Source organism: Bubalus bubalis, chromosome 1 (assembly GCF_019923935.1).
Source record: "Bubalus bubalis isolate 160015118507 breed Murrah chromosome 1, NDDB_SH_1, whole genome shotgun sequence".
NCBI lineage: Eukaryota > Metazoa > Chordata > Mammalia > Artiodactyla > Bovidae > Bubalus > Bubalus bubalis.
In genome coordinates, this window is record NC_059157.1 from 184,125,729 (window position 1) to 184,411,460 (window position 285,732).

At 41.1% G+C, this 285,732-nt stretch overlaps 5 protein-coding genes and 1 non-coding gene across 6 annotated transcripts; 2 read left to right on the forward strand and 4 right to left on the reverse strand.

The window, feature by feature from the left end:
• Positions 1 to 24,633: 24,633 nt before the first annotated feature.
• TRNAC-GCA lies at positions 24,634 to 24,705 on the forward strand. Its single transcript has one exon. It is a non-coding gene; the product is annotated as a tRNA-Cys (tRNA).
• An 11,827-nt stretch (positions 24,706 to 36,532) lies between these two features.
• On the reverse strand, positions 36,533 to 49,227 carry PSMG1 (proteasome assembly chaperone 1). Its single transcript, XM_006054754.4, has 7 exons — positions 49,046 to 49,227; positions 47,601 to 47,707; positions 46,378 to 46,529; positions 44,071 to 44,133; positions 41,256 to 41,454; positions 40,075 to 40,211; positions 36,533 to 36,739 (listed from the first exon to the last, which is right to left on the reverse strand). Exons 1-7 carry the CDS (start codon positions 49,177 to 49,179, stop codon positions 36,665 to 36,667), a joined length of 867 nt encoding a protein of 288 aa, XP_006054816.3. The 5' UTR covers positions 49,180 to 49,227; the 3' UTR covers positions 36,533 to 36,664.
• Positions 49,228 to 49,716: 489 nt separating this feature from the next.
• Positions 49,717 to 174,677, reverse strand: BRWD1 (bromodomain and WD repeat domain containing 1). The gene is made up of 42 exons (XM_025291967.3): positions 174,481 to 174,677; positions 174,311 to 174,369; positions 174,148 to 174,177; positions 173,938 to 173,997; positions 155,373 to 155,523; positions 153,232 to 153,330; positions 152,592 to 152,752; positions 151,125 to 151,346; positions 145,750 to 145,850; positions 138,095 to 138,165; positions 136,243 to 136,343; positions 135,404 to 135,444; positions 133,750 to 133,848; positions 130,745 to 130,895; positions 130,382 to 130,516; positions 126,619 to 126,747; positions 126,218 to 126,443; positions 121,666 to 121,851; positions 116,171 to 116,354; positions 112,886 to 112,979; positions 108,206 to 108,337; positions 104,243 to 104,337; positions 101,482 to 101,671; positions 99,383 to 99,508; positions 99,182 to 99,289; positions 93,981 to 94,105; positions 93,249 to 93,331; positions 91,458 to 91,569; positions 90,439 to 90,500; positions 87,865 to 88,020; positions 87,523 to 87,643; positions 85,921 to 86,046; positions 83,368 to 83,440; positions 82,249 to 82,290; positions 80,121 to 80,267; positions 79,038 to 79,190; positions 72,497 to 72,663; positions 68,399 to 68,625; positions 66,863 to 67,030; positions 64,188 to 65,081; positions 62,289 to 63,212; positions 49,717 to 52,914 (listed from the first exon to the last, which is right to left on the reverse strand). Exons 1-42 carry the CDS (start codon positions 174,527 to 174,529, stop codon positions 52,523 to 52,525), a joined length of 6,972 nt encoding a protein of 2,323 aa, XP_025147752.1. The 5' UTR covers positions 174,530 to 174,677; the 3' UTR covers positions 49,717 to 52,522.
• A 43,795-nt stretch (positions 174,678 to 218,472) lies between these two features.
• Positions 218,473 to 226,077, reverse strand: HMGN1 (high mobility group nucleosome binding domain 1). Its single transcript, XM_045165312.1, has 9 exons — positions 226,042 to 226,077; positions 225,484 to 225,597; positions 225,105 to 225,360; positions 224,778 to 225,043; positions 224,415 to 224,447; positions 224,300 to 224,329; positions 224,168 to 224,218; positions 221,048 to 221,176; positions 218,473 to 219,327 (listed from the first exon to the last, which is right to left on the reverse strand). The coding sequence occupies exons 1-9, from the start codon at positions 226,075 to 226,077 to the stop codon at positions 219,280 to 219,282; spliced, it is 963 nt and encodes a 320-aa protein (XP_045021247.1). The 3' UTR covers positions 218,473 to 219,279.
• Positions 226,078 to 235,076: 8,999 nt separating this feature from the next.
• Positions 235,077 to 249,076, reverse strand: LOC112580666 (histone-lysine N-methyltransferase SETMAR). The gene is made up of 4 exons (XM_045165313.1): positions 249,014 to 249,076; positions 248,020 to 248,673; positions 247,711 to 247,743; positions 235,077 to 236,128 (listed from the first exon to the last, which is right to left on the reverse strand). Exons 1-4 carry the CDS (start codon positions 249,074 to 249,076, stop codon positions 235,112 to 235,114), a joined length of 1,767 nt encoding a protein of 588 aa, XP_045021248.1. The 3' UTR covers positions 235,077 to 235,111.
• Positions 249,077 to 259,161: 10,085 nt separating this feature from the next.
• Positions 259,162 to 274,367, forward strand: GET1 (guided entry of tail-anchored proteins factor 1). The gene is made up of 5 exons (XM_006054753.4): positions 259,162 to 259,351; positions 267,348 to 267,513; positions 268,524 to 268,591; positions 271,638 to 271,752; positions 273,471 to 274,367. Exons 1-5 carry the CDS (start codon positions 259,175 to 259,177, stop codon positions 273,542 to 273,544), a joined length of 600 nt encoding a protein of 199 aa, XP_006054815.2. The 5' UTR covers positions 259,162 to 259,174; the 3' UTR covers positions 273,545 to 274,367.
• The last annotated feature ends 11,365 nt before the right edge of the window (positions 274,368 to 285,732 follow it).

Consider the following 285,732-nt stretch of genomic DNA (forward strand, 5'->3'; position numbering starts at 1 on the left):
GTGTTACATACTCAATGAAACGATGAGCCATGCCATGTAGGGCCACCCAATATGGACGGGTCATGGTGGAGAGATCTGACAAAACGTGGTCCACTGGAGAAGAGAATGGCAAGGCACTTCAGTATTCTTGTCTTGAGAACCCCATGAACGGTATGAAAAAGATATGACACTGAAAGATGAACTCCCCAGGTAGGCAGGTGTCCCATATGCTTCTAGAGATCAGTGGAGAAATAACTCCAGAAAGAATGAAGAGGTGGAGCCAGAGTAAAAACGACACCCAGTTGTGGATGTGACTGGTGATGGAATTAGAGTCCAATGCTGTAAAGAACAATATTGCATAGGAACCTGGAATGTTAGGTCCATGAATCAAGGCAAATTGGAAGTGGTCAAATAGGAGATGGCAAGAATGAACATCGACATTTTAGGAATCAGTGAACTAAAATGGACTGGAATGGGTGGATTAACTCAGATGACCATTGTATCTAGTACTGTGGGCAAGAATCCCTTAGAAAAAATGGAGTAGCCCTCATAGTCAACAAAAATGTCTGAAATGCAGTACTCAGATGCAGTCTCAAAAATGACAAAATGATCTCTGTTCGTTTCCAAGGCAAACCATTCACTATCACAGTAATCCAAGTCTATGCCCCAACCAGTAATGCTGAAGAAGCTGAAGTTGAATGGTTCTATGAAGACCTATAAGACCTTCTAGAACTAACACCCCCCCCAAAAAAAAGTCCTTTTCATTATAGGGGACTAGAATGCAAAAGTAGGAAATCAAGAGATTCCTGGAGTAGCTTCAAATTTGGCCTTGAAGTACAAAATGAAGTAGGGCAAGGCTAACAGAGTTTTACCAAGAGAACGCACTGGTCATAGCAAACACTCTCTTCCAACAACACAAGAGACAACTCTACACATGACATCATCAGATGGTCAATACCAAAAGCAGATTGATTGTATTCTTTGTAGCTGAAGATGGAGAAGCTCTATACAGTCAGCAAAAACAAGACTGGGAGCTGACTGTGGCTCAGATCATAAACTCCTTATTGCAAAATTCAGGCTTAAATTGAAGAAAGTAGGGAAAACCACCAGACCATTCAGGTATGACCTAAATCAAATCCCTTATGATTATACAGTGGTAGTGACAAATAGATTCAATGGATTAGATCTGATAGACAGAGTGCCTGAAGAACTATGGATGAGGGTTTGTGACATTGTACAGGAGGCAGTGATCAAGACCATCCCCAAGAAAAAGAAATGCAAAAAGGCAAAATGATTGTCTAATGAGGCCTTAAAAATAGCTGAGAAAAGAAAAGATATACCCATCTGAATGCAGAGTTCCAAAGAATAGCAAGGAGAGATAAGAAAGCCTTCCCTGATCAATGCAAATAAATAGAGGAAAACAATAGAATGGAAAAGACTAGAGATCTCTTCAAGAAAATTAGAGATATCAAGGGAAAGATGGGCACAATAAATTTCAGAAACAGTAGTGACCTAACAGAAGCATAAGATAATAAGAAGTGGCAAGAATACACAGAAGAACTATACAAAAAAGATCTTAATGACTCAGATAACCATGATGGTGTGATCCCTCACCTAAAGCCAGACATCCTGGAGTGCAAAGTCAAGTGGGCCCTAGAAGCATGGCTATGAACAAAGCTAGTGGAGGTGATGGAATTCCAGCTGAGCTATTTCAAATCCTAAAAGATGATGCTGCTAAAGTACTGCACTCAACGTGCCAGCAAATTTGGAAAACTCAGCAGTGGACACAGGACTGAAAAAGGTCAGTTTGCATTCCAATCCCAAAGAAAGGCAATGCCAAAGAATGTTCAAACTACCACACAATTGCACTAATCTCACAGGCTAGCAAAGTAATGCTCAAAATTCTCCATGCCAGACATCAACAGTATGTGGACCGTGAACTTTCAGATGTTCAAGCTGGATTTAGAAAAAGCAAAGGAACCAGAGATCAAATTGCCAACATCCACTGGATCATCGAAAAAGCAAGAGAGTTCCAGAAAAACATCTACTTCTGCTTTACTGACTGGGCCAAAGCCTTTGAATGTGTGTATCACAACAAACTGTGGAAAATTCTCCAAGAGATAGGAATACCAAACCACATGACCTGCCTCCTGAGAAATCTGTGTGCAGTTCAAGAAGCAACACTTAGAAGTGGACATGGAACAACAGACTGGTTGCAAATTGGGAAGGGAGTATACATCAAGGCTATATACTGTCACCCTGCTTATTAAACTTATATACAGAATACATCATGCAAAATGCCGGGCTGGATGAAGCACAAGCTGGAATCAAGATTTCTGGGAGAAACATGAATAACCTCAGATACGCAGATGATACCACCCTTATGGCAGAAAGTGAAGAGGAACTAAAGAGACTCTTGATGAAAGTGAAAAAGGAGAGTGAAAAAGTTGGCTTAAAACTCAACATTCAGAAAAGTAAGATCATGGCATCCTGTTCCATCATTTCATGGCAAATAGATGGGGAAACAATGGAAACAGTGACAGACTTTATTTTGAGGGGCTCCAAAATCCCTGCAGATGGTAACTCCAGCCATAAAATTAAAAGACGCTTGCTCCTTGGAAGGAAAGCTATGACCAACATAGACAGCATATTAAAAAGCAGAGACATTACTTCTCCAATGATGGTCCATCTAGTCAAAGCTATGGTTTTTCCATTAGTCATGTATGGATGTGAGAGATGAACTAAAGAGAAAGCTGAGGGTCAAAGAATTGATGCTTTTGAACTGTGGCATTGGAGAAGACTCTTGAGAGTTCCTTGGACTGCAAGGAGTTCAAACCAGTCCATCCTAAAGGAAATCAGTCCTGAAGATTCATTGGAAGGACTGATCCTGAAGCTGAAACTCCAATCCTTTGGCCACTTGATGCGAAGAACTGACTCATTGGAAAAGACCTTGATGCTGGGAAAGATTGAAGGCGTGAGAACAAGGGGACAACAGAGGATGAGATGGTTGGATGGCATCACTGACTCAATGGACATGAGTTTGAGCAAGCTCTGATTGTTGGTGATGGACAGGGAGGCCTGGCGTGCTGCAGTCCCCGGGGTCGCAAAGAGTTGGACACGACTGAGCGACTGAACTGAACTGAACTGTGCTACATACACATTGTTTTTGCAAGTTGCTCTTTTTTCACTCTTTTATTGTGGTGAAATACACATAAAATTTACTGTCTTGGACTTCGCTGGTAGTCCACTGGTTAAGAATCCACCTGTCAATGCAGGGTGCACACGTTCAGTCCGGGAAGATTCCATATGCTGAGGAGCAACTTAGCCCTTGCACCTAAACCCGTCCTCCACAACGAGAGACCCCTCCGCGGTGAGAAGTCCTTGCACGGCAGCTAGAGGGTTAGCTCTTGCTCACCGCAACTACAGAAAGCCCGAGCACAGCAAAAAAGGTACAGCACAGCCAGAAACAAATAAATGAAGTAATTAATTATTTTTTAAAAAAGAAAAAAAATTACCATCTTCACCATTTTTAAGTATACAGTTCAGTGGCATTAAGTACTTTCATATTGCACAGCTATCACCGTTTATTTCCAGAACTCTTTCATCCTGTGAAACTGAAACCATCCCCTTTAAACAACTATTTCTCATTCCTCCCCTGGCAAGCACCATTCTATTCTATACTTTCTGTCTCTATGAATTTAACTACTTTAGATGCCTCCTATCAGTGGAATCATACACTATTTGTCTTCTCTGTGGCTGGCTTTGTTACCCTTCACGTAATGTCATCCAGGTTGTAGCATGTGTCGAAATTTCCTTCCTCCCTTTTTAAAGCGGAATAACATTTCACTGTATGCATACACCATAATTTGCTTATCCATTCATCTGTCAGTGGATACTTGGGTCGATTCCACACTGTAGCTATTGTGAATAACACTGTTATGAACATGAATGTACAAATGTCTCTTCAAGACCCTTCCTCCGATTCTTTCAGGTTTATACTTAGAAATGGAATTGCTGGATAATACGGTTGTTGTTTAGTCCCTAAGTCGTGTCTGACTCTTTTGTGACCCTACGGACTATGGCCCTCCAGGCTCCTCTGTCCGTGGGATTTCCCAGGCAAGAATACTAGAGTGGGTTGCCATTTCCTCATTTCCTTCTCCAGGGGATCTTCCCAACCCAGGGAAGATAAGTGTACAAATCTCTCTTCAAGATTCTCCCTTTAATTCTTTCAGGTATATATTCAGAATTGCTGGATCGTATGGTAACTCTGTCTTTAATTTTTGGAGGAGCTGTCAAATTGCTTTTCATAGAGGCTATACCACTTTACATTCTCACCAACAGTGTACAAGGGTTCCAGTTTCTCCATATCCTTGCCAACACTGATTTTTTTTTTTTTTATAACAGACATCCTAACTGGTACAAGGTGGCTTCTCATTGTGATTTTAGTTTGCATTTCCCTAATGCCCTGAGGATTTATGATGTTTGGCATCTTTTCATGTGGTTATTGGCCATCTGTATGTCCTCTGTTCACTTTCTGTGGTTAGAACTGAGTCATAAGCAAGAGGTAACTATAAGGAAGCCTGAGAGATGCAGTCTAGTTGGGCTATGGATTAGCTATCTGTTATGCCTAATAACGTAACCACTAATTTACTATCTTAAAACCAAACATTTCTTATGTCACAGTTCCTGTGACAGAAGCTTGGGCACAGCTCAGCTGGGTTCTTTGCAAGGCTGCAGTGAAGGTGTTGGCTAAGCCTGCAGTCTTTTCTGAGGCTGAACTAGGGAAGGATCTGCTTTTGGTTGTTGGAAGAATTCAGTTCCTTGCAGCTGTAGGACTGAAGACTTCAGTTTCTTGCTAACTACCCATCAGAAGCTTCCCTCAACTCCTCAGAGCCACCTTCAGTGCCTTGTCATATGGGATTTCCTCCAAGCCAATGAAAGAGAGAGAGACTCCAGTAAGACGGGAGCTACGATCTTCCAAATACACACATCTGTGTCCTACTACCATGGCCATATTCTGTGGTTACAAACAAGTCTCAGGCTCTGCACACTCAAGGGGAGGGGACTATGCCAGGGCACAGACATCAGGGATTGTGGGCAGCACCCAAGAGTCCCACAGAGGCCTGCCTAGGATTCCAGGACAATGGAAGAAAGAATATAGATTTCAGAGGACAACTGGCTTTCAGCCTCCACCACATTATGTTGCAATGGAAAATTGCTATGTGGAAGATTGACTTTATATTTTAATTTGATGGTTACTTTTTGGTTGAGATTTTATTTTTAAAAATATTTATCTATTTTATTTGGCTGTTCCAAGTCTTAGTTGCAGCACCTGAGATCTTTTTTTTTCTTTTCAGTTGTGGTGACTCAAACAATAAAGAATTTGCCTTGCAGGAGAGGTGAATTTTATCCCTGAGTTGAGAAGATCCCCTGGAGAAGGAAGTGGCAACCTACTCTAGTATTCTTGCCTGGGAAATCCCATGGACAGTACAGTACATGGGGTCACAAAGAGTCGGACACAACTGAGTCTTTCTTTCATGCAGAATCTTTAGTTGCAGCATGTGAGATCTAGTTCCCCGTCCAGGGATCAAACCCGGGCCTCCTGGACTGGGAGCGTGGAGTCTTAGGCACTGGATCACCAGGAAAATCCCTTGACTGATATTTTAAATACTCATGACATAGAGAAGCTTTCCAATTGGATGAAGTCAAATTCATCAATATTTTCCTTCAAATACCTTCTGAATTTTGAAGACCTCCCCCTCCGAAAGTTACATAAAATCCCATCCACGTTGTCTCCTAAAACAACTCATTATTATAGCCAAGCATCCCATTTGGGGGAAATTTTTCTTCACTGGCAGAGTAATTTGTTTATATAAACTGTTTTGCTGCTGACTTGCTTAAAAAGCAATTTGTTCACAATTTTGCTAATCAGTGACTTTTTAAGGGGATGAAGTGGGATTTCAGCAAATTATTTTCACCCTTTAATATACAGTTCTTCGTATGGTTCTAAGATAAGCAATAAAATTTCATGGAAAGCTCTTTTTTAGTGCAAAATCATCATTATTGCCATGTAGTCCCGGTATTGTTTATTCCATTTCTGAATTCTTAGCCTTTCTTGAGCAGGCCACGACTTCATGTTTTTGTTCAGAATGTTTACTTCCAACAGAAAATTATGATTGTGCCAATGGTATTCACCCACTTAAAGTCACCTGCCTCTGAAACAGAGGTTGAATCATTTAGTAAATCATAAAGGGACACCGTTTCCTTCTTGTCTTTTAGCAAATATTTAGCACACCCCCTACTCTGGGCAAAGGAACCCGTTCAAAATGGGTAGCTGCTAGCAAAAAAGAAAAATTTGAAAAATTGTCACCAACTTAAGAACCCCATAATTTAATTCTACAGATTCTACAGTTTTGGTAATAGTTTAACATCCCAGCATTATTCACATGTCCAAGTACATGAGACCTTCACGCATGGCCACCTGTGGTCCTAGTGGCTTGAGTAGGGATAAAAGAGTAAAAGAGGAGACCAGTGTCTCATAAGTCTGTGTCTATGACAGTTTTTGCATCTGCAGTACTCATTCTTTGCCAGGCCCAGAGCTGATGTCCATAAAGTCTTGTGTAGTAGATACAGATCTCTGTTGATAAGTTCAGGTGTAACCCTGTTCATTTCTCTGTGCTGGTGCTCAGTCAGTCAGTTGTGTTCCACTCTTTGCATCCCTGAGGACTGTAGCCCACAAGGCTCCTCTGTCCCTGAGATTTCCCAGGCAAGAATACTGGAGTGGGTTGCCATTTCCTCCTCCAGGGGATTCTCCTGACCCAGGAATCTAAACCCATGTCTCCTGCATCTCCTGCATTGGCAGGCAGATTCTTTACCACTGAACCACCTGGAAAATCCCATGGACAGAGGAGCCTGGCAGACTACAGTCCAAAGGGTTGCAAAGAGTTAGACACGACTGAGCGACTGAACATAAGAGGTGGGAACAAATTGTTTAAAAACTCATTTTTCCATCAGTTCAGTTCAGTCGCTCAGTCGTGTGCGACTCTTTGGGACCCCATGAATAGCAGCACACAAGACCTCCCTGCCCATCACCAACTCCCGGAGTTTACCCAAACTCATGTCCGTCGAGTCAATGATGCCATCCAGCCATCTTATCCTCTGTCGTCCCCTTCTCCTCCTGCCCCCAATCCCTCCCAGCATCAGAGTCTTTTCCAATGAGTCAACTCTTCGCATGAGGTGGCCAAAGTACTGGAGTTTCAGCTTCAGCATCATTCCTTCCAATGAACACCCAGGACTGATCTCCTTTAAGATGGACTGGTTGGATCTCCTTGCAGTCCAAGGGACTCTAAGAGTCTTCTCCAACACCACAGTTCAAAAGCATCAATTCTTCGGCGCTCAGCTTTCTTCACAGTCCAACTCTTACATCCATACATGACTACTGGAAAAACCATAGCCTTGACTAGACGGACCTTTGTTGGCAAAGTAATGTCTCTGTTTTTGAATATGCTATCTAGGTTGGTCATAACTTTCCTTCCAAGGAGTAAGTGTCTTTTAATTTCATGGCTGCAATCACCATCTGCAATGATTTTGGAGCCCCCAAAAATAAAGTCTGACACTGTTCCCACTGTTTCCCCATCTATTTCCCATGAAGTGATGGGACCCGATGCCATGATCTTCGTTTTCTGAATGTTGAGCTTTAAGCCAAATTTTTCACTCTCCTCTTTCACTTTCATCAAGAGGCTTTTAAGTTCCTCTTCACTTTCTGCCATAAGAGTAGTGTCATCTGCATATCTGAGGTTATTGATATTTCTCCTGGCAATCTTGATTCCAGCTTGTGCTTCTTCCAGCCCAGCGTTTCTCATGATGTACTCTGCATAGAAGTTAAATGAGCAGGGGGACAATATACAGCCTTGACGTACTCCTTTTCCTATTTGGAACCAGTCTGTTGTTCCATGTCCAGTTCTAACTGTTGCTTCCTGACCTGCATAATAGGTTTCTCAAGAGACAGGTCAGGTGGTCTGGTATTCCATCTCTTTCAGAATTTTACACAGTTTATTGTGATCCATACAGTCAAAGACTTTGGCACAGTCAATAAAGCAGAAATAGATGTTTTTCTGGAACTCTCTTGCTTTTTTGATAATCCAGCGGATGTTGGCAATTTGATCTCTGGTTCCTCTGCCTTTTCTAAAACCAGCCTGAACATCTGGAAGTTCACAGTTCACGTATTGCTGAAGCCTGGGTTGGAGAATTTTGAGCATTACTTTACTAGCGTGTGAGATGAATGCAATTGTGCAGTAGTTTGAGGATTCATTTTTCCATAGCCCTGGGTAATTTCCAACAATCAAATCACAGTTCCCCCACCACCAATTTCCTGAGTTGCAGCTGAGTTCTAGGGGAGGTGCATGGTTCCCCAGTGTGGGGCAGGGGCTCAGGGGTCATCTGTCCACACTTGCCCCTGCTGAGGTGGCCTTAGGCGCATCCATCCTGCTGTCGGGCCCTTCTCTATCCCAGGGCCCGCAGGACCCGGATCCCTGCTCACATGTCTCCCACCTGTCCCCTCTCAGCACTCTGTGCTGAAAAGTCTTTTCTGACACCCACTAAGGGTTGGACCACACCCTACTCCCAGTTTTTTCTTTATTTTGTCCCCTCCCTTCCCTGAGACAACAAAAACCTAACTGAGTGAAGGATCAGAGGACAAAAGGGGAAACATCAGCCAATATTTCCAAATCACATGCTGCCTCTTTGGCAAAGAAGAGCTGACTCACTGGAAAAGACCCTGATGCTGGGAAAAATTGAAGGCAGGAAGAGAAGGGGATGACAGAGGATGAGATGGTTGGATGGCATCACCAACTCAGTGCATTTGAGTTTGAGCAAGCTCTGAGAGTTGGTGAAGGACAGGGAAGCCTGGTGTGCTGCAGTCCATGGAGTCACAAAGAGTCGGACATGACTGAGTGACTAAGCACACACAGCAATCTGTGATGCTCTTCTATAATAAAACAACTACTTTGGGACTTCCCTGATGTTCAGTGGCTGACTCTATGCTCAGAGTGCCTGGGTTCAATCCCTGGTCAGGGAACTAAATCCCACATGCCACAACTGGAAAAAAAAAAAAAGATGTCCTATGCTGCAATTAAGACCCTACACAGCCAAATAAATTGGATAAAAGAGTTACTTTGCAAAAATGCCATCCAACCTTCAAGCCTAGCTCATACATCTCCAGCATCAGCTTCTGAACTAACAGTGATTCCTTCCCCTCCAAACTTTACCCACACCATTCACGTGACAATTACCCTCAAACAGCTTCCTCCCCCCAAGCTGACCCCTAAACCTCCTCCAGGTCCCAGTAAGACAGCTCCCACCTCTGCCAGGTGACCATGGGCCGCCTTTCCTGACCATGAAAGCGGTCTTTTTATTGAGCTTTGTGGCCAACAGACCCCTTCCATTCACTCCCAAAGCCCATACAGCTCTCACACACACACACACACACACACACACACACACACACATGCACATCACACACTTCTCTGCTCACAGACCCCCATGACAAGAAAGATTGAGGGCAGGAGGAAAAGGGGATGACAGATGATGAGATGGTTATCTGGCATCACTGATTCAACGGACATGAATTTGAGCAAATTCCTAGAGATGGTGGACAGGGAAACCTGGGGTGCCACAGTCCACGGGGTCGCAAAGAGTCAGATATGACTGAGCAACTGACAACAATGACAATGTGTTCTGTAAGCCCCTGCCCAGTGCTGGGGGAGCCATGATGGGAATAGACCCATCTTGGCAACTTCTTTCCCCTTTGCCATCCAGATGTGGCCACATGACCTGATTTTGGCCAATGAGACAAAAGGGGACCTTCCCTGCAGGGACCTCTAGGAAACCTGCTGTTTTCCTGCAGAAAGGGTGCAACCTTGGCTGCAAACACCCTCCCCACTTTCCTTTCCCCCTTCCTCTAGCCTGCATCTGGGAGATACTTCCTGGAGACCCAGTTTCCTCTGCAACTACAAGGACCACAGGCTGCGAGGGCGGAACTGAAAAAGTAACGGCCAGTCCTTGAGCCCCTGCGGCAGCCCACAACTGCCCCACTCAGACCTCCTGTAGGACTATTCAGTTAACCAGGTTAAAAAGAAATGTGCTATCATGCCATGAAAAGACATGCTTATCAGTGAGTGGAAGAAGCCAATCTGAAAAGGCGGCACACTGCACAATTCTAACTCAGGACGAACGTGCCAGAAAAGGCCAAACTGCAGAGACAGTCAAGAGATGAGTCTCCGAGGGGCTGGGGCGAGGGATGCATGAAGAGCTGGATCACAGAGGATTTTCAGGTGGTGAAAATATTGTGTTGTTGTTGTAGTTCAGTCGCTAAGTCCAACTCATGTCTAACTCCTTTGTGACCGCATGGACTGTCGCCCACCAGTCTCCTCTGTCCATGGGATTTCCCAGGCAAGAATACTAGAGTGGGTTGCCATTTCCTCCTCCAGGGGATCTTCTCTTCTCAGGGATCGAATCCAAATGTCCTGCATTGGCAGGCAGATTCTTTACCACTGAGCCACTAGTGAAGCTTGAAAATATACTACATGATTATATGATGGTGGATACATGTCACTCACTATACATCAGTCCAAACCCATGAAACACACAGCACCCAGAGTGAACCCTAACGTAAACTATGGACTCTGGGCAATGATGTGGTGCTGGTTCATGGATTGTAACCTGTCACCCTCTGGTGGGGTTGGTGATAGTGGGGGAGGCCTGCATGTGTGGGATCAGAGGGTAGATGGAGATCTCTCTACCTGCTGCTAAATTTTGCTGTGAACCTAAATTTCCTCAAAAGAATAAACTCTATTCACTTCAGATTAATGTATGTGACTATTCATCCTTGTTTGCATCCACCTCTGCTGACAGATGTTCTGATACAAGCAGCCAAGTGAGCTTCCATCAGACACAAGCTGCAGTCTGCCTTCTCTCCATGCTGAACCCACAGAAACTGCTGGTCCCCTCCCCTCTCCAGGCAGAAAGGATGGGAACCAACCCACCTGAGTCCACCAGCACCCCCAACCCCTTGGTCAACTCCCACCCACTTGGAGGCTGGGCGGCCGGGGATGTCCCTGGGTTTCATGGACAAAAGCCGGGATCCAGGCTGAAGCAGACCCAAGAAACCAGACAGCTCTCTGACTGGTGCTGCCCCAGGTCTCAAGAGTCCAAGGTGACCAGAACTCCCTTCGTAGAGAATCTGAACTCTCCAGTTGCTCCATGCTGGTCTTAGTTCTGGGATGGGACAGATCAGCCCGCTGGGCTACAGGTTCCAGGAGGGTAAGTGAGATGCCTGCAGGTCCCCAGGGCTGTGCGGGCATCATGTCATTCGTGCTCTGTGCTAAGTCGCTTCAGTCACGTCCAATTCTTTGTGACCCCATGGACTGTAGCCCTCCAGGCTCCTCTGTCCATGGGATTATCCAGGCAAGAATACTGGAGTGGGTTGCCATTTCCTCCTCCAGGGGATCTTCCTGACCCAGGGATCAAACCCGAGTCTCTATGTCTCCTGCATTGGCAGGCGGGTTCTTTACCACTACCACGACGTCAGTGTCCATTAAACAATATTAAGCTCCCGTTGAAATCCTGCCGTGGCCTCAGGCAAAGATAAGAGGCCCAAGCAGGCCAAATGGCAGCCGCCAGAGAGAACACGGCAAGTGTCACCTTCCATGTCACCTTGGATCCAGCCTCTTCAGTCAGCAGAGGCTCCAAAGAAAACCCCCTTTGAAGACTCGAAATCAGGGCCCTCCCTGGGGCCACAGAGCTGCCTGGAAGGAAGCCCAGGAGACAAACAATTTATGGTTCCCAAGGGGGTAGTCAGGGGCCAGCTCTTCAGAGGTGGCTGTGCAACCACGTGGGGTCACATATGGAAACCATCTTGGAGAGGAGGGGTGGGCATCTGCAGTGGGGACCAGGCAGGGCTGCACAGTTAACCGAAGCAGGAAGCCTTGTTAACAGGCCAGCAAAGCTGCATACGAAGCCCCAGGGCTCCTGGAAGGAGGAGAATGCTCACATTCCAGCAACTTCTAGGTCAGATGCCTCAGAAAGCGACAGTGCTGAAATCCATGAACTTTGAGTTTAATAAACCTCACTGTCTAACAGTGTGTGCTATGTTGCTTAGCAGTGTCTAACTCTTTGTGACCCCAGGGACTGTAACCCATCAGGCTCCTCTGTCCATGGGATTTCCCGGGCAAGAATACTGAAGTGAGTTGCCATTTCCTACTCCAGGGGATCTTCCCAACTCGGGGGTTGAACCCACATCTCTTCTGTCTCCTGCATTGGCAAGTGGGTTCTTTGAGCCACCTAGAAAGTCCCACCATCTAACAGACCCTTGCAAGAGTGGTGTGACAGGGCTCAATTTGGAGCAGGTGACAGTAGAAGACACTGTGACCTGGGAGGCCCCTCGGCTGTCCCTTTCCCTAGGAACCGTTTCCCCTCATAAGAAACTGAGGCAGCAACTGAAGCATTCAAAATAACACAATCTTGCATTTCTCAACCAATAGGCTTCCCCAGCGGTCACTTTCTCCTTGGGAACAAAAACTCCTGAATCTTAAGAATGTCAGTGTCTCTGGGACTGGATGTTCCAGCTCTGCTGACACAGAACAGCATCTTCCAAGAGAGGATTGCTTTTTCATCCTTGGTAAAAATGAAAATTTCAAAGGAAAAAAAATCCTTAAAAATATATTTAACAGTCAATGGACACTTTTAGAAGAAGGCAATGGCACCCCACTCCAGTACTCTTGCCTGGAAAATCCCATGGGCGGAGGAGCCTGGTAGGCTGCAGTCCATGGGGTCTCAAAGACTGAGCATGTCCGACTTTTCATTTTCATGCATTGGAGAAGGAAATGGCAACCCACTCCAGTGTTCTTGCCTGGAGAATCCCAGGGATGGGGGAGCCTGATGGGCTGCCATCTATGGCATTGCACAGAGTCAGACACGACTGAAACAACTTAGCAGGACACTTTTAAAGGTCCGATGCATACATATTTGGGGGGCATGTTTTTAATTGCTTCTGGGTCCTCGAAAAAAGAACAAAGAGTATTATTGAATAGACGTATTTAGAAAGAGCAGATTACCAGATCCAGGTTCAGCAGCCTAAATGAAGAAACTGTGGGGCAATACTGCCCTCTGGTGACCAACTTTTACTTTATTTCAGGGCGGTCCATCTAGAAACCAATGCAGCTAATTTGCATCAATACAATCTGCAGAACAGGACATGAAACAACAGCCTGGTTCCAAATTGGGAAAGGATTACATCAAGGCTGTATATTGTCACCCAGCTTATTTAACTTATATGCAGAGTACATCATGCAAAATGCCAGGCTGAATGAAGCACATAGTCAAAGCTATGCTTTTTCCCACAGTCATATACAGATGTGAGACTGTAAAGAAGGACCATAAGGACCATATGTTGGACCATAAATAAGGTTGAGTGCCAAAGAATTGATGCTTTCAAACTGTGGTGCTGGAGAAGACTCTTGAAAGTCCCATGGATAGCAAGAAGATCAAACCAGTCAATCCTAAAGGAAATCAACCCTGAATATTCACTGGAAGGACAGATGCTGAAGCTCCAATACTTTGGCCACCTGATACGAAGAGCTGACTCCTTAGAAAAGACCCTGATGCTGGGAAAGATTGAGGGCAGGAGGAGAAGGGGGGCAACAGTGGAAGAGATGGTAGGAAGGCGTTACCAATTCATGGGACATGAGTTTTAGTGAACTCTGGAAGATAGTGAAGGACGGGGAAATCTGGCGTGTTGCAGTCCATGGGGTCAAAAAGAGTCAGACACAACTGAGTGACCGAACAACAACAACAAATCTGCAGAAATAGAGGAATCCTATATGTTGCACCCCTGTTAACGCCCTTGTACTCTTGAAGGAAGTAGGCACTTGCAGCACCATCTCTAAATATGGAGAAATTTTAGAACTATGCCATCAAATTGTCATAGTGGCTTTCCCAGGACTACTTAAGAAAATGTGGACCATTGATGTGGTAAGGAAGGTCTTGCCTCCATCCCAGCTTTTTTTTTTTTTTTTTAACATTCCCCACAAATAAGGGAGCTGCAAATGTCCAAGGGATTAAAGTGTAAATTGCTTCCAGCTCATATAACTTACCTGGATTGTTTGTTGTAAAGAGACTGTTGCTCAGATAGTTTGTCTTCCTGAACGAGAACCCTGCAACAGAGAAATAGCTATCACCAGCCCTGTGTCATAGGAGGAGATGCAGCACAAATAACCATCCAACATCACTAAAGTTACCCAGTTAGGCTGCAGTGCTGATGGGTAGGCACAAGGCTACTGGACTGTGGCACAACGAAGTCCATGGGCCACAACTACTGAACTGTGCTCTAGAGCCCGGGAGCCACAATTACTGAAGCCGGCACCCTAAAGCCTGTGCTCTGCAGCAAGAGAAGCCGCCTCGATGAGAAGCCCTCACACCACAACTAGAGAGTAGCCTCCGCTCACTGCAACTAGAGAAAAGCCCACACAACGACAGAGACCCAGCACAGCCAAAAGTAAAAATATACATTTTTTAAAAAGAATGAAACAGGAATGGAGGACAAAGAAAGTGTCGAATGAGTGGGCAGATTTCAGTGGCCATCAGTTATGTAAATCGGTAGTTATAACCACTGGATCTTTTCATCTGTATGGATAGACCTAAAACCCCAACTGATAATCCTATGTCAGGAGCAAGAACAGGCTGAATGTTCCCTAAGATCTGTGTATTATTTAGGAAGAGGGGGATGCTTTTCATTCATTTCAAAAATAGCTTAATTTCATATGTTTATAATTTCTAAAGTAACCACTAAAAGAACAAAAATAGTATAATTTACAAGCCAGTGAACTGGGAATAAATGGAACAGTATAAGGAAGAACTGATAGACCCCAGAAAGGGCAAAAAAAGAGATAGAACACTGACAGCATGAAATAAGATGGCAGAAATAATCCAGATATAACAATTACATTAAGTGTAAATGGAGTAAATGCCTCACTTAAAAGGTAAAGACTGCATTTTTTTATCCAATTTATAAGAGATGCAGGGAAATATATATATTTATGTATATAAATATATGTATATATAAATACATATACTTATGTATAAATGTATGTATACATAAATACATATATTTATATACATAAATATATATATTTCCCTGCATCTCTTATAAATTGGATATATATATATACAAAAACTGAGCAAATGCTACCAAAAGAGAGTAAATGTCCCTAATTAATATCTGATAAAATAATATCATTCAGCCTTGAGAAAGAAGGAAATCTTGCCTTTTGCAAAAGTATGAATGGACCTTGAGGGCATTATGTGCTTAGTCACTCACTCATGTCTGACTCTTTGCAACCCCATGGACAGAGGAGCCCAGTGGGCTACAGTCCATGGGGATTCTTCAGGCAAGAATACTGGAGTGGGTTGCCATGCCCTCCTCCAGGGAATCTTCCCAACCCAGAGATTGAACCCAGGTCTCCCACATTGCAGGCTGATTCTTTACCACCTGAGCTACCAGGGAAGCCCTGAGGGCATTATGCTAAGTGAAAAAGTCAGAAAAAGAATGGCAAATACTGTATGTTCTCATTTTTATGGGGTATCAAAAAGGCCAAACCCCAAAAAATAGCAAGTAAAATGGCAGTTTCCAGGGACTGGGGTTGGGAGAAACAGGAAATGTTGGTCAGAGAGTACAAACTCCCAGCTTTAAGGTGAATACACTCTGGGATCAAATTGACACACAGTGACTATAATTAACAATACTGTGCTACATACTTGAAAGTTGCTAAGAAAGTAGATCTCAGGTGTTCTCACTACAAAAAAAAGTGTCAGGACTTCCCTGGTGGTCCAGTGGCCAAGACTTCATGCTCCCACTGCAGAGGGCTGAGGTTCCATCCAGGGACAGAGAACTAGATGCCACATGCCACAACTAGACTTGGAGCAGACAGATAGATAGACAATTTTTAAAAAAAACTTTTTAAGTGTAAGGGGGTCTTCCCTGGTGGTCCAGTGGTTAGTGATCCACCTTCTAGTGTAGGGGGAGCAGGTTCAGTCCCTGATCAGGGACCTAAGATCCCACATGACTCAAGGCCAAAAAGCCAAAACATAAAACAGAAGCGATGTTGTAACAAATTCAATAAAGACTTCAAAATTGGTCCACAACAACAACAACAACAAAAATCTTTTTAAAAAAAAAAAAAAGGGTAAGGGGAAAGAAGGGAAAAGGACTTAAAAAAAAAAACATATAAAAACATATAATAAGTGAGGAGATAGATGAGTTAGGTAGCCATTTTTGTGGTAATCATTTGCAATATCTCCATGTATAAATCACACTGTAACCTTGTTGTATGTCAATGATACCTCAGTAAAGCTGAAGAAAAATAAAAGTAGTGGATGAAAGCTTAAAAGAATATTAAATAAAACATAATTTTAGTACAAGGCATTTTTAAAGTCAGATAAGATCGCTAGGGGGACTCTTGGGGCAGCGTTTATTGTTTGACTGAGGTGTTCATGAGAACGTGTCCACTTGGGGCTGTAGGTTTAGGATCTGTGTACTTTCTGTACAGAGAAAGTGGGGTCTGCTTTGGCCACTCAGGCTTCAAGTCTCATTCTTTCCCCCCCCCAGTGGCTAAAAAAGGACTTTAAGTTAAAGTCAGACTTGCACGTGGTGAAAAGGCAGCATCTGTTCTGTCTAAGGCCTGAGGTTTTGGATCCTAGACTCTCCCTCCATGTGCCCCTGATATGCCTTGCATTACAACTTCTCTGGTGGATCAGATGGTAAAGAATCTGCCTGCAATGCAGGAGACTGGGGTTCAATCCCTGGGTCGGGAAGAGCCCCTGGGAAAGTGAATGGCTATCCACCCCAGTATTCTTGCCTGGAGAATTCCATGGACAGAATTCCATGGACTGATGCAAGCTACAGTCCATGGCATCGCAAAGAGTTGGACACAACTGAGGGACTTACATACACACCACTTGTCTGGCTTCGCCTAATTAAAACTTTTGCCTAATTGAAACAGCTGGATTTGTGTGCCAGCTGCATGTGACAATTAGGGACAAACCCTCACCCCCCACCCCAGGAAAAAAAAAAAAAAAACACTAAAAGTGAAAAACGAAGGTGTAATTCGCTCAGTCGTGTCCAACTCTTTGCAACTCCATAGATTATACGGTCCATGGAATTTTCTAGGCCAGAATACTGGAGTGGGTAGCCTTTTCCTTCTCCAGGGGATCTTCCCAACCAGGCATCAAACCCGGGTCTCCCACATTGCAGGCAGATTCTGTACCAGCTGAGCCACCAGGGAAGCCCAAGAATACTGGAGTGGGTAGCCTATCCGTTCTTCAGGGGACCTTCCTGACCCAGGAATCGAACCAGGGTCTCCTGCATTGCAGATGGATTCTTTACCAACTGAGCTATCAGGGAAGCCCAAAAGTGAAAAATAGACTTTTCTAATAAAGTCAGATTTTAAACCCCTATTTATACAAAAATCTTTTTAATGAGATATACGTACAAAAAACAGTCTAACCCACTGACTTTATAAAGTGATTGAAAAGTACATAATTTGTGGATTGGGCAGCTGTGTGCCTTGGTTCTCCTCTCATTTCATGAGCAGGAAAAATGAGGTCAGGAAATCCAGAGCCTGAGCTCTACCTGGGAAGTCCTCAGCATCACAGGTGAGCCCCTGCATGGCTGTCTGCCTGCTGGCTTCCTCTGTCATCAGCCAGTAGGAGAAAGACCTGCTTTAATTGTCTACAATGAGCCGAGCTCCTAGGACTCCAGATGTGTTGAATGCTCGTAACAATTCTCTAAGGTGAGTGCTAAGCCTACCTTAGCGATGCCCAGCCCCCAGCATCTGAGAGTAGTACTGCAGGTGCCCCGGGGAGCATGGTCCTCCCTCTGTAGGAACTACAGTATCAACACATTTAATGAACACCAGCATCAATTGTGCTATAGGTAACTGTCTCCAGATACCTGTCTGGAGATGTAGGAAAACGCTCAGACAACATGACAAGTACCCTCATGCTTGTGGATGCTTCAAGCCTGCGGCTTTCAACCAGCTAGGAGGGAGACCAGGTATCTGGCACCTGGATGGAGGTGGTGGAGCCCAGAGAGTGGATGCAAGCACCCTCTTCCTCCTCTGTGTCCTGCCAGAGCCCTGGTTTCCAAAAAAGCAGAAAGATACTGCAGAAAAAGACTTTTGCACAGGAATAACTAATATTTTGGACCCCATGGACCACCAGGCTCCTCTGTTTCTGGGATTTCCCAGGCAAGAATACTGGAGTGGGTTGCCATTTCCTTCTCCAGGAGATCTTCCTGACCCAGGGATTGAACCCATGTCTCTGCGTCTCCTGCATTCGCAGATGGATTCTTTGCCACTGAGTAACCAGGAAAGCTCAACTAAACCCAAGTGTAAATCCTGACTCTGGCACATGCTAGTTGGTGATAGACAAGTTACTTCTCTGATCTGCACTTTTCTCAATCATAAAAATGAGGAAACACTTACCTTAGAGAAATGTTACGAGCATTCAATACATCTGGAATACCAGGAGCTTGGCTCATTGTAGAAAGTTAAAGCAGGTCTTTCTCCTACTGGCTGATGACAGAGGAAGCCAAAAGACAGACACAACCAGCCAGCTTTCCTGAGGGTCCCAAAACCCCCTTGGGGGTCTTTCCAGCCTGGAGACCGCTCCCCTCCAAACCCAGTCCACATCCCCATAGCGATTCCTGCCTGCCTGTCTGCTTTCTGAAATCCTGGAAATGTTCTGTATTTCCACCGTGCAAAAACCACGTGGAGCCACTGAGCCCAGGGGATGTGACCAGAGCGATGGAGGGACTGATCTCTCCAATCCCTTCATTTCACAGTAAAGAGCCACATATGACCAGTGGCTTCTGTGTAGAACGCTAAGTCTTTATAAACTCCAAGAGACCCACTTAGTTGCTGGAATGGTCAGATGAACTCCAAGTAAGGGCACCCCAGCATTGATTAAGCAGCTCTTCCAGCTGACATCTGCATGAATTGCTGGATTCCAGGACTGGGATTACAAACATCAGATAAATATTTATTTTTGCACTTTCATAAAGAAAGCCGTCCTGATTGGACATAAAACCCAAGCCCTAGTGGAGCCATTTTGATTCATTGGGTAATTTTGTCTAAAATATGTTTTGTTTCTCTTTTCATTGTTTCATACCCCACATGTCCACCACACATTTGCACACATGTGCATGCAAAACCTCACACACTTAGCACTTTGATATCCCAGCCTCCTTCTCCATCTGCTGTTCAGATGGTGGCCAAAGCTGTTGAAAGGGCAGGGAGCTGGGGTCCTGAAAGCTCCAACCGGGCTCCCCAAGAAAAGCTAGGGAGGGTGTGTTTGCTCTGCCTCCTCCTTCAACCCCAGCTCCTGCACCACCTTCCAAGACTGGCCTGGGGCAGAAGGTGCTTCCTGGGAATCAGAGTAACTACAATAAATAGATTTCTAACTTATTTCCATTGTCATCAAAGAAAATGCTATATTTGATGCTGTTTAGTTGCTAAGTGGTATCTTTGTGACCCCACGGACTGTAGCCCACCAGAATCCTCTGTCCATGGTATTTCTCAGGCATGACTGCTGGAGTGGGTTACCATTTCCTTCTCCAGGGGATCTTCCTGACCCAGTTATCGAACCTGCGTCTCCTGCTTGACAGGCTTTACCACTGAGTCATCTGGGAAGCCCATGATAGTAATCATTTATTTTGTAAACATCCCCTGTACATTTGAAAACAAAGAGTATTCTGCTGTTGTTGGATGAAGGGTTCTGCAGGTGTCAATTAGGTCAAGTTTTTTGAGAGTGCTGTTACGTTTTCTATTCTTGCTGATTTTACGCCTACTTGTTCTATTACTGAGAGAAGAGTATTAAAACTTTCAATTCTAATTATTGGTATTTCTATTTCTCATTTCAGTTCTGTCAGTTTTTACTTTATGTATTTTGGAGCTCTCTTTTAGGTACAAATAGATTAATAATATTTATTTATTCCTGCTGTGTGACACTTTCATCATTATGAAATAGTCCTCTTTGTCTCTAGTAATATACATTTTCTTAAAGACTCCTTTATCTGACATTAATAAAAACCACTCCTCTTCCTTATGATTATTGTTTATACATTCACATCAGGTACATTTTGTCGTCCTCTGACTTCAACCTTTTGGTGTCTTTGAACTTAAAGTGATCTCTTGCAGACAACATATCTCTCTTTTTCCCAGTTTGACAATTTCTGTCTTTTGCCTGGAATTTTTAGTTCATTCCCATGGTAATGTCCGCCTTTTGCTGGTTTTTGTTTTTTTTTTTTTTTTTTTTTTCCCCTATTTGTCTCTTTCTCTCTCTCTTCTTTATTTATTTGGCTGTGCTAGGTTTTAGTTGCAGCTCGTGGGATCTTTGATCTTTGTTTCAGCATGCAGGTTCTTTAGTTTCGGAGAAGGCAATGGCACCCCACTCCAGTACTCTTGCCTGGAAAATCCCATGGACGGAGGAGCCTGGAAGGTTGCAGTCCATGGGGTTACTAAGAGTCGGGCACGACAGAGCGACTTCACTTTCACTTTTCACTTTCATGCATTGGAGAAAGAAATGGCAACCCACTCCAGTGTTCTTGCCTGGAGAATCCCAGGGAAGGGGGAGCCTGGTGGGCTGCCGTCTATGTGGTCGCACAGAGTCGGACACGACTGAAGAGACTTAGCAGTAGCAGTAGCAGCAGTAGCAGTGGGCTCCAGTTCTCCAACCAGGGATCAAACTTGGGGTCCCTGCATTGGGAGCATGGAGCCTCAGCCACTGGATCACTGGGGAAGTCCCTTCTCTCTCTTTTTAATGCCTGTTACTATTGCACTATGAAGTTAAACAAACATGTGTTAGTATTTTGTTTTAATTCTTATACTGACTTTTAGCTGTATTTCTTTGCATTGTTTTGTATTTTGTGTAACTTTTACAGTATACATTTTTTATCACAATCTATTTCAAGTTAATACTGACTTACTTCAAATACAGTTCATATAGAAATTTTACATTTTTGTAGCTCCATTCCTTTTGTGATGTTTCTGTGCTATTGAGTGTATATATATATGTGTGTGTGTGGTTGTGTGTGTCTTTATATGTTAAAGCCCAACAAAGTGGAATTAGAGTTTTTGCTTTAGATATTTCTTATTTTAAAGTGAGAGGAAAAAAAGAAACAATTTACATATACATATATTCTCCACATTTCCATTTTGAGTATTCTGTCCTTCTCGTATCTGTGTTACTATCCAGGTTACCATCTGATATTTCTCTTTAGCAGTTCTTTTAGCACAGGTCTGCTAGCAACAAATTCTCTCAGTTTTCATTTTAAAGATTTTTTCTCTCTCTCTCTTAATCTAGAAATGACTTTATTTTTTGTCTTCAGTCTTGAAAGATAGTTTTGCTGGTTAGAGCTTTCTGTTTTCTTTTAGCACTTTGAAAATGTCATTAAATGGAATAGAAAGCACTGAAAAGAATAGGAAGCCACTGTTCTTTCACTGAAAATGCAGTAAATCCACAAAGTATCTTAGGCTGTCAGTGTGTTTCGGCTTTTATTATTTCTATGAAAAGTTAACAATAAATCATATTGTTGTTCCCCGTGTATAATGTAAATTTTTCTTTTCCTCTCTTAAAAATTACTTTTTTACTTCTGGCTTTTGGCAGTTTGATCATGAAGTGTTTTCTTTTTGTTCTTTGTATCAAATCATTTCCATCATTCTATCAAATTCAGGGATTCTTCCTTCTCACATTTCAAAGAAATCATGCCATGAATTTTTCATGTCAGTTTAGAGGCTTCCCAGGTGGCACTAGTGGTAAAGAACCTGTATGCCAATGCAGAAGACACAAGAGATGAGGGTTCAATCCCTAGGTCAGGAAGATTCCTTGGAAGTGGGTATGGCAACCGACTCCAGTATTCTTGCCTGGAGAATCCCATGGACAGAGGAAACTGGCAGGCTACAGTCCATGGGGTCACAAAGAGTCAGACTCGACCAAAGCAACTTAGCACAGTGAATTTTTAAGTTCTAGAATTTCCATTTTATTCTTTTTCCCATTCCTCTGTTGAGATTCCTCATTTGTTTATTCATTGTTAGCACAGTTTACTTGAATATGTTGAATATATTTTTAATAGCTTCCTTGAACACTTTATCTGCTAGACGTACTGTCCGAGCTGACTTAGAGTCAGTTTCGATTCAATTATTTCCCTCCTTCCTTCTCTCCCTGGGGATGCAAACAATTTTACTGTTTCTATGCACGTCTAGTGGGTCTTTAAGACCAGACATCATAGGCAGTATGTCGCAGCAATTCTGGACTCTGTTTCACTCTTCTGAGGGCTCTTGGTTTTAGTTGACAAGCAATTTGCCTCGATTCAACCTGCAAGTCTATCTCACTTTCAATGGACAGCCACTGATATCTCTGCTCATTTCTCTTTTTGGAAGGAGGAGAGCTCTGATTCTTAGGGGTTTCCCTTTTACCTGCATAATTTTGTAGCCAGGCAATGATTTAATCAGAGATTATGCTCAGACATCTCAAGCCAATAAGTTGCCCACTCTCTGATACCTAAGCTGTGTGTGGACTGAGGGATATTCTCAAAAGTGCAGTAAACTCTCACATCTCTCAGGCTTTCCATTTTTGCCAGACCCCCTGAGTGCCTGCGTAGTTGAACAGTCAACCAGGGATCCATAGAAAGATTTCTATCTGCTCTTCCTTGGCTCTCTCACTCCCAACTCTCACTCTTAAATTTCTAACTGCTCTGTCAACTTCCTGAATCAAAGCTGCCAAACCCAGCTGACAAAAGTTGCAAGTTTTCACCACCCACGTTGGGTGAGATGGGAAAGCCTCCGGAAAAGAAGGCCACAGACTTACCATTCTTACCCAGTGCTGTAGCAATTTTCATGGGTAAATTCTGCTTAACTTATTGCCTATCTTTAATCATTTTCCAGTGACCTGAAATGATTGTCTTTAATAATCTTGCCAGTTTTGTACTTATTTTCTACAGAGGAAAATCACTTGATTTTCTGTCACCATCATGACCAGAAATAGCTCCAAGATTTTATCCTAAATGGAACAGGAAGTTACTAAAAGGACTCAAGCTACAAAATGATAGAAATCAGCTTTGTATTCTTAAGTGCACATTCTGACTGTTGTATGGGAAATTCGCTGGTGGAAGCAAGTTCCAATCAGGATGTATTTAGGGACAAGTCACAAGAAACACAACACATTCAGCTAAAACAATGAAAGTAATTTTGTTGTTATTGTTCAGTCAGTAAGTTTTGTCTAACTCTTTGTGATCCCATGGGCTATAGCATGTCAGCTTTCCTATCCTTCACCATATCCTGAAGTTTGCTCAAATTCATGTCCATTGAGTTGGTGATGCCATCCAACCATCTCATCCTCTCACCTCCTCCTCCTGCCCTTCATCTTGCCCAATATCAGGGTCTGTTCCAGTGAGTCATCTCTTCACATCAGGTGACCAAAGTATTGGAACTTCAGCATCAGTCCTTTCAATGAATATTCAGGGTTGATTTTTCTTTAGAATAGACTGGTTTGGTCTCCTTGCAGTCCAAGGGACTCTCAAGAGTATTTACCAGCACCACAGTTCAGAAGCATGAGTTGTTCGACACTCATTCTTCTTTATGGTCCAACTCTCACATCCGTACATGACTACTGGAAAAATCATAGTTTTGACTATACGGAACTTTGTTGGCAACAAAGTGATTTGTTGGCATATAACCAGAAGTAGGACAATGCAGTTGGAGCCAGATATTCATGATATCTTTAGAATGGTAGTTCTGTTTCTCTGGGATGCCCCCCTGGTCTGTCTTAAGCAGTCACGGTAGTGAGGTATGTGTCAGGAGCCTCCAGGTTCATATTTCTCCATTTATATCCAGGAAGAAGAATCTTCTCTTTCCTCAGTCATTGAGCCAGAGCACTGGGCTTGTCTCTGGTTGGGTCCATATGCTCACTGCTAGACTAATGACCGTGACCAAAGAGTTCAATGTGCAAATGGCTCTGACTAATCGGGATTGATCCCACCCAGACCACATACCTGGGAATTTCTGGATCTCAGTAGAAAGGGGGGAGGGTTAAGTGGAGGCTGAGGAGGCTCCAGGGTGCCGGGGGGAGACGCCCTGGTCCTGTTCTTCATTACCAGTGCACCAGTGAGTGTTGCACGAGTGTTGTTGCTGTTGTTCAGTCACAGGCACGCAAACAGTGTCTGTCTGACTGTTTGCGACCCCGTGGACCATAGCCCGCCAGGCTCCTCTGTCCATGAGATTATCTTGGCAGGAATACTGGAGTGGGTTGCCATTTCCTTCTCCAGGGGATCTTCCTGACGTGGAGATCAACCCCCCATTACAAAATCCTGCATTACAGGCAGATTCTTTACCACTGAACCACCAAGGAAGCCCCATTAGTCAGTTGGGCAGTTATAACAAAATACCACAGACTGGGAGACTTAACAAAAAGTTTATTTTCTCACAGCTCTGGAGACCAGAAGTCCAAGATCAAGGCATCAGCAGGGTGCGTTTCTGTGTGACGAGCCTCCTCAGCTTGTAGATGGCCACCTTCTCCCTGTGTTTGTACACAGCATTTCTCTGGGCTTCCGTGGTGGCTCAGATGGTAAAGCATCTGCCTGCAATGCAGGAGACCCAGGTTCAATCCCTGGGTAGGGAAGATCCCCTGGAGAAGGAAATGGCAACCCACTCTAGTACTTGTGCCTAAAAAATTCAATGGACAGAGGAGCCTGGTGGGCTACAGTCCATGGGGTCACAAAGAGTGGGTCACAAAAAGTCACTGAGTGACTTCACACTCACATTCACTCATGCGGAAAGAGAGACCTCTAGTGTCTCTTCTTCTCCCAAGGATACCAGTCTTTGTGGGTTAGAGCCCACATCTATGACCTCAGTTCAGTTCAGTTCATTTCAGTCACTCAGTCGTATCCAACTCTTTGCAACCCCATGAATCGCGGCACGCCAGGCCTCCCTGTCCATCACCAATTCCCGGAGTTCACTCAGACTCACATCCATCAAGTCAGTGATGCCATCCAGCCATCTCATCCTCTGTCGTCCCCTTCTCCTCCTGCCCCTAATCCCTCCCAGCATCAGAGTCTTTTCCATGACCTGGGGAGTTCGACCTCATTTAACCTTAATTATCCTCAGAAATTCAATCTTCAAATACAGTCACATTGAGGGTTAGGGCTTCAGTGTACGAATTCGGGGTTGGTGGAGCAGGGACACAATTCAGTTGATGACATCAAACAAGGAGCAAGGCTTTGGACCACCACTGCTCTCCTCTGCTCTGGCCAGTATCACTGCAGAAGATTCCACATGCCATGGAGCAACTAAGCCGAGTGTGGCAACTTCTGAAGCCATGGGGTCACAAAGACGGGACATAATAGGGCTTGTATCCGCTCTCTCTTTGCCATACAAGGATTCAAGGAGCAGATAGCCATCTTCAAGCCAGAAAAAGAGTCTCACCAGGAACGGAGTCAACCAGCAACATGACGTCAGACTTCCCAGACTCCAGAACTTTAAGAAACAAATGTGCGGGTTTGGCTACCATACAACCCAGCAATATCACTTCTAGGCATACACCATGAGGAAACCAAAACTGAAAAAGACTCATGTACCCCTGCAATATTCATTGCAGCACTATTTACAACATCTATGACATGGAAGCAACCTAGACATTCATCAACAGATGAATGGATAAAGAAGCTGTGATACATATATACTTAGTTCAGTTCAGCTCAGTCACTCAGTCGTGTCCGACTCTTTGCAACCCCATGAATCGCAGCACACCAGGCCTCCCTGTCCATCACCAACTCCCAGAGTTTACCCAAACTCATGTTCATCGAGTCGGTGATGCCATCCAGCCATCTCATCCTGTCGTCCCCTTCTCCTCCTGCCCCCAATCCCTCCCAGCATCAGGGTCTTTTCCAATGAGTCAACTCTTCGCATGAGGTGGCCAAAGTATTGGAGTTTCAGCTTTAGCATCAGTCCTTCCAATGAACACCCAGGACTGATCTCCTATACTACTCAGCCATAAAAATGCATTTGAGTCAATTCATTAGATGAACCCAGAGCCTAGTATACAGAGTGAAGTAAGTCAGAAAGAGAAAAGCAAATATCATATATTAACACATATATATGGGATTTAGAGAGATGGTACTGATGAATCTATCTGCAGGGCAGCAGTGGAGATGCAGATATAGAGAACAGATATGTGGACAAGGACGGGTGGGGGGCAGGAAGGAAAGGGTGAGATGAATGGAGAGAGTAGCATGGATGCATAAACAGTAACATATGTAAATAGATAGCCAATGGAAATTTGCTGTGTCACTTAGGGAACTCAGACTGGGGCTCTGTAAGAACCTAGAGTGGGAAAAAGTGGGAGGTGGGAGGGAGGGGACATATGTACACCTATGGCTAATTCATGTTGATATATGGCAGAAATCAAACCAATATTGTAAAGCAATCATCCTTCAATTAAAAAATAAATAAATATTTTTAAAAATAGTGGTTTTTAAACCACTTGGTCTGTGGTAATTTGTTGTGCAGTCTGAGCTAAGACACTCCTCAACACTCCTCCTCCTGTCCCATACAAACCCAGTCCTCAGGGGACAGAAGTGTGCCCCCACCTCCGACAGCTGTCCACCTCTCAGGAGCTTCTATGGCTGGAGACCTCTAAACCCCATGGAGTCCATTCTCATTACTCTTGTTAGTAATCAGCTCACCACAAACACGGAGTCATGAGTGCTGAGCCACTGCCCTAGGGGAGACATGGGCACGTACACTGTAGATACGCATCTCACACGAATCACAGCCTTTCATCCTCAAAACAACTCATCCAGGCAGATCCTAGTTTCTTTATCTTACAAAAGAGAAAACAAACAAGGTTCAGAAGCTTTAAGTGAGTTGCCTGACAGAGAATAGGAGTCAAACTATGCTGGCATTCTGAGTTCTAAAATGTGAAGATGTGAGTCGCTCAGTCGTGTCTGAGTCTTTGCGACCCCATGGACTGTAGCCCACCAGGCTCCTGTGTCCATGGGATTCTCCAGGCAAGAATACTGGAGTGGGTTGCCATTTCCTTCTCCAGAATAAATAATGTGGAGGACCATAACAAACTGTAGAAAATTCTTAAAGAGATGCGAATACCAGACCACCTTACCTGCCTCCTGAGAAATCTGTATGCAGATCAAGAAGCATCAGTTAGAACCAGACACAGAACCACAGACTGGTTCCAAACTGGGAAAGGAATACATCAAGGCTGTATATTGTCACCCTGCTTATTTAAGTTATATGCAGAGTACATCATGAGAAATGCTGGACTGGATGAAACACAAGCTGGAATCAAGATTGCTGAGAGAAATATCAATAACCTCAGATATGCAGATGACACCACCCATATGGCAGAAAGCAAAGAAGAGAGTGAAACAGTTGGCTTTAAACTCAACATTCAGAAAACTAAGATCATGGCATCTGGTCCCATCACTTCATGGCAAATAGATGGGGAAACAATGGCAACAGTGACAGATTTTATTTTCTTGAGCTCCATTTCTTGTGTCAGATGGTTACTGCAGCCATGAAATTAAAAGATGCTCGCTCCTTGGAAGAAAAGCTATGAACAACATAGACAGCATATTCAAAAGCAGAGACATTACTTTGCCAACGAAGGTCCATCTAGTCAAAGCTATGGTTTTTCCAGTAGTCATGTATGGATGTGAGAACTGAACCATAAAGAAGGCTGAACACTCAAGAATTGATGCTTTTGAACTGTGGTGTTGGAGAAGACTCTTGAGAGTCCCTTGGACTGAAAGGAGATCAAACCAGTCCATCCTAAAGGAAATCAATCCTGAATACTCTTTGGAAGGACTGATGCTGAAGCTCAAACTCCAACACTTTGGCCACCTGATGCAAAGAACTGACTCATTGGAAAAGACCCTAATGCTGAGAAAGATTGAAGTCAGGGGAGAAGGGGACAACAGAGAACAAGATGGTTGGATGGCATCACTGATTCAATGGACATGAGTTAAAGCAAGCTCTGGGAAATGGGGAAGAACAGGGAAGCCTGGCATGCTGCAGTCCACGGGGTCACAAAGAGTCGGACACGACTGAGGGACTGAACAACAAGTCATATAAATAGATAAATATTTTTTTAAAAAACATCTAAGCAGGGACTTCCTTGGTGGTTCAGTGGCATCTCTCAAAGGTGGAGGCATCCTGGGACCCCCTCCACCTCTCCATGGACAAGCCCAGAAGCCAGCCTGGCTGGGCAGCCCTGAAGGCAGGCTTGGTCTTGGCTGGCCGGCTGGCACACAGCACTAGCGGTCAGGTCTATGGCCTGGCCTAGTGGGTGATGCTGTCTGGATCAGGAGTTGAGGCAGCAGGTGGACGAGCTCCGCAAGAGTCCCCCTGGCACTTTAGCAGCACCTGGCTGGGCCCCACCGAGCTTGTTGGAGGAACTGAGTGCCCATCAGACAGACATCCAAATCCTGCTTTGCCGTCCACAGCCCAGTTCAGCTGCCAGGTCTTTGGCTGGTCCCTTCACTAAACACCTGCAGACATCCTCAGTCTGACTGTCTCTAAGCTACGGCCCACATGGCCTCTAATTCCCTTTCCTCCAGGACTTGAGTCTCAACTCTTGCTCTGTCGGCCCAGCTGCCAACCCATGTTTTCCAAACCTGCCCAGCAGGAAACGGGTGCCTACAGAGACTGCCGAGTTCAGATCTTGGAGGAGCATCAGGGGAACCAGGTCTGGAGCTAAGAGGCACGGCTCATGAGAGCCTGTGATGGAAACCCGGGGGCAGAGCTGAGAGAGACCGAGACTCAACAGCCTGGCCCCATGTCACCTGGCCTGGCCAAAGGTTGCCACTCCGTGTCCAGGTGCCTCAGCTGTGGCCAAGATGGAGCCGTTGAGGCCAGGAACCCGGTTCTTCTGGACCATTTCCCTCTCAATGAGGCTGAATCCAGTCTCCAGTGGGTGCAAGTTTCCCTGTCTGCTGGTGGTTCCAGCCATGAGGCCCAGAACCTCGTATCTCCAGCCCTGGGCAGGGCAGGATGGGCAGGACTAAATCTGCTCCTTAGCAGAGGAAAGTTCTACTCAACTCATCTGTATCGTAAAACAGGCTCTTCCTAGGTCTACTTCAAGGACGTGAAATCTGGGAGGGATGAATTACAAGTTTGATTAACATATGCTTGCCGGGAGCCACCAAGGGAGATCCCACCCATGACAAAGGTCATGAGGAGAAGACCTTCCCTGGACCTGCTCGAGCAGGTCTTTCTTTGTTGCGACCCATTACACCTTTGCTCTGTGAGAATGTAACTCTGTTTAGTACTTTCTGAGGCTGACACAGATTAGAAATATAAAGAAAAAACACTTCAAGGGAAAACAAGTTTTCTGGTTGATCAACCTTTATCAAAAAAGGGTCATAAAATGTCAACAGGCCTCCAGGCCAGAAGATAATGTACATAGCATAAGACCCTTGTTTATGGAAAGGCATACAGAAAAAAAATCCTGGTTTTGATAAGGGCAAAACTGCTGGAATGTTTGGGCTGACTCTGCATGACCTTGCATCTTTCATTTCCTTCTATGTACAAGTCAGGGTATAAAAGCTCCTTTTGAAAATAAAGTTATGGGCCTCACTCACCGAAGCTTGACCTCTCCGTGTCATTCATTCGCCGATGCCGTTCATCTTGAGGGTATCCCTGGACTCTGCTGAGGCTGGTCCCCAGCATATGCTCTTGCTGTTCAGTCGCTAACTCCTGTCTGACTCTTTGTAACTCTATGGACTGCAGTGCACCAGGGTCCCCTGTCCTCCATCATCTCCCGGAGCTTGCTCAAACTCACGTCCATTGAGTTGAAAATGACATCCAACCATTTCATCCTCTGTTGGCCCCTTCTGCCCTCAATCTTTCCCAGCATCAGAGTCTTTTCCAAAGAGTCAGCTCCTTCAGATGGCCAAAATATTGGAGCTTCCCCTTCAGCATCAGTCCTTCCAATGAATATTCAGGGTTGATTTCCCTTAGGATGGACTGGTTTGATCTCTTTGCATGCAGTCCAAGGGACTCTCAAGAGTCTTCTCCAGCACTACACTTAAAAAGCATCAATTCTTCAGGGCTTAGCCTTCTTTATGTAGACACTACTATCTATAAAATAGACAACCAACAAGACCTTACTGTATAGCACAGGGAACTAGCTCAATATCTTATAATAACATATATTAGAAAAGAACCTGGAAAAGAAAGGATATATGTATACATATAATTGAATCACTTTGCTGTACACCTGAAACTAACACAACAGTTGTAAATCACCTATATTTCAATTTAAAAAATATAGAAAACAAAGCAGGGACTTCCCTGGTGGTCCAGTGGTTAAGAATGCACCTTCCAATGCAGGGGCCTGGGTTCGATCGCTGGTGGGGGAACTACAGTCCCCTATGCTGTGGGCTGTGTCCAAAAATTTAAAAATGAGACACACGTAAAACAAAAGAAGGGGACATGAAATGACAAATAGAACACTGTCTAGGCAGCGCCATGTACACTATGAGGATTTAAGAAGCATTTGTCCCTGTTCCTCTGGTTAATCACAGTAGCTTCTTTTTAGGGCGGAATTAAGGTGAAAGGGGAGTGAACACATTTCCAAATGGCCCCGAGGATGGAGAAAGCAGGAAGTTTTAGTTCATTCTGTTTGTCTTTTTCCTAAATAAGCAAGTCTGGTGTTCCTGGCTGGAAGTTATCTTTTCCCAAAAGAAACAACACTGACCTGGCTTCTTTGGAACCCGTCCCTTCCCTCCCTCTCTCTCAGCTCTACTGGTGTGAAAGCCAGGAGGACTCAGATCAACCAGCAGAGATGTGTTAACAGTAGTCAGCCAGCTTTGCCTTTCATCTCCCTTCCTTTGCTTTTCTGAGGTGCTAATGAAGAGCGACATTGCCATGGGGTTTCACGAATTATAAAATGTCACTTGCAGATTATGCTGAAACGAGACTTCTATTTGTGGTCATACCGGAGATTATTTAAGCAGCGTCAGATGGTGCTTTCTTAAATAGGTCACCAGACAGGGGCTGGAGATGGTTTTCATGTTCCAAAATCGTTGTGGTGGCTGTATTTAACAGGAGGGGGTGGACAACAGACTGGATCACCAGCAACAAGATAGACTGACGTCAGATGATTATTTCAAAGAACTGTGGGTGACGTGTGTGTGTGCGTGTGTGTGTCTGCACATGCGTGCTTGTCATGTCTGACTCTTTCCAATTCCACAGACTGTGTAGCCTGCCAGGCTCCTCTGTACATGGGATTTCCCAGGCAAGAATACTGGAATGGGTTGATATTTCCTTCTCCAGGGGATCTTCCTGACCCAGGGATCGAACCCGAGTCTCCTACATTTCTTGCATTAACAGGCAGATTCTTTACCACTGAGCCACCTGAAGTGTGCAAAATGAGTTCCTCCTTTCATCGGAGGCTCTTGGCCAAGCTGTATTCAATCTGAGTTTTTCTTCAACTCTGATTTATCTGGAGAGTCCCAAGGGGAAATCCAAGCTTCATCATGCATCCCGCTTCCCTAAAAAAACAGGAATACCAGGCTGCTCTGGAGGCAGTCAGTACCCCTCTCTAATTTCATCTTTCTCATACTTTCTCCTCTCTGCCCCCTCCAAGGCCCAAATGAAGGTCACGAGACTTGACTACAACTCTGAGAGGTCTCCATTGCATTGGAAAAAGAGAAATCAGGAGAAGTAATCTGTGTGCATTATGCTGTTTACTTTTCTCCAGAAACCACCACCATACACATTCGTGATCCACTGGCATGAATAAAATCACAAATCCTAAACCTTGAAATAATTACTGATCTGTTGTGTGCATACTAAATTGCTTCAGTCATGTCTGACTCCTTGGACCCTATAGACTCTAGCCCTCCAGGCTCTTCTGTCCATGGGGATTCTCCAGGCAAGAATACTGGAGTGGGTTGCCATGCCCTCCTCCAGGGGATCCTCCTGACCCAGGGATCACACCTGCATTTCTTATGTCTCTTGCATTGGCAGGTGGGTTCTTTACCACTAGCGCCAATTGGGAAGCCCCATTGATCAGTTACTCTTTATTAATCTCTGTGCAAAGTGAGGGAATTCAACCAACCACCACACTGAGAAATCCAAACTCGTTTTCCTTGACATGTCAGCAGCAAGAAACTCAAATAAATAATCCTTCCTGCTTCAAGCACCTTCTTGGTAGGCTTGCAGGAAACCATGGTCTCCCAGCTCCATCCTACCTTACTGGGGCCCTTCTAGGTCTCCTGGGGTTTCCCTGACTGGTGACATGGCAGGGCCCCAGGTCTTGTCCCTTGGTCCCTCATACTCATTGCTTGGTGATCTCACCCCACCCCAAAGCACTAAAATGGTCCCTTTGCAGACAATTCCCATCTTTGGCCGCCAGCCAGGACCTGTCTTCCAAGCCCCAGGCTGTGTGTCCAATTCAACATCTCCACCTGAGCATCTAGTTGACACCTCAGACTGACACCCAGAACCACCCTGGACTTCTCTCCTTAACCTACAGGCCTCCCTCTGTTTAACTGTTCACAACACAGACCTGTGGTGCATCCTGGCTTCTATAGCCAAGCTGTTAGCAAATACTGTTGGTCAAATTGCTCAGTGGCTGGTGGGGCAGTGTAGATACAAGGAGTGAATTTTACTGGGAGAGAAGTGTCACATTTCTGCACTTGTTAAGAGCAGAGATGCTAATTCAAGGCTGTTTGTGGTGCAAATGATCTTGGAAAATGGAGATTGGGTCTCCTGGAGCAAAGCGCAGATCTGCTTCTTGTCCAGTGAAATAACATTTCCTACAAAGAAAAGGCAGGGCTTCCCCGGTGGCTCAGAGGGTAAAGAATATGCATGCAATGCAGGAGATACAGGAGACATGGGTTCCATCCCTGGATTGGGAAGATCCCCTGGAGGAGGAAATGGCAACCCATTCTAATATTCTTGCCTGAAAAATCCCATGGACTGAGAAGAACATGACTGAGCGACAAAGCAAGCATGCACAGAGAAAAGGCAGGTTTGCTTATCATTCGTCATGGAAGTTCCAGGTTCCTTAAATCCAAGGGTCTTCAGCTGTGATGCAGACCCACTGCAAGCAAGTATCTACCTGGATAGTTCTGCCTCAGCCTATTGGGACTTGGGGGATGGAGGGCAGGTGAAACTGACACAGACATGAAGCACAGGCTCCTTGCTTGCTCCAACTAAGTCCTGTCTCTAGCCTGAAGTCTCATGTTTATACCAGGCCTAGGGAGATTGTGGCAGACTTACCTGTAAGTTTTCAAGTCAGCAAAATTCCTGACCCTTCATGGTTCTTGACACTGTGATGTTACAGAGTGGACTATGATTAGATATATAGAAACAACACAATATTTTTAAGGGTGTTGTATTTCAGGCCATCATATTTCTACTAATCAGAAAGCTACAAAGCTGCTAACAAAGGTCATTTCTTTGAGAGTATGCAAGGAAGCAATGAAAAAGAATGCCTTAGGAAAGGACGGTGAATGAGGTGGGAGAAGTTCTGCCAGAGAAGAGAAACGGCCTTGTCATGGAACCCTTCCCTTAAGTAGGGGGCGGACGCCAGGCACTAATTTCAAGACTGGTACAACTAGTGCCTACTGTCTGTTCAGTTTCCTGGTGGCACTAGTTGTGGTAAAGAACCCACCTGCCAATGCAGGCAACATAAGAGACACAGGTTTGATCCCCTGGAGGAGAGCATGGCAACCCATTCCAGTATTCTTGCCTGGAGAAGCCCATGGACAGAGGAGCCTAGCAGGCTGCAGCCCACAGGGTTGCACAGAATAGGACACAACTGAAGCAACTTAGCTTACATGCATTATCTGTGTTCTAGTCTCTGTGTTTTCAAAGAGAAGACTTTCTTGCATATGGGCTGTCCCTGTCTCACCCTCATGCACCAGGTGTGTTGAGAACAGACAACTTGTCTTTTTAGTTTGTTGGTGTCTGTAGAAGGTGCATCTTGACCTGATCTAGATCACAAGATTCTGGACTTTGAGCCCGATACAGTAACTGGATGACACAATGGGTGTACAAGAACTGGGATGCATGTATGTTGCACGTGGGAGAGGCATGAGTAATTGTGATCAGAGGGCAGACCCAGGCACATCAATTCTATTGATGGCCCGTTTCTCGTACTCCTGCCCCTGCCCCGTCTATACCTCTTGGGGGCCCCCCCTCCCACATACTATCTCTGGATGTGACCATGGGGATTACAGCCAACTTGATACAGTGACTTGAAAAAGCCCTTGCTAGTTTCTGTCCCCTCTTTTGCTCCTCTGTAATCAGTGGGAAATTCTGAGGCACGTCTCAGCACATATCCTGGCTCCTATTGAGAGTCAATTCCTAGGCAGGTTGCTAAGAAATCCAGGGTCCCTGAGGAGGAGAAAGGGGTCTGGGGCCCTCAAGGAGGAGATAGGGGTCTGGAATTCTCAAGGAGGAAAGGACAAATGTTGTTTTTTTTTTTTCCCCTACATTCCTTAGGAAGAATTATATAACAATAATGTATCCTGCTTGAGGACATGTTTCTTCTTCCTGAAAACCTCCTGACTAATCATTATCTTAAAATGTGTATTATGGGAGTGGGTCTAATAAGATCTTTACAACCTTGAGACATTCTTTTGATTCATGGGGTCGCAAAGAGTCAGACATGACTGAGCGAACTGAACTGAACTGAATAACCAATTAAAAAGTATAAAATTCCCTTGCTAAGACTAGGGATTGGGGCACTCTCCGTCCCCCTCTGATGTCTGTATCAGCTTTCTCTGTCCCTTTTTATACTTTAAAAGCTCTTGAGTGATCAAGACTGGTCCCTGGTCCCAAGGCTAAATCTTCTTCGGAGATCACGAATCAGACACCATTCACGGTAAGCTATCACTATGCTGGGGGAACAGGAGTGATGGGTGAAGAAAGCTCAACCACACCAATCGAGGCCGTCGCAGGATCAGCCAGGCCCCGGCAAATCATGTCACACACCTGACTATGGATGTGGGAGCCGAGAGACCAGCCAGTCAGGGACACTCGCCCAATCAGCAGACTCAAGATTAACAGAGACTGCATTAGGTCTCCAAGTTCAAGTGTGGGTATTAGGCTGTAGTATTGTAGCTAGTAAACAGGTAAGTTACCATTTTGTTCTCAACTGCATGGCACTTCAGCTTAAAATTCAATAATCTAGCTTTTTATGTCTTCATTCTTAGCACTGATGGGGCTCTTTCAATTTACAGAAAGTCTTTCAAAGTCTGTCTTCATATTGGAAGAAATTGTTGTCATTAATTGCTGTCTCTGGTCCAGTTCCTTCTCCAGGAACAGGCCATCTTGCATCATCTTTCCATTCCTGTCCTTCTGCATCTAAGGACACTACCTCAGCTTAATTCCCAACGTAACAGCTTTGTTTGTATTAAATACTGTAATATACATGCAATAAATAGTACATGTACTTATGTGCTGCTGCTGCTTAGTCATTTCAGTTGTGTCCAACTCTATGTGACCCCATAGACGGCAGCCCACCAGGCTCCCCCGTCCCTGGGATTCTCCAGGCAAGAACACTGGAGTGGGTTGCCATTTCCTTCTCCAATGAAAGTGAAAAGTGAAAGTGAAGTCGCTCAGTCGTGTCCGACTCTTAGTGACCCAAGGACTGCAGCCTACCAGGCTCCTCCGTCCGTGGGATTTTCCAGGCAAGAGTACTGGAGTGGGGCGCCATTGCCTTCTCCGGTACTTACGTGACATACTGCCTACTACTGACACACAATCCCAATTTTAATTCTAAGGGTAAATTTTGGTTTCTTTCCACATCTTTTACACAGTTTTTAATTTTTTCTTTCAGCTAACTTCTTTAGCTCATACATTCTCAATCTCTCAGAAAAATCCAAAGTCCCTGAATTTAGCCTGATAGGTATGGTTCTGTCAACTCCACCATTTTAAAATGTATCTTCGTGGATGCAGGTTACAGTTGAATGAACGGTTCTGTGCAGCAGTGCAGCCCCTTGGAACTCATCACCTCCTCACATTCTAATGAGAACATTCTCCCGCAGCCAAGCTGGACATCAGGACAACAGCAACACTGCAAACAGCCCAGCAAGTCTGGGGAAAGAAGCTACCGTAAGAGATTACTGCAAGTCATGAAATACAAATTTTCTGGTTTCATTTTGAGCGAGTATATAACTTCAATTTTTATCCATAAAACAAAAAAACTGAAGAACTCACAATATAGAACCTTTCCGCATATTAAGACTCACCAATACCAGATCATCAGCTTTCAGGTATCACATAGAATTTTTGCACCAAAGTATATATTTTGCCATATTAGTAACACTTGTTAGCTGTAGCTTTTAAACAATTTAACTCTCTTACCTTAAGATAGTCAAATAAGACAAAACCCCCACCTTGTGGATAAAGAGAGAACCATCTGGTTTATTTTAGGTGTGAATAGAACCACCATAAACAAGGAACAGAAACTACAATGAATTTAAAATAAGTTTATTCTGTTAACACCCTTGTAATACCCCCGTGGAAAAAAGTAACTACAAAACAGGGTACGCTGCTGCCCTTAAAGGAATGGATGGGTGATACACTGTACAAAACCATCTTGGGAATCACGTGTAAATGTTACTCTGAATCTCATTTGTTGTCATCAATTTCTTCAGTATCTCTGTGCTCTGGGGAATGTTCTGGAGGGAGAGAAGAAGTTGTTAACATAGTGAGAATTTAGTCAGAACAAGGCACACGTGCCCAGCCAGCCCTACTACTGACACAGAAGCAGAGAGGAAACCAGAAAGGACAGGCCCCACCTCTCACCGCCTCACCTGATGGACGGGACATCTGGTGGGTCCTCTTCAACCCTGCCCGAAGCTCTCTGACAGGACCCCAGGCCTCCAGGAGTCTTGAGCCCTTCGGTCACCTCTTCCACATGTGCTCAGTCCTCTCTGCACCCCAACCAAGGGTCCTCCCAGTCCCCTCAAACACACCTGAGCCTGCCCACTTCACGCCACACTGCCTCGCTGGGCATGTCTCCTCCACTGGGACCTGCCCATCCCTTGGGTCCAGCTGAAGGGCCCCTTCCCGTGGAGCCTCTCCTCGGTTGACCTCACCCCCGCGCCCACCCTGGTTGGCGGCTGGCATCTGGGCACAGCAACCACCTGTGCCACCTCCAGGCCATGGACCACCCAGCACCATGTGGTCCACACAGCAGGGACACAAGAGAATTCCATCTTGTTCCCAACTTGAACTCCATCTTGTTGACCAAATACCACGTCAAAAAGAACAGAAGCTCTGACCTAAGCCAGGACGACTGTATTCAGTCACTAAGAAGACAGTGCTCTTCAGAAAGCCCCTCCATCCTCCCAGAAGTCATCATGTTTACAGCAAGAAATGAAAAGGTAAAGAGAAGGTAACTACATTTCCCCTACAAAGCATGTTTTTAGACACTGAAAGTTGACTTAAACTCTACATGACAAATGGTTTACAAGTCTCAGAACAAGGACAGAATACTCTGGGTCACTGGAGCCCTGAGCACGGACCAGCATCACAGAGCCCATGCAGCCCCTTCACGGAAGCATCCGGATGGCTCTGCTTCTGGCCCTTCACCACTCTCACCGCAGAGCTGACGGCTGCGAGGCAATTTGCCATAAAAGATGGAATAACTGGCTGACAGTCTGGACTTTGCTGCTGATAAAAGACTCTCATTTCTTTGTCACTTAAGTCTCAGCCCTTACAATGGTACGCATGGTAACAAGGAGACCTGGCATCTTAAAACAGGGGACTCTGACAACTACGGACACCGACATGATAGAAAACACGGTGACAAAACTCAGGGGACCATATATGAAACAGCCAGCCAGCCGGAATTTGCTCTATGGCTCAGGAAACTCAAACAGGGACTCTGTATCAACCTAGAGGGCTGGGATGGGAGGGAGACGGAAGGGAGGCTCCAAAGGGAGGGGATATATGTATACCTATGGCTGATCCATGTTGAGGTTTGACAGAAAACAAAATTCTGTAAAGCAATTATCCTTCGATAAAAAAAATAATAAATTAAAAAAAAAAAAGCCCAGGGAAAGTGTGAAACACGGGAGCATGAAGCCAGATTGCACGCTATACAGAAAAGAGCACATCAGTGCAAAGCCTTCGGTGATCTGCAGGTGCAGAGTCGGCTCCACGCTTCCCACAGAATTTAGAATGTCCACCAATGGACCTGTGAGAACGGGCCAAGAACAGACAGTGCAGAACAGGCTTCACCAGGTAATAGCAGGCTCAGGTCACACATCCACATCCCAGGCTTGGAAACTGACACCTGTCTTAATAAAGGGAGAAATTCTGGTGAAAAAGACAAGGTGCAATGCTGAAAAGGGAAACAAATCAACAAGCCTATACGTCTATACTACCTACACACACACTATGTTCACGTGGACGTACAACCTAGCAGACTAGTGCTTAAGTACAACCCCCAGAACCCGTTCTTTGCACAGCACTGCCAGGAGGTAGATACATTTTAAATGTATTCAAATATTTCGTGCTTCACAATAAAATCTAAGTTTGTTATTCATTTCTCTTGTTTCACTATGTCCTTTTTAATGTCCCTCTTTTATTTTTTCATTATTTTATCTCTCATGGCAAAACTGCCTCTCAGACAATTCAGTACGTGGTGGTAACGTCTGCAGTGAACGAGCTCGTGGCCATGATGTCTGTGGTGAAGATGCTTGGGTGGCAGTGCCCAGAGTGAAGACAGTGGCCACGGCCCCTGCCCTCAATGAAGTGGGAAGAGTTGATCAGGTAATCACAGACGCAGGCAATGCCACTAGTTACCACATCCTCAGAAAGGGATACTAAATACAAAATAACTTGCCTGAGAGGTTATCCATGACTCCAGGTAAGCTGAAAGATATACTTGAATTATACCAAGTTAGGACTTCACTCTTACTAATTCAGTAAATGCCTGAGGGCCTTTGACACATCAGACTCATGACGTACTGGGGCTACCACAAGAGAAAACACTCCCACGTAGGTGACAGTCTAATTTACGAAACCTATGAAATTAGCTGATGCCAACAGAAATTACAAAGGAAGCTGCCCTACTCCTAATGGCCATCCTAGAATAAAACAAGGCTTTCAACCTGGAACAATGTTGTTATAATCTCATCCCCTTAAAGAAGAAGTTCTTCAACCAAGAGTCCATACTGTCAGCAAATCTCTTAGGGAGAAGATGGGAGGCCCTAGACTACCTGAAATTACTGGCAAAACCTTTCTGTACATGCTGATATGTATTTTTCTGGGAAAAGAGCCCACAGGTACATCCAAACTGAGAACAGGGAACAGATTTAGCCCATCTAGTCCCAATGCAAAATTAAGTCAATAAACGTTATGATAATTTGATCCATACTATGCTCCAAAATGCCTTCTCAAAAATTATACTTTCTAGGAACTTCCCCGGTGGCACAGTGGATAAAAATCTACCTGTTAACACGTGGGACGTGGGTTCAATCCCTGGTCGGGGAAGACCCAACATGCCACAGAGCAAGGAAGCCTGTACACCACAACTATGGAGCCTGCACTCTAGAGCCCATGTTCCATGACAAGAGAAGCCTCAGCAATGAGGAGCCCGAGCACGGGAACAAACCGCAGTCCCAACTTGCCGCAAGTAGACAAAGCCCATCAACAGCAACAAAGACCCAGCACAGCCGAAAATTAATTAATTAATGTAAAAAAAAAATTACACCTTCCAAATTAATGAGTTACAGAAACTTCTTGAAGAGTGAAACCATCTTCCCACACAGACATCTGGGATTTAAAGCACTGGCCTATCCTGACAAACATGAACAAAATATTCTCCGAGTTTCAGAAGTGTATATAGAAGAACATGTGATAATCATATGCAAACTCCCAGACCAGCAGCTTTCTCTTTACTTGGGGTGAAAAAGATCTCTATTTGCTACTCAGGTTTCACATTCAATACCACGTTTATGTTCGCTACCAAGTTCATTATTAAGTCAATAAAATAAAGCCTTACCTTAACCAAACACTTTAAACTTTTGGAAGAAAGTACAGGCTTAAAAGCTTCGATTGTGATCAGGTCTAATTTCATCACATCAGTGTAACACAGGTACAGAACTGCAGGGATTCTCCATACTTGACAGTAACTCAGAACTATGAATAGACAAGAACAAAATCACTTAGGTTTTCTGTTACACAATTTTAAAGTGCAACACCTTTACCTCATAAAGGCTGCTTTTAAAAATAGTCGTCTCTGTTGCCTCTTTTAATCATTTACAGCCATTTTGAATCAATTATAACGCATATTTTCTTTCAAAGACAATTTACTTTCCTAAGTTACCTTTTGCTTTACAAGTAAGATACAAGATTATAATTTTGTTGACTGTACTGAAGTAAATTAAATGCAAATAATATATAATGCATAGTATAAAACATTTAGCCATTTGTTCTAGTAAACTTAACATTTAAAGTTTAAAAAAAACTTTTATTTATGAACAAATAAGTGAATTATATAACATATTAACCACTAAAAAGTGAGAATCAAAATTTGATATGTTAGGGTATAATTGGTAGTATGAATAAAAAATAAACTATTAAAGTAACTACCAAAATTCAGTATCTGAAGCTTCTATTCTAACAATTAAAACACACTTTGCCAACTTTTCATGCACGAACAAATGACATCTAACACTGGCTTGCATGATAAGTTATCAATGCTAGAAAGAAACGGCAGCTCTGAGTTAAGAGCTAAGAACTCAGAGCTGCTCTCATACAATGAATGTGTGTCTGCAAAGTTTAAACACTGAAACCAAATATAACGTGCATGCGTGCTCAGTTGCTCGTCATGTCTGACTCTTTGTGACCCCAAGTACTGCAATCTGCCAGGCTCCTCTGTCCATGGGGATCTAAATGCAAGAATACTGGAGTGGGCTGCCATGCCCTCCTCCAGAGAATCTTTCCCACTCAGGGATCGAACCCACTTCTCCTGCATTGGCAGGCAGGTTCTTTACTGCTGAGCCATCAGGGAAGCTACAAAATATAACATACCTGCAACTACGGATACTGAGGACTAACACCAATACACTGGTATCGATCACCATTAACAAACACCTCAAAAAGATCTCTACTTGTCCCAGCAACAACTATGAAAAAAGCAGTAACAAGAATAGAAGTGAATGGCATGAACTGCGATACTACCTGCTGCAGGAAGGTCGTGGACAATATTTGGTTGTTCTAGCAGTGAACAAAAAGGAGGCTCTTTGAAATTCTGAGTTTTTAGAGCTTTCAGGAAAGGAGTATGAAGGCTGCTAGTAGATTCTGAAGTTTTATAGTCAGTAACATGGCGACATGTGAGAATAGTGACTTGCATATTCTTCCTTGGACAAGAGCCAAAAACCTAACACAAAATTGATTTCAAATTAAAATAGATACATATTTTGTGACAGAACAGAAATATCCCTCAAGCTATTTACCTAACACCATTCATATAACAGTGTATACGTATGCTCTGAAGGACTGGACGTGTCAATGGAAAACAGAGCCCCCGCTCTGCTATCCCCTCACTGGGGTGGGACTGATCTTAATTCTGTTTCTTTCTAGCCAGGTGACCTTCTCCAAGTCACTTCCCCCACCTGTGAACTAAGGACAGAGGGAGGTGTGATCTGAAGTCAGAGAAGACAAGAACAAAGGAGGCAGAACAGCTGCTATAACAGCCAGGGACACCATCACAGGTAAAGGAGTCACTCAACTACAAGCACCTGTTCATTTACGCCCTCCCTGCCACCCGCCGACGATGCCTGTAGGCGATTTTTTTTGTTTTGTTCCAGTGTTTGTTCAGTTTCTAAGAGCGCTACTTGCCATCGGTATTGAGAACAGTGTTACACTGAATGGAAGTGACACCCATTCTTTGCTGGAGAAAGTGACATAATTAAGATCCTACCTCGATGGACATGAGTTTGAGTAAACTCTGGGAGTTGGTGATGGACAGGGAGGCCTGGCATGCTGTGATTCATGGGGTCACAAAGAGTCGGACACGACTGAGCGACTGAACAGAACTGAACCTCTAAGAACGCTCTATTTAGACTAGTGTTGTATTAGAAACAGGAAGTGGTCCTCTCCTTAATGTATGGAATGATGGGTTCAAGAGCACTGAACTGAGGATGCTTCTAAGAACATCACTTGCAAGTTGCAGTCATAACAGTGTTACATCAGTGCAAATGATTCTTAAATTCACCTTTAAGTGTATTTCCTTTATAAATCAAGTTTCAACTGCTCAAAGCCTCAATGTCCACCTAAGCTGGTATTTCATGGACTTCTAAGGACTCTTCCAGCTTTTAAAATCTCTGATGACATAAGAAAAAGGAAGAAGCTATCTTCAAGGGGAAAAAAAAAAAGCAGATTTTAGATCTCTGCACCTCTTCTGAAAATATTTTATGAAGAAAAGAAAGAAAATGGCTATTTCAAATAGCAAGAGAAGTGAAGATTTTAGGTTATGTGCTGTAAATGATTTGTAAGACTTTTAATTATAGCATAGCTTTATAAATAAACACAGAACTTAACATCATATACATTTATAAGCAATGTTCCATTTAAGATTTAACATTATTCACAAGGCCTGATTTATCATCCTCTCTGAATACTTATGTTTTGGAATACTTTGTTTTGGAAATGCATAACTTTACATTTTCTCAAGTCAGAGAGAGAAAAGCTATTCCACAGTACAAAACATCATACATAAATTAATAATATAAATTAATACAGCAGTTTTCTATTCTTCTGAGATCTATTCAAAGTTATGGACCCTGTCCCTACAAAATACACATACGGACATAAAATAAAATGATATATACAGCCATCAGAACATTCATAGACCTTATCAGATAATCTCTCCTTTAATCAAAACAGCTACCAAAAATTATAAAGTGCATTTTAAGTATGCCAATCTGGTTTAAAACAGGTGTGCACAAAACTTATTTCTAATGAACTTAATTATATCTATATTTAACTGACATTAAATATATATAATAAATTAAATAAATATATATCTATATTTAGCCTAACATTTAAACTGAAACATTTATAAGATGTATTGAAAAGGTTTATTTCATTAAAAAATAATACACAACTAAGAAAATTATGATTATTCCCTAAAATTGTTCAGTTCAGTTCAGTCGCTCAGTCGTGTCTGACTCTTTGCAACCCCATGGACTGCAGCACGCCAGGCCTCCCTGTCCATCACCAAATCCCAGAGTTTATTCAAACTCACGCGCATTGAGTCAGTGACGCCATCCAACCATCTCATCCTCTGTCAGCCCCTTCTCCTCCCGCCTTCAATCTTTCCCAGCATCAGGATCTTTTCCAATGAGTCAGTTTTGCGCATCAGGTTGTGAAAGCACTGGAGTTTCAGCTTCAGCATCAGTCCTTCCAATCAATCAGTTGAGTTCAGTCGCTCAGTCGTTTCCGACTCTTCGCGACACCGTGAATATTCAGGACTGACTTCCTTTAGGATGGACTGGTTGGATCTCCTAGTTAAATTCTTCACTGAAAAATTTTTTACTGGGCACATACAATTGCTTTATTCTCCCGCAAAATGAAGACTCAATTGATCCATCCTAATGCTAAGAAATATGGCTGCAGCTCTGGTGTGAGTGGCGGCTTTGCGCCAGCCCCGTGAACCCAGGTTGTGAGACCAATTCACAGAGGCCTCCCACCTCATGGCCCCGCGTTTCCAGGCAGCCTGGGCACCATGGCTGGTTCTCACCCGTGGCTGTGCCCTGCTCTGCCTCACGTGGGTAACTTGTTCGAAAATGTGTTACATTTTCATGACCCACGATCTTCAGCACATGCTAGTTACATTTGCTTGTGTTCTTTTATTCTTTATGTTCTAAAACTCCTATAATATTTCTAAGGGAAAAAGCAAATACTTGCCCTATGTCAACATCCGACTACGCAGGCTTACATGTAAAGACACTGAACCCTGATACAGCAGCAACCCCAGATGAGACTCTCTCACCTTTTCCAGCCACTGATACTGCTGATCTTCGGCCACGTAGCAACTGCACTGGCAGAGCATGACCTGAAATCAAATTCCGTGTTTCCCGTCAGGTCAAGCAAGCATTACACACACCCCACTCTCATCACATATGCATCATGTGAATCCCAAAACAACCCTTGGATAACATTTGGTTTGCTTAATCTGCTACCGGCTTATTCATTTTTCTTTAAAGTTTAAAATTTTAAGAAGCAAGCCACTACTGGCAAGTAGTATCAGAAGAAAGTGCACACTGACAGCACAACCATGAGGGCTGGCCAAGGAGACGCTGACGATGCTGTCAGTAAACACTACCAGAGTCCTCTTTACAAAACTGGGGAGAACACCAGGCCTGCTGCCCTTCTCGGGGTCACACACTGTGAAGGCCAAACTCAAAAAACAACAACAAAAAAATCACAAAAACATCAAGTGCTGTGAGTCAAGGGTAACAGTCCAGCCACATCTCAGGCCAGCCGTACGCAAGGATGGGGCTGATGTCTGGAAGGTGGCGGTAGTCTAGAAGCCGTGTGCTCAAACTGAAAACCTGCCACACAGAGGTGTCAGAGGGTAAGATGACTGATCATCAATGCTCGTGGAACGATAGTATCCATAAAAATCAACCGTGTCCAAATATCGCCAGAAACACTAACACCTAATGATGCAAGTGGGAAAATATGAAGCACAGGGACCTTCCCAGCAGCCCAGTTCGACCGCAGGGGCCATGGGTTCAATCCCTGGCTGGGGAACTGAGATCCCACATGTAATATGGCACAACCAAAAAAAAAAAAAAAATTAAGCACAAGAGGAAAAAAAGGGGCCCCGAGGTTAGGGAGAACAAGACTAGATACATAATTAGTTATACACACAGGGTCTGAATAGTCAAGACACCCAACAAACCAATGGTAAACCTAAACACAGTAACAGAAAGTTCTCCTGCTTGACCTCCAAGACATATTCTACAGCGAAAACTTTCCACTAAGGGCCAGATGAAGAACATGCTTAGTTCCCTTACTATTTATGCCCTATAAATATTGGGTGCTTACAAAAACCCTTACGTAACATTTTAATAACATTGGATTACATGTTACAGAAACAAACTGTAAATATTATAAAATTAAATTTTATCATTTTCAAGGCTAACCTTATAGTATTACAGTTACTGAGGTCTTCCACTGTCTGAGCCCCTGCCCCTGGCCTCCGTTCAAGCGTCCAGCACCAGTGGAAGAGCACTCTGTCAACAAGCAGGTGGGCAGACAGGCATCACCCGCGGGGCCGCCTCACCAGCCTAACGTGTCTCCCCAACTGTGCTGCTTTTTCGGAATGGTCCCAAGGACAGAAGATGTGCTCAGCTGCTCAGTCGTGTCCGACTCTCCGCAACCCTATGTACTGTAGCCCGCCAGGCTCCTCTGTCCATGGGATTTCCCAGACAAGAAGACTGGAGTGGGTAGCCATTTCCTCCTCCAGGGCATCTTCCTGACTCAGGGATCGAACCTGCGTCTTCTGCCTTGTTTACTATGGAGCCACCTGGGAAGCCCAGGACCCAAGAACAGGACTAGGACAAATGCAATCCAATAAAATCACTAGGCGTCAACTGCAGAGCATGTTTTACAGCTTAACAAATCAGAATGAATTAGGAATTCTCTAGGGGTCCAGCAGTTAAGACTTCACATTTCCACTGCAGGGGGACCAGGTTCCATCCCTGGTCAGGGGGAACCAAGATCCCTCAGGCCATGCAGCAGCACAGCCAAAAAAAAAAAAATCAGGATGAATTAGGCAAGGATGAAAGCTCAGTGTCAACAGAATTGCACTCAGAGTGCATAAAGCACTCATCTGCTCAGTGTTAACTGAGTGTCCAGTCTATAGGAATGGGTTTAGAGCTGAATGCCAGGTGGGTTTAGGGCAATAAAGCAGAACCCCTGCTTCCACAGCGTGTATGCATTCTCCCACATTTAGATCTCCCAGCTTAAATCATTTTCTGAATGAGGATATGCATTCTCCCACATTTAGATCTCCCAGCTTAAATCATTTTCTGAATGAGGGCAAGGTTTAAGTATCTAATGTTATAGTTTGTTTCTAAAAAAGTTACTTCAGAATTTCTTCAGAAGTTTACCAACACACCGTATTTGCCACATTGATATTATATAAGCAGAAAAATGATTACTACCACTGCCAACAGGCAGAATCCCTCAGCCCAAAAGTAGATATAAAGGAATGTGGAATTCAAATGAACACTACATAAATGATGCCTAAATAACTCCCACTTATACACACAAGCCAGGCGCCACATACCGAAGGATTCGATTTCAGGTGATAAAACACACAAAAAGCCTCTGTGGGGGACAGGTGTGCAGTGTCCGCTGTCCTACACCATTCATTCCAGAGTTTAGCACAACCGACTTCTTCCCAGCCTCCTGAATTCATGACAAATGATGACAAAAACGCTGTGAAAAACATGGCACATCAGTTAGTGTTGGGCTCCACAAGTTGTATTTTCTATTCAATAAAAAACAAATTCAGTATCTATGGCTGATTCATACTGTTGTTTGGCAGAAACCAATACAACACAGTAAAGCAATTATCCTCCAATTTAAAATAAATGAATTTTTTAAAATCATAAAAAATAAATAAATTCAAGTTGAGAATCCTAGTGCTAAAGAGCCATTGAGAGCATCAACCTTACACACATCATCATTGTGCAGAAAAAGAAACTGAGGCCTCAAGAAGTTAGAGGCCATGCCCTGAGTTTAGAGGATACTGGAGCCAGGAATCAGGAAGACAGGTTTACTGACAGGTCTCACCAAAGTCTCACACTGTAACAACCTTCTGGGAAATTTTAGGCCAGGAGAACTGTAAATAAATGAGTCAGCTATTATTTACCATGTACTGTTCTACAGGCACTGCTGCTGCTGCTAAGTCACTTCAGTCGTGTCCGACTCTGTGCAAAGGCACTAGGGGTACCTTACAGGGCAAGGAATCTTCACTGAGTTCCCCAAGGCTCTCCTCTGGGCCTGTGAACTCCCTAAAATGATACAGGTTTGTGTACTTTTGTGTGTGTATTCATTGTTCCAGCTGAACGCTGCACTGTTCCTACTTTAATCTATCAAATGAATTCATATATATATAAAAACCTTATATTGCTAGAGTTCTCCTTATGATTTTAAAGGAGTCAGTTAACTCAAAAACATACAAGAACCCACTGTAACAAGGGACTGCTGACCCCCTGGCCAGCTGGGCCACAACAGGCCCAGAAACCCAAGAAAACCTAGATACTAGAAACGGGGTTTCCTTGAAATTGTAAGTTCCTAAAGCCAAGAATATTTTCCTTAAATCTTAGTTTTCAAGTTTCTCAAAAAGTGCCACATGAGCAGGGACGGATTTCATTCAGACATAGTTATTCTGCTATGACTTCTTCTAAAAAAGTAATATACATCTGAAATCTGTTATGATGGAAAGAAGTAACTTCAGCTTCTGCTCTTTCAACAAAGCGTGTAGTCTAATGCACTTCCACTTACCTACTGCATTATTCCCTATTGCAATTATAAACTTGGAGCAAGGATGTTTTTCCAGCAGAGAAACTTCCAACGTTGTTTTTGTCTGTCTGCAAAAGAGCCGCACCTCCCTAACAAGAGAAACAAAAAAATGAAAGAAAAGCAATTTAAATGTTGTTGTTCAGTCGCTCAGTTGTGTCTGACTCTTTGTGACCCTATGAACTGTATCCCACCCCAGGCTTTCCTGAACTCCACATAATTTAAATGTAATTAGTATCACACTGTGACAAAAAGGTTACCACAGGTATGATTTTGTATTAAGTAGAATGCAAACTTTAATTCCATAAAGAACATAATTATCATTTTAAGGAAGCAACGGATTCAAGCAACAATAATTCATAGGTAAAACCGTTTGTTGCCCAGTTCATGGAGAACTGTAGGACAGAGATCAGGCTGTCCAGTTGATCCACAGATCAATCTGTCTTAGCAACCCAAACAGTGGACAACTAGGCATAGTGTGTGGTGAGAAATGGCAAGGACCACCTCTGAGGCTTTCTTGCAGCACAACACTGACCAAGCCTCTTAGAAGGAACTTCCCTTTACAGGAAATGCATGTGACAGACACACACCTGAATAAAGGACACCAAGAGGAAGCAATCAGGCCAGTCCAGAGGGTGGGACATCCCACAGGACAATCGGTCTCTCAAAGGGGGTGAGAGAGTTGGGGGCGGGGAGAAAACTGCTCTAAATGCATGGAAGTTCAAGAGATAAAACGTCTAAATCTAAGGTGTGTGCCTTGCCAGGGTTCTGACTTCCTCAAACCCACTGTAAAATGTCGTGTCTGAGACAACTGGATAACTCTGACCATGGACTGGCTATATTACACAGTATCCAAAAAGTTAATATGTAAGAAAATACCTGTATCGTTTGATACGCATTCTGAAAGCTGTAGAGGTGAAAGGCCACGGAGACTGGGACCCACCAAAGGGTGAGAGAGATAAAGTGTGGCAAAATCTTCCTGTTGAATTTATGTGACTGGAGGGGCTTTAACGTGCCATTTTACTATTTTTTCTAATGTCTGTGTGTTTGGAAATTACACTTTTTAAAAAAAGAACATATCCATATGCTGCTGACACACGATGCTAACCAAGAAGTGCGGCGGAGAATACAGTTTTTAAGAGTTGTCTTATATCCATGAACCAAACGCACGACAGACTTGAGGGAGGAAGACAGCCCCGCAGCGCTGGAGAACGGATCACGCCCGCAGGAAACCACCGGCACCAACGCTGAAGGAAGCCTTTGAAGACGGCAGGAGCCGACGCCCCACCGAGCCGTCAGCAGGGCCCGCGGGCCGCCTCCACCCGGCACCCCCGCAGCCGTCTTGGCCCCCAAAGCCGGGGGCCTGGGGGAGGGCGGAGCAGCCGCAACCTCAGGGCCGGTGCGTCCGCTCCGATGCCCCAGGACCTCACCTCTTCCGCGCCAGCTGTCGCCGGACCTCCCTATCCTCGGGCGTCTCCCTATTCCCCTCTTCTTCCTCCTCCTCGTCCTCCGTCCCAGCTCGGCACGGCGTCCTCACCACCTCCCCGAAGAACGTGGCCGCCATGCTCTCCCTCACTCTCTCCCAGCCTAACTGCGGTGCCACTGAACCGCGCACGCGTCCCGCGCACGCGCCCGAGAGCACCGCCACACCGCCCCCGCCCCCCACACAGCACCGCCACACCCCCTGCACCACCCCCGCGCATGCGCCCCGAGTCCTTGCGGCGGTACAAACCCAGGACCTTTTCCTTTCGCAGCCCGAGCCCGGTGGGGCCGCCGAAAAATCGGGTGACTGCGGGCTAGAAAGGCGAGCCGGGGGGCGGGGTTTTCGTCCCCGCAGGTAACGGACCAGGCCGACAAGGGGCTCGACAGCCCCCGGCCCAGTCCTCACAGCTCCGGGAAGAGGCCAGCCCGGTTACCTTTCCTTCCTTAACTCCGTTTCCGTTTTCTTCTCCGTTAGGAGTGACAGGGTGAGCTTTGGTTTATTAAGAACCCGGCTTCAAACCGCGGCCGCCCCAGGTAGGTGCCGGCCCGGCCCGGCGCGTCCTCGGGACAGTGGACAGAGGGCGGATGAACGGGCAGGAAAAAATACAGTGCTTCGCGGTGTTGTAAAAATGAGCCTTTACTCTGGCAATAGGAATTCACATTTCAAAAGCTGATGATCTGAAAGATTTCATGAGAATGCAAAAATAGTTGCTTCTTTTTTAAAACTTGGCCATCTCTGGTACAAAATTTCGTTTTAAATAGCCTTTCATTAATAAGAAACGTATGTAATTATTTTTGAATTGGTTCTCATCTTTCATTATTTAACAGCACTAATCCATGCAGGAGAGAAGTGACACTATACCATAGCTTAAAGTGAAAATATACAATATTGCAACGGAAAAAAAAAATCCATTTACACTACATTCAGTTGTGCTGAAACTAGAGGGCATTTGCTTACATTCTGGAACCCTATCAATAAATAGTCACAAAGTTAAGTACTAATATGGGGTCGGGGAAGCCTCTTGAGATTAGAAAAAAATCGCAAATCTGTTGCTAGAAACATTTTGCTTTTAGATGTGGAGAAACTGTCACCAAAAGCATTTCCATAAGATCAGTTTTTTAGCAATTTTACACATTACTGCAAAATAATACATTGGGTTTTGAAGCAAAATATGAACATTAAAGTATAAACAATAAGACTAGCTATCTAGTTGACGCTTAGGAAACTCTATGTTAGTAAGCTAGAATAGACAAGATTTTTAAAATTACATTAACACTCCTGGGCTACAGTTGGGCACTATGTCTTAGTCCTTTTGTTGAATAAAATCACATCACTTTTACCAGTAAGATCTTCAATTTGATTTCAATTACATTATGAAGAAGTCACTTGTGGAAAGCTGATTGAAAATCATAAATAGGGTAATGATAGTACATTTAGTTATGATTGAAATTCTGCATACATTTCAGAGATTTTTACAAGAATATTAAATTTTAAACAAATGCTTATTTCATGCAGTTACAATAAATTTAGGCCAAGCACTTAAAAAAAGGCAAGTATATGTTCAAATCAAATACTCAACCAGAAAAGGGATTCCATTATGAAAGAAGGCTGATGGTACAATCTCAAGTGCTAACAGAAATTAACCCCACCAGAGAAAATTATAACTTCAAAATGAAATCTTACGACACTAAAATGGTCCAAAAATGGCATAAAATACTCTTAACTGAGATTTTTAACATTTTCATTTTATGGCATTTGTTGAGGACATAGCATATCCCAATAAGAAATTTATGTGAAATTAAGTGCAAATATGGGACTGGAAATAGGTTTAAACATTTCATTAAAGATCAAAAATCAAACCCCATGCACCTAAAAATATTTGCAGTTTATTAGGAATTCTTCCCTTTCTCACCTGTACTATTAACAAGTTACTGGTATCAGTATTTCAGATGAAAATATACTACAAACAGAGCAAATACAGACTCTGGCTTATGCTAAGAAAAAGAAAGTGACAACAAAAAGCCTTTTTTTAAAGCAGACATGCAACCACAAGTAAATTTCTCAATAAGACACTTTAGTTGATCTGTGTAACAAAAAAAATGCATTACATTGTCTTTTAATGAAAAAGGAACATAAACCCTTAGATTGCTGTATTTTACTTTAGATTTACACATGCAAATCATATATTAATATTCACAGATACTTTTAAATGGGAAAACAACTTGCTTAACAGTTCATTTTTCCAATAGCATGTTGCTATGTTAAAAAGATTTGACAGTGCATTCATTTAATCTGGTGATTTTAATTTCAACAAATACCTACTCACAAACCTCATTGCAAATAAATTCTTTATAGTATCAAGACCAGATTTTCTAATCCTAATGAAGGATTGATATAGCCCAGACATGCTGCCTTTAAAGTCTGTTGTGATGAGACTCTAATTTGCTCAAAATATTCATAAAGTTCTAACTTTTCAGGTGCTATAAAGAAACAAAAGATGTGACAGTATCATCTAAAAATATGACTGTTTCCATCTTTATACTTTTTATTTTCTAACTCATTAAGACTAAGACCTGCCTCATAGTGAGGCACATTTTTGGCATTTCTATAAATGCTGCTACATGAAAGTAAAAATGAGAGAAGGTTGTGATAGTCACATTCATAGCTTTCATATAAAAATATATATTCCCTGAATTCGTCATATCAAGTGGTCATCATTCTGTATGAATTGCAGTGTTATAAACAAAATAACATTAATGGACTTTTTCTATTTCCGACACTTACTTCAGAACTCATTTATCAACATTCCCGTCATGGAATCCTCAGGCCCTTCTAGTTTATGACTTTTGGGGTTGTGAATTATAGGGCGTGGATCTTAGAATTTGCTTCACTCAAATGTCCAATAGGCTCAGTGGCACTCCCTCTTGAAATGTGCCTATTTTTTACCTTATTTCAGTAATGACACCACAGTCATGGTGGTCTGAAATGTTATACTCTTAACACAGAACCCTGAAAATTAGTATCAGGTTGAGATTTTGAAATGTTTTCATCCTTTAAGTTTTTGCTACCGGCCCTGTACACTTCCCATTTTCTTCCTCTAAAGAATCAAGAGATTTCTTCAAGGCCCTTCCTTTCAGAAAAGGAATAATCTCATGACAGGGCCATTTGTCTTTTCTTCCCACCTCTCCAACTACAGGCTCCACAATCTATTTCCTCCTCAGAATTCTCTTGTCATATGCATCTGTACAAGGGCTGACTAGGAGGAAGCCCTCCTCCCACTTTGCCCCACTGGGTTATGGCTTTTAGAAAATCCCTCACAAGGTGCCAACAAGGGGTTAACAACGTTAGAGCTAGGAGCGGAATGCAACTGCCAGTTTACCTGGGGCCCCTGGTTTTCAATTCCACGTCTACATTTTCATAGTCACTACTGTGCTTTTTCTTTCCAGGATCTGAAACGCCTTAAAAGGGGCATTTTTCTATTAATATCTTCTAGCTCCTTTTCACTTTCAGAATTTATGGTTGTATCATCCTCTTTATAAACATTGAGTAATTTTTTCTTAGCCGCAGCAGAAGCATTTCGATGGGGCAGTTTTCTGCTGCTCTTCCTAATCCACACATTTTCTGGTCCTGAAATGGTTTCCTTTAGATTACTCATTATCTTTATTTTATTTGCAGCAACAGTAGCACATCTGCGGGGAACTTTCTCAGGTACCATTTTTGCTTTCAGAGTCTCACTAGGCATTGGCACTGCATCCTTCTGATTATGCACACATGTTCTCATTTTTGTATTGGGTTCTCTGTCTCTAGGAACAGATTCTGAAAAATGAAAGTTCATGTAAATGCAAAAATCTTGTACCACAAGATTTTACTACTACTTACATTCCTCAACAATACATTCCTCGACAGTGTTACAACTACTCACATTGCTAAATGAAAAACCAATGATCATCATCAATGACACTACACGTTTTTGACGCTGATATAACCTTCCACTTCCTTGTCTACAAATCAAAGTCTTGGACAGAAGTTACAGCCCCTTGCACACTTCACTGTCTCTAAGGATAACTGTCCCTTAAAGCAGCAGACTTGTAAGAATAGGGTTAAAGTACCCTTCAGGGTCATAAAGTGAAGTCACTCAGTTGTGTCTGACTCTTTGCGACCCCATGGATGTATAGCCTGCCAGGCTCCTCCGTCATAAAGCCACTCACCAAAAAGCACTTTTTAAAAATCTTTATTTTTACAGTAGAACTTTGTAGGTTTTAAATTTTTGGTGTCATTTCTAATACTCTATGTTGAATTACTTTAAAATATTCAATAGGATTTCTGAAATAATTTTCCTAGAACCTAAACGAGGAGGAAATGCCATCATGACTATGACGACACAGCATCAGCCCTACTTTAAGGTTTCAGTTCCAACTCGTATTTCCTTTAGTCAAAAAAAAAGTTACATGGGTCGCTAGTACATAAAAAAGAACTGTATATTGGTTTTATACAACTGAAATGTGGTTTTAATCCTAGATTCGTCTTTTTCAATTTCAGGATTCTATATACCTGAAATTATTAAATCCTAGTTTCACTGCTATTCAGATAGTTTCTGAGCTGGTGTATGTGGGGCACAGAGAGGATCAGGCTGAAGCTTCTAAAAGACACAAACTCTACACACACAAGCAGTTGCTGTAAGGAACTAAGTAGCGCAGGCCGCTGTCAGAACTTGTTATAGAAACTGAACCTCCTAAGGGGCAATGGAGAACTTCTTTCAAGGAAGTGTTATTGTATCTGAGAACCAGAAACTGGGACAGGATCCAGCAGCAAAAAGGTAGGACAGAAAGCACTCTGCAGAGGCTAGTCCTTCACTCAGCCTCAGCCAGCAGTTTCGATGGAACACAGTGGGATTGTGCAGAACCGCCATGTGGTGCTTACTTAGGTGGGCTCAAATCATTTTCATTTTTGCCAACATCTGAAAGCCAGGTTTTCACACTTCAAACTTAACTAGCACGGTTTCTTGGGCACTAGTATTTCTTGATAAAAATGCACCTGAAGTTCATTAGCCCCTGAATGTCAGGCCTTATCTGTTGGCAATCTAGTCTTGCTGCCATTAAGAGCCAAACTATCTGTCTTCAAGGGGCACAAGTCTTGCTGGGGGTGAGCGTGTAGGACGCTATCTCAGGTTTCCAGACACTCAGCATTTGCTAAGGACAGTCTGCAGCCACTGAAATAACCACACATCATCTGGGACTCACTTCCTTTTCACTGCTAAGGATAGAAAATAAGGGTTTTCCCAGCCATCAGCAGTTACTCTGTAGCAGTGAAACTACAAACTACCAGCCTTCTTCATTTTTCCTTTGTGAAGGGAGACATTTACCTGTGATCAAGGGCAAATGAGTACAGGTGAAAATGACTTCTGTGGATTGACAAGTTCATTAACAACAGAGAGGGTGATGAGCTAAGCCTTAAAACCTCAAAATTAACTCTTCAGAGTTTACCTTAAATATATGACATGCATTTCAAAGATGTGCTTTTGTTTCCTCCAAGACCCACGAAAGTTCTCCCATAGTTGGCTAGGAACTACTTTGCTAAAAGCAATTTCCCATAAATGCTTCAGTCCTTTTTACCAAAATTACATGATTCACTTGTTTTTACAGTGAAAATTCCATTTCTAAAGACATTAAGTCACAAGGCATTGCAAAAATGGCATTTTAGCAGGCTGAGCTGCTCAGCAGGGCCCCCCATCAGGCGCCCCCCAACCTTGCCTTGATTGGGCTCTGGAGTTGCTGCACAGGAAGTTGGGGAGTGAACGGAGCAGAGGCTTAAAAGTGGTGTTATTACCATTTCAAAAAATGTTTTCTTAGGAATTTTTAAATTATAAACTACTGTCCTCAAATCAATCCTAGATTCAGAGTGAATCTTCAGCACATTAAGCAAATGCTAGAATATGCAACAACAGATGAATAGTTTTAAAAAATACATGGTAAAATTAAGGTGACATTTCTACTTTACAGTAAAACGAGGATATGTTATTATCAGTCAACAAACTGCATCCATTTGCATGTTGGAAAAATATTAAAAATATACAATTAGTTCATTCCCAACATATCCAGTGGATTTGTATATATAAAATCCTACTACACTAAATTTCTGTGAGACAATGAAGTTGCAGCAACTAATTCCTTTTCAGTGTTGTGATGAAAGTACTTATACTGACACCTTAGAAACCCAGTAAGTACCAACTCTTAAGACACTTGTAATCCAAAATAAGGGAAAAGATTCTACAGAAGAAACTGTAACTAGTCTTTTTAAAATGCTTTAAGGAAAGATGAACTATTAGAGGGGAGAGGATACAGGATTAAGTTATGTTGTATAAGGTATCTCCAACTCGATTAAGCTGAAATCTCTAAAGGGTTAAACCATAACATGGGAATGTCATCAAGATAAAAACAATCTGAGGAACACAGAATGACAGTGTGGGGAATTTTTTAAAACTGCAATACATGTAAGTCAGTGTCAATTTTATTACTGAGAACTTGGTAAATTATCAAGTGCTTTATTCTGAGAAAACTAGTTTTTAGAAATATATAGACAGACTAATTGAGGGTTAGGAGTTCAATATATATATATTAGGGTATAAGCTTAAAATTTTTGGAGGATACTGCTCTAATGATAATTTATGTGAGTGCCATTTAATACTAACTAACCAGCACAACCCCACAAGTCCTACCATCCCAGGTGGTCTTTGGTCAGCCATGGGTGTTGGAATGGTGACTGAGTGCTTGAGGCATTGTTGCCTTTCATTAAATGACTCCTTATTTGGGTATAATAAAAACTTCGTTAGTACAGTGACAATTTACATCTTTAGTAGGGCTCTGTCACAGTTTATTGAGATGACCACTTATTAAAATAGAACTCACAGATCACTATGTATTCTAACATGGTCTGTAGTGAATAGAAATCTGGATGTAGACATTCTAGTTTTGATTCAAAGCAACAATCTCTAGTTTCTGAAGGATTATTCATATTCCAATTATGATACTTGGTAACACAAAATTGTAGTCCCAGATCTGAAGTAAACTTTACATCATTGCTATATAGAAGCATAAACAATTGTATTCTTATCAGCATTTAAACTGAGAGAATTAGAAACAAATTTGAGAATGGAAAAATATAAGAAAATGTCTGAGTCAAAGTAAAAATAATATACTGGCCTATTTCATATACTTAAGTACAGACAACTATTGGTCACTATGATTGCGGGTAAATCAAACTCCTATAAAGGGAAAACATTTTAGTTGCAAATAGTAACCTCTCTCCAGCAAGCCTCTCATCAGAGCAGACTTTGAGATGGCCTTTCTTTTCTTCATCGTCTGACCTTCGCTGATAGGCAATGACCAAAACTCTGGAAGCAAATAGCATTTACTGATATTCCCCACAGTATAAGTCTCCAAATACCCCATAACCTGAACGTCTCACTAGAGATGGGCTGTAGAAGAGGGTTTTCTGTAACTCGCAGGGTTTAACATTTTTTTTCAGGGGAGCTGGTAACACTGAGAAGTCAATGGTATGGCAGTGTCAGGTCAAGAGACTGTTGATTCTGTAACCTAGGGTTGTTCTCCAGTAGTTTGGTCACTTCTGTGGTTGAATAAATGGCCTTAAGTCTTCAATTCACTCAATGATGGGTACACAGAACCTTGATGTGTTTTGCATCTACAGCTAATCTAGCTCCCTATAATTTTATCTCTAGAAACAATTGATAACAATCATTTTTAATGATTCTCACAAGAGTTGTGATTTCTAAAAATCTAATTTAAAAAAACTATGAAGTATGAATTCAGGGATCTTAATCTGCTTAATTTGTTAGGAGATGGATCATTTCAGACTAATGCAGGCAGGATAAGATGATATCAGAAGTAAATACTGGGTTTTTCAATCTGCTTTATTAGTTTACAAATGAAAAGCAATGGGGCCAACGACAGCTAGAAGGCAGCCCCCTTTCAAGCACGTCTCCCTCCAGGCTCTGACTCACACCAAATGTGGGAGTCCTGCATTCTGCCTGCAGGAGAAGAGATCACAGATGGACACAGGGTGGAGAGCTGCTTAAATCCAGAGGTGAAAGAGTTGCAGGGGGAACTAGATGGTGCAGACCTCACACAATCAACCAGCTAGGCGGCTTGTAGTAGTTAAAAAAGCCTTTACTTGTAATTATAATGACTATTAAATTTGTTATATTTTACTACTTCAGTTAGTTGAATAAAAAACGAGTTCCTAGTTGACAATGCAGATTCTGACGTGGTAATGAGCTAATTTTAAAAAGTTAAAAGTACAGATCTCAAATGGAGGCAGAAAACTAAAGATTTGCTTTTTTGACAAGCTCCAGTTAAGTGGTTAGCATTTTACAGGTGAACCAAATAAGTATGGATCAAAACTTAGAAAATAAACTTTAACCTATTAAAAATTAAAAATTTCTTTAACATGTAATCGCTAATCAAAAAAGGTTAACAACTTCTAAATAATTTTCCTTGTGGAACCAAGGGTAGGCTGGCTGCTGCAGTCCACATAGTCTGTGCCATCTCATTCAATTGTCAGACTGCCTCTTTACAGTCTGAATTTCCACTGAAGATTTTAATAAATGATAAAACTTACCTTAAAGTTAACTTTAAAAACTAAAGTATGACAAGACAGTATGCTGTAGCACTGATAATTCAACGAAACCATCAGTCTTTACAAACAGTCTGAAGTTACTTACATGCTGCCAGAGACAGAGCCTGGAGTCTGCAGGACTCCAACGCCGAGCACCCCCACCCTCCTCCCTCCATCAAATCCACACACAATCCTTGAACAGACACCAAGTAAGAGCCTTGATTTTTTTTTTAACCAAATTAGCAATGTATTAGAAACCAGTTTGGCTTATGAGTGATTGGTAAAAATTTCTCTTAAATTTGAGAATTCCCATGTATCCTTAGGCAACATCTATAATTTTTAAAAGTTATAAGATTTTCCTTAAACTGTGAGAAAAGACAACACAGCCCTCATCATAGTATTTTTTACATTTCAATCCTTTCCATTAAATTCACAATTTGATAATACTAATCTAGTTGGACTAGATTTTTCCACAATGCTTCATTTTCTCCCTAGCTTTGACAAATATATTTGGTCTGATCTGTATATGTTCCCAAATACTAGAATAAGAGACAGTCTTATTCTCTTAGGTTGCAATTTTCTTAGGGTTTCTGCTTTATTATTTCCTGATACCCACAGAAGGTGAGAGATATAACTTAAATAATTAACAGACAAAAAGTTCTTCTACAATGAGGGTGCTTTGTTACACTCCATCATACTAGAATAACTGAACTGTAATTTCCATACAATGTATGAACTAAAGGATTTGGTGACAACTACAAGATACCTGATAAGGTAAGTATACTGACTTAATACCAATGAGAAGAATGGAGATGGCATTTCAGCTATAAAAAGGCAAGGCAAAAAGACCTTTTCTAGCCATTTAAATATTACTCAAAAAACAAATACAATTGACTAGAAAGGAAAACCAAAAATACTGTATGTACCTTTAACAACGTTCTTGCAATCTGATATACAAAACTTCTCATTTTTTTCCCCCAGGTAACACAAATTAAATTTGTACTGACAGAAGAGATTAATAAAGTCCTTCCATTTCAGTTCTTAATACCAGACAGTGAACTTAATAAATTCTGTGTTCTGATTATTCTAAAGAAAAAAGGCTAGAAGAGGGACAAAGGAACACAGTATGGACCCAGTGTTACTCTAAGAATTTTACTTAAGAGATCATCAGCCAATGGTGTGTGAAGGATTTAGTGATGTATTTTATTCTTATTTTTGGACAGTAGTACCTCCAGGTGGTTTATGTCTCCTTTTTCCATTTACCTAAAACATAAGTTCTTTCACCCCATTTCTTATTATAAAACTAATTTTCTTTTTAGGTACAACTCAACTATTCTTGGAAGAAACTTTTATGTTGTAACACAGAGGTTGTGAGTAAATAAATGCATTGTTCTTTTGAGGATTACTAAACTGACAAAGGATCTAATCCCCTAAAATTAGGGGAAAAAAAGGGGGGGGGGCCGCAAGGGAGAATGATTACCCTAGGAATTTTCTGAAAATGGGATAAAGTTTTCCTTTTATTCGGAAGTTACTATACATTGTCAATATACCCTTTTTAAATAAGGAGGAAATGGGTGGGGGGAAGCTTTTTAAACTTCACCTATTTTTATGTTTGAAATCTTTTTGTCTTAATATGCTTGGTAAAAGTAATCCTTAAAAGGAATCAAAACTCCAATCTAAATAACCTCAAACCTTTTTTTAAACCATAAATCAATAAAATCATAGGACTCTAGACATACACAACCACAGTAGTCTTTTCTTCTTCATATACATCATTTAGTTACTTCAAGTGCAATGGAAAGCTCTAGCACTTACTTCTGGATCAGTTCACATTCCACTTGTAACCTTTTATCTTTTTTCACAGGAAAAATACAAACTGATCCCAAACTTATTAAAGTACATCTGTGCATTAAATCCCTGCTCATTTTGCAAAAAGAGAAATAGAAAAAAAAAAAAAAAGTCAAACATGTTCTAGTGCTCAGTGTAAACATTTTGAACTATTAATTATTTATTAATTTTCCTTAAGGGTACTTAGAAGTGTGTGTCACATATTCAAAGTTAACCTTAGGAATAGCACCGTGACCAAAAAAATCCATAAAAATGATTCTCTCTATAATCCCTTAGTTTTATTTCAGAACTTGAGAAGCTACCATTGTCAACCATGTTTTCAAAGTTACCAGGCCAATTCTTACTTGTTGTGTTTTTGTTTTTTTGTCAGATGAAACAAAAATACTGCTTCTACACACAAGGGTCTAACCATTTTGGACAAAATGAAAAATCAGGAACTGGCTGACCAGCCAATCAATTCAGTCCAAAAGTCAAGAACAGTTCTACTGATGAAGCCTAAATGGTTTAAGTATCATTTTACCAAAAGAACTGATGTATTTATGAATATATTCCATATTTGTTTATGGATTTTTTTGGTACCTTTCTGCAGATGATGGTAAACATGGAGTTATAACCCTGAGAATAGATATAAAACAGAGAAGTTTAAGAAGAGTTAAAATAAATTAATGGATATGACATCTATCACCATTTCTCAAAATTAAGGAAGTAAAGAGCATTCCATTAATTTTTTTCAGGCCACTAGTCAAGGACAATTATCCTGACTCAATCTGTCAACAATATAGTTAACACGAACTTTGAGAAGGAAAGCATCATACTTTTGAAGTGGTGATAGCTCTCTCAACAACCAAAGGAGAGGCAGGCAGACCACCTATCTTACTTGGTAATGTCTAAGAATATCCTTCCCCTTACACCAGAATAGAAAGAGAAAGAACCTTCTACCATATCAACTGGAATAGAGAACCAAGAAATACCAACACTTCAGAACATTCTAACACTGATATCAGAGTCTGATGCTTTTCAATGTCTACCACCTTAAGGATACACAGGAGAGAAAAGGGTTAATTTTGTCTGAAACCAAACACAATTAGGGCCAATAAATAACAAAGGGTGGGGGTACTGTAACACACCCTTTAGCTACAAAATATGTAAACCACTTGAGTCAAGTCCATCTTCAGGCACAAACAAGCTAGGAATGGCCACCTACACTGTTTGGAGTAGCACAGCCTATCAAGTAAAAATATTTGGCTCGAAAATAAGTGTACTATGGTATTTGATGATGTGGCAAAAGTCACGCTTTAAGTGAATTTCAAAATTATTTTCCCACAACAGTTTCTTAGATTTATACTAGAGGTCACTAATAAAGATACTTAGTTGCACCAGCAAAGAATGCTTGGGATTGCACATGGCAGCAGTAGACTAAGAGAGATGGAGAATGACAACTAACTATTTTCCTATATAAATGAGATTTTGCAATTGCACTCTTATCAAAACTCAACTCTACAATTTAAGAGATGGGGGAACACTACATATAATTTAAATACTCTTTTAGCCCTGTACACTCTATTAAAGAACACACTTTATCTAAATCTAAGGCACACAAACTCTATTTCACAGAGTAAGACTATGGAAGACCAAGATTTTGGTTAAATTCCATAAATGGAAAACAGGAGATCTTGGAAAGACAAATTATATAATATTTTGTTAGTGCACAATTTAAAAGAAAATGCTAGCTATGGTCTGGCCTTAGAGGTTTAAAATATACAATCAAACATTTAAAAAAAAATAATTTACCAGCACTTTATGAATTCAAGTTTATAAAATAAAGTAGATATTTTCCCTAAAAAGAAAAAGAAAAAGAAGACCCAACAGGACTTGGAAAGAAAAACTGGAAACCATTTCAATGAAAATGATAAAATCTGGTAAAATGCAATCTACTCAAGTAGCCAGGGAAAGAAAAAAAGTGGCAGGTACCTTGCCTACTAATCGTGGTTACCGCCCCTTCCCCAATTGTTGTCAGTATGAACATAATATTTACGAAGAATCTGTAAACAAAGGTCATGTGAAATTTATACTACAATAGGACTGGAATTAGAAACTACCACCTCTTGACGAATTCTGAAAATAACTGTATGACACTTGCTACCATAAAAGTAATGCTTATTGGTTCTGATAACCAGAATGTCTAGTGTTTAACATATTTCAAACTCTTGCTATGTGTAGTTAAATACTGTCAAAAGTAGGTTAGATCTGCCCCCAAAATGAAGCATATTTTGGCACCTGTGCTGATGCTGCTACAAAGGCAAGCAAGTGCAAATAAAAATAACAGTCATGATTTAGTCACATTCATAACTTTTCATAGAAAAATATAAATATATTCCCTGAATTGTAGGACAAAAAATAATTTCAACAGCCAGCTTTCACTATAAATTCCAGTCCATTCCCTCTTTTAAGTGAACTGGTCTTCCCTCAAGGTCATAAGGTGCAATCATCAAAATCTAACACATTTTCTAAGCTCCTATCATCATCCCCATCATGGTATCTCACGGTCCTTCTACCCTGATTTCTCGTCTTTATTTTTGAGCGTCGAAGAACTCTTTTAGATTTTGCATAGTCCACATCCTCCCAGTCATTATCATCCACATTTAACCTAGGACGTTTGCTCTGTCTTGGTCGTCTCATAGTTTTAGATACGTTAGCTGTAAAAGTTTTACCTTTTCTAACTACTTTTGCTTTCCCTTTCGTTTTCCTCTTTTTGGTTTTTGAATCATCTGTACAGTCAGCATCTGATTCAGTGGCAGATCCCAAATCTGAGTCAGATTTGGGGCTAGTGTCTGGTCCACACTTTGAACTCCCTGTTGTTTCAGAAGCTTTCACATTTTCCAATTCAGTTTGCAGTCTCTTCCTTTTTACTTCTGTCTCCGCAGCTTCCTGCGAATCCCGCACCACTTTTGTCTTACTGAAAGGAGCCTTCCCATAGGTCCGGAGCCTCCTGCCATTCCACCTACGTAGCCCATAGTTCAGTTCCTCTTCAAAGTTATTCTCTGCAGTAGCTTTGTGCACCAAAGTTGACTCAGAAGAACATTTTCTACCTATCTCACCCCGTGGAATATGGCTTTTTGAATCTTCCTCCAAAGACACAATCAAAGCATTCTTTGTTTTAGAAGGTGCAACACTGGTTTTGAGACTCCTGGTACGCCTGTTCTTGTGTCCTGAATTCAACACATCTTCAGAGTCTGAGTCTTCATTTAAAGACTGACTGATACTTTTTGTACTACCTTCTGAGTCGGCATCAGGTGGCTGCCCTTCACAGCCACTCTGTTCATTTGGCACTTCACAGTTTACATCCCCCTCAGAATCGCTGTCTATCTTCTGAGCTGGGGCACATGCAATATGGAGGGGCTTTTTCCTTGCATTTTTGCTCCCGGTGCACACGTGGTCTACACGGCCATCTTCCTCGTCACTCATCAGCTTGATCCGACTGGCAGCAGTGGTGGCACACCTCCGAGGCACTCTCAGAAGGCCTGGTCTGGCTCTGGATGCTTTCTTAACCACCTTTGAATTGCTGTCTGAGTCACTGGAACAGACCCTTTTCCTGGCAGCTTTCCTGCTCTGTCCATGATTTTGTGATGCAGAATCTAAAAATCAAGCATACTCTTTTAATCTTTACTAGAAGAGTAAGTCTAAAGGAATTAAATGTTCAACGTTTTAAACAACTTAAGTCCAGCATTTCTCCTAACTTCAAAGGAGGATGGCAGTGAATGGGTTCGGCTTTTACTACTTTCGAACAGTGACTTTTTCAGCCTCAGCACCATTCACAAGTGTAACATACGCCCATCAATAACACCCCATGCATTTCTATCTATATACACAAGACACTCAACACTACAGTATTTTATTTACCTGAATACAAACTAAAGTCTCTTCACCACTGCACTAAGGTATGCAAACTAACCACTGTCAGCCTCCCTGAAACTTAAAAAGTTCCATCACACACTACGTTTAATCTTAGCTTTACATGCCTCCTGATCTAGTATTTTTCTCCATTTACCAGGACAATCTCAATTCAGTGATTTATCTTAACTCTCCATACTCCAGAGTTATTATCAATAAAATGGACATAATAATAATAATAATAGTACTTATCTCATAAAAGATATGAAGACTAAACTGGTTCATAAATAAATGTAAAGCATTTAGAAAAAAAATCCTGATGACAAATAGCTTGTGAACTGTTCTGTGAGCTATTATTATTACTACCTACCACATTCCTTTCAATCACCCTTTTCTTTCCTTCCTCTTCTCAAACTATTATCACCAACAGCTTATAAATGCTGGCCTCTGCTTTTCTTGAACCCATAGCCAATACAATATCCCCATTATCAATATAAGAAGTGAAATCACTATTAAAAATAGCTATGACCAAGGCTGCCTGTTACATGAGCAAAACTAAATGTACTCAACAACCAGTAACAGTACACACAGAAAGAAAAGATGAATGGAGAATGCATGGCATGGAAAGAAAGCAGGTAGCAAAGTAAAATTTCATGGGGAAAAAAAAAATGCTATAAAAAAAAAGATAGCAGTGAACCAAGATTAAATGTTTTGATTACCTTTTATAAAACTATTTGGTTTTTCTTTTGCTTTCTTGTCATCATCTGAATCCAAATCAGTTTCAGATACATGATCTGAAAAACACTGGGATCTGGCAACAGGTTCACATTCCACATTCCCTGAACTCGGGTTCATTTCCATCTTATGACATCTGTCTTGTCCATCTTCTTTGTCAGACTCAGAGTCCTCTGAATCACTGAAGAGCTTTGCTTTTTTAAGGAAAGGAGCATTCTTGCGACCTGTGCTGTATTTCCTACTGCTGTATTTTCTTGTTTCAGAATTTGCTTTCTCCTCTTCCTCTGAGATGCTTTCTGCCTTAAGTTTCAGCAAAGATGTTGATGGGCCAGCAGCTCTGCTATGCCCATTATCTGAATCATGACTTTTAGAATCTTCCTCAGAAGACGCTATTTTAAGGAATTTTGTTTTAGAAGTTGCTGGAATTTGGGACTTGTAACCATTAGCATGCCAATTTTTCCGGGCTACCCGTAAATCACTTTCTGACTCTGAATCTCCATTTTCAGTATTCTGGGCAGCAAGAGAGTTGGACAATGGTGATAGTTGATCTTTTAGCTCCTCTTCTTCAAGTTCTGACTTCAAGCTCTGGTCATCCTCAGAATTATGTAATAATTTTTTTCTAGCTACAGCAGAAGCATTGCGGTGGGGCAGCTTACGGCCAGAACAGACACTTTCAGAGGTAGAATTCTCCTCTACATCACTCATTAACTTGATTTTATTGGCAGCCACAGCAGCACACTTTCGTAGCACTTTCCGGTTATTTCCAGCTCTCACTTTTACACTTTCACCAGTTGCCAAAGAATTGTTATCTGAGTCACTTAAATAGACTCTCTTCCTAGTGGCTTTTCTGCCACATCCATTTTCTAATGAAACTGGACCTAAAAATAAAATAACAGTTAGATTAGAAAGGCCTTCCTTATTCCAACATTTTTAAATGACTTCATTATTTTAGTACTAATGTTCCTTATTCTTTTAATGTCAAAACAGATTACACCTGTCTAAATTTAAAAGTTTAAAGGGTAGAACAGAAGAGAATCCAGAAATAACCCAAGCACAGATGGCCAATTAATTTAAGACAAAGGAGCCAAGAATATAAAATGGAAAAGGACAATCCTGTCAATAAATAGTGTTGGGAAACTAGACAGTCACATGCAAAATAATGAACTAGACTACTATCTTATACCATAAGATATACTATATCTTATTCTATATCTTATACAAAATTAACTCAAGGGGGATTAAAGAATATAAAGACCTGAAACCACAAAACCAGAAGAAAATATAGGCAGAAAGATCCTTGACATTGGTCTTGACAATGATTTTTTACATCTGACTCCAAAAGCAAAAGCAATGAAAACAAAAACAAACAAGCAGGACTACATCAAACTAAACAGCTTCTGCACAGTAAAGGAAATCATCAACAAAATGAAATGGCAACCCACTGAAAAGAAGAAAATATTTGCAAAAATATATATTTGATCAGGGGTTAATATCCAGAATATACAGAGAACTCATTCAACTCAACAACCCCCCTGCCAGAAAAAAAATCAATTTAAAAATGGGCAGAGAATCTGAATAGGCATTTTTCCATAGAAGACATACAGATGGCCAACAGGCACATGAAAAGACACTCAACATCACTTATCATCAGGAAAATGCAAGTCAAAACCAGAATGAGGTACCACTTCACATCTGTTAGAACAACTATTATCAGAAAGACAAGAAATAACAAGTGTTGGTGAGGATTTGAAAGAAAAGAAAACCCTTGTGCACTGTTGTTGGGAAAACTGGTGTAGCCACAATAGTATGGTTGGTCCTCAAAAAATTATATGATCCAACAATTCCAATTCTGGCTGTTTACCCAAAGAAAACAAAAACATGAATTTGAAAGGATACATGCAACCCCGATGCTCACTGCAGCATTATTTACAACAGCCGAGATCTGGAAACAACCTAAGTGTTGTTTCCATATGGATGAATGGATAAAGATAACAAGCACACATCTATACAAACAGGAATACTATTCAGCCACAAAAAAGAATGGATTCTTGCCATTTGCGACAACATGGACAGACCTTGAGGGCACTATGCAAAGTGAAATAAGTCAGACAGAAAAACAAATACCCTATGTTTAAGTGGAATCTATACTTATATGTGGAATCTACAAAAACAAAACAAAACATGCGCCACCAGAAAACAGACTGGTGGTTGCCAGGGAGAGGGTGGATAGGGAGTGGGTAAAATGGGTGAATGGAGTCTAAAGGTACAAACTTCCAGTTATAAAATAAATAAATCATGGAGACACAATGTACAACATGGCAAGCAGAGTTAATACGGCACTGCATATTTTAAAGTTGCTAAGAGTATATCTTAAAAAGTCTTCATCACAAGAAAAAAGAGAATTTTCTGACTATGCATGGTGACACATGGTAACTAAACATTCTGTGGTAATCATTCTGTCAAGTACACAAATGTCAAGTCAATTACACTGTACACCTGAAATTAATATATTTTATGTCAATTATGTCTCAAGAGAAAAAAAGCATAAAGGACATGTAATCATGTGCAGATGCGTCAGGTAAATAAAACATTCAATATTTATTTAGCTTTTGGGTTCTCTTGACACACATTTCTCCCAGTACATTGAGCCTCTTCTCACCAGTTTTTCTCTGTGCAGCTCTGGTCCTGGTCACCCTGAGGTTGCTGCTCCTGGCTAGCCCACTACGGGAGGAGGAGTCTCGAGCTCTTGGACTCTCCTTGCTTTCCTCAGAACTATTTGAAGCTGAAGATGATGAAGAGGTACCTAAAGAATCTTCCATTTCACTTTCTAAGGAAAATGAAACATCAACAGTTCATTACATATAACACTCCTATCTTTACACAGTAAGCAGTTATTTTGTAACAACAGACTAAAGGCAGATTCTTAAAACACTTAGAAGTGAGTATATTTTTAAAAACTTTCAAAGAATAGCTGATAATACTAAAAGGCACATAATCAGCATTTGAGTTTGTTCTCTTATTTCTGAAAGTAACATATTAATACTGATTTAGATTCAGAAAATAAGTTTATATACTGATATTTTATAAACAAGCTTTCATTAAAATTTTAACAAGCCCCACAATAGTGGGGCTTCTTCCTGCTTCTGTTTTGAAACAAGTATTTCCTTAGAAAAGACAGTCACTTCAAGTCCAATATTTTAGCAGGCTTTCAGGTCTCTCTCTAGCAGTTGTTCCTAACAGAATCTTTGTACCACACATGCTTCCAAGCTCAAGAAAGAGCATTTCAACATGCAACACACACACACAAAGGTAGAAAAGGTGTGAGATGAATAAGATAGGAAACCAAATTTCCTGTTCCTTCACCCAGGCATGTCTATCACAAAACAAATATTCCATCAAAATGAGTGGGAACATATTGTTAAAGGACAAAATCGTGCTCCATAATACAACCCAATTCTATGTCAAAGAAGAAAGTGGCTGATAGAGGAATGTGTATGTGCCAACTCCTGCATTCCACGTCCCATCATGCTGACTGTGTTTCCAGAGTCTTCTCCTTCCCCATGTATCACTGTCAAACTCATTCATCCTCCTGAGACAAAATTAGTCATGTGATTCCCTCAAAACAAGGGACCTTATTAAGTACTGTAAGGCTTGCCAGTCTCTTAACTAAGGCTGCATTCTACTTGTCTGATCCTACTGTTTTAAATCACAACAGTAACCACTATACTATCATGGCAAGTCACCAAAATCACTCAGAACAAACTCAAGTATGTACAAAACACAACCTCATTCACAGGATGTTCACAGTCTGTGTCGGCTACAGTTATACCACCAAATGCTAATAAAATAAACAGTATTTTTTTTTTCCAGATCATCAAGCCTTAAACTTACATGATTTAAAGAAATTTTTCCATGTCAAATTTTGCACACAAAGTATGATATTTATATCACATTATTTAAAACCTGAAGAATTCAAATTTGCTTAAAATGTGGCCGCACCATTTGCAAAGAACAGCATTTATCAAATATAATTAATTATTCCATGTGTTACTTATGTCTCTTCTGTTAAATTTTACGTTCCTTGAATATCAAGACCATATCTTACTTCTTTATTCTTTCCTCAAAATCCATAGTAACTAGCAGTGTTATAAACTTGAGTGCTCAACAGGTGAACACATAACATTCCATTTCTCACCAGATAACGTAGAACCATTTGTCAGAGTGACAGGTCTATTTCTTCTCATTCTTTCTGATGATGCTGCTGAATCTGAAGAGTCACCAGAAGTAACACCTGAAGAGACACTAGCAGTTGTCTTGCGGCTTGTGGAGTAAGTTGCCCTACTTGAGGTAGGCTGGATAGGAGAACCTACGAACTCAGAAATTACTTTTGTCTGAGATTTTAAACGCTTCTGCTTGGTATTTCTGGTCAAAGATAGGAAAAATAAAACAACATTGAGCAAAACAGAGGATGTCTAAATAACAGTGTATTATTAAAGAATAACTTTATGATCAAGACACTGAAATATTCATTATTAACACCTTACTCTAGCTTGGGTTACTATTCTTTTACTTTAAATTTGACATTGTTTTATTCCAAACTTGAGTAATAAACAGATAGTAACAGTATTATAGAAAATCATACTGAACATCTTAGATTCTTTGGATTAAATGCTAAGAAGAGCCAACATTTATGTAATACAGGCATTCATTCATATTATAAATTTTTTAAAGTTGTATGTGTAATGAAATTTGTGATTATTTATTATTATTTTTGGCCACATCACTACCTGTGGGATCTCAGTGTCCTGACTAGTGACTGAACCCAGACCATGGCAGTGAAAGCCTGGATTCCTAAACACTTGGCCACCAGGGAAGTCCCTATATTAAAGAATGAGATTCTCAATATGACAATATTCCCTCTAGGCTCATTTTTATATATTCCTAAAGACAGTATAGACTTCCCTGTAGCTCAAACGGTAAACAATCTGCCTACGATGCAGGAGACCAGGGTTTGATCCCTGGGTTTGGAAGTTCCTCTGGAGAAGGGAATGGCAATCCACTCCAGTACTCTTGCCTGGAGAATTCCATGGACAGAGAAGCCTGGCAGGCTACAGTCCATGGGGTCACAAAGAGTTGGAGATGACTGAGAGACTAACACACACAAAAAGACAGTATAAAATCAGGAGAAATCAACAAAACCTGAACAGAAAGAACAGAGACGCAAAAAACAGATCAAGCTAGTTTTTTTTTGAGACCAATATGTTTACATCTAAGTGCCAATTCACCATATTTGATTCCTGAGCCATGTATTATGGTGGAAAAAAGATGGAAATTTAAGACAATCTGACTTTAAATTACAGATCTGAGTAATATTCATGTTTTTTAAAGATAATCCTTTAAAACAAAATGATTTGGTTTTGCTTTCCCTTAAAACAAAAAGATAAAGGTGCTTTTACTTTTAGGAGTATCTAAGGCATCTGAGCTTACAGATAACCACACTCAACTATACTTCAATTTTTTGAAGAAAAAAAAACCCAATAATTCTTTTAAGCAGTAACTTTATCATAATCAAGAAAATTCAAGTTTTCAAATGTAAATAGACCATTTTTAAAGGCAAGCAGTTTTCCAGTTTTCATGTGTTAAATGCAATCTGTCAGTTACAAATGGGAGAAGGACAGATGGCTGCAAAATGTAGTATCTTGATTTCCTTTATTTAAAAAACAAAAGGATTTAAAAAGAAAACTCAAGTTTATTATGTCAAAAATTTAACTTCCAATAATATCAACCATGGGCTTCCCCAGAGGCTCAGTGGTAAAGAATCTGCCTACCAATGCAGGATGCATGGGTTAGATTCCTGGGTCAGAAAGATCCCCTGGAGAAGGAAATGGCAACTCACTGCAGTATTTTTCCCTGGGAAATCCCAGACAGAAGACCCTGGCAGGCTACAATCCATGGGGTCGCAAAGAGTCAAGACATGACTGAATGACTAAACAACATTAACTAGAGAGTAATATAAGAAGAAATAATTACATGCTTATACCTATCATAAACTTGACTTTTAACAGGAGACAAGGTGTAGTAGCTCAAGAATGAACACATTCTCTTTTTATTCTATCCTTTATGAATAAAAAATGAATGAAGCCTCAGAAACCATTGGGAGACCATTAAACACACCAGCATATGTATAATGGGAGCCCCAAAGGGCTTCCCTTGTGGTTCAGTTGGTAAAGAATCTGCCTGTAATGCAGGAGGACCTGGGTTCGATCCCTGGATTGGGAAGATTCCCTGGAGAAGGGAAAGGCTACCCACTCCAGTATTTTGGCCTGCAGAACTCCATGGACTGTATAGTCTATGGGGTCGCCAAAAGTTGGATGTGACGGAGCAACTTTCACTTTCACAGGAGACAAAAGGAGCAGAACAAAAATATTTGAAAACATAATGGCTGCAAATCACCCAAATCTGATGAAAACAGTACATACACATCCACAAAGTTACACAAATTTCAAGAAGGATAAATTCAAACCCACACCTGCAGTCAGCTGCAAGATGAAGACAAAAAAAAAAAAATCTTGAAATCAGCAAGATAAAAACTGCCTGTGTACAATGGAAGGAACCTCAATAAGATTAACAGCTGACTTCTCATCAGAAACACTGGAGGTCAGCAGGCAGTAAGATGACATAGTCAAACTGCTAAAAGAGAAACACTGCCAACTGAGAATTCTATATACAGCAAAACTAGTCTTGATAAAAGTGAAATTAAGACATTCCCAGATAAACAAAGATTAAGGGAATTCATTGCTAGCATGTCTGCCTTACAAGAAATAGTAAAGGACTTCATTGACTTCCCTGGTGGTCTGGTGGTTAAGAATCTGCCTGCCAATGCGGGGGACATGGGTTCAAACCCTAGTGCCAGGGAAGATCCCAACATGCCTCGGAGCAACTAAGTCCATGTACCCACATGCTGCCCACACGCTGCAACTACTGAAGCCCACATGCTCAAGGGCCTGTGCTGCACAATAAGAAGCCATGGCTATGAGAGGCCATGCACCTCACACGGCCCGTGAGGTGTGAGAAGCCCGTGCACCACAAGAGAGCAACCACCCTGTGCTGTAACTAGAGGAAGCCCACATGCAACAGTGAAGACACAGCACAGCTCAAAAAATAAATAGGGAAGGCCCTGCTGGTCCAGTGGCTAAGACTCCACGCTCCCAATGTAGGGGGCCAGTTTGATCCCTGGTCAGAGAACTAGATCCCAAGTGCCTCAGTTAGAACCCAAACTAGCACAGCCAAATAAAGAAACATAAATAAGTAATTTTTTAAAGAAATATTAAAGGATTTTAGGTTGAAAAGAAATAAAACCAGAGGGTAACTCAAATCCACGAAAAGAAATAAACGACCACTGGGAAAGGTAATTACATAGGTAAATATATTGGGTTGACCAAAAAGTTTGTTCTGGTTTACCCATTAAGATGTTACAGAAAATCCTGAATGCATCTTTTGGCCAACCCAATGTAACAGTATAAATAATTTGCTTCTTGTTTTCTTAACTGATTTAAAAGACAACTGCATAAAACAACATATAAAAGTATAAACTGTATGAGAGTTAAGGGCACAAATAAGAAGGGGAAAAGAGCTAAACTGGAACAAAATTCTTAAATCTGTGGGAATGAAATAGTATTAACCTGAAGTAGACTGTTTTCGATTTAGATGCATGATGTAATCCCAAAAACAACCATGAGGAAATCCATCAAGGGTATCAGTGCACATTATAAATGTACATGAAAACAACTAAACACTGAAAAACTCAACTTCCACATTTCACACTTTAAAATATCTATAAATTTGATATTAATGCAAGCTATAGTCATAAATGACAGAATAATTTACTATAAAAAGAGTAACTCCTGCATTTTATATTTCTTCTCTACAAGTAATCTCTAGTGAAAACATATACATTACATCAAACTGGCACTTTCCCTTACACAATCAAATGCTCAATAGCCATAACTAGTAATCATTTTACCCTCTGCATTAAAAAAAATTCTTATGTGAAAGATAAATAATATTTTGAATAATCCTTAATAAGACTTAATTGATATTTCATTAAATGCTTACAAATTTATGTGATTAAAAATCACCGCAATAGCTCTATATGCAGAGAACGCTTTCAACCTATAAAAAGTGACTATTCTTTTCTGTTCTCTAAAATGATCAAGCATTTCTAGCATAATAAAAATCAAGTATCACAACCTGATTTAAAAACTGCATACAGAGACTACAATAACCAATTCACCTGATACTTTTGTTAGCCTGATTGACACGGTTACAATTTTGTCGTCTCTTAAACCTCTGGCTTCTTCGAAGTTTTTCACTGAATTTTTGACCAATTTTAAAATCAGAGGAGATTTTCTTCATTTTTTCTTCAAATAAGGCAGACAATCTCAATGTCATACTGTAAATCTGCAAGGACACGAAAGCAAAACTAGAACTATAAAATCTTATATTTTTACAAATAAATTTTTAATAATCATTGAGGTACTTGTAATCTATTATATCACTGTTCTAGATAATGGCTGGTCCTTATTTTATCTATTTCCCATCCCTTCCCTTCAAGGACACTGAAGTACCAAATACACACCTCTCTGATAAAAAGAAAGTAATTTTAAATAAATCAACCCTCTAGAATCTTGGGTTTAGATCTGTATGTCAGTGGTTCTCAGATGATTTTTCCCACATCTACATGTACAAATGTCCAAAATGCCTCCTTCTCCTAAAGTTATATAAGAAGTTGATTGGTTTTAAGGTTGCTATTTAGGCAGAAGGGCAGTGTCTCCTTGGGATAAGGGAACAGAAGTACTTCCACACCAGTCTCTACTTGAAATCTGAATGCCTCTTATGCCACTTAAGATCTAAATTATTGTTAGAAAAAGAGATGGCTTGCATCCAGAAGAAGACATTATGCCCTATAATCTTAATTATATAAGAAAGATTATGTTATCATAACTTTTATAATTAAAAACATCAAATTTTTAAAAAGACAGCAATGCTACTATAAATAACTATTGGCACAGCCTATGTATTTACAGGAAGTACTATGCATTCATCTACAATCATTCCTGAAAATAAAATGTAAAAATATTTAACAAAGTTAAATATCAATCACTCTGGTACATGATGGAGGAAGGTGAAGAGACTAACACTGGAGAACCTTTAAAAAGTGTGTAAAATACGTGACTTTCTCATATTTATATATATATACACATATACCAGAGAAGGCAATGGCACCCCACTCCAGTACTCTTGCCTGGAAAATCCCATGGATGGAGGAGTCTGGTGGGCTGCAGTCCATGGGGTCGCTAAGAGTCGGACACGACTGAGCGACTTCACTTTCACTTTTCACTTGCATGCATTGGAGAAGGAAATGGCAACCCACTCCAGTGTTCTTGCCTGAAGAATCCCAGGGACGGGAGAGCCTGGTAGGCCGCCGTCTATGGGGTCGCGCCGAGTCAGACGCGACTGAAGCGACTTAGCAGCACACATATACAGGTATCCCCCACTTTTAAGAAAAGTTTACTTTCTGCCACTTCATTTTTATAAAAGACCTACTTGATTAGTACCTGTTTTCACTAACTCAAAGAAATTCAAAGATTTTTCCCTTTTATGAAAAGAGGTGAAGAGAGAGTTCAGCATCTGTTTGCAACAAGCCATTACAGAGGCACAGCAAACCGCAAACAGCAAGAGCAGTGCCACCAAGCTTCTTCCCCAGCAACTACTCTCACCATCTCAGCCATGTGTCACCACAGTTGTGATTTTAGTTTTCAAAGTGACATCCCAAACCAGAGAGATACATTTATTGTGGTTGCTGAGCCTGCACTGACACATCATCACCCATAGTCCATTGACAACATTAGGGTTCATTCCTGATGCTAAATATTCTATGGGCTTTGACAAATTTTCCCTTTCAACAGCCTTCTAGTCAGCAAAGTTTTGGCAGGGAGATCAGCTGATACCCCTTTATGGGGGATCCCTTACTTATGATTCTCTATTTCTCTCTTGCTGTCTTTAAAATTCTTTCTCTATGCTTGACTTTTACCATTTCAACTATGCTATGTCTTGGTGTGCATCTATTTGTTTGTGATTCATTTTGTTTAGGCAAGTCGCCACAGTTCTGAACTGTGTCTGTGAGCATCTGAGTTTTATCTTGGTATATTCTGTGCATCTGTCATTCAGATGTGTCCTAAGGTAACTGGTTCTTCACCTCACACCATTTCCCCTTAAAAAAGATTTCATAGGAATGTTCTACCTTCAAATACAGGAGGAAACCTATACACACACACACATAATGAGTATATGTGAAATCTGTAATTCCTCTTATCTTTGAAATGATCTTTAACAGTTATTTCTAGTATTTTGTATATATATTCAATTTATTCTTTTCCTTAAAACCTGAACTCTAGTGTAAGTCACCAATTTTAACAAAAGTGATTTTGTTCCTCAACTGTATTAAGTTTGAAACCTCTGAGAATCTTGAGTACTAATTTTTCATATATCTGAAAAATCCAGTAATACATTTTTAATATAAAATAAAATCATCTAACAAAACAAGTGCTAAAATTATCAGTTCAAAATGAATATGGGCATGTCTCAAAAACCCCCAGTTATCACTATGCACAGTGGTAAATGATAAAAGACTGGTCAGGAATGTACAAGGATACCTGGTTTCAGCACTGCTACTCAACACTGTACTTAAAATTTTACCAGAGCAATTAGAGAAGAAATAAAAATAACTCAGGCTGGAAAGGTAGAAGTAAAACTATATCTATTTGCAGATGAAGTGATCCTATGTATAGAAACTATCCAAGATTCTACAAGAAAGTTATCAGTGCTAATAAATTAATCCAACAAAATACAAGGTATGAGAACAACACACAAGAATCTGCCACCAACAATGAACAAGTACAAAAGGAAATTAAGAAAGCAACTGCATTTCAAATAGCATCTAAAACAAAAAAAATATCTGGGAATACATTTCACCAAGGAGTGGGAAAGACTCTCCACTGAAAAGTACAAAACTTTGCTGGAAGACATTAGACCTAAATAAATGGAAAGGGATCTGGCATTAAGAGACAGAAAGACTTAGTAGTGTCAAGACACCAATGCAGTCCAAAGCCATCTACACACTGAATGCGATCCCTATCAAAAATTCAACTTTTTTAAAACAGAAATGGAAAAAGTCAATCCTCACATTAATAATGAATTGCACCCCTGAATTGCCAAAATGATCCTGAAAGAGATCAAAGTAAGAGGACCAAAATTTCCTTTGTTCCAAAACATACTACTAAAAGTACAGTAAGCAAAACATTTTAGTACTGACATACAAGACAGACAGAGATAAGAGACAGAGACTCATATGTACAAACCAATGAACAGAACTGAGCTCAGATACAAACCAATCTATCTATCTAGCAAATTGATTTTCAAAAAGGGTACTAGGCCATTTAATAGGGAAAGAACAGTCTCTTCAACAGATTGTGCTGTAATACCCAGATTTCTACACACAGAATAAACTGGACCTCTGTCTCACTCCATACACAAACAGTAACTCAAAATGGATCAACAGCTTAAATATAAGAACTAAACCATAGGAACACATGAGGTCAATCTTTATGACGCTCAACTTGGCAATGGATTTATTTAACTATTTTGACCACTATTTCCAAACATTTGCCTCTATAAATTACTCTTTAATATACATGTATTCTGCAAGTATTCTTTTCCACAGTTAATTCTGTCTATAAAAAATAATTAAAATTGGAATTAATGAGTTAAATGACACTTATTTTTCAAACTGCTCCGTAACAGTGTCATATACTTATAGGCTGTGTGACCCTAAGCAGCAATGGGTTCTTAAATATGAAACCAAAAGGAAAAAAAAAAGTTGATTAATAATTTTAATTTTATCAAAATTAAAAACTGTGCATCAAAGGACATTATCAACAAGTAAAAAGACAACCTATAGAATGACAGAAAATAACTGGAAAACACTTATCTGATAAGGACTTAATATCCAAAATATATTTTATAATTCTTACAAAAAAATAAATAAAATAAAATTCTTACAACAAAAAGACAACTGGGAAAAGCACTTGCAATATATATTTTGCCAAAGAAGATAAACAAGTGGTCAATACGCACATGAAAAGATTGTCAACATCATTAGTGTAGTGACTGTACTTTGTCTTCTGTATTCTTGATGCTCTGGCATTTGAAGCCTTGATCCTGGAGACTGTCCCTCCCAGGGATAACTGATAGCAAAGGACTCTTTCACAGGTACACTTCTGATACAGAAATCAATCAATCTAGAGCTCACAAACCTAACCATCTTCTTTATCAAATTCTCATACACCAAGTGAATAATATTCCCCCTACCTAAATCGGAGAAGGCAATGGCACCCCACTCCAGTACTCTTGCCTGGAAAATCCCATGGATGCAGGAGTCTGGTAGGCTGCAGTCCATGGGGTCGCTAAGAGTCAGACACGACTGAGCGACTTCACTCTCACTCCTCACGTTCATGTATTGGAGAAGGAAATGGCAACCCACTCCAGTGTTCTTGCCTGGGGAATCCCAGGGACGGGGGAGCCTGGTGGGCTGCTGTCTAAGGGGTCGCACAGAGTTGGACACAACTGAAGCGACTTAGCAGTAGCAGCTACCCAAATCACCCCAGGCTAAGAGTCAGACATCTAGAGACCACACCTACAAACCAAAGCTCCAATTATCTGTACCAGCCAGTACTAGACTGTTTGCTCTGTTCTGTCTTGCCTTCCTGTGAAAATCCCAACGTAGGATCTGTCATGCTCTTTCCATCCCTTCCCTCTGCCAATTCTGCCTCCTGATCAACTTTGGTCCATCACCACGTGGCCTGAATGTTGTATCACACTTCTCTTCCTAGGGATCTGTGAACATAAATTCTCTTCATGACAATTCATATCTGCATGTCTTATCATATCTGATAAAAATAAATTCCAGGTACAATTTTTAATAAGTCATAACAAATACAAATCAAAGCTACAATGAGATAATACCTCACACTCACTACGATGCCTGTAATTTTTTTTACAAACACAGAAAATAACAAATTTTGGCAAGTGTGTGGAGAAACTGGAATCCTTATACATTGCCAATGGGAATGCAAAATGGTCTAGTCATTATGGAATACAGTTTGGTAGTTCCTGAAAAATATAGAATTACCCTATGAACCAGAAATTCCACTCTCAGATATATACCTAAGAAAATTGAGGATGAGAACTCTTACAGATTCTTATATTCCCATATTCACTGCAGCATCAGTTACAACCACCAAAAAGTAGAAAACAATTCAAGTGTCCATCAACAGATTAATGAGCCAAATGTCATACACCCATATGGTGGCATATTATTCACCCCGCAAAATGGAACAAAGTTCCAAAACAGGCAACAACATGGATGAGTGTTTAATACACTAAGTGAAATAAGCCAGACACCAAAGACAAATTCTGTATGTTCAATTTGTATAAAATATCTAGAATAGGCAAATTCATAGAGATACAGAATGAATGAGAAGCTATTAAGGTCTGAGGAAAGGAAAGAATGTAGAGTTGGTTGCTTACTGGTTATAGAGTTTCTGTTCGGGGTTATGAAAGAGTTTTGAAAATAACAGTGATGGCTGATCAACACTATGAATGTAATTTATGTCACTGAACTGTATACTTAAAAGTGGTCAAAATGACAAATTTAATGTTATGTATAAGTAACCACAATTTTGAAAATTTGGTCACATAATACACCAAAACATTAATTGTGCACTTTAAATGGGTGAGCTATATGATGAATCCTCAAACATGTATTTTAAACAAAAGGGAAAAAAAGACATGAATGAAATTTATTTTCTCTCTGGGAGGAAGTCTCACAAATGGTGAATACTGATGAAAACACAAACTGAGAAAAATGTTAAGACTTGAATGTCAAACTGATCCAATAAGCAACCTGGATATTGAAATGTGAAGGTTCTTAAATTAAGATAAGAATTAATAACATGGGTGGAGTCTGATAATAAGTAATGAGGGGAAGTGAAATTAAGATAAAACAATTAATTAGCAGTAACAGTCACTGATGAGAGAGAAAATGCTATAGCATCAAGCAAGTACTTTAATTTAAAAATCTTACTCTCAAAGTATTGCTGTTTTTTAAATGATCCAGCACACTGACTACAGGGCTTTATGAATGCTCACTGAGAATATATATACAACTCTGTGTATTTATTATGCTTCGACAAGTTTTGAAAAACTATCCAACATGTAACGTTTTAACAAAAATTTAGGAGTGTCCACAATGCTGTTCTTAACTAATCAGATGCTCACATGTTCTTCTTCAGATCCAAATTATTAGTATGCATCAGTAGTCCCATCCCCACCTCAGATTTTCCTTTTCTTACTTGTAATATTCGTCCAACCTCTATAACTAAGTTCCCAAAGTTCCCAATCCACTTTTCAAGATTCCTGTATATAAGAGAACAGACTTTTCTCACTATACATCCAATACAAATCTGTTCACTTTTCACAGATCTCCTCACTGGTCCCAATCTTCTTTTGTTTATGAGACTTTAGGAAAGATAAACACTGTCACCAGCAATCAATGTTTCCACAGCAGACACTTGGGCTGTGGTGAAAGCTCTACTCTTAAGAGTCGTCTTATTATACTCACTGTTCTTTCATGTTTCCACCTCTACCAAACAATAGAAAATCATCATCTACATAGATCACACATATTTTTTTTTATAAACCACTTTTAAAATTACCTTTGATCTTTTGTTTGGTGTATATGCTTTTGCATTGCTAAATATCAAACGGATGTCTTTGCAAAATTCCAAAGGGCTGTCATAGTTTCCTGCTTCTAAAGTTTCCCTTACTGTTCCAAAATCCATTGGAGTATCTATAATGTCTCGGTAATCCTAGATTTTAAAAACAATAGTTAGTTCAAAGATTCAATTCCTGTTTTTAGAAATGTAAAAGTGCATCAAATCTCTAAAACATTCAAAATGACAGAAGAGAAAAAGGTTATAAGATCTTAAAAATCATTACTAACTTTTAAAAAGACATTCAAACATACAGGTAAGAAATGTAACAAAATTATATGTTTGGAATCAGGATATGAAACTGTTATTTCCTTCTATATACTCTACTATATAATTTCTAAGCTTCCTACAGCAAATTTGTGCTTTCTATCTTTTAAAAAGGTCATTTTTTATTTCCCTGTTAGAAAGTGGAGAGTGACACTTAAAAAAAAAAATCTTTATTTGGCTGAGCCAGGTCTCAGTTGCAGCATGCTGGATCTAGTTCCCTGACCAGGGATTGAACCCAGGCCCCTGCACTGGGAACAGGGAGTATTAGCCAGTGCACCACCAGGGAGCTCCCAAAGAGAGACACTTTTAACCAATTCATAGTTTTCCCAGGGTTGGGCCTACTAACCCTCCGATAATGAGGGGTAACATTGGTAACTAAGTCTTACCCAAAGTACAAGGTTCAATTTCTTGAATTCTATTAATTCAAGAACTTTTAAAACAACTCTTCCACCACTGACTTAGTGGTAAGAGACAAAGTTAACCTTAAGCCCAGACGTCACTTTTTGGTTGCTGGGTTGCAAGGGGCAGGCGGTGCTGGTTGTTTACTTTTTCTTTTTTTGTGGCTATGCCTTGAGGCTTGTGAGATCTCAATCAGTATCCCAACCAGAGACTAACCTGGGCCATAGCAGTGAAAGCCTGGAATTCTAAGCATTAGGCCACCAGGGAATTCTAGACATCTTACTTTTTCATTTAAACACCTCTACCCTAATCTCTACACCAATAAGAAAAGCATCAAACATTCAAATAATGACAACTTACTGGATATTCAACCAAATCAACAGGTTGTCTAAATGGTTCAGAATCTTCACATTGAAAAATTAAGTTCACTAGTTCCTTACACTGTTTCTTCCAGTTGTTTTCAACATAATTGGTTGTTTTGATGCTCCTTTTTTTCCAATCATGAACCTAAAAATACATTTACAATATTAAACGCTTTCTCAGCCTTGAAAAAGCTGCATTATGATATGGTATGGTATCATAGTCATAAGTTGCTCAGTTGTGTCCGACTCTTTTACGACCCCATGAACCTACCAGGCTCCTCCATCCATGGGATTTTCCAGGCAAGAATACTGGAGTGGGTTGCCATTTCCTTCTCCAGATCTTCCCAACCCAGGGATTGAACCCAGGTCTCCCGCATCGTAGGCAGATGCTTTACCATCTGAGCCACCAGGGAATGGTATGGTATAGTAATGGTAAAAATCTAACTGAACTGTTGTCTTCTGTATTATGTCAAAATATGTCATTATATGATTTTCTACCTACTTAGGAAAAAGTCCACTTAAAAAAAAACAACAATAATGTCCTATCTGTTACTCCAAAAGCACATTTTCATTCTACCACTTATCTCCTAAGTTTAAGAAATGTTTCACAGCATATGAAGTACCCACAATGGATAACATAGTAGGCAGAATAATATCTACATCTTGGTCCCAAAAACCTGCGACTGTGGCCAAAGGGACTCCACAGATATGATTAAAGGAATGGCTTTTGAGATAGGGAGGTGGTCCTGGATTATCAGGGTAGGCCCAATGTAATCACAAGGATCTTCATACAAAGGAGGCAGAATGGTCTGAGGCATACTGGGAGATGCTATGCTGCTGACTTGGAAGATGAAAGAAGGGGGCCATGAGACTCCAGAAGCTGGAAAATGCAAGGAAATTACTTCTACCCCAGTTTCCAGAAAGGAACACAACTATGCTGACACCCTGACTTCAGTCCAGTGAGACCCATGCCAAACTTCTAATCTAAAGAACTACAAGCTATTTTTATTGCTTAAGCCACTAGATTTGTAATTTGCTACAGCAATCATAACAAACACTAAACAGATAACTAAATCCTTAAGTCTTTAAAAGTGAAATTATATGAATATGACAATAATTCAAGTCTTAACTTTTCAATGTTATTTGAGGCAACATATTATGAAAACTGATGTGACAGAAAGCTTAAATTTAAGCAGCATTCAAATGAAATTTAAAATAAGTTAACATTATTAAGCATTTTCAATTAATAACCTTTACTTTTAATTAACATGTTACATTAGAACTTTTTAAGAACTGCTGATGACACAATTTTAACCTATCCAAAACTTATTTCTCACTTTATTCTCCCCTACCCCTCCAACAAATTTTCATTTTTTAAAAGGTCCAGTCACCAAATCCTAGTTTTTCCATTAAAAGGTCTCATCTTCTTCCCTTCCCCTCTGTTTCTAGCCAGCACTATCCTTTTTTTTTTTTTTTTTCAAATGGCCACACAGCACGGTGGCTTGTGGCATCTTGGTTCTCTAACCACAGATCGAATCCGAGCCCTCGGCAGTGAAAGCAGAGTCCTAACCACTGGACCACCAGGGAATTCCCAGCCAGAACTATTCTTGACTAGGTTTCCCAACTTTTACTTAAGATTCTTGCAATGAACTCCTAACTTTAATATATTTAGTACCTATTCTCTTATCCTTCAAAATCTACCATTTTGACTATGAAAGTGACTCTACTATAAATTTAAATGAAATCCTTGGTTTTTAATATCATCATAATCTGCTCCCAATATAAAGGCTAGATACAACCACTTGGCTTGCTCCAAAATTCAACCCCTACACTAGCCAGGCCAGTGTTCTCAGTACCCACCGACATGCCATACTTTCCTACTTTCTTAAACCCTATACTATTTGAATTTCCTCTTCTTACTCTCTCATTCTGAGAACACAGTACAAATCCCAACTCTTCCACTAACCCTACCTAGCCATCCACCTTCCAGTGATTTCTCCCATTTCTCTTATAATATCCAATATCAGTATCAATATCCCTTTTCAAAGACAACCCCTAAAATCTTACATTGATATTAAATCAGAGAATAAGTCAACAACTAAGGTTAATCACATGGATTAACTTACTCTCCTTCTTCCAGAAGACGTTTTAGGAAGATCACTATCATCCTAGGAATAAAAATCAGAGCACTGTAAGTTGTAAGATTGTCATTAGACAAGCAATAATCTTAACATAAAGTATATCAAAGACTTTTAAGTTCTACAAGGGTTATAACTTGATAACAGAACCTCAAAAGACAGACTATCACATGATCTTCATGGCACTCAGTTCAAGGAACCGACCCTTATTCTTAATAATCCTTTACATTCCCTAATATAAATATGCACTAATTCCAAAATATAGCTATAACAAGTTGTTCTGTGCACGTCCACAGAGGACATGCACAGGATAAAACTTAGAAACACAGTCTCCCACAGATGCTTCGATTATGTAAGCTACAGGTTTTATCACCTAAATCGTGTATTAATCATGTATTAGCATACTCATTTATATTCCAATATTAAATTAGCAGGAAAATCAGTGAATCACGATAATAGTTTGTGTGGAAACTGACACCACAGAGAATCCTTCCTCCAACTACCTACAACAACTTGATTTTGTATGAAGTGAAATTACACACAATACCATGGATATCTGCTTTGTACTTACACTTCAACACCATCTTGAGTGAAGGACTTTAGGGCACTTAAAACATAGTAATGTTTATTGATTTTTAATTATAATTAAATCCAACTCTCAGATACTGCCTTTCTTTTTTGGCTGCACTATGTGGTTTGCAGGATCTGAACCCAATCAGGGACTGAACCCAGGCCACGGCAGTAAAAGTGCACAGTCCAACCACTGGACTGCCAGGAAATTTGCTCAAATACTGATTTTACCAAAAATATTTCCAAGGTACTTTTTATATTACATCTTTCTCTACCAAAACTTTGGAAAGAGAACATGTTCCAAACCTAAATTACTTCCCTAGACATTACTTGTTTATTTAGTATCAATTATTGTCTATTACCTCATTGACCATCTAGATAATTTTAAACTGTAGTTTTATCAAGTGCCCTGTTTTCATAGTTCACTGAACTATAGCAAGAATTGATACAGGTAACCAATGTTTTCTACTTCACTCTTCATTCTAAGTCATCATTTGAAATAAACAAAAGCCATTATAAAATTCACAAACTTCATACCAAATCCTCGGCATTTTGCTCATCATTTTCAGAAGTGTTAGAAAGTTCTGAGATATTTATACAGTCTTGATTCCTAAAAGACAATTTTTTACTTTAATATTATGCAAATATAGTTCCTGTTTCTGAATATTTAAACTACTTTAAGATACAAATCCCCAACTATGGAAACAGCTCCCCAATGATGCACACCCAATTAAAAGCAGCAGAATATCAGGTTTTCACTCTATCCTCTGTGGAAACAATTAATCGTACTAGAATACTGAAAGTAATTTTTTTCAATTAAGTATGTATGGAAATTAAGCTGGTAATCCAGAAGTACTGTAAGTATGGCCTCAACTGGATGAATACACAGATGAGTTTTTCTAAGTTATCACCACTGGTAATATTTGTACAGTGAGTATCAGAAAAATGGTTGATTTGAGATAAAAGAGAATAGAAAAAAAAAGGAAGTAGAAACTGAAGCAAATTACATCTTGACCTCACTGTAAACACAGCAGAAGGAGAATGTTAAAATAGGTAATTTTAGATATGACGGGGATGAAAATGGACATGTGGTCTCCCTGAGTAGAAAAGAATTTAGGGGAAAAGGCAACAAGCTTGAGTCCTCCAGACAATGAACAGATTCAGCCCAGGAGGTTCACGTGAAACAGACTGGAATCATTTATTCACCAGTTTGGAGCCAGATGTTTAAAATCATGTCAGAATTTTAAAATTATCTTCTCTAATTCATAATTCTTTCAAAGAATTTTTATAACTGTGGGGGAAAGCATATAAGATCATACAGCAAAAATCATATGACATTTTAAAGGAAAGAAGCTAATACGTCCAAAGTCATCCAGAAAGTTGACTAGAACAGACTAGGCTGGGACTAGGATCTCAATTTGCAGGTCAGTTTTAATCCTACTATTTGAAACTGATTTCCAAATGCCAGAAAGTGTGGACTATTCATACATACACACTTTCACAGGATACAATCCAAAACAGATTAAAACTCAATCTAATCATGAGAAAATATCAGATGACCCAAATTAAACTACATGCTACACCTGACCTGCCTCTTGAGAAACCTATATGAAGGTCAGGAAGCAACAGTTAGAACTGGACATGGAACAACAGACTGGTTCCAAATAGGAAAAGGAGTACATCAAGGCTGTATATTGTCACCCTGTTTATTTAACTTCTATGCAGAGTACATCATGAGAAACACTGGGCTGGAAGAAGCACAAGGCTGGAATCAAGATTGCCAGGAGAAATATCAATAACCTCAGATATGCAGATGACACCACCCTTACGGCAGAAAGTGAAGAGGAACTAAAGAACCTCTTGATGAAAGTGAAAGAGGAGAGTGAAAAAGCTGGCTTAAAGCTAACATTCCGAAAACGAAGATCATGGCATCTGATCCCATCACACAGATGGGGAAACAGTGGGAACAGTGTCAGACTTTTATTTTTTGGGGCTCCAAAATCACTGCAGATGGTGACTACAGCCATGAAATTAAAGATACTTACTCCTTGGAAGGAAAGTCATGACCAACCTAGACAGCATACTGAAAAGCAGAGACATTACTTTGCCAACAAAGGTCCATCTAGTCAAGGCTATGGTTTTTCCAGTGGTCATGTATGGATGTGAGAGTTGGACTATAAAGAAAGCTGAGAGCCAAAGAATTGATGCTTTTGAACTGTGGTGTTGGAGAAGACTCTTGAGAGTCCCTTGGACTGTAAGCAGATCCAACCAGTTCATCCTAAAGGAGATCAGTCCTGGGTGTTCATTGGAAGGACTGATGTTGAAGCTGAAACTCCAATACTTTGGCCACCTCATGCAAAGAGCTGACTCATTTGAAAAGACCTTGATCACGGGAAAGATTGAGGGCAGGAGGAGAAGGGGATGACAGAGGATGAGATGGTTGGATGGCATCACCGACAAGATGGACATGGGTTTGGGTAAACTCTGAGAGTTGGTGATGGACAGGGAAGCCTGGCGTGCTGTGGTTCATGGGGTCGCAGAGTCGGACACAACTGAGAAACTGAACTGAATTGAACTGAACTAAATACGGGTACAACATTCATTAAAAAATGATGATGTAATTAAAGAAAGAAAAGACCAGATTAATGGAGACTAAGAAAGAAAAGTCTAGATGAAAGCAAACTATGAAAACCAAAGAGCGAACGAATGCAGTGGGAATTCTGGATTGGATCCTGTACCAGAAAAAGACACTGATATAGTAACTGATGAAATCCAGATAAATTCTGTACTTTAGTCATTAGTATTGTACCAAGGATAATTTCTTAACACTTCATAAGGACACCACAGCTGTATAAGATGTCAACCTAAGGGGAAAACAGGGCAACTCTCTGTAGTGTAAAATTATTTCAAAATTTTAAAGAAAGAGAAAAAATTTGACTGTTCAACTTCTTATTCCTTTACCTAAATTATAACCACAGAAAGAGAAATTTAAAGAAATGTCCTTTAATATAACACATTAAAATGCAACAAATTAAAAACACAATATGCAAAGTAACTTTTCCACAACATCTATAACATGAGGTCACTTACTTGATAAATTTTAAAAGCTGGTCTGTTATCTTCTTAGCTGATCTTGCAATTACACTCTCAGGTTCATTAAATGTTCTGGCATTGTGTTCTATATATCTGACTTCCCAAACTAACGCAGATAGCCTCCTTCAAAGTAAAAAACAAGGAAGTTAGGGTTTAAAAATGAAAATACAGAAATCAAGTTAAAAAATCCTGCATGTTAAGCCAGTATGATACAGTAAAATAATGCTGTCAACTTCATCACAGTCATAGCAATTATATTAGAAGCTAAACTGCAGAGAATACATTTAAGGACTGAAAATCTTAACAGATCACTTAATCACATCCAGAAAACCAAAAAAGCAACTCTCCCTTTTCACACTGCCTTTAGGCATGTTTGAAGCTATAGACTCAATGAACAAAATATGTTAAGTACCATCAATCCTAAGAAACTCAATCTGACTACAGACTGACAAAGTAGTTTCTGACTAAACCCACGTTTGCAACACTACAGAGGTAAATTAATACCAACAATATGAACTCAAGAAGTCAATATTTTGTGAAGATTATTTCCCCAAAGTTGCTGAATCATACAGAATAAAATACCATAACCTGCTTAAAAAAAAAAAAATCATTGAGAATAGGAAATTTTATAGTTTTCAGCACTCTAAAAGCCAGAGGCAAAAAGTTGATGATTCCAGGAAATTAATTTTCAAAGGTCAAAGTCCAACTATTAACTCAGTTCAGTTGCTCAGTCTTGTCTGACTCTGTGACCCCATGGACTGTAGCACGCCAGGCCTCCCTGTCCATCACTAACTCCCGGAGCTTGCTCAAACCCATGTCCATCGAGTCGGTGATGCCATCAAACCATCTCATCCTCTGTCGTCCCCTTCTCCTCCTGTCTTCAATCTTTCCCAGCATCGGGGTCTTTTCCAAGGAGTCAGTTCTTCACATCAGGTGGCCAAAGGATTGGAGTTTCAGCTTCAACATCAGTCCTTCCAATGAATATTTAGGACTGATTTCCTTAGGATTGACTGGTTTGATCTCCTTGCATTCCAAAGAACTCTCAAGAGTGTTCTCCAACACCACAGTTCAAAAGCATCAATTCTTCGACACTCAGCTTGCTTTATGGTCCAATTCTCACATCCATACAAGATTACTGGAAAAACCATACTTTTGATTGGTATGGTTTGTCAGTAAAGTAATGAATGTCTCTGCTTTTCAATATGCTGTCTAGGTTGGTCACAGCTTTTCTTCCAAGGAGCAAGCATCCTTTAATTTCATGGCTGAAGTCACTATCTGCAGTGATTTTGGAGCCCAAGAAAAATTATTAACTAAATTTTATATTTAAATGGAGCAGCTTTTGTAAGAAAAATAGAATACTAAAGACTAAGGAATGAAACGTGTTACTTTTCCTTGTCCAGGTTCTATCCATACCTACCCATAGGCATCTAACCCTGTCTTACACACAGGGCCAAGAAATGACTATAATGAAAGAAGAGAATGAAATGGAAAATAATGTTAATCAGCCCCCACTCCAGCACTGTCACTGTCAGCCACTACTACCTCTTTTCACTCTAAATGGTATGGCCCAAATTATCTTTGAAGTAGGTTTCTACTCACCTGTAAAATCGATTCACAAGTCTCATTCGAATGGTGTACAGATCAGTTGGGTAAGCCACTACAGTACAGTACTTCGGATATGTACACAGATCAACTGGACCTGCAAAAGCTGCTGCGATATCTGTAACAGCAGAAGGAGGAAACTTCATCTAAATTCACGACCTCTACGGGATATTTCTCGACAAATCATTCATAAAACAGAGCTACAATCAACACTGCAGGCTTACCCCAAAAGTAACAAATGGAAATTGTAATAAAAGAACACAATCACATTACTGTTTTAAAATACCTCTATGGAAAAGAAATCGTGAAAATCAAACTTTTTCACTGTAAAAAACTTACCAAGATTCAAAAGTTGATCTATACCACTAATAATTCGTTCACATTCTTCATCTCTTGATTTCTGACCCCATTCACCATCTTGGGGTTTGTAAAGCAATTTCTCTAGCTCATCTGAAGTGACAGAAATACTAGCGCCTAATTCTTCAGGTGGATCAACTATGATTTCATTAAAAAAAAAAAAAAAGAAAGAAAGAAAAAAAAAATCAAACCAGAAACCAAACATACACTATATTTTAAATTTAGTTGCTTTTAAATTCAGTTGCCCAAGTTCATAAACAGGATACTAACCAAAGGAAAAAGAAGCTACTTTGTAGCGGACAAACCTGGCCCACTCCACCTAAATCAAATGATTCAAGTATGGGGACGGAGGAGGGAGGAGGGTTCAGGATGGGGAACACATGTGTACCTGTGGCGGATTCATTTTGATATTTGGCAAAACTAATACAATTATGTAAAGTTTAAAAATAAGATAAAAAAAAAAAAAAAAAAAAAATTCCCAGTAATAGGACAAAATGCTATCAGATGCCTCCTACAGGATGTACTGGGAAAGCTACAACATTACTTCCTCTGACACTCCTGCCAAACATGCAAACTCCAGAATTAATCATGGGGGATATCAGACAAACCCAAACTGAGGGATATTCTACAAAGTGGCCAGTGCTCTTCAAAGGCATCATGGCTGTGAAAGATAATGGGGAAATTCAGGGATCACAGACGAAAGGAAACAAAGAAGACATGGTGATGAAACCCAAGCTGTGAAAAAACATCAGGACTATGGTAAAAACCTGGAAAAGGCCAGGAGGATTAGAACTGTTACAAGGGTATTTCCTGATTTTGATGACTGCACTGCACTTATGGAAGATGCTAACATTTAAGAAAGCTGCTGCTGCTAAGTCGCTTCTTAGTGTACTTTTTAAACATTTCATTTTGAAATAATTTCCAGCTCAAGAATACTCCAAAAAAGAGTGTGCGCATTTTAAAAAGGAACAAGAGGCAATATAAATATTCAGCGACTAGTTTCTTAAAAATTATTTAAAAAGGAGAAAAATGTCAACAAGCCTGGAAGACAAATGTATCACTCTAATAATCTGATAGGTAAAACAATATTTTATTATTACTTAACGCACATTTCCAAGACTGATAATGAAAATGAGCTTTTCTTCATATACCTCCAAATTTATCTTTCTGCCTATTCATGTTGTTTGACAACTCTTCCAAAGGCTTCTTGGCCTCATGAACATGTAAAATCTTTCTATGTGAGTGCTTTCACTAATTTGGAATTGTTTACAAAGAAGTATCTACAACTGGCTGTTAAAAACACGGGCTGATGCCAGACAGCTTAGAATCCTAACTCCTATCCTTTTCAGAGCTGTGCAACTCAGAATCAGTTACTGGAGACTCTCTTGAGTCCACATTCCTTCACCTGTAAAATTAATAACAGAGCATCACCTCAGAGAAAGATTAAATGAATTGATACACATGAAGTTCTTAGCAACAGAGTAAGACCTCAAGAAGGGTTTATTTTATCCAAAGGGTTTATCAAAAAGGGTTTATCTATAGGTTTATCTATATATGCATTATACAATGCAAAATTTCATTTCACATTGCTAAGTATTATTTGTTAAGATACTAAGCTCAAAAGAAAATTTAATGAAGAAGTCACTGGTGACTTTCAAGACCTAGTTATTTTTTCAAATTTTTCTGGAACAACTCCTAATTTACAAAGTAAAGCAAGACAACAGTTGATGGAGATATGTCAGTGAATAAAACATGGAGGAAAAGGGCTTGGCCCCTAAGGCAGACACAAGAACACCACACAGAGCAAAAGTTTCACGTGTCAATAAGTGGAGGTAGACGGACAAAAGTTTTTGCATGTTTTTATGTTCAGTCAACACTAATACAGAAGAAAGGCCTGACAGAGGGGAGATGGAGACAAGAGATATACCGGGCACCCCTTCAGAAAGTTTAACAGGAGTGAAGTTAATTCAGTAGCTAAAATGTTCAAGAAAATGTAAGGAGAGCTGTTTTAAGGTACAAGACACAAATTTAAACCTGAATGGAGATGGGAAAGTTTCATTGTTGGAGGCAGTGAACTCAGTGTCAATACCAGGTCTGAGAGGAGCTCAAACCAGGGGACAGCAGGCACTGCAGAAAAGGCTGCTGTTGGAACAGACACTTACCTCTGACAGGAAAGGAACAGACAAACCCTAGTAAAACAGGAAAGCTGACATAATGCAAGAGACAGAAAAAAGTCAAATTAGACTTTTCTTTAAACAGGGTACTAAAATAAGGATGAGGAAAAGGAAATGGAGGGTTCATGAACGAGGTCAAGAAGAGATAAATACATAGTTACTTGAGAAATGATAGCTGGTGACTAAGGTACAGTCAGAAACAGGCTGGAAACAGGATAAAGAATAAGGAGCCAGGATACACATAATTCTGTTCACTTATTTTACTAAAGCTCATAGTTACCATAATAATTTTAATGTTTCTCAAAGATCACAAATGCACTCTATGTACATGAATAAGATAAAAATACTGAAAACATATTTTCATCATTTAAAAACTACATACCATTGTCAGGTATTGGTTCCATATCCCATGGGCTAAGTTTTTCAATTTCAGTATTGTCCCACCTGTTAAGACCAAAAAAGTTTGGTTAGCCTTTCACAAAGACAATTTCTGGCTAATAACTAGGTATTCACTATTAGAGTAAACAAATGATAGAAAATGCAAAAATTAACCTCACTGTAGCAATGAAATAAGTATTAACAGTGAATGTTCTTCAGGATACAGTATAATGCATGCATGCATGCTAAGTAGCTTCAGTCGTGTCCAACTCTGCACGACCCTATGGACAGCAGCCCACCAGGCTCCTCTGTCCACAGGATTCTCCAGGTAAGAATACTGGAGTGGGCTGCCATTTCATTCTCCATATAAAGGTATAAAAATGTATGGCAGCTTCAAAAACAGAACCAAAAATCCTGTGTGGCCTGTACCCAGGGTAAGTGAAGAAAGACAGTGTGAAAGCCTTGAATGCCATGCTTCAGAATGTGGACTTTGTTTCCACAGCCAATGGAAAGACAGCAAAGACTTTTTCTGAACAAGGGAAATGGAGTAATATGTGCTCTTGAACAGTGAAATGATCCTGCAACACTGGGCTGAGGAAATACTGTGCTCAGTCACTCAGTCATGTCCAACTCTTTGCAACCCCATAGACTGTAGTCTGCCAGGCTCCTCTATCCATGGGGATTCTCCAGGCAACAATACTGGAGTGGATTGCCATGACCTTCTCCAGGGGATCTTCCCAACCTAGAGATCACACCCACATCTCCTATGTCTCCTGCACTGGCAGGTAGATTTTTTTACACTGAGTCAGAGCTACACAAAAGGCCCCTGGGAAGCAAGGAGAGCCCGTACCAATGAAGGCGCTAGCAACAGAGGCATGCTAGAAAGACTCTACAAATGTGAGACTGACATAGTAACAAATTCGATGGTGTTATTTTTATTAACCTGAAACACATCAGTGATTTATATCACAACCTGTCACAATGAACAAATGTTGGGAGGACTATTTTCATTGGCATACAGACCTCACAATGTAACACTGGAAATGACTATCAGGGTACTGTGGCTGATATGGCTCTTGACGTAGCACCGTTCCAAACCACCAAGCATCATCAATGATGGAACGGAACCTGTCACCTGTAAGAGACAACCAAATCTGAGATATCAATTTGCTAATAACATTAACAATTTTAATTTTTACAACACCTATGACACAGATAAATCAAATAATATTTTTATCTAAAAATTAGTCATTCCTCTTGTAGAGAATCAAGGTTAAAAATTTTTTTAATGGAAAAAATATCGAAATTTATTGAATTTTTGAAAAAATTTATTAAAAAAATTTATTGAAACAGAATGGCAACTTATAATTTACACATTATGGGGGTTGAAAAACAGGAATAGCTAGCAACTATCAAGTTCTTTGGGACTTGGCTGTACAATGTTAACTTGCATATATTCCAGTTGTCTGGTTTTTGTTTTGTTTTTGGTGCCTAGATGTTCTTCTTCAAGAAAACGTTCATCTCCTAGGTCCCCAAAATAACCCTGATTACCTGAGTGGACACTACCATTCAACTAGGCTACCAAGAGAAGTCATAAATTCATTTCAAATAGGGACTCAGGGAATTTATCTAAAATTTACCTATTTGTATTGCTTGTAGAAAAAGGTAAAAGAAATTAGAAAAACTAATGAGGTCAAGGCAATGGCACCCCACTCCAGTATTCTTGCCTGGCAAATCCCATGGACGGAGGGGCCTGGTAGCCTGCAGTCCATGGGGTCGCTAGGAGTCAGACACGACTGAATGACTTCACTTTCACTTTTCACTTTCATGCATTGGAGAAGGAAATAGCAACCCACTCCAGTGTTCTTGCCTGGAGAATCCCAGGGATAGGGGAGCCTGGTGGGCTGCCGTCTATGGGGTCACACAAAGTCGGACACGACTGAAGCGACTTAGCAGCAGCAGCAGCATTTATGAATGTGGACATGAACTGACACAGTGGAGGTAGAACAGAGTATTTCACTAAAACTGATAAATGGAGAATGAGCTGTTCTAGGTGCCTGAAGTCAACTTAATATATGAGTTCCCCAGAAGCACTGCATACTGAACAGCAATACATGCAAAACTGTGAAACAGCTATGACAGGTGCTGGCTTAATGACAGTCATCAATTACATCCTGAGGAGATTAATGACCACTTAAGTCTAAGCCAGCCAGCCCACTGGCCTGCTTTAAATGGTCACCGCAAAAACAACATTCAAACCACATTCAAATACCCACATTAAAAGTTAGTGCCTATATTTAGGTGATTTTATTTTCTCTGTCTACCTATATAACTCATGGTTATAAAATATCAATTTTATATAAATTTTTAATTTTTTAAAGGAATAGTTTTCTCAAGTCAATCTATTTAAGTCTAGGTTGATATAGTATCAAAGGCAAGATATTCAGGTATACCAGAACACTATCAGTGTAACAGCTGCATCATTTTTCAACTTTCTTATTGTTTTATATCACAGGTAATTTTATGGATTATACTAGTGTCACATAATAGATGGAGATAATGCAGTGTAGACCAGTCAGAAAGGAAATAAAAGGTCTACTCTAGCCTATAATCAAGGAGTAAGAAATCATTCTTCTGAAATGTCACATATCATACTAATCCCTAAGCAAAATATACTTAGCAGTCATTTATATTTCTTTTCAGAATTTACATTTTTCCATCCTCCATAATAAGCAGCACCACAACTAAAATATTCATATCAATGAGAGATTAATTTCTCAGGGTATACATAAAATCCAATAAGAACAGACTTACAAGACTGCCAATTCCTCTGTCTTGCTTCATCATAAAACTGACGCAAGACAAGAAAGTCAATAACATCTGGCATGTCATGGTATCTAAACAAAAATAAAAGATTGTTAAATTTCCTTCATAGCAGGTTATAGTCCAGAACAACAATGTCCAAAGAAAATACAATGGGGCCCATATATGTTGTTTTTAATTTTTGACTAGCCTTATTAAAGTAAAAAGAAACCAGTGAAATTAATTTTAAGTGTATTTTATTTAACTCAATATATCCTAAATATTGTTTTACCAAATAATTAATACAAAATAATGAAATATTTTACATTCTCCAAGCCTTCAAAATCCAGTGTGTAAACTTACATCATACTCAATTCAAATTAGCAACAGTTCAAGTTCCCAGCAGCCACATCTGGCTGACAGCTACCATACTGGATGGCACAGGTTTAGAAAATTATTCTAACATTTTCTGAAAACAAATGTAGATGCCATCTTCACTACAGGCCAGAATTCTCTACACATTTAAGTGGCATGGAAAATGCAATCAACACACTCCCAACTAGTTGCCACTGCAGACCCAGGATTTTTACTTCTATGGGTCCCCTCTATCAGAACTGCAGCTCACACCTGTGCTGTCCACCGTGCTCTACTATTTACCCTGCAGCTGAAAGGAAAGGACATGCTAACCAGGCAGGAGGTAAAATCTAAATTTAAGTAACTCCATTTAAAAAATATAACATGTACCTAATAGAGAAAGATTTGTCCATAAGTTTTCCAGTTGCAGGATCTATAAATGCTAGTTTGAGGCAACAAAGTGTCGGAGGTCCAACCTCATATCGTATTCCAACTATTTTGACCAATTCTTGATCCTGTAACAGATATTTTAAAAAGGAATTACTAGAGCTAATCAATGAATATAGTAAAGTTGCAGGATATAAAATCAACATACAGAAATCCCTTGCATTCCTATACACTAATAATGAGAAAATAGAAAGAGAAATTAAGGAAACAATTCCATTCACCATCAAACAAAAAGAATAAAATACTTAGGAATATATCTACCTAAAGAAACTAAAGACCTATATATAGAAAACTATAAAACATGGTGAAAGAAATCAAAGAGGACACTAACAAATGGAGAAATATACCATGTTCATGGATCAGAAGAATCAATGTAGTGAAAATGACTATACTACCCAAAGCAATCTATAGATTCAATTCAATCCCTATCAAGCTACCAATGGTATTTTTCACAGAGCTAGAACAAATAATTTCACAATTTGTATGGAAATACAAAAAACCATGAATAGCCAAAACAATCTTGAGAAAGAAGAATGGAACTGGAGGAATCAACCTGCCTGACTTCAGGCTCTACTACAAAGCCACAGTCATCAAGACAGTATTTACTGGCACAAAGACAGAAATATAGATCAATGGAACAAAATAGAAAGCCCAGAGATAAACCCACACACCTATGGACACCTTATCTTTGACAAAGGAGGCAAGAATATGCAATGGAGAAAAGACAATCTCTTTAACAAGTGGTGCTGGGAAAACTGGTCAACCACTTGTAAAAGAATGAAACTAGAACACTTTCTAACACCATACACAAAAATTGAAACATGTATAATATCATGTATGAAACGAGTCGTCAGTCCAGGTTCGATGTACGATACTGGATGCTTGGGGCTGGTGCACTGGGACGACCCAGGGGGAGGGTGTGGGGAGGGGGTAGGGAGGGGGTTTCAGGATGGGGGGCACGGGTGTACCTGTGGCGGATTCATTTCGATGTTTGGCGGAGCTAATACAATATTGTAACGTTTAAAAATAAAATTAAATTAAAAAAATAATAATAAAAATAAACTCAAAATGGATTAAAGATCTAAATGTAAGACCAGAAACTATAAAACTCTTAGAGGAGAACATAGGCAAAACACGCTCCAACATTAATCACAGCAGGATCCTCTATGACCCACCTCCCAGAATATTGGAAATAAAAGCAAAAATAAACAAATGGGACCTAATTAAACTTAAAAGCTTCTGCACCACAAAGAAAACTATAAGCAAGGTGAAAAGACAGCCTTCAGAATGGGAGAAAATAATAGCAAATGAAGCAACAGACAAACAACTAATCTCAAAAATATATAAGCAACTCCTGCAGCTCAATTCCAGAAAAATAAACCACCCAATCAAAAAATGGGCCAAAGAACTAAATAGACATTTCTCCAAAGAAGACATACAGATGGCTAACAAACACATGAAAAGATGCTCAACATCACTCATTATCAGAGAAATGCAAATCAAAACCACTATGAGGTAACATTTCACACCAGTCAGAATGGTTGCGATCCAAAAGTCTACAAGTAATAAATGCTGGAGAGGGTGTGAAGAAAAGGGAACCCTCTTACACTGTTGGTGGGAATGCAAACTAGTACAGCCACTATGGAGAACAGTGTGGAGATTCCTTAGAAAACTGGAAATAGAACTGCCTTATGGCCCAGCAATCCCACTGCTGGGCATACACACCGAGGAAACCAGAACTGAAAGAGAGACGTGTACCCCAATGTTCACCACAGCACTGTTTATAATAGCCAAGACATGGAAGCAACCTAGATGTCCATCAGCAGATGAACAGATAAGAAAGCTGTGGTACATATACACAATGGAGTATTACTCAGCCATTAAAAAGAATACATTTGGATCAGTTCTAATGAGGTGGATGAAACTGGAGCCAATTATACAGAGTGAAGTAAGCCAGAAAGAAAAACACCAACACAGTATACTAACGCATATATATGGAATTCAGAAAGATGGTAACGATAACCCTGTATGCAAGACAGCAAAAAAGACACAGATGTATAGAACAGTCTTTTGGACTCTGTAGGAGAGGGAGAGGGTGGGATGATTTGGGAGAATGGCATTAAAACATGTATAATATAAGAAACGAATCACCAGTCCAGGTTTGATGCAGGATACAGGATGCTTGGGGCTGCTGCACTGGGATGACCCAGAGGGATGGTATGGGGAGGGAGGTGGGAGGGGGGTTCAGACTGGGAACATGTGTACACCTGTGGCGGATTCATGTTGATGTATGGCAAAACCAATACAATATTGTAAAGTAATTAGCCTCCAATTAAAATAAATAAATTTAAAAAAAAAAGGATATATGGTTAAAATAAAACAATTCCTCAAGATGATAATTCTCCACATATTCCCAAATTAAGTCAGCTCACAATTCAGGATTTCAAACCAGACGAGGGATTTAATTTATCATTAATTAGTCATTTTTTGCTGTATCTTCACATCTTTTTGAAGGTGTATTTAAACATTTTCTAATGTAAGCAATATGCTAATTTTAGGAAAAAACACAACAAAAATATAAGGAGGAGGACACAAATCACCCATCAGCTCAGTATCTAAAGACAACAACTGTATACAATTGGAACTTCCTTCTGACTTTCTTCTCTTTCTACAGACACATTTTCATTTACATAATTTTGTATTATGCAAATCAAAATATACAAGCATTTGGCTTACTATTCTTCAAAAATTTGATATTAAATTTCAACCTGATACATTGCCATAAATACTTGTTTATATGAAGATCTACTGTGTGTTGTGAGCTGCTCCAGGCAGTTGGGGTAAGTAAGACAGGCAAAAGGAGAGGTTCCTATTGTGAGAGAGCATCCTACTCATCAATGAGCCTTCTACCAATATCTGCTTCCTTAATGCTAACAGTATGAGATCATTCATCCACTTATTCACTGCACAAAATGTTATAGTTATAATATGCCAAAGTGCTAAAAGTACAGTTGATTCTCATTATCTGCAACATTCTTATCATTCTACAGGGCCACTTAAAACAGGGAATCAGTGAGTTCACAGTGAATACTGAACCACTGCTCCTGAAAGAAAAACAAGCTCAGGTTGATACAAGTCACAGCATTTCAGTCACCTAATTAATATAGTATCTTGTGTAATGTGAATCTCGGTGTTAAAAAACCTCCTTTAATATATGTGCTGAGTCATTAACACTGGACTCACGGCTAACAGCACTATGATTCATGTCTCAGTGAAGCTACTCTAACACAGACCTTCTACCTAAGGTACATCATCACTTTCTTGTGTTTAGTTACACAAGACAGTACTTGAGCACTAGGTTTGGGGACCATTTTAAACAGCAAGTCACTATAAAAAAGCACAAAAACGTGAAAAAAATTTAATGTGGCAATGAACAAAATGAAAAGAACACTTATTTACAACATGAGAGCTCAAAAGAAGCTCATCTTGTTCACCTCAGCTAAGAAACATGTTAGGTGGGCAAATCAAATTTTTTGCCAAGCTATGCATGTCTGCAAATGACTAGAAAGCATCTTGAATATTGATTCTGGTGTTACAAATAGTATACAGTGAACAGGCAAGTTGCAAATAAAAATTCACGAAAAATGAGAATCAACTGTCCTCAGGTACACAGTAATAAGTAAAAGAGATATACATTTCAAGGTATCTTAAAGCCAACTGCACAGAGGCAGAGTTTTTTCACCTTCTACAGTTAATGAAAGTATTAAAAAATACGAAGTATAAAAAATAAAAATCACCTATAATACTATTCTACATTTAATCACCACTGACATTTGTATTTATTTTGGTTGACCCCATGTCTTTAAAATTTTTTTGTAACTAAAACTGTAACTTCACATCCCATTTTTCCTCTTGCTGGTGAAAATGTAACATTCATTTAACAAATACTTTACAACTTTCAGTTACATGGTGGGCTCTACATAGTAGCCAAATATAGAAACATATTGTGATTTGGTTTCTTCAGTATTGTGGGATATTTGGATTTTTTACTAATTTTTGGCTTTTATAAACAAGGATATGGAATTACCTTGCTCATAAATTTGTATGCACTTTTGGTTGTTTCCTAAATTACCAAAAGTAAAATCACTGATTTTAAAGGTGTAAATATTTTCAGTTTTAATTCTAATTACCAAGATGCCTTCTAGGGAGCCTGGACTTGTTTCTTGCACCTTTACACCAAGTTGAATAACTATTAATAAACCAAAACCTTTGCTGCTACTTGTTAGAACATGGTATTTTTCTTTAAATGTTACAAATACATATACAAAGTACAGGGAAGCTAAATTTTTTCCTGTACTTTATTATGCATGTCACTGAAACTTTTTTACCAATTTTTTTGTTTGTTTGCTTTTTGGAGACTTGCACTTCTTTTGAAAATCTGTCCTGGGTACAAGCATTTTAAGATTAATGGGAGAAGGAAATGGCAACCCACTCCAGTATTCCTGCCTGGAGATTCCCATGGATAGAGGAGCCTGATGGGCTACAGTCCATGGGGTTGCAAAGAGTTGGACATGACTGAGGGACTAACACTTTCACTTTCATAATGATACTAGGAGTATTGTAAATATTACATGAGATCATGTACCTGGCAGACAGACAGTAGTTATAAATTGTTTTCTTTAATTCTAAAAAATAAAGAGTTTTTGTAATTTTGTAGAACTGCATAGCAGCAGAGCTAGATATTCTTACATGTATTTCATCAAAGCTACAGTGTCCTTGATTAAAAAGAAACTTTGGCTTCATTTTAAAATATAATTAAAAAGATATATTTTCACTTAGAAGCTTTTAAGAGTAGTTCCATGTTATAATAAAAAATAAAAAAGCTTAATGTTTAAAAAAAAAAAAAAAAAGATTAATGGTAATATAGTCAAGATGCCTTCCAGCAGTATACAGTGTCCACCAATAAGCATGTCTTCTGACTAGACCTTAATGCTTAGCAGGTTAACAGCAAAAATGTTTTTAAGGTGGAAATTAATGGAAAGATAGTAATATGGTATGCCTCCAGAGTGTTTCTTAAATGGATTTACAAATAACTACATATATATGTGCTAAATGTTTAAGACTTCATAATGCCATCATCTTACCCTAAGATCCATTTTTCTCCATGGCTCCTTGTTAGGGTTCAGTTCATAAATGTTATTTCTTCTGACAGCCTCAATATAAGCTTCATGACCCTGTCGAAAATATATTACCTACAAAAGGGAAACAGACATTTAAAAATAAAAACCTAAGAGTAATTTAATTTTATGATCCATATCCATATTTTTAAACTCTGTAACTCTCACCTCATCACCCATTTGAGGAACAAAAGGAGATTTTCGAAGTGTGGTGTCAGTTATCCAAACTGGAGGATGAAATTCATATAAATGTTCCACGTCTGCAAGCTCTGCCTGAGTCATCCTCCGCAAATTCTGCCAAGGGGAAGAGCACAAAGTTTAATAGGATAGAAAGTGGCGGCATGCACTGTTTAATTGAAAACAAAAGACTTTGGCTGTTTTATAAGCATGTCACCTAATGATTAGTTCCTAACAGCACATATATTTGGTTCATACATACACAAGAACATTATCAGTTGTATAAGCATTGTAGATCTACCAAGCACTTTCTCCTGAATCTCTAACAGATTCTTCACAGCACTCACATTACATTCTATGAAATGGGGCTAATTTCCAACTAAACCCTCTTCAATAACCCTCTTCAACACACTAAGCCTGCTTTGCCAAGAATCCACAGTGAATTCTACCACAGACTAATTATCTCAGGCAGTCTCCTGTGGATTTGAGGTTTTGAGACCGGTAATTTTACATATGATTTCACTTACATGTGCAATTTAAAAGATGACACAAATGCACTTTCATAAAACAGAAACAGATTCACAGGCGGATAACAGACTTGTGGCTGTCAAGGGGAAGGGAGGTGGTAGAGGAATGGGTTGGGAGTCTGGGGTTGGTAGAGGCAAGCTATTATGTATAGGATGGATAAACAACAGGTCTACTGTAGAGCACAGAGGACTATATTCAATATTCTGTGATAAACCATAATGGAAGAAAAGTTTTTTTAAAAAAGAGACTGGTAATTTTAAAACAGAACCACAAATTCTGATACTCTTCCCTTCCTCTTTAACAGGTGGAGCCCAAGTCTCCTCCACTGCAGTGTGGGCTCCAACTCCTTTTAACAAAGAGAAAAAAGCATAAGTAACAATGGGCAACTTCTAAGGCTAGGTCATAAAAGGTTTAGCCCTTGTTTAATTTTTGTTCCACTTGCTCTGGGGACAATCTGCTACCAAGTTAAGAAGACACTCAAGCAGCCCTATGGAGAGATCCATGTGGTGAGGAACTGAAGCCACCGGCCAGCCAATTTATGAACAAGCTTCAAAGATCCACCTCTAGTCAAGACTTCACAACACCGTGACCCACGCCAATACGATGACTGCAACCTCATAAGTCAAAAATCAGCTAATCAGTTTCTAAATTCCTGATTCATTAAAACATGAAATAATACATGTTTGTTGTTTCTAAGATAAGTTCCAAGATGATCTGTTATACAGCAAAAGATAACTAATACAAAGACATAGCATCTTTAAATATTCAACAGGAGCACATGCACTATACGTATAATGAGGTACAGGGATGTTACAATTAGGAGAAAAGTACTAAGACAGAACATGTCAAATGAAAACGGGAAACATGACAATAGCAGACAAAACAAGAAGGCCCTTAATATGCCTTTAAGTATATTTCTGGTGTTGAAATTGACAGGAGAAAATAAGAGTTATGGTGGGGTTCTGAGCAAAATAGATCTTTCCCTCTGAAGTTACAGATTCAAAAAGGTGTTAAGTGCCAAGTTCAATTCAGAGCAGATTAGATAGTTTTTATAATAAAGAAACGTTTCCAAAAGTAAGTTTGTATTTTACATTTGACTCCTGATGATACATTATCAATCAAAAAAATAATAATGAAGGCTCCAAATTCCCAAAGATACCCAATTTCTAAATATGGACAGAAACTATGAAAGTGTGAAAGTGAAAGTGAAGTCGCTCAGTCATGTCTGACTCTTTGCAACCCCATGGACTGTAGCCTACCAGGCTCTTCCCTCCATGGGATTCTCCAGGCAAGAATACTGGAGTGGGTTGCCATTTCCTTGTGCTATACTGGCTTTTTTTTTCTGCACTGGGTTTTGAACCTAGGTCTTTCTGCCTCCAAAGTCTGTACTTTCAGCTGCTAAACTTTGCAGCAGCCTATATATGTTTTGCATGTGTGCATGCTAAATCACTTCAGTTGTGTCTGACTTTGCAACCCTGTGGAATGTAGCCTGGTAGAAGTCAGAACTCCACCATAAATGAAAGTGTAGACAGATGTTATTTTTAAGGGTATACTTTTCGTACCTCTTTTTTAGGCTTATTTTCTTTCTTTCTCTTTCGTCTCCTTTTTGGAGGAGATAAATTCTCAGCAGACATTTCATCCTCTGAACTGCTGCAAAATCGAGTAATTCGTCGACGAGATGATGTTCGTAAAGGAGGCTGCAGGTGGATGCCTGCATCAGCTGTCCAATCAGAATACCTAGAGGAAGAGTCACTGGAAAAGGAAAAGTTGTAAGTTGTATGGAACCAGAATCTAAGCCTGAATAGCAAATTAATCCACCTTAAGAGAGACAGAGACAACAAGGAGGAAAGAAAAGATCCTAGGAAGATTCAACTACCCTCACCATCAACAAATACTAACATGACCAAAGATCATGAGAAGAGAAAAATCTTCACTGACACTGGAAATTAGAAAAGGATGTAAGCCTGAGTAAATGTTTTTAAGTATAATTTGGATGAGACCTCAAGAAAGACAACACAAGAGCCAACTAATAATTTCCCCTTCCAAAAATGAAGTGTAGTTATGAAAACAGTAGAGACCAGAAGAGCAGCACTTACCCTAAACTGCAGGAAGCTCAGAAATGGACTAGAAATGTTAACTGGAATGACAGACCCGTCAGTGAGTATACTGAGAAGCACAAGGAAACCAGAGCCACATCAAACAGAAAGCTATAAGTGGGCACGGCTTCTTGCCAAGAAAGGGATTCTCCCTGATATGAGGAAAGATCCCACAGAGGGACTAGTCTCGGCCTACTCTGGAGCAAAAGCAGTCAAACAGGAAACTCAATCTAGAAAACTAGCCCCTGCCACTGCCAGCTTTAGCAAACACAGAAGAGGATAAAGACCCTCTAACTGGGGCCATCATTACCCAACCACATACCTCCCAGGCTCCATAAAACCCATATCCAAAAGCTGTTTACTATAAATGTTATTTCTGCATTATCTGTTACGCTATAAAAAGAGCTGTTTTAAAAATTCTAAGAGCATGTACTTTGTATAATAAAATTCACGATAAGTTGAATTCAAACATAATGAATACAGAGACAGAAAGGCAAGGGTGGTAGTTGCCAGGGTAGGTGAGGTGGAGTGATGAATTGCTGTTCAGTGGGTATATGTCTCAGTAGTGCAAGATGAAATGAGCTCTGGAGACTGGGTGCACAACACTGTGAATGTACTTAACACTACTGAACTCTACAGTTAAAAACAGTTACGATGATCAATTTCATGTTCTGTATATTTCCAATTAAAATTAAATAAAAAAGACTGAGAACCAAAGAATTGATGCCTTCGAACTGTGGTGCTAGAGAAGACTCTTTTGAGAGTCCCTTGGACAGCAAAGAGATCAAACCAGTCCAATCCTAAAAGAAATCAACCCTGAACACTGACTGGAAGGACTGATTCCAATACGTTGGCCACCTGATGTGAAGAGCCGACTCACTGGAGAAGACCCTGATGCTGGGAAAGATTGAAGGCAGCAGGAGAAGGGGGTGACAGAGGATGAGATGGTTGGATGGTATCACTGACTCGATGGACATGAGTTTAAGCAAACTCCAGGATGTCCATCACCATCGAAGGACAGGGAAGCCTGGGGTGCTGCAGTGCATGTGGTCATAAAAAGTTGGACACGACTGAGCGACTACAACAAACAAAACTAAACAAGTATTCTAGAAATCACTCCAGCTCCTAAGCATAATGGAATAAAAAGAAGACAAGAAAAGAAGCCAGGGGTATGATATAATAGTCTGTAAAGCAAAGTATCAATGGAAATTAAAATACTGAATTATATTTAGGAGAGGCAATTTTCTAGACATGGTGACAGAAATAATTACGAAGAGAGAATGATGTCTAGGTTTCTGGTTTGAGCACCTGCCAAGAAAGTTGACATTTATCAAGATGAGGAGCAGATACTAACACCTTAAGTCCCATGAATTTGGATACCAAAACTAAACAAAAGCTAGTATGTATGATAAAATAATGTTTATATTTTAAGACAGGACAAGGAAAATTCAACATAAAATTATCTCTGTGTGACCATTTGGGCCTCCCTCCCTAATGAGCAGTGGGCATCAGCATCATATGTTAGCCAGAGCCACTCAAAGACGGGAGTGCCTGCTCAATAGTCAAGATCATTTTTTCTCCTTTCTTCTGACATTAGCAATTTAACTTCTTAAAAGAATAACCTGCTTTCCCAGCTCTGGAGGGGGTCAGAGTACTTAGTGCTCACTTTGTACAAGTTGACCTAGACTATGTATCCTTGGTGAGACTTAAAGAAAACAGCAGTATGTCATCCTGATGTACCATCTTTTATCTTGAAAATGCACGTGATTGTGCCTTCAGCTTCCAACAGGCCCAATAGTTCTCAGAGCTTCCTGCGAATCTGCCTCCTAGTTTTAATCGTTAGTTTGGCTTGATTGATTAAAATTCCCTTTTTCTTCTTCTTGATTACTTAACTGAATTTCCATCAACATATGCAATAACTAATAATAAATTTAACAGTGATTTTACCATTTAGACTTTGGATATTCCTCTTTATGAATGTAGCCCAAGGCTAAATTGATATTCTGAGTACACATGTTTACACTTTGGCTCACATATTTTATAGTTAAATAAAATACCCAAAATATTTTCTATAGAAACAATTGTTAATCTAGGGTTTTTTCTTCTTTTAAATGTATTAAAAACCTGACAGATGGAAGCTCTTACATCTTGAATGTCACTCAAGTATGATTCCATTCAAGGTTATGACTAAAACGCTTAAAGGTTTAAAACAAGTAAAAACAGGTACCTTGAACTTTCACTGTCACTTTCACTTCTTCTATCACTTTTCCATTCTTCTTCTTCAGAAGAACAAGAACCTTCACTTTGATCACAAGAAGTCTCCTGATTTGTGGAAGGGAGAAAAATAAAAATCTTAATCTCCTATTTTAAACAACACAAGTCAAGAGAAACCACACAGTCCTTCTAACCAGTTAACAAAATATAATTAGGTACACTTAAAACAAAAAGCAAGTGTCTTTACAACCCTTTTCTTATCAAAGAATTAGGCAAGAGAAAATATCTGTGAGACTTAATGCTACTACTATTAGCAAATAAAAACCTGATATAAGAGACCATTCTCTGAGCAAAGTTAATAAGAAGACAATGTAAACGTTCTCAGTGTTTCAGACTCAAGCCAGTGTTAAGACGTGGGCAGTAGCATCTCGTGCACTTTCAGTTCTCTAATGACATATGATGTTGAGCACCTTTTAGAATGCTTATGTGCTACCTGTATATCTTCTTTAACAAAGTGCCTGTTAGATCTTTTGTCGATTCTTAAATTCAATTATTTCTTTATTGAATTTTACGAATGCAAGTCCTTTATCAGATATGAGTTTTACAAACATCTCACAGTCTGTGGCTTGTCTTTTCATTCTCCTAACAGTATTTTTCAGGCTTTTCTATTGTCAGGTTTTTCTTTCATGGATCACGGCTCTGGAATTGTATCTAAAATTAATCACACCCAAGGTCATCTAGATTTTTATTATATGTTATCTTTTAGAAATTTTATAATTTTGTATTACATTTACATTAAGTTTATAATTTGGAATTAATTTTTGTGAAACTGTGTCTAGATTTTTTTCTTTTTCTTTTGCATGTGGCTATCCAGTTGTTCCATACCACTTGTTGAAAAGACTATGCTTTGTCCACTGAGTGGTCTTTGCGCCTCTGTCAAATGCTAATTGAGTCTATTTGTACTGGTCTATTTCTGGGTTTCTTATTTTGTTCCACTGATCTATTTGTCTATTCTTTCACCAGTACCATGCTGTCTTAAAAACTGTAGGTTATTTATACTAAGTCTTAAAGTCAGGTAGTAGCTATCAGTCCTGTCCTTTTGTTGCTCTTCAGTATTCTGTTAGTTATTCTAGGTGGGTTTTTTTTCCCCTCCAAACTTCAGAATCTCTTCGCCAATATCAACAAAATTAACTTGCTGGGACTTTAACTGGGACTGTGTTCATCTATAGATGAAGCTGGGAAGAAATAATATCTTAACAAAGATGTGGAACACAGGAACTTTCATTCACTGGTGATCAGAATATAAAATGTAATTCAGGCACTATGGGTAACAGATTGGCAATTTCTTACAGAGCTAAAAAGAAACTGACCACAGAGGAAAATTAAACTCACATTACTAAAAAGGGGTCAATGTGAAAAGGCCACATACTTTTTGATCCAACTATATAACATTTTAGAAAAGTCAAAACTATGGAAATGGTAAAAAGATCAATGGTGCCCATGGCTCAAGAAGACAAAGTGATGATTAAGTACAGCAGAGCAGGATTTAAGACAATGGAACTATTCTGTATCTTATGGTAGATACCAAACATTATGCATCTGTCACACCCCATACAGCACAGTGATCCCTAATGTAAACTATAGAATTTAGTTAATGATAATGTATAAAACTGGTTCATCAGTTGTAGCAAGTGTACTATACTAAATAAAGATGTCATTAATAGGAAAGAGAAACCATATATGGGGACTATGTGATTTTTTTAAAACCTGAAACTACTCTAACATATAAAGTCTTTAAAGGAAGAGAGGGGAACAACCGACTAATTTCCACAACTCTAATACCTGCAGTCTACTTTAACTGCTGGTCTTTGCTACTAAGCAGGTATTTTTTTGTTTTGTTTTCAGCTGCACTGGGTCTTTGTTGCAGCAGCTGCAAGCGGGCTTTCTCTAGTTGTGGCGAGCAGAGGCTACTCTCCAGTCGCAGCACTAGCATTGTGGTGGCTTCTCTTGTTGCAGACCATGGGCTCTAGGCACTCACGCTTCAACAGTTAATAGATCATAGGCTTAGCTGCCCCAAGGCATGTGGGATCTTAGTTCCCCAACCAGGGATCAAACCCGTGTCCCTTGCACTAGGTAAACATATTCTTAATCACTGGACTACCAGGGAAGTCCCCTGAAGCAGGTACTTTTAAACTGAGACACAACCTTTTCCTGTAACAGCCATTAAGTGCATCATAACAGATATTGAAAATGCCAAGGAGAAACAAAACTAAAAGAAAATATCTACTTTGTTCACTTCATTTAAAAATGCAAAGTAAACATATTCTAAAAAAAAAAAAATGCTTCTCAAAATGGGAGCCCAACGCCATTCAAGGAGTACAGATTCCTAGGCCTGCCAATCTAGATCAACTGAACAGAAGTCTGCTTTTATGTTCAAAACAGACTTCTAAAAAAATCACAGTAATAATAAGCTATTAAAATATACTACCTGGAAACCACATATTCTGTGAAAAAATTTTACATGTTTTATCTCAGTTAACTCTCAAAACACTTCTGTAAACAAAGGCAGGGTTAAGACAAAGCTAATGAAACTTAAGTTTCAGAGTCTTTCAACTTATCTTGTCTAGCAAGGCCTTGTGTCTACTTGTAACTCCCAAGTTCTTTTTCTAAAAGATGTCCCTAAGTTAAACAAGATTCAAGCCCCCAAAATCCTGGATCTATCCTGCCTGTGAGTTTTATACTGTCAAGTCACTACCTGCCCACTAACTAACTAACAACTGTGGAAAAAGATGTGAAGAAAACTGGAAACTGCATACATCACTGACTGGGACTATAAAATGCAGCCACTTTGGAAGACAGTCTGGCAATTCCTCAAAAGGTTAACTACAAAGTTACTGTATGACCCAGCAAACTGACTACTAGATATAAACCAAAATGGAAATTTATGTCCTAACAAAACCCTGTACATAAATGTTGATAAGCAGCAATATTCGCCAGTCAAAAAGTAGAAGCAGAACTTCCCTGATGATCTAGTGTTTAAGTATCTGCAGGGGATACCAGTTCAATCCCTGGTGCAGAAGATTTCACATGCCATGGGGCAACTAAGCCATGCACCTACAGCCTGTGCTCCACAGTAAGAGAGGCCAGCACAACAAGAATCCCACACACCACAACGAAGAGTAGTCCCTGCTCTCCCCAACGAGAGAAAGCCTGTGCACAGCAGCAAAGAACCAGTACAGCCAAAACTTAAATTTTTTTTTTTAAAGTAGAAATAATACAAATGCCCACTAGCTGATGAGTGGGTAAACAAACTGCAGTCTATTCCTATAATAGAATATAGGGCAATGAAAAAGAATGAAGTACTAATCCTGCCCTGGAAGCAATGGAATCAGCCCTGAAAGCATTAAGTGAAAAAAGCCAATCACAAGATCATACTGCATGTGTCTATTAAATGAAATGTACAGAATACAAAAATTAACAGGTATAGAAAGATTAGTGGCTGCCAGGGGCAGCCATCCATGGAAGTACTTGCAAATGGGTATACGGTTTCTTCTTAGGTGATTAAAATATTTTGAAATTAAACAGTGGTGGTGACAGCACAATTTTGTTAATATTCTAAAACCAGTGGACGTTGTACATGGTATGGTACAAAGGTGTTCAAAATTGTTAGAGAAATTCAAAATGTGAAATTTCATCTTAATCTCTAGAGAATACTATTGTTGTTAGTTTAGTCGCTAAGTCATGTCAGACATTTTGCAGCCCCATGAACTGTAGCCATTTCCCAGACAAGAATACTGCACTCCAGGGGATCTACCTGAACCAGGGATCAAACCCACAAGAAATAATAATAATGATGATAAAAATAAAAAAATAGAATACTGTATTTTTACATAATTTCAAGGTAGATTCAAAGTAAAGAATTAAGACAAATTATTATTCAAGATAATTTTGTATGTTTTAAAGTTATGAAACTCACATGTCTTATGGAGCTTGAAGATTCATTTCCAGAAGACAACTCAAGCCGTCCTAGATTTCTTCTACCATAATTTGGATATTTACGCCTACATGTCCTCTGTCTAGACTGTGACATCAAAGTCACCGAATCAGACTGAAATACAAATGTGCAGATGAGAATAAACACTTAAATACGTACAACCTTCAATAAAATATTAATCATTCTATCAAGTCCCTAAAAGATTTAAGGCAAAAATAATAATAGTAAGTTCAAAAAATAAAATATTCTTGAATGGGTATTTTTGCCACATGTTGTTAATCAAAATTGGTTGTTTTTTGCTTTTTTGTTTTTAACTTTTAAGATATTTAGACGACATGGCTAAATTGCACATTAGATCAGCATCTTCCAAACTGCATCATATTAATGCATGTACCATAATAACTATAATCCAAAAAAGAAATTACTTTAAAATATTTATCTTAGAAGTGAAAGTATATATTCCTATATTATGATGCAGTAACCAATCTTAAGAAATATATCACTGTGTGAATGCACAGAGAGAAATATCTGAAATGATCCTTAAATAACAATACAACTTATTTTCAGGTTTTAACCTTTTGGATGATTTGTTGTCAGTACTTTTCAGCTGTGCTTGAATTTTTTTAAATACTTTTAATTAACAAAATAATTAAATAATATTTTAAAATCAGCCAAGTAAAACAGCTAGATTGAAAGGGCAGCAGCTGGGAGTGAAGGGGGGAGGAGCATGCTATTCCTTAAACACCAAAGTCACATATGTGAAAGCACTCCGTAAAAGTATATATTCCAAGAACTGATACACAAATCAATTTTCATGTTAGTATCATCTGTTTACAACCATGAGGGTGTTTTATCAACATATCCTGGCTGATTTTAAAACAACTGCTTTCCTTAATCTTCCAGTACATTTTTTTTTGTTAAAGCAACAATTCCTACTAATGAATTTCATGACTAAAGAATACGTAAATCAGATGGACCAAAAAACTACCACTAAGAACAAGAAAATCTGCCAAACTACAATTTTTTAAAAAAGTTTGAGGGCACTATATACCTAGCAAGTCTATGAAGATTTACAAGACTAATACACACAAAAAAGTTATCAGCAATGTAAAAGAACCCTAGACTTTCACTCTGGAAGAGGAAGCTGAAAGATTTAGCAGATAAGCAAAAAACTGACACACTAAATTCTTCAGTTAAGCTAACAAAAATTGCAATCCAGAGTCTCCTATATATAGGTGAGCACCTCAAGCTTCGGCTGTCAACCCAAAGGACTACAATCTAGACTATAAGTAAACTACAGATTAACAGTAATCCCAAGCAACTATAAGTCCATCTTGTCTGGGTTAAGGTGATACAAGCTTAAAAGTTGCCCAAGTAGCCTACGAGAAGCAAATCATACGTGCTCTGGGGAGAAAAAACCATCCGAGGCTTCAAATCATCTCTAACCTCTAACATTCAATGAAAAAACACAGGGAACAGGATTTCCCTGGTGGTCCAGCAGTTAAGAAACCCCCTGCCAATGCAGGGGACACAGGTTCAATCCTTGGTCCAGGAAGATTCCACATGCTGCAGGGCAACTAAGGCCGTGCACCACAACTACTTGAAGCACACACTAGAGCCTAGGCTCTGCAACAAGGGAAACCACAACAATGAGAAGCTTGCACACCACAACTAAAGAGTAGCTCCCACTCACCGCAACTAGAGAAAGCCCATGTGCAGCAATGAAGACCCAGAGCAGTCATAAATAAATAAATAAAACATAGGCAACAAAGAAAATGTAACTGTAAAAAAAATGAGAAAAAAAATCAATACTGAATGGAAACATATCAACAGGGGAGTAAGATACTGAAATACTCAAATGGGTTTTTTAAATAACTAGGGCTGATTTTCAAGGAAATAAATAATGAGAACTTCAGAAAATGGAAAATTCTGAACTGAAAAAGATACAGTAACTAAAACTAAGAACACAAATTTAATAGGAGATTACACACAGAGAGCTGCAGAGAACTAAATGGAATATATTCAGTCAGAAAAAAAATTCAGAACAGCAAGAAACAGCCTAGAAACGAGAGAGAGAAAATAAGAGACAGAAAGTAAAGGATAAAAACATACTATGCAAACACTAGCCAAAAGAAGGCTAGCACAGCTACATTCCTATAAAACAATCTGAAGAATAAAGCACTACTACAGATAAATTCATAATGATATAAGGTTCAATTCAGTAGGAAAAAGGAAAATTCTAAATATGTACACATGTACACACCATATGACATAGCTTCAAACTACATAAAAAACAAGCAGAATCAAAGACATCTACAAACAGTGATATTTTAACACACATCTCACCTTATAGTGATATTTTATCACACATCTCACCTTCCTTATAGAAGAGTTCCATCATTTTGAAACCACATGTGGCATTAACCACTACAGCTGAATATACACATATTATATGATCCAATAATTTTGCTCCAGTGCATATACTCAAAAGAAATATATACACAGATACCAAGAAATATGTACAAAATGTTCAAAGCAGTATTCCTAAGTTATCATTCATAATATGAAAACAATCCAAATGTCCTTTAAGAACAAATTAAACAGCAACATGCTCATTGTGTGAATACTATCCAGTAATGAAAACAACTGACCTGCAACTACTCACAACAAAGATAAATCTCACAAGGTCAAATGCAAGCCAGATACAAAATATTACATATACATACTGTATGATTCCATTAAGATCAGTGTTTCTTATCCTTTTTCACATTATCATTACCCTATAAGAAACTTGACTTTATCATTTGCCCCCTCAAAATTGTTATTACCACAGATACCATATAAGTATTTATGTACTATATATGTATCCATGATTTGTATATAAATAGATTAAGGTTTAAAGTGTTAGCCTTCTCATCCAATACAGGGTTTAAAATAGCTAGAAACAAAAACTTAATTGAAAACTTTAAAAGCTCTCTGCATTTAACTTTGTAACTGTTTCTTGAATAAATTTTTGATGTAATTTAATTCGATTGTAAAATATCAAATTACATACCCAATTTAGAAACTTATGAACATATATGCTGTGCTATGCTTGGTCATTCAGTTGTGTCTGACTCTTTGCAACCCCATGGACTGTAGCCTGCCAGGCTCCTCAGTCCATGGGGATTCTCCAGGCAAGAATACTGGAGTGGGTTGACATGACCTCCTCCAGGGGATCTTCTCAACTTAGGGATCAAACTCAGGTATCCGCATTGCAGGTGGATTCTTTACCGTCTGAGCCAGCAGAGAAGCCCAAGAATATTGGAGTGTGTAGCCTACTCCTTCTCCAGGGGCTCTTCCTGACCTAGGAATTGAACTGGGGTCTCCCGAATTGCAGGCAGATTCTTTACCGTCTGAGCCAGCAGGGAAGCCCAAGAATACTTCCAATAGCCCAAGCTACAGTGGGTAGCTTATCCCTTCTCCAGGGGATCTTCCCGACCCAGGAATCGCACTGGGGTCTCCTGGATTACAGGCAGATTCTTTAACAGCTGAGCTACCAGGGAAGCCCTCTAATGAATATGTAATAGCACTGTAATCAAATTTTTAAAAATCTTTCATAACTTATTTTTTCAGCAAAAACAATCGAAAAAAATTGATTTCTTAAAAATTGTAGTTAAATGTAACTTTAAAGTTTTTTCAAGAGGAAATACCCTAACTAAAGCTGAAGATATACTCATTCAGATAGTCAACATTTTCTTTGAATTTCTTTTAAATTAAATAATAAGATAGAGACAGCTTTTATTGAATTCTCAAAGCCCAAGTCATAAACAAAGGCACTGTTTATGTGGCAGCATCAAGACAGTGAATGTGGCAGCCAGGCACACAGAGGCCATTTCTCATGATACAGATACAAGACTAAATGATCCACTGAAACAGAATACCTTGCAAACACAACCATGTTTCAACACAGTTTTGTAGCACTTATCTTGCATATATTTTGTGTAAATTCCATTAACTTGCTAATGCTTCATATGTGATAGTTATGAAAATCTAAAATGAGCAATTAAACACTAAGGAATAAGATTTTTCTCAAGTGGGTTTGGGCTTTACATGGTTACATACCTAAGATTTTTTACAGGTGTGACATCTAAGATTTTTAATAAATGCATGATTTGGAAAACATCAGAAACAAACAAAGCTAACCAGCATCTTTAGAAGTCAAATAGTTGATTACCTTCAGGAGAAAGGAGAAGTGATTGAGAATGGAAACAAAATGCTTTTGATTGGCTCATAATGTTCTAGTGATTATTAAGAGTGTAATCATTTTTTCTTTTTCTTCTAAGACCACGCCATGAGGCATGCAGGATCTCTGTTTCCCAACCAAGGATTGAACCCAGGCCTCCCAGGCCCTCCACACTGGGAATGGGGAGTCTTAACCACTTAACCACCAGGGAAGTCCTGACAATAATTTCCTAGAATCCTTCAGCACTCTCAGCCATTAGGCTACTTACTGCAAGTTTCAAGCCACTTTTCCTAACAGCTGTACAACTTTATGTCTACCATTTAAAATTCCAAACAGAAGACTAATAGTACTAATATTCGCATTGACCAAAAAGAAAACTGTAAGTTTCAGTTCAATTTCTAATTTGTTTATTCCTAAGAAAATGGAATATAGGTTACCTTTTGTGAGAACTGGAGAGTCTTCCTCTTTCTTCCAATTATATAAAGATTTCTTTCTTGTTCACCTTTCTCTATTCTGAAGTCTTCCAACTTCCTACAAATTTAAGTCCAGTTATATTAGTTACAGATAAATAAAGGATATATATATAGAAAAGAAATCAGTACGATTCTGGGAATCATAAATTACTTTTTTAATTAATATGAAAATTCCTAAAGTTATAATAAAACTTAAGTCAAACAGTAGTTTGCAAGGAACTTAATATAAACAATATCTTACAGGCAACTAGGAGGTCCTATTTTTCATATCTAACACACAAATATTCATTTATGTTCTGCTTGGCCCTATGAGGACCAATTTGAACAGAATCTCTCACATTAGCTACTCAAAATGTATCTATGATTTTTCAAAATTGCAATTCTATTCTCTAAAGAAAAAATAAGAGCAGAATCCTCCTCCAAACTTAACACTTCTCATTTTGTAATTTCTGGAAACCAGAACAGCAATGTTACTGGTTCTTCTAATCACCTATATTTCACTCACATGACACAAAAGAAAATTCATAATGTTGCTGTGACCAATTTCAGAACAAGGGGTCTTTCGCAATGAAGATCATTTTCCTTCTTCACAACTAGAGGGTTCAAGTAACTAAATGTCTTTTTTCTCAGATATGAACGTTGTTGAAAACATGGCTTTATGCTTTGTGTGCTCACTTTAAAATTCCACTAGAAAAGTTTCAAAACTGACTTTGTACTCATGCTCTAAGATATAAGTGAACACTGAAATGAGTATAAGCATAAATGATATAAAGACACAAACTGCAACCTGCAAGATACATCTGCAGCCCACACTCATATGACAGCCAAACATCATCCACAGGGGAGTTCTAAGTCAGACTCCCCTTCACAAGTAATCAATTTCACCAGCAGTATGTGTATTTAAGGAACTACCATGAGGTTTTTCACTTGTAGCCAAATGAAACTCCTACCCTATACCTGTACACCTCCCTTTATTTTGACAGTGAACCACTACACACAATTCATTTTCAATCAATAATAAAGCAAAGGAACATTCTAGATCTTCAAAAGTACCATTTTCAACTGTGCGTGATTCCACACCTATGTGAGGTGGTCAGCTAAGAAAAGCAATATTATGAAAGATCACTATATATATGTGAGTCACTCATTCATTTAGAATGAACATAATTTCTATTTATTGGATTAAGACAAACTATATACCTGAACTCTAGCCCCAAATAGAACCATGCCAGGTCATGCTAAGTCACTACAGTCATGTCCGACTCTTTGTGACCCCATGGGCTGTAGCCCACCAGGCTCCTCTGTCCATGGGATTCTCCAGCCAAGAATACTGGAGTGGGTTGCCATGCCCTCTTCCAAGGGATCTTTCCAACCCAGGGAATTCTGGGACTTCCCTGGTGGCACAATGACTAAGAGTCCTCCTGCCAATGCAGGGGACACCAGGATTCAACCTCTGGTCCAGGAGGATTCCACATGCCTTGGAGCAAATAAGCCCATGCACCAAAACTATGGAGCCTGTGCCCTAGAGCCTGTGCTCCGCAACAAGAGGAGCCACTGCAATGAGAAGCCTGCACACCACAACGAGTAGCCCCAACTTGCCACAGCTAGAGAAAGCCTGCACACAGCAAGGAAGATACAGCATCACCAAAAATAAATAAAAATATTTAAAAAAAAAAAAACAAAAGAAATGCTTGTTTAAGGAACTATTCTTCAGGACTTTCATTTCTGATAACTGTTTGCTTCCCTTGATTTTGACAACAAAAAGTATAGTAAAATGACATGATCATCAACTCAAGACAAATTTTAAGGCTTAACTAGAGCATACTACATACATGGTGGTGATTTTCTGTATTTCTTATCCCAATTTCAGGTTTTGCTTTTCACCAGTTTATTGTACACTTATAAACATTCTTAAATTCACTGTATAAAACAGAAGTATCATAAAATACTAATCACTGACTCTTCTGGCTAAACACATGAAAACTTACACAAAATTATCTTCAAGGTGTTAGTTATTACAAGACACAAACATGACAGAATGCTGAAAGGTTTTAGATACCAACAAAAATAGTATTTGCTGCCTCCATTTTGGTAACTTGAAAATCAGTACAGTACAATTCAGTACAAGGAAAATACTACCATCCATAGTATACTTAGGAGCTATCATTTCTCCCTAAAAGAGAATAGGGCTACTTAAGAAGAAAGCCTGATCCTAGGTCTAGGTAAAGAAATTTACAAAATGAACATGTAACCCTATCATGCCTGACATCAAAGACGATATTTCACTTGTAGCCAAATGAAACTCCTACCCTATACCTGTACCCCTCCCTTTATTTTGACAGTGAACCACGTCATTTCAAAAGGACTCCAGGGCCAACCTGCAGAAGCTCCTCCTGGCCAGAGATGGATAAACTTAAATATCAATAAGGACATTAGAAACAGCTATATCACAGCAGTGTGATTAATACAGTGAAAATACAAACACACACAAACTGGCCACTCTAGGATAGAAAGGAATAAATTTTTATTTTGAAGGCAAATAAAGCAAAATCAACAAGCATCTATCCTATTTTTTGTATACAAACTTTACTACTAGATGATCAAATAGTAGAAGTGGGTAAATTTTTATTTAGAAGTATCCAAGATAATAAAGAACTCAGAGCTGAAATATCACTTTTATAATCTCTAAAGAATTAATGCATCTAGGGTAGTCAGCATCAACACCTGCTACCACCACAAAAAAAAAAAAAAGGAAATTATGTGCCTTCTGATGGAATTTTACCACTTATGAAATATATCTCACAAAAAACTAAAAATACAACATTTGGAACAACTGGAAATTTGAACACTGGCTATTTGGTTCTATTGAGGAATTGTTTGTTTCTTTTTAAGATATGACAATGGCACTTATGGTTTTATTTTAAGATAAGAAATTATCTTCAGAAATTACATACTGATAAACTTTTGGACAAAATGCTAAGTCTGAAACATCCTTCAAAATAATATTGAAGGAAGAAAAGGCAGGTGTTAATGAAGATGAAACAAGATGAGTTATGAAAAAATTTACCACAGTGAAAAGTTAGAGAACAATTTTGACATTTTTCTACCACAATTAAAATATATCCCAACCCATTACTAAAATATATGTATATGATTATTTATACCACTAAAAATTTAACTATGTGTAAATAACCATATAGATATATTTTCATAGATATAAACAATATTAATAGATATCCTAAAACAAACCTAAATATGCCTAGTGGTACCTCTGGGACAACCACTCTTCGCTTCCAAGCCTGCAGGTCACGCTCTGTAGCCATCTGACTGCGCGGAGCATTCTGGTGCATCTGACGGACACCTTCCACTTGTCCACTACGACGCAGACCAATATTTGGAGGAGACTGGATGTCTAAGCTTAGTCTTCTAAAACCTAGGAAAAAATTGTAAAGAATGACTGCAAAACAAACTTTAATCTAATATGCATACACATTCCTCCTAATATGATACAAACCAAAATAAAACGATCTACTGAAAACACTTTGGAAAAAAGAATTAATGTGACTTAGATAAAAATGTAGAATACAGAACATGACTATTAACATCATTTTCCATTTTTACTAGACTTTCTGAATTTTATGTTACAAGCATTTTCTATAATAATGTTATACTTGCAGTCCTAAAATCCTTGCCTTCCTCAAATCTGCAAGCTAAAACATTATCTTTCTGGAAAAATCAGCAATGCAAATAGATGTCTCAAACTGTGGTGGCTTGATAATAAGAGCTCTAATAACAAAAATTATTTATGACTTAAAGAGATAATCTAAGCCATTCAGGCAGGCAGCCTGTCAGAGACCATTATTAAAAATTCACAAAAATGTGAAGTGGGGATATGCCAGCAGCACCTGAAATGGAGCTAGGGGAGTGGGTAACAGGGCAATGTGGACAACACTGAGCCCTGAGCCTGTGCAGAGCTGGGCAAGCAGACACCGGAGGTGGCAGGGTAACCTTCCAGGAGCTGGAAGTCACAAAGGATGGAGACTACCCTGAGGGGTTGCGGGGCGGAAGCCCAGGCAAGTACTTAAAATACAGGGTGAGCACAGGGAACTCTACTCAATCCTCTGTGGTTACCTAGATGGAAAGAAATTCCAAAGAAGAGGGGATATATCTATATGTATAGGTAATTCACTTTGCTGCACAGGAGAAATTAACACAATGTTGTAAAGCAACTATACTCAAATTAAAAAAAAAATTTTTTTAAGAAAGTTAAAAAAACAAAAACAAGAGCGAAGAGGACCCTGCTACTAACTGGGGGCGATATACTTTTTGGCCACCTCTAAAAAGCAGAGACATTATTTTGCCAACAAAGGTCCATCTAGTCAAGGCTATGGTTTTTCCAGTGGTCATGTACGGATGTGAGAGTTGGACTATAAAGAAAGCTGAGCGCCGAAGAATTGATGCTTTTGACCTGTGGTGTTGGAGAAGACTCTTGAGAGTCCCTTGGACTGCAAGGAGATCCAACTAGCCCATCCTAAAGGAGATCAGTCCTGGGTGTTCATTGGAAGGACTGATGTTGAAGCTGAAACTCCAATACTTTGGCCTCCTCATGCGAAGAGCTGACTCATTTGAAAAGACCTTGATGCTGGGAAAGATTGAGGGCAGGAGGAGAAAGGGACGACAGAGGATAAGATGGTTGGATGGCATCATCGACTCGATGGACATGGGTTTGGGTGGACTCCGGGAGTTGGTGATGGACAGGGAGGCCTGGCGTGCTGTGGTTCATGGGGTCACAAAGAGTCAGACACAACTGAGCGACTGAACTGAACTGAACTGATGCGAAGAGCTGACTCATTTGAAAAGACCCTGATGCTGGGAAAGACTGAAGGCAGGAGGAGAAGGGGACGACAGAGGATGAAGTGGTTAGATGGCATCAACGACTCCATGGAGATGAGTTTGAGTAAACTCCAGGAGTTGGTGAATGGACAGGCAGGCCTGGTGTGCTGTGGTCCATGGGATCATGAAGAGTCAGACACGACTGAGTGACTGAACTGAACTGAAGGAGGCTATTAAATTTTACTTCAAATACACCACCTCTCCTTGCCTAGGATAAAATTCAAATATGAGTGAATGCAACTTCTGCACTCTTCGACATACAACATTCTGTTTACCGATCAAATGGGAACCAGTCTGTACTGCACAACATACTATACTTCATCTATTAAAAATGACATTAAGTGAGCCTGCTATTGATCCAAAATTTATATTAAAACATACTTATGTTTAAGAAACACTTTTGCACTTAGAACTAAAAATAAATTCTAAATTTAACTGCCCAAGTCACAGCATTATTCTCCAACAATTTGAAGAAAACATGCACAGGTTACTTATCTCAGGTTACTTTTCATACTTGCTGTTCAAAGTATGAAAAGTAACATGAGTGACCATAAACAGACTAATCACAAAGAATGGTTATTCCACACAGTGGAATACTATGAAGCTATAAAAAGGAATGAAGAAGAGTTCTATGAATGGATAGGAGTGATTTCTAGAATATACTGTACAGGAAAAAAGCAAGGTGTGCAGAGGAATGCATACATATCTTGAGTCACTTGCTCTGATGCACTGAGATAAACACAGCAGCAACTATGCAGTGTGTGTGTGTGCACACGTGCGCACTTGTGTTAGTTGTGTAGTCGTGTCCGACTCTTTGCAACCCCATAGACTGTAGCCTACCAGGCTCCTCCATCCATGGAATTTTCCAGGCAGGAGTACTGGAGTGCATTACCATTTCCTTCTCCAGTATTCTTGCCTAAAATGTTGAACCTGAATCCAATTATGAGATGAGACACATTTAGGGAATTGAGGAAAAATTGAGGGAAAATCTGTGAAATAACAGGCCTGAACTCTTGTAAGTACCAGCGCCATGAGGGAACTGTTCTGCTGCTGCTGCTAAGTTGCTTCAGTCGTGTCCGACTCTGTGCGACCCCAGACGGCAGCCCACCAGGCTCCCCCGTCCGTGGGATTCTCCAGGCAAGAACACTGGAGTGGGTTGCCATTTCCTTCTCCAATGTATGAAAGGGAAAAGTGAAAGTGAAGTCGCTCTGTCGTGTCCAACTCTTCGCGACCCCATGGTCTGCAGCCTACCAGGCTCCTCCATCCATGGGATTTTCCAGGCAAGAGTACTGGAGTGGGGTGCCACTGCCTTCTCCAGTTCTAAATTAGGAGAAATAATAATTAAGCACACAACCAAGGCTTGATTAAATCCTAAAATTTTAAAAAGCCCTGAAGGACAATTTTGGAACAAGTGAGGAAATAGGAAGATTGTACATTAGGTAGCAGTATTTTATAGTTTGTATACTGTATAGTATTATAAAGTTTGTTGACCTATGATCACTATATTATGAACATATAAAAATGTTTCTGGTTCTTGGAAGATACAGAATCATGTCTGAAGGGATAAAGTTCACAGTATCTCCAACTTGCTCTAAAATTTAGGAAAAAATTACCAGAGACAGAAATTATTTCAAGTGTATATGAGAACCATACAAGACTTAATATCATTTCTGTCTGAGATTAGTAAACTCTCAAAAGTACCCAAAAATCCATCAAGAGAATGAATGAATAAAATCAGATATAGGCATACAATAGAGTACACAACAGTCAAAATTAATCCAATGCAATAACTGATTAATCTTAAAAATATAGCATTCTAATGGCAGAAAGTGAAGAGGAACTAAAGAGCTTCTTGACAAGGGTGAAAGAGGACAGTGAAAAGCTGGCTTAAAACTCAACATTCAAAAAAGTAAGATCATGGCATCCAGTCCCATCACTTCATGGCAAATAGATGGGAAAACAGTGGAGGCAGTGACACATTTTTTTTTACTTGGGCTCCAAAATCACTGCAGATGGTGACTGCAGCCATGAAATTAAAAGACGCTTCCTCCCTGGAAGAAAAGCCTGACAAACCAATATAGCGTATTAAAAAGCAGAGACATCAATTTGCTAACAAAGGTCTGTCTAGTCGAAGCTATATGGTTTTTCCAGTAGTCAGCTATGAATGTGAGAGTTGGATCACAGCGGCGGAGCGCCGAAGAATTGATGCTTTCAAATTGTGGTCCTGGAGAAAACTCTTGAGAGTCCCTTGGACAGCAAGGAGATCAAACCAGTCAATCCTAAAGGAAATCAACCTTGAAAATTCATTGGAAGAACTGTTCCTGAAGCTGAAGTCCCAATACTTTGGCTACCTGATGCAAAGACCCAACTCACTGGAAAAGACCCTGATGCTGGGAAAGATTGAGGGCAGGTGGAGAAGACGACAACAGAGGATGAGATGGTTGGATGGCATCACCAACTCAATGGACATGAATCGTGAGCAAACTCAGGGAGACAGAGGAAGATAGAGAAGACTGGAGTGCTGTAGTCCCTGGAGTCACAAAGAATCAGACACAAAGTTCCCTTTATAAACCTTTTTATAAAGTTTCAAAACAAAAGCTTTTTATTAATACATTTAAGAATGTCAAGTTTATTTTTAGAATGCAAAGGAAGGATCAACAGAATTGTCATCTTGGGAGAGGGAAATAGAGCAGGACCACATAAAAGATGTGCATTATTATCATGATTTTAAAAAAAAGAAAAAGAGCATCTGTGAACCAATGATAAGACTACGTCAAGACTACGTTAAGTATTTACTTATTTACTTGGCTACACCTGGTCTTAGCTGCAGCATGCAGAATCTAGTTCCCTGACCAGGGATCGAACCCAGGCTCCCTGCACTAAGAGCATGGAATCTCAGTCACTCAACTACCAGGGGTTCCAAGAACAAAGTTTTGATAGACCCGATTCTGTGCTGCTAGAAACCAAAACAACTAAATATATAAAAGAAGTAAAACTTAAAGTATAATGCAATAATTTTAAAGAGAATTAATGAAACTTCTTTAACAGTCATTTCAAATAAAAATCTAAAGCTCTCCGAGTTCAGTGGTTACAACTCTGTGCTTTCACTGCTGAGGACCTGGCTTTGATTCCTTGCCAGGAGATTAGATCCCATCGGTCATGTGGCCAAAATAAAAAATAATAATAATAAAAAATCTAAAGTCTAGGCAGATTAGGTGAAAGAGAGCAAGAGTAAAAGGGCAGAAAGAGCTGAAGAAACTGTTCAGAACAGAGCAGGAGCAATAAAGAGATAGGAAATTCTATAGCATTTTATGGACTCAAAAAGAGGTTTTAACTTTCCCAGAGTTCAGTTGCATAACAATCATCCATCTCTTCTAGATTATTTCCATTAGTATAATTATTACCACATTCCAGTATTAAGTACTCTGCCCTGAAATTCACTGCAAGCTTTCTGATTCTACAAGAAACATTAGGGCTCTACTCAATTAACTTTTTAAAAGATTACATAAAAAGGAAACCTAATGTTCCTTTAGAAAACACTTTGTTCTCTACTCTTTTTAACTCAAAACAATTTAATATAATTTTGTAAATACTCTTATTTTAGAGCAAAAAAGACTTCAACAGCCTTTCAAAGTACCTGAAATTCAAATGCTCATTTCTTAGTCTTTCAACCTTATACCTAATAAAGCTATCCTCCAGACTTCTGCTCAAAGTTGTAAACGTACACTGCTTAGTATACTGCTTTTACACTGGAAAGTTTTTCACACTGCATGCAGGGGAAAATGACTTCATTTATTCATCAATTTCAATCTAGCCATGTTAAGGCAAAATACCTCTGCTATATTTCTTACCTCTTCGGGGTGTTTCTTCCCCATTTGAAAGTCCACTTGGAACAGCCTCCTGACCTGCTCCCATTCTCTGATCTTGCTGCTGCTGCAACTGTCTTATCATTCCATCCAGGACACTGCGCTCTGGGCTTCGTTCACCATTATCATTGGTTTGCAGGCTTATAATTTGTTCTATTACCTCTCCATCACCTGCAAATTCAATGAATGAATATCACATCATAATACATACAAAGATGGAAAAAAAACTTTCAACAAGTTACAATTAAAATTACATTAGAAACTGTCAGAAGACTTGTTTTTCAAAAATAATCATTCAAGATAGCCTTTATTTTCACAACTAATTAAGTTAGAGAAAAGATTCAAAACTAACTTTACAGTACTAAGTTCCACAAAAACCTCAACAGAGCTTCTGAAATCTGTCAAAGTAAGTAGAGGAAAACACATTTCAGCAAAAATCTTGTTTTTCTGTTTCAGATCAATGCCTCTTATTTACACATTTCATTAAAATCTTATTTCCCAAGGTCTCTGACTATAATAGATCAACAAAGAATCAACTGGACTTCATTGTATACCTCTGAGTTTTCTATGCAACTCAGTCTCTGATGTAGAGTAAAGCACTGGTATTTCTTTAGTCTTAAGAAATAAAAAAGAGTGAGTAACACCTTTTTGGCCTTCAGCAAATGACCATTCCGAACTCCAGCTATAATTCTTCAGATATAAAATAAGATTTTTTTAAGTGTCTTTGCTTCTTTATTTTTCACACCACCCTTATGGCAGAAAGTGAAGAGGAACTAAAAATCCTCTTGATGAAGGTGAAAGAGGAGAGTGAAAAAGTTGGCTTAAAGCTCAACATTCAGAAAACAAAGATCATGGCATCTGGTCCCATCACTTCATGGGAAATAGATGGGGAAACAGTGGAAACAGTGTCCGACTTTATTTTTGGGGGCTCCAAAATCACTGCAGATGGTGACTGCAGCCATGAAATTAAAAGACGTTTACTCCTTGGAAGGAAAGTTATGACCAACCTAGATAGCATGTTCAAAAGCAGAAACATTACTTTGCCAACAAAGGTCCGTCTAGTCAAGGCTATGGTTTTTCCTGTGGTCATGTGTGGATGTGAGAGTTGGACTGTGAAGAAGGCTGAGCACCGAAGAATTGATGCTTTTGAACTGTGGTGTTGGAGAAGACTCTTGAGAGTCCCTTGGACTGCAAGGAGATCCAACCAGTCCATTCTGAAGATCAGCCCTGGGATTTCTTTGGAAGGAATGATGCTAAAGCTGAAACTCCAGTACTTTGGCCACCTCATGCAAAGAGATGACTCATTGGAAAAGACTCTGATGCTGGGAGGGATTGGGGGCAGGAGGAGAAGGGGACGACAGAGGATGAGATGGCTGGATGGCATCACTGACTCGATGGACATGTGAGTCTGGGTGAACTCTGGGAGTTGGTGATGACAGGGAGGCCTGGAGTGCTGCGATTCATGGGGTCGCAAAGAGTCAGACATGACTGAGCGACTGAACTGAAATGAATACATTTTCAGAGATATTTAATACGGTCATACTTAGTGTAAATGGAGAAAAAGTGCTGGATAGTTGTGGAGTCTTGAAACGTACTTAAGACACTAACATTTACATACAAAAACAATTCCTTACTTGTCCTCCCACCATAAAATACATCTTCTTTGAACACAGAACACAGACCTTCCAACCACACTAACTTACAAGAAACTTCTACCAAATTGAAATGAATAGGGTATTAGGCAAAAATACTGCAAAGATACACATGTATACGTGCATCCACAGTAACACATGAGAAACTGAAAAATGTCATACTATTTCAGGGAAAAAAAGAATACTTCTATCCTACTACATGAGTTAGATTCCCTTGTAGCTCAGATAACATCTCCATTTTACTATGGAAATCAATGAAGAACTTAAAAGAGCTAAACAAAAATCACTGAAGCTTTTTTGATGACTATAAAAAAAAAAAAGAGCTAAGAAAGCAGAAGTAGAGCCCTAATCTAAAAGGATAAAAAGACTTTCATTAGAAGCAGGAGTAACATAACATTCCTAAAATCACAACATGGAACCAAAGGGAAAAGAGCAGAAAAGGAGACTTCCAATCCTCTCCCCTCTCCCCAGAAACCCATTTAACGTTTCTCTCCTGGCCCTGGACTTAGATGTAAGCTTGGCAAATACCATTAGGAATGATACTGGTTTCTATCCGGCATAATGCAACCACTATTCAAATATTAAAGAAGGCTTCAATGCTACAGTATTCTTTCACTACAAAATACTACAGCACTGGAAAAAATACAAGAAAGAAGGGCTTTCAAATACTGGATAACTGGGACCCCTGAGAGAAGACAATAGAGTCCAGTCTTTGGATTGCTCCAGGTAACAGCCTGGAGGCAATTTCCAAGGTGTAGAACAAGGAGAGGGAACCCAAATATCATCCAGAAATCACAATGAGTTGAGAGACAGAGGTCAGGGTCTGGGAGCAAGAGGGAAGACTGAAATATGCAGACTGGTTAGAACTGAAAAGATATGCCATGATAACACTAATTTTAAAAAAGCTGGATTATTTACATTAATATGAAACAAATAGTCTTCAAAACAAGAAATACTCTCCCAAGAATAAACAGGGACATTTCATAATGATGAAAGAATTAATTCACAAAGAGCACAATCTGAAATGTGTATTTACATAATAACAGAATTTTAAAACACATAAAGCAAAAACTGATTGAATCAAAGGAAAAAAAAATGAGACAAATCCACAGGATAGTTGGATATTTCAGCACTCCTTAAAACAGCCACAAAATGGGAAAAAGCCAAGTGTTCTCCAGCTACTAGTGAATGGAGAAATAATGGTATATCCATGCAATGGTGCATGATCACTAAACAAGTAAAAAAAAAAAAAAAAAAAAAAAGACTGATATCTGCAACAGGAATGAATCTCAAAAGCACCATGCTAAGTTAAAGAAGCCAGACACAACAGACTACATATTGTATGATTTCAATGATATAAAAATACTTTAAAAGTAAAAATTAAAGTGACAACAACAGTCATTACAAGAGGCCAGGAGAAGGGAGAGGAATAATTCTACACAGGCTCAGGAGAATTTCTGGGGGCACTGGAAATGCTCTGTATTTGGATTGTGGTGGTGGCTTACTTGACTGTCTTAACATTTCTTAACTCATTTGAATTGCACACTTACAAGTGGTGAATTTTGCTGTGCGTAAAGTATACTTCAATCAAACTAATAAAAAGAATTTGGAAGAGTAAACATATGGTGATTTACATTAATCTTTAACCTTAAAGTTTTAGCAAATCAATCCTCATCCAAACAAAAGTATCTTTTTAAAATTTATTTTTAATTGAAGGATAATTGCTTTACAATGTTGCATTGTTTTCTGCCATACATCAACATGAATCAAGTCACAGGTATACACATCCCCTCCCCCTTGTACCCCACTACCACCTCCCACTTTATCGCAAAGATCTATCTTTTTTCCTTTGCTTAGTACAAGAATATTAGAGAAAAACACTACACTGCTATGAACAAAAACAAAACAAAGCAAAACACCTCTGCCCTTGGCTAGGACAGGCAAAGGACAAGATGGAACTGGAACCTTCTCTGCCAGAAAGTTAAGTGTTCCAGGAATGATGGGGACTTGGGAAAGGACACAAAACTCAGCCTAAAGGGTTTTCACAGCCAAATCCAAGGATAACATGAACAACTTAGTAACAACAGTACTGGATTTTAACTCACTATATAACGATCCGGAAGTCCAGACTAAAACTTAATAAATGAGAGAGTAGTAGATGGTCAGCTAATGATAAAATGAAAAAGCAATGATAGAAGAGTTGGAAAACCATTTCACAACCTTCAGAACAACAACTGATTCAGGCAAGAATTATCAATGGATCCTGAAAGTTATAGGTAAAATCAGAAAAGGAACAGGTTATTTACACAAGTTACTAAATAATTATAAAGAGGAAAAAACCTTCAGAGTGGAGAACTTTGGCAGATACCCAGTGTTCAGAGTAAACACCACCAATAACTGGATGAAACACAACCACAGGCATCCTGACATGATACTCCAAGAAGACTACATCATTTATGTTGTGCTCTTCAAAAATGCACAACCTGAACTTAATGACAGCTAAATTTAATGTTCAGTCCCAAATTAAAATCTACACCAGGGAGGGGAAAAAAGCTATAACAGGCATTATTAGAATAACAAAATTTGATTACAGGCTATAATAGTATAAATGTTAAATGTTCTATTTTTGATAACTGTTTATGATTATATAAGAAAACATATTTTTTCTTAGAAAATACATACTTAAGTATTTAGGGGTAAATGGACATGAGGCCCAGAACTTAAGTCTCAAGTGGTTCACAACAATGATATGTATCTAGAGATAGAATAATAAAACAAACATTGCAAAATATTAAGGACTGGTAAATCTGAAAGTACAAGAGTTCTCTGTATTATTACTTACATTTTTCAAATTAAAAAAAAAATTTTAAAGGTTTAGCACTTACTTGTTGCCACATAGCCTAGTTGTGGAACCAAATGTTCATCTGCAGAATTTTCTCGGCCAGGCACTAATCGCTGATACTTAGTTGGATGAGGGTTTCCATCTACATCTACCAAGAACGGCGGAGGCATAAGGTGAGGGGCCTGCTGAGTCTGCTCGTCTAAGACGTAATTATTAGAATCCCTAATCAGCGGTCGATAGTCAGTATGGAAGAACATCTGGTCAGGAATCTAGAAATGGAAAGTTTACAGACTGAAATTCTGAGGATTAAACATGTTAAAGAACATAAATATTAACCAGTTAATTTTATTGGAAAGGATAAAAAAATCAAATCAATACATCTAACCTATTTTAAAAACATCCTTCTTAACTATTTACATGCTCTAAGAAAGTATGTAAAATGACCTTTTCATATGGCTTGCTGCATCCAAAACCAAATATCAGAAGGTGACCGTGAGAATCTGTACAGGCAAAATGCTGTCCATCCTGTGAAAACTTACAATCAAAGACAGCTCCATGTCCTTGTCCTTCAATCTAGGAAACAAAGATGGAAATTTTTATAACCATTTCTATGTAACACCTTTAGTTATTATATAAAATTCTGATTTAAAACTGAATTTTTCATTAAGCACGTCAGTATTTTCATAAGTAAAATTCACTTTAGATATCACTGGCCTAGAAAAAACCTTGATGGATCTTCTGAGAATTAGTTCTCAAAATGATCAAATGAAGGATCATAAACCAACCCCAAGTGAAGGCTTTCTTTACGTCTTATGAGAGAATGAAACCTCCATAAACTTTCTAATACATAACAAAAATATATTGATTAATAACTTTGGGAAATGATTAAAGATTAATAAAGTTTGTTATTCATGAATTAAAATCAATACTTTTATGGAGTTTAAGCTTTCCACTTAATGACTAACCACCATGCAAAATTTGTAATGCTGCAAGTGTCTCAAGGGTGAGTATGTAAATTCTTACACCTGCAATTACCTTACTTCAGACTGCCACAAATTTCTAAGTGTGTCGTGAATGTTGGGCTTCCCTCATAGTTCAGTTGGTAAAGAATCCACCTGCAATGCAGGAGACCCTGGTTCGATTCCTGGGTCAGGAAGATCCCCTGTAGAAGGAAAAGGCTATCCACTCCAGTATTCTGGCCTGGAGAATTCCATGGACTGTATAGTCCATGGGGTGGCAGAGTCAGACATGAATGAACAACTTTCACTTTCATGAATGTTGCCTTAAATAAGTAACTTCTAAACTGCTTTATTCTTGTTATTTTAACTCTAAATTCAATTAGTTTAACAATTTATAGTTAAATGAGATGTTTCATTAACTCATTAGTACAGAGCTATGCATACTTGTTTCAGCCTATAAATAATAATTAAAATTCAGGACAAGTTAATCTAAATGGGTACTGGAAAAAGGAATCATCCACCCAAACAAAACAGAAGTATTTATTTTCACTGCCAGAACAAACTCTCATACATACCTAAATACCCACTTGAAAAACAATTCACTTCTGCTATACCACACATGAGAGAGTGCCTTTAATAAAATGGGGGGAAATTAAGGTATTAGGATACTTAGGGACTTGCTGAATAAGATAATGCCCCCCTGACCTGAGACTCTCAGTCCAAGTAAAGCAAAGGCAGGTGGGGAGGCAAGAGCCCTGGGTTGGTCAGGCAAAGTTGGTGGCATTTACTTTGCTACCACACATGTGCAAATAACCTCAGCAAAAGTTAAGGGTACCTACTGGGAAGGACGTTTCCCAAGTGGGCAAACCTACCTAAGCAGAGCAAGACACACACCGCGTTTTATCTGCTGTCTGAAGAATCCTACACAATGATTCCTGATAAAACAAAAATAGCCTGCAAATGTATCCAGAGAACACTTCAATGTCACACGATGTTTGTTGTGTTAGTCACTCAGTCGTGTCCAACTCTTTGCAACCCCACAGACTGTAGCCTACCAGGCTCCTCAGTCCATAGGACTTTCCAGGCAAGTGTATTGGAGTGGGTTGCCATTTCCTTCTCCAGGGGATCTTCCCGACCCAGGGATCAAACCCAGGTCTCCCACATTGTAGGCAGACACTTAACCGTCTGAGCCACACACTATGTTTACTACTTTTTTAATGAAATACTGTCTCATTAGCTTAAAACCCAAGAATTAGGAGACTCTCGGGTGATCAGTAAAGGTAAGAATTATTCAGCCTACAAGGTCAATTTCTGGTATCTGACTAGAAATAAAACCACCATTGTCCGTTTGAGACTTTTCAGGTTACTCTTTGGCTTAGTGGTTATTTTAGATTATATTCTGTTTAAAGCCTGAATTAATGGAGTTTTCTATTTTAACAGATTAATTTTAGGATGTTCCTATTGAGTTTTAAAGGACAATTAAGAAGATGGATGTACCTATGAATTTTAAGGCCAAAGAAAAACTAAAGAAGGCTTATTTCTTTTCCAAGGATTCCAAACAGAGATGCAACATTCAGAGATGCCTAATGATGTACTTTATGCTATTTGAATTGTTTTAGTGCATTTAATGTTAGTAAATAAAACACTTTATTTTGGACAGTTAAACTGTCCAATGTAAGCATATTGAAATTAAAATTTTAAAGGTTAAAAAAAAAAACAGCAAAAACATGGAACACATGGACGAAGATGGTTTTCAATCAAAAGGTCTAAGAAACACTCATCTGTAGGATGCTACTGTACTGCCTCAAAAATTAATTAGCCTTTGAATTGGGTCTCAATATACATAAAGAGTAATTTTAGAAAACCCATCATGTGTGTGTCTCAAAAGTCTTAACAATATATAAGCCCTTTTATACATTCCCCTCAGAATTTATCCCAAGGAAATAATCAGGGATCTACATAAACAGACATGTATATTCAAACTGTTACTGTTGTGCATGTTTTAGAAACTACTTAAATACTCAACAACAGCAAATTAGCTACATAAGTAACATTCTTCAAAGAAAGGCTGAATTTACCATCAAACATACATTTACAAATTCTTAAAAATATTTTAGGGCTTGAAAAGCATTCTTTACATAAAATGAGAAGGGATTACAAAACTGTGTACAAAAGAGTAAAAACAAACAAAAAACTATGTGTAAGAATGCCAACTAATAATTCTATAAAAATGATGCCATCAGAAAATCTTCAATGGATATTGATACCTGTGAAAGTTTAATGAGGAACCAGACATTTACACAGTCTCTGGAAAAAAATCAGTTTAAAAATTACAAAGAAAAGAAACATTTAAAAAATTAGTGCAAAAACTTGGCAGATGTCACCTTAACCAAATACTTATAATTATCACCATATTAATAGTGGAACATATAAAACATCATTAGCCTCCTAATACAATGCATGGAGGGCACATTATCATTTATTTTTTTAATCAAAAAATATACAACAGTATTACATCATGAAGAAATACCAAACAAATATCCTGTAATATTACTTGTCTGTAAAAAGGCAAGATATGCAGGGTGAAGGATTACTGATTTTACAAAAGTGGAAATACGTAACTACTTAATATGATGCATGATCCTGAATTAGTCCAAGAGGTAAACATAACTGTTAAGGCATTATTAGGACAACTGACAAATTTTTAATGTAAACCAGATTAGATAATGCTACCTTATCAATGTTAAATTTGCTGATTTTTGGTGACTATATTGCAGCTATGTATAAAAAATTCTAAAAATATGCAATAAGATCATAATCTGGTTTTTAAACATTTGTGTGCAAGAAGAAAAAAGCTGAGGAAACAAAAAACGATGTTTGACTCCTGAGAGGACTTTACTGAATAATATTTTTTTATTACCAGGTATTTTAATAAATTTAAATAGTGAAAAAGTATGAATTACCATAATTTTGCCAATTTAAACACAAAGAGGGACACATTCACAGACACAAAGCTAAATAAATAAATTTTTAAAATCTTCCCCTCATGTGAATTAGTTGTACAGATTTCATTTATATATGTACATTTGTACATATGACTATCAGATATTTATTAGCCTTAAAATAGCACCATGATCTCTAGAAATACAAACTGCCAAAAACATGCAGATCGGTTTCAGCTACATCTCCTTATCCAAACATTGAAACAAGTGCAAACAGGCATAGAGACACACACTCCCCCCACTTACCATATTGAAATAATGTTTCATCTTGGTGCCTTTTGTGATATCCCATATGAATATGCTGCCGTCATGTCCTGCAGATAACATAATTCTGGAATCAAAGGGATGTGTCTCCAAAACAAATACTTCATCAGCATGTCCCTTTATTCAACAAAGTCATATAGTTAAGGAGGGTCTGCAAGTTATAAGTTTAAAATTAAAAGCCCATGTTGTCACAGTATCTAAGGGCTTTTAAAAATGCATTAATGACAGTAATTTATACATTAGTATATATACAAATTTCTATTCATTTGATAATATAAATGAAACAGTTTTTTTTTTTGTTAAAAAAAAAAATCTTTATTTGTTGTATGTTATAAAACTACCTACCAACAGGTTATGAAGCAGCTGTCCAGTGTAAGAATTCCACACTTTGAGGACATGATCATTCACAGCTGTGACAACAATGCTATCATTCTGATTCCAAGCTATCATTGTTACTTTGGGTTTCATAAACCTTTCCTCTTCCAAAGATAAATCTCTAAGAAAAAAAATACAACATGTGCAGTGCTATATGTGTAGGAGGCTACACAATCTCTCATAGATACAAAAAGAGTAAATAATCTAGCTCACGTCCACACCTTATCCACTTCACAGAGTTTATCACATCTGACCCACAAGAGATTATCTACAAACAGATGAGGGCAAGATCCCAAGGGGGAAGGGATGATCCAGAAACAGTTCAGGGGCTGACCACAGGCAGACTCCAGAACACCACATTATTCATAAAAGCAAAGGTTTTCTCTACACCTAGGATTCCTTTCTCTTGACTGCAAGGCCTATTGGTAATATTTTCAACTACTTGGAAGACAGGAAGAAGGTAATTCACCTTCATGCCCTCAATGTCTAGAAAAGTGCCTGACAGACTTTCAGTATGCTGAACTACCTCTTTACACTTCCCTACAGACTATTCCTACGGCTCCCTTGGCAAGAAGAGTCTTATATACACGTGTCTGCAATGTTTTGCTGCTTTCATGAAAGCAATATGCAGTTTCTGTGTAAAATACAGCAGTCAGTAATATGGGGGAGTGGGGAGGGGGAGAACCTAGCTGTTTCTGAAGTCATAGAGCACATTCTAGGAAATTATAAAATAAACATGTATTTTAAAGAAAACAGCTACAAGAAGGAGTGCTATGTAACAGCTACCTGTGTAAGCACAATGGAACACAAATGACTGAATAATTCTAACTAGATTGGTCAGAGGAAGTGTGACACAAGAGACAAAATGGAATACAAGCTAAGATTCCATGCTTCACCTGAATTTACTAACAGACGTGTTGCATTTCATCAAAAAGATCAGCCAAGATCAGAACACTAGAACAAATATATCCATCAATTTATACACACAGAAAACACTGCTTTTCAAGATTTGAAAGAGGTAAAACTTTAAATGAGAAAAGAATATTTCTACCCGGAGGGGAAATACAGGAAAAGTCCTCTCCATGAAGACAGTATAGCAACAAGAAAACTAAACAGTTCTCAATCTCATTTAAAAGAATTCTGGACCTCCCTGGTGACGCAATAATAAGGCATCCTCCTGTCAATGCAGGACTTGGGTTCAATCCGAGTCCAGGAGGATTCCACATGCCATCAGGCAACTAAGGCCTGAGGCAGCCAAATAAAATATTTTTAAAATTTTATTCAAGTTTTTACAATGATGTTCCTATTTTGCCTAATAAAGTAACTGTTCATACATGAATACAGCTTCAAATTTTCTTCACTGTTATTCATTCATTATTATTCACTTTCACACTAAAATGCTGAATATCCAGATGTAACATCTTTAAGTAATTGTAAAGATATGTTTGTGAACAGGGATTATCAGATTTCTAGTATGTATTCTTTCCATTCTCTACCACAGGTCATTTCACAAAAATATTAATATCAAATTTATTTTGAAATCCAATACAACTGTTTGAGCCACAGTGGAGAATGAGTTGATTTCTCCTACTATTACTAAAAATAAAGCAGACATGAAGATTTCTAAACAACAGAATGTGTAACATTTCTCAGAAAAACTGCTAAAAACAATGATATGCCTACTCTACACCAACTAGGGCTCGCCTCGCAGCTCACTCAGTAAAGAATCTGCCTGCAATGTGAGAGACCCAGGTTAACTCCTCAATCGGGAAGATCCCCTGGAGAAGGAAATGGCAACCCCTCCAGTATTCTTGCTTGGGAAATCCCATGGACAGAGGAGCCTGGCAGGCTAGTCCATGGGGTCCCAAGAGTCAGACACAACTTAGCAACTAAACCACCACCACCACACCAAGTTCTGCTAGAAATCTGCATATGATTTTCAATTGCCAATAGTACTTAAAGGCAGGTAGTTTCATCTCCCAGATGATGAAACACATTGTGATGGTCTCAAAATGATATAGCTATAAAAAGTGTAAGTGGTATTTGAGCAAAGTTCTGACTCCAAAATGCATATTCTTCCCACCACCTATACAGTCTCCCAGTATGTACAAAACCACAGGGTATTTGAAATTTATAATATCTATCTTGGGAAATACTGAAATTATCTCAAAGCTGCTCAAAATATGTTTGAGACTCTGGAGTGTTGGGGCAGGGGCACAGTTAAGACAAACTTGCCTTCAATACCATTTTACAAACGAAAATTTTACCATGTAAAATAAAAATATCACTCCCAATGGAGACCAATTTTTAAAAACAGAAACAATAAAATGTATTTCCTTACTTTTTTTTTTTTAAACCAGATATAGCTTTTTAAAATATAACTTTTTAAAGATTCATGTCAGTGTGTGGCAAAACCACTACAATACTGTAAAGTAATTAGCCTCCAATTAAAATAAATAAATTAAAAAATAAAAAATTCTACATCTTTACATAAGTAAAAAAAAAAATAAACTAAAAAAAAAAACTTCCAAAAATCGTATCTTCATTTCTGTTTTCCCGGCTTGTAGGATCTTAGCTCCCTGATCAGGGATTGAACCGATGGTCCCTGCAGTGGAAACCTGGAGTCTTAAACACTGGACTGCCAGGGAGGTCTCATCCTATCTTTAGAAGAATAGAAATTTCTGAAAATCTCCACGTTTGACATACTTGAGTTATTTATATATTTAAAGCAGTAGGTGGTTTTAAATGCAACACCTCAGAGGAAGTCAATGCTCTGAACAATGGAATAAATACAGTGTTCTTTTCTACATAAATCTAAGATTGTAATAGGTTTAAGTATCTGTCAGATATGCAGCAGGGAGCCATTCACTTAGATTGGAGGTGGCTCTAGTTCCTGAACAAAGCGAAAAACCAACCAGAGAGACAGACCAAGTACTCAGGATGCACCTACTTAGAAACAAACCATCTCAACTTACCCTGAGATTCTAGTGGCCATATCTAGTAAGATGCTTCTCCATTCTAACTGTTCAAATCTCCAAATTCGTGCTGTTCCATCTCTGCTACCACTTAAGAACCTTAAAATAGAAGAAATAGATCTACTTACTTATATGCTACCAAAGGGTACAGTTAAAACCACAAGCAAAAAAATTTTTAATGTAGCTATCTTGACTGCAGGTAAATCTACAGGTGTTAATTCCAAAAAGACAGGGATTTAGGGCCTACCTAAAAGGAGAAAAGGAGCTTCCCTTGTGGCTCATCTGGTAAAGAATCCGCCTGCAATGCAGGAGACCTAAGTTCGATCCCTGAGTTGGGAAGATACCCTGCAGAAGGGAAAGGCTATCCACTCCATATTCTTGCCTGGAGAATTCTATGGACTGTTATAGTCCATGGGGTTGTAAAGAGTCAGATATGACTGACTGACTTTCACTTTCTAAGCTACCTGGTGGCTCAGATGGTAAAGCATCTGCCTGCAATGCGAGAGACCCAGGTTCAATCCCTGGGTTGGGAACATCCCCTAGAGAAGGAAATGGCAACCCACTCCAGTACCCTTGCCTGGAAAATTTCACGGACGAAGGAGCCTGGTAGGCTACAGTTCATGGGGTCACAAAGAGCTGGACACAACTGAGCGACTTCACTTCACGAAAAGGAGAAAATCTGCTTTACTCTGATTTGCCTGGCCCTACTGTAAAGCACATTTCAAACCCAATCACTACCTTGTCAAATAGTTTTGAAAAGATATGTACATAAGTAATAGGGGGCTGCTGCTGCTGCTAAATCACGTCGGTCATGTCCGACTCTGTGTGACCCCATAGACGGCAGCCCAACAGGCTCCTCTGTACCTGGGATTCTCCAGGCAACAGTATTTTCTTGGAGTGGGTTGCCATTTGGGGAAGCACAATTAAAGATCAATGGGAGAATTAGTAAAAGCAAAAGTGCCATTATAAGCATTTAAACTCTAAACTCAATTTCACACTAGTCACTTATGTATAAATAAATCCATCACTTAAGTGTTAAAAAGAAGAGGTAAGAGGTACCTGAAAAGACACTGGGGACCACAAAAAAGGATATAATTTAAGGGATAATTTTGTTGCAGATTACATCACAGTAATTGATTAGAAAAGATTTAACTATTCAAATAGGCATCCCTGGTGGCTCAGCTGGTAAAGAATCTGCCTGCAATGTGGGAGACCTGGGTTCAATCCTTGGGTTGAGAAGATCCCTGGAGAAGCTAACGGCTACCCACTACAGTATTCTGGTCTGGAGAATTCCATGGACTGTACAGCCCATGGCGTTGCAAAGAGTCAGACACAACTGAGCGACTTTCACTTTCACACAACTACTCAAATGTAAGAAATTCCATTATCCTTACACCTAATTTTCCTATAAATCAAACAGCCAGCAGTGAACTAAAGAACTACTTTTGATACAGGAGGCTGCAGAAACTACAATTCTAAAAACTTAATTTGTTTCCTCCCTGACACAGACGCTTTTCCCTCAATTACTACAGTTACTAACAAGGGCCTGCCATATGATATATACCTGGCAAAGTAACACGTAATCTACACTAATAGGAAGCAAAACACATTTACCTAAAAACACACTCACGAATACAAACTCACACTTACTTACCGATCGCCATTGTTACAAAATTGGATACTATCAACTTTATCCTAAAGAAAAAACCAAACACAAAAGTAATCATCTACATAGTTTATAAACAAAGAAAGAGCCCACCCAGTTTTACAGTTAGAAGCACATTTGGTTTAAAGCAAGAGATCTACACTTTTGCTGCTTAATCCTGCCATTCAAGCATATATTGTATGTTTAAGAGCAAAGAACCTAACTACATATCAAATCAGACTAAGACACAGCTTTTATCTCAGAGATAGACACATAGGGTTTAAAAATAAAAAACAGCCTGCTTCTAAAATTAAACCTGTATTTACAATTAATTACATCTACAAAATTAATATGGATAGAAAGTGATAATAAAGTTTAAGTAGCTGAAAACACGTCGCATTCACTTTGATCATTATGTGCAAAACAAACAAAAATTTCCTTTAAAGTGATTCTGTTTTTTATCAAATAACTTTACAGAACTTCCTTAAGGAGAAAAAGATGACCTGACTGCTGACCAGTACTCCAGAACACTGAGAGTTACCGATCTTCTAGTGCACGTTAATAAAGTAGCATTCTAATTTCATGAGCTTGGTTAAGATAAACAGGCCCAATTCAAACCTAATCCACCCAAATCAACTGTCATAATCAAATGTACCTGAAGTAGAAATAACCACTGTAAAGCATTTGCACAGTAAGGTTCTGAGCTTATCAGTATCATCTTTCATTTTTAAATGCAATTCCTCCTCCATTTAAGTTGAAAGTAAAATCAATAACAACCTCCGTTATTGAGACTATATACCAACAGGAATATCATAAGTAAATCTTAATTTTAAAACATGAAGACTTACAGTGTGACTTTCAAGTTCTGCGATTTTTTCAGGTGCTTCAAAACCCAAAAAATACATTCTGATTACATGATCAGTACTACCTGTGGCTAGAAACATACCACCTGAAACAAAAATTTTAAGTTTTAAAAATTCAGTTTGTAACAAATGTCTTAACCAAAGTTCTATATTAAGCTCTCTACACCAAAAGTAAATTCATCTCAATAGATCCATCTCATTATATAAAGAAGTTTTAAAAATTAACATAATATATTGTGATATGATTTTTAGGAAGAAATCTGTATCTGGTCTTCATCCCTGTTTCTGGCTGAACTCCTAAAAACCCTTAGAATTTCCTAAGTGATATGATACTGGTATCTTGATGTTCATATAACAAACCCATTTCAATCACACCAGAGTTTATGTTAATGAGGTAACTTTTGAAAAGCATCTATGGAAGAGGAACCAACCACGTGATAGAGGTTGGTAAAGAGGGCTGGGAGAGAGCTGAATCCATCCTTATGGCCAATGAGTTAATCAACTGTGCCTGTGTGATTAAGCCCCATAAAAAACCCAAAGGACAAGACTCGAAGAGGTTCCAGGTGGATGAACAGGAGGAGATTAGAGAAGAATAGGACTGGAGAGTCCTCCTTCCCACAGACTTTATCCTAAGCATCTCCTCCATCTAGCTATTCCTGAATTATGTTCTTTCATAATAAACCAAAAATCCACTGGGTAAAAGGACTGCTGTCAGCTGTTCCAGCAAATTAACTAAATCCAGGGAAGAAGTTGTGGGAGCCTCTGACCTACATACAGCCTGTCAGCAGAAGCAAGGTGACAACCGGGTCTGAGGCTGGGGGTGGGCTGGGAATCTTGTAGGACTGAGCCCTTATCCTGTGCAGTCTTCACACTATTCTCTAGGTAGGCAGTGTCAGAATGGAGTTGAATTGTAGGATGCCAAGCTAGTATCAGAGAACTGTTTGGTGGTATTATAGCGGGGTGGGGGTGGGAGTGGGGTACACATCAGATGAGGCTTAATTTTAAAAAGTTAATTCAATCTGGAAATGTTCATTATCTCCCTCTGTCATACTGGTTGTGATAAGGACTAAGATGCGGCCACTCCAAAAATGCATGAAAACAGGTTCTGCTTTCTAAATACCTTTACACTCCTAGGGAGTTCCTGGTGACTTAGATGGTAAAGAATCTGCCTGCAATGTGGGAGACCTGGGTTCAATCCCCGGGTCAGGTTCCATCACTGGCTCAGGAAGGTCCTCTGGAGAAGGAAATGGCAACCCACCCCAGTACTCTTGCTTGGAAAATCCAATGGACAGAAGAGCCTGGTGAGCTACAGTCCACAGGATCAGAGAGAGTCAGACACGACTAAGTGACTAACACACACCTAAACATAGCTATGGTATATGAAGTTCACTTGTTTGCATGTTCAGACTTCTATGGGGGAAAATCTTTGACCTCTCCCCAAAACAAAGGTTACCACACAAGTCCACTGTAAAAAAAAGAAAAACAGGAATAATTTCACAAGATGTGTGCAAAACAAACTTAAACTACCAAAAACCAGCAATTCAAAGAAAATCACAATCTTGGCTTATCATACACATGGGGCATATGGCACAGGAATTGCTCATTTGGACACTTTAAGCATCCTTTTTGCCAGTTCTCTTATATCCCTGGCTCTGATTACTATGAAAAATCGAAGAAAGTCAGCATGGGGAAGATAAGGAAAAGGCTAATTAACATCACAGGTTAAATGTAATGAAATGAACGTAAGACATTCACCATCTATCTGATAAAGGCCATTAGCCATGTGGTTGCTCAAAAAAACTACAAAACTAAGAAAAAAACACTAAAGGTATCTTACCAACACTAAATGAAGAACACAGCATTTGAACACCTGGTCTAGGCTTTTCAGTGAACTTCAGGGGACGTGGACTAGAAAAGAAGAACATGTTTTAAAATACACGTTAACACAGTTTAACATAGTGGAAGTTTCCATAAGCCTCTTATCCTTATTTCATCAGAGGGCAGACAGAATGAAAACCACAATCACAGAAAATCAACCAAACTATCACATGGACCACAGCCTTGTCTAATTCAATGAAACTATTAGCCATGCCATGTAGGGCCACCCAAGACGGACAGGTCATGGTGGACAGTTCTAACAAAATGTGGTCCACTGGAGAAGGGAATGGCAAACCACTTCAGTATTCTTGCCTTGAGAATGCCAAGAATAGTACAAAAAGGTAAAAAGATGTGACACTGAAAAATGAACGCCCCAGGTCGGTAGGTGCCCAACATGCTGCTGAAGAAGAGTGGAGAAATAACTACAAAAAGAATGAAGACACAGAGTCAAAGCGAAAACAACATGCAGTTGTGGATGTGACTGGTGATGGACATAAAGTCTGATGCTGTAAAGAACAATATTGCATAGGAACCTGGAATGTTAGGTCCACGAATCAAGATAAACTAGAAGTGGTCAAACAGGAGATGGCAAGAGTGAACATCAACATTTTAGGAATCAGTGAACTAAAATGAACTGGAATGGGCGAATTTAATCAGATGACATTTTATCTCCTACTGTGGGCAAGAATCCCTTAGAAGAAATGGAGTAGCCCTCACAGTCACAACTGAAATGCAGTTCTTGGTTGCAATCTCAAAAATGACAGAATGATCTCTGTTTCCAAGGCAAACCATTCAATATCACAGTAATCCAACTCTTTGCCCCAATCACTAATGTTGAAGAAGCTGAAGTTGAACGATTCTACGACAACCTACAAGATCTTATAAAACAAACACCAAAAGAAGAAGTCCTTTTCATCACAGGGGACTGGAATGCAAAAGTAGGAAGTCAAGAGATACCTGCAGTAACAGGCAAATTTGGTCTGCTAAGTCGCTTCAGTCGGGTCAGACTCTGTGCAATCCCATAGACGGCAGCCCACCAGGCTCCCCCGTCCCTGGGATTCTCCAGGCAAGAACACTGGAGTGGGTTGCCATTGCCTTCTCCGAAATTTGGTCTAGGAGTACAAAATGAAGCAGGGCAAAGCAAACACCCTCTTTCAACAGAACAAGAGACAACTCTACATATGGACATCACCACATGGTTAATACCGAAATCAGACTGATTATATTCTTTGCAGCCAGAGATGGAGAAGCTCTATTGCTTCTCAGCCTTTTGGCTAAGATCAAACACAAAGATGGAGAAACTCTATCCAGTCAGCAAAAACAAGACTGGGAGGTGACAGTGGCTCAGATCATGAACTCCTTATCGCAAAATTCAGACTGAAATTGAAAAATGGAAAACCACTAGACCATTCAGGTATGACCTAAATCAAATCCCTTACAATTACACAGTGTGATAAGTGAAAAATAGATTCAAGGCATTAGATCTGATAGAGCGCCAAGAACTATGGACAGAGGTTCGTGACATTGTACAAGAGGCAGGGATCATGACCACCTCCAAGAAAAAGAAATGCAAAAAAGGCAAAACGGTTGTCTGATGAGGCCTTACAAATAGCTGAGAGAAGAAGAGAAGCTAAAGGCAAAGGAGAAAAGGAAAGATATACCCATTTGAATGCAAAGTTCCAAAGAACAGCAAGGACAGAGAAGCCTTCCTTAGTGATCAATGCAAAGAAATAGACGAAAACAACAGAATGGGAAAGACTAGCGATCTCTTCAAGAAAATTAGAGATATCAAGGGAACATTTCATGCAAAGACGGACACAATAAAGGACAGAAATGGTATGGACCTAACAAAAGCAGAAGATATTAAGAAGTGACAAGAATACACAGAAGAACTATACGAAAAAGATCTTAATGATCCCAATAACCACAATGGTGTGATCACTCACCTAGAGCCAAACATCCTGGAGTCCAAAGTCAAGTGGGCCTTAGGAAGCATCACTATGAACAAAGCTAGTGGAGGTGATGAAATTCCAGCTGAGCTATTTCAAGTCCTAAAAGATGATGCTGTGAAAGTGCTATACTCAATACGCCAGCAAATTTAGAAAACTCAGCAGTGGCCACAGGATTGGAAAAGGTCAGTTTTCATTCCAATCTCAAAGAAAGGCAATGCCAAAGAATGCTCATACTACCGCACAATTGCACTCATCTCACACACTAGCAAAGTAATGCTCAAAATTCTCCAAATGAGGCTTCAAGAATAAGTGAACCAAGAACTTCCAGATGTTCAAACGGGACTTAGAAAAGCCAGAAGAACCAGCAATCAAATTACAAGCATCCACCGGGTCACAGAAAAAGCAAGAGTTCCAGAAAAACATCTACTTCTGCTTTATTGACGATGCCGAAGCCTTTGATCTGCAGATCACGACGAACTCTGGAAAATTCTTAAAGAGATGGGAATACCAGACCACATTTCCTGCCTCCTGAGAAATCTGTATGTAGGTCAAGAAACAATAGTTAGAACTGGGCATGAAACAATGGACTGGTTCCAAACTGGGAAAGGAATACGTCAAGTCTGTATATTGTCACCCTGCTTATTTAACTTCCAAGGAGAGGACATCACATGAAATGCCAGGCTGGATGAAGCACAAGCTGGAATCAAGACTGCCGGGAGAAAGATCAATAATCTTAGATATGCAGAGGACACCACCCTTATGGCAGAAAGTGAAGAGGAACTAAAGAGCCTCTTGATCCAAGTGAAAGAGGAGAGTGAAAAAGTTGGCTTAAAACTCAACATTCAGAAAACGAAGATCATGGCATCCAGTCCCATCATTTCATGACAAATAGATGGGGAAACAATGGAAACAGTGATAGATTTTATTTTCTTGGCCTCCAAAATCAATGCAGATGGTGACTGCAGCCATGAAATTAAAAGACGCTTGCTCCTTGGAAGAAAAGCTATGGCCAACCTAGACAGCATAATAAAAAGCAGAGACATTACCTTGCCAACAAAGGTCCACCTAGTCAAAGCTATGATTTTTTCCAGTCATGAATGGATGTGTGAGTTGGACCACAAAGAAAGCTGAGCACCAAAGAATTGATGTTTTTGAACTGTGGTGTTGGAGAAGACTCTTGAGAGTCCCTTGGACTACAAGGAGATCAAATCAGGTAATCCTAAAGGAAATCAGTCCTGAATATTCATTGGAAGGACTGATGCTGAAGCTGAAATTCCAATACTTTGGCCATCTGATGTGAAGAACTGACTCACTGGGAAAGACCCTGATGCTGGGAAAGACTGAAGGCAGGAAGAGAAGGGGATGACAGAGAATGAGACAGCTGGATGGCATCACCGTCTCAATGGACATGAGTCTGAGCAAACTCTGGGAGTTGGTGATGAACAGGGAAGCCTGTTATGCTCCAGTCCATGGGGTCACCAAGAGTCGGACACGACTAAGTGAGTGAACTGAACTGAACATACTGGCTTTATGCTGAAATCGAAACTGTGATTCAAAAATCTCCCCAAAAACAAAAGCCCACAACCAGACAGCTTCACAGCTGACTGGAGTAGAGCTAATGCCTATCCTTCTGAAACTTTCAAAAAATCGCAAAGGAAGGAACACTCCCAAACTCATTATATGAGTCCACCATCATCATGATACCAAAACCAAAGACATCATAAAAAAAGAAAATTACAAGCCAATATCACTGAACATCAACACAAAAATCCTCAACATTAATTCAAGCAAACAGAATTCAACAACACATTAAAAGATCATACACCATGATCAAGTCAGGTTTATCCCAGAAATGCAAAGATTCTTCAATAAACACAAATCAATCAATGTGATACACCATATTAAAAAACTGAAAGATAAAAACCATATGATAATCTAAACAGATGCAGAAAAAGCTCCTGACAAATTCAAAAGCTTGTTTTGCCCATTTATGGGCATAGAAGGAACCTACCTCAACATAATAAAGGCTATATACAACAAACACACAGCAAACATTATTCTCAATGGTGAAAAACTGAAAGCATTCCCTCTAAGATCAGGAATAAGACAAGGGTGCCCACTTTCACCTGAAGAAGGCAATGGCACCCCACTCCAGTATTCTTGCCTAGAAAGTCCCATGGATGGAGGAGCCTAGTGGGCTGTAGTCCATGGGGTCGCTAAGAGTCAGACACGACTGAGAGACTTCACTTTCACTTTTCACTTTCATGCATTGGAGAAGGAAATGGCAACCCACTCCAGTGTTCTTGCCTGGAGAATTCCAGGGACGGGGGAGCCTGGTGGGCTTCCATCTATGGGGTCACACAGAATCGGACACGACTGAGGTGACTTAGCAGCAGCAGCCCACATTCACCACTATTATTCAACACAGATTTGGAGGTCTTAGCTACGGCAATCACAGAAGAAAAAGAAATGAAATCCAGATTGGAAAAGCAGCAGCAAAACTCGCACTGTTTGAAGATGACATCATACTATACATATAAAATCCTGAAGATGCTATCATGAAATTACTACAGCTAATCAGTGAATTTAGTAATGTTGCAGGATACAAAATCAATACCTAGAAATCACTTGCATTCCTATATGCTAACAATGAAAAACAACAAAGAGAAATTAAGGAATCAATCCCATTTACCACTGCAACAAAAAGAATAAAATACCTAGGAATAAACTTACCTAAGGAGTCAAAAGAAGTGTATACAGAAGATTATGAGACTGATAAAAGAAATCAAAGATGACATTAGCACATGGAGAGATATTCCATGCTCCTAGGCTGAAAGAATCAGTATTGTGAAAATGACTGTACTGTCAAATGCAATGTAAAGATTCAGTGCAATCCCTATCACGTTATCAAAGGCATCTGTCACAGAATTAGGACAAAAAATTTCACAATTCGTATGAAAACACAAAAGACCCCCAATAGCCAAAGCAATCTTGAGGAAGAACAAGGCAGCTGGAGATATCAACCTTCCTGACTTCAGACTATACTACAAAGCTACAGTCATCTGGACAGCAAGATAAAAAACAGAAATGTAGGCCAATGGAACAAGATAGAAAGCCCAGAGTTCAACCCACGCACCTATGGGCACCTTTTGACAAAGGAAGCAAGAATATACAGTGGGGCAGATAGTCTCTTCAATAAGTGCTGCTGAGAGAAACGGAGAATGAAGAATTGAAAAATGAAAACACTTCCTAACACCATACACAAAGATAAACTCAAAATGGATTAAAGACCTAAAAGTAACATCAGAAACTATAAAACTCTTAGAGGAAAACATAGGCAGAACACTATATGACATAAATCAAAGCAAGATCCTCTATGACTCACCTCCTACAGTAATGGAAATAAAAACAATAAGTGGGACCTAATTAAATGTAAAAGCTTCTGCAGAGCAAAGAAAACTATTAACAAGGTGAAAAAGACAACCCTCAAAATGGAAGAAAATAATAGCAAATGAAACAACTGACAAAGGATTAATTTCCAAAATACATAAGCAGCTCATTCAACTCAATATCACATAAACAATCCAGTCAAAAAGTGGGAAAAAGACCTAAACAAACGTTTCTTCAAAGAAGACATACATATGGCTAATAAACACATGAAAAGATGCTCAACATTACTTTAAATTATTAGAGAAATCCAAATCCAAACTACAATGAGATATCACCTCACACTAGTCAGAATGGCCATCATCAAAAAATCCATAAACAATAAATGCTGGAGAGGGTGTGGAGCAAAGGGAACCCTCTAACACTGTTGGTGGGAATGTCAACTGATACAGCCACTGTGGAAGACAGTATGGAAATTCCTTAAAAAAAAAAAACCAGGACTAAAACTACCATATGACCCAGCAATTCCACTACTAGGCATATACCCTGAGGAAACCAAAATTGAAAAAGACACATGTATCACAATGTTCGTTCACTGCAGCACTATTTACAATAGCTAGGTGATGGAAGTCACAACATAGACTGTCCATCAACAGATGAATAGATAAAGCAGCTGTGGTACATACATACAATGGAATATTACTCAGCCATAAAAAGAAACACACTTGAATGAGTTCTAACAAGGCAGATAAACCTAGATCCTATTATACATATGAGTGAAGTAAGTCAGAAAGAGAAAAACAAATATCACATATTAATGCATGTAATATGGAATCTAAAAAGATGGTGCTGATGAACCTATATGCAGGGCAGCAATGGAGACACGGACACAGAGAACAGACTTATTGACACAGGCTGGGGAGGAGGTAAGAAGAAGAGGGTGGGATGAATGGAGACAGTAGCATGGAAACATATACACTACCATATGTAAAACAGATAAGTCAATGGGAATTTGCTGCATGACTCAGGGAACTCAAACCAGGGGTCTGTAAAACCTAGAGGGGTAAGAAGGGATGGGAGGCAGAAGGGAGGTTCAAGAGGGAGGGGACATATATATATCTGTGGCTGGCTCATTCATGCTGATGTATGGCAGAAAGTTAAAACAATGTTATAAAGCAATTATTCTTCAATTAAGAACAAATTTTTAAAAAAGATAATGGCTTTAATCTAGCATACATAAATGTTGCCATCTTACTTCTATAGTACCTCTTCGTATACCAAATATTTCCACAAACACTGTTATAGGTGGGTGGATGTGAGAGGACTGTCTAACCTCCAAACTTACACGGATCCTAGTACACAGAAAGAGCAAGCCCACTAACCACTGTTCTGTAACTGAGGTGATTAAAGCTCACAGAGTGTAAGAGAACCCATTATCGAGGCCACAGAACAGGCTGTAAAACCACCAGATGATAGCATGCTCTAACAGAAAGAGAGTGCAAGCTGCATATCAAACATTAAATTTTTAGTAGCCACATCATAAGTAAAACGATAAAATTAGTTTTAATCCATTTAACACAATATATCCAAAATACCACAACAATGTTAATAAAATTTTAATGAAAACTTTAATTGCTTTCATAGTATATCCTTTAACTCTTCCATAGCATATTGGACACTTACAATACATCTCAATTTGAAAAGTTTTCATCAAAAATACTTGATCTGTACTGAGATTTCATGAAACTTCTAGTTGAAAAACTAATTCACATACTCAAGTTGTTTAAAATACGCTTAAAAGTTCTATAAGTACTGAATCATATCCATTAAAAACTTAATAATTCGATTCCTCAATTGCACCAGCCACAACCAAAGTGCTCAATAGAGATGTGTGGCTAGTGGGTACCACGTTGGGCAGTGTAGGGCTATAATCCAGGTCTGATTCTTAAATAATTCCTGCCTAAATTTCTGCCTATGCATATAATTATATATATTTCTAACATTTTTCAAAATGTTTCACATACTATCACTTTTTCAAAAACACGTGACCACTAAGAGAGAACAACTCTGCCCCTTTAACATACCCAAATATCTAAATGGTACAGTGTAAACAGCAGTCAATAAGGTACATGCACTGTATGTATCAAAAATTAAGTTCAAAAGTAAAAAGGCAATCACAATACATAATTTCTCTTTATAATCAGATTTCATTTTTAGACTAAACTGTAACATCATGAAAAAAGAAAAAACTTACTACACAATTACAGTCACTTACCTGAATTTCAGGGATTCTAAATCCCACTGCCAAAAACAAACAGTCCCATCAGCACCAGTGGAGACCATGTATCTTTGCGAGCCTTTGGCCATGGGGCTAAACTAAAAAGGAATAAAAACATTTACACATCAGCTTCCTGAGCTGGCACTAACATTACAGTTTAAGTTTTTCAAAGTTAATTTCAATTGACACTTTGAGTAACACACAAGAAATCCAAAATACAGGTGATACTACAGTGAGAACTCATAACCAATAAAAAAACAAAACAAAATGAAAGTCTATCTCTAATTTATAAATGTAATGTGATCTCAATAAAAGTTTATTTTGGAAACTAATAAGAACGGTCAGAAAAATTTTCATTCAGAGAAAGTAAAGATCTAGTCCTGTTGATATGAGACCTACCACAAAGCCTCAATAATTAAAACTATGGGGCACAGTACGTAATTATGACAGAAAGACCAACGGAAAACTGTGAAGTCCAAACTGGACCCTAATACATAAGACATACAACAAAGGAGCCATCTCAGTCAGATGGGGAAAAAAATGGACCATAAATGCATAAATGGTAACAGGACAACTATGCAACAATCTGGGGGAAAATGGATCCATTCTTCAGACTATAAAGCAGGATAAATTCCAAGTGATCAACATTTTAAATATTTAAATAACAAAACCATAAAAGTATTATAACAAAAGAATTATACTGTAACTTCAGAATAGGGTTAACACTTGTGTTTAATAAAGTACCAACTGTGCTACACAAACAAGCTAGAGAAAGGAAGATCCATTTGGTCCAGAAACATCCAAGGCAGCTTAAAAGACAGAGAGGGAATTATAAGGAAAACAAGAAAAACACACTTAGCAAAGGAGTAAGATGAACAAAACTACCAAAGTGAGAGGGAATGTGGTATGTGACAGCAACAGAAAGATCTATACTAATACTGAAGTTACCTTGGAATACATGAGCTCTTATTACTGTCAGTTTAATTCTATATATAATCTAAAACCCTAGAAATGATATTTGTTGCAGGTGGTCAATGTTTATTTCCATTTACCCATACACATTTTCTTTCAATTCTTCATTCCTTCTTATTACTCCAAGCCTGGGATCACATTCCTTCTCTGACTGAAGAATACTATTTCAAATTCCCCTTAGTGCTGTCCCATCAATATGAAACTCTGAGTCTGTCTGAAAATGTGTTTATTGCACTTCAGTGGATTTTCAGTAGGTTCAGAATTCTTGACCTGCAGTCATTTCCTATCAGCACTCTCAGAAAAGCACTCCTTTGTCTATGAACCTCCACTGCTTCTACTGAGAAGCTGGCCATCAGTCTTGCTCCTTTTGTTATTTTCCCCTCTGATTCTTTAAGATTTCTCTTTGTTTTTGGTTTTAAAACTAAATGTGATGTTCAATAGTTGTAGTTTTCTGTATATTTACTCTGTTCAGGAACCTTAGCATTTCTTCAATCTGTGGCTTTATTTCTTTAGTGTATTCTGCAAACTTCTCAGCTATTATCACTACAAACACAGCTTTTGCTTCATTCTCTCCTTCAGGAATTCCAGTTACACGTATGGTACATATATATGTATACACATGTGGAATCTTTTCAGCATCTCCTCTTTATTAACTAACCTATTTTGGTACATTCTAAACTCTTCACTCTGTGCTTCCATTTGTTTATTTTCTCTGGCCTCATTGCCAGCTCATTAATTCTCTCTTTGACTTCCTTAGAATCTAGTCTGCTGTTAAAACCATCTACTGAACTACTAAATTCAGTTGTACACGTCAGTTCTCAAATTTCCTTTTTACTAAATCTAGTTCTCTGATGAAATTTCATCAATAGCTGAATTTACTATACATGGTTATTTCCAAAATATATCCTCCCAAACCCTACAAGTCTGTCAAAATTTCTGCTAAGCTTCTCAATCACCTATGAAACTGCTGCTGCTAAGTCGCTTTAGTCGTGTCCAACTCTGTGCGACCCCATAGACGGCAGCCCACCAGGCTCCCCCGTCCCTGGGATTCTCCAAGCAAGAACACTGGAGTGGGTTGCCATTTCCTTCTCCAATGCATGAAAGTGAAGTCGCTCAGTCGTGTCTGACTCTTAGCGACCCCATGGACTGCAACCTTCCAGGCTCCTCTGTCCATGGGATTTTCCAGGCAAGAGTACTAGAGTGGGCTGTCAACTGCTAAATGCCTTCAAATTCAAGGTTCCTCGCTCTGGGCTTTCCATATCTTGGCTACATAATTTCTCACTATGTAAGTACTTTGTGGAATGGAATGGAAATGAAAACAGTGACAGACTTTACTTTCTTGGGCTCCAAAATCACTGCAGATGGTAACTGCAGCCATGAAATTAAGACACTTGCTCCTTGGAAGAAAAGCTATGACCAACCTAGAAAGCATATTAAAAAGCAAAGACATTAACTTTGCCAACAAAGTTGGCATCTAGTCAAAGCTATGGTTTTTCCCATAGTCATGTATGGATGTGTGAGTTGGACCACAAAGAAAGCTTGAGCACCAAAGAATTGATCCTTTTGAAATGTGGTGTTGAAGAAGACTCTTGAGAGTCCCTTGGACTGCAAGGAGCTCAAACCAGTCAATCCTAAAGGAAATCAGTCCCAAATATTGGACTGATGCTGAAGCTGAAACTCCAATACTTTCGCCACCTGAGGCGAAGAACTGACTTAGAAAAGACTCTGATGCTGGTAAAGATTGAAGGCAGGAGGAGAAGGGGACGACAGAGGATGAGATAGCTGGATGGCATCACCAACTTGACAAATACGACTTTGAGCAAACTCCAGGAGTTGGTGATGAACAGAGAAGCCTGGCGTGCTGCAGTCCATGAGGTCACAAGGAATCAGACACGACTGAGCAACTGAACTGATCAGTATTCTGGATACCTTTTCAACTTCATCCAACTTTTCTATTAATAGTTTCCACCTAAGCATTATGTCTCTTACTCCTCAAGGATGTTACTTGATGCTGCTGCTGCTGCTAAGTCGCGTCAGTTGTGTCCAACTCTGCGCAGCCACATAGACGGCAGCCCACCAGGCTCCTCCGTCCCTGGAATTCTCCAGGCAAGAACACTGGAGTGGGTTGCCATTTCCTCCTCCAATTGTTACTTGATACTCAAGGTTCTAACTCTAACCCAGTTAGTCTAATACTAACACTATTGAGAATGTAAATTATAAGTGATATTGTATACTGTTACCCATGAGAAAGGTTATGTACTGAAATACTGACAGTGATTATGCTAAATGGTAAGATTATGGAAGTTTTAAATATTATTTGCTATTAACTACTGTCTAGTTTTTTTGGCAAACAATATTACTTATCTTTTTTTAATAAAAAAAGAAAGCCGTTACTACAATTAGGATGGTTTATACATGCCAGTAACAACTGGGCAAAGAACATGAAAAAGATTAATGTATCATGCACTTGTTTGTGTTTGAACTTCAGAGTAACCACTAGCAAGCACAGATAAGCCTTCTGATGTATAAAAACTTACTACCACACAAGTAAATGCTCTGATATATTTGGTAGGTGATAAATCACAGGTGGGCCCCTATTAACAAAACAATGAGGCTTTCATTGAAGACCAGAGCTTCACTCTCACACTGAACAATTTCATAATGGTTTTAAAACAGATACACTCACAAACTACTTACTATAAATGTTGCTGTAATATTGTCTACAAGTTCATAACAAACTTTAAAATTTTAAAACCTGTGGAACACAGCTGGGATTTGAATTAATTTTTAACCTATAAAGTCCTCTAGAGAACAATATACTCATTGTCAAAAAATAAATAGGCAAACCAAAGATTTTCCTTCAATATTCAAAGTAAAACTCAATCCCGATTTTAGTTGTCATCCTTAAAAACAAGTCTGCAGTCTCTGTTCTTTAAGAATATTGACCACAGGAGTTGAGAAAAGTCACTTTTACCACAGACTTCACAACAAATTTATTTATAGACCACTCAACATATAGCCTGGGTAAATTCACATATGAAAATGAAACCACTCTCCTTGTTTTAATCAAACTCAAATCAGAGGGTCCAACATGCCTTAAAAGGCCTTATAAATCATTCCTACTAACAAAACGTAATTTCTAAGAAGTGACTGAATATTACCATTCTCGGAACTAACGGATCTAAGGCAACTACAGAGAGACCACCTGGAAGAGCATATGCTTTAAAGTAACCAAGCCTCTTTTAATTTCAATCAATGATCCTCACCTACCTCCAACATTCTGAATCAAACAAAATCTTAAGCAGTGGGGCCTAGCAATCTGTGTTTTAAACAAAGCCTCCAAGTGACTCTCATACGCATTAAATAAAACTACTACTCCGGATCCAACAACCAACTTACAAGAAACACAAAGAAACACGTTAATCTATTCTACAAGGAAGCAAATGGTACCCAAACTGTGGGAACTTTTAAACCCAATTTCCTCAACAAAGAAACTGCAAAAAAATTGGACTAGATGGTGAAACTTGTTGTAAAATTCTTTTAATGTATAGCAACCAATTGTAAGGTATTGACTTTGGCTCCTAATTCAAACAAACTAAATAAAATAATGCTATTTATGAAAGAGTCGTGATTGACTCTTTGTGACCCCACAGACTATACAGTCCATGGAATTCTCCAGGCCAGAATACTGGAGTGGGTAGCCTTTCCCTTCTCCGGGGATCTTCCCAACCCAGGGATTGAACCCAGGACTCCCACACTGCAGGCAGATTCTTTACCAGCTGAGCCACCAAGGAAGTCCATTTATGAAACTATTTGAAATTTGAACATCAACAAGTGTGATGATAATGTTTTTGGTTGTGTTTTTAATAAAACACAGTAGACATACTGAAGCATTTACAGATGAAATGATATGAAATCTAGCACTTGCTTTAGGTACAAGGCGAAATAGATGAAGAACTGGCCAGGGATGATGGACACATAAAGGCTCATCGTACTATTTTGTCTACCATCTATACGGTTCAAAAAAATTAATGTCCACAATAAAGAAAAAAATATAGTTCAGCCAATTTAATCAACTTATCAAAATCCACAAATTTTAAAGGAGAAAAATTATTAACCTGTCACCATGAGTGTATGTATAATTGCCACTCACTCAGTTCAACTGTAAACCTAAAGGAAATAGTAAGTCATCCCAGTAAAGCTCTTAACTACATTAGGTATCTATTACATTACCCTTCCAAGATTCATGGAACTATGATTAATTATATTTTTCCTGATTACTAAATTTAAAATATATCATGTAATTACTAAACATCTCACTATTTCTCATCTCCAAAGATAATGACCATTTAAATGAAAAGGAGACAGTCCACAAATGTGCACACTAAAGGGGGTTTTACCTGTAAAGATGTAATTGATCCCGTGTGTCCTTGGAGCACAGCAACTGGAGCACAGGTTCTCAGGCACCACACTCTAATTATTTTATCACAGCTCCCTGCAGCAATCATTGTATTCTCATAGTTTACTGCCATATCTGAAATTTCTGCAGAATGACCTCTTAATGTGGACAATAGGCGGCCATTGTGTGTTGACCAAATCTTCACCAAACAATCATCTGAACCCTAAGAAAAAATATACCCCAAGATAAAATGTTAATACAGCAAGTCTTATATTTCATTAAAAAAATACCATTCACTTGTCACACAAATTAAATGTCTGTATCTCCTCCTCTCTTTCCAACTGTCGAATACTCTGTAAATTATGAATCTGATGGCCAAGAACACTTACAATGTTTTTTTTTCTTCAAATCAAATAATAAAAGAGATACATTCTTGCAGTTTTCATTTCTATGGCTTAGACCTATTATAAAGACTATTTTCTCCAAATTCTCTGCCATGTAATAAGTCCAGCTAAAAGTCCAAGGCGCACCCATTTCAGTTAACAAAGTGAAATGTTTGTTTAGTTCACATTAAGTTAAATAACTTGGTAAGTATTAGTTAGGACAGTTCTGTTTCACAATGGCAACTGTGGCAATTCCAAAAACAAAAAATAATGGGACTAAAGCCCTCATTTTAAATAACTAAACAACAGAGTCTCAAATTTATAGTACCATCCAGTATCCATCCATCCAGAAAATATCTGAATATCAACTGTGAATCTCAACAACAGAAAAATGAAATCTAAACTTCTTATCCATCCTAATTTCCCTTAAAACACTGAAAGTGAAGTCACTCAGTCGTGTCCAACTCTTTGTGACCCCATGGACTGTAGGCCATGAGGCTCCTCCATCCATGGGATTTCCCAGGCCAGAATACTGGAGTGGGTTGCCATTTCCTTCATCAGGGGATCTTCCCGACCCAGGGATAGAACCTGGGTCTCCTGCATTGCAGGCAGACGCTTTAACCTCTGAGCCAGCAGGGAAGCCCAAATTCCAAAAATTTACATGTAGTTTTACAATAATTATAAAATAATCTTTCAGTGTTAATCAATTTCCCCAGATCATGAGTAATCAATGTGAATATGAATCACCTGTAGACATTTGGATTTGAGGGGAGAGGGTCTTTCTGATTAGGGGATTTTTTGGATTGTTTTTGGTTAATACACACTAGAACCTAATTCAGTAGGTCTAGAATGAGCTGGAGGTGATCCACAAACACCATACAAGGCCTGATTATATGCTTCAGAATTACAGGGGATACTTAATAAAAATGCAAATAAAAATGCAAAAATGCACGGACCCCACACCAGACCAAGTCAAAATTTCTGAGAAAGGGAAAAGACATATTTAATTAAGCTTTCCTAGATAATTGTGAGGCACACTAAAGTGCTCCAGATGATACCAAATTGACTTTAAAATGGTAACTCACTGTAAAGATTCTATGTCCTGTCCTATCAAATGCTACACAGTAAACAGCAGACAGATGTCCAAGAATCCTCCTGTGCATTTTTATGTGCTGATACATAGTTCCTGGAAATGCTGTGCTAAAAGTGGAACACCCTGTGAGTTGTTTTCCTCGATGGATCTCCACTAGGAAATAAAAACATGAAAATGGTTAAGGGGAAGCCAGTATGTGAGAAGCTAAGAAAAACTCCAAAACAATTTCTAGAGGGCCACAAAAATTAACACTTGAGAAATCCTAATGATGAAGTTTCTTCCCAATTCTGTTCTATTATAAGCACTGATGCTGCTGCTGCTAAGTTGCTTCAGTCATGTCCGACTCTGTGCGATCCCATGGACTGCAGCCTACCAGGCTCCTCTGTCCATGGATTTTCCAGGCAAGCGTACTGGAGTGGGGTGCCATTGCCTTCTCCGACTATAAGCACTAGTACAGATTTATTAAATAAGATTGTTCTTCATTACCTTTTATTACTTTTAGTAATAATTTTAGGAAAGCAATTATCTGAAACATTACCAGCACCTCCTTTAAAGTTTTAATACAGCAGTTACAAAATTGGTCAAGAAATTAGAAAATTATTTTGGGCAACTGAAAAATCAACCTCACTTACCAAGATTTGGTGGGGAACCATAGTTCACCGGCATTTCAGGAGGTCTTCCTCTATGAAGAGCAGCAAAGGCAGAGCCCTTCCAAACTGTGTGCCTGCAGTCTTTAAAATGAATTTTAGATACACATAAAATCTTGAAAGTTAACCCCAAGAAAGATTTTATAGAATACTTACGTATATTGTAATAAACTGTTTATTAAAAGGTTTACCAACTAATATACTTTAACAGAAAAGCCCTAGAGGTTTATTAGACTATTTCTGAAGGAAAAAAAAAAATTTAAGACATCTCAGATACAACAACAACAACTAACATTTGCGTAGCACTTTACAATTTACAAAGTGCTTTCCACATACATTATCTCATTGAATCCTCACAACAACCCTGTGAGGTAGGTATTATCGCCAATTTACAAGTGAGGTAACTGAGGCTCAAAGGTTCCAGGACCTTTAAAGAGATCCACTGAAAATGACTTGTCAAGATGGACCATAAAACCAAATCTTTTGGCTCCAAGTCCTACTCAATGCCAAATGGATTTTTATTTTTCATCACAGAATTACACCATACAATCATTAGTGATAAAGGTCTTACTCGCAACTGATCCAATTTTCCCATAATGGACATTTTTGTAAGGAAATTTTTTTTTCATTTATATGAAAATCCTTGACTTATTTAAATGTTACTGAGTTTAAAATTAATGCTGGCCAATATTACCATGACTTTAATCTACTTAGTATTGACAAACGGCTTTCCTCTTGTTTTAGGATCATAGACAATCCTTTACACAAGAGCACATGTAGGACCTGTGAGTCTGAACACTTAATTCTGAAGTCCTATCCCTCTTAGCAAATACACAAAGAAAACTGTCTAACCCCCTCTAGAGGAGATAGCAGCAGAGCACAGAGTATGCTGTGCTAGAAATTAGCTTCTGCAGAACTGGAGGAGGAAGGGAAGAAAGGAATTATATAAACCTCCACTGAGCCTCGGGTGCCCCAAACTAACAGGCATATCATGTTTTACAGGAATGAATTCATTACCACTATCATTATCAGTTACAAGGCATCCTCTCATGTCACTAGTACAAACAAACAGAAATATAGTCCCTACCCTAGGACAGCTTGCTGAAAAGCTTCTTCTACAGTCTGCCAGTTCTAAAGCAGTGCTCATCACAGAACAACATTGAGCTTGACACAAGTAAAGAAAACAGAAGAAAACAGGCTACCCAAGCAACTACTATATAACAACCTAAAATAGAATAATTACAAGGTGAGTAGAACACAGAAAAAGGAGGAATATGAACAGTTTCCTGATTCGAGCCACAGTGTGGCGTGACTACATAGAGCACTGAAAAACAACTAAAGCTGACAAACCAGTCTGGCATGGAACCAAGAGGAAGGGTTGTTCTTTCTCAGTCAAACTTTATACTGGTGGAGCATCTAAGAGGCAGCATCACAACAGCAACAGATCTTAAAAATAATCATGAGGGATGAACGTGACGGATACTCAGGATCAGAAGAGCCAACATTCTTGCCCATTAGCGGTTAAGCCACGTTGTATACATAGATTGTATCACATACATATACTCAGTCTAAGTGATTTATACCAAGCTAACAGAAAAACAGCAATTCCAAACATTTTGCTACCACATAATTTCGCAAAAAATTAAATTGGTGGAAAAAGAACCATGCAATTGTACATTTTTGGTACTCATTTTCAAAATGCTACCAAATTTAGAAAATCACTTCCCCTTATAACAAAGGGCTTGCAGAATCTAAATATCAAATGAAATACTTCTAGCATTTAAAGAGTTTATTAGACACATACAATTACATTCAATGAAGTTATAAGTGAGCTACAAAATGGAAAATTAAGAACTCACATTGATAAAACCTCAAACACATCTCAGAATAAATTCAAGCTTTTGAGCTTAACATCTATACCTTTATCATTTTTTAAATGCAGAAGGACCCATTAAACACTGACGTAATAGAAATCAATGCCTAGGCTAAATGCAGATAATTTTATAGTCCACAGCATGGTTTTTAGTTACATATCACCTTTCTTCCACAATGCTTACATTACTTCACAATTATAGTAATTATTAAGCTAGTAATACAAAGCAGAACACTTCTTCAAATTAAGGTACCTTTTGCTGTACGTAGCAAAGACTGCCTTCCTGCCCCAAGTAAAGAAGTGACTCTTGAAATGCTGGGTGGGATCTCTTTATCCAGCATGGGACCGATGCGTTGGCAGATTTGCAACAGATGGTCAGGAGCCACATGCTTATTGGACAAGACCTGATTGGAGAGCAATTTTGAAAACAACATTTTTTACAAGAGTTTCAAAAAACAAATACTTAGGGACAAGTTTGACGAAACATGTGAGAAACATATACAAAGAAAACTACAAAATGCTGCTCAGAGAAATTAAAAAACAAAATAAGCAGTAAATTAATCTACAGATTCAAAGCCATCCCAACCAAAATCCCAGTAGGCTTTTTTTGTTGTTGTTAGAAATTGAAAATTTTATTCTAAAATGTATAGCAAACAGCTTAGAAAAGCCAAAGCAGCTTTGAAAAAAAGCAAAGTTGAGAACTAACCACCTGATTTCAGGACCTGTTATATAAGAACTGATTTTTAGCAAAGGTGCAAAAAAGAAGATAAATCTTTTCAAAACTGGTGTCAAAACAAGGGAATATCCATTTGTCTAAATAATTATAATAATAATTAAAGTGAAAGTGTTAATTGCTCAGTCATGTCCAACTCTTTCCAACCCCAGAGTTTGTAGCCCACCAGGCTCCACTGTTCATGGAATTCTCCAAGCAAGAATACTGTGGGTAGCCATTCCCTTCTCCAGGGGATCTTCCCAAACCAGGGATCAAACCTGGGTCTTCGCATTGGAGGCAGATTCTTTACCATCTGAGCCACCAGGTAATTAACTTTAATATGTACATGACACCATAAACAAAAATTATCTCAAGATACATCACAGATCTAAATGTTATCATCTAAAACTTTAAAATCTATAAAAGAAAACTTTAGAAAAAAATCTTTATGACCTGACATTAGGCAAAGATTTCTAAAATGACACCAAAAACAAAATCCACAAAAGAACAGGTCAATCAAGTATACTTCACCAAAACAACTTCAGTAGGTATTGTTAAGAGGATGAAAAGACAACCATAGGCTGAAAGAAAATACTGGCAAACTATGTATCTGATAAAGGACTCATATCCAGAATAGATAAAGAACTATCAAGACAATAAATTTTTAAAAACCTAATTTTTAAGAATGATTTGACTAGATACCTCACCAAAGAAGACATACAGATGGCAAACAAACACATGAAAAGATGCTCAACATCACTGGTAACAGATGAAACACAAATTAAAACCATAATGAGATATCATAAAAAAGCTAAAATTTAAAAACCTGACCAGACCAAGATCACAAGAATGTAGAGAAACTGCTGGTAGAAAGGGCAAACAGTACAATCACTTTGGAAAACAGTGAGGTAGTGTCTTTAATAGTAACACATACATAACCATTTTATCCTGCTATAATACTCATAGGTGTTTACACAAGAAAAAAGGAAGCATATGTTCACATAAAGGTTTGCACATGAATGTTCTTGAACAGCTTTCTTCTCAAGAGCCCGGAAGTGAACACAATTCAAACGTCTATTAACAGGTGAATGACCAGACACATTACTGTGTCTGTACAATGGAATACTACTCAGCAATAAGGAAATTTAGTAACACAAATTAATGGGTGAATCTCAAAATAACTGTGGAAAGAAGCCAGAAAAAGGGCACATCCTTTATGATTCCATTTATATAAAACTCCAGAAAATGCAAATTAACTTATAGTTACAGAAAGCAAGTCACAGGTTACTGGGGGCTGGGAGAGAAGCAGGAGGAATTATGAAGAGGAAACCTTTGAGTGTAAGAAGGATGTTCACTATGGTGATGGGTTCATGGTGTAACGCATCTAAATCTATCACTCAAACATTTTATATGCAGTTTATTCTGTCAATTATATCTTAAAAAAAAAAAAAAAAAAACACCTAATGTTACCTGATATGATTTGGCATACATTTTAACACTTCATCCCATGGGCTCCTCAATCGCATTGAGGAATTCTGACAAAACATCACTGTCAGGACTGTCCCAACATTCAAGACACACAGTATCTCTGCTCTCTTCCATTAATACCAAAAATATTCCCCATGCCATTCTGATACCAACAATGCTCCACATTATTTCCAAATTCCTTGAGAAATCCCATTCCAAAAAAATTTGAAACCAAGTTCTATTAATAAATCTCTTTTGGCTCTGAATCATGAATTCAAATGTAAAATAAACTTGGATTCAAAATAAAGTTTTTGTTCATAAACCCTGGTGACATCTCTAATTTTCCAACCTGACCTAACATTTCCCACCATAATAGATATTCCAAGGCAAAACTCAAAAGATATTATCAGAGCTCAGTCAGACCTCAAAAAAGCATTCACTTTTTTTAGTGCCAAGATATCACTTGGCACTCTGCTGCGAAGTGTCAGTATGTACAAGTTCAAGAACTGTTGCAGATAATTAGCTCATCATAAGAGTGGAGAGGAAGACAGGTGAAACTAGAAGGTAATTCCAACAGGATCAAGAAAATCAAAGATCTAAGACCTTGTCAGTAAAGAAAACCTGAAAACAAAACCCCTATTAAAGCAATTGTACTGAGTGAGGTGAACAACATAAGGATAAAATATCCTATGGATTAAATATATAAGATAAATAACTTTGGGAAATGGCAACATGACTTCCATAACGTGGAAAAATCACACTTCTCTAATAGTTCTCTTTGAGTTTTCCACTATTTAGGTGGATGTGTGTGTTAGTCTCTCAGTCCCATCCAGCTACTTGTGACCCCATGGTCTGCAGACCACCACGCTCCTCTGTCCATGGCATTTTCCAGGCAAGAATACTGGAGTGAGTTGCCATTTCCTTCTCCAGGGAATCTTCCTGACCCAAAAATCAAACCCAGTCTTCTGCATTTCAAGTAGATTCTTTACCTTCTGAGCCACCAGGGTAGCCCATTAGGTGCACAGAGAACTCCTAACTATATACACAACCAACTCTATCTGAGTTGAATGGAGACTTGTTTTTGAAGATCAGCTATAAAAGCTAAGGATAAAAAAAAAAACTCTCCAGAGAAAAGGTATGGATAGAAAATTTTAAACAGATTGTTTCCCAGTGGTAGAATCTTATTTTCTCTCAAGTGATATGGAAAGAGAGCTTTACAAACATGCAATAAAAGACTGCCTGTATTGAAGCAGCAATAAAACTGATCATTAAAATAATAGGAAGCTTCAACACAGATAAGTGGATCTAGATAAAGTCCTTATAGGAATATGGACTCCATATGGCGGCTATTAATTCCCATGAAGAGAATTACAGATTCTCTGCATTTTTTCTGAGGATTCTAACGTAACCAAATCTAAATAATAATAATGATAAAAATCAGAGATCTGGGGTGGGGGGGACTTCCTCTTCTTGTACAAAATAAGATGTATCTGAAAAATAATATAGTCCTAGTACCAATATAGACCAAAAAAAAAAAAAAAAAGAAAGAAAAAGAAAAACCAGTCCTGAACTTTAAAAAATATCATTTTGACAAAAATTAATATAAGTAATAAATAGGTAATTTTCCTTTAATATTTTCAAGTCCTAGATAGGAGCATTAGTAACAGTTTCTAACAAGAGCTTCAGTCAGTATGTCAGTTATACAAGGCTCTCAGGAGTCAGGCCAGAAGCTAAATCCTTTCAGTGGCCAAACAGCCAATCCCTCGACCCTCTTGTTCACTGTAGCCATATTCAGTTTCAGGAAGTTTATCAGCCACAACCCTAGAATCACTGTGTCATTATCACCAAGTTCTGGTCATAGTGATCATGAGCCCCTTTCAAGCCCTGGGTAGCAGTTACAGAAAGTGGGAGTAAAGTCTAGATAACCTAATTGGAAAATTATGGGGGAAAGTAGCTTGTTCTATAAAGTTTGGGATGCTGTAATCTAACCAGGATCTAAGATGAATATTTAATATCTTAAAGATGTACCTGTCTGACCTTTACCTTTCCCTCAAAGTATCTTAAACTACATCCAGAAATTTTGCAATGGAAAATGTGTAAGTAAACTACCATAACTCCTGTAACAATGAAAATTACAGTACAGCAATGAAACACAAGAAGTGACAGAAAGCACTGCCTTTTACACAAAATACAAAATTTGGTGTCTTCCTTAAATTCTCCTCAGCTTCTGATGACAGACGTTCTTTATTTAAAATGTGCAAATTTTAAAAAAATAAATAAATAAAATGTGCAAATTTAGTATCAATGGCAAAATATTCCCCTAAGAAATAAGAGGATAAAAGAGCTTAACAGTATAGACAAAAGGACCTACACAGAGAAATGTTCTAGTGCTGGTGTGAGAGCTTCATGTAAAAGCACTTTAATGCGTTTTAATTACAGAAAGTTAACTAGCTCTAGCTTCTCAGAGCAGTGACCGCTTGCTTACCCAACAGCCATCACCTCCCCACTTCAGCATTACCTCACTTTTCCAGTTTCTTTCATAACCAAGAGACCACATGATCTAGTTCTGGCCAATGAAACTGAGAAGACATCTCCTGAGGCAAGGGAACATTCCTGGAAAAATTCTCCTCCCTAATAAAATAGTCACAGGAAGAAAGAATTCTTCCCTCCCAGCATTTCTAGGGTATGATGGTAAGAACTGCAAAAAACCATCCAGCAACGTAAAAACTAAGAGTCTGAGGTAAAAAGACCAAAACAGCAAGGCTGCCAAAAAAGAAAGGCAAAGACTGACTCTAGTGACGCCATTAGACCCCTGCATCAATTCTATTTATAGACATGTAGGAAACCATTGTAGATCTTTATTGTTACTTAAGCCACTGCTTCTCAGCAAATGTATTGATCAGATAAAACTATTGTGCCACATGCAATCTCACCAATCCTAACAGCATGTTTCCCAATCTGAGTATCTGTAACAAAGTAACCCACCAACCATCTCAATCAAGCCAGGCTTGCCTAGAAAATGCTATTAATGCTGACTGCTATGTTAAACCCGAGAAGGCAATGGCATCCCACTCCAGTACTCTTGCCTGGAGAATCCCATGGATGGAGGAGCCTGGAAGGCTGCAGTCCATGGGGTCGCTGAGGGTCGGACACGACTGAGCGACTTCACTTTCACTTTTCACTTTCATGCATTGGAGAAGGAAATGGCAACCCACTCTAGTACTCTTGCCTGGAGAATCCCAGGGACAGGGGAGCCTGGTGGGCTTCCGTCTACGGGGTCACACAGAGTCAGACATGACTGAAGTGACTTAGCAGCAGCAGTAGCTATGTTAAACAGAGATACAGCCTTAGCTAGGATTTCTATGCAGTTCTATTAGTACCATTTTCATCCTCCCTTAGCAAAACAATGATCCCTCTTTCTAGACCACTTCAGCTTTTTCAAATTACAAACTATTCAGGAGGAAAAAAATCTAACATTTCTGATATTGTCTGCTTGTTTGGGATAGAACCCTGGCCCTGGCAGTGAAAGTCCTAACCACTGGACTGTCAGGGAATTCCCGTAAGATTTCTGATTTTCTTGATAAGAGAGTTCTCTTGCTGTTTCTAGACCTATCATCAGATCATCTGACAAGAGTAAAATACAGAAAGCAAAATTCTCAGGAACTTTATCCATAAATCAGCTGACTTCTGAAGCATCTTGAGATTTGTGTGCATCAGTCTTGTCTGACTCTGTGCAACCCCATGAACTGTAGCCTGCCAGGCTCCTCTGTCCATGGGATTCTCCAGGCAAGAATACTGGAGCAAGTAGCCAAGCCCTCCTCCAGGAGATCTAGCATCCCTTAAGTCTCCTGCATTAGCAGGCGGGTTCTTTAACACTAGTGCCAGCATCATCTGGGAAGCCCCATCTTGAGATTTCTTCTATATCAAATCAAAATAACAGAATTTTCTAAGCTGAGTATGACCAAAACATGGACTTATTAAAGTCTAAATTCTATATGGAACTTAACGAAGAGATAAATATTCTCCCCCCCAAAAAACTTCATTTTTTAAAAATGTTTAACAAGATGTAGCATTGGGTTGGCCAAAACGTTCACTCATTTTCCCAGTTACAATGGCTCTAGTAGCACTTAGTTGTCTTAACTTCATTCGAAGTAATTTTGTTAAGATTGTCTTGTGACAGTTGTCATATCAGCATGCATTAAAAAAAAAAAAAAACTTACTGAAATTGGTGAATTTTTGTGTAGCCATTTTAAAGTTGAAGATAGGGGGAAAAGCAACATTTTTGGCATGTTATGCTTTATTATTTAAAAAAAGTAAAAACCCAACACAAAAGACTTGTGCAGTGTATGGAGAAGGTGCTGTGACTGATCCCAAACGTGTCAAAAGTGGTTTGTGAAGTTTTGTGCTGGAGGTTTCTCACTGGATGATGCTCCATGGTCAGGCAGACCAGCTGAAGCTGATAGCGATCAAAGTGAGACATTGAGAATAATTATACCATGAGGGAGTCAGCCAACATACTGAAAATATCCAAATCAAGACTTCCCCAGTAGCACAGTGGAAAAGAATCTGCCTGCCAATGCAGGGGATATGGCTTTGATCCCTGGTCCAGGAAGATTTCACATGCTGTGGAGCAAGTAAGCCTATGAGCCATAACTTCTGAGCTTGCACTCTACAGCCTCAACTATTGAACCTGGGTGCCACAACTATTGAAGCCCAAACACCTAGATCCTGTGCTCTGCAACAAGAAAAGCCACCTCAATAAAAAGCCTGCATACCACAGTGAAGAACAGCCTCCACTCACCACAACTAGAGAAAGTCCTAGAGTAGCAATGAAGACCCAGTACAACCAAAATTAAATAAATAAAAATTTAAAATATCCAAACCAAGTGCTGAAAATCATTTGCACCCAGTTGGTCATGTTCATTGCTTTCATATTTGGGTGCCACAAAAGCTAAGAAAACCTTCTTGACTGCATTGCTGCATGCGAATCCCTACTTAAACATATGAAAAGTTGTTTTTTAAAGCAAATTGTGACAAGTGATGAAAAGTGGATATTTTGCAATCATGTGAAATGGAAGAGATTACGGGGCAAGCAAAACGAACCACCACCAACCTCATCAAAGGCTGGTCTTCACCCAAAGAAGGTGATGCTGTGTACATGGTGAGACTGGAAGGGAGTCCTCTATTATGAGCTCCTTCCAGAAAACCTAATGATTAGTTCTGATTAGACCAACTGAAAGCAGTGTTCAATGAAAAACATCTGGAATTAAACAACAAAAAAATGAACCATCTTCCATCATGATAAAACAAGACCCATGTTTCTTTGATGACCAGACAAAAACTGTTATAGCTTGGCTGGGAAGCTCTGATTCGTCTGCTATATTCAGACACTGCATCTTTGGATGATCTTTTCAAAATTCTCTTAATGAAAAAACAATTCAATTCCCTGGAAGACTATAAAAGGCCCCTGGAATAGTTCTTTGCTCAAAAAGATTAAAAAAAAAATCAAGGAAGATGGAACTATGAAGTTGCCTAAAAAAAGATAGAAGGTAGTGGAACAAAATGGTGACAATGCTCAATCAAGTTCTCAGTGAAAACGAAAAACCATGTCTTATTTTTACTTAAAAACCAAAGGCAATTTTTGGCCAAACCAATAAAACAGAAGATACCGGCACATTTTTTTTTTGGCCACAAAGCTTGTAGAATCTTAGTTCCCCAACCAGAGATCCAACCTGTGACCCTTACAGTGGAAGCGCAGAGTCCTCATCACTGGACAACCAGGGAACTCCCAATACAGGTGCACTTTAAATGCATGAATTTTACAAAAGCTACAGCCTACAGAAGATACGAAATAATAAAAGTTCTTGGTCAAATAATTTCAGTCACATGTACATAGTAAAGACCATAGATTTCAACATTAAGGCAAAACATCTCCTAGTCAGTCTGAGCTCATTATTTCACCCAGAAGTCTGTACCTATTTCAAATGATCAAAAGAAATAAAACCTATTCATATTAGCTACATCTTTAAAACAAATTCATAAAATACAATACAAACATAAATCAAGAGTTTACAGTCATATAAAAGAAATGTAGTTGATGGAAATGTAAAGGTTCAGCTGCTAAGCCCAGAAATGTCTGAAATACTAGGAAAATGCAATTAAACACTCAAAACGGAAATATTAATTCCCAAATAAAAAGCCAGAAAGAACCTATGGCTTCACAGCTGTTGGTTAAATTACAGTTCAGAGCCAATTCCCTAGTATGTAATGATCATCTTCATTAAAACAGTACAGAATGCCAGAGGAACAGAAAGAGATCATGGAGGAAAGTCAGAAAGAACTTAGAAAATAATGATGACTGTGTTCTCTACAAAGATGACTCAGATGGTACTCAACTGACTGACAAACTGGAAAAGGCTATAGACTCAAATATATCATATTAACCAAATGCTAAAATACACTCTACATAAAGACATTAAAAAAGAAATTATAAATGCCATAGGAAAAAATATAAATGGATATATAATATTGCCTTTATAATTTTATTGTACAGAAAGGCTTTAAGGACAACCATAAAGGCAAAATAAAGATTAAGAGATGCAAAATATTAAAAATCTTGAACCACCAAAAAGAAAGAAAAACCCCCAAAGAAAACTAAAAAGCAACCTGCAAACTGGAAAAAGGAATTCAGAACAAATGACAGACTAAAGAATAACCTATATATATATATATGAGTGATATATATTATATATCCATTTATATTTTTTTTCTTATATATATATGGAGAATACTTACAAAACAGTAAGACAGTAGTAGAAAAGCAGATAAAAGATATAAAAAGGCAATTCAAAAAAGATGATTACCAACAGCCAATAAACTCACTTCTTTTAAAAAAAATCCTAGACATTTAACTACTGGGTCAGAGATTAGGCAGGTTTTTAAGGCTGACGGTGACCACACTTTCTTCTGATCTTCACATAGCTGGCTCCTTTTCATCCTTCAGGTCAAATGTTATCCCATCAAAAAAAGGTCTCCCTCACCATTCCTTAAATATCAGGTATCTCCTTTCACCCTCCCTTCCCAATCCCCATCACTGGTCTTAATTTGTATTACAGTAACTGGACTGCTGGCTCCTGGTCAGTTACACCCCAAGGGGCCAGCTCCAAAAATGTAGGAGCCTTGTCCATCTCCTCCAGACTGGTATCCCCAGAACTCTGAACATGGCAGATATTTATTTATTGCATAAATGCACCACACATTACTGAATGAATAGTCAACATACAAAGTGCAGCATACAGCCCAAATAAACATAACCTCATCCAAGTTACTTGTCTCTTCCAAGTTCATTTCAAACAGGAAATCATGATACATGTAAGGTAATAGGGTTGCTGAGAAAACTAAGAGAGAAAACGCAAAGGTTAAAGCTCTTCTGTGCAGTACTTGGCAAAAAATGCCTCAAACCTTAACCATGAGTACTATTTTATCCATCAAATTAACAGAGATAAAAAAGGTTATGTGGGTATGAAATCAGTGTATTACTGCATACAATAGTCGAAAGTTTAAACAGGAACAGACCTAAGGAGAACAAATCAAACATTATAAAATACAAACCATTTTGTGAAGTGAAAGTCACTCAGTCATATCTGACTCTTTGTGATCACATGTACTATACAGTCCATGGAATTCTCCAGGCCAGAATACTTGAGTGGGTTGCCGTTCCCTTCTCCAGGGGATCTTCCCAACCCAGGGATCAAACCCAGGTCTCCCACATTGCAGGTGGACTCTCTATCAGCGGAGCCATCAGGGAAGTCAGTAAACCATTTTACTCAATGATTAAATTTCTAGAAATTTATTACAAGGGACAATTATGTACATAGATAAATAAATACATAGATATATAAATCTCATTTTGATATTCGCAGAATCACTAACAGAAAAACCTGGAAACCAAACGTCCAAGAAGCAAATAGTTAGGTAAAATTTTCCAGAGAAATGGCAAGGAATTAATTTTTTTTACCCCAGTTTTGTTAGATTATATGCATAAAGAAAAATAAACACTTCTCATTTTAGTGATTTTTTTCATTTTCTCTTTGCTTTTGCATTTTCTAAATATTCTACAATGAAAGTAAGCAAGCTTTAACATTAGGCCAATTTTTAGTCACAGTTCACACAGAAAAGCTAATGAACTAATTACATACCAGTTTGTAAATACCTATAGAAAGGTCACTACCAATATCTTCAAATATTTACATAAAAATAAGGGCAAATTTTAAGGCTTTAAATTGAGGCTCTACCACAAGGTCTTTCTCAGGCAAAGGTCTCTCCATCTAGAATCTGGCCTCAAGTAAACCAATGACAATTTAACTAACAGATACCAGAAAAAAGGGGGTCAGGGACTCTCCAGATCCACAGGAAATACGGTTAACAGTTCTAACTCTACATCTAGCTAGTTATGGGAAAGCTGGACAAAGTACTCACTAGGACTTCAGATTCCACATTAACAAAAATAACAAGAGGAAATAATGTATATTTACAATGTACATGTCTAAGTATTTAAAGGCTTTGACTAATTTATTACATTAATAACAGCTAATACTTACACAGTGATTATTATCTGACACTGTTGTAAGAACTTTGTATACACTAGCTTACTACACCTCCCAACTAATTCTCATCTTAAAAATGAGAATAAGCTGGGACTTCCCTGGTGGTCCAGAGGCTAAGAATCCGCCTACCAATGCAGGGGACATGGGTTTGATCCCTGGTCTGGGAATATTCCACATGCTTCCAAACAATGAAGCCTGTGCGCGACAACTACTGAGCCTGCGTGCCTACAACTCATGTCCTGCAACAAGAGAAGCCACCTCAATGAGAAGCCCAAGCACCACACTAAAGCCCTTATTCAGCAACGAAGACCCAGTGCAACCAAAAATAATTTTTTTTAGGCGAGAACAAGCTGGATTATCTTTAAAATAACTTTTATCAATATCTCCCCTTCACAGAGCTAAGGAAACCAATCTAAGTTAACTACACCCCAGAAACTGATAAGCCCTTCTGTGAATAGAAAACAAGACTTCAGCTGTTTTCATCCCTTAGCAGACAGGCAGGAAGAACTGACACAGACAAGAAAAAGAAAAAATCTGCCAAACCTTTAAACAGCTGCCTGCAGACTCGCACAAGTGATGAGAATGCTAAGGAGCTTCCTCAGAGTAAGTGGCACCCACTCCCATTCCCTTCCATAGGCCTTCACCAATTACACAGGGCCAAAAACTGGATGCAGAGCAGCTGGGAGAGAAACCTCCTAAGGGTAGGGATAGTTCAAGGTAGAAAGCCAATGGCTGGACTGGAGAACAAAGAGAACTCTTCATCAAACAAAAAGTAGGCAGCTGGAATATAAAACAGTACACGATCTTACGAAGTCTGGAAAGCTGGCAACTGGGCCATAAAGTATGACCTCCCAAGAATCTCACTAGGGCCCAAATTTCAAAATCGGCTGAAAAAGTCTTAATCCCACCCTCAAAAAATGTGAGCCAGTTATTAAATGAATACAATTAAAGTCACACAAAAGGTCAGAGATGATCAGATACAAATTAGATTGACCCAACCCCACACTAATAGTTTGGGGGGGGGGGGCAGGGGGTGAGAAGCACATCTTTTTTTTTTTTTTTTTTTTTTTTTTGACCACATCTGAAAGCATGTGGGATCTTAGTTCCCCAACCAGGGATCAAACTCTTGCCCTATGCAATGGAAACACAGACTCTTAACCACTGGACCACTAGGAAAGTCCAAGTTACCTTCTTTACGGAGACTGACTGACTAAACTACTCTTTTAATGTAAAAAGGCCCACTATACTTCAAAAGATAATGAAAAACACATCAAAACAAAACATGAGACCCAGGGTCAAGAGAGGGAGTGGCCAACAGCAGCAGACCTAGAGCTGGCCAAGATGTTGGAAAACGTTCAGCCATTATCTCCTCAAAATACTTACTCTGCCCCATGCTTCCATCCTTTCTACATGGGACTTTTAAGCTATTCATTGAACTACTTGATATCCTACAGGTTTAAGAAGCTCAGAGAACCTTAAAGTGCCAAAAAAATTCACCTAGGCACATGTGCTAGGCAGTTTCTGACATGGACTCCAATATCTCCACCTTCTGATACTCACAGACTTGTGAGTCCCCTCCCCATGAGTAGCTTATTTCTAACCAAAGAGCACTAACACTGGGTAACATACCCATTACTAGCTTACAAAAGAGTGTGACTTCTGTCTTGCCTGCAGGCTACCGCCTCGTCAGCTTTCATCTTCCGACAATGCAAGTTGCTAGGTTGGAGAGATTAGTATGGAGCTGAGGGCAGCCAAGAGCCAACCAGGAATCGAGTCAAGGCTCTCAGCCCAACAGTCAACTCTAGGGACTGAACCAGCCAAAAAACATGTGAATGTGGAAGCAGTTCCTTCCACAGTCAAGCTTTCAGTGCAAACGCCAGCTCTGGGCAACGCTTTGAGTGCAACCTTGAGAGACGAAGACAGAGGAGTCAGCTCAGTTGTGCCTGGATTTCTGACAAACTGTGAGACAGTAAATCTGTGGGAATTCCCTGGTGGTCCAGTGATTAAGACTCAGTGCTTCCAATGCAGGGGGCATGGGTTCCTTCCCTGGTTGGGCAAATAAGATCCCACATTCTGTGTGGCATGGCCAAATAGAAATAAATAAATAGATAAATAAATTAATAAATTTGTGCTGTTTTAATTCATTAAGTTTCAGATAATTTGTTATAGAGTGATAATGACTATAGTATATCACATAAACCTTCTGAAAATTAAAGACAAAATGAAAATCTTGAAAAGCAACCATAGCGAAAAAAAAAACATTATATTGGGACTTCCCCGGTGGTCCAGTGGTTAAGAATTCACCTTACAATGCAAGAGACACCGGCTCAAATGCCTCAAAGCAACTAAGCCCAGGTGTCACAACTAAGACTCAACACAGCCAAATTAATTAATTAAACACACACACACACACAACTTAAAAGAAGAAACAGTAAGACCGACGGCTTTTCAATACTAATGTGCTGAAAGAAAAAAAACAGAACTAAGCAACCAGAATTTCACAGCTTAAAAAAAAAATGCATTTAATAAAATCAAAACAAGTTTTCAAACCAAAAAGGAAAACTAAAATCATTGTCAACAAACTTTCATTAAAAGAAATATCAAAATAAGTTGTGGAGACCAAAGAAAAAAGTAGCACAGCCAAGGCTAAGTGGCTCAGACAGCAGCACCACTACCATAATTTGGCACTAAGCTAGAGAGACTGCCATTCTCCATCCTACTTTGTGGTCATCCATAAGGGTAAAAACCAAGTATCATAAGCCCACGTATTAGAGCTCACATAGACTGTATTTTGTTATTTCACAAAACACTACAAATATAAATTAGGTGAAGGGGAAGTCTACACAATATGACTTAAATGTCCCATCAATGTTATCACTCATAAATACTACTGATTACTACTGTGTGCCCAGCACAGCAAAATCATTTTTTTCAGTATTTTTACAACACTTTTTATTGTTATACAGATCAAAGAACTGAGGTAGAGATTAAATAACTCGCCTGAGATTACATGTGTCAAAGCTATGGTTTTTACAGTAGTCATGTATGGATGTGAGAGTTGGACCATAAAGAAAGCTGAGCACCGAAGAATTAATGCTTTCGAACTGTAGTGCTGAAGAAGACTCTTGAGAGTCCCTTGGACTGCAAGGAGATGAAGCCAGTCAATCCTAAAGGAAATCAACCCTGAACATTCATTGGAAGGACTGGTGCTGAAGCTCCAATACCTTGGCCACCTGATGCAAAGGGCCTACTCACTGGAAAAGATCATGATGCTGGCAAAGATTGAGGGCAGGAGAAAAAGCAGACAATAGAGGATGAAATGGTTGCATAGCATCACTCACTCAGTGGACAAGAACTTGAGCAAACTCCAGAAGACACTGGAGGACAGGGAAGGCTGGAATGTTGCAGTTCATGGGGTCGCAAAGAGTCAGACACAACTTAGCAAATGAACAAGAAAATGTAGTAAACTAGAAAGGCAGGATTACAGCCCAAATCTTTAACTTAACACTGTCCTATTGCTAGACTGCAGCTTATCACACTGTTATGATCATTAGGTATTCCCAAATGGTATCAATGAAATGCCTACAGAAGGACAGATCTCTACAGTCAAGTACAAAGAAAATGCAGAATCCATATGGGGAGGGGAAAAAAAGGCTGCACTCAGGATAAAGGGTCTTTAGAATCCACAATGAGCAAAAAAAAAAAAAAAAAAAAAGTAATGTGACTAGTTGCAATATAGATTTGGAATACATAGTTGTATCATTTTAGTTATTCATTTTTTGGCTGTTTGGCACAGCATACAGGATCTCAGTTGGAACCCGTGACCCCTGCAGTGGAAGCACAGAGTCTTAACCACTGCCAGGGAAGTCCTGGGAGTTTTGTTTCAAATGAGTAAATGGTCTTGCTATAAAAAAAAGAAAAAAGTTTCAACTTTAGACTCCAATAGAGTCTATCTGGCGGTGCACCTGAATTTCACATCTTGGGTTAGAATTTTCTAACATAACCTGAGTCCTCAATCCAGTAAAAAGCTCAAGATGGTTATACCACTCTCCCCTTGATTTGAAGAGTGAATTCGTAAACTGAGGAATGTTGACAAATAAGTAGAAGTGAAGAAAAGAAGCAGAGATATATTTTTACAAATCACAGTTATTCTGATATACTAACAAATGTTGTACTTACTGAACTATTTTTAATGTTTGAAAGAGTAAAAAATAATAATCTATGATAAATTTAAAATATATTTACAACACTTAAATTATTAGAAAGATTATGCTTAGATCTAAATGTGCCATATAGAGGCTTCTACAGATTAAAACCATCATTGTAAATATAGTGTGGAAATCCCTAAGGAAATTTAATTAAGTGGTGTTAATATTTTTTAAGTGGTGTGAAATATTTTAAGATTAAATTCGCATGACAAATCAAACACTAATCAGAATGTAAAAATAAATATACTGGTTTCTACATATTACTAGATTTATAAGATTTGTAAATGAACTTAAAGGTTTAAGAAAAATGACTACTTCCAATTCTAATAAACCAAATACTGATTTCAATACAAATAACTCTGTTCTCCTTACACAAAAGGTCTACTCAAACATGACCAAACAAATAAAAAACAGTGAATGATAATAAACCCCCTAATGATAGTCTACAATTTAAGAATCTTCATTTTTTTTCCCCTGCTTAAGGAAGAGACTGGCCTACAAAAATTAATCATGTCACTCAATTACAAAGTATACCAAATCTCTCTCTCCTTTTCAAATACACCCCTCCTTTACAAACCTTTCCAATTCTCATGCCCAATTCTATACTTCTATTTCATTCTTCCCCTTTCTTTACCACCAAAACTCATAAAAATTACATAAAAATTCACAGGCTCAACTGCTAATGCAGAGTTGGTATTGAGCGATAACTAGTTTCAATTTTCCTAAGAAAATACCAAAAATATTCTTGCTTCCAAAGCACAAGCTGGACTAATAGCACAGTCACAAGTCTAAGATAAACTGCAGCTGTGCAGACATTGATACTAGAATCACTTGAAAGGTTTTAAAATAATAGTGATGTGCAGTCAGTCCCACCACAAAGACTCTGATTTAAGTGGTCTGGGGCACAGCCTGGGCAGATTTTACAAAGCTTTCCAGATGGTTGTGATCCAAGAATCAGAACTACTGAGAAAAAGGAATAAACAACATACAGAAACAAACAACATTTATATGGAATCAGACAAAACCAAAATGTGAAATATTCTACAGAATAACTCAAGTATCTTCAGTAGATCTACAGCACGGGGGGGCGGGGGGGGGGGAACTATGCAAGATAGAAAGATTTAAGATCATTTCAGCATGACCCATGAACCTTGTCTGAAGCCCAATTCAAGGCAAATATTGAAAAAAATAGCAAACTGGTAATGAATTTATAATACAGAAACTCGTTACATTGTTATCATTTGTGTATATTTGAATGTGTCCCTGCTAAGTCGCTTCAGTCATGTCTGACTCTTTTTGAACCATAAGGACTGTAGCCTGCCAGGCTCCTCTGTCTGGGATTCTCCAGGCAAGAATACTGGAGCGGGTTGCCATGCCCTCCTCCAGGGGATCTTCCTGACCCAGGGCTCAAACCCACATTGGCAGGAGTGTTCTTCACCACTAGTGCCACCTGGAATACTTAAAAATATATATTTTTTAAGAGAAAAAGAGTTTGGAGAACTAGAAGCTACTCACATACCCCTGACAAAAGAATAATTCTCTACACAGAAAGCTCCCTGTCTACCACTTAGTGCTGGGAAAGGAGGCAGGAGGAAGGTAAAGGAGGCAGAGGCTCCTCACCAGACAAATCACCCAGGCAATGAGAAAGCATATGTTACAGCCACATCACAGGGCATATCACAGAGCAAGATTCCCAATACTTTAAAGCAGAATTTTATTATTTTTTTGGCCACACTGTGCAGCATATGAAGGATCTCAGATGAAGCACAGAGTTTTAACCACTGGACCACCAGGGAAGTCCTGAAAGCAGAATTTTAAGCAGTACTAACAGGAAAAGCCAAAAAATATATGAATCTATTTTTAATGTAACTTTCCCAGTAGTTATAGCATCATGCTTATTTCAAAATGTAAACAACTTTATCCTCAGTAACATAGCTGCACGTCTTATCAATAATGCTTTGCTGGGGAGAGGCGGTGGGCGAGGGTTAGATTGGAGGAAGTTTGGGGTTAGCAGATGCAAACTGGTACATACAGAATGGGTAAACAAGGTCCTACTGTATAGCACAGAGAACTATCTGTATTCTGCAAGAAGCCATAATGGAAAATAATATGAAAAGGAATGTATATATGTGTGTAACTGAGTCACTTTGCTGTACAGCAGTAATTAACACATTGTAATTCAACCATAGTTCACTAAAAAAAAAAATTTCAAAAATTATGTTTTTCTGCTTCACGGACACACTGTTTGCACCTAGTAACAGGAGTAAAACATCCTTTCAATATTCCCTTTAAGGTTCAAAATGTCAAACTCAAGAAAACATTAAAAACTCTGCCATGATGAAGAATTTTTACAACTCCCTTTCTTGAAAATACTTTGAGTTTGCTTCAAAAAACTCTAGAAGGGAAATATTAAAACTGGCAATTAAAATAGAATCTTTTGTTACATTCACCCAGCTTTAAGTGTCAACACTTAACTGTTCAGTATCTATCAAGCATAAAGACTCACAAACACGGAGAACAGACTTGTGGTTGCCAAAGAGGAGGTGGGAGTGGGGGAAGGACAGACCGGGAATTCGGGATTCACAGACGCAAACTGTTGTATCTGGGATGGATAAACAACAAGGTACTTCTGTACAGCACAGGGAACTATAATTAATATCCTGTGACAAACCGTAATGGAAAAGAATATGAAAAAGTATGTACGTATGCATAACAATCACTTTGCTGTACAGCAGAAATTATCTCAAAACTGTAAATTATGTTGTAAATTAACTATACTTCAACAAAGGTTTAAAAAAAACTTTTCATATATAGGTAACAAATCTATTTCTGTTCTTTTACATAATTTTAAAATGGTGATGTTATTCTATATTAACACCTACTTCTACTTGCAGTTGTTAGAACTACAGTAAAACATCACTCAGCTCTTTTTCTCTCAGCTGTTTTGCACGTACAAGTCGCTGAATATGCAACTAACGAAAATCCTTTGTCCTAAATACACAAGTCAGAAAAAAATTTTCCTGAGAAATATTTTATGTCACTAAGGACTAACAAGTGGCTCAAACCAAATCACATACTGTGAGAGCAACTAAAAAAGATAACAAAGTACAATGAAAAGAGAACTGTAATCCATGTTACTGGTGCTCCAGCAAGAGAAACTGCATCTTTAGGCCCTACATTTAAGTTATATACAGCAAAGAGCAATATTAAAAATTCATAAAAATAAGTTTCCTAAGGCACTACTCTACAAGTGTAGCACAGTTTAGAGCGGCAAAAGTACTGGAGGAGTGGTAGAGTCTCACAGCAGCAAGATTTTTATTACTCTGCTGAGGGAAAAAGAAAGAAAAACGTTCCAAGAGAGGAACATCTCTCCACCTTTGAGACATGATTTCTATTCCTAGGAACAAGTGGTTGGAGGATCTGGGAGGGGCAAATGGAGGAAGACCAATCAGAGGTCGAGTTACAAGTCGGGATCCGAAGCAACACAGATGAGAGCAGCTCGCTGACTGGGTGGCACGCCCCCGGCTCTCACCAGACGCACCGCACCTGGGGACCCACCCGGCCACAAACCGCGGCCACGGGGTCGCCCCCACCTACCCCCGCCGCCCCCGGGGCCGTTTCCTGCCCAAACAAACCAGCCACCCCAAAACAAAACAAAACCTACGGGGGGAAGTCCCGCCGTCCCCGTGGCTCCCCGGCCGCCTGCCCGCCCCCTCCGAGCGCCGCTCTGTCACTTCGTCCCTTCAGCGGGAGCCCCGAAAAGGGGGCGGGGAGGGGGGGGGCGGGCGCTGGGAAACATCGGGATGGAAATGTCAAAAGTCTCACCAATTCCTCGTAGCTCCTGTTGTGCTCGTTGCCCTCCCAGTCCAACCTCTTCGGCAGCAACTGCAAAGACCCGAGACGCACACGACTGACCACCGCGCAGGGCAGGAAGGGTGCGGGGGTGGGGGGCGGCGGGGCAGGGGCGGGGGAGCCGGGCGAGCGGCCCCCAGGCAGGGCCGGCGGGGGACGCGGAGGACGCCGCCAAGCACAGACCTGATACTGCTCCAGCTCCTGCACCAACACCTGCAGCCGAAGAGACGCGCAGTTAGGGGGGTGCCGCACCCCGGTCCACCCGACGCCCTCCTCCCCGCGACCCCGGGCGGCGGCGGGGCCCGGGCTCCCGGAGCGCGGCCACCGCCCGCGGGCCCGCACTCACCTGGGCGGCTCTCCGACATGGGCCGGCTGATAGGTACCGGGCGATGAGGAAGTACAGTTCTGCGGAGAAACGGGGAGACCAGTCAGGAGACGGGGAGACCGCGGCGGCGGGGAGGGGGCCGGGGCCCAGGCGGGGGCGCCGGGGGAGGGCGCGGGCGCCGCGCGTCTTACCCGACTCGATGAGAGGCACCGGGCGTCGGGCGGGCGAGGGCTCCGCCATGGCCGGGCGGGGGCCGGGGCGGGAGCGGGCAAGCAAAGCGTGTAGGCCGCGCCGAGGCCTGACCGGGCCGGCGTCCCTCTACCTCAGGCGCGCCGCCGCCGCCATGCCGTGCGCGCCGCCAGCGCTGACGCCTCCGCGAAGTAGTGCCCCCGTGGGAGAAAAAGTAGTTCCTCTGTGGGAGCCGCCTGCGACACGGGACGAACGACGTTTGGGCCCCGCCCGGAAGAGTGAGCCTGCCTCCTTCTCTGCCTCAGGGGACGCAGAGAGGAGGCTGTATGCGCCAGGAGTCGGGCCCCAGGGAGGCGGCGAGTGGGGGAGGGGCGCGCGCGTGGCTGGGATCCCTGCGCGCGGTGAAGCGGCAGCCGGCCATTGTGAGGCGGCGGCCGAGCTGCGCGGCTGGGCTGGCGCCGGGGGCGGAGGTCGGGCGGGGGCAGCGCCGGGGGCTAGGGTGGGGGTGGGGACAGGTTCCAGCTTTTCCAGCCAGAACTGAACTGCGAGACGCGGGGCCGCAGGGGCCCAGGAGGGGCGGCGGAGTCTCCGACTTCGGGCTGTCAGAAGAACATCACAGTCAACTGGGGCCAGTGCGTTTGCCCCCCGCGAAAGAACGCTGTCTTTGAGGACGCGAAACCCTTAAAACTGAAAAGCGTGCTAGCTGCAAAGAGTAGAACGCTGGCCCGAGAAGCTTTGCCAGGAGACGGGAGGAGGAATGCGGGGAAGACAAAGGATGGGAGAACCGGGGGCGGGGAAGGGGGGCTGCCTCGGACACTAACCCTCTACGGTTCGGAGGGTACTGCAAACGTTACGGAGAGTCCACGTTGCTGAGTGCAGTAGGAAGAAGATAGAACCGTGAGACCCCCGCCGCAGCCCTGGGGAAACCCAGAAGGGTGAAAGAAAACGCACTACATGGCAAAGGATGTCGACCTGGCTAGTTGGGGAAGGCAGTCCAGGCCGGCGATGACTTAGCCGGATAGGAAGTGGGGTGGGAGGAAGCGGGCCATAGTAACGCAGCGGCCCACTCCCTTAGACGACACCTGGGGGAGGGGGAAGCCATGCGTACTTAGGATACTCTTGGAAGGCAGTAGTAGGATTTGAGCCTGGGGCAGCGGACGAGGATCCGGAAAATGTCCTTCAGGCTGTGCTAGGCTGCGGATTCGTTCACTCCGCCTAGCCAAGGCCCTGTCTGAGCTCTAAAGAAGAACAGCAGGAAGCAAAACACTGCCCTCAAGGAGTTGTTTATTCTGCAGTCGCTCAGTCGTGTCCGACTCTGCGACCCTATGGACTGCAGCAAACCAGACTCCCCTGTCCTTTGCTGTCTCCTGGAGTTTGCTCAGATTCATGCCCAGTGAGTCCGTGATGTTATCTAACCATCGAGAGTGGACACTGAAAATTCCAGTTCCTACTGCTGTAGAGTGACCTTCACAGCATAGAGAAGTTAGGATAGTGGTTTAGATCAGACCCTGGAGTGGGACTAACCCTGGTCCTTGCCGGGCTATTCAGTGTGTGACTTTAAGTAAATCACAACCTCTGAGGCCAGTTTTCTTCGCAAGTGAACTGCAAATATTTGTCCCTACTTTATAGGGGAGGATATAACGGGTTAACCTGTGTTCTTAGCATGTAGCAGGCACCATATACGTGCCAGCTTTTATTCACACCACGTGACAAGTTTTTATACATGTTTGTGAGGGAATAGTCCAAACGTGTTTGAGCAAGTGCGTCTTGTATCTGTTGGTTCAGCAAACACTATGAAGTGATGGGGATAAAAATGAAGGAATAAGCTACAGCTTTGCCATCCCAAATTTCAGTGTCTGTTAGGAGAAAGGGTGCAAAGAATGAGATTTAGGGCAGGGATAGAAGGGAGGTTAACCCACATGTGGGAGGGGGAGAAAAGTGAAAGCATTAGTCACTCAATCGTGTCCGACTCTTTGTGACCCCACGGACTGTAACCCAATAGGCTCCTCTGCCCTTGGAATTCTCCAGGCAAGAATACTGGGGTGGGTTGCCATTCCCTTCTCCACAGGATCCTCCCAACCCAGGGATTGATCCCAGGTCTCCTGTATTGTACCCAGATTCTTTACCCTTTGAGCCACTAGGAGGGGGAGATTTTAGAAGAGTCTTAGTGTGGCAAGGGCCAAAATGTGAATAACATTCCAAGTTTAGGAACTCAAGTTTAGTAAGACTGCTTGGAGTAAGTTTGGAGGTGGGATGGGACTCACTAAATCAAACTTAAAGTTAGGGGAAGGGGAGTTGAAACTGGGAGCAAGTAAGGGGTTCTAAACAAGATAGGATTCGTTTTCATCTAGAATGATTTGAGAGTGTTAACACAGGAAACCACTTAGACCCCTAAAATAGGAAACAGTTGAAGTGCAGTCATTATAAGGATAGAAAGAGATGGCTTCAGAAATACCTAAGAGGTTCAGTCATAAGATGAGGTTGAAGTGGAATGAGAGGAAATGTCATAAAAATCTCAAGTTTGAGGCTTAGTAGAGTCAAGGTTGGGAGAAGGCAATGGCACCCCACTCCAGTACTTTTGCCTAGAAAATCCCATGGACAGAGGAGCCTGGTAGGCTGCAGTCCATGGGGTCTCTAGAGTTGGACACGACTGAGCGACTTCACTTTCACTTTTCGCTTTCATGCATTGGAGAAGGAAATGGCAACCCACTCCAGTGTTCTTGCCTGGAGAATCCCAGGGACGGGGAAGCCTGGTGGGCTGCCGTCTATGGGGTCGCACAGAGTCGGACACGACTGAAGCGACTTAGCAGCAGCAGCAGCAGCAGGGTCAAGGTTGTGCCACCAACTGAGATATGGCACACAGGCGGTAGCTAAATTGTTAAGATGGATAACTACCCAGAACAGTGTGATTATTTGACATTACAGTGCATATATCCCTGTAGGACAGTATGCTCTGATGCTCCAAGATAACCAAAGTTAGCAAGTAACAAAAACTTGAAGAGAGAATCTAACCTTTCAGAGATGGCCAGGCAGTTGCATATTTTATTTTGTAGCAGTCTCATAAAAGTAAAAGATAGCCCCCAAAACATGTTACAAGAATTTATATCCGGAACACTGGTCACTGTCCAAAACTGCAGTTCTGGTGTGGGCAGCTTGGTAACCGTTGTAAGAGGTCAGAGAGATGGCAGGAGTTTGCCGTTGCACAAGCCCTACTGGTTCCTTTACAACTCACTCTGACGTCTGTGACAAACACCATTCCTAGATTTGAAGTAGAAACGCAATATTGCTGACGGCAGGCAGAATATCTTCCCCCCTCCAGCTCTCAAGTGACAGAGACCCAAATTTGACTCCCACTTATGCCAGTGAAGTGGAGGAAAGGGGGAAATACTGTCCATCAGCAACTCCATAGTAGGGACTGCTGGAAATGGTCTCCAAACGAGGCACGAATCATGTCTGTCTCTCACACAACTGAATCCACACCATTCCAAATGTACACCCTTAGGTCTGCTTTGGGGGTAAATGGAAAGAACTTCTTCTGAATGTCAAAGTAATCGAAGGAAAGCAATTATTGAAGAAGTGCTTGGTAAGCAAAGGTTGAAAGATCTCAATGGCTAGTGACATCAGCTTTAACGCTGTCACCCATCTCCACTACAAGCAAACTACTACAACATTTTAGTCCTTGGATGCTTTAGTTCTCCTGAATAAGCATCTCTGATCTCCACAAAGGTCAGGTGCTACTAGTACTCTCACTTCACAGTGACCCCAGCCGAGAAAACAGGCCCAGAGACGCTGAGGAGGGCCCAAGGGCACATAGCTGCGAGCCTGGTGGGACCGTACTACCTTAGACAAAGCACAGGCCCCTGCAGGATGCTTTCTACCCTGGCTACGTTGCATGAAAGAGGAAGCCGGGGCCAGAGAACTTGGACAAAAGCACACAGCTAGTAGGTAAGAGCTGAAACTTGAAAATGCATAATACATGTCTGATCTCACCACAGACAAGTCTGAGCCAGACTCTATTATTCTCGATTTAAGGATGAGGAAACCTAGGCTTAGAAAGTTTAAGAATTTGCCTAAAGGGGCTTCCCTAGTGATCCAGTAGTTAAGACCCCGGGCCACCAATGCAGGGGGCGTGGGTTTGATCCCTAGTTGGGTGATGAGGCGTACTAAGATCCCAGATGCCATGTGGTATGGCCAAAAGATTAAAAGACTTTAAAAAGAAAGAACTAATTTGTCTTAAAAAATAAAATGTGATGGGGCCTTCCAAGTCACTGCCTAGGAGCCACAAAGTCATGAAGTGTGAAAAGCACATCTGGAATACGGTGAGCAAAGCAGCCTGTTTCCAACACCTCCCATAGGAGAGTGATCCAAAATGAGGGTCAGAGTAGGTTGCAGTCACTTTTAAAAGAGTATAAAGGAGGTCAGTCTGTGAGCAGTGGAGATTATACAAAGAAAATTATTTACATTCTAATTCTAATTTCAATGTGTAAATGCAAATATCTGTGGTTAACTGAATTTAGTTTCAGCTTGTTGTTTTAGCCGCTCAGTTATGTCCGACTTTTTTGCGAACCCATGGACTGTAGCCCGCCATAGTCCTCTGTCCATGGGATTTCCCAGGCAAGAATACTGGAGTGGGTTGGCATTTCTTTCTCCAGGGGATCTTTCTGACCCAGGGATTGAACTGTCGTCTCCAACATTGGCAGGCAGATTCTTTACCACTGAGTCACCTGGGAAGCCCTTCATTTCAACTAGCAGGAACCAGTACTGCAGGGACCGTGTCAGCATAGTTCTGAGGGATGTAAAGAGAGGAGAGGACACTGGAACCTCTGGAAGAACAATACCACAAAACTGCATCAGTACATGGAAGTAAATTCAAGTGCACACAAAACCCGGCATCATTTCATTCATTCAACAAAAGTCAAATTTCCCTAAGGCAGGCCACATGGGGTAAACACTGGCTCCTGAGTTTCTGTAAGATAACTTCCCCAGAAGTAGAAGAGTTAATATCTTGATAGATTTCCAGGGAACTTTGAAAGAAAAGAAAAAAAAAAACAAAAAAAAACAAAAAACACGAGTAACTTTGGGATCAGGCCCTAGTCACTAGCAGACCTTGCATCTAATTCCCAAGGCCCCTCCTCCATCTCGGGGCAGTGTCGCCTTTCTCTCAGGACCTCTTCTTCCCTCTTAGTCTAGCCCAGTCAGCTGTCCCCTGAATGCAGCCAGTCCCTGCCTCCCTCAGCAAATTGTTTCCACATATATCTCTTCCCTTTCAGTTCTGCCTCTCCCTTCCCTTTCAGTTCTCCTCTCCCTTGTCGTTGGCTTCTGTCTCTCATGTTCCCACACTGCAGGCACTGGCCCGTGTCCATCTCCAAGATGTACCAGTTCTTCCTTTGAAGTGTCTCTCAGGGCACTGCGGAAAACAGTGAGGTTGGGCATGACCTTGGGAACATGGGAGCCAGCATCAGAATGTCCCTGTGGTTGAACATGGCTTACTAGTTGAGCAGCTTCTCTGTGGCTCAGCATTTGTTTTTGATTTTTTAATCATTTTTATAATGGGGGTGCCAGCTAATAGATCACACATGTTGAATGTTTCTGTTTCCTGGGCGCTGTGCTAAGCCATTGACTGTACCATTTACACTCAGTGTGATAATGAGGCTACTTATGAGCACTTCTGATGCCTGCGGAGCTCTTTGAGCAATGCCTCTCTCTCAACGTGATGCTATCACATAAAAATGAGTATTCTGTGCTCCATTCCCTCCCAAAGAGGCTCTTCCTTCACTCCCTACCCAATTTCCCACAGCACAACTCTGCATATTCTATTCAAGCCTTTCTTGATCCCTAACACCTAAAGTTAAACTCCTGGCATGTTCTGAAAGCCGGGTGGGCTGCCTGGTGCTCTACCCTCTCCCCCCTCACCCCACCCCCACCCCCTGCATCCCCAGGCCAGCTGACTGCACTAACAGTAAAGGGCTCTCTTGCCCTCGGGCTTCATCCAGTAGGAGGCCCCCGAGGGAGGTGAGAGAAGCGGGTTTCTATTTTCCCAGCTACCTTCCTGCCAGGCCATAGGTTGGTGGCAGCTGTTGTTCCTCAGCTGGAGGCCACAGTTCTTGAGAAATAACCCTGTGTCCACACAGCAATTGTCTTGGGGTTTTGATATCCCTGGCCCTTTAGGACTTTGGCTTGTCTTCCCAGTAAGACGAAAGTCCCTGAAGGTGCTTCACCATCCCTTGTGCTAAGTTGCTTCATTCATGTCTGACTCTGCAACCCCATGGACCATAGCCTGCTAGGCTCCTCTGTCCATGGGATTCTCTAGGCAAGAATACTGGAGTGGGTTGCCATGTCCTCCTCCAGGGGATCTTCCCAACCCAGGGATCAAACCCTTGCCTCATGCCTCCTGCATTGGCAGGCAGGTTCTTTACCACTAGCGACACCTGGGAAGCCCGTTTATTTTTACTGCCCACACTCTTATAAGTAATCATTGTTGTTGTTCAGTCACTAAGTCATATCCGACTCTTTGTGACCCCATGGATTGCAGCATGGCAGGCTCCTCTGTCCTCCACTATCTCCCAGAATTTGCTCAAACTCCTGTCCATTGAGTCAGTGATGCTATTCAACCATCTCATTCTCTTGTCGTCCCCTTCTCCTGCCCTCAGTCTTTCCCAGCATCAGGGACTTTTCCAATGAGTCAGTTCTTCACATCAGGTGGCCAAAGTATTGGAGCTTTAGCTGCAGCATCAGTCCTTCCAATTAATGTTCAGGCTTGATTTCCTTTAGGATTGACTGGTTAATAACATCACTACTGCTCCTCCCTTATCCCAATGTGTTACGCGTTCTGTATTCTTCCAGAGCTCTGATAGGTGCTTATTCTCTCCACCATGACTGCTACCCTCAACTGTATCCCCTGGGACGGTCCACAGCACCCCCTGTCCAGCTCTCTCTCCCCTCTGCTTCAAGATTTCTTTCTTGTCTATACACATCTGTCCTCTAGCCTGAAAGTATCCACCTAGACCCCTAAACTCCTTCCTTCACAAAACGTTTCTTAAGTCATTCTGGTTCTGGTTAATCTCTTTTCAGAAATCTTAGAATCATCTGTCTTTTCTACCTCACATGCTCATCAGTAAGCCCTGATGAGCCAACCTTCAGGGTAGATCTCTAATCTGAGCACTTCTCACCCAAATGAGCACAGCAATCTCCTAAATGTCTTCCTCCTTCTGTCTTCATCCTGTTACTGCCCATTCTCAACAGGCCACTGACGGATCCTTAAAACCTGTCAGATGTGTCCTTCTCTAAAAATGCTTCACAGGTTCCCATCTGACTCAAAGGCCAAGGCCCAAGAGGCCCAGAGGAGCTGATCTCACTGGTCTTTCTCTGACCTCTTGACCCACTGTGCTCCCCTCCCTTCACTCTGCTCTGACCACACTGGCCACCTTGTCATGCCAGGCATGCTGCTGCCCCAGGGCCTTTGAACATGCTGTCCTTCTGCCAAGAACCCTCTTCCCCTAGAACACCTCATAGCTCCCTTCCTACCCTCCTTTAAGTTTTCGCTCTAGTGTGTGTGCTAAGTTGCTTCAGTCATGTACGACTCTGCGACCCTATGGACTGTAGCCCGCCAGGCTCCTCTCCAGGTAGGAATACTGGGGTGGGTTGCCGTGCCCTCGTCCAGGGAATCTTCCCTACGTAGGGATCAAACCCACATCTCTTACGTCTCCTGCATTGGCAAATGAGTGCCACCTGTTAGTTTGGCTCTAAATCCATTGATTAAGTCTTGGCTCAGATGTTACCTTTTCAATGAGACCTTTCCTGAATGCCCTACAAAAAAAAAGTATAACCTACCCTCACTCTGCATGTCCATTTCCCTTTCTTTCCTCCCTGCATTCTTTTTTTCCTTAGTACTTTTGACCTTCTAACCTACTGTGAAATTTGCTCATCTCTTTTGTTTATTGCCTGACTCTTCTCACTCTGAAGGCAGACAGAGATATATGCCATCTTGCCCTCTGAAATCTCTCTAGAGCTACAACAAAGCCTAACACATGGTAAGCACACAATAAATAGCTGTTGGATGTTTAATGAAAAATTTCTGGAGCAGACAGTTCCTAAAATATGAGATAGTTATGCTCTCAACATTCACTCATAAAGCTTCTGGATAGTGTAGTAGTTAGACCTGGCGACAGCCCACAACAACCTGTTAGCCCTTAACAGACCTGGAGACCTGTCCCGCCCCCGCCTGGCCACAGTGCTGCCACAAAGACTAGACCAGCAAAAGTCAAGCCTGAAAGGCTGGGCGTGCCCTGTCCCTCTCCAGAACTACCCCCCACAGTGAGCCCACAGGAGGACCTCCTGGCTTCTCTCAAAGGCAGGAGGAAAGCCTTTTTGAGAGTCCAAGGTGAGTGGAAAGACCATTTTTGAGAGCAGGAACAGAGGCTGCTTTAGGGAGAGGATCAGAGCGCTCCATGGGTGGAAGTTCTGTCCTGCCTTTCTCATGGGCGTGGTGTGGCCTCAGCCTCCTCCCTGGCCACACAGTGCGCTATACCCACCGTACCCTCCAGAGACCAACTGGCTTTACCCCAACTGGTCCACAGCCTCTGGCCTGAGCCCTAACAGCAGAAAGTCCACCCACAGGACCCTCCCCAGCCCCTCCCCCAAGCAGGCACTGCCTTCTGGGGTTTCCTCCAAGTTTCACTCCGCAAAGATGAGGAGAGAAAGGAAACTAGCCTCAGGGCCTCCCCAAGATGTGAGCCACCACAGCTCCCCTGAGGGAGGGGAGGGAGGGGAAGCCCAGCAGGCTCAAGAGGAAGTTTGTACAGAGGAAAGGACAAAGGGTGGAGTCTAGGGAAGAAAGGAGAGCTCCAAGGTCCCTGGGTCGCCTGGCTGGGGAACCCTCCCCTCCCAACTAGGGTTGTTGGTTGTTGTTCAGTCACTAAGTCGAGTCAACTCTTTGCAACCCCATGGACTGCAGCCCGCCAGGCTCCTCTGTCCTCCACTATCTCCTGTTTTGTGTTAGTCGCTCAGTCGTGTCCAACTCTATGCGACCCCATCGACTGCAGCCCACCAGGCTGCATGGGATTCTCCAGGCAAGAATACTGGAGTGGATTGCCATGCCCTCCTCTAAGGGATCTTCCTGACCCAGGGACTGAACCCCTGCTATCTCCTGGAGTTTGCTCAAATTCATGTCCTTTGAGTCAGTGATGCCATCTAACCATCTCATCTTCATCTGCCCCCTTCTCCTTTTGCCTTCAGTCTATCCCAGCGTCAGTCTTTTCCCAAGAGTTGGCTCTTTGCATTCAATGACCAAAGTAAACAGGAGTCCTTCCAATGAATATTCAGTGTTGATTTTCTTGAGAATTGACTGGTTTGATCTCCTTGCAGGCAATGGCATGTGTAAGCTAGGTGCCCCAGGCAAGACTGCATATTTTCTGTGATGATGTTTGACACCTAATTGCAGTGATAACATCCCTGTTTACAAACTGAAGAAAGTTTCCTGGTCCCCCTTTTTCACTTATGAGTAAATCTGGCCTAGAGAAGGGTCCAGAAGCCCAGAGTCTAACACAAAATAATCTTAATTTTTAAAAATTACCTGGAGAGAGAAATGGCAACCTACTCCAGTATTCTTGCCTGGAGAATTCCATGGACAGAGGAAACTGGGAGGTGGGCTGCAGTCCATGGGGTTGCAAACAGTTGGACTCAACTGAGCACACATGCAGAGAATGCACATATATCATTAATAAGAACTGCTGTATAACACAGGGAACTCTACTCAGTACTCTGTAATGGCCTATGTGGGAAAAGAATCTTTAAAAAAGTGGATATATGTACATGCATATAACTGATTCACTTTGCCATACACCTGAAACTAACACAACATTGTAAATCAACTACACTCCAATAAAAATTTAAAAAAAGAAAATAATAATTAAAGCCACCAAAGGTTTAAGATATGAATGTTGGTAGTGAGATGAGGGGAATTCCGAGGTGGAGCTAGTGGTAAAGAACCCATCTACCAATACAGGAGACCTAAGAGACACAGGTTTGATCCCTAGGTCAGGAAGATCCCCTGAAGGAGGTCATGGCGACCCACCCCAGTATTCTTGCCTAGAGAATCCCATGGACAGAGGAGCCTGGTGGGCTGCACTCCATAGGGTCACAAAGAGTCAGACAAAACTGAAGTGACTTAGCACACATGCAGTGAGATAAGGTGAAGATAATGTTAAAAATCCAGAATCTCAAATCTTGTCCTTCAGCCACTTTCTTCCTCAAAGTCTCCAGGGAAAGTCCATGCATGGTGGACACTGCTGCAGGGGTTGCTTTATGAACCCTGAGCCCACCACCTGATGATCTAGGCTAGATGGCGTATAGAATTATTTGTTCAAGCCAAGCAGTCTCAAGAGACTAAGACAAAGCAGCCCCAAAGGGCCCAAGTAGGCATGGTGGTTCCCCATAGTCGGAGTCTGCAGGTGCACCTCGCCTGGAGAGGCCCATCGCCCCAGTACTAGGACTTATGGGCATGGCTCCTGCCCCTCCCCCCAAGCAGATCCTTCTAGCTACTTGAGAGGGAAGACTTGATCAACCTACTCCCCATAGGACCCAGCCTGACCTCTGGAAGAACTGGCCTTTGTAGGGGGTTAGATAGGGCTTCACTGGTGGCTCGGGGGTAAAGAATCCGACTGCCAATGCAAGGGATAAAGTTTCCATCCCTGGGTTGGGAAGATACCCTGGAGAAGGAAATGGCAACACACTGCAGTATTCTTGCCTGGAGAATTCCAGGGACAGAGGAGCCTGGAGGGTTACAGTCCAAAGAGTCAGACATGACTGAACGTCACACACACACAAGCATTGGTGTGTTTCCTAGGCTTTTAAGAGGGCAGAGACCAGCACCCTGACCAGCCAATGGATTCAAGCAAAAGGAGATAACAGAATTAACGCAGTCATAAGTAGTTTTAGAATTATCACAAAGTGGGTATGTTCAATAATCTTGTGAGTAGATTCTCTTTCCATAACAGCAACTAGAAAGTATAATTTTCCTACAATGAACCTATTAGACAAACTGCCACAAATCTACCTCACCAAGGTTACACATTCCACAGAATTTAATTACACATTCCACAGAATTTAATTATAAAGCTCTTAAATCAGATCAGATCAGATCAGTCACTCAGTCGTGTCCGACTCTTTGTGACCCCATGAATCGCAGCACGCCAGGTGTCCCTGTCCCATCACCAACTCCCGGAGTCCACTCAGACTCATGTCCATCGAGTCAGTGATGCCATCCAGCCATCTCATCCTCTGTCGTCCCCTTCTCCTCTTGCCCCCAATCCCTCCCAGCATCAGAGTCTTTTCCAGTGAGTCAACTCTTCGCATCAGGTGGCCAAAGTACTGGAGTTTCAGCTTTAGCATCATTCCTTCCAAAGAAATCCCAGGGCTGATCTCCTTCAGAATGGACTGGCTGAATCTCTGTGCAGTCCAAGGGACTCTCAAGAGTCTTTTCCAACACCACAGTTCAAAAGCATCAATTCTTCAGTGCTCAGCCTTCTTCACAGTCCAACTCTCACATCCATACATGACCACAGGAAAAACCATAGCCTTGACTAGATGAAGCTTTGTTGGCAAAGTAATGTCTCTGCTTTTGAATATGCTATCTAGGTTGGTCAGAACTTTCCTTCCAAGGAGTAAGCGTCTTTTAATTTCACGGCTGAAGTCACCATCTGCAGTGATTTTGGAGCCCCAAAAAATAAAGTCTGGCACTGTTTCCACTGTTTCCACATCTATTTCCCATGAAGTGATGGGACCAGATGCCATGATCTTCGTTTTCTGAATGTTGAGCTTAAAGCCAACCTTTTCACTCTCCACTTTCACTTTCATCAAGAGGCTTTTGAGTTCCTCTTCACTTTCTGCCATAAGGGTGGTGTCATCTGCATATCTGAGGTGATTGATATTTCTCCCAGCAATCTTGATTCCAGCTTGTGTTTCTTCCAGCCCAGCGTTTCTCATGATGTACTCTGCATATAAGTTAAATAAACAGGGTGACAATATACAGCCTTGATAAACTCCTTTTCCTCTTTGGAACCAGTCTGTTGTTCCATGTCCAGTTCTAACTGTTGCTTCCTGACATGCATACAAATTTCTCAAGAGGCAGGTCAGGTGGTCTGGTATTCCCATCTCTTTCAGAATTTTCCACAGTTTATTGTGATCCACACAGTCAAAGGCTTTGGCATAGTCAATAAAGCAGAAATAGATGTTTTTCTGGAACTCTCTTGCTTTTTCCATGATCCAGCAGATGTTGGCAATTTGATCTCTGGTTCCTCTGCCTTTTCTAAAACCAGCTTGAACATCAGGAAGTTCACGGTTCACATATTGCTGAAGCCTGGCTTGGAGAATTTTGAGCATCACTTTACTAGCGTGTGAGATGAGTGCAATTGTGTGGTAGTTTGAGCATTCTTTGGCATTGCCTGTCTTTGGGTTCAATAAAGCTCTTACTAGGTTCAATCCCTGTGTTGGGAAGATCCCCTGGAGATAGGAATGGCTACCCAATCCATTATTCAGGCCTGGAGAATTCCATGGACTGTATAGTCCATGGGGTTGCAAAGAGTCAGACAAGACACGACTGAATAACTTTCACTTAACAGAGAGCAGAATGTGACAGAACATCTTGGTCTTTACAGTAAATAACTCAATTTCATGACAAGATCTACTATAAAACATATGTTTTCCTTGTACTAGAACTTGGTCCCACATGGTTAATGCTTTGGAATAATTAAGATATAAGTTCTTCAGCTTTCTCTTTTTTCTTTATAAAAAAGAGTAATGGCCAGCCCAGTACTTTGAATTCTCTACAATCTTAAAACTTTTCAAGGATTCTAACTGCATAATTATCTCATTAAGATGATGGGGATAGATTGACCTGTAGGTGTAAAGTTTCCCCAGCAGCCAAGAACACAGATCTAAAGTTTGCTAGTTACACAAGGCAGGAGACACACAACCTGCCTGCTTGCTCCCAGCCGAGCATAGCTTTCCAGACCTGCATTCCCTAAGAGAACCCACAACTAGCAAAGATTTCGGCGGGTGGATGAAGCTCTTTTATTTTTTGTCATTCTCCTGATTTTTTTTTTTAAACTTCTGGATCCGCTTTCCCACCTGACACTTCTTGAGGCTTAAATGTCCTGCCACCAAGGACAAAACACCCCAGGATTTTTCTGAGTGCATTCCTTGCATTTTAACACACCATTGATGTACACCTTAACACACCCAAGGGATGTATGTCGCAGCCTAAAATAAACAGACCGTCAACAATTGCATCATTTTAAAAGTAAACCAAGACACACATGAAGCAGATACTTTCGTCTGATCTCTCAGCTTCATTCCACAGCTGAACTTTTTATCTCACTGCCAGTTCCTGGGGCCCAGGGTGTTGGGAGGCTGGGTAAGACAGGCTGCAGAATAACAGGGAAGTCAGGGACAGGGAGAAGGGGCAGGCTCAGGAATGGGAAGGATACAAATGAAGCCAAATGGTGGTTTCCCCAGTACCCCCTGGGGGAGCGGGGTATATGCACACCCTATGACCCAGCAGTCTCACTTCTCAGATTACACACAGCAGACATGTATGTTTGTGTTCATCAGAAGACACATGCAAATAAGGTCTTGGCAGAACTTACTATCGCCCCCAACCGGAAACATCCAAATGTCCATCAGCTGTGGAATTGATAAGAAACATTTATTCAAAATACTGGGGGACTTCCCTGGTGGTCCAGTGGTTAGGACTCCACCCTTCCACTGCAGGGGGCATCGATTCAATCCCTGGTTGGGGAACTAAGCTGCCATATGCCACAAGGTGTGGCCAACAACAACAACAAAAATAACACACAGACAAAATACAGGTGAACTATACAGATGTGAGTTTATCAGTATTTTGTGACATCCCTGGTAGCTCAGCTGGTTAAAGAATCCGCCTGTAATGCAGGAGGCACCGATTTGATTCCTTGGTCAGGAAGATCCCCTGGAGAAGGGATAGACTACCCAATCCAATATTCTTTCTTGGGCTTCCTTGGTGAGTTAGACAGTAAAGAATCCACCTGCAATGTGGGATACCTGGGTTCAATCCCTGGGTTGGAAAGATCTCCCAGAGGAGGGCATGCAACTCACTCCAGTTTTCTTACCTGGAGAATCCAATGGAGAGAGGAGTCTGGCAGGCTGCAGTCCACGGGGTTGCAGAGAGTTGGACACGATTCAGTGACTAAGCACACACATACAGATGTGAAAAGAGATGTTCAACATAAATGACTTATAAGGATTAACAGAAAGAAATCGGACACAAAAGAGTACATACTATGCAATTCTGTCGATGTGCAGTTCCAAAGCCAGGTGAAACGAGTCTGTGGCATTAAAAATTAAGATAGCGGTTGCCTTTGCAGGTGGGGTATGTGAGTGAGGCATGTGGGAACACATGCACATTTCTGTGTGATCTGTTTCTTTTTTTTTCTTAATATATATTTTTTATTCAAGTATAGTTGACTCCAGTGTTCTTGCCTGGAGAATCCCAGGGACCGGGGAGCCTGGTGGGCTTCCATCTACGGGGTCGCACAGAGTCGGACATGACTGAAGCGACTTAGCAGCAGCAGCAGCAGCACAGTTGACTTAGTGCTCTGTTTCTTAATCTATTATGTATTATTCACTTGGTGAAAAGTTCATTCAGCCATAGGCTTATGACTTCTCCACTTTTCTAAACACGTTATCTTTGATTAACAGCTTACATTGGAAGAAAAGAAACAAGAAAAAAATTCCATGGTGCATGTGGTAGTTGAATTAATGACACTCCACAATATCCACATCCTAATGCCCAGAATTTGTGAATACATCAGGATGGCCAAAAATCTCGTTCAGGTTTTCTGTAACATTTTATGGAAAAATTCGACTGAACTTTTTGGCCAACCCAATATTATGTTACATGGCAAAAGGAACTTTGCAGATGTGATGTGGTTAAAGGATGTTGTGACTCAGAACCTAACCTAGATTATCCAGAAGTGCCGATGCCATCACAAGGGTCCCTATACAAAAAAAGCAAGAATCGGAGTCCAAGAGGAGGGACCCAGAGGTTAGAGATGGGCTTTGAAGTTGGAAGCAGGAACCACAGGCCAAGGAATGTGGGCAGCCTCTAGAAGCTAGGAAAGCCCAGGAGACTTGTTCCTCACCAGCCCTGAGCCTCCTTAGGGAGCACAGCCACCCCCAATACCTTGGTTCTGACCCACTAAAACTCATTTTGATGTCTGACCTCCACAGCTGTAAAATAATAAATAAATAATAACCTACTAAGTTTGTAGTCATTTGTTACAATAGCAGTAGATGCCAGAAGCAACTCCTTTTTTGGCTGTGCTGGGTCTTTGTTGCTACACCTGCGCTTTCACTAGTTGCACTGAGAGAGCTCACTGCAGTGGCGTCTTGTGTTTTGGAGAGAGGGCTCTAGGGTGCTCAGGCTTAGTTGCTCCATGGCATGTGGGATCTTAGTTCCTTGACCAGGGATCAACCTGCATTGCAAGGCAGGTTTTTAACCACTGGGCCAACAGAGAAGTCCCAGAAGCGACTTTTAAGATTCTAATAATCAACACGAGTAATATAATTAACAATTTGCCAAGTTACATGAGACTAGTTATCATTCAAAAATTCCAGACTCTAGAAAAGATACCTCTCTCTTTCCTCTCAGCTTAATTAGATAATTCTGGAAAGTAGGTTCAGATGTGACTCCAAGCTATTTAAAGATGAGTGATCACATGATTTACATTTGGCCACTTACTTCTTTTTTTTTTTTTTTAAGTTTGGGCTTCTATCAATAGTCAGGCCAGCAGGTAACCAAAGAAAGCAAACTGCTGGTTATATAATAAGCATCTGTTGTTCAGTCAATTCAGTCATATCCAACTCTCTGCCTCCCATGGACTGCAGCACACCAGGCTTCCCTGTCCCTCACCATCTCCCGGAGTTTGCTCAAACTCATGCCTACTGAGTCGATGATGCCATCCAACTATCTCATCCTCTGTCACCCCCTTCTCCGGCTGCCCTCGACCTTTCTCAGCATCAGGGTCTTTTCCAATGAGTTGGCACTTCTCGTCAGGTGGCCAAAATATTGGAGCTTCAGCTTCAGCATTAGTCCTTCCAATGAATATTCAGTTTTGATTTCCTTTAGGATTGACTGGTTTGATCTCCGTGCTGTCCAAGGGAACTCTCAAGAATCTTTTCCAGCACCACAATTCGAAAGCATCAATCTTTTGGTGCTCAGCCTTCTTTACAGTCCAACTCTCACATCTGTACATGACTACTGCAAAAACCATAGCTTCGACTATTGGGACCTTTATGGGCAAAGTGATGTCTCTGTTTTTTAACACACTGTTTAGGTTTGTCACAGCTTTTTTCCCAGTGAACAAAGTATTTTACTTTCATGGCTGCAGTCACCATCTGCAGTGATATTGGAGCCAAAAAAAGTAAAGCTTCTGCAATTGCAGAAGCTGGTTAATCACTCTCTGTGAAACTGTCGTCTTTCTTACTTAAGATGGCGCCTGGTGTCCACAGGGCAGGCAGTCAAGAAGAGAAAAAAAATGGACATAAATGGTGTGAAAGGAGGACAAACAAACCCACGGAGACAGAAGCCTGTGTCGTGTCAGAGCTAGCTTCCAACTCCACATCCTCCAACTCCAACAGGATGTGTGTCCTGTTAGAGAAGGTAAAGCACACTTTGTCACACCTGGAGAATCCAGAAGGAAAAAAGAGTAGCTTGGGAGAGCCTGGGCCAGCAGGTAACCTATGCATGTGAACTTCAACAGCACCTTGGTACCCTGCACAGGTCTGCTGGGCGTAAGACTCCACCAGGCTCTGGCTCCACCCCTCCCTTCCTACTTGGATGCAAAATGTCTTTTATAGCCCCACAAGGAACTAAAGAGCCTCTTGATGAAGGTGAAAGAGGATAGTGAAAAAGCTGGCATGAAACTCAACATTCAAAAAACTAAGATCATGGGATCTGGTCCCATAACTTCACTGCAAATAGAAGGGGGAAAAGTAGAAGCAGTAACAGATTTTATTTTCTCGGGCTCCAAAATCATTGCAGATGGTAACCGCAGCCATGAATTTAAAAGACGCTTGCTCCTTGAAAGAAAAGCTATGCCAAACCTAGACAGTGTATTAAAAAGCAGAGACATCACTTTGCCCACAAAGGTCCCAATAGTCAAAGCTATGGTTTTTCCAGTAGTAATGTACAGATGTGAGAGCTGGAACATAAAGGAGGCTGAGCACCAAAAAATTGATGTTTTTGAATTGTGGTGCTGGAAAACACTCTTGAGAGCCCCTTGGACATCATGGAGATCAAACCAGTCAATCCTAAAGGAAATCAAAACTGAATATTCATTGGAAGAACTAATGCTGAAGCTGAAGCTCCAATACTTTGGCCACCTGATGTGAAGAGCCAACTCATTGGAAAAGATGATGATGCTGGGAAAGACTGAAGGCAAAAGAAGGGGAGCAGCAGAGGATGAGATAGTTGGATGGCAAACTCCGGGAGATGGTGAAGGACAGAGAAGCCTGGCGTGCTGCTCTCCGTGGGGTCTCTAAGAGTTGAACATGACTGAGCAACTGAAAAACAACAACAACCCATCAGAGTGACACACACAGAGGAGAATTCTGGGAATGCAGTTTTGCTCCTTGAGTTGGCCCATTAAAAACTACCATATGGCTGTGCTCTTACAGCCAGCATCCTTGCAGTAAATTCCTTCACTTCATCTGAAAAGTGGAAGCTGTTGTAATTTCACATGGACTTTCATAAGACTTCAAAGAAAGACTATATATTCTAGGTACTCTGCCTAGAATATGACACTCAGATTTCTGTTGAATGGGTTCATTGATCCTGTTGTGAACTTTGATGCTCAAAGAATGTGCTTTCAGTCTAAATGGGTTACTCATAAAGATAATTAGCCCCTTGAAATTGTAAAACAGAATTATTACATGCAAATTTAAGATGAATGATAACATCATAAAACTTTCATCCATTTCTTTACCAAAAAAGCCCAAAATCATAAACAACAGTTCTGCAGTCAGACAATGTGGATTTGACCCTGGACTCCACCTTGTACTTGTCATGTTAGCAAGTTAGGTGAACATGATGACTGTGGTGTTAGCAACAGAGGAAAGTGGTGGTTCTAACCTCTCGGAGTTGTGATATTAACTTAGAAAGTGTGAGTGCCTGCTTAAAATAGTACCTCATACATATAAGTGTAGAACAAACTCTTCCCGCCCCACCCCCACTGAATAATAAAAGACTATTTCTGTGGGATTGAAAGCAAAATGATGTGAAAACATTATTTGATCTAGTATTTTGTGTTTTTTTAATTTTATTGGGGTATAACCCTGATAATCATGATGGTGTGATCACTGACCTAGAGCCAGACATCCTGGAATGTGAAGTCAAGTGGGCCTTAGAAAGCATCACTACGAACAAAGCTAGTGGAGGTGATGGAATTCCAGTTGAGCTATTCCAAATCCTGAAAGATGATGCTGTGAAAGTGCTGCACTCAATATGCCAGCAAATTTGGAAAACTCAGCAGTGGCCATAAGACTGGAAAAGGTCAGTTTTCATTCCAATCCCAAAGAAAGGCAATGCCAAAGAATGCTCAAACTACCGCACAATTGCACTCATCTCACACGCTAGTAAAGTAATGCTCAAAATTCTCCAAGCCAGGCTTCAGCAATATGTGAACCGTAAACTTCCTGATGTTCAAGCTGGTTTTAGAAAAGGCAGAGGAACCAGAGATCAAATTGCCAACATCTGCTGGATCATGGAAAAAGCAAGAGAGTTCCAGAAAAACATCTATTTCTGCTTTATTGACTATGCCAAAGCCTTTGACTGTGTGGATCACAATAAACTGTGGAAAATTCTGAAAGAGATGGGAATACCAGACCACCTGACCTGCCTCTTGAGAAATCTGTATGCAGGTCAGGAAGCAACAGTTAGAACTGGACATGGAACAACAGACTGGTTCCAAATAGGAAAAGGAGTACATCAAGGCTGTATATTGTCACCCTGTTTATTTAACTTCTATGCAGAGTACATCATGAGAAATGCTGGACTGGAAGAAACACAAGCTGGAATCAAGATTGCCAGGAGAAATATCAATCACCTCAGATATGCAGATGACACCACCCTTACGGCAGAAAGTGAAGAGGAACTAAAAATCCTCTTGATGAAGGTGAAAGTGGAGAGTGAAAAGGTTGGCTTTAAGCTCAACATTCAGAAAACGAAGATCATGGCATCCGGTCCCATCACTTCATGGGAAATAGATGTGGAAACAGTGGAAACAGTGTCAGACTTTATTTTTGGGGGCTCCAAAATCACTGCAGATGGTGACTTCAGCCGTGAAATTAAAAGATGCTTACTCCTTGGAAGGAAAGTTATGACCAACCTAGATAGCATATTCAAAAGCAGAGACATTACTTTGCCAACAAAGGTCTGTCTAGTCAAGCCTATGGTTTTTCCTGTGGTCATGTATGGATGCGAGAGTTGGACTGTGAAGAAGGCTGAGCACCGAAGAATTGATGCTTTTGAACTGTGGTGTTGGAGAAGACTCTTGAGAGTCCCTTGGATTGCAAGGAGATCCAAGCAGTCCATTCTGAAGGAGATCAGCTCTGGGATTTCTTTGGAAGGAATGATGCTAAAGCTGAAACTCCAGTACTTTGGCCACCTCATGCGAAGAGTTGAGTCATTGGAAAAGACTCTGATGCTGGGAGAGATTGGGGGCAAGAGGAGAAGGGGACGACAGAGGATGAGATGGCTGGGTGGCATCACTGACTCGATGGGCATGAGTCTCAGTGAACTCCGGGAGTTGGTGATGGACAGGGAGACCTGGCGTGCTGCGATTCATGGGGTCGCAAAGAGTCGGAAACGACTGAGCGACTGATCTAATCTGATCTGAGTGTGTTAATTTCAGGTATACAGCAAAGTGATTCAGTTATGCATATATATATTCATCCTTTTTTAGGTTCTTTTCTCATATAGGTTATCACAGAATATTGAGTAAAGTTCCCTGTGTTTTTCTTTAAGTATAATTCACTTACAGTATTTTATTATTTTCAGCTGTACAGCATAGTGATTTGATATTTTTATGCATTACAAAATGATCACCATGATGTCTAGTTGCCATTTGTCACCATACTAAGATTTTACAATATGACCGAGTATATTCCCTATGTCATACATTTGTTATACATTTATTCTGTAACTGGAGGTTTATACCTCTTAATCTCCTTCACCTATTTCACTCATCCCCCAGCCCCCTAGTCTCTGGCAACCAACTGTTTGTTCTCTGTGAGTCTGTTTTGTTATGTGTGCTTGTTTGGTTTTGTTTTGTTTTTTTTTTTTTGAGTTCCACAATAAACATTTGCTCATTGTCATCATCACTTTTTCTAGTGTGTAGAAAACAGCCTGGAAGCTCCTAAATACTACCCTCCATGATGGAATGTCGGTGGTTTTATTTTACTCTTTGTGCTTTTTTTTTTGTTTGGGTCTTCACAATAATCTACAATAAATGTACAGGCTATGTTTGAAACAATTCCCCACCCCCACATAAAAACCGTTGTCTTTTTTTTGTCCCACCCTCTCCTTCCACCCCTTGCCTTTCTTTCACAAGCCCTTTACTCTGACTCTGTTTACACACTCTTCTCTACATTCTACCTTCTGCTCTTCCACACAGGAAAAAATACATAAAATTAGATCCTTTCTATGTTCCCAAGATCAACCATGCATCTCACCCTCTCCATATAGTTTTCTATCATTATCCCATCTGTTAGAATTCTCTTGTTCCTCCTTAGGTGAAGAGTGACGATTTCTGTCTTAATTCCTAACTATTAGGTAAATATTAAATGTATCTTGTGAATAGTTGTACTGTAAAATTCAAATACGATTAGCATAGGGAGAACATTTTCTTCTAGCCAGTAGGAGAGGCACACCCTGCCAAAATCAACTCTACCTTGTCAACTTTTAATTCAAAGAGCAAATATTTCTCCATGACTACCCTGTAATCTAAATATAGATTGCTTCAGCAAAAGTATCTGCATTTTAAAAAAATTTATTTCAAGATTCCAAATAAATGTAATGCTAAGTTTAACAACATCAAAGCATAACAGTGTTTTATTAACAAGTGATGCTCTTCTTTTACTGTTGTTTTTCATTTTTCCCCTCAAATTTTTATCTTGACAATCACAAGCCTATAGAAAAGTTGAGAGAATGGTACCGAAAATATCTTATATATCCTTCGTGTAGTTCATCAGTTGTTAACTTTTTGCCATATTTGCTTATATTTGTTTAACCTGACCCATGTGAAACAAGTTATACACATCATGATTTTTCATCTCAAATTATTTCTTGTGTATCTACTAAGGATAAGGACATTATTCCACATGATCACAGTACATGATTATACCCAAGTAAATGAATAAGAATCTTTCAAGGTTATCTACTATGCAGTGTATATTCAAATCTCTCCAATTGTCTAAAATTGTCAAGTACAACAGCTTTTTTTTTTTTTTCGGATGCAAGATCCAGTCAAGTTTCAGATACTGTATTTGGTTTTATTTCTTCGGTCTCTAGAATTGTTCCTTCCCCAGCTTTCTCCTTTGTGTATTTTTTTACTGAAGAAAAGTTGGGAGACCTGGTTTCGATTCCTGCATCAGGAAGGTCCCCTGGAGAAGGGAACACCTACCCACTCCAGTATCCTAGCCTGGAGAATTACATGGGCAGAAGAGCCTGGCAGGCTATTGTCCATTGTTGCAAAGAATCAGACATGACTGAGCAACTTTCACTTTCATAGTTGATTTAAATATCATGTTAGTTTCAGGTGTACAATACAGAGACTCAGTTTTTATATATATATATATATATATATATATATATATACACACACACACACACATATTGTATATTCCTTTTCAGATTCTTTACATTTTTTCCATTATAGATTGTATTACAAGATATTGAGGGCTTCCCAGATGGCACAGCGGGAAAGAATCCACCTGCCAATGCAGGGGACACAAGAGACACAGGTTTGATCCCTGGGTCAGGAAGATCCCCTGGAGGAGGAAATGGCAACCCACTCCAGTGTTCTTGCCTGGGAAATCACATGTACAGAGGAGCCCGGCAGGCTACAGTTCATTGGGTAGAAGAGGGTAGGAAATGAGTGATATTGAATATAGTTTCCTGTGCTAAACAGTAGGTCCTCATTGGTTATCTATTGTCCCTCACTTTTTTTTAAGACATTGATTTTTTTTTACAACAATACAGGCCATTTGTCTTCGAAATTGTTTCTGAATTTGTCCTACTATTCCTCATAATTAGATTCCGGCCAAACATTTTTGACAAGACTGTCTCATAGGTGATAGCATTTATAGTAATTTTTGTTTGTTTTTTGGCCATGCCACTCAGCATTTGGAGTCTTAGTTCCCCAACCCCTGCCACCTGCAGTGGAAGTGCATAGTCTTAACCACTGGACTGCTGGGGAAGTCCTAACATTAAGTTTTCAGTTCTTCGTATTAGGAGAGGCACCATATCAGTTTGGATGATGTGGGATAATGCCAGGTTTGATTACTTGTTTTTTTCACATAAATCATGCAATGATTAATTTGCTTGAGATTAAATGTAACTTAAGCTCAGTCGTGTCTGACTCTTTGCGACCCCATAGACTGTAGAGTCAATGGAATTCTGTAGGCCAGAATACTGGAGTGGGTAGCCGTTCCCTTCTCCAGGGGATCTTCCCAACCCAGGGATCGAACCCAGGACTCCCACACTGCAGGCAGATTCTTTATCAGCTGAGCTACCAGGGAAGCCAATTAACATAAATCTTGCAATGATTAATTTGAGATTAAATGTAATTTAATTATTAAATTATTTTGCTTGTCTCAAGCAATACTTTGAAAATCTTTGTTTTAGTAGATCCACACTGTTTTTCATTTTTTTCAACTGTTACAATCTTTCATAGGGTGGTATATTCAACATTTCACAAGATCTGGGATATCTACTAATATAGACTGAATGTTTGTTTCCCCCCTGCCCAGCATTCCTATGTTGAAACTCTATCCCCATGTGATGGCCATAGGCGGTGTGGCCTTTGAGAGTCACAGAGGCCTTTTAGGTCATGAGGGTGGAGCCCTTCGGAGTGGGAATAGTGTCCTTATACAAGAGACCCCAGAGAGCTCCCTTGCCCCTCTGCCACCTGAGAGGACAACTAAGAGATAGCTGTCTATGAACCAGGAACTGGACTCTCACCAGACACTGAACCTGCTAGCACTTTCATCTGGACTTTCAGCCTCCAAAACAAATAATTTTGTTGTGTAAGCCACCCAGTCTATAGCCTTTTGTTACAGCAGCCCAATTGAACTAAGACAACTGGCCCAAATTTTTAACATCTGCAAATCATGTATTTCATAAGGGATTACTATGCAGAATATGTAGAGAACTCCTAAAACCTAACATCAAATAAACTTATGATTAGTCCTAGGGCTTTTTTTTCTTCCTGCCTCTGGGCTATCCAAATAGCTTATTACATAATGTTTCGTTATGACATTTGTTTCAGTCCCCTGTGAGAATGTTTCTCTTTTTCTTATGTTTTACCAGATCTATCCCTGCCCCATATTTTAGCTTTCCAGTTTGATTCATGTAAAATAATTTATGTATTAAGTGATGAATCCAGCCCAATATTAAAAGGTACTCCCTGGAACACATTGTCCAACTAAAGAGCTTTTCAGTTGGATATTTAGAACATGTTAGGAGAAGGCAGTGGCACCCCACTCCAGTACTCTTGCCTGGAAAATCCCATGGATGGAGGAGCCTGGTAGGCTGCAGTCCATGGGGTCACTAGGAGTCGCACACGACTGAGTGACTTCCCTTTCACTTTTCACTTCATGCATTGGAGAGGGAAGTAGCAACCCACTCCAGTGTTCTTGCCTGGAGAATCCCAGGGACGGGGGAGCCTGGTGGGCTGCCGTCTATGGGGTCGCACAGAGTCGGACACGACTGAAGCGACTTAGCAGCAGCAGCAGGACTCCCTTTTGGAGGAGGAAATGGCAACCCACTCCAGTGTTCTTGCCTGGAGAATCCCAGGGACGGCGGGGCCTGGTGGGCTTCTGTCTATGTGGTCGCACAGAGTCGGACACGACTGAAGCGACTTAGCAGCAGGACTCCCTTTGCAGTTCAATGATTAGGACTCTACTCTCACTGGCTTACCTGGGTTCCATTCCTGGTCAGGAAACTAAGATCCTGCAAGTCATGTGGTGCAGCCAAAAAAAAAAAAAAAAAAAAGATTAAAAACTAAACAACAAAAAATCAACATTGTCGAAGTTACCCTCCCAATTTTATTCCATGTGTGGCCCCCAGAGGAACCTGTTGGCCTAAACTGTAAGTTTATCCAGCACTGCTTTGGTTTTTAGTTCTAAACAGTTTTACCAGGTACATAGGATTCCTTCCATAGCATACTGTTCAGCTTCCTTGGTTTCAAGCTTTGTAAAAATGCGATCATATCATCTGTAGTTGTATCAGCTGGGCTCTCTCTAGAAAACAAACATCATAGATCAAGGAAAAGATTGTACTGAAGGAGCTACAAGTTGTGGCCTAAGTTGAGGGAACCAAGAAAGACCATGGTGCACAGTGCAGCTAAAAAAAAATAAGAGAGAGAGAGAATGGGTGGACAGAAGCAAATCAATGAAAACATGTCTATACTTGGTGGAGATTTTCCTCTCATTCTATACAGTATTGCTTCTTAGGTTCAGCCTTGCTGTGTGTGATGGTGATTCATGCATTTTTCAGATCAGATCAGATCAGTCGCTCAGTCGTGTCTGACTCTTTGCGACCCCATGAATTGCAGCACGCCAGGCCTCCCTGTCCATCACCAACTCCCGGAGTTCACTCAGACTCATGTCCATCGAGTCAGTGATGCCATCCAGCCATCTCATCCTCTGTCATCCCCTTCTCCTCCTGCCCCCAATCCCTCCCAGCATCAGAGTCTTTTCTAATGAGTCAACTCTTCGCGTGAGGTGGCCAAAGTACTGGAGTTTCAGCTTTAGCATCATTCCTTCCAAAGAAATCCCAGGGCTGATCTCCTTCAGAATGGACTGGTTGGGTCTCCTTGCAATCCAAGGGACTCTCAAGAGTCTTCTCCAACACCACAGTTCAAAAGCATCAATTCTTCGGTGCTCAGCCTTCTTCACAGTCCAACTCTCACATCCATACATGACCACAGGAAAAACCATAGCCTTGACTAGACGAACCTTTGTTGGCAAAGTAATGTCTCTGCTTTTGAATATGCTATCTAGGTTGGTCATAACTTTCCTTCCAAGGAGTAAGCGTCTTTTAATTTCATGGCTGCAGTCACCATCTGCAGTGATTTTGGAGCCCAGAAAAATAAAGTCTGACACTGTTTCCCCATCTATTTCCCATGAAGTGGTGGGACCGGATGCCATGATCTTCGTTTTCTGAATGTTGAGCTTTAAGCCAACTTTTTCACTCTCCTCTTTCACTTTCACCAAGAGGCTTTTGAGTTCCTCTTCACTTTCTGCCGTAAGGGTGGTGTCATCTGCATATCTGAGGTGATTGATATTTCTCCCAGCAATCTTGATTCCAGTTTGTGTTTCTTCCAGTCCAGCATTTCTCATGATGTACTCTGCATAGAAGTTAAATAAGCAGGGTGACAATATACAGCCTTGATGTACTCCTTTTCCTATTTGAAACCAGTCTGTTGTTCCATGTCCAGTTCTAACTATTGCTTCCTGACCTGCATACAAATTTCTTAAGAGGCAGATCAGGTGGTCTGGTATTCCCATCTCTTTCAGAATTTTCCACAGTTTATTGTGATCCACACAGTCAAAGGCTTTGGCATAGTCAATAAAGCAGAAATAGATGTTTTTCTGAAACTCTCTTGCTTTTTCCATGATCCAGTAGATGTTGGCAATTTGATCTCTGGTTCCTCTGCCTTTTCTAAAACCAGCTTGAACATCAGGAAGCTCATGGTTCACATATTGCTGAAGCATGGCTTGGAGTATTTTGAGCATTACTTTACTAGTGTGTGAGATGAGTGCAATTGTGTGGTAGTTTGAGCATTCTTTGGCATTGCCTTTCTTTGGGATTGGAATGAAAACTGATCTTTGCCAGTCCTGTGGCCACTGCTGAGTTTTCCAAATTGGCTGGCATATTGAGTGCAGCACTTTCACAGCATCATCTTTCAGGATTTGCAATAGCTCACTGGAATTCCATCACCTCCACTAGCTTTGTTCGTAGTGATGATTTCTAAGGCCCACTTGACTTCACATTCCAGGATGTCTGGCTCTAGGTCAGTGATCACACCTTCGTGATTATCTGGGTTGTGAAGATCTTTTTTGTACAGTTCTTCTGTGTATTCTTGCCATCTCTTCTTAGTATCTTCTGCTTCTGTTAGGTCCATACCATTTCTGTCCTTTTTCGAGCCCATCTTTGCATGAAATGCTCCCTTGGTATCTCTAATTGTCTTGAAGAGATCCCTAGTCTTTCCCATTCTGTTGTTTTCCTCTATTTCTTTGCATTGATCGCTGAAGAAGGCTTTCTTATCTCTTCTTGCTATTCTTAGGAACTCTGCATTCAGATGTTAATAACTTTCCTTTTCTCCTTTGCTTTTCACTTCTCTTCTTTTTACAGCTATTTGTAAGGCCTCCCCAGACAGTCATTTTGCTTTTTTGCATTTCTTTTCTACGGGAATGGTCTTGATCCCTGTCTCCTGTACAATGTCACGAACCTCATTCCATAGCTCATCAGGCACTCTATCTATCAGATCTAGGCCCTTAAATCTATTTCTCACTTACAGTGTATAATCATAAGGGATTTGATTGAGATCATACCGAAATGGTCTAGTGGTTTTCCCTACTTTCTTCAATTTAAGTCTGAATTTGGCAATAAGGAGCTCATGGTCTGAGCCACAGTTAGCTCCTCGTCTTGTTTTTGCTGACTGTATAGAGCTTCTCCATCTTCGGCTGCAAAGAATATAATCGATCTGATTTCAGTGTTGACCATCTGGTGATGTCCATGTGTAGAGTCTTCTCTTGTGTTGTTGGAAGAGGGTGTTTGTTATGACCAGCGCATTTTCTTGGCAAAACTCTATTAGTCTTTGCCCTGCTTCATTCCATATTCCAAGGCCAAATTTGTCTGTTACTCCAGGTGTTTCTTGACTTCCTACTTTTGCATTCCAGTCCCCTATAATTAAAACGACATCTTTTTTGGGTGTTTTAGGAACTGTTTAATATGCTGTTGGATGGATATACCGCCACTTATTAACCCATTCTCTTGTGGATGGATGTCTGGGCTGTTTCTGGAGTTTTATGACTATGGACAATGCAGGCAGCCATGAAGATTACTGGGATTGGGGGGGGTGGCCAGGGGGTTGCCTACAAACAAGAGTCTCATCAGAACTGGGAAGAACCCTGGGCTTTCAAAACCTTTTCTGGAGCAGACGTGACTCAGTCACCTCACCTCACACCTCACTGGGATTCATCAGCAAGATGACGTTTTTTGCTTTTCATTGTGTTAAAATACACAACACAGAATTACCACCTTAACCATTTTTAGTGTACAACTCAGTGGCATTAAGTGCATTCACAGGGCTGTTGTTCATAAAAGGAGTAAAGTTGAACAGCTATCTGGCATGATCTTTATGCCAAGATTTTTCCCACAAATTTTACATACATAATATGTTCAATTTTTGACATTTCTTGATTTATCTGTAAGAAAGGTACACACAGTTCTGGGTGGAATTTAGATGAAAAGAGAATACAAGTTGGGGGGGTTATTTATTTATTTATATTTATTTTTGGTTGCAATGGGTCTTTGTTGCAACATGAAGGCTGCTTTCCAGTTGCCATGTACGGGTTTCTCATTGAGGTGGCTTCTCTTGTTGCAGAGCAAGGGCTCTAAAGCACAGGCTCAGTAGTCGTGGCACACAGGCTTAGTTACCTCAACAAGTGGGATCTTCCTGGACCAGAGATCCAACCCATATCCCCTGCATTTGCAGGTGGGTTCTTCTTCACTGCACCAGGGAATCCTATATATATTCGTTGATAACTGTATCACTTTGCTGTACCACTGAAATTAACACAACGTAGTAAATCAACTATGCTTCAGTTAAAAAACAGGAATGAACAATCCACACATGCAATAACATGGATGAATGTCAGAAACATTCCTCTGAGTGAAAGCAGCCTGTTATAAGAGTACATGCCACAGGGTCGCATTTCCATGAAGTTCTAGAATTGTTCAGTTGCTAAGTCATGTCTGACTAGGACTGCAGCATGCCAGTTTTCCCTGTCCTTCACTATCTCCCAGAGTTTAATCAAACTCATGTCCATTGAGTCAGTGATGCCATCCAAACATCTCATCCTCTGTTTTCCCCTTTTCTTCTGTCCTCAATCTTTCCCAGCATCAGGGTCTTTTCCAATGAGTTGACTGTTTGCATCAGGTGACCAAAGTATTGGAACTTCAGCTTGAGCATCAGTCCTTGCAATGAATATCCAGAGTTGATTTCCTTTAGGATGGACTGGTTTGATCTCCTTGTTGTCCAGGGGACTCTCAAGAGTCTTCTCCAACACCACAACTCAAAAGTATTGGGCTAATATGGTGGATAAGGTAAGGCTGGGGTGGGAAAAGGGTGAAACAGGAAAACCCATGAGGGGACTTCTGAGTGATGATGATTTTCTGTATCTTCATAGGAGTTTGGGTTACACAGGTGGTTCTCATCAACAGTACACTTGAGAGTTGTACATTTCAGCAGATGAAAATCTAACCTCAAAAGAAAAAAATAGAACCATAAACAAATGTTGAACTCTAATTAAATAATATGCCTGCTTAAGTATTAGGGGGAAGTGTGCTGATGTCTACGACTGACTGTGAAATATGAAAAACACAAGATGAAATTTTGGTTGGAGGGAGGAGGAATGGGTACATGGACAGAAAGTGTGTTAGTTGCTCATTCATGTCCAACTCTTTGTGACCCCATGGACTGTAGCCTGTCAAGTTCCTCTGTTCATGGAATTCTCCAATCAAGAATACTGGAGTGGGTTGTCATTTTTTCCTCCAGGGGATTTTGCCAACCCAGGGACTGAACCCGGGTCTCCTGCTTTGCAGGAAGATTATTTACCATCTGCGCCACCAGGAAAGCCCCATGGACAGAAAGATATGGAATAAAGCAATAGTAATCAGAACATCAATGTTAAATGGGTGTTCCAGCAGCCAGAGTTAGCTTTTAAAAGTAAAAACGATCATAAAGCTTTCCCATCACACTTAGACTAATACCCAAACTCTTTCTGTGATCTGGTTCCTATGTACCTATTTCTCCTCAGCCCCTGCTGCTCTTCCTAACAATGATGAAGCCTGCCTTTACTTCCTTGGCTAAACCCAGCTTGTGTCGACCTCAGGGCCTTTGCACTTGCTGTTTAGGGAGGGGTGAAGGACAGAAGGGTGGAGGACGGAGGGTAGAGCCCAGGACTCTAAGAGATGGGCATAGATTTGAGTGACCTTCTTCTCCTTGAATGCTCCAATTTGTCTTTTATAGTAATTTATCGACATTCCCTGGTGGCTCAGATGATAAACAATCTGCCTGCAATGTAGGAGACCTGGGTTCAACCTCTGGGTCAGGAAGATCTCCTGGAGAAGAAAATGGCTACCCACTCCAGCTTTCTTGCCTGGAAAATCCCATGGACAGAGGAGCCTGGCAGGCTACAGTCCACAGGTCATAAAGAGTCCAATATGACAGAGTGACCGACACTATGGATACTTGAAAATGTCTTTTCAGAACCTTTCATCTGAAGTAAACTGTGACAGAGCAGAAGCTGGAGATGTCTGCATTGAAATGCAGAGAGCACACTGCTGTTTAATGATAAACTGTCATGAGGTATACTGTTCCTCCTTCCTGCCAAGGCTGTCTCACCAAGATTAGACTGCAAGATCTTTCAGAAATGTCTTCAACTTATTAGTAAATTGGTGATGATGCTGGAATCCATAACTGCCTATTAGCTGCCACTCAGTGGCAGATATTTTACAGAGAGATGGGAGCAGCCCAAGTGTCCATAAATGGATTTTAAAAATATGTTATATACCTAAATGGAATCGCTCAGTCGTGCCTGACTCTGTGACCCTGGACTGCAGCCCACCAGGTTCCTCTGTCCATGAGATTTTCCAGGCAAGGATACTGGAGTGGGTTGCCATTTCCTTCTCTAGGGAAATGGAATATTATTCAGCCTTAAAAAGGCAATTCTGACATATGCCAGAACATGGATGAACTCTGAAGATACTATGCTAAGTTAAAAAAGCCCATCATAAAATGACAAACACTGCATGAATCCACTTACACAAGTACTTATTCAATCCATAGAGACAGTGTTTAATGGATATAGAGTGTTTAATGGGTACAGAGTTTTAAAGAGAGAGATGAAAAAGTTCTCAAGATGGATGGTGGTCAGATCAGATCAGTCGCTCAGTCATGTCCGATACTTTGCAACCCCATGAATCGCAGCACGCCAGGCCTCCCTGTCCATCACCAACTCCCGGAGTTCACTCAGACTCACGTCCATCGAGTCAGTGATGCCATCCAGCCATCTCATCCTCTGTCGTCCCCTTCTCCTCCTGCCCCCAATCCCTCCCAGCATCAGAGTCTTTTCCAATGACTCAACTCTTCACATGAGGTGGCCAAAGTACTGGAGTTTCAGCTTTAGCATCATTCCTTCCAAAGAAATCCCAGGGCTGATCTCCTTCAGAATGGACTGGTTGGATCTCCTTGCAGTCCAAGGGACTCTCAAGAGTCTTCTCCAACACCACAGTTCAAAAGCATCAATTCTTCAGTGCTCAGCCTTCTTCACAGTCCAACTCTCACATCCATACATGACCACAGGAAAAACCATAGCCTTGACTAGCCGGACCTTTGTTGGCAAAGTAACGTCTCTGCTTTTGAATATGCTATCTAGGTTGGTCATAACTTTCCTTCCAAGGAATAAACGTCTTTTAATTTCATGGCTGCAGTCACCATCTGCAGTGATTTTGGAGCCCCAAAAAATAAAGTCTGACACTGTTTCCACTGTTTCCCCATCTATTTCCCATGAAGTGGTGGGACCGGATGCCATGATCTTCGTTTTCTGAATGTTGAGCTTTAAGCCAAATTTCTCACTCTCCTCTTTCACTTTCACCAAGAGGCTTTTGAGTTCCTCTTCACTTTCTGCCATAAGGGTGGTGTCATCTGCATATCTGAGGTGATTGTTATTTCTCCCGGCAATCTTGATTCCAGCTTGTGTTTCTTCCAGTCCAGCGTTTCTCATGATGTACTCTGCATATAAGTTAAATAAACAGGGTGACAATATTCAGTCTTGACAAACTCCTTTTCCTCTTTGGAACCAGTCTGTTGTTCCATGTCCAGTTCTAACTGTTGCTTCCTGACCTACATACAAATTTCTCAAGAGGCAGATCAGGTGGTCTGGTATTCCCATCTCTTTCAGAATTTTCCACAGTTTATTGTGATCCACACAGTCAAAGGCTTTGGCATAGTCAATAAAGCAGAAATAGATGTTTTTCTGAAACTCTCTTGCTTTTTCCATGATCCAGCAGATGTTGGCAATTTGATCTCTGGTTGCTCTGCCTTTTCTAAAACCAGCTTGAACATCAGGAAGATGGTGGTGGTGGCTGTATAACAATGAATGCACTTAATGCCAGAAAATGGTACACTTAAAAATGACTGAAATACCTATGTCTGATTTATGTTGATATTTGACATAGAACAGCAAAATTCTGTAAAGCAATTATCTTGCAATTAAAAAATAATTTTTTTAAAAATGTAAAAATGATTGAAATAGTAAATGTTATTGTTATGCATATTTTACAATTTAAAATATGACTTTTTAAAATTTAAATTTATTTATTTTAATTGGAGGCTAATTACTTTACAATATTGTATTGGTTCTGCCACACATCAACATGAATCCACCACAGGCATACACGTGTTCCCCATCCTGAATCCCCCTCCCACCTCCCTCCCCGTACCATCCCTCCAGGTCATCCCAGTGCACCAGCCCCAAGCATCCTATAATGAACCTGGACTGGTGATTCGTTTCTTATATGGTATTATACATGTTTATAAGAAAGCTGTGGTACATACACAATGGAGTATTATTCAGCCATTAAAAAGAATACATTTGAATCAGTTCTCAGTTGAATGAGGTGGATGAAACTGGAGTCTATTATACAGAGGGAAGTAAGCCAGAAAGAAAAACACCAATACAGTATACTAACGCATATATATGGAACTTAGAAAGATGGTAACGATAACCCTGTATGCGAGACAGCAAAAGAGACACAGATGTATAGAACAGTCTTTTGGACACTGTGGGAGAGGGAGAGGGTGGGACAATTTGGGGGACTGGCACTGAAAAATATGACTTTTTAAAATTTGTATTTCTTTTGTGAATTGTCTTTAAATATTTGTGTTATTTCTATTGATATTTTTCTTTTTCATAGTGACCAAAGAAATTATTCCTATGCTTTGGATTTTAACCCTTTGTTTTATATATATATATATATATATATATATATATGTTTTGTATATATATAATATTTTCTCTCAATCTAACATTTCTCAGATATTTGTTTAAAAAAATCATATAAAAGCCTGAAATGTTATAAGATCAAATATTTAGCATTTTCCTTTATGGCTTCAGATTTATTACTTTACAGAGAAAAGCAGGCCCATTTAATAATTATTAAACTATTTTATACTTTCATAGTTTTTCTATATTTAGATTTTAAATCTATCAGAAACTGTGTGTGTGGTGCAAGGTAGAGAATCGAATTTACTAATTTATTGTACTATAAACTAACTGAATTTATAGTTTCCTAAAGGAATGGCCTTTTCATTATAGGGGACTGGAATGCAAAAGTAGGAAGTCAAGAAATACCTGGAGTAACAGGCAAATTTGGCCTTGGAATACGGAATGAAGCAGGGAAAAGACTAATAGAGTTTTGCCAAGAAAATGCACTGGTCATAGCAAACACCCTCTTCCAACAACACAAGAGAAGACTCTACACATGGACATCACCGGACGGTCAACACTGAAATCAGATTGATTATATTCTTTGCAGCCAAAGATGGAGAAGCTCTATACAGTCAGCAAAAACAAGACTAGGAGCTGACTGTGGCTCAGATCATGAACTCCTTATTGCCAAATTCAGACTTAAATTGAAGAAAGTAGGGAAAACCACTAGACCATTCAGGTATGGCCTAAATCAAATCCCTTATGATTATACAGTGGAAGTGAGAAATAGATTTAAGGGCCTAGATCTGATAGATAGAGTGCTGATGAACTATGGAATGAGGTTCGTGACATTGTACAGGAGACAGTGATCAAGACCATCCCCGTGGAAAAGAAATACAAAAAAGCAAAATGGCTGTCTGGGGAAGCCTTACAAATAGCTATGAAAAGAAGAGAAGCGAAAAGCAAAGGAGCAAAGGAAAGATATGAGCATCTGAATGCAGAGTTCCAAAGAATAGCAAAAAGAGATAAGAAAGCCTTCTTCAGCGATCAATGCAAAGAAATAGAGGAAAACAACAGAATGGGAAAGACTAGGGATCTCTTCAAGACAATTAGAGATACCAAGGGAGCATTTCATGCAAAGATGGGCTCGAAAAAGGACAGAAATGGTATGGACCTAACAGAAGCAGAAGATACTAAGAGATGGCAAGAATACACAGAAGAACTGTACAAAAAAGATCTTCACAACCCAGATAATCACGAAGGTGTGATCACTGACCTAGAGCCAGACATCCTGGAATGTGAAGTCAAGTGGGCCTTAGAAATCATCACTACGAACAAAGCTAGTGGAGGTGATGGAATTCCAGTGAGCTATTGCAAATCCTGAAAGATGATGCTGTGAAAGTGCTGCACTCAATATGCCAGCCAATTTGGAAAACTCAGCAGTGGCCACAGGACTGGCAAAGATCAGTTTTCATTCCAATCCCAAAGAAAGGCAATGCCAAAGAATGCTCAAACTACCGCACAATTGCACTCATCTCACACACTAGTAAAGTAATGCTCAAAATACTCCAAGCCATGCTTCAGCAATATGTGAACCGTGAGCTTCCTGATGTTCAAGCTGGTTTTAAAAAAGGCAGAGGAACCAGAGATCAAATTGCCAACATCTGCTGGATCATGGAAAAAGCAAGAGAGTTCCAGAAAAACATCTATTTCTGCTTTATTGACTATGCCAAAGCCTTTGTGTGGATCACAATAAACTGTGGAAAATTCTGAAAGAGATGGGAATACCAGACCACCTGACCTGCCTCTTGAGAAATCTGTATGCAGGTCAGGAAGCAACAGTTAGAACTGGACATGGAACAACAGACTGGTTCTAAATAGGAAAAGGAGTACATCAAGGCTATATATTGTCACCCTGTTTATTTAACTTCTATGCAGAGTACATCATGAGAAATGCTGGACTGGAAGAAACACAAGCTGGAATCAAGATTGCCGGGAGAAATATCAATCACCTCAGATATGCAGATGACACCACCCTTATGGCAGAAAGTGAAGAGGAACTCAAAAGCCTCTTGGTGAAAGTGAAAGAGGAGAGTGAAAAAGTTGGCTTAAAGCTCAACATTCAGAAGACGAAGATCATGGCATCCGGTCCCATCACTTCATGGGAAATAGATGGGGAAACAGTGGAAACAGTGTCAGACTTTATTTTTGGGGGCTCCAAAATCACTGCAGATGGTGACTGCAGCCATGAAATTAAAAGACGCTTATTCCTTGGAAGGAAAGTTATGACCAACCTAGATAGCATATTCAAAAGCAGAGACATTACTTTACCAACAAAGGTTCTTCTAGTCAAGGCTATATTTTTTCCTTTGGTCATGTATGGATGTGAGAGTTGGACTGTGAAGAAGGCTGAGCGCAGAAGAATTGATGCTTTTGAACCGTCGTGTTGGAGAAGACTCTTGAGAGTCCCTTGGACTGCAAGGAGATCTAACCAGTCCATTCTGAAAGAGATCAGCCCTGGGATTTCTTTGGAAGGAATGATGCTAAAGCTGAAACTCCAGTACTTTGGCCACCTCATGCGAAGAGTTGACTCATTGGAAAAGACTCTGATGCTGGGAGGGATTGGGGGCAGGAGGAGAAGGGGATGACAGTGGATGAAATGGCTGGATGGCATCACTGACTCGATGGACTTGAGTCTGGGTGAATTCCGGGAGTTGGTGATGGAGAGGGAGGCCTGGTGTGCTGTGATTCATGGGGTTGCAAAGAGTCGGACACAACTGAGCAACTGAAATGAACTGAACTGAACTGAAAGGAATGGCCAATTGGACTGAAAATCTTTTCTGAATGGTCTCTTCCTGACTGACTTGAAATGCTATCTTTATCCTGTATTAAATCTGTTTTGGCCTATTCTGTTTTATTTACTTTTTCTCTATTTCTGCTCCAAAAGTCATATTGCTTTTATTACTGTAGTTTTATAGGAGCTTGTGATATCTGATAGAGCAGGGCTTCTCTTATTTATATTTATTATCAAAAAAATTCTTCGCTAGTCTCACAATTTTATCTTTTAGATGAACTTTAGACTCAGCTTTCTAATTCCTAATGGAAAATCTACCAATATTCTGATTGGAATTGCATCACATTAAGACATGTCACCCTTAAATATTGACTCTTTGTAGGAACATTGTGTTCCCCATTTATTCAGATCTTTTACATTAGTCAGTCAAGTCTTTTATTTTTCTTCATAGAGAAAAATGCCCATTTTTAATGCTGGCCAAGACCCATTTTGAATTCCAAAGTTCAGAAGAGCAGTGTGCTCCTTGTCAATGTCAAGTATCCAGGCTTTGTTTATCTGGATATCTAAAGAAAAGTATTTTATTCATATTCAGTTCAGTTCAGTTCAGTCGCTCAGTCGTGTCCGACTCTTTGTGATCACCAGGCCTCCCTCTCCATCACCAACTCCCAGAGTTCACTCAGACTCACATCCATTGAGTCGGTGATGCCATCCAGCCATCTCATCCTCTGTCATCCCCTTTTCCTCCTTCCCTCAATCCCTCCCAGGATCAGAGTCTTTTCCAGTGAGTCAACTCTTCGCATGAGGGGGCCAAAGTACTGGAGTTTCAGCTTTAGCATCATTCCATCCAAAGAACACCCAGGGCTGATCTCCTTCAGAATGGACTGGTTGGATCTCCTTGGCAGTCCAAGGGACTCTCAAGAGTCTTCTCCAACACCACGGTTCAAAAGAATCAATTCTTCTGCGCTCAGCTTTCTTCACAGTCCAACTCTCACATCCATACATGACCACAGGAAAAACCATAGCCTTGACTAGACGAACCTTTTTTGGCAAAGTAATGTCTCTGCTTTTGAATATGCTATCTAGGTTGGTCATAATTTTTCTTCGAAGGAGTAAGCGTCTTTTAATTTCATGGCTGCAATCAGTGCAGTGATTTTGGAGCTCAGAAAAATAAAGTCTGCCACTGTTTCTACTGTTTCCCCATCTATTTCCCATGAAGTGATGGAATCAGATGCCATGATCTTCGTCTTCTGAATGTTGAGCTTTAAGCCTACTTTTTCACTCTCCTCTTTCACTTTCATCAAGAGGTTTTTGAGTTCCTCTTCACTTTCTGCCATAAGGGTGGTGTCATCTGCATATCTGAGGTTATTGATATTTCTCCCGGCAATTTTGATTCCAGCTTGTGCTTCTTCCAGCCCAGTGTTTCTCATGATGTACTCTGCATATAATATTAGCTCAGGTAAATTAGTTGAATGGTAGTGGTAAAGAATCTACCTGCTAATGGAGGAAATCCAAGGGACCCATGTTTCCATCTCTGGGTTGGGAAGATCCCCTGAAGTAGGAAATGGCAACTGGTTCCAGTATTCTTGCCTGGAGAATTCCATGAACAGAGGAACCTGGCAGGCTACAGTCCATGGGGTCACAGAGAGTCAGACACAACTGAGTGACTGAGCACAGACCCATCTCACTCAATATTTAGTTCACTTTGGCTTCAAAGATGAATACGAAGTGAAGCAAGGGGACTTCCACATGGTCCAGGGAACTCAGGTTTGAAACCTGTGGGGGAACTAAGATTTCACATGCCGAGAAGGAACAAAGCCCATGGGCCACAACTTGAGAGTCCGGGAGCCACAACGGAAGATCCCACGTGATGCAACAAAGATCCTTATGCTGCAACTAAGACCCAGAGCAACCAAATAAATAAGAAGTGAAGCAGAAAGTGAGAAATTATGCTACAACAGCTAAGACTGTCTTTAAATACATTTCTTGTGAAAGCCCAAGTCAGCACTGGTGGAAATTTTAATCTTGCATATTTTGATAAACAACCATCACCTTATACAGACACATCCAAGCGTGCAAGACTTTCAGCTTTTCCTCTCTATAAATCATGCATAACAGATTAGCATATTCAAAATTTTTCATATGTTACTTGAATGTATCATTTGCTTTCATACATTTTTCAACTTGAATTTTCTCTGGGTAACAAAGTGCTTTCCATAAAACCACAAAAACTCCCAAAAAACTGCTTTCTGAGATAAAAAGTAATATTAGCAGAATTTACAGTTAGGAATTACATCTAAAATTCAACAGTAGCCTTTACAGTACGTTAAAGATGTAAGGGAACACTACCGGACTTAACCAATGCCACATTCTAGTGAGTAAGCACAGCCAGATCTTATGAGCCGGAGTTCTCATTTATAGCACTCAACTGAAAGTTGGTTCAATCAAATGTATTGTCTAAGGTTTTGCACCCAAAACATATATCGGTGTAAAGGGGAATACATCTAACAAGAATATAGGTACTGTAAGCTCTGAGAATCACTGAGGAATAACAACATCAGATATTTTATTGGGCAGGCTTCTCTGGTGGCTCAGCAGTGAAGAACTGGACTGCCAAAGCAGGAGACATGGGATCTATCCCTGGGTCAGGAAGATACCTTAGAGAAGGAAATGGCAACTCACTCCAGTATTTTTGCCTGAAAAATCGCATGGACAGAGGAGCCTGGAGGGAAACAGTCCATGGGGTGGCAAGGAGTAGGACACAACTTAGCAACTGACCAATAGAGAACAACCATTTTATTGCGTGCTCTGTGCCAGCACTGCTTTAACTCCTTGGACCTTCTGAAATAGGCATTAATATCACTCAGTTAAGTCCTGTTACCGGCCCCTCTCCCCTTCCCTGGTGGGGTCACAGCTTCTGCAACCAAGGTAGTGCAGCTGCTGTAACCACCCTTGACTCAGACCTGCATTTGTACCACGTTGTCCAGACTCTCTCTTGCCTCCCTGCTCTGTGGTTCCCCAGAGCAACTTTCTTACCAATCATGTTCCATTTCTACGCCCTCCCAAAATTTCCAAACACCTTCTTACTTAAAAAAAAAAATCAAAGTGGATTCAGCGTCTGATGATATTATAGGTGGAACTACACCAGATGTTTTTTTTCTTTTTAAAATAGCAGCAGCTTGTTAAATTGAATCTGCATGAAACCCTGACCAAACATGTAAAACTTCAAAGATAAATGAACAATTTTTACCACCTATGTAAATATCTGCTTCCTGTACATTCTGTTCGTTTCCTATTTATAGGTATTTTTTAAAATATCCATCTTTATTTGCTTCAAAATAATAAGGATGGACTAGATTGGTCATGGTTGGATGGCTTTGGGGACTAGTTGACTGAAACATGGAGATTTAGTATACTGTACTTACTTCTGAGGATGAGTAATATCATCCCTAATTAAAAAAAACTGTGATGGCCAAATTATGGCACAGCCATACAAGGAACTATTAAGCCAATATTAAAACATTTTACAAATAAAACCCAGAGCTTCCCTGGTGGCTCGGTGGCAAAGAATCTGCCTGCCAATTCAAGAGATATGGGTTCAATCCTGATCCAAGAATTTCCACATGCCGCGAAGCAACTAAGCCCACAGGCCACAACTGCTGAGCCTGTGCTCTGCAGCCTAGGAGCTGCAGCCACTGAAGCCCAGGCACCCTGGAGCCTGTGCTCTGCAATAAGAGAAGTCCCCACAATGAGAGGTCCGAACACCAAGTAGCCCCTGCTCGCCACCGCGAGAGAAAAGCCAAGCAGCAACAAAGACCCAGTACAGCCAAAGATAAATTTAAAAAAATTTTAAAGAAAACCCCAAACGTATATGAAGAAAATCCAACATGTTGAAAACAATTATTTTTAGCTTCCAGGATTAAATGATTTTATTTTTCAATTTTTTAAAAAAATGTAATCCTAAACAATTATGATCTGAAAACCAACTTGTTACTTTCTGAGCTGCTTCCCATCATCTATTTAAGATTCTTTATTACCTATTTAAGGTTAATGTTTTGAAACTCTCAGCTGCCTTGCAATTAAGTGATGGAACAACTCTGGATTGTAATAGGCAGATATATACTTAGAATTTATCTGTAGAGATTAATAGAAATCACCCATATTTCAGTTTCACAATGCTTGTTTTAATGGGGAAAATGTCTGACAAATTACATTCTTGAAATAAAATACTACACAGTGCTTACAAATGCTATGGAAGAGTACTCATTAACCTAGGGAAAAATTTCACAGTATGGGAGAGACTACAAAACTGGATGTAGAGGGAATACCCTGGCGGTCCAGTGGTAAGGGCTCTGTGTTTTCACTGCCAGGGGCCCAGGTTCTATCCCTGGTTGGGGAAATAAGATCTGTAAGCCGTGTGGCTCAGCCAAAAGCAAAAAATAAAAATGGAAAAAAGGACTTTCCTGGTAGTACTCTGGATAGAAGGATCACTTGGCCAATGCACGGGACAGTGGTTTGATATTTGGTCTGGGAAGGTCCCACATGACTCAGAGCAACTAAGGAGATGCGCCACAACTACCAAGCCCGTGCCCCTAGAGCTAATGCTCTGCAACAAGAGAAGCCACCACAATGAGAAGCCAAAGCTCCACAGCTAGAGTATCCCTCGCTCTCTGTAACTAGAGGAATCCCTGCTCACAGCAATGAAGACCTAGCACAACCGAAAAAAGAAAACCAAAATGTATGACGCCAATTTTGTAAATTCATATAAGCACAGAAAAGGATCTGAGAAAAACGAATCTTTAAATAGCTGCCTAGAGAGTGATTTATAATTTCAGGTGTTTTTAGCTTGTCTGTTTCCTGCAGTTTCCCCCCCAGTGAGCATGGATTGCCCCTGTACTCAAATTAGACACACATACATACATATTTCTCCTCCCTGCACCTGCCAAATCCCCTAATTCCTGTCCCCAACCTCAGAGACTTTTGCACATGCTTCCCAACACCCCTACAACTCTTTTCTGGGGCCTCTGTGATTATCATGCATCTCTGCATCACACACCAGGCTTTGTGCTTTAAATCCTCTAATTGGATTCATCTGAAGGTCAACTCCAACCTCAGTTCAGTTCAGTTCAGTCGCTCAGTCGTGTCCAACTCTTTGCGACCCCATGAATCGCAGCATGCCAGGCCTCCCTGTCCATCACCAACTCCTGGAGTTCACTCAGACTCACGTCCATCGAGTCAGTGATGCCATCCAGCAATCTCATCCTCTGTCGTCCCCTTCTTCTCCTGCCCCCAGTCCCTCCCAGCATCAGACAAGCCCAAATACAGGGCTCTTGCTGACTTCCCTAGCTAACAAATGAGACTGTAAGATTTGTCAGTGAAGTGAAAGTCACTCAGTTGTGTCTGACTATTTGTGACCCCATGGACTATACAGTCCATGGAATTCTCCAAGCCAGAATACTGGAGTGGGTAGCCATTCCCTTCTCCAGTTGGGATTTTCCCAACCCAGGGATCGAACCCAGGTCTCCCACACTACAAGTGGCTTCTTTACTAGCTGAGCCACCAGGGAAGCCCTCGTTCTATTTGTCAGAATTATTACTAAACAGTTCTCTTCCTTGTCCTTTGAGGTTTGCTGTACTGATGTCCACTCAACCATTCCTATCACTTGGTTCTCGTTGTTCAGAACTAGTTGTTCAAAGTGTAGGAGATGAAACTTTTCCTAAGTACTGATCCCAGAAAAGATGCCTCAAAGTGGTTTTCTTTTTCCTATTTTTTTAATTGAAGGACAGTTGCTTTACAGAATTGGTTTCTGTGAAACATCAACACGAATCAGCCATAGGTATACATACCTAAGACGTAGTTTTTAAGTAATAGTTTTGACAGCTGAGGGGAACATCCACTTAAGAGTTCACTTTTTAAGAAAATTAATGTCTCTTTAAACATACTATTATAGCAATGAGTTCAGAATAAGAAAATAGTTGTGACTGTAAACATGTATCACGTTCTTAGGGGTGGGATGGTTGGGTAGTACAATAAAGACTGCCAGATGGGTTACAGGGTTACGATTATTTTCTCATTGTTTTTTTTAGATACCCCTTAACCTGTGAGAAACAGCTGCTAGAAATTCTGGTACCCAAAAACTGCATAAGTAGCCATTCACACAGCAAAATGTTTCAGCTCCTTTAAATTTGAATATGCACTTTGACCTATTCTATCAAAACTTATAAACTCTGAAGGGAATGGCCATCGACTCCAGTATTTTTGCCTAAATACCCCATGGACAGAGGAGCCTGGCGGGCTACAGTCCATGGGGTCCCAGAGTCAGACATGACTGAGCAACCAAGTTTTATTAGCGTCAGGATCAAGAATTTTCACATTCTCCAAGGGTTGCCAAAGCCCTCTTTTTTTTTTTTAATTTAATTTTATTTTTAAATTTTACAATATTGTATTGGTTTTGCCAAATATCGAAATGAATCCGCCACAGGTATATATGTGTTCCCCATCCTGAACCCTCCTCCCTCCCCATACCATCGCTCTGGGTCGTCCCAGTGCACCAGCCCCAAGCATCCAGTATCGTGCATCGAACCTGGACTGGTGACTCATTTCATATATGATATTATACGTATTTCAATGCCACTCTCCCAAATCATCCCACCCTCTCCCTCTCCCAGAGTCCAAAAGACTGTTCTATACATCAGTGTCTCTTTTGCTGTCTCGTATACAGGGTTATTGTTACCATCTTTCTAAATTCCATATATATGCGTTAGTATACTGTATTGGTGTTTTTCTTTCTGGCTTACTTCACTCTGTATAATAGGCTTCAGTTTCATCCACCTCATTCAACTGAGAACTGATTCAAATGTATTCTTTTTAATGGCTGAGTCATAATCCATTGTGTATATGTACCACAGCTTGCTTATCCATTCATCTCTGATGGACATCTAGGTTGCTTCCATGTCCTGGCTATTATAAACAGTGCTACGATGAACATTGGGGTACATGTGTCTCTTTCAGTTCTGGTTTCCTCAGTGTGTATGCCCAGCAGTGGGATTGCTGGATCCTAAGGCAGTTCTATTTCCAGTTTTCTAAGGACTCTCCACACTGTTCTCCATAGTGGCTGTACTAGTTTGCATTCCCACCAACAGTGTAAGAGGGTTCCCTTTTCTCCACACCCTCTCCAGCATTTATTGCTTGTAGACTTTTGGATCACAGCCATTCTGACTGGTGTGAAATGGTACCTCATAGTGGTTTTGATTTGCATGTCTCTGATAGAGTGATGTTGAGCATCTTTTCATGTTTGTCAGCCATCTGTATGTCTTCTTTAGAGAAATGTCTATTTAGTTCTTTGGCCCATTTTTTGATTGGGTCATTTCTTTTCCTGGAATTGAGCTGTACGCGTTGCTTGTATATTTTTGAGATTAGTTGTTTGTCAGTTGCTTCATTTGCTATTATTTTCTCCCATTCTGAAGGCTGTCTTTTCACCTTGCTTATAGTTTCCTTTGTTGTGCAGAAGCTTTGAATTTTAATTAGGTCCCATTTATTTTTGCTTTTATTTCCAATATTCTGGGAGGTGGGTCATAAGAGGATCCTGCTGTGAATGTATGTTGTAGAGTGTTTTGCTTATGTTCTCCTCTAGGAGTTTTAGTTTCTGGTCTTGTTTAGATTTTTAATCCACTTTGAATTTATTTTTGTGTATGGTGTTAGAAAGTGCTCTAGTTTCCTTCTTTTACAAGTGGTTGACCAGTTTTCCCAGCACCACTTGTTAAAGAGATTGTCTTTAACCCATTGTATATTCTTGTCTCCTTTGTCAAAGGTAAGGTGTCCATATGTGCGTGGGTTTATCTCTGGGCTTTCTATTTTGTTCCTTTGATCTATATTTCTGTCTTTGTGCCAGTACCATACTGTCTTGATGACTGTGCAAAGCCCTCTTTTTGGTACCAGTTCAACCCAAATCAATGTCCTCTGGATTTTTTCCTGTGGTTTCACTTTTTAAGATGCCACATCTTGCCACTCCCTGTGAACTCTGATCTTATGGGGCCATTCAAATGGCACACAGCCTTCGCAGAGTTCTATGACCCTGTAGGAGTCGTTTCTAAAGCACTCATGCATCCTACTCATCAAATCCACATGTGATGTAACATCAAGTGTAGAGAGCTCTAAACTCTCTTCCATGGCTTCTCCCTCTTCAGTGCTGACCCTTGCAAAGTGCTATCTCTGGCCCCACTTCTGCATTTACCAAATCAGCACAGGTGTCCAGTATTATCTCTGAAGACTATTTAGATGGGAAAACAGGACAATACACATGAAAACAAATCTTGAGAATATGCACACACACCTAGTTCTAGCTTACTCATTATTTAAGGCTTACTTCATAAGAAAAGTAAGTAATTAGGTATTTATTTTGCTTCAGAGGACAAGGCGCTCATTTCCCAATAAGCCAATTTAGTCACAAAAATATCTGCAAAGTACACTGTAGAAGTATTATAGAAAAAAGGAAGTAAGACCAAACGCAGCAATTCTTTAAAATCTAGGGAACTCCCTGGTGGTCCAAGGGTCAGGACACTTCAGGCTTTCACTCCTGAGAGGGAATGAAGATCCTCCAAGTCACTGAGCCAAAAATAAATATATATATAAAATTTAAACCAGAACTTAATACATGCATTTCATGAAATTCTTTTATAACTGAGATTTTATTGGTTGTTTTGAGGATCACTACACAGACATTTCCATTTGTACACAATTCTTCACATATGTACCAAAAATCTAAAATATCATGTAGTTATTATTCTTAACAGTTATTCCAGTGACTTTCCAGCTTAAAATTTGGAGCAAACTTTTCTTAACATGATATCAAGTACCAATATCTTCAAATATTGATACGTTGTTACATCATAAGTCCCACTGATTCACAATTTAATATCATATACACTACATACCCAAACTGTCAATCGTTCACAGCACATTAACCAAGTTACTAGGAAAACTGGACTACCACGACCAAAGATGTTATAGTATAGTGCACAAAATTCTGACCAGGAGAGCCAAGATCAAAAAGTGGTTTGCTGTAGGAAATAATTCTACCAAAACAATATGGGAAGAGAAGTAATTTAAAGTGTTCAAGACATTAAATGCACAACTGACTCCAACTGTCATTTAGTATGCTTTTGTGTTACAGGATATAAAAGCTACCCCCATCTATGGAATGTTAAGCTGACACCCAAGACAATCAAAGCCTCCCGTATCCAATATCCCACTATTTTCTGGTTGTACCAAAAAATAAACAACCAGCAAATGATTTCACCTCTTAAAAAAAAGCATTTACACTTAAAAAATGGGATGAGGTGGGATTCCCTCCTTTTTAAAAATGTTTCTAGAGCTACTAAAAAACTTGCATTTACAAAATAGTTGATAAAAATATTCCTCTGGATTGTACAAGAAGGGAAACAGGGACCACTGACAGGAACTCGGTGTGTGGTTATTAATCAGACTTGGCTTCTTTCTCTTCTGCTTCATCAGAGGCTGGGCTCTGCAAATCAATGAAAAAAAGTGATCAAACATTTGACTCCTGCATCACTGCTATAATGTCACCAATATTTAGCATTTATTACAATGCAAGTTTTCCTCATTATACTATTAAGTCTTAAAAATACATTCAATCCCCAATATTTGTAGATTCTGTACTGGTGAATTCACCAACTCACTACAAGTTATTTGTAAACCCAAAATCAATACTGATGGCATTTCCACGGTCTTGTGCAAATACACAGCAGTAAAACCCATGAGTCACCTGACATGCAGTCTCAGCTAACCCTTCTTGTTTCAGCTCTAACACTGTAAACAAGCATTTATTTCACAGTCTATTTAGTGCTACACGTATCCATTTTTTTTGTCCTCATGGTGGAGAAAATGTTGACTAGACAAATCTAGTGTTATTCAAGACTATGTGCAACAAGGTTGTGGTGTACATCTGTGTATATGGAGAAAACTGACAACGGACAGCTTGACTGAAGCACAAGTTATACTGCTGCTTCTCTTGGCCCTGCGTTCTATATAATTTCTCAAAAACACGTATTAAGCATGAATACACATAAGGTTGGGGGCTTCCCTGGTGGCTCAGTGGTAAAGAAGCCATCTGAAAGGCAGAAGATGCAGGAGACTCAGGTTTGATCCCAGGTGAGGAAGATCCCCTGGAGAAGGACACGGCAACCCATTCCAGTGTTCTTGCCTGGAGAACCCCATGGACAGAGAAGACTGGGAGGGTACAGTCCATGGCGTTGCAAAGAGATGGACATGACTGAAGCTACTAAGCACACACGCACTTAAGGTTATGGTTTGATCTGTTGATGGAAATGTTGCAATGAGTGTATTCTGAGACTCTAACCCTGTATTTCCACTACGTGCAACTATCCAGTACTTGGAGCAACCTTATAGAATACAACCATCACGGATAATGAGAATTAACTATAGTTTGATAAAAGGGATTAGAAGGTGACATTCTCCCCTTGTAATTGTATTAGTTATTTACCACAACCTTGAAACCCACTTATTTTTATAGGTAAAATCTTTTTTTTCAGAGCTTAAAAGGATAGATTGAGGACATCAACCCTTTTAATTGATCGAAGTTACTACCTAAATCTAGACAAGTGGCTACTTTTAAGAAAAACTTCATTATATAAAAGTGAGAAAAATGTAAAAAATTAAGGGAATGGATTAAAAAAATTTTTAAAGGAACATCCAGAATATTAGAAACTAACAAAGGGAATGTATGATACAGTCCCTATGGTTGATTCATGTTGAGGTTTGACAGAAAACAAAATTCTGTAAAGCGATTATCCTTCAATCAAAAAATAAATTTATATTAAAAAAAGAAACTAACAAGATTATTAACAGATCTACAGATGGCAATTTGGTTAAAAAAAAAGACCAGAATGTTTAAACAAAATCCCTACATTATGTAAAGAAAAATCATTTAGTAAAAGAAATCTTAAAAAAAAATCTAGCAATTAATAAACATATATACAATAAAAATGGTGAATTTGAATGTAAAATTCTGTGTACGATTTCTTGTTTACAGTTAAAAAAAAGAACCCATTAAAGGTAAAATTTAAAATATGATCTAAATTCATAAAAAATATTCTGCCCACTTGGAGCAAAATACAATCTTTGTTCAATATTATAAAGATTGTCTTATCTGCTACATTATCCACTGTTCAGTCAAAATTAAATCACACACACACACTCCTGACCTCCTCGTTTTTAGTCTCTCCATTTTCTGCAGGTAAGTCTTCTTTAGTCTCCTGGTTGGCCACTTCCGCCTGTTTTCCCTTTGCTCCTCTTTTCCCTTTTGTTTGCACTTTTTTGTCTGAAGATTTATCCTGTGATAAGAGTAAGAGTATATTTAAGTATCAACTCTGCACTTACCAACATTTTTTGACTTGCTAGGAATTGTCCCTACCATAGCTGCAATGTTAGTGCTGCCGCTTGCCAGTCTGAGTTACAGGACACACTTCAAGGTCAGCCCGCAGCAAACAGGACCACATAGCATGCTGAGGTCTTAACAGCATCTGTATACCAAGCCTCACCAGACTCAAGACAATTACATCTAAAGCCTCAGCAACTCCCCTTCTCCACTGTTCTCTGAAGTTCCACAGGAAAGAACAGACAAATTGAAGAATTTTTGGAAGGCTCTCTCCCAGCCCCTGTAACCCTACCCACCCCCAAACTTCTTTTAAGTGGGAACAACAATCAAATCATCAAATAACCACTGTCCCGAGCATTCACCTGAGAAAAGCACCATGTTGTAAGGTCAGATTGACTATCTTGCTCCAGTTAGTCCCTTGATATATAATCAATAGCTAAAAAGATCGAGTTTATCATTTCATTTAGGCATATGAAGTATCTGAAAACACCACAGGTATGTGATGATAAAAGACCTTCAAAGCTTATGCCGCTTTAAAATAATATACAACAGTATTTCTGGATACAATCCACCAGTGGGGAAGGAGAAATCTAACAAATATTTATTTCCTGTAAGTACAGAATGTAGTTAACAGTCAAATTAAGTCAAGTCACCAGTGAGTTGCGTAATACTGACCAATACTTGCATTAAACAGCCACAAAGATACAGAAGACCTTACAACTTTAATGCTAAGGGAGCGGGGGATCAGTGGAATGGATTCTGTGCCAATAGTGGCATTCCATACATGACAGCAAGTCAACCACTAGCAACTGAATACCTTTAGAATGAACAATAAATCATCTAGTAACAAACGTATTTTGGGCAACACTGCTACAGACACACCATGAAGTGTCACAACACTTTCTGCATTTAAAAATAATTCTTTAACAATCCGATTGCTTTAGATTTCTCATTAATTTCATAACCACTATCAGAGCAACATAAAAGTATAAAACCTTAAATGGATAACAGCCTAGACTGAAATATCACTTCTAACTACTAACAGCTGGAAATCGAGATGAAAGAAAATAAATCTACGTGTCTATAGAATGGTAATCAATACACCAAAAGCTTTACCTTCTGTTTAAGGCTTTAAAGTGGATCAATTATGAAGACAATACTACTTTATTAAAATTAAAGGGAAAAAAAAAAAACTTCTCCCTTTTCCCATCACTTTTCCTTTAGGAAACTGAGCCAACAGGTTTGTTTCTCAAGGAACACGTGAAAACTTACCTGTTGGTCTCTGAAAGGGAAGAAGAAAAACGTTAATTACATCCAATGGCCCCAAATGCAACTGATAGTAAAATTTGACTTTTTTCTTTTTGGCTGCACTGTGCACCGTGTGGAATTTCAGTTCCCTGACCCGGGATCGATCTGGGGTCCCCTGCATTGGGAACTCAAGAGTCTTAACAAACTTACTACCGGGGAAGTCTCTGAACTGTTTTCATTAAAACAAAACAAAACAAAACCCCAAACTTTTAGGACAGATTAACACAGAGACAGGTAAATAAAAAAGATGTAAAAGAAAACAGGCATAGCATTTTAGCCAATTGGTTTATTGAAAAAGTAAATAATAAAAGACGAGTAGTAATAGTATACTTTACAAGTGGATACTTTCCAACAAGATCTACTATTTCCCCTGCATTCATGAAGTTTCCCTTTACTGATTTTTCGTATGCAATTCTTCATTTTCAGGTCTGAGAAATTCCAAGTTGGCCTACTACACCTATACCTTCTTTAAATCCACTTTGAAAAGATCACAAAACAACTTTCTATTGGGAAAACGCTGAAATTTTTACACTCAGTTCTGTACAACGTTTAAATAAAGACAAAGGAAAATTTTTTAGTATTATTCAGTATTTAGCTTTTACCTATACTCTTAAGAAAGGGGAGATAACAATGAAGACTGAGGGGTGAGGAGGCTTCTAATAGCAAACTTTCATCTAAGTTTTGAGTTAACAGAAGTTAATCACAACATGAATTTCCCCTGAAGAACAAAGAAGAGCTTTAGAGGCTGGTATCAATGCTAGATCCAAAGAGTCACAAATGATGTACACATATTTTGCTGTCCCAACTTAGATTTTCAAAATACAAATATCCAACAACTACCCAAACTCTCTCCGTGTGAAAAAAGCAATTAGGAATCTATTCCAGAGCAACACTATTTACGATCATCTCAAAGAATGTCAGGATAAAACAATTTAGAGAACTTTCACATGAACTATACAAAATAATCTTAAAAGAGGAATGTTCTTAGAGAATATAATTTTTGATCTCCCCCTGCACATAAGGTATAATCCCCTACCTTGCTTTGCGAACCTCACATGCAAAAACTTAAACAGTCCCCATCTCCTGGCTTCAGTCCTAGCTTTTCTGATACTCAGAATAGGAAGGCCAAACAGGCAACAGAGAACCACCAACAGGGAACCATTAACCATCACAAACATACACATCACAAAGAATGAATTACCCTGGTGAGTGAAAGTTATTCAATATTTTCAGTTTCAGAATTTAAATTTCCCAAACTCTGGAGCAGCACTAATGTGATACATTATACTCTCGTAAGCCAGGATGATGACTACATTCACTGAATTTTTCTCATACTAAAAAAGCAGTTGGTGATGGACAGGGAAGACTGGCATGTTGCAGTCTATGGGGTCGCAAAGAGTCGGACACCACTGAGCCACTGAACTGAAAAAAGGCACTGTTTACTGAAGTTATATAACATAAAACTAAAGTGGTAAATAAAATAACCCTCCGACGACTTTTCAGCAGACTGTGACAACAAACTGTGGTTTATTTGCAGAGTCTCAAAGTTAAGACCTCCGTTGCCAGCAGTAACCGTTAGAGATCTGCAACAATTCAAAGACACCATGATCTATCTCTAAACGCTAAGTCTGAAACCTACCTTTCCCGCCGCCTTTTTTGGCTTCGTTTCCACTTTTACAGGAGCCGGTTTCTGAAAGACAAAGGTAACACTGAGCTTCTTCCCTAGGTTCGAACCCACGGAAAAGAAGGTTAGGGGGCTCGCTTTACTTACAGCTGACAACCTCGCCGACCTCCTCTTGGGCTTTGGGAGAAAAAAGGAAAATGAGCAAGGAATGCGCGGTGCGGAGCAAACCTAGCCCACCCCCAGGAGCGGAGCGTGGTCTTACCTCCTCCTTCGCTGCCCCCTCGGCGGAGCTGACCTGCGGGAGAAAGAAGAGGGCGAGTGGGCACAGCCCGTCAACAAAAGTGCCCGCGCGCCCCGGGCCTGTCTGAGCGCGAGAACAATGCCCGGCCGCGTGACGTCAGCGGATTCCCGCCGCCGCGTTCGAATCTCGCACCCGGCTCCTCGGGCTGCCGAACGTTCCAGAACGCAGCACGGAGGCGGCCGTGCGCTAGCCCTCCCGCCCGCCGAAAGTTCGGCCGCCTCCCCGGCCCAGCGCTGCAGAGGAAGCGGCGGGCCTGGGCCTCGCGGGGCTCTGGGGTCGGCCGGGCGGCGGAGTGGGCGTGTGCGGGACGCGGCCACGGCTCACCTTCCTCTTGGGCATCGTGGCGACGGGGCGGGCGAGAGCCGGGTGCCTGAGGGCCGCGGCGCGCCGAGAGCCTTCGCGAAGCGGAGTAGCCTGACCGCTGCCGCTCCTCCCGCCGCCCGAGCTGCTGAGACCCGCGGCGGGGGTGGTGGGAGAACCGGATGGAACCGGATTGGGAGCCCGCCCCCTCCTCCCCCCGCGTCCCCCGGCCGCGGGCTCCCCCCTCCCCGCCTGCTGGGCCGCCCCTCGCCCTCGCCCCCGCCCATTGGCTGCGGGGTCCACCGCTCCGCGGCCCGCACCCCGAATAGGTGAGGCCGGCCGTCACTCGACCACTGCGCCCCGCCCCCGCTCTCGGCGCCCCCACCCGCCCGCCGTCTCGCGGGGCCCCAGACCCAGGCGAGGGGGCGGGGCCCCACAGGCCGCTCTCGCCTGACGGTAGTTTGTTTGAAGCCGAGCCGCAAAGTGCGGTCTGCGCGCTGATTGGCGGACGCCCGCCACGTGGTCTCCGGGTGCGCCCACCCACAACTCTCCGGGCTACCCGGTCGCCAGCCAGCGCCAGGGAAACCCCGAGGTTAGAGTCCCTTGTCTGTAGGGGCAGTTGGGTCGGAAGGTTTATAGTTCACAGAATGGGAAGGGAGAGACAACGGGTTTAACTACGAACCAATTTTCCCCACTTCAGTCGATAAGAAAAGCTATCTACTAGGTTTACAGTCTTGCTGGCCTGCGGTCTTAATGCGCAGGCGCGGGATGGAAGGTCGTGGGAAGGAAAGTCCGCGCGGGGCGCCACTGCGCAGGCGCGGATCTTTGCGACGGCGCTGGATTCCTAACCGGTATCCCCTGGTCGGGTCTTTTCGTGTAGCTTTTTTAAAAAAGTCGTCCGTTCCTTGAGGGGCTGGGGCTGCTGGCGGTTTGTCTCAGGAGCTCAGTGGGCGTCTGAGTCCACACCCACCAAGCCGAGGACGCGCGGACCCACTCTCAGATCCCTTGGCCGGCCTATCCTCTCCTGCGCTGAAGTGAAAGGGCAAGAACGCCCACCCAGTTCTTGCTTGTTTTTTAACCACTTCCTGACCCAACTACCTTTCTGAGGTGGAAAAAAAGTTTCACGCTGGGAGTCAGCTGGGAACCAGTGAGAGCACGTTACCCAGTTTCTTTACTGAATAAGAAAATTTTGCTCGTAAGGACCACTTGAGTTACTGCAGAAGAAGTTTTTAATCAGAACAGTGTTAACTGGAATTCATGGAGAGGAAGAAACAGACTGAAAACAGACCGAAAGTCCACCACTGAAGAGCTCCAGATAAACCATGACACTTTCACATACTGGAATAATGAACTACTGCGAAAAAGAATGAGGCTGCTCTTTGTAGAAGTGAATTTTCGAAACCACTAGTCAGACTCTAACTCCTGATCCATAACTACTCCCTTCCCATCTCATTCAAGAAAGTCTTGGACTGCCCTTGCGGTCCAGTGGTTAAGACTCTGGGATTCCACTGCAGGGCTTGTGGGTTTGATTCTTGGTCCGGAAACTAAGGAGCTTCCCAAATGGTGCAGCGGTAAACAATCATGCCTGCCACTTCAGGAGGTGGGGATTCCTTCCCTGAGTGGGGAAGAGGAAATGGCAACCCACCCCAGTATTCTTGCCTGGAGAATCTCATGGACAGAGGAGCCTGGTGAGCTATATTGTCTATAGGGTCCCAAAGAGTTGGACTCCACTGAGCACACATGCATGCACTGGGAACTAACATTCCCAGATGCATGGGAATGCTTGGCCAAAAAAATAGTCTTAAGTTCTTAGAGTGGCTTATATGGTCCTCTGCCAATGGGCCCACTTCAAAAGGTTTTTCCCCTTGGTTCTCATTCCCAGTCTCAAGTAGGCTGGGCATCACTGTTTCGGGCCTTGTCACCTGCTGTTCCCTCTGCCTGGAATGCTTCCTGTGCTGCTTCAGACCAGTGCCATCTCTTCCTCACCTTCTGTGGGTCTTTCCACAAATGTCACCGTCTCATTGAGACCATTACTGAGCTGTCAGTTTAGGATTGCACCTCCCAATCTCCAGTTCTTGCCACATCTGTTAACTAACTAGCTGCTGCTGCTGCTGCTAAGTCATTTCAGTCATGTCCGACTCTGTGCGATCCCATAGACGGCAGCCCACCGGGCGCCCCAGTCCCTGGGATTCTCCAGGCAATGACACTGGACTCTTGAGAGTCCTTGGACTGCAAGCAGATCCAACCAGTCCATTCTGAAGATCAGCCCTGGGATTTCTTTGTAGGGAATGATCCTGAAGCTGAAACTCCAGTACTTTGGCCAGCTCATGCGAAGAGTTGACTCACTGGAAAAGACTCTGATGATGGGAGGGATTGGGGGCAGGAGGAGAAGGGGACGACAGAGGATGAGATGTCTGGATGGCATCACTGACTGGATGGACCTGAGTCTGAGTGAACTCCGGGAGTTGGTGATGGACAGGGAGGCCTGGCGTGCTGTGATTCATGGGATCGCAGAGTCGGACACGACTGAGCGACTGAACTGAACTGAACTGATGCTGAGTATAAAGTTACGTGTTCGTTGTATATTTCAGCAAGATGCCCCCGGAGAGGTGGTGCGATTGGTTGCTTGTGAGAACAATTGGGGGAGAGGGGAAAATGAAAATTTACCTTTTTCTTTTGGACAAGAACCCTAATTTTTTCTTTTATTCTTGAGATCTATTCTGGCAATCCTGTCCCTCTTTAATGTAATCTCCCCCTTTTCAGTTCCTTCCACGTCACCTTGCAGTATTTCTTTTATGATCGATCACATTCCATAATTGCTTTATGTGTTTAGTTATTTGCTGCCTGTCTCCCTCACAAGAGTGGGAGTTCTGTAAAGGTAGGAACCCTGATAATAGTCACAGCACTTCCTCCCCAGAACCTTAGATGTTTGTTTAGTTAGTAATTCTTTTGGAATTGAAGTATATTTGATTTACAATGTTGTGTTCATTTCAGGTGTATAGAATAGTGATACAAACACATATGTTATCTTTTTCATATTCTTTTCCCTCACAGGTTGTTACTCGCTCCCACCCCCTGCTCCTATTTACATTAAAAAATAATAGCGTTGGGACTTCTGGTGGTCCAGAGGCTAACACTCCTGTTTCCAGTGCATGGGGCCCCAGTTCAGTTTCGTGTCAGGGAACTAGATCCCACATGCTGCAACTAAGACCTGGTTCAGGCAAATAAATATTTATTCTAAAGAATAGCATCAGAGTGTCTCCAAGTTTTGGCATAAACATGAACTGAGCCCCTACCCTCTGCCAGTGGTTGTGATAATCCCTAGGTTCAGATCAGATCACATCAGTGGCTCAGTCGTGTCCGACTCTTTGCGACCCCATGAATCACAGCACGCCAGGCCTCCCTGTCCATCACCAACTCCCAGAGTTCACCCAGACTCAGGTCCATTGAGTCAGTGATGCCATCCAGCCATCTCATTCTCTATCGTCCCCTTCTCCTCCTGCCCCCAATCCCTCCCTGCATCAGAGTCTTTTCCAATGAGTCAACTCTTCGCATGAGGTGGCCAGAGTACTGGAGTTTCAGCTTTAGCATCATTCCTTCCAAATAACACCCAGGATTGATATCCTTTAGAATGGACTGGTTGGATCTCCTTGCAGTCCAAGGGACTCTCAAGAGTCTTCTCCAACACCACAGTTCAAAAGCATCAATTCTTCGGTGCTCAGCCTTCTTCACAGTCCAACTCTCACATCCATACATGACCACAGGAAAAACCATAGCCTTGACTAGAAGAACCTTTGTTGGCAAAGTAATGTCTCTGCTTTTGAATATGCTATCTAGGTTGGTCATAACTTTCCTTCCAAGGAGTAAGCGTCTTTTAATTTCATGGCTGCAGTCACCATCTGCAGTGATTTTGGAGCCCAAAAAAGTAAAGTCTGACACTGTTTCCAGTTTCCCCATCTATTTCCCATGAAGTGATGGGACCAGATGCCATGATCTTCGTTTTCTGAATGTTGAGCTTTAAGCCAACTTTTTCACTCTCCACTTTCATCTTCATCAAGAGGATTTTTAGTTCCTCTTCACTTTCTGCCATAAGGGTGGTGTCATCTGCATATCTGAGGTTATTGATATTTCTCCCAGCAATGTTGATTCCAGCTTGTGTTTCTTCCAGTCCAGCGTTTCTCATGATGTACTCTGCATATAAATTTAATAAACAGGGTGACGATATACAGCCTTGATGTACTCCTTTTCCTATTTGGAACCAGTCTGTTGTTCCATGTCCAGTTCTAACTGTTGCTTCCTGACCTGCATACAAATTTCTCAAGAGGCAGATCAGGTGATCTGGTATTCCCATCTCTTTCAGAATTTTCCACAGTTTATTGTGATCCACACAGTCAAAGGCTTTGGCATAGTCAATAAAGCAGAAATAGATGTTTTTCTGGAACTCTCTTGCTTTTTCCATGATCCAGAGATGTTGGCAATTTGATCTCTAGTTCCTCTGCCTTTTCTAAAACCAGCTTGAACATCTGGAAGCTCACGGTTCACGTATTGCTGAAGCCTGGCTTGGAGAATTTTGAGCATTACTTTACTAGCGTGTGAGATGCGTGCAATTGTGCGGTAGTTTGAGCATTCTTTGGCATTGCCTTTCTTTGGGATTGGAATGAAAACTGACCTTTTCCAGTCCTGTGGCCACTGCTGAGTTTTCCAAATTGGCTGGCATATTGAGTGCAGCACTTTCACAGCATCATCTTTCAGGATTTGGAATAGCTCAACTGGAATTCCATCACCTCCATTAGCTTTGTTCATAGTGATGCTTTCTAAGGCCCACTTGACTTAATTCCAAGAACGTGGGTGGTACTTCAGTGGAGAGAAAAGTATTAATACACAAATTGGCCTGAATTACTAAGTGGAAGAGCAAGCCACTAAGAGACAGAACATCCCAAGGCATATGTTCTTAGCAGAATGAGACAGCCATGCAGAACCCTTAGAGTGGCATGGATGGACACACTGACAGTGGGAAGGGAAGATGGGTGAAAAGAGGCAGAAAAAAGAAGGGCATCCTGCAGAGAGCACTTGACGCCAGGCTAAGGGATCTGGCTGTTAGAGTGGGAGACATTGCAAGGTTTGTTTTTTCTTTTTCCCCCCCTGCTGTCCATTTGTGGGATTTTAGTTCTCTGACCAAGGAGTGAAACTGGGCCCTTAGCAGTGAGAGCTCATGATTCCTAACCACTGGACCACTAGGGAATCCCACAAGGTCTTAAGGGAATGATGTGCTGAGAGCTCAGCCTCATGAAGGTCTTTCTCCCATGAGAACTGACAATGCACTGGGCCAGAAGTGATGACAGATGACAGTAAAGTCCACAGGTGTTTGCTTTACTTGTGACTTTTCTTAAAGTTGCCAAGACAAGGATGTGGAGCAACTGGAAGACAGTAAGACAAGTCTGAGTATTTTTTTTTAAAGTAAACAGATACTCTGTGACTCAGTAACTCCACTGCAAAAACATACCAAAAAAAAAAAAAAAAAAAAAAAAAGCTTACATCTGTTCACAAGAAGACATGAAATAGAATTTTCATAACAACTATTTTATAAGCCCAACTGGCAGCAACTTAGATGCCTACCAACAAAAGAATGGATAGGTGGAAAAGTATGAGCAATGAGAAATGGCTGCCTGCAACTCCACCCAAGATGAGGCCAAGCACAGTACTGAGAGGCAGGCCAGACACAGTACTGTGTGATCCTGTTCATACAGTACAGAAAGACAGGCAAAACAAATCCAGTGTGTCAGAAGTCAGGATAGTAATTGAGGTGGGTGGGGTGCTAGTGACTGGAAGAGAGCAATGGAGGGCTTCATAAGGGAGCTGGCCATCTTCTATTTAAAAAAAGGTTTTTTCAGTAATTTTGTATCTTGGCCCAACTTAGTTTTTTAATTTTTGGCTGAGTGGCATGTGGGATATTAGTTCGTTGACCAGGAATTGAACCCGGGCCCCATGCAGTGGAAGCTTGGGGTCTTAACCACTGGACCATCAGGGAAGTCCCATCTTGTATTTATTTTTTTTAATGTTACACATTAATCTAAAACGTCAAAAGTTTAAAAAGACCAAACATATTGGCAAGGATATGGAAGAACTGGAAGTCCCAAACTCTTCTGCTAAGAATACAACAGGAAACAACCATTTAAGATTATAGTATGTGCTGATGTGCTTAGTCATGGCTGGCTCTTTGCGACCCTATGGACTGTAGTCCGCCAGGTTCCCCTGGCCATGGAATTTTCCAGGCAAGAATACTGGAGTGGGTTGCCATTTCCTTCTCTACCATCTTGTATTTCTTGATCTGTATGTTACTTGTACTGTTGTGTTTGCTTTGTGAATGTTCATTGAGCTGTGCATGTGCATTTCTGGAGAGACGTCAGCAGTAAAGTTTGTAAAACTTTTTTTTTTTTTTTTGTAACATGCCAAAATCAGGTAATTTCACCTACTAATAGGGCGCTTCAGCTTCTCCTGGTCTCCTCTGTGTGTGATTCCACAGCACACTTGACCTTCTAACTTGTAAGGAGGCTTCCTTTTTCTAGTGTGTCAGGGTCCCAGCCCTGGTGATTTTTCTCACCTGTGTCTTCTACCAAGCCTCTGAAGGCATCTTAGTTTGACCTGCCTGTATGTAAGCATATGTAATTATAGATGCCACTAGTTATATTTCTGTTTATTTTGGGAAGAAATATTTACATGGCTCAAAATTCCACAAGAGCAAAATGCTTTCCAGAGACGTCTCCATTCTGCTTCTGTTCCCCCAGAGGTCTGGCTGTCTCAAGGAGCTGCCAGTGCTGCTGCTTCTTGTGGATCCTTCCAGAATGCTTTATGCAAATATAAGTGTATATATAATATATACTTATTTTTCACAGTTTGGCACCTTGCATTTTTCAGTTAATGGAGTTTGTTTCCTATGAGTACTTGTTAAGATTCCTCCTTTTTATTGCTGCATTGAAGTGCACTATATAGATGTACCAAATGTTTATTTTTTTTGGCCATGTCACGCAGCATACGGAATCTTAGTTCCCGAACCAGGGATAACCCTCGCCCCCTGCATTGGAAGCTCAGAGACTTAACCAGTGGATGGCCAGGGAAATCCTTGTACCAAAGATTTTAAAACCAAATTCTCCATTGACCAAACTTTACAAATTGTGCCCAGTGTTTTGTTCCCGCAAAGGACGTTTCAATGAATAACCATGTACATACACATCATGCGCATACTGTATAAAACAAATGTCCTTACAAGCCCCAGTACTGGCTGAAATGACTATTATAAAGTCCACTTATGCCTTTGCAAACTCAAGGTTGAAATGTTTAACACTTAGTGGTTTTAAATAATTATAAAGCTAGAACTAACTTTTGAGCCTCCCCAAATCTCTACAAAACCAGTAAAATTTAAACCAGTAACATTAACATGAATATGAGTTTTGCTAAAAGCAAATTGCTGCATGCATATGGTATTTGGCCTGTATGATCTCTGCAGATTGTTCTGGCACCTTGTGTGTGTAATTGACAAGCCATCCTTCATTTGGCCTTCTGTGGTATGACGTGGGTTTCATGTGATATACACTATTTATGAATTAAAATCATTTCTACAGTTTTATTATTACCCATCAACTGTGGAAAGCTGGTCGCACTTGATGCCAAATATAAACACACACCCCAAACAGCACAAAAATAGGTAATGCTTGGTCAAAAGTGGGAATCTATGTTGGGTGATGCAGAATGTCAGATAATCACCTGAACACACAAAGGTCTAAAAATTCCCCCAAGAACCCACAGGACTTTTGTATACATTCATGAAAGTATCCTCACCACCACGCTACCCAGGGTCCACATGACCCACTTTGGAAAATCATGCATTGATTCAGGCTAGTCAGGACGTGCTTGCAGGAATTTTAGAATTACAAGCATAATGTAGGGCAGAAATGGTGGTGACAGAGAAGGTTCTGAGGGGAACTGAGAAAGAATGGATAAGAGGCAACAGTTTGCCTACCCCTTACCAGGTGGTGTCCTCAACCTAGGGATAGAGTGACCTAGGGATAAACAGGCACAAGAGTTAAATGCCTGTCCTCCTGGGGCTTCTGCTCCAGTGGGAATACCAGTAAGGAAAGTAACAAAATTCTTTCCCATGGTGACGGCACCTTGAAGGAAGCAGTGTCCTAATATAGAATGTGCTGGAAGCACACAGAAGGGAGCTGCTGTACATGGGATCGTTCGGGAGGTTCCCAAGGGAGAAAAGGGAAGGGTGAGATGACCTGTACTCTGAGGGATCTGAGGGAGAAGCCTCTGGACAGAGGAAACAGTTCCCACAAAGATCCTGAGGCAGGACCAAGCTTGGTGTCCACGAAGGAGGCAAACATGTTGTGCTTAGGGAAGGCAGCAGCCAGGATGTGAGAGCAGTGGTGGAGCTCTGAGGCATCTGAAGTCATCAGTCTGGACTCCCAAGTGGAGGCTGGGCTGAGAGTCTGGGATGTGAAGTCTGATCGCTGGGAGGAGGCACAGGAGACCAGGAGAGGTTTTAAAGTTGTCTAGGAGAGACTTCTCTGGTGGTTCAGTGTTTGACTCCAGCTCCCAACTCAAGAGGCCCTGGGTTAGATCCCTGGTCAGGGAACCAGATCCCACACCCTGCAACTAAAAATCCCGCCTGCCACAACTAAGACCCAGTGCAGTCAAATAAGTATTTTAAAATGTTAAAGTTATCTAGACAACAAAATGACTAGGATGCTAGCTGTGGGGATGGAAATAAATGGAGGGAGGGTCTGGGACCTATTTTGGTGCGGGTGGCTGACAGGACTCTTCAGTGGATTGGGTGGGTGAGAGACGAGAGTTTTGGTTAGGAGTTAACAGAAACCCAGATCAACATGAACAATAAGCAAATAGATTAAATAAGCAAAACCATGACAGTGTTCCACACTGGAGGATTCAGTGGCTTACTGTATTATCACAATCACAGATTCTTTTCTACCCTCTGTCATGCTCTTGACTCCTCCCTTAAGCCAGTTTCCCCTTTGGTCCAGAAGTGTAGGTCCAGATGTTACATGCAGATTTATAGCATCCAGGAAAAGCATGTCTCTTTTATCCTAAGCCCTGACTAATTGCCTTTATTACTGGTTGCAATTGTCACATGGAAGGGAGATGGGATATCCTTAGAGAAAATCAAGCCAATCCTGGATTTGGGCATAGGGCCAAGAATGGGAGTGGATGCCTGAACAAAAGAAGGGTCGTGTGAGGAAGGATGAAGAGGGGAACGGGCTGATCATCACCTGTGTCTAGTAGGCTGTGTGGTTAGAGAGCCACTCGCCAGGCTAGGGACCTAGGGAGTTTTTGGGGAAGCAGGTGGGCTTGGTGTTGACACACTGAGTGTAAAGGGCTTGGGAAACATCCAGAGTCTGGCAGGCAGTTGGATCTACAGGTTTGGGGCTCTGGGGAAGGACAGAGCTGAAAGAAGTGATGTGCTCTGGGGGCTGAAACCAAACGGATGTAAATAGTCAACCAGGGTTTGGAAAGTGTCACCACATTGAGAACTAAGCATGTCACCAACTGTCCTGATGAAGCCGTTTCAGCAAGTGGTAGGGAGGAACCAGACTCAAGTTAGAGAGTAGAAAGGAAGGTAAGAAGCAGAGTGAGTTCCAAACCCTACTGTGCTGGGCTGTACTGTACTGCATCCCAAGAAGCCCAGTCTCGGCCAGTTTGTTCATGTGGTGAAGACTGAATATAAACAAGGGCAGGTGTGAGCCAGCATGCAAAAGGTGAGAAGGGAGACGACGGTCAGAGACTCAAATGCCTCTGTTCACTGCTATGCTGGATATCCAAGCTGCAGAAGGATGAGATGTAAGGGATGCAGAGAACAAAGATATGGGCCCTGATACGGGAGCTCTTGAGGACCACTCTGCTCAATAAGTTGGCCGGAAATGCTGCAACACAAAGAGCCCCAGGATGAACAACCGATATAGACCTTATCCTGCAATACTCGTTTCTAGCCTGCTTGCAAACTTTATGGATACACGACTGTATAAATATTTGTTACTAGACAAGATCACTGGCATTATTATTGTTACAAGCTTTCCCTTCCAGCAGTCCAATGTACTTACTGACTGTTATTTTAAAAAGAACATTAAGCCAGGAGGAACCTGGTCACATTATTCTTTCCTGCTCCCAGTGAAGTATGCCTTTCTAAATATGGAAAGGAAGTGTTTTAATATAATGGGGCTGCTATAACAAAAATGCCATAGACTGCGTGGCTTATAAACAACAAATTGTTTATTTGGTGCAAAAGTAATTGCAGTTTTAGACCATGAATTTTAAATTATTATAACTAGGCTCAAACACGTTTATTAGTCAAAATAGGAACCATTACAATCAACACATTTTTGCCAACGAGAAGTAAGTTCGTTTATTCCTGTAGCGTAAAAACCCGTGCTTCGGGATTCGACAAACTCTTGGAAAGCATTTTCTGCATCCTGCTGGTTGTGGAAGTGTTTACCCTGCAGAAAGTTGTCGAGATGCTTGAAGAAGTGGTAGTCTGTTGGTAATAGGTCAGGTGAATATGGCGGATGAGGCAAAACTTCGTAGCCCAATTCATTAAACTTCTGAAGGGCTGGTTGTGCGACGTGTGGTCGGGCATTGTCGTGGAGAAGAACTGGGCCCTTTCTGTTGACCAATGCTGGCTGTAGGTGTTGTAGTTTTTCGTGCATCTCATTGATTTGTTGAGCATACTTCTCAGATGTAATGGTTTCGCCAGGATTCAGAAAGCTATAGTGGATAAGACCGGCAGCAGACCACCAAACAGTGACCATGATCTTTTTTTGGTACAAGTTCAGAGTTTTCCCTCGATCCAACCTCTGAGCTGGTTGTCGCCGGTTATCAGATAAAATCCACTTTTCGTGGCATGTAACAATCCGATCGAGAAATGGTTCATTGTTGTTGCGTAGAATAAGAGAAGATGACACTTCAAAACGACGATTTTTTTGAATTTCGGTCAGCTCATGAGGCACCCACTTATTGAGCTTTTTTACCTTTCCAATTTGCTTCAAATGCCGAACGACTGTAGAATGGTTGACCTTGAGTTCTTCGGCAATTTTTCGTGTAGTTTTAAGAGGATCGGCATCAATGATTTCTCTTAATTGGTCGTTGTCAACTTCTGATGGCCGTGCACTACGCTCGTCATCTTCAAGGCTCTCATCTCCTTTGCGAAACTTCTTAAACCACCACTGCACCGTACGTTCCTTAGCAGTTCCTGGGCCAAATGCGTTGTTGATGTTGCGAGTTGTCTCTGCTGCTTTACGACCCATTTTGAACTCAAATAAGAAAATCGCTCGAATTTGCTTTTTCTCTAACATCATTTCCATAGTCTAAAATAAACATAAACAGCAAATAGTAAGTCATTAGGAAAAAAACATAATCAAGAAATGCCCATGAAAGTGATGTATAACAAAACCACATTTAAGAATATACTGCATTATCAAATGGAAAATTTAAAAATGCAAAAACCACAATAACTTTTGCACCAATCAATACAACAGTATTTTTGGATACCATCCACCAACGGGGAAGGAAAAATTTAACAAATATTTAATATTTATTTCCTTTAAGTAGAGAAGGTAGTTAACAGCCAAATTAAGTCACTAATGAGTTTTACAATACTGACCAATACCTGCATTAAACAGCTACAAAAACGGATCTCACAACTTCAATGCTAAGATGGGGAAAAAAAATCAGTGGAATGGATTCTGTGCCAATAGTGGCATTTCATACATGACAGCATTGACAACTACTAGCAATTCAGTATCTTTAGAATAAATAATAAATTACCTAATAACAAACAGATTTGGGACAACACTGCTACACACTGACACCATTAAGTGTCACAATTGTTTCTGTATTTAAAAACATTCTTGATCTGATTTCTTTTTGATTTCTCATTAATTTTATAACCACTATCACAGTAACATACAAATGTGAAAACTGAAAATATCCTACACTGGGATAATACCACTTTTAACTAATAGCTAGAAAGCAAGAGGAAACAAAATAAATCTACATGTCTGCATCATGGTATTAAAGACACCAAAAGCTTTACCTTCTGTTTAAGCCTTCAAATGGATCAATTACAAAGACGACTAAAGGGAAAAAAGCTCCTTCCTTTCCCCATCATTTTTCCCTTGGGAAAACTAAACCAACAGGTTTGTTTCTCAAGGAACATGTAAAAACTTACCTGTTGGCCTCTCCATGGGAGGAAGAAAAACATTATTTACATCTGATGTCCAAAGCCAAACTGGAAGTAACATCTTTTCTTCCCCCCACCCTCTTGTGGCAGCTCAGATCATCATGTGGGATCTCAGTTCCTTAACCAGGGAAGGAATCTGGGCTCCCTGCATTGGGAACTTGGAGTCTTAACCACTGGACCACAGGGAAGTCCCTAAACTCTTTTTTTACTAACAACAACAACAACAACAAACTTTTAGGGCAGATCAAAATAAAGCCAGGTAAATAAGAAAGATGTAACAAAAAATAGGCATACTATTTCAGCCAACTGGTTTACTGAAAAAGCAAATAGATACATAATAATAGTAAACTTTTCATGCAGATATCTTGCAACAAGATCCACTATTTTTTCCCCACCTTCATGAAATTTCCCAATACTGAATTTTTGTACAGAATTCTTACAATTTTTCTGGTCAGAGAAATTCCAAGTTGACATACTATGCCTATACCTTCCCTGAATCCTTTCATAAAAGATCCCAAAACAGAACCTTCTATTGGAAAAACGCTAAAAATTTTACACTCCACTCTGTGTGTGTAGTTGGTTGCCAAGTTGTGTCCAATTCTGTGACCTCATGGACTGCAGCATGCCAGGCCTCCCTGTCCCTCACCATATCCTGGAGTTTGCCTAAGTTCACGTCCATTGAATTAGTAATGCCATACAATCATCTCATCCTATGTCATCCCCTTCTCCTTCTATCTTTCTCAGCATCAGGGTCTTTCCCAGAGAGTAGGCTATTCACATCTGGTGGTCAAAGTACTGGAGCTTCAGCTTCAGTCTTTACAATGAACATTCAGGGTTGATTTCCTTTAGGATTGACTGGTTTGATCTCCTTGCTGTCCAAGGGACTCTCAAGATTCTTCTCCAGCACTAGAGTTCAAAAGCATCATTTCTTTGACGCTCTGCCTTTTTTATGGTCCAACTATCACATCCATACATTGACTACTGGTTTGACTATACAAACTTTTGTCAGCCAAGCAATGTCTTTGCTTTTTAATACATTGTCTAGGTTTGTCATAGCTTTCCTGCCAAGAAACAATCGTCTTTTAATTTCATGGCTGCAGTTACCATCCACAGTGATTTGAGAGCCCAAGAAGAGGAAATCTGTCACTGTTTGCACCTTTCCCCCTTCTATTTGCCATGAAGTGATGGGACCAGATGCCATGAACTTAGATTTTTAATATTGAATTTAAAGCCGGCTTTTTCACTCCCCTCTTTTCACCCTCATCAGAGGCTCTTCAGTTCCTCTTCACTTTCTATCATTAGACTGGTATCATCTGTGTATCTGAGGATGTTGATATTTCTCCCAAAAATCTTGATCCCAGCTTGTAACTCATCCAGCCCAGCATTTCCCATGATGTTCTCTGCATATAAATTAAAAAAGCAGAGTGACAATAAACAGCCTTGTCATACTCCTTTCTCAATCCTGAACCAGTCAGTCGTTCCATAAAGGATTCTAACTGTTGCTTCTTGACTGGCATACAGATTTCTCTGGTATTCCCATCTCTTTTAAGAGTTTTCCAGTTTGTTATGATACACAGTTAAGGGCTTTATGGTAGTCAGTGACACAGAAATGGATATTTTTCTGGAATTACCTTGATTTCTCTATGATCCAGTGAATCCTGGCAATTTGATCTCTGGTTTCTCTACCTTTTCTAAACCCAGCTTGAATATCTGTAAGTTTCAGTTTATGTACTGCTGAAGACTAGCTTAAAGGCTTTTGAGCATAACCTTACTAGCATGGGAAATGAGTGCAACTGGCCAGTAGTTTGAACACTTTTTTACTAATGCCCTTCTTGGGAACTGAGATGAATTAACCTTTTCCAGTCCTGTGGCAACTGCTGGGTTTTCCAAATTTGCTAATATATTGAGTGCAGAACTTAAATAGCATCATCACTTAGGATTTTAATAGCTCTGCTGGAATTCCATCATCTTCACTAGCTTTACTTGAAACAGTGCTTCCTAAGGCCCACTTGACTTTACACTCCAGAATGTCTGGCTCTGAGTGAGTGATCACACTATCGTTGTTATCTGTGTCATTGAGATCGTTTTTGCACAGTTTTTCTGTGTATTCTTGACATCTCTTCTTGATCTCTTCTGCGTCTATTAGGTCTTTATCATTTCTGTCCTTTATTGTGCCCTTCTCTGCATGAAATGTTTCTTTGATATCTCTAATTTTCTTGAAGAGATTTCTAGTCTTTCCCTTTTTGCTGTTTTCCTCTATTTCTTTGCATTGTTCATTGAAGAAGGCCTTCATGTTGCTCTGGAACTCTGGATTCAGCTGGGTAAACCTTTCCCTTTCTCCCTTGCTTTTCGCTTCTCTTCTTTCCTTCATAGGTCAGTGCCTTGTTGTGGAGAAGGAGCTTGCGTAACTCAATGAAGCTATGAGCGACCCCACGTAGGGCCACTGAAGAAGGACGGGTCATAGTGGAGAATTCTGACAAAACATGATCTACTGGAGAAAAGAATGGCAAACCACTCCAGTATTCTGGCCGCAAGAACTCCATGAACTGTGTAAAAATGCAAAAAAGATATGACACTGAAAGATGAGCCCTCCATGTTGGAACATGTCCAGTATACTACTGGGGAAGAGCAGAGAACAATTACTAATAACTCCAGAAAGAATGAAGAGGCTCAGCCAAAGCAGAAAAAATACTCAGTTTTGGACGTATCTGGTGAAGAAAGTAAAATCCAATGCTGTAAAGAACAGTATTGCATAGGAACATGGAATGTTAAGTCCATGAATCAAGGTAAATTGGACGCGGTCCAATCAAGGTAAATTGGAAGCAGATGGCAAGAGAAAACATCATCTTAGGAATCAGTGAACTAAAATGGATGGGAACAGGCAAATTTAATTCAGGTGACTGTTATATCTACTACTGTGGGGAAGAATCCCTTAGAAGAAATGGAGTAGCCCTCACAGTCAACAGAAGAATCAGAAATGCAGTACTTGTGTGCAACCTCAAAAATGACAGAATGATCTCGGTTCCTTTCCAAGAAAAACCATTCAACATCCAAGTCTATGCCCCAACCACAAATGCTGAAGAAGCTGAAGTTGACCGGTTCTATGAAGACCTACAAAACCTTCTAGAACTAACACCAAAAAATATCCTTTTCATCAAGATTGAAATGCAAAGCTAAGGAAGTCAACATGCACCTGGAGTAACAGGCAAGTTTGACCTTGGAGTACAAATGAAGTAGGGCAAAGGCTAACAGAGTTTTGTCCAGAGACTACACAGGTCATTGCAAACACCCTTTTCCAATAACATAAGAGACTACTCTACACATGGATATCACCAGATGGTTAACATTGAAATCAAGTGATTACATTCTTTGCAGTGAAGGATGGAGACGCTCTATACAGTCAGCAAAAACAAGACCAAGTTAACTATGGCTCAGATCATGAGTTCCTTATTGCAAAATTTCAGCCTTAAATTGAAGAAAGTAGGGAAAACCCAGAGAAGGCAATGGCACCCCACTCCAGTACTCTTGCCTGGAAAATCCCAAGGACGGAGGAGCCTGGTGGGCTGCAGTCCATGGGGTTGCTAAGAGTCGGATACGACTGAGCAACTTCACTTTCACTTTTCACTTTCACGCATTGGAGAAGGAAATGGCAACCCACTCCAGTGTTCTTGCCTGGAGAATCCCAGGGACGGGGGAGCCTGGTGGGCTGCCGTCTATGGGGTCGCACAGAGTTGGACACGACTGAAGTGACTTAGTAGTAGTAGTAGGGAAAACCAGTAGGCCATTCAGGTAGGACCTAAATCAAATCCCTATGATTATACAGTGGAGATGATGAATAGATTCAAGGGAATAGACTCTGGAAGACAGAGTGCCTGAGGAACTTTGGACAGAAGTTTGTAAGAGTGTACAGGAGGTGGTGACCAAAACCATCCCAAAGAGAGGAAAACAATAGACTGGGAAAGACTAGAGATCTCTTCAAGAAATTAGAGATCTCAAGGAAACATTTCATGCAAGGATGGACACGATAAAGGACAGAAACAGTAAGGATCTAAGAAGCAAAAGAAATTAAAAAGAGGTGGCAAGAATACACAGAAAAACTATGCAAAAAGGTCTTAATAATCCAGATACCCACAATGGTGTGGTCACTCACCTACAGCCAGACATGCCGGAGTGTGAAGTCAAGTCGGGGTTAGGAAGGCTTACTGCAAGGAAAAGTAGAGGAGGTGACGAATTGCATTTGAGCTATTTCAAATCCTAAAAGATGATGCTGTTAAAGTGCTGGACCCAGTATGTCATCAAATTTGAGAAACTCAGCAGTGGCCACAGGACTGGAAAAGGTCAGTTTTCATTCCAATCCCAAAGAAGGGCAATGCCAAAGAATGTTCAAACTACTGCACAATTGTGCTCATTTCACATGCTAGCAAGGTAACGATCAAAATCCTTCAAACTAGGCTTCAGCAGTATGTGAACTGAGAACTTCAGATGCACAAGGTGGGTTCCAAAAGGCAGAAGAACCAGAGATCAAATTGCCAACATCTACTGGATCACAGAAAAACAAGGGAATTCCAGAAAAACATTTACTTCTGCTTCATTGATTATGCTAAAGCCTTTGACTGTGTGGATCACAACAAATTGTGGAAAATTATTAAAAGAAATGGACAGACCAACATAGTTGTCTCCTGAGAAATCTGTATGCAGGTCAAGCATCAACAGTTAGAATCAGACATGGACCAACCCACTGGTTCAAAATTGGGAAAGGAGTATGTCAAAACTGTATATTGTCACCCTGCTTATTTAACTTCTATGCAGAGTACATCATGTGAAATCCTGGGCTGGATGAATCACAAGCTGGAATCAAGATTGCCAGGAGAAATATCAACAACCTCAGATGCGCAGATGATACCACTCTAATGGCAGAAAGTGAAGAGAAACTAAAGAGCTCTTGATGAGGACTAAAGAGATGCATGAAGAAGCTGGATTAAAATTCAACATTCAAAAGACTAAGATCATGGCATCTGGTGCCATTTTTTCATGGCAACTAGAAGGGAGAAAAGTGGAAACAGTGACAGATTTTATTTTCTTGGGCTCCAAAATCATTGTGGACAGTGAGTACAGTCATCAAACTGAAAGACGCTTGCTCCTTGGAAGAAAAGCTATTACAAAGCTAGACAGAGTATTAAAAAACAGAGACATCACTTTGCTGACAAGGTCCCAAGAGTCAAAGCTATGGTTTTTCCAGTAGTCACGTGTGGATGTCACAGTTAGACCTTAAAGGTGGCTGAGTACCTAATCCTTTCAAATTGTGGTCTTGGAGAAGACTCTTGCGAGTCCCTTGGACAGCTTCAAACCAGTCAATTCTAATGGAAATCAACCCTGAATATTCATTGGAAGGACTGATGCTGAAGGGGAAGCTCCAATATTTTGGCTGGGTCAGGTGAAAACGCAGCTCACTGGAAAAGATCTTGATGCTGGGAAAGATCAAGGGCGAAGGAGAAGGGGGAAACAGAGGATGAGATGGTTGGTTAGCATTACCGACTCAATGGACTTAAGTTTGAGTAAATCTAGGAGATAGTGAAGGACGGGGAAGCTTGGTATGCTGCAGTCCACAGGGCCACAAAAAAGCAACATGACTTAGCAACAATACACATTACTGTACATAAAATAATTTTAAAAGATTGTTGGTCATGTTCTCAAAGAACACATCTCTTGATCTCCCCCTGCAGTAAGGTATGACCCCCTATCTTGCCCTGGGAACATTACTTGCAAAAAGTTACGCATTCCCCATTTCCTTGCCTCAGCTCTAGCTTTGCTGATATTGTCATATGAGGAAGTACAAGCATGTAACCAACAGATATACTAACCAAAATGCACACAATGGGAAGAATGGATTTCCCTGGTAAGTGAAGGTTATGCTTCAGTATTTTCAGCTGTCTTAAATTTCCCAAATTCTGCAGTAGCATTAATCTGATACATTATATTAATATTACCATAAGCCAGGTAAATGACTGTGCCAAGTTGCTTCAGTCATGTCTGACTCATTGCGACCTTATGGACTGTAGTCCACCAGGCTCCTCTGTCCATGGGGTTCTCCAGGAAAGAATACTGGAGTGGGCTGCCATTCCCTTTTCCAGGGGATCTTCCTGACCCAGGGACAGAACCCACATCTCCTGAGGCTCCTGCACTGCAGGGGGATTTTTTACTCTTGAGCCTCTAGGGAAGCCACAGGACAATGACTCCATCTACTGTATTTTACCCAGGCCAGAAACAACGTTGTTCCAAGGAACATTTCATGCAAAGATGGGCTCGATAAAGGACAGAAATGGTATGGACCTAACAGAAGATATTAAGAAGAGATGGCAAGAACACACAGAAGAACTGTACAAAAAAGATCTTCACGACCCAGATAATCACGATGGTGTGATCACTCATCTAGAGCCAGACATCCTGGAATGTGAAGTCAAGTGGGCCTTAGAAAGCATCACTACGAACAAAGCTAGTAGAGCTGATGGAATTCCAGTTGAGCTATTTCAAATCCTGAAAGATGATGCTGTGAAAGTGCTGCACTCAATATGCCAGCCAATTTGGAAAACTCAGCAGTGGCCACAGGATTGGAAAAGGTCAGTTTTCATTCCAATCCCAAAGAAAGGCAATACCAAAGAATGCTCAAACTACTGCACAATTGCACTCATTTCACACACTAGTATAGTAATGCTCAAAATTCTCCAAGCCAGGCTTCAGCAATATGTGAACCGTGAACTTCCAGATGTTCAAGCTGGTTTTAGAAAAGGCAGAGGAACCAGAGATCAAATTGCCAACATCCACTGGATCATGGAAAAAGCAAGAGAGTTCCAGAAAAACATCTATTTCTGCTTTATTGACTATGCCAAAGCCTTTGACTGTGTGGATCACAATAAACTGGAAAATTCTGAAAGAGATGGGAATACCAGACCACCTGATCTGCCTCTTGAGAAACCTGTATGCAGGCCAGGAAGCAACAGTTAGAACTGGACATGGAACAACAGACTGGTTCCAAATAGGAAAAGGAGTACGTCAAGGCTGTATATTGTCACCCTGTTTATTTAACTTCTATGCAGAGTACATCATGAGAAATGCTGGACTGGAAGAAACACAAGCTGGAATCAAGATTGCCGGGAGAAATATCAATCACCTCAGATATGCAGATGACACCACCCTTATGGCAGAAAGTGAAGATGAACTAAAAAGCCTCTTGATGAAGGTGAAAGTGGAGAGTGAAAAAGTTGGCTTAAAGCTCAACATTCAGAAAATGAAGATCATGGCATCCGGTCCCATCACTTCATGGGAAATAGATGGGGAAACTGGAAACAGTGTCAGACTTTATTTTCGGGGGCTCCAAAATCACTGCCGATGGTGACTGCAGCCATAAAATTAAAAGACGCTTACTCCTTGGAAGGAAAGTTATGACCAACCTAGATAGCATATTGAAAAACAGAGACATTACTTTGCCAACAAAGGTTCGTCTAGTCAAGGCATGGTTTTTCCTGTGGTCATGTATGGATGTGAGAGTTGGACTGTGAAGAAGGCTGAGCGCCGAAGAATTGATGCTTTTGAACTGTGGTGTTGGAGAAGACTCTTGAGAGTCCCTTGGACTGCACGGAGATTCAGCCAGTCCATTCTAAAGGAGATCAGCCCTGGGATTTCTTTGGAAGGAATGATGCTAAAGTTGAAACTCCAGTACTTTGGCCACCTCACTTGAAGAGTTGACTCACTGGAAAAGACTCTGATGCTGGGAGGGATTGGGGGCAAGAGGAGAAGGGGGCGACAGAGGATGAGATGGCTGGATGGCATCACTGACTCGATGGACGTTTGAGTCTGGGTGAACTCTGGGAGTTGGTGATGGACAGGGAGGCCTGGCGTGCTGTGATTCATGGGGTCGCAAAGAGTCGGACACGACTGAGCAACTGATCTGATCTGATCTGATTATAACACAAACCTAAAAAGTGGTAAATAAAACTCCTACTTTTCAAGACGTTATGACACCGAACTCTGGTTGGTTTTGAGATACTCATAGTCAAGATGTCAGTGGCCAGAAGTATGCATTAGCAGCAGTGGAACATTTTGAAGACACCATGGTCTTTAAAGGTGAGTTTGAAATCTACCTTTCCGGCTGCTGTTTTGGGTTCGTTTCCACTTTTGAAGGAGCAGATTTGTAAAAGGTAAAGTTATTAGGTTGGTGCAAAAGTAACTGTGGTTTTGCACTGTTGGACTTTGCTGTTTGATATAGGAATACATTCTAATATTAATGAGGTTATGCTATACATGAATATGCATTTATCGCTTTTTAAACTTTTGTTATGATTACTTGCTATTTATTTTAGATTACAAAAATGATGTTAGAGAAAAAGCAAATTAGAGTGACTTTCTTATTCGAGTTCAAAATGATTGCATACACATTTGGCCCAGGTACTAAGGAAGGTACAGTGCAGTACCGGTTCAGGAAGTTTAGAAAAGGAGACAAGGGACTTGAAGATGAGGAGTGTAGTGGCTGGCCATCAGAAGTTGACAGCTACCAACTGAGAGCAGCATCAAAGGTGATCCTCTTACAACTACACAAAGAGTTGCCCAAGAATTCAACATCAACCATTCTACCGTCATTTGGCATTTGAAGCAAATTGGAAAGGTGAAAAAGCACGGTAAGTGCGTGCCTCATGAACTGACTCCAGATCAAAAGAACTGTGATTTGAAGTGTTGTCTTCTCTCATTCAATGCAACAACATTGAACCATATCTCAATCCAATTATGACGAGCCACAAAAACTAGATTTTTATCCAACAACCGGCAGTGACCAGCTCAGTGGCTGGATCAAAATGAATCCCTGAACTTGTACCAAAAAAATGTCATGGTCACTGTTTGGTGGTCTGCTGCCAGTCTGATCCACTACAGCTTTCTGAATCCAAGTGCAAGCATTACATCTGAGAAGTATGCTCAGCAAACCGAGGAGATGCACCAAAAACTGCAGCGCCTGCGGCCAGCACTGGTCAACTAAAAGGGCCCAGTTCTTCTCCACAATGCCAGACCATAGATTGCACAACCATGCTTCAGAAGTTTTACGCATTGGGCTACAAAGTTTTGCCTAATTTGCTGCCATATTTACCTACCCTCTTGCCAACCACTTCTTCAAGCGTCTTGACAATTATTTGCACGAAAGCTGCTTCCACAACCAGAATGACTAAGAAAATGGTTTCCAAGAGTTCATGGACTCCCAAATCAGAGTTTTATACACTAAAGGAATAAACAAACATTTCTCATTGGCAACAATGTGTTGATTGTAATGGTTCCTACTTTGATTAGTAAAGATGTTTGAGCCTAGTTATAATGATTTAAAATTCACCTTCTGAAGCCACAGTTACTGTTTGCAAAGACCTAACAACACTGAATTTCTTTCCTGGGTTGAACCCCAAGAAAAAAAGAGGTTAGGGGCCTTGCTTTACTTACAGCTGATAGCTTTGCCAATCTCCTCTTGAGCTTTGGAAGTATATAAAATGAGCCAAATTGCCAATATCCGTTGAATCATCGAAAAAGCAAGAGAGTTCCAGAAAAACATCTACTTCTGCTTTATTGACTATGCCAAAGCCTTTGACTGTGTGGATCACAATAAACTGTGGAAAATTCTGAAAGAGATGGGAATACCAGACCACCTGACCTGCCTCTTGAGAAATCTGTATGCAGGTCAGGAAGCAACAGTTAGAACTGGACATGGAACAACAGACTGGTTCCAAATAGGAAAAGGAGTACATGAAGGCTGTATATTGTCACCCTGCTTATTTAACTTCTATGCACAGTACATCATGAGAAACGCTGGACTGGAAGAAGCACAAGCTGGAATCAAGATTGCCAGGAGAAATATCAATCACCTCAGATATGCAGATGACATCACCCTTATGGCACAAAGTGAAGAGGAACTAAAGAGCCTCTTGATGAAAGTGAAAGAGGAGAGTGAAAAAGTTGGCTTAAAGCTCAACATTCAGAAAAGGAAGATCATGGCATCCGGTCCCATCACTTCATGGGAAATAGATGGGGAAACAGTGTAAACAGTGTCAGACTTTTTATTTTTTGGGGCTCCAAAATCACTGCAGATGGTGACTGCAAGCCATGAAATTAAAAGACGCTTACTCCTTGGAAGGAAAGTTATGACCAACCTGAAGAGCATGTTGAAAAGAAGAGACATTACTTTGCCAATAAAGGTTCCTCTAGTCAAGGCTACGGTTTTTCCAGTGGTCACGTATGGGTGTGAGAGTTGGACTCTGAAGAAAGCTGAGTGCCGAAGAGTTGATGCTTTTGAACTGTGAGATCCAACCAGTCCATTCTGAAGGAGATCAGCCCTGGAAGGAATGACGCTAAAGCTGAAACTCCAGTACTTTGGCCACCTCATGCGAAGAGTTGACTCATTGGAAAAGACTCTGATGCTGGGAGGGATTGGGGGCAGGAGAAGGGGACGACAGAGGATGTGATGGCTGGATGGCATCACTGACTCGATGGACTTGAGTTTGAGTGAACTCCGGTTGTTGGTGATGGACAGGGAGGCCTGGCGTGCTGCGATTCATGGGGTCGCAAAGAGTTGGACACGACTGAGCGACTGAACTGAACTGAACTGAAAATGAGCAAGGAATGTGTGGTATGGTGCAAACCGAGACCAGCCCCGGGGAACGGAGCGGGATGGCGTCTTACCTCCTCCTTTACTGACCCCTCCGCGGAGATGACCTGCAGGAGGAAAGAGACAACCAGTGGGCGCAGCTCGCGAACAATACTGCTCTGACGCCCAGTGGCCACGGGCGCGTGACATCAGCGGCCTTCACCGCAGCGGTTCGAATCGCCCACCCAAGCTCCTCCGGCCGCCGAAAGTCCCAGAATCGCCCGGCGCCCGCTCAGGCTGGTCCGGCCGCCTGCCCGGCCCAGCGCAGCGGGCCTGGGCCTTGCGGGGCTCTGGGGACGGCCGGGCGGCGGAGTGGGCGTGTGCGGGATGCGGCCACTGCTCACCTTCCTCTTGGGCATCCTGGCTACGGGGCGGGCGAGAGCCGGGTGCCTGAGGGCCGCGGCGTGCCGAGAGCCTTCGCGAAGCGGAGTAGTCTGACCGCTGCCGCTCCTCCCGCCGCCCGAGCTGCTGGGACCCTCGGCAGGGATGGTGGGAGAACCGGATGGAACCGGATTGGGAGCCCGCCCCCTCCTCCCACCGCGTCCGCCGGCTGCAGGCTCCCCCTCCCCGCCGGCCGGGCCGCCCCTCGCCCTCGCCCCCGCCCATTGGCTGCGGGGTCCACCGCTCCGCGGCCCGCACCCCGAATAGGTGAGACCGGCCGTCACTCGACCACTGCGCCCCGCCCCCACTCTGGGCGCCCCCACCCGCCCGCCGTGTCGCGGGGCCCCCAGACCCAGGCGAGGAGGTGGGCCCCACAGGCGGCTCGCCCCACAGGCCGCTCTGGCCTGACGGTAGTTTGTTTGAAGCCGAGCCGCATTGTGCGGTCTTGCGCTGATTGGCGAATCCCGGCCACGTGGTCTCCGGGTGCGCCCACACACAACCCTCCGGGCTACCGGTTGGCAGCCAGGGACAGAGAAGCCCCGATGATAGAGTCCCTTCTTTGTAGGGTCGGAAGGTTTATAGTTCACAGAATGGGAAGGGAGAGACAACGTGTTTAACTATGAACCAGTTTTTCGCCTCACGTAGTTGTTCAGTCTCTCAGTTGTGTTCGACTCTTTGTGACCTCATGGACAGCAGCACTCAAGAAAAGGTATGACTCAATGAACATGAGTTTGAACAGACTCCCGGATATGTGGACAGGAAAGCCTGGCGTGCTGCAGTCCATAGGATCGTAAAGAGTCGGACACGACTGAGCGACTGAAGAAGAAAACGTCTCCAGGGTGGTGGTCTGCGGGAAGCGGGTCTTAGTGCGCAGGCGCAGGATGCGGGGGGCGGGGGGGGGGGGGGCGGGTCTTGGAAAGTTGGTGCGGGGCGCCACTGCGCAGGCGCGGGCCCTACCCGTGCTTCCCTGCTAGGTTTCTCGGGTGGGGTCTTTCTGCGTAGCTTCTTTAAGTCGTGCATTGAGGGACCAAGAGTGCTGGCAGTTCGTCTCAGGAGCTTAGTGGGCTTCTGAGTCTAACCCCCCTCCACACACACACCCACCCACACCAGGCCAAGGATGCTCACCTTCTCTCAGACCTCACCTGGACCACCGATCCCCTCCTGTGCAGAAGGGAAAGCACGTCCACCCAGCTTCCTGCCTGTTTTTTTTTTTTTTTTTAAACATTGGCTGACCTAAGCACCTTTCTGAGGTGGAAAAGAGCTTCAGGCTGGAGGTCAGAGCTGGAATTCCATAACTTGTGGGATCACGTCACCCAGTTTCTTTTCTTGCTGTTGTTCACTCGCTGAGTCATGTCCAATTCTTCGGGACCCCATGGACTGCAGCATGGCCAGCCAGGCTTCCCTGCCCTACGAGTTTGGTCAAACACGTGTCCATTGAGTTGATGATGCCATACAACACTTTAATCCTCTGTCACCCACTTCTACCCTCAGTCTTTCCCAGCATCAGGGTTTTTTCTAATAAGTTGGCTCTTTTCAGCAGGTGGCCAGAGTATTGGAGCTTCAGCTTCAGCATCAATCCTTTCAATGAATATCCAGGGTTGATTTCCTTTTGGATTGACTGGTTTGATCTCCTTGCTGTCTAAGGGACTGAAGAGTCTTCTCCAGCACCACAGCTTGAAAGCATCAATTCTTTGGTGCTCAGCCTTCTCCATGGTCCAACTCTCACATCTGTACATGACTACTGGAAAGCCCATAGCTTTGTCTATATGGATCTTTGTTGGCAAAGTGATGCCTCTGCTTTTTAATATGCTCTCTAGATTTGTCATAGCTTTTCTTCCAAGAAGCCACCAGGGTCTTTTAATTTCATGGCTGCAGTCATCATCTGTAGATTCTTTGCTGAATAAGAAACTTTTGTTTAAAAGTACCGCTTGAGAACACAAGAGAACACACTGGAGATATAGGAAACACCCTCTTTGAACAACACAAACCTTTCTACACATGGTCATCACCATATGGTCAATACCAAAATGAGATTGATTATATTATTTGCAGTCAAGGATGGAGAAGCTCTATACAGTCAGCAAACACAAGACCTGGAGCTGACTGTGGCTCAGATCATGAGCTCCTTATTCTGAATTTTAGACTTAAATTGAAGAAAGTAGGGAAAACCAGTAAGCCTTTCAGGTATGACCTAAATCAAATCCCTTATGATTATACAGTGGAGGGGATGAATAGAGTCAAGGAATTAGACCTGGTAGACAGAATGCCTGAAGAACATGGACAGATTTTTTTGTAACATTATTATAGGAGGTGGTGATCAAAACCATCCCAAAGGAAAAGATAGGCAGGAAAGTAAAGGGGTTGTTTGAGAAGGTTTTAGAAATAGCTGAGAATAGAAGAAAAGTGAAAAACAAAGAAGAAAGGGAAAAATACACCAAACTGAATGCAGAATTCCAGAAAATAACAAGGAGAGATAAGAAAGCATTCTTTAGTGAACAATGCAAAGCAATAGAGGAAACCAACCAATAGAATATGAAAGATGAGATCTCTTCAAGAAAATTGAAAATATCAAGGGAAGATTTCATGCAAAGATGGGCACGATAAAGGACTGAAGGTCTTTTTGTTAAGGACCTAATGAAAGCAGAATAGTTTAAGAAGTTTTGGCAAGGATACACAGAACTGTACAAAAAAGTCTTAATGTCCCAGATAACCATGATGATGTGGCCACTCATCCAGAGCCAGACATCCTAGAGTGTGAAGTCAAGTGGGGCTTAGGAAGCATTACTAGGAACAAAGCTAGAGGAAGTGATAGAATTCCAGCTGAGCTATTTCAAATCCTAAAAGATGATGCTGTGAAAGTGCTCCACTCAATATGCTGCAAATTTAGAAAACTCAGCAATGGCCAAAGACTGGAAAAGTTCAGTTTTCATTCTAACTCCAAAGAAGGGCAGTCCCAAAGAATTTTCACACTACCATGTAATTGGGCTCCTTCCACATAAACAAGGAGTACAGGAGTACATCAAGTACAAAAAATGATCAAATAAATAACCTTTGGGCTCTTAAAAAAATAAAAAAAAATATAATGTCGGTCCATGCACCAGTTCTTGTACAGGAGGGAAGATGTTACAAAGGACGTTATTTGGTTAACTGACAAAACTGGAACACAAATGGCAGATTAGATAAAATATTGGATCAACGTTTACTTCACTGTAGTTGATGAATGTACTATGATTATATAAGGGAATATTCTTAGTTGTATATTGAAAGATATAAAGTAAATGATAAAGCATAGGGTAAAATGTTAAATGTTAAAGTAGGTGAATATTAAAAAAAAGGGTACTGGGTTTTTGGACACCATTTATATATATTTTTATGTTTGAAATTATTTTTTTACTTGTTTATTTTGCTGCATTGGGTCTTAGTTGTGGCATGTGGCACCCATCTTTCCTTACAATGCAGGGGCTCTCTAGTTGTGGCATTCACGCTTAGTTGCTCTCAAGCATAAGTAAGTGAAATCGCTCAGTTATGTCTGACTCTTTGCAACCCCATGGACAGTAGCCTGCTCCAGGCTCCTCTGTCCATGGGATTTTTCTAGGCAAGAGTACTGGAGTGTGTTGCCATTTCCTTCTCCAGGGAATCTTCCCGACCCAGGGATTGAACCCAGGTCTCCTACATTGTAGACAGACACTTTACTGTCTGAGCCACCAGGGAAGTCCATGAGGGATCTTAATTCCTTCACCAAGGATGGAACTGGAGTCTCCTGCATGCTTAGGCAGATTGTTAACCACGGTACCACCAGGGAAGTCCCTGCTATTATTTTAAAATAACTTTTTTAGAAGAAAAAGCTCATAACAGTTTTATTTAGAGATGCATTTCTGGACACAGTAAAAGCCTATGAAAAATCGAGGTCTAAATGAGATTTATTGCACTAACAACAGTAAGAAGATCAATTTTTACCCTACTGAATTTTGCATATTCAGAATGGCTTAGCATAACAAAGAGAATGGTTCTAGCAATATTTTTCTTAAATAGAGGTGAAATTCACATGACATGAATTAATGCCTTTAAAGCATACAGTCCTATTCAGCCATAACAAAATATCAAAATAATGCCATTTATAGTAACACAGATGGACCTGCTGCTGCTGCTGCTAAGTCGCTTCAGTTGTGTCCGACTCTGTGCAACCCATAGACAGCAGCCCACCAGGCTCCCCTGTCCCCGGGATTCTCCAGGCAAGAACACTGGAGTGGGTTGCCATTTCCTTCTAGAGATAGTCATATTGAGTGAGGTAAGTCAGACAGAAAGATAGAAATATCATATGATATTGCTTATATGTGGAATCTAAAAAAGTACAAATGAACTTATCTAGAAAACAAAGAGTTACAGATGTAGAAAATAAGCTTATGGTTACTGGGGGTAAGGGGAAGGGATAAATCAGAAGATTGGGATGGACATATACAAATTAGTATTAATATTTATAAAATATCTAACTAATAAGACCTCCTGTATAATACAGGGAACTCTACTTAACCCACTGTAATGGCCTATGTGATAATATAAAAATTTAGGTATCAATAGAAATGGTTCTTGACACAAATTGGAAAAAAAGTATACAGTCCATTGTCATTCAGTACATTTATGATGCTGTTCAACCACTATCTAGCAATAACCTCTCTGCCTTGAAAGATATTTAACATTTGCACTTTAAAATTCTGCACAAATGCTTTTTAAAAACTAAGAGTCAACAGTTAAGAAAAAACAACAAAACAGCTCAAATTACAATCTGCTACACTTTCCTTTCTAATTAGCTCCTTATACACACATGTGCAGGCACATGCATATATATATATATATATATATATATATATATATACACACACACACACAAGAGTACTTGAATATTCAACTATCATAGAATGCAGTTTTTCAAGAGATCCTAATTCATTCATTGTTAGCCATCTTGGACCTAGGACTGGCTGCCAATATACAGACAAGATGAAGCCTCTGACAGCCACTGAGCAAGATGATGACTATAAGATTTGTGTAAGCGAGGTACCTGCCTGCACTTCATTTGTGCCAGTCAATTACTGAAACAAACACTACAGATTTTACTTAACTTACTCTGAATATCGATGTACCCCTAGCTCCCAGTGGAAAGATTGTGGGTCATTTGCTTGGTTCAACCTTGTATGTGATCATCGTCATTATTTAGTACAACCAAGTGGGCAAACCTAAGAAGAGGTGAATTCAGTTCCCACTGAACTGTTTCTTCTCTTTATTGCTTCTGTTTTCCCTGATTTGGGAATCACTGAAGCTCATGGCATCAGGTCCCATCACTTCATGGGAAATAGATGGGGAAACAGTGGAAACAGTGTCAGACTTTATTTTTTTGGACTCCAAAATCACTGCAGATGGTGACTGCAGCCATGAAATTAAAAGAAGCTTACTCCTTGGAAGAAAATTTATGACCAACCTAGATAGCATATTCAAAAGCAGAGACATTACTTTGCCAATAAAGGTTCGTCTAGTCAAGGCTATGGTTTTTCCATTGGTCATGTATGGATGTGAGAGTTGGACTGTGAAGAAAGCTAAGTACCGAAGAATTGATGCTTTTGAACTGTGGTGTTGGAGAAGACTCTTGAGAGTCTCTTGGACTGCAAGGAGATCCAGCCAGTCCATTCTAAAGGAGATCAGCCCTGGGATTTCTTTGGAAGGAATGATGCTAAAGCTTAAACTCCAGTACTTTGGCCACCTCATGCGAAGAGTTGACTCATTGGAAAAGACTCTGATGCTGGGAGGGATTGGGGGCAGGAGGAGAAGGGGATGACAGAGGATGAGATGGCTGGATGACATCACTGACTCGATGGACATGAGTCTGAATGAACTCTGGGAGTTGGTGATGGACAGGGAGGCCTGGCGTGCTGCGATTCATGGGGTCGCAAAGAGTCGGACACGACTGAGCGACTGAACTGAACTGAACTGAAGCTATCTCATTTTCACCTTGCAGTTAGTTCAGTGTTGCCTTCTGGGTGTGCCTGTCTTGAGAAGACTTCACAGGTGGGCCGCCCTCAGTCACTGACCCTAAATCACTCAGTTCTGGGCATGTCTCTGGTTCCTGCTGAAGTTCCTCCAAGTATCTGACCAAGATTTGGTCTCTATTAGAAAACTCATTTCTCCAATTGTTGCCGGCCAAAATCTTGGCTTTCTCTACTCACCAAAGCCAAATAAAAAATATGGAGAGAGAGTTTGGAGGAAATAGAAAGGTGGCTTTAATCCTCAGCTGGTGGAGAGGGGAACACAGTAGTTTTATGCCTCAAGAACTGTGCCCCCCGCTCCCCCCCCCCATTTCCATGAGGACTCTTGGTGTCGTCAGTCACTAAGCCGTGTCCAACTCTTTGTGGCCCCATGGACTGCAGCATGGTTGGGTTTCCCTGTCCTTCACTATTTCTTGGAGCTTGCTCAAACTCATGACATTGAGTCAGTGATGTCATCCAACCATCTCATCCTCTGTCATCCCATTCTCTTTCTGCCCTCCATCTTTCCCAGCATCTGGGTCTTCCAATGAGTCATCTCTTCCCATGATGTGACCAAAGTGTTGGAGCTTTAGCTTCAGCATCAGGTCCTTTCAGTGAATATTCAGGGTTGGTTTCCTCTCTGTATGAGGAGTCTAGGGACTGATATAAGATGAAGACTCAAAGCCAGGGGTCGGTGATAAGGAGCAAAAGTATTAGGGCCTCATATTCTTCCTTTTGCAATGTTTCAAAAACAGTCATTGGCTGGCCTCTGGTAGCCTCTGACAGTAGTATCCTGGTAGTTGGATCCATTGTCTTTTGTTTATTGTACTGTGGCCTTCTTTCTGATTTGTAAAAAGAGAAAAGGGGTGGTCTGTGAAGAGAGTGCTGCAAAGGTGAGCACCAGCTACAGGTTGTAATTAGCACAGAGTCAAAGGATAATAGGTGCAAAATGGCTTAGGGGGCAGAACAGAACACTTAGTTACAGACAGGCAGAGTCAGGGGCCAGAAAAGCAAACTTAGTTACAGGCTACCGATTAGGAACAGTTTAAGTAAAAACTAGGAATGTTTAGGTCTGCTCACTGTTCTCAAGAAAGGGAAAGAAAAACGTATTCCTCTTTTTTCCTTTTCACTGCAACAGTCTCAGTAGTGGTTTAACATTAACATAAAAGCCACTGATATAGGGCAGGAATACACAGAAGAACTATACAAAAAAGATCTTCATGACCTAGATAATCACGATGGTGTGATCACTCACCTAGAGCCAGACATCCTGGAATGTGAAGTCAAGTGGGCCTTAGAAAGCATCACTACGAACAAAACTAGTGGAGATGATGGAATTCCAGTTGAGCTATTCCAAATCCTGAAAGATGATGCTGTGAAAGTGCTGCACTCAATATGCCAGCCAATTTGGAAAACTCAGCAGTGGCCACAGGACTGGAAAAGGTCAGTTTTCATTCCAATCCCAAAGAAAGGCAATGCCAAACAATGCTCAAACTACCATACAATTGCACTCATCTCACATGCTAGTAAAGTAATGCTCAAAATTCTCCAAGCCAGGCTTCAGCAATATGTGAACTGTGAACTTCCAGATGTTCAAGCTGGTTTTAGAAAAGGCTGAGGAACCAGAGATCAAATTGCCAACATCTGCTGGATTATGGAAAAAGCAAGTAAGTTCCAGAAAAACATCTATTTCTGCTTTATTGACTATGCCAAAGCCTTTGACTGTGTGGATCACAATAAACTGTGGAAAATTCTGAAAGAGATGGGAATACCAGACCACCTGACCTGCCTCTTGAGAAACCTGTATGCAGGCCAGGAAGCAACAGTTAGAATTGGACATGGAACAACAGACTGGTTCCAAATAGGAAAAGGAGTACATCAAGGCTGTATATTGTCACCCTGCTTATTTAACTTCTATGCAGAGTACATCATGAGAAACGCTGGGCTGGACGAAGCACAAGCTGGAATCAAGATTGCCGGGAGAAATATCAATCACCTCAGATATGCAGATGACACCACCCTTATGGCAGAAAGTGAAGAGGAACTCAAAAGCCTCTTGATGAAAGTGAAAGAGGAGAGTGAAAAAGTTGGCTTAAAGCTCAACATTCAGAAAACGAAGATCATGGCATCTAGTCCCATTACTTCATGGGAAATAGATGGGGAAACAGTGTCAGACTTTATTTTTTTGGACTCCAAAATCACTGCAGATGGTGACTGCAGCCATGAAGTTAAAAGACACTTACTCCTTGGAAGAAAAGTTATGACCAACCTAGATAGCATATTCAAAAGCAGAGACATTACTTTGCCAACAAAGATTCTTCTAGTCAAGGCTATGGTTTTTCCTGTGGTCACGTATGGATGTGAGAGTTGGACTGTGAAGAAAGCTGAGCACTGAAGAATTGATGCTTTTGAACTGTGGTGTTGGAGAAGACTCTTGAGAGTCCCTTGGACTGCAAGGAGATCCAACCAGTCCATTCTGTAGGAGATCAGCCCTAGGATTTCTTTGGAAGGAATGATGCTAAAGCTGAAACTCCAGTACTTTGGCCACCTCATGTGAAGAGCTGACTCATTGGAAAAGACTCTGAGATGGGGAGGGATTGGGGGCAGGAGGAGAAGGGGATGACAGTGGATGAGATGGCTGGATGGCATCACTGACTCGATGGACGTGAGTCTGAGTGAACTCTGGGAGTTGGTGATGGACAGGGAGGCCTGGCATGCTGCAATTCATGGGGTCGCAAAGAGTCGGACACGACTGAGAGACTAAACTGAACTGAACCCCATTCTGTGAAGTGGTATGAAGAGGAATTGTTGTATTATGTCAGAGGTTCCAGTTTTTCTTTTTTTTTTTTGAGGGTCCGGTTTTGAAAAAGAAATGGTTTGGTGAAAGCCCCCAGTGGTGATAGTATCTTCTTCCAGTCTTGCTCTGGACTGAAATCCATTTGTGACATTATCACAATCTTTATTTTCTAAGGGATGGCTGCTTTCTTTTCTTTTTTTTTTTAACTTGAAAGTTGTGTGATGCCTGGATAGTGTTGTCAGCCTTCAACTGTTGGTGTTTTTTGTTGTTCAGTAGCTCAGTCATGTCTCTTTTCGACCCTATGGACTGCAGCATACCAGGCTTCCCTGTCTTTCATCTCCTGGAGCTTGCTCAAACTCATTTCCATTGAGTTGGTGATGCCATCCAACCATCTCATCCTCTGTCATCCCCTTCTGCTCCTGCCATCCATCTTTCCCAGCATCAGGGCATTTTTCCGATGAGTCAGTCTTTGAATCAGGTGGCCAAAGTATTGGAGCTTCAGCCTCAGCATCAGTCCTTAGAATGAATATTCGTGGTTGATTTCCTTTAGGATTGACTGGTTTGATCTCCCTGCTGTCCAAGGGGACTCTAGAGTCTTCTCCAGCACCACAGTTTGAAAGCATCAATTCTTCACCAGTCAGACTTCTTTATGGTCAGACTCTCATGTCATCCATCCTCTATGGTCCATCCTGTATGGTCATCCATGACTACTGAAAAAACCATAGCTTTGAATATAGGGCTCTTTGTCTGCAAAGTGATGTTTCTGCTTTTTGAGAGCTACCCAAATAGAGCAATAGGAGAGAGCTGAGTTACTCGAATTGGGTTGCCTTTGAAGACCAGGTACTGCTGGTCTTTTCTCACCACTGTTGTACTATCCTAGACTGGACACACTCCAGGTTTTTTTTTTTTTTTTTTTTTTTTTAAACCAAATCCTGGGGAGCAGGCAATACTGTCCTCTTCCTCCTGAAAGTGGAGACTGGTTTCCAGGAAATGGACACAGGAGGACCTGACTTCACTTTTCACAAGGTTGTTGCTGCATCCAATTCTTCTAAACTTTTAGTGGGTAGAGGTAGCCAGGGTGCAGCCTTGGCTGGTCTGGCTTCAGGGTAAGGCTATGGAGGAGAAGCAGGCTCCAAGCCTGTGTTTTGGTAAGCTTAGCATCACCTTTCCATGAAAATAATTCACTCTGTCTCTATTGAACAGTCACATCTCATATGTCTTCTTTAACTAGAAATTTGTAGAACCACAGCTCCTCCATTCATTTGGATTGGAAATTAGTTTTCAGACTCCAGCCAGGCAGAAGAGCTAATCATCTTTTGCTTTATCTAGTACACATAAATGGGATTAGCATCCATTTACTGCAAAAGCGTCATCTTCACCTACATGTGGGTTTGTGCGCAGTCGCTTCAGTACTGTCTGACTCTCTGCGACCCCATGGATTGTAGCCTGCCAGGCTCCTCTGTCCATGGGATTCTCCAGGCAAGAATACTGGAGTGGGTTGCCATGTGAGAATGGAACCCTGCGTCTCTTGTCTCCTGCATTGTCAGGCGGGTTCTTTACCACCAGCGCCACCTGGTAAGCCCTTTTTTACAGGTTGAATGTAACCATGGCCTTTTACGATACTACTTATTTTTCAGGTACGCAGTTTTGGACAGGGAGGCCTGGCCTGCTGCGATTCATGGGGTCGCAAAGAGCGACTGAGCGACTGATCCGATCTGATCTAATGGACTTCCCTGGTGGCTCAGACGGTAAAGCGTCTGCCTACAGTGTGGAAGACCTGGGTTCGATCTCTGGATCAGGAAGATCCTCTGGAGAAGGAAATGGCAACTCACTCCAGTACTCTTGCCTGGAAAATCCCATGGACGGAGGAGCGTAGTAGGCTACAGTCCATGGGGGTCGCAAAGAGTCGGACATGACTGAGCGACTTCACTTCACTTAGTTTTGAAATGTAAAGACTACTTACTGAACTCTACTTGCAAAACGTTTTTACGTTTCCTTGCTACTGTAATGACGGTCACTATTTACGGGACTGTGTCTTTAAAAATACAGTTGCTTAGGAATAAAGCTGAGTCAATTTAAAGAAAGTATTAATTACATAATAACACAAGTAGTTTGCTGATAAAACAAAACTAAAGTCACGGTGGAGGCCGAATTTGGAAAATATGTTCCGCAGAGATGAAAGAACCGGAGCAAGAAGGCTACGGAAGCCGGGAATGTAAAGAAATTAGAAGAAAAGATGGCCCCGCCTCCCGAAGCGCGGCTCAGTGCGCAGGCGCGGCGGCGCCCCTCTGCGGGTCGCAGTTCTCAATGCGCACGCGCGGCCGTCGGCGTGGTCCCCATGGAGCTGCTTTAGCGGACCCGGCGACGCCGCTAGCTTCTGAGATGAGCGCTGTCGAGGCCGACCGCTGGGCGTGGCTGCTGGTGCTCAGCTTCGTGTTTGGGTGCAATGTGCTCAGGATCCTCCTCCCGTCCTTCTCCTTTTTCGTAAGTGGCTACCTGGCCCTCCAGGGACCGATGGGGTCGCAGCTTTAGTCCTCGGCCAACCTGCGGTAGACATAGGGGTCTCCAGCTGGCCGCCTGAGGGCCGGATTCGGCCTGCTGAGGCGTCTCGGTTGGGCTGTTCTGTGTTCTAAGATGTTTTTGAGTGTGCTAGCGTTTGGGTACAAAGCTTTACCCCTAAATCTGGGTTTCTGGATTCTCGGTGAGAAAAAACAAAACATAATAACCTGCCCACACTTGGCCACGTTTTCACGTGGCAGCAGCCCTTAAGCCTGGAGTGCCCAGTGCCTTTCTGCCGGCCTCCCCCCTCATTTTTGTTATCCTCTGGTCCCTGGGGGCGGAGAGCAGCCTTCGGGTGCTGAGGGCCAGTGTTCGGCAGCCGGGGCTCGGGGAAATCCCGCCTTGTGTGCAGTGTCTATTGTGCCAGGTCCCAAGGGATGGGTCTCAGGGTGCAGGGGCTCCCATTCGTGGGGCGGGAGGGGTTGGAGACAGCATAGACAGAGAATCTCAGTGCTCTTCGTGTTGTTTCTTGTACCCAGAGGAGCCACGGCCACCTCGGAGCATTTTGCGGGGCGTTTTGCCCAATCATGAGTACAGTTCCTCGTGTTCAGTCGCCAGGACTGCTGTCACTGCCATCCCATCTTCCTATACCTCCAGGAGGAGGTGTCTGGCCCAGAGTCTAGTAGTTGTACTAAGTCATCCAGCTGGTGACTGATGGCTGGAGATTTGATCTTTGGTTTGTGATTCTCCAAGGTCTGCCCTTCTGGAGCGTGAATATGGATGGGGTTGGGTGGCACATTTGATGGGAGGTGTGTGTGGGAGACGTAGGGAGCTGTTCCCCGGGGAAGGGCGCCCTCTGTATGCCTACAGTGGTTCTGAGGAGCTGTCTGACTCAGACCCAGACTTCAAAGGTGGGGAGCACCACGCTGTAGCAGGATCCTGGGAACTCAGTTCTGCTATTCTCTCCAGATATAAATCTGCCCGGCGGTGATGGTCGGGTGTTTAAAGATAGACAAAATTTCTACTTCTTTTTCTTTTATTCTACCCTGGAAAAGACCCTGATGCTGGGAAAGATTGAGGGCTGGAGGAGAAGGGGGCGACAGAGGATAAGATGGTTGGATGGCATCACCGATTCGATGGACATGATTTTGAGCAAGCTCCAAGAGAGAGTGAAGGACAGGGAAACCTGGCATGCTGCAGTCCTTGGGGTCAGAAAGAATCGGTCACGACTGAGCGACTGAACAACAACTCTATTCTAGGACCTTACCACCCAAGTGTGTGCTAGTCTTTTTGTGACCCCATGGACTGTAGCCCACCAAGCTCCTCTGTCCATGGGATTCTCCAGGCAAGAATACTGAAGTGGTGGTAGCCATTTCCTCCTCCAGGGGATTTTCCTGACCCAGGGAACGAACCCGCATCTCTTATGTCGCCTGCTTTGGCAGGTGGGTTCTTTACCACTACCACCACCTTGCCCTGAGGCATGGGGAATTCTGTCTTAATCCCATCCCCCATTTAATCCCATCCCCCATTCAGAATTTTTCCTGATGCTGCCTTGTCTTTAAGATGATGTCCCAAGTACTTAGCATTGCATAAAATACCCTTGAAGAGCAGGCCCTTGCCCACTTTTCTTTCATTTTATTTTTTTAAAAATTGTGGTAAAATATACACAGCATGCAATTGGCCACTGTAACTACTTTGAGGTACATAGTTCAGTGGCATTGAGTCTGTTCACATCGTCGTGCAGCTGTCACCACCATCCATCTCCAGAACAGCTGCAGCTTCCTAAACAGAGACTCTCCCCACTGAACCGGGGGGTTAGCCCCGTGCCGCTTCCCCCAGCGCCTGGCAACCACCAGTTTACTCTCTTGTCTCTCTGAATTTGACTCTTCTGGGCACCTCGTATAAGTGAAATCATATTTTTCTGTCTTATATTTCATGTCCTTTTCCATCTGGCTTATTTCTTCACTTAGCATAATGTCTTTAGGGTTCATCCCTGTTGTAGCCTGTGTTAGGATTTCCTTCTTTTTTAAGGCCAAATAATATTCCATTGTATTTGGAGTAGGAAATGGCAACCCACTCCAGTATCCCTTCATGGAAAGTTCTATGGACAGAGAAGCCTGGTAGGCTATAGTCCATGGGGTCGAAAAGAGTTGGACACGACAGAGTGACTGAGTATGCACTTACGTATATACTGCATTTTGATTTTTACTCATCTTTTGATGGACATTGGGGTTGTTTCCACCTTTTGGCTATTGTGAGTAATGCTGTTGGAACGTTGGTATTATAAGTGTTTATTTGAATCTGCTTTCACTTCTCTTGGGTAAATATCCAGAAGTAGAATTGCTGGATCATACAGTAATTCTATTTTTATTTTTTTTTTGAGAAACTGCCATACTGTTTTCCACAGCAGCCACATCATTTAAATTCTCATCATTTCAATTTCTTCACATTCTCCATCACTTGTTATTTTTAGGTTATTATTTTTTTCTTTTTGGATAATAGCCATCCTAATGGATGCTGAGTGGCTTATCTTCATTTTCCTAATGATCAGTGATGTTGAATACCATCTCATGTGTTTATTGGCTATCAGTATATGGAAAATGTCTATTCTGCTCTGTGGCCTTTTTTCTGGCCATGCCACATGGCTTGTGGGATTTTGGTTCCCTGACTAGGGACTGAATCTGGACCCTCAGCCCTCTCAGTTAGAGGTAGTGAGTTAGATGGTCTAACTGCTGGACCATCAGAATTCCCTGCCGGCCATTTTTCCATGGGGCTTCAGGAGCTGTCCCTGGGAGAAGGGCATCCTCTGCAGGTGCACCTCCAGAGTAAGGGGCTGTGTTTTCACAGTTGAGTCAGACAGGGCTTCCCTCCTAGTTCAGTCAGTAAAGACTCTGCCTGCGGTGCAGGAGACCCGGGTTCAATCCCTGGGTCGGGAAGATCCCCTGGAGAGGGAAATGGCTACCCAGTCCAGTATTCTTGCCTGGAAAATCCCATGGACAGAGGAGCCTGGTGGGGTCCTGCAGTCCATGGGGTTGCGAAGAGTCAGGCATGACTGAGCGACTAACACTTCAGTTCTTCACTCAGATGGTAAAGAATCTGCCTGCAAAGCAGGAGTCTTGGGTTTGATCCGTGGGTCAGGAAGAGCCCCTGGAGAAAGAAATGGCTACCCACTCCGGTATTCTTGCCTGGAGAATTACATGGACAGAGGAGCCTGGCGAGCTACAGTCCATGGGGTCACAAAGAGTTGGACACAACTGAGAGACTTAACACTTACACTAGAAATTTTTTATATAGTCTGGATATTAACTCCTTATTAAATATATGACTTGCAGGTTTTTCTCTCATTTTGTGTGTTGCCTGGCACACCTATAGAATCACCTAGATTCTCCCTACGTATCCCCATCTCTCTCTGCCTCATGTTGGCTGCTGCTGCTTAGTCACTTCAGTTGTGTTCGACTCTGTGCAACCCCATGGACTGTAGCCTGCTAGGCTCCTCTGTCCATGGGATTCTCCAGGCAAGAATACCGGAGAGGATTGCTATGCCCTCCTCCAGGGGATCTTCCCCACCCAGGGATCAAACCTCATCTTAGAACCACATACAGAACTAATCTCAGTTGTTCAAAGAGGCTGTTGGTTTTGTATTCCTCAGTGAATTGTTCCTGGGCTTCCCAGGTGGCTCAGTGGTAAGGAATCCACCTGCAATGCAGGAGATGCGAGTCATTTTTTAAAATTAATTTATTTTTTAATTGAAGGATAATTGCTTTTACAGAATTTTGTTGTTTTCTGTCAAACCTCAACATGAATCAGACATAGGTATATATATCCCCTCCCTTTTGAACCTCTCTTCCATCTCCCTTCCCATCCCACCCCTCTAGGTTGATACAAAGCCCCAGTCTGAGCTTTCTGAGATAAAACAGCAAATTCCCATTGATTATTTTACATATGATAATGTAAGTTTCCATGTTACTCTCTCCATACATCTCACCCTCTCCTCCCCTCTCCCCATGTCCATAAGTCTGTTCTCTATATCTGTTTCTTCATTGCTGTCCTGCAAATAAATTCTTCAGTACCATTTTTCTAGATTCTGTATATATTCATTAGTATACAATATTTCTCTTTCTCTTTCTGACTTACTTCACTCCGTATAATAGGCTCTAGGTTCATCCACCTCATTAGAACTGACTCAAATGCATTCCTTTTTATGTCTGAGTAATAGTCCATGGTGTATATGTACCACAACTTCTTTATCCATTCATCTGTCAATGGACATCTAGGTGGCTTCTATGTTCTAGCTACTGTAAATAGTGCTGCAATGAACAATGGGATACATGTATCTCCTTCAATTTTGGTTTCCTCAGGGTATATGCCTAGGAGTGGGATTGCTGGGTCATATGGTGGTTTTATTCCTAGGTTTTTTTTTTTTTTAATTTTTAAGCTTTACAATATTGTATTAGTTTTGCCAAACATGGAAATGAATCCGCCACAGGTATACCCGTGCTCCCCATCCTGAGCCCTCCTCCCTCCCCATACCCTCCCTCCCTAGTTTTTAAAGGAATCTCCATACAGTCTTCCATAGTGGCTGTATCAATTTACATTCCCACCAACAGTGCAAGAGTGCTCCCTTTTCTCCACACCCTCTGCAGCATTTATTGTTTGTAGACTTTTTGATGATGGCCATTCTGACCCGTGTGAGGTGATATCTCATTGTAGTTTTGACTTGGATCTCTCTAATAATGAGTGATGTTGAGCATCTTTTCATGTGTTTGTTAGCCATCTGTATGTCGTCTTTGGAGAAATGTCTGTTTAAGTCTTTCCCCCACTTTTTATTGGGTTTGTCTTTCAGGAGATGTGAGTTTAATCCCTGAATCAGAAAGGTCCCCTGGAGATGGAAATGGCAACCCACTCCAGTGTTCTTGCCTGGGAAATCCCATAGATAGAGAAGCCTGGCGGGCTACAGTCCATGAAGTCGAAAAAGAGTAGGACACAACTTAGCGACTAAACAAACACAAAAATAACAGCTATAAATAAGACCTGTCATCATCTCCAGCTCCTTCCCCAAGCTTACAGCAAACCTAAGCCCTGCAGCTTCCACATTCTCACAAGAAATTATTGCTGCAGTCTGCACATGCATGAGTCTTGTGCCTTATTAGATGGCTGTTTGTCATTCAGGTGAAAGATACTGGGTTTGTCCTTGGACCTGGGTCATACACTTTTGCTGCATCCTACTGCTGTATAGGCTGTCTAATCTCAAGCCAGTTGTTGTCGTTCAGTCGCTAAGTTGTGTCTGACTGTTTTCAGTCCCATGAACTGCAGCACACCAGGCTTCTCTGTCCTTCACTATCTCCTGGAGTTGGCTCAAACTCATGTCCATTGAGTCGATGATGTCATCCAACCATCTCATCCTGTGTTGCTTCCTTCCCCTGCCCTCAATCTCATCAGTCTTTTCCAGTGAGTTGGCTCTTCACATCAGGTGCCGAAAGTATTGGAGCTTCAGCGTCAGCATCAGTCCTTCCAATGAATATTTAAAGTTGATTTCCTTTAGGATTGCAGTCCAAGGGACTCTCAAGAGTCTTCTCCAACACCACAGTTCAAAAGCATCAATTCTTTGGCGTTCGGTCTTCTTTATGGTCCAGCTCTCACATCCATACATGACTACTGGAAAAGCCATAGCTTGACTATGTGGACCTTTGTCGGCAAACTGATGTCTCTGCTTTTTAATGTGCTTGTCTGGGTTTGTCATAGCTTTCCTTCCAAGGGGCAAGCGTCTTAATTTCATGGCTGCAGTCACCATCTGCAGTGATTTTGGAGCCCAAGAAAATGAAATCTGTCACTGCTTCCTCTTTTCCCCCTTGTTTGTCCTAAAGTGGTGAATCAGTAGGGTAACCGCCACAACAATCAAGATAAAGAATATCTGTGACCTCTGAAAGTCCTTTTCCCCACCCAGCAGTTTCTTGGTTTACAAAGTTTAAGCAGCATCTATGAACTCCTTCCTCTTAAGATGATTCTGTGGTTTTTAGAGCTAGTTGGGCACATTCCTGTGTTCTTCTCTAGGGTGGATCTGGCCGGAGTGTATGTCCTTTAGTTAGAGTGTAGGGCAGTGGTCAGTCCAGGGCAAAGTGGACAAGACGAGCAGAGCGGAGGTCTGGCTACAGGCTCAAGGCCTGCAGGAGGCTTCGCAGTGGTAAACATGGTGTGCTGCGGCGCAGGCGCCCTCTGGCGACCGAAGGGCCTCATTGCTCGGGTGCCGGAAAGCGGCCCTGGTGGGGCGTTGAGGGGAGGGGCGCGTCTGCGCCCCTGGAACTGAAGAGTCACCACACTGTGCCGGGCAGCGGGCATTGGGGCTAGAGGAACAGACTCAGTTATTGTGCACCTGCTATGTACCAGTACACTGAAATGTTTATATATTTTAAAATTTGAAACAAACACAGATGTGCAGAAAAGTTCAATAGAAAGAACTGGTTTTGTTTCCTGAGCCATTTGATAGTAAGTTGTGACCCTGAACACCCTCTTTCTCTTTCCACGAGGCTTTAGGGTATAAACAGCGGCCTCGTCCACAGTCCAAACGTTAGGTACGATCCTCCTGTCCCATTCAGGGTTCTCTGTCCTGACGAGGTCCTTCCGAGCAGAAGGACCTTCGTCAGGGTCGTGTGTAGCGCATACTTGTCAGGCCTCTCTAGTCTGGAAGGAGTCTTGGTCCTTCCCTGACTTGTGTGGCTGACGTTCCCGAGGCTCGCAGGGCAGTGGTGTTGCACGATGGCGTTCTGCGGATGTCTCTGTCCGATGTTGGCGGGTTTGTCACATGAAGGATGCTGTGTTTCATTACATCTCATCAGGTGCTGTGGGCATGGATTTGGGGATGTACACGCATCACTCGGGGCCAATCCCGAGGGATTCTTAGTGCCCTACAAGGTCGCCCGTGGACCTCTCTGTGTGCCCCTGTGAGAGTGGTCGCCTCTCTCTCCCCTGACTCTCTCGGGACCCTCACTCGTCCTGGTCGGTTTGGCACCCCCTGGCAGCCACTGCCATCTGGAGTCTGGGCCATTGGCGTTCCTGGCAGGTGTGTGTGTGTGTGTGTGTGTGTGTGTGTGTTGTGGGGCGGTGCCTGGGAAGGGCGTCAGGGGTGGCGAGAGTGGGTCCCCTCCACTGTCTGGGCGCTAGGAACACCTTGGAGAGGGCGCCTGGGCCAGCTGCTTCCCATGGGGGCCCTGGCTGTGCAGGCATATTCTTTGCAAACATTTATGTCTGTTATTTCCTCTGTCTGTGTGTCTGGAAAGGCACGTGTCTCCAATTTTAATCTACCCCTGCAGGACTCATTCTAGTTCTCCATGGATTTTTATTTCTCACTCCCTTTTCTAACGGTGAGAACACTGCTACTATAATCCTTAGTAGGTTTACTTGACTAGCTCAGTGCTTTGTAAATGGTCCTCGGTCTCCAGCACTGCCCCATCCCTCTCTGGGGCTCTGACACCATGATAGGCTGGGTTCCTTCTTCCTGTCGTGTATGCTTATGTATGCCCCCCTCACCTGCTGGGACTCTGACTCATGCCAGGCAGCTCCTCTGTAGGAGCGCTGTCTTCACCAGCCACCACTTCATCTCTGACACCCAGCACCCACCCCTGCTCTGCCCTAATTGAGGACAGAATTGAATTCTTAAGGGCGGGAAGAGGATGTGGGATCCTTGCCACCTGAGTGCAGCTCTGGGGGTGGAATCAGTTTTCATCCTATAATCACAGTTTTACAGTAAAAACGAAGGCTACGTACATTTGTGCTATAGCAGCTGAAGGAAAGGCATAGTTGACAGGGGACTCGCCTGCAAGGAGTCTTTATCTGTGCAGTGATTGTGGGCAGCGTGCCCAGCACATGCAGCAAAGCCAGGCTGTGGAGGTAAAGGGCAGCTTGCCCAGGGGCAGGAAGCAGCAAGCTGATAGGACGGAGGAGGAGGTGGGGGACAAGGCCCTGACCCCGCTGTTTCCTCCCCCAGATGTCCCGGGTGCTGCAGAAGGACGCAGAGCAGGAGTCCCAGATGCGAGCCGAGATCCAGGGCATGAAGCAGGAGCTCTCCACTGTCAACATGATGGACGAGTTCGCCAGATATGCCAGGCTGGAGAGGAAGATCAACAAGATGACGGATAAACTCAAAACTCATGGTACTGTGCTCAGCTGTAGCCTGGAAAGCTTTGTAAGAGCTGATTCACAGAGAAGCCTTTATATGAAGATGCATAGCATACACCCTTTGAGCTTCAATGTTCTGATGTTGATGGAGAGTTTTAAGTTGTCTGGAAGAGACCTGACAATAATTCTTACTTTCTCCTTAGTTTGCTGGTGAACCTTTGCTTTCTAAACACAGACATCTGGGAATTCCCTGGTGGTCCAGGGTTAGGACTCTGCACTTTGACTGCTGGGGGCCCAGGTTCCATCCCTGGTCCAGAAACTAAGATCACACAAGCCTTGAGGTGTGGCCAAAAAAATTTTTTTTTTAACTCAAAAAACAAAACAAAAAAACCCACACAGAAAGCTTTAACATCCTCTTAGATTTTCTTCATTCTCTGTAGGCTGATATTCTCAAATTCAACACTTTTCTGAGAGAAGCCCAGGAAAATCTTACAGTGAATTTTCAAGGGCTTTTGAGAACACTATAAAAATTGCCCAGGAGTCTCCTTATCTGAGTGTTGACTTCAGGGTGGGGATCAGGTCTTACTCAGCCACTGTTCCTAACTCTCTCATGGGATGGAGAGGAGGTCAGCCTGTGTACCAAGAGTGTGTGTGGCTTGTAAAACACACTGAGGGAGCTTCCACAGGCCTGAGACAAACTAGACTATGGATTAGTGTTCTTTGTGGGCTGGGAAGTCCGGAAAGAAAGTATAGTTCTGTTGGTGAAGTGCGTTGTAAAATGAATCTCTGATTTAGATGAATAGTTTTAAGAGTTTTTAAAATTAAAGCTTCAGGTCTCATAATCTGTTTGTGATTCTATTTTAAATAATGGCATGGTGAGTGATTTTTAAGAAATTCCATTTTATATTTTCTAAGCATGGTGAGCAAATGTTGCATACATAGTTAGAAAATATTTAATGAGAGGAAAAAACATTTCTGTGTTCTTGAATATTTTCTTTATTTTATTTTTTTTTTAAGGACTGATATCATTTGTTTTTCCTTTCAGTGAAAGCACGGACAGCTCAGTTGGCCAAGATAAAATGGGTTATAAGTGTTGCCTTCTACATATTGCAAGTAAGTGTCCTGTTGTGTCATCTGGGGTCATTGAAGTCCTCCAAAACCGTGTGACCCAGAATCCAGGCCTGGGAATTCAGGCTTTCCCACTTTCAGCTGCCGGCTGGTCCTGCTAGTGTGTGACTCTGAACACTGTGAATTTCTAAGTTAGACTTAAAAAAAAGCACCTTTCTTCCTCTTAGTCTCTTTTAGCTTTTCTCTTTGTTGTTGTTCAGTCACTAAGTTGTGTCTGACTCTTTGCAACCCCATGACTGCAGCATGCCAGGCTTCACTGTCCTTTACTATGTTCCAGAGTTTGCTCAGACTCATGTCCATTGAGTCAGTGATGCCATCCACCCGTCTTATCCTCTTCCGTTCTCCTCCTGCCTTCAGTCTTTTCCAGCACCAGGGTCTTTTCTAATGAGTCAGGTCTTCACATCAGGTGACCCAGGTATTGGAGCTTCAGCTTCAGCATCAGTCCTTCTGGTGAATATTCAGGGTTGTTTTCCTTTAATGTTGACTGGTGGTTTGATCTCCTTGCTAGCCAAGGACTCTCAAGAGTCCTCTCCAGCACTACAATTAGAAAACATCAGTTCTTCAGCCCTCCACCTTCCGTATGGTCCAGCTTTCATATCTGTACCTGACTGCTGGGAAACCACAGCTTTCATTATACAGACCTTTGTCAGCAAAGTGATGCCTCTGCTTTTTAGTATGTTGTCTAGGTTTGTCACAGCTTTTCTTTTTAGCAAGCATCTTTTAATTCCGTGGCTGCAGTCACCGTCCACAGTGATTTTGGAGCCCAAGAAAATAAAATCTGCCACTCTTTCCACTTTTTCTGCATGTATTTGCCATGAAGTGATGGGACAAGATGCTATGATCTTAGTTTTTTGAATGTTGAGTTTCAAGCTAGCTTTTTCACTCTCCTCTTTTACCTTCATCAAGAAGCTCTTTAGTTCCTCTTTGCTTTCTGCCATTAGAGTGGTGTCATCTGCATATCTGAGGTTGTTGCTATTTCTCCTGGCTACCCTCTCCAGTATTCTTGCCTGGAGAATTCCATGGACAGGGGAGCCTGGAGGACTACAGTTCATGGTATCTGTAGTCAGACGTGACTGAGCTTTTCTCTTTAAGAATTGTTAAACGTTGGAATTTTTTTAGCACATGAGCTTCTCTGGAGTTCTTCCATGTTGCAGTTTTGGGAGCCTGGGGGGTCAAGTCAGAGAGCATATTATTATTTTTTCATCTTCCTATTTGCTTTTATTTATTTTTTTATTGGCGGATAATTACTTTACAATGTTGTGGTGGTCTCTGCCATACATCTGCAAATCAGTCATAATTATATACACATATCTTCTTCCTTTGGAGCCTGCCTTCTGCCTCCATTCCGCCCCTTAGGTCATCACAGTGCCTTGCTGGGCCCCCTGTGCTGCACAGCAGCTTCTCGCTGGCTATCTGTTTTACACATGATGGTCTATGTGTGTCAGTGCTGCTCTCTCTTTTCCACCCTCTTCTTCCCCTGCTGTGTCCACCAGTCCTTTCTCTGAATCTTTTTTTTTCTTCTCTGTGATAGGTTCATCAGTACTATTTTTCTAGATTCTACATACATGCGTTAATATTTGATATTTATTTTTCTCTTTCTGACTTACTTTGTATAACAGGTTCTGGGTTCATCCACCTCACTACAACTGACTCAACTTTGTTCCTTTTTATGGCTGAATAATATTTCATGGTGTGTATGTACCACAGCTTCTTTATCCATTCACCTGTTGATTGACATCTGAGTTGCTCCCATGTCCTGGCTGTTGTAAATAGTACTGCGGTGAACACTGGAGTATGTGTGTCTTTCTGAATTGTGGTTTCTCCAGGTATACGCCCAGCAGTGGGATTGCTGAGTCATAGGGTAGTTTTATTCTAGTCTCCATACTGTTCTGCATAGTGGCTATACCAGCTTACATTTGCACCAACCGTGCAGTAGGGTTCCTTTTTCTCTGCGTCCTCTCCAGCATTTATTGTCTGTTGCTTCTGTTGTTTAGTCGCCAAATCGTGTTTAGTGCCAAGTCTTTTGTGACCCCATGGACTGGAGCCCACCAGACTCCTCTGTCCATGGAATTTTCCAGGCAAGAACACTGGAGTGGGTAGCCATTTCCTTCTCCAGGGGATCTTCTGACTGAGGGATCAAACTTGCATCTCCTGCCTTGACTGGCAGATTCTTTACCATCTGAGCCACCCAGGGAAACCCTTTTGTTTGTAGTTGATAGCTTATTTAGACATTGTATTTTCTAAGGTGGTCAGTGATGTGGCGGTTGCTTGTCACCCATGTAGATGACGAGTAGCTGTCTATCCCAGTCAGGGGACACCTTATTCTCACCCAAGTCCAGCACCATTGCTTCCCAACTTTCTCATCTGGTGGATTTTCCCTTGTTTCATTTCTCGCCCCTGCTCCTCTCCCTCCACCCTGAGGTTGTGGATGGGCTGCACCGGAGGCTAGAAGCTGCTTTCAATGATCTCCGAGTATCAGTGCTGGGAGCCCTGCCCCCACAGTCCCGGTGGTCTGGGCGTGTGAGGACTTTGATCCTGGGGCAGTCACTTTGCTACAAGAGAGGTTTCACAGGGACAGGAGTTGCGAGAGCCGCGCTCTTAGGTCTGGTCACCTGGGTGGCATCTTCAAGACCATGGAGAGGACGGAAGACAGCTGACAGAACGCTGCTGGGAAAAGAGGGGCCGTTGAACATCACAGAGGGCTGCTGCTGCGCTTGGGTTGAGGATGGGAGGAGCAGCTAGTTTTCTCAAGGGTCCGAGAGACATCACTTTTGTCACAAACGAGGTGTATTTAGCATAAGCTGGCCACTTCGAGGAGTTGCTTAATGGGAAGGGAACACTTACACTTTGGAGACCTTGGATAATGTATCAGCTAATTTAATCGTGTGTGTGGATGATGAGGACTGGATTGGCTGGGAATGAGGTCACTGATTGGGCGAGTTTCCTGTTTGTCTTCCCGTTTCCTTGTTTTCCGTGGTGGTGGGTCGTGTGATGGGCAGGGTGTCTCTGTTCACCAGCCGTGTCTCCGCAGGCCGCCCTGATGGTCTCACTCATCTGGAAGTATTACTCTGTCCCTGTGGCTGTGGTGCCAAGCAAGTGGATAACTCCCCTGGACCGCCTGGTAGCATTTCCTACGAGAGTCGCAGGTGAGAGGGTTCTGGCAAGCGTGGTGGGGGAGTGTGGCTAACGCTGATGTGGGGCGTGTACAGTCAGGTGACCTCCCCCTGCCGCCTGGGGTGAATAGTGCTTGTGTCCTCCCCTCCCACGAGGCTTGCGGCGAAGAAGCCAACACCAGGAGAATTTACTTAACTAGTCCCGCATGACCGAACTGTGAACTGGCAGAGCTATAATTCAGCCCAAGCCTGCCTCTGCAGTCCAAGGCCAATACCATGGTCTGATACCCGTTTTTTGAAACACCACTTCTAATTCCCAGATTCAGTGGCTCCTTTTGAATTCACACTATGCTTAGTCCCTCAGCAGCATCTCCTGCTGTTGGCCATTCTTTCACTTTTGAAAGAATTTTGTTCAGATGTTAAATCAGTCCATGTCATGGGAATTCTCTGGCAGTCCAGTGATTAGGAATCTGTGCTTCCACTGCATGGGGCTCAGGTTCAATCCCTGGCTGGGAAACTAAGATCCTACATGCCACCTGGCATGGCCAGAAAAAGAAAAAATAGTGCATGTGTTTGTAGAATGAGTAGAAATATCAGAAAAAATTTTTTAAAGACTTGGATATCCCTCTTAACATTGTGGTGTATTTTTTCCAGTCTTCTTTGCTATATATTTTTATACAGTAAAAGTTATCTGGCACATATAATTTTTACCCTTCCTATTATTTAAGCCTTTTCCCACATTGGGCTTCCCTAGTGGCTCAGACAGTAAAGAATCTGCCTGCAATGCGGGAGACCTGGGTTCGATCCCTGGGTTGGGAAGATCCCCTGGAGAAGGGAATGGCCACCCACTCCAGTATTCTGGCCTGGAGAATTCCGTGGACTGTATAGTCCATGGGGTCACAAAGGGTTGGACACGACTGAGTGACATTCACTCTCCCATATCATTAAGTTTCTTCACATTAGCAGACTGAAATGCTGCTGGCTATGCTGAGAGGGCAGCTTACGGGGTTTCTTTATGAAGGAACTTGGAGTAGCTGTTCTTCAGTTAGGTGTGTTATCTACTACTTTCCCTGCTAAAGGACGTTTGTTTCTGTCCCGGGTTGTTGCTGTGGAGTGGATGCTGTAGGACACGTGCTGCTCGGCCAGTCTCTGGCTGGGATTTGTGGTCACACTGGCGGTGAATTACTACATCAGCTTAGCCAACCCCCTTCCTTCCCCTCCTCTTCCCCCTTTCTGGATTCAACCAGGAGGGCACGGCCAGTGGTTCTCAGTGGTCCTGAGCCGAGGAGCTAAGAGGCCACCCTTCCAGGCATCTTGTGGCCTGCCGTCCTGTCTCTCAGCATCAGTGGGGCAGGGAAAGCCCGGAGAAACATTGCTCCGTGTTTGTAATGCTTTTGTGAGGAGGGAAAGACAAGTGGTCTGAGAGGGTGGTCCTACAGTCAGTTAATAATAATGTCAGTCAGTCAGTATGTAAATAATAAATAATACAGTCAGTCATAAGTAATGATGCACAGCTCTCAGGCAGGAAAGAGAAATTCAAATCGTTGTTTATTGTTCTGAGTAATTCCTGCAGGTCCGTGAATCGGTAGAAAGCATGATCAGTTTGAACCCACAGAACACAAACTTAGACCTAGCCCAGCATGACTCAGAGAGGACTGGCGTGCTCCGTTTGCCAGAAGTCAAAGGCAGCAGGGGCAGGAAATGTGGGCGGCACTCCTGCATGCTCTCATGTTGAATTTCTTTGTTTTTAGGTGGTGTTGGAATTACCTGTTGGATTTTAGTCTGTAACAAAGTCGTGGCTATTGTGCTTCATCCTTTCAGCTGAAAACGAAGATAAATTCGACTACAGCACTTTCAAGAACAAATTTTCACTTAGGAGGTTGCAAGTCTGACTTATCCTTTTTTTTTAAAGAAACACAAGCCACAGATTAGTTGTTGTTGAACATGTTTGTTCTTGGACTTCATGTTGAGATTCTTAGAAGAATCACGATTTTCTATACTTGTCATGGGCCGTGAAGGTCAGTCTCACACATGTGCACTGGCCACCATGGCACCAGATTTGGGACGAGAAGCGTGTGACATTATGGGCTACACGTTGTTACTTGTGATCGGCACTCGTGACATGTTTTAAAGGTCATCTTGCCAACTGGAAAGTCAGATTTTTCTAGTAACGTAAGTGCTTTAAAGAGTTGGAGCTATTTTTAATCCCGATTACCAAGTAGCTTAATTTTAATACCACTACTAGAATTTGAAAATCTGTGTTTTAATTTCATGCAGTAGTACTGGGAGAGTAACACTAATTGACAGTGCTCTTTTCTTCCTCTGTTTCAAATGTCATTGTTGGGCAAACCTTCAGATACTGTCTACGTATTTGAAGCGAATGTTTCATTGCTGTGCTTTATAAATGTATTCTTGAACCCATAATGCATTGTTTTATGCTTAAACTGTGTGTTTTATAAAGTATTTCCAATGAAGGGTATTTTTTAAAGCATATAATTTTTATGCTCTGTAGAATGGAAGAAAGTTAAAAAACAAGCTAGGACCCCTGATTAAATTACTTTGAGTGACTGCTTGTTTGCCCCATCAAGTACAATTCTGCTACGTATTTTTTAAATCACTTTTTTCTAATTAAAATTTTTGCAAGCGCTTGTGTGACTTCGTTCCTTATGGCCACTTTTTGCTACGACTGATCTGTGGTGGGAGCTTGTACCGATGACTAAGTGGGACTCAGCCCTGTAAAGCCAAATACTAGCGTGAGTTTTTGTTTTGTTTTTAAAGTATTTATTTGAATTGAGGTATAATTGTTTTATGATGCTGTGTTAGTTTCTGCTGTACAACAGCATGAGTCAGCTATATGTAGACATATATCCCCTCCTCCTTGAGCCTCCCTCCCACCCGCCTGTCGCAGCTGCCGTCTACGTCATCGCAGAGCACCAAGCTGAGCTCCCTGTGCTTCACAGCAGCTTCCCACTGGCTGTTTTACACGTGCTGGTGTGCGCGTCACTGCTGCTCTTGCAGTCTGTCCCACACTCTCCTTCCCTGCTGTGTTCACTGGTCCACTCTCTGCACATGTGTCTCTGTTCTGCCCTGTGGAGAGGTTCATTGGTACCGTTTTTCTGGATTCTGTATATATGTATTAATATGTGGTGTTTGTTTTTCTCCTCCTGACTTCATACTGTATGACAGACTCTAGGTCCATCTGCATCACTGCAAATGACCCAGTTGCTTTCCTTTTTATGGCTGAATACTCATTATATGTGTGTACCACACCTTCTCTATCGCGTCCTCTGTCAATGGACTTCTAGGTTGCTTTCATGTAGCACGAATTTTAAAAAATCATGTGTGTATCTTGTACTCCCTGATGCTGTGATAAGTAAGCTTATTATTATTTCTGCTGATCATGCTATGAAGGGACCAAGCACTGTGTGGCTTCAGTCAGGTGTCACCAGAGTGGGTTTCGGGTTCGTCTCAGACTCACTCAGCCCCAGGCTGCCCCAGCTCTGGGAGACTATGCAGAACGGGCAAGACAGCCGTGCTTACGGCCAACACCAGTGTCCACCATCCAGTCACCTCACGGTTTGTGTCAGCCGCAGGGGATGAGCGCTGACCTCGTCCTCATCAGTGGAGGCAATTACAGCAGCACAAGGAGGCTGCGGGGTCTCGGGCCCCTGGGCAGCCGCATGCCCAGTGTGATTTTATGAGCTGCAGGCATAAATGGCGGGTGACAGTCCACAGTCGGGTGGCCAGGTACCCACCCCCAGGCGCATCCTGGGGTCACTAATCCATGAAAGTCCCCTGGGCTAGATCCTCATTTCTCTACTAAGGATATAGTCTTTCTGCACGCATTTTGACAGATTTCACTGAGGCTGGAAGAAAAGGTTTATAATTCACAGCTGTTCCCTTTTTTCCACATACATTAATAATAGTTTGTGAAGATTAAATAGGGGGCATTTAAATGTCTGTCATGTTTCACATCCTTGTGGTTTTTGAAAAGTTTTTTTTTTTTTTAATAGTAAATGTGGGACTGAATTCAAAAGATACAAAAAGCTGTGATAAAAGTACATCCTCTAAGCTTCTGCTGTCACGTCCCTCAGGTTTCCAGAGTTGTCACTGCTGCCAGTGTCTTCCAGTGGTATTTCATACCTTTGTGAAAATTGATACATGTGCTTTTAAAATAACTTTTTAAAAGTAACACCTAAAAAACTCTCCACAAAAAGTTTTATTTATTTTTTTAAAATCCTAGCTGGAAAGTACAGAAAAGGAACTAGGAAGCGAAGTCTCCCGAGATTCCACACAACTGGGACTGTGGTGTCATCGTTTGAGCTTTTCCTTTCTTTCTAAAATTTTATGGATAGCTTTAGGTTTTGTGCTCCTATTAAAAATTGCTGGATATGGTTTGTAGCCTCACATGAAAATAGACATCTGTTTGATTTAAGATACGTCTAAAGTGGGAATTCCCTGGAGATCCAGTGGTTAGGATTCTGTGCTTTCACTGCCAGGCCAGGGTTTGTTCCCTGGTGGGCGAACAAAGATCCCACAAGCTGCAGGCCGCAGCCAAAAAAAAAATTTAAAGTTCTCTTCATACCGGTTTGGTTTGCTCTAAATTTATGATAAATCAAGCAGGGAAATCTTTTTATATACAAACCCACAATCATTTTAGTATGTGGTTAATACAGTCTGTTACTGGCACAGGAGGGTGGAATGCTACCTCGGCTAGTTTACTCTTCCTTGACATGGCCAGACTGTTTGGCCGCCCATGATTTTTCTTATACACAGGTCTGTGGGGGCAGTGTGTGTGTGTGTGTGTGTGTGTGTGTGTGTGCATGCAAGTATGTGTGATGCCTCTTCTGTCCAATCTATATTTTGTATGCTGAGTCACTTCAGTCGTGTCCGACTCTTTTGCAACCCTATGGACTGTGGCCCGCCAGGCTCCTCTGTCCATGGGATTCTCCGGGCAAGAATACTGGAGAGGGTTGCCATGCCCTCCTCCAGGGGATCTTCTGAACCCCAGGATCGAACCCCCTGTCTCTTATGTCTCCTGTTTATATTTTATTGGACCTTTAAGATTATTTATGAAGCTTTTTCTGACCACTTTAGATGATAGTGATTTCTTTTTTCTTCCCCTCCTCGTCTGAACATCTGAAGTAGCGTCAGTATGACTAATCTGTCAACACATTTTGTATTGACTTGTGATATCTGCTATTGTGTGTTTTTATTCCTAACGTTTGGTGGTGGCTTAGTCCATAAGTCCTGTCTGACTATTTGGCGACCCCATGGACTGTAGCCTGCCAGGCTCCTCTGTCCGTGGGATTTTCCAGGCAAGAATACTGGAGTGAGTTGCCATTTCCTTCTCCAGGGGATCTTCCTAACCCAGGGATCGAATCGCAGTCTCCTGCATTGCAGGCAGATTCTTTACCATCTGAGCCACTAGGGAAGTCTGATTCCTAATGTTCAGGTACTTCTTTTGTGATAAAGGGTTTTCCTTCTGTTGATGCTGTAAGTGCCTTTAGGGCCAGAGGCTGTTGCTTAGGCTTTTTTATACCCCTCCCAGCATGTTGTAAGTCAAAACCCAGGAATATTTAACCTAAAAAAAAAACTCCACCAAATAATGGTTTTCACCTAAGGCCCATGTACACCTTTTCAGCGAGTATTCATAGTTGAGCTGTTACCAATTAGCAGTTAGGGGATCTTCCTTGGGTGCTGTTCTCTTACAAGTTCATCTTGGAGCCTTTTGGTGGTCTCACCGGATCCATAGCTCTGTGTGTTTGCACCCCATGTGGATCCTGGGACACATGGCTCATTTTCTGTCTGGGTTCACTATTCTTTTCCTTTTGGGGGCGGGGGGTGGTGTGCACACCATGCTGCTTGTTGGGTCTTAGCTTGTTGGGCCAGGGGTCAAACCTCTGCTCCCTGCGGTGGAAGTGTGGAGTCTTAGCCACTGGCCCTCCAGGGAAGTCCCAGGTTCACCATTGTTTGTGTGTGTCGGCTTTGCTGCCTGCGTGTTTGGAACATAAAGTGTACGCGTTCCTCTTTCAGTATGGAGAGCACCGACTCTTGCTGTTGAGTCCAACCTTAAGTTGAATGAACGCTGTGTATGCTGCTGATGCTTTAGAGGTTGCTTGTGCTTTTGGTGTCATTCCTAAGACTCCATTGCCAGATCCAAGTTCAAAGGTTGATGCCTCTGTTTTCTTTTCAGAGTTGTATAGTTTTAGCTTTTACATTTAGGTCTTTGGTTCATTTTGAGTTAATTTTATATACAGAGTGAGGTAAGGATTCAGTTTTATTCTTTTACATGTGGGTATCCTGTTGTCCAGGCTTCGCTGATGGCTCAGTGGTAAAGAATCCACCTGCCAACGTGGGAGACCTGGGTATGCTCCAGGAAGATCCCCTGGAGGAGGAAACGGAAACCCACTTCAGTATATTTGCCTGGAAAATTCCCTGGACAGAGGAGCCGATAGTCTACAGTGCATGGGGCCACAAAGAGTTGGACACGACTTAGCAACTGAGAATGCACGCATGCAGCCTGTTGTGCAAGCACCATTTGTTAAAGAGACTTAAATCAGTGGACTATAAATACATGGATTTGTTTTTTGGACTCAGTTCTGTTCCATCCATCTACATATCATTCTCATACCAATTCCATGGTGTTTTGATTACTGTTGCTTGGTAGTAAGTTTTGAAATTAGGAAGTGTGAAGCCTCCAATATTTTTCTTTTGAAAGATTTTTTTGGCTGTTCTAGGTCCCTTGTGATTCCATCTGAATTTTAGAATCAGCTTTTCAGCTTCTTCAGTGATGTTAGCTGGGGTTGTGTTGCCATCTTGACATTATCTTTCAGTCCTTGTGCACAGGGTGTCTTTCCAGTTATTTCGATCTTTAATTTCCCTCAACAATGTTCTGTAGTTTTCAAATGATAGACATTGCATATCTTTTGTTAAATTTATGCATTAGTATTTTATTCTTTTAATGCCATTATAAATGGAATTGTTTTAAAATTTCAGATTTTTTGTTTCAGGTATATAGAAATAGATTTTTGCATATTGATCATGTTTTATTGCTCCTCCCCTCACCTCCTTGGAGCAATTCTCTCAGGGCTACTTGAAGTGCTGCCTCCTGGGCTTAAAGTCCTAAAAATTCTCAATAAATAAAACATAACTCTCAACTTTAAGGCTGTGAATATTTTTTTAAGTTCACACCCCATAACAACCAACTCTCTGGGACACCAGCTTGCTGTCCAACAAGTTAACTCAGTTCTGACAAACTTTACCTGGAGATGGTTTCAGATGCCACAGGTGAAGGTCTCAGTACCTTCACTGCCCCCTCCCCTTCTCCCACTTCAGATGCCAATCCCAAGTTAGGTTGTCACAGTGCTTCTGACCGACCAGTTAAATATCAGAGGTTCCCACAGCCCTCTCCTCAGCAATTGCAGTTTGATTAATTTGCTAGAGCTGCTCGCAGAATTCAGGAAAACCATGTACTTAACTGTTTTGCTGTTCAGTTGTTAAGTCATGTCTGACTCTTTGTGACCCCATGGATTGCAGCACACCAGGCTTCCCTGTCCTTTACCATCTCCCAGAGTATGCTCAGACTCATGTCCATTGAGTTGGTGATGCCATCCAACCATCTCATCCTCTGTCGTTCCCTTCTCCTCCGACCTTCTGTCTTTGCAGGGACTTTTCCAGTGAGTCAGCTCTTGGCATCAAGTGGCCAAAGTGTTGGAGCTTCAGCTTCAGCATCAGTCCTTCCAATGAGTATTCAGAGTTGATTTTTTTTAGGATTGACTGGTTGGATCTCCTTGCAGTCCAAGGGACTCTCAAGAGTCTTCTCCAGTACCACAATTTGAAGGCATCAACTTTTCAGCACTCTGCCTTCTTTATGGTCCAGCTCTTACATCCATACATGACTACTGGAAAATCTATAGCTTTGACTATACAGACCTTTGTCTGCAAAATGATGTACATTTACTAGTTTTATTACCAGTTTTATTATAAAGGACGGGATAAAGAACCCCAATGAACATCAAGAGGAAGGAATTTGTAGGGCAGGGGCTTCATGCCTTCTGCGGGTATGCCAGTCTCCCCAAATCTTCATGGGGTCACCAACCCAGAAGCTCCCCACCCCTGTACTGTTGGGATTTTATGGAGGCTTCATCATGTAGGCATGTAGGCATGATTGTCTTTAACTCCATTTCAGCCCCTCCCCACTCAAGACAGTGGAATGCATGGCTGACAGATCCAAGCTTCCAACCATGGCTTGGTCTTCGTGGTGACCAGTCCCCACCCAGGAGCCATTCAGGAGCCACCCAGAATCAATTCATAGAAAAAAGACCCTCCCATCACCCAGGAAATGGCAAGGGCTTCTGGAGCTCAGTGCCAGGAGCTGGAGGCAAGGACCAAAGACCAGAACAAAAGATGCCCTTGGTGATCTCATTACTGGAATCGCCAGGGTTTCAGGAACCTTGTGCCCAGAACCAGGGGCAGAGACCATGACATGTTCTCTGTTTTATCTCACAATTACCTTTTGTTTTTCACATCTGTCTCTCCCATATGTTTTGAAGTTGATTTTTGCTTTAGTGCTTACACTAGATTTTTGCTTTAGTGCTTACACTAGATTTTTATATCAGAGCTTAAAATTTAATATTTTACTCTTATCAGCAGTGTAAGACTCACAACACTTTAACTCCAGTCCTTTCCTCCCAGTGTGAATGCTATGCTTGTCATAAACTTATATGATACAGGATACTTCAGCTGTATCTTCCTTTTTTGCAAGACCATGAGGGATCAATTATATAAAACTAAATTCCTTAACTTGTTCATCCTACTGTATAGCACAGGGAACTCTGCTCAATGTTATGTGGCAACCTGGATGGGAGGGGAGCTTGGGGGAGAATGGATACATGTACGGCTGAGTCCCTTTGTTGCCCACCTGAAACTGTCACAACATGGTTAACTGGCTATATCCCAATACAAAATAAAAAGTTAAATAAAAAACAGTAATGTCGGGGCTTCCCTGGAGGCATGGTAGTAAAGAATCCATCTACAAATGCAAGAGACACGGTTCTGGGAAGAACCCACATGCTGCGGAGCAACTAAACCTGTGCCATAACCACTGAGCCTGTGCTCTGGAGCCCAGGAACTGCAACCACTGGGCCCACGTGCCCTGGAACCTGTGCTCAGCAGCAAAAGAAGCCACTGAAGTGAGAAACCCATGAGCTGCAGCTGGAGAGTAGTCCCCTCTTGACGCAACTAGAGAAAGGCCTGCTCAGCAGTGAAGACCCAGCACAGCTGAAAATAAATACAAAATTTTTAAAAGCAGTAAGTCACTTAAAATTACACATTTACTACTCTCTTGCATGAGACCTTTTAAACATCTCAAGTCACTTTTCTCCTGCCTGAAGTTTATCTGTTAGGATAAGGTTCACAAAACACTATTTGTAAAATCAGGCAGCAGCTGGACTTGGCCTATAGGCTGCGTGTGTTTACTTTATTGGAATGCAGCCATGCCCTGAGATGTCTGGGCTTACTGAAACAATTCCTTTGATATACATGTTTACTCTCCAGGGCCTGTATCCTGTTTTTCTCCATCCTGAATTTCCCTTGGCCATCAGGGGCAGCTGCAGTGGCTGATGGTTTTCTGGCCCCAGCATCCTTTGTTTACTGAAATGGCAAATGAGATTCTTTGTCCACAGTGGTAATAACACTAACATGTTAATAACTCGCAGAGCTGACCCCGTTATCTATTGTTCCCGTTGGTTCTCTTAGCACTTTGTTTTCTTGTGTCTTTCTCTTACCTCTCTTGGGAATTTCTTGAGGCCTGGATCAAAGCTAGCTTCTTCCAGAGAGGGTTTGCCTATCTACTGCCCTGGGGATACCACTTGCCTTGATCACTTTAAACTTTAGATTTTAAATACTGGGTAACCATATGGTTAAGGCTATGGTCTATTAGCCATGTATGGATGTGAGAGTTGAACAATAAAGGAGGCAGAGTGCTGAAGAATTGGTGCTTTTGAACTGTGGTGCTGGAGAAGACTCTTGAGAGTCCTTGGACTGCAAGGAGATCAAACCAGTCAATCTTAAAGGAAATCAACCCTGAATACTCTTAGGAAGGGCTGATGCTGAAGCTGAAGCACCAAGGTGCTTTGGCCACCTGGTGGGAAAAGCTGACTCGTCAGAAAAGACCCTGATGCTGGGAAAGATTGAAGGCAGAAGGAGAAGAGGGCAACAGGCAATGAGATGGTTGGATGGCATCACCGATTCATTGGACATGAACTTGGGCAAACTCTGGGAGATGGTGAGGGACAGAGAAGCCTGCATGCTTCAGTCCATGGGGTTGCAAAGATTAGGACACAACTTGGTGACGGAACAACAACCCAGTTCAGGCTTTCCTGAGGATGAATGCTGATTACGGTTACAGAGTTTCAGAGTTTAAGACAGTTTGGGAGCTCATGGAGGCTGGATGTCCCCTTATGTGGGAGGGAACTCCTCTGAGACTCCTACTTGGGCTGGTTTTGTCCTCTGGGTTTTATCCTGGAGGCTTTTTGGATACTTATCAAATGCTCGGTGAACTAGAAATGTCCCCACCATGTCAATTAACAGAGGATGCTGCGGCCACGGTGTTGCAGCCTCCCCAAGGTGAGTGCCAGTGGAACAGGATGCCCGCCATCTAGTGGTCAACTGCTGCAGCTGCCCTGACAGTGCGCCCTGAGGAGACTCAGCATGTGAAAAAACAGGATTCTGGCCTCAGAACAAGTGTGCATCAAAGGAATGATTTCAGTGAGCCCAGACTCTTGCATCTTCCCATATGTAGGTGCACTAAATTCCTTAACTTTAGATGCCTGGTTTTCTTTAACAGTCATCTTTAGATGTTCTGACTACCTGGTCTTTGTTGTGAAAACTATATACCCTGGCTTCCCACCTTGCTCGCCTCTTCAGAGCAATCCCTCAGAGTGACCTGAGATGATGAGTCCCAGGCTTAGGTCCTCAGTTTTGTCTGTGGAATAAAGCATAACTTTTTTTCAGTCGACAACCTGTTAGGCAGAAGCTGACTTCAGAGCCCTCCTTCCTGCCTCCCTGGTGCCCACTTTCCTGAGTGTTTACCCGCTCAACAACTGATCAAGAAATGTGTTTATATAGTTACTATGGCATTTTTAGCCTTTTTACAGCAGGAGACCCAGAGGACCTTGTATACCAGCCTACATGAAATGGCTCTCTTGTTTTTATTTTGAAACCTTTTTTCCTCCTGTTTACAAAATTGTGTTCATTATAGAAAATCACAGTTAAAAAAAAAAAAAAAAGCCAAGAATAAATTTAAAAATTGGCCACAATCTCAGAAATAAAAAATTCATCATTTTAGTTTATTACTCTAACTTCCTACACCTATAATTTTTAAAATAAGATGACCAGAAAAATAACCATTTTAGTTTATATTAGATTATATTTTAAAATATTCCCTACAGAAGCTCTTTTAGATTGCTCTGATTTAATGTTACGATTTGTGCTTTTCTTGTGGGCATAAGAAAAGATCCCCTAAAAATCTCCATCTGCTATAAAGCAGGAGTAGGTGTTGGAATATTGTAATATTACTCTGTACACCATTTCATTCAATCCTGTATATTCATTGGAAGGACTGATGCTGAAGCTGAAGCTTGAATACTTTGGCCACCTGATCCAAAGAGCTCACTCATTGGAAAAGACCCTGATGCTGGGAAAGATTGAAGGCAGGAGGAGAAGGGAATGATAGAGGATGAGTTGGTTGGATGGCATTATCAACTCAATGGACATGAGTTTGAGCAAACTTTGGGAGATGGTGAAGGACAGGGAAGCCTGGTGTGCTGCAGTCCATGGGGTTGTAGAGAGTTGGATACGACTTAGCGAATGAACACCACCACCACGACCATTTCTAAGAATCCTTTTAGTACATTTCTCCAGAATGTAGAGCTGAGCAGTTGTATAATGTCATGTGCATTAAGGTCTTCCCCTCTAGAAGCCTCTGAGAATTCTAACTCTCCTCCCTCCCTCTCTCCCCTTATCTTTTTTTTTTTTATTCCCCCCCTATGATTTTCATAAAGATCAAAGCTTATGCCAGTTCTAGTATTTATCTCATCTTTGGTTTTAAATATAATTCTTTTCCAACCATGACTTCTGTTTCCTTTGGAAAATTTATTTGGCTATTCCCAGTTTTCAAAAGGGTGTTGCTATTAATGAAATAAAGCTCTTATTTTATGGTGAGACTTTAAACATAAACATTTCCTCTGCCCAATTGGGCCTTCTCTCTCCCCTTTGGTGTCTGTTGTGTGTCTGCATTAACCAGACCTCCTTAGGAGATAACATTCCTTCTTAGTCTCAGGAAGGATCACCACTGCTCAGGAAGATAACCTCCCTTCTTGATGTTACAAGGTCATGGTGATTCACTGTTTGTATGTGTAGATCTGGATTGTGTAAACTAGCAACAGTAGATAATCTTTTGATAGATAACCCTTTGCCTTAAAAACTTACATAACTTACATAACTGCACAAAACTTACATAACTGCACTTTGACCTTTAGAGGGCGGAACAGTCCTAGAGCCTTCTGAAAGGTTGACTCCAGGTTTTAATCCTCAGCTTGGCTTGAATGAAGTTTAACATTTCTTAGATCAACTACAGTCTTAGATCAACAATATTACACACCAACCCATAAACATATTTGAAAATAATATGGTCTAAATTATAAATCAGTTCAGTTCAGTTGCTCAGTTGTGTCCGACTCTTTGTGACCCCATGAATCGCAGCATGCCAGGCCTTCCTGTCCATCACCAACTCCCGGAGTTCACTCAGACTCATGTCCATTGAGTCAGTGATGCCATCCAGCCATCTCATCCTCTGTCGTCCCCTTCTCCTTCTGCCCCCAGTCCCTCCCAGCATCAGGGTCTTCTCCAATGAGTCAACTCTTCGCATGAGGTGGCCAAAGTATTGGAGTTTCAGCTTCAGCATCATTCCTTCCCATGAATACCCAGGACTGATCTCCTTTAGGATGGACTAGTTGGATCTCCTTGCAGTGCAAGGGACTCTCAAGAGTCTTCTCCAACACCACAGTTCAAAAGCATCAATTCTTCGGTGCTCAGCTTTCTTCACAGTCCAACTCTCACATCTATACATGACCAATGGAAAAACCATAGCCTTGACTAGACGGACCTTTGTTGCCAAAGTAATGTCTCTGCTTTTTAATATGCTATCTAGGTTGGTCATAAATTTCCTTCCAAGGAGTAAGCATCTTTTAATTTTATGGCTGCAGTCACCATCTGCAGTGATTTTGGAGCCCTCAAAAATAAAGTCTGACACTGTTTCCACTGTTTCCCCATCTATTTCTCATGGAGTGATGGGACTGGATGCCATGATCTTTGTTTTCTGAATGTTGAGCTTTAAGCCAACTTTTTCACTCTCCTCTTTCACTTTCACCAAGAGGCTTTTTAGTTCCTCTTCACTTTCTGCCATAAGGGCGAAAAATAAGTTACCCTTATACATACAATACTTTGGCAACAAAGGTCCATCTAGTCAAGGCTATGGTTTTTCCAGTAGTCATGTATGGATGTGAGAGTTGGACTATAAAGAAAGCTGAGTGCCGAAGAATTGATGCTTTTGAACTGTGATGTTGGAGAAGACTCTTGAGAGTCCCTTGGACTGCAAGGAGATCCAACCACTCCATCCTAAAGGAAATCAGTCCTGACTATTCATTGGAAGGACTGATGTTGAAGCTAAAAACTCCAATCCTTTGGACACCTGATGCAAAGAACTGACTCATTGGAAAAGACCCTGATGCTGGGAAAGAAGGCGGGAGGAGAAGGAGATGACAGAGGATGAGATGGTTGGATGGCATCACCGACTCAATGGACATGAGTTTGAGTAAACTCCAGGAGTTGGTGATGGACAGGGAGGCTGGCACGTTGCAGTCCACGGGGTCACAGAGAGTCGGACACTATTGAGTGACTGAATTGAACTGAACTGATATTATGAATGAAGGTAAGTTAATTAACATTGGG

Excerpts from the sequence above, each read along its gene's own strand:
- PSMG1 (XM_006054754.4), bottom strand. The coding sequence starts at position 49,179 with ATGGCGGCCACGTTCTTCGGGGAGGTGGTGAGGACGCCGTGCCGAGCT. Across the intron at positions 44,134-46,377 it reads ACCTGAAATCGAATCCTTCG|GTCATGCTCTGCCAGTGCAG; the intron begins GTATGTGGCGCC and ends ATTTGATTTCAG. Across the intron at positions 36,740-40,074 it reads GTTTAAAGTGTTTGGTTAAG|AACATTCCCCAGAGCACAGA; the intron begins GTAAGGCTTTAT and ends CTCTCCCTCCAG.
- BRWD1 (XM_025291967.3), bottom strand. The coding sequence starts at position 174,529 with ATGGCGGAGCCCTCGCCCGCCCGACGCCCGGTGCCTCTCATCGAGTCG. Across the intron at positions 133,849-135,403 it reads TTTTGTAACAATGGCGATCG|GTTCTTAAGTGGTAGCAGAG; the intron begins GTAAGTAAGTGT and ends TTCTATTTTAAG. Across the intron at positions 67,031-68,398 it reads AAATGGTTCTACGTTATCTG|AAAGTGAAATGGAAGATTCT; the intron begins GTGAGAAATGGA and ends CATTTTCCTTAG.
- HMGN1 (XM_045165312.1), bottom strand. The coding sequence starts at position 226,077 with ATGGTTTATCTGGAGCTCTTCAGTGGTGGACTTTCG. Across the intron at positions 224,330-224,414 it reads AGGGGGCAGCGAAGGAGGAG|CCCAAGAGGAGGTCGGCGAG; the intron begins GTAAGACCACGC and ends TTTCTCCCAAAG. Across the intron at positions 224,219-224,299 it reads GGTCGGCGAGGTTGTCAGCT|AAACCGGCTCCTGTAAAAGT; the intron begins GTAAGTAAAGCG and ends TTTGTCTTTCAG.
- LOC112580666 (XM_045165313.1), bottom strand. The coding sequence starts at position 249,076 with ATGCACGACTTAAAGAAGCTACGCAGAAAGACCCCACCCGAGAAACCT. Across the intron at positions 248,674-249,013 it reads AACCTAGCAGGGAAGCACGG|TTAAACACGTTGTCTCTCCC; the intron begins GTAGGGCCCGCG and ends ACTGGTTCATAG. Across the intron at positions 247,744-248,019 it reads CCAGGATGCCCAAGAGGAAG|GTCATCTCCGCGGAGGGGTC; the intron begins GTGAGCAGTGGC and ends TTCCTCCTGCAG.
- GET1 (XM_006054753.4), top strand. The coding sequence starts at position 259,175 with ATGCGCACGCGCGGCCGTCGGCGTGGTCCCCATGGAGCTGCTTTAGCG. Across the intron at positions 268,592-271,637 it reads TTGCCTTCTACATATTGCAA|GCCGCCCTGATGGTCTCACT; the intron begins GTAAGTGTCCTG and ends GTGTCTCCGCAG. Across the intron at positions 271,753-273,470 it reads ATTTCCTACGAGAGTCGCAG|GTGGTGTTGGAATTACCTGT; the intron begins GTGAGAGGGTTC and ends CTTTGTTTTTAG.